General features: G+C 41.6%; 8 protein-coding genes and 5 long non-coding RNA genes across 25 annotated transcripts; 2 read left to right on the top strand and 11 right to left on the bottom strand.

The window, feature by feature from the left end:
* Positions 1-38,573: 38,573 nt before the first annotated feature.
* ska1 (spindle and kinetochore associated complex subunit 1) lies at positions 38,574-45,102 on the top strand. Of its 2 annotated transcripts, XM_046394480.1 has the most exons (8): positions 38,602-38,720; positions 39,555-39,710; positions 40,578-40,663; positions 41,502-41,617; positions 42,277-42,371; positions 43,149-43,280; positions 43,945-44,114; positions 44,930-45,102. In XM_046394480.1, the coding sequence occupies exons 2-8, from the start codon at positions 39,670-39,672 to the stop codon at positions 45,076-45,078; spliced, it is 789 nt and encodes a 262-aa protein (XP_046250436.1). In that variant the 5' UTR covers positions 38,602-38,720; positions 39,555-39,669; the 3' UTR covers positions 45,079-45,102. The 2 variants fall into 2 exon arrangements, with proteins under 2 accessions (XP_046250437.1, XP_046250436.1); XM_046394481.1 differs by lacking the exon at positions 39,555-39,710 and having other exon boundaries at positions 38,574-38,720.
* A 5,194-nt stretch (positions 45,103-50,296) lies between these two features.
* LOC124062048 lies at positions 50,297-51,303 on the bottom strand. Of its 2 annotated transcripts, none has more exons than XR_006843859.1 (3): positions 51,035-51,303; positions 50,879-50,956; positions 50,297-50,369 (listed from the first exon to the last, which is right to left on the bottom strand). It is a non-coding gene; the product is annotated as an uncharacterized LOC124062048 (long non-coding RNA). The 2 variants fall into 2 exon arrangements; XR_006843858.1 differs by lacking the exon at positions 50,297-50,369 and adding an exon at positions 50,466-50,802.
* A 4,158-nt stretch (positions 51,304-55,461) lies between these two features.
* LOC124061801 lies at positions 55,462-56,814 on the bottom strand. The gene is made up of 2 exons (XM_046394043.1): positions 56,328-56,814; positions 55,462-56,216 (listed from the first exon to the last, which is right to left on the bottom strand). Exons 1-2 carry the CDS (start codon positions 56,539-56,541, stop codon positions 55,462-55,464), a joined length of 969 nt encoding a protein of 322 aa, XP_046249999.1. The 5' UTR covers positions 56,542-56,814.
* A 299-nt stretch (positions 56,815-57,113) lies between these two features.
* Positions 57,114-58,029, bottom strand: LOC124062047. 2 transcript variants are annotated; one of them, XR_006843857.1, is made up of 3 exons: positions 57,852-58,028; positions 57,696-57,773; positions 57,114-57,186 (listed from the first exon to the last, which is right to left on the bottom strand). It is a non-coding gene; the product is annotated as an uncharacterized LOC124062047 (long non-coding RNA). The 2 variants fall into 2 exon arrangements; XR_006843856.1 differs by lacking the exon at positions 57,114-57,186 and adding an exon at positions 57,283-57,619 and having other exon boundaries at positions 57,852-58,029.
* A 23,177-nt stretch (positions 58,030-81,206) lies between these two features.
* On the bottom strand, positions 81,207-91,095 carry LOC124062022 (protein NLRC3-like). Of its 3 annotated transcripts, XM_046394438.1 has the most exons (12): positions 90,986-91,095; positions 89,640-89,809; positions 89,333-89,435; positions 89,098-89,220; positions 88,703-88,781; positions 88,396-88,624; positions 86,523-88,317; positions 85,376-85,549; positions 84,576-84,749; positions 82,151-82,197; positions 81,323-81,915; positions 81,207-81,264 (listed from the first exon to the last, which is right to left on the bottom strand). In XM_046394438.1, exons 3-12 carry the CDS (start codon positions 89,419-89,421, stop codon positions 81,238-81,240), a joined length of 3,330 nt encoding a protein of 1,109 aa, XP_046250394.1. In that variant the 5' UTR covers positions 89,422-89,435; positions 89,640-89,809; positions 90,986-91,095; the 3' UTR covers positions 81,207-81,237. The 3 variants fall into 3 exon arrangements, with proteins under 3 accessions (XP_046250394.1, XP_046250392.1, XP_046250393.1); XM_046394436.1 differs by lacking the exon at positions 81,207-81,264 and having other exon boundaries at positions 81,271-81,915; XM_046394437.1 differs by lacking the exons at positions 81,207-81,264; positions 90,986-91,095 and adding an exon at positions 90,167-90,951 and having other exon boundaries at positions 81,271-81,915.
* Positions 91,096-102,771: 11,676 nt separating this feature from the next.
* Positions 102,772-106,470, bottom strand: LOC124061871 (major histocompatibility complex class I-related gene protein-like). 6 transcript variants are annotated; one of them, XM_046394174.1, is made up of 8 exons: positions 106,410-106,470; positions 106,033-106,302; positions 105,436-105,714; positions 104,800-105,102; positions 104,617-104,724; positions 103,360-103,377; positions 103,055-103,069; positions 102,772-102,910 (listed from the first exon to the last, which is right to left on the bottom strand). In XM_046394174.1, the coding sequence occupies exons 1-8, from the start codon at positions 106,453-106,455 to the stop codon at positions 102,861-102,863; spliced, it is 1,089 nt and encodes a 362-aa protein (XP_046250130.1). In that variant the 5' UTR covers positions 106,456-106,470; the 3' UTR covers positions 102,772-102,860. The 6 variants fall into 6 exon arrangements, with proteins under 6 accessions (XP_046250130.1, XP_046250132.1, XP_046250127.1 ...); XM_046394171.1 differs by having other exon boundaries at positions 102,785-102,964; XM_046394172.1 differs by having other exon boundaries at positions 102,785-102,964; positions 104,617-104,712.
* Positions 106,471-106,974: 504 nt separating this feature from the next.
* LOC124061873 (major histocompatibility complex class I-related gene protein-like) lies at positions 106,975-113,829 on the bottom strand. Of its 3 annotated transcripts, none has more exons than XM_046394178.1 (6): positions 113,710-113,829; positions 112,771-113,040; positions 111,410-111,688; positions 110,246-110,548; positions 110,063-110,170; positions 106,975-107,273 (listed from the first exon to the last, which is right to left on the bottom strand). In XM_046394178.1, the coding sequence occupies exons 1-6, from the start codon at positions 113,756-113,758 to the stop codon at positions 107,191-107,193; spliced, it is 1,092 nt and encodes a 363-aa protein (XP_046250134.1). In that variant the 5' UTR covers positions 113,759-113,829; the 3' UTR covers positions 106,975-107,190. The 3 variants fall into 3 exon arrangements, with proteins under 3 accessions (XP_046250134.1, XP_046250135.1, XP_046250136.1); XM_046394179.1 differs by having other exon boundaries at positions 110,063-110,158; XM_046394180.1 differs by having other exon boundaries at positions 106,975-107,807; positions 113,710-113,828.
* Positions 113,830-118,939: 5,110 nt separating this feature from the next.
* LOC124061800 (major histocompatibility complex class I-related gene protein-like) lies at positions 118,940-129,137 on the bottom strand. Its single transcript, XM_046394041.1, has 3 exons — positions 129,078-129,137; positions 127,393-127,612; positions 118,940-119,542 (listed from the first exon to the last, which is right to left on the bottom strand). The coding sequence occupies exons 1-3, from the start codon at positions 129,135-129,137 to the stop codon at positions 119,253-119,255; spliced, it is 570 nt and encodes a 189-aa protein (XP_046249997.1). The 3' UTR covers positions 118,940-119,252.
* LOC124061875 lies at positions 120,672-127,054 on the bottom strand. Its single transcript, XR_006843820.1, has 2 exons — positions 126,799-127,054; positions 120,672-120,941 (listed from the first exon to the last, which is right to left on the bottom strand). It is a non-coding gene; the product is annotated as an uncharacterized LOC124061875 (long non-coding RNA).
* Positions 129,138-141,616: 12,479 nt separating the features above from the next.
* Positions 141,617-142,074, bottom strand: LOC124062001. Its single transcript, XR_006843852.1, has 3 exons — positions 142,016-142,074; positions 141,798-141,929; positions 141,617-141,704 (listed from the first exon to the last, which is right to left on the bottom strand). It is a non-coding gene; the product is annotated as an uncharacterized LOC124062001 (long non-coding RNA).
* A 104-nt stretch (positions 142,075-142,178) lies between these two features.
* LOC124062000 lies at positions 142,179-143,343 on the bottom strand. The gene is made up of 5 exons (XR_006843851.1): positions 143,258-143,343; positions 142,798-142,868; positions 142,434-142,610; positions 142,300-142,355; positions 142,179-142,223 (listed from the first exon to the last, which is right to left on the bottom strand). It is a non-coding gene; the product is annotated as an uncharacterized LOC124062000 (long non-coding RNA).
* A 6,321-nt stretch (positions 143,344-149,664) lies between these two features.
* On the top strand, positions 149,665-203,104 carry LOC124061578 (kelch-like protein 25). Its single transcript, XM_046393536.1, has 12 exons — positions 149,665-149,819; positions 165,263-165,494; positions 165,593-165,698; positions 166,676-166,921; positions 167,803-167,892; positions 176,239-176,402; positions 177,473-177,620; positions 179,571-179,767; positions 184,682-184,787; positions 185,043-185,186; positions 186,070-186,484; positions 201,768-203,104. The coding sequence occupies exons 2-11, from the start codon at positions 165,313-165,315 to the stop codon at positions 186,454-186,456; spliced, it is 1,770 nt and encodes a 589-aa protein (XP_046249492.1). The 5' UTR covers positions 149,665-149,819; positions 165,263-165,312; the 3' UTR covers positions 186,457-186,484; positions 201,768-203,104.
* Positions 203,105-212,398: 9,294 nt separating this feature from the next.
* Positions 212,399-271,142, bottom strand: lrp5 (low density lipoprotein receptor-related protein 5). The gene is made up of 29 exons (XM_046394773.1): positions 270,860-271,142; positions 262,288-262,488; positions 260,928-261,144; positions 259,791-259,859; positions 259,487-259,615; positions 253,698-253,894; positions 253,223-253,354; positions 249,732-249,820; positions 249,435-249,653; positions 249,035-249,123; positions 248,256-248,427; positions 230,422-230,638; positions 230,155-230,308; positions 229,260-229,395; positions 227,420-227,664; positions 226,487-226,671; positions 224,627-224,775; positions 224,261-224,438; positions 223,935-224,131; positions 221,565-221,770; positions 221,268-221,458; positions 219,442-219,651; positions 219,219-219,344; positions 217,872-218,108; positions 217,452-217,562; positions 217,109-217,348; positions 216,887-217,029; positions 216,702-216,799; positions 212,399-214,765 (listed from the first exon to the last, which is right to left on the bottom strand). The coding sequence occupies exons 1-29, from the start codon at positions 270,942-270,944 to the stop codon at positions 214,444-214,446; spliced, it is 4,944 nt and encodes a 1,647-aa protein (XP_046250729.1). The 5' UTR covers positions 270,945-271,142; the 3' UTR covers positions 212,399-214,443.
* Between the last annotated feature and the right edge of the window lie 17,216 nt (positions 271,143-288,358).

Raw genomic sequence — 288,358 nt, 5'->3', positions numbered from 1 at the left:
TTGACTAGGCTGGGACTAGTCCAACTAGCTGGTGTGGAGATCCAGGTATTTAACCTCTGTGGAGGCATTCACATGACCAGTGGTGTCATAGGCTCGTTTAGTGCCCCATTGTGCCAAACGACAGTCGTTGAGAGACAGTCGTTGTGGATGGTGAAGTTGGTTTCGACTTCGTTAATGCTCTATTGTGCCATAACGACAGTCGTTAGAGTCACATGGGGTCCTTTGTGAATGGCAGTTGTTCTTAGAGGCTAAGTTGTTGAATCTCCTGGGAAGGGATGAAAGGGCAGCATTGTAAATTGGAGATAGGTGGTGTCGCAGACCTCCTCCTCTGTTGAGAGATGTTTTTTTTTTTCGAAGGCAATAGAATGTCTACAAAAACTACAAAAAGAAGGGATTATTGACAAAGCACAATATCACCGTCTTTATCCGCAAGATTCTATCCCTTGCTTATATGGACTTCCAAAAATCCACAAAGAAGGGGCTCCACTCAGACCCATTGTCAGCAGCATTAACTCGGTCACCTACAACATTGCCAAACACGTGGCAAACATCCTGGCTCCCTTGGTGGGCAACACCCCCCACCACATACAAAATTCCATTGATTTTGTGAACAAAGTCTGGAACTTAAAAATGGATCCGGATGAAACCATGGTTTCCTACGACGTGACTTCTCTGTTCACTTGTATACCAACCATGGAAGCTTTGGAAACAGTAAGAGAGCGACTTACACAGGACGACTCCCTCCAGGACAGAACAAAACTCAGACCAGAACACATATGCCAACTTCTGGATTTGTGCCTAAACACCACATATTTCCAGTTCAATGGCAAATTTTACAGACAGAAACATGGCTGTGCCATGGGTTCACCAGTATCTCCCATTGTGGCCAATTTATACATGATACATTATTTATACATTATAACTCCTTTGAAGGAGCAACACCGAGCCACTGGTTCAGATATGTGGATGACACGTGGGTCAAAATCAAAATGCAAGAAGTGCAAGCCTTTACTGAACATATCAACTCAGTGGACAGGAACATCAAGTTCACCAGAGAAGATGTCAAAGATAATAGTTTGCCCTTCTTAGATTGTGACGTCCATATAGAAAAGGACAGGAGCCTCCACATTGGGGTATACAGGAAACCCACACACACAGACCAATATCTCCTTTTCGACTCACACCACCCTTTGGAACACAAACTTGGTGTTATCAGAACCCTGCAACACAGAGCTGATAAGGTACCCACCAGCTCGGAGGCCCAAGGGGAAGAACATAAACACCTGAGGGATGCCCTCAAAACGTGTGGTTATCCCAGTTGGACCTTTGTGAAAACTGCAGCTGGTTCCAGGAAGAACACCACCAAGGTGGTTGAGGAGGAAAAACAGGACAAAAGAAACAACATAGTCATCCCATATGTATCCGGGGTATCAGAAAAACTCAGAAGGATCTTCAGCAAGCACCGTATCCCTGTGTATTTCAAAAAAGCAATCTGGTGTATGCTGTCCAATGCAATGAGGAATGCAAAGACCTCTACATTGGGGAGACAAAACAACCACTACACAAGCACATGTATCAGCACAGGAGGCCCAACTCCTCAGGCCTAGATTCTGCCGTCTACCTACACCTGAAGGAGAAAACTCACTCCTTTGAGGATAACAATGTTCACATCTTGGACAGAGAGGATAGATGGTTTGAAAGAGGAGTAAAAGAAGCCATCTATGTGAAATTAGAAAAACCATCTCTCAACAGAGGAGGAGGTCTGCGACACCACCTATCTCCAATTTACAATGCTGCCCTTTCATCCCTTCCCAGGAGATTCAACAACTTAGCCTCTAAGAACAACTGCCATTCACAAAGGACCCCATGTGACTCTAATGACTGTCGTTATAGCACAATAGAGCATTAACGAAGTCGAAACCAACTTCACCATCCACAACGACTGTCTCTCAACGACTGTCGTTTGGCACAATGGGGCATTAAACGAGCCTGTGACACCACTGGTCATGTGAATGCCTCCACAGAGGTTAAATACCTGGATCTCCACACCAGCTAGTTGGACTAGTCCCAGCCTAGTCAAGCGAGCATGAACTGATGAAGCCTCTTGGATAAGAGGTGAAACGTCTTCAAAGACAAATAACTAAGTCCAGTTGCATTCGATTGAATTTTCCTTGAGATGTTGGTGGTCATATAAAAAAAACCAAAAAAACCAAAATACCATCTTGTTACTTTGATCTTTGCTTTTCTGAGACAACATAATTAAATTACCTAAAGACACTGCTTGTCAGGTAATGGTTGTAAGTTGTAGGGCTGTATGAAGCATTTGAACAAACAACCACTGACACTGTTTTTCCAAAAAAGACAATGTTTATCTACCACATTACTTTGCAGGCAAATCGAACTGCATAAATTATGCATTTCATTCATACACAATTATTCATCTGTAGGAATTGATATAGTATGGGAAATGTTATTTTTGATGCCTTGGCTCTCTTGAATCAGACAACCTAAGACAATGACACCTAAGACCGTCCTCTTCCCGGCCACTTTCACCAGCTTGTCCAGGGGAATGTCAAGGCGTTCCCAGGCCAGACAGGAGATGTAGTCACAACATTGTGTCCTGGGTCTGCCCCGGAGTCTCCTCCCAGATGGACATGCCTGAAACACCTCCCCAGGGAGAGGGCTGGGAGGCATCCTGGCCAGATGCCTGAACCACCTCAACTGGCTCCTCTCAATGCAGGGGAGTAGCGGTTCTACCCTGAGGCCCTCCGTGATGTCGGAACTGCTCTGCTCTCTTTTCACCACAACAGACCGGTAGAGTGTCTGCATCTCCGCATATGCTACCCTAATCCGCCTGTCAATCTCCCACTCCATTTTTCCCTCACTCATGAACAAGACCCTGACATACTTGAATTCCTGTACTTGGGGCCGCAACTCTCTTCCAACCTGGAGTGATCCACCTTGAGCAATCCACCCTTTTCTGGCTGAGAACCATGGCCTCAGCAATGCTGATCATCATCCCAGCCGCTTCACACTTGGCAACAAACCGAGTGTGCAAGCTGTTCCATGAAGCCAATAGAACTACATCTGCAAAAACCAGAGACAGAACCAGAGACCTTTCCAGGAAGGCTGATTAGTGTCATACCTCTGCAGTTGGAACACACCCTCTCATCCCCCTTTTTAAGAAGGGGGACCACCCCTTTCTGACACTCGAAAGGCAATGTCCTTGATGCCCATACATCTTGGCAGAGGCATGTCAGCCAGGACATCCCTACAACGAGTCTTGAGTAACTCAGGACAAATCCCATCCATCCCTGGGGCACCGCTGCTGCAGAGTTGTTTAACTGCCTCAGCCACTTTTATCCTAGTGAAGAAGAGCCCACCTTTGAGTCATCTGGTTCTGTTACCTCCGTGGAACACGTATCAGTGGGTTAGTTTGCAAGTGTCAGTTTAGTGGGATTCCTTCCACTGTTCAATAATATCCTCAGCCAAAGTCAGCAGCTCTCCATCTCCGCTGTAAACAATATGAATGAAGTGCTGCTTCTCGCTGGACAGTTTGCCATATTGCCAAGTTTTTACTTCCGTAACTGCCCAAGCTGCACAAGGTTTGGCTTGCCGGTAGCTGTCAGCTGCCTCTGGAGTCCCACAAGTCAACAATGCCATGCCGGACTCCTCCTTCAGCTTGATGGCAACCTTCACCCCTAGTGTCCACCAGTGGGTTTGAGGATTGTTGCTGTTACTACCATCAGCACCCTTCTGACTGCAGCTTGGACCAACCAGAGGTTGGTTCCAGAGCCTAAACTGTGCACAGAGGTGAGTCCAACTGTATATAGCCATTATCTCTGGACCTAACACACCAGCCTAGGCTCCTTACCCATCAGAGAGGTGACATTCCATATCCCAGCAGCCAGCTTCAACAATCAGGGCTCAGACCACTAAGGTCCCCACCTTCATCTGCTGCCCAATCATACTACACCTGACCCCTTTAACTCTTCCTGCAGATATTGGGCACACTGGAGGACAGTCCCATGTTCTGCCCTCCTGGGACTGCCCAGGACCCATGGGCAAATATCTGGCCACCAGGTGCTCACCAACGGGCCCTCTGGGCAGAGTAAACTTGTACTTGCTCTTCTTCTTCATTGAGGTCTTCATGAGCCGCACTTTGTCTGGGCCTTGGACCAATTTACATTGAGAGACCCTACCAGGGGCTCACTGCTCCTGACAACATAGCTTCTAGGATCGCTGGGGTGTTCAAACCACTCCACCACGATATGGTGGCAGTTCATGGAGGGGCTAAGACGCACATGTTTGCCAATTTGGGGGAACAAGAAAATAATTATTTTGTCTTAGTCAAGAAACACAAATGTATGAAATGTATGAACACAAACCAAACAAAAATAAGAGTAACTCAAAAATTCTGCAAAACTCAAGAGAGCTAAAATGTTGAAGCAAAAACTAACTAAGTTTGGGCTTTGTTTTTGATATCCTGTTTTTGTATGCTTTATCTGACATTTCAGAACAGAGCTTTTGTGTTTGTCAAATGTTGCAGGGAAAGAATTTTGATTGATGGGCTCTGCTGCTACCCTTTCTGTAATGGTATATGTGAGGCTGTGATTCCTGGCGATACTGAAAACATATTTGTGGTGAGCATTTTCCAGTTACTATGTCCTGCTTCTGCTCATTAACTCGTTCACATTAAAGAACATACTGTAAGAGTGACAGTCACCACACATGTATATACAGCAACCCTTATAATGCTATCTTTGAGTTAGTTAGTGGATAAGACAGATTCTAGCAGCTAAAACAGTTGGTCCTTGATTCAAAGCTATGATGGTATTTTGTATTTATAATGTGAGTCTGTAAAGTAGCATGCTGTCAGATAAATGTGCTACAGTGAAAAGTATAATCCTATAAAAAGTGGTTTATTAGTGTAAAGCAGAAAATAAAAATATTTATGTAAAATGCAAGGGCCTTGAAATGGTACTTTAGTAGATTACTAAGTAGTTCTTAGTTCAACCATTGATTGCAACACCTTACATATGATTTATTTTGTTTAAGAAATTTAGGTAGCAAAACCACAGTATCTGCAACATTTAGCAACTTCCTACTGTTAATTAATTGATTAGCTGCTATATACAGTGGAAGCTGACATGCAGTGGGAGGCTTGGTGAAAGAGCCAAAGACATGGGCTTTTTGTCCATCACCATAATATTCTAACTACTACTCTTTTCAGTTATTCTCACCTCTGTGTCCAACTTTAGCCAGCAGGTGCAACAGTGGCAGTAGGATGGTGTAGTTGGGACTGAAACTGCGGCCATTGTTAACCAGTGCAGTCAGCAAGGCCTCACTACCACCTTTACTGATCATATAATGGATACGACGATCGGTACCTGCACAGAGAGCAATGGTAGGGGTTCAGTGAATACCGGTGTTTTGCCTGTTGGATAGGAAAACACAGACAAAACAACTGCTTTGGCATTGCTGTTACTTTCTTTCCAAAGTAATGTCTAATGTTACGTCTCAGCTGAGGAAGATTAATGTTTACATCTTGTCTTGTCGTGGGCCTGAAGATGAGTAGATGAATGTTTCCAAATGAAAGGCCTTCTGGTTTCATTGTGTTTGAGAGAAAGGGGACATTTCAAAACCAAAGTCACCAACTCACTACAAAACAATGTGGATGGACACAAGTTAAAAATATGTGTGTGTGTGTATATATATACACACACTTTATATGTTGAGGGAACTGTCCCTTTAAGTTCATACATCATTTATTTCAAATCCAACTTGCTGAAGAATACTACAGCCAGCACTACATTGATTATGTAGCTGAGTGTGTGTCCTTTCAGTTTTTAGTTTCATCCTTTTAATGACATCATCTCATTGTGCTTCACCCATTTAGTCTACCAATGGACTCATGTTCATACAATAGCAATGAATGGAAATACACATTCAGTCAGGGTTTTTTTCTCCCAAAAAACTTGATCACTGTTCAGGTACTTTCAATAACTATGTACTTTCAAATTTTGGAATTGCAATCACATGTCACAAGAATATAAAAGGAAAAAATGAATAAAAACAGTGGAGGTTTTGTGGTAGTTATGTAGGGGAAGTTTTCCTTGCATGAAGGTGAGAAATGCGTCACCTTAACAGGACAGTTAAGGTGACTAGTTCCCAATGTACAACGATAACTTGCTTATAATTATAAAAGACAAAGTTGTACAAAGAAAAGCAAGCTGTATACACTTTATGCTACTCAGTAAACAAAATTTATATAAATGGATAAACAAAAAAGTAATTAATTAATCATAAAAATAAACAACTATTCATGGTAGAAAGCGGGGGATAAATTGATAAATTCTCACAGTCTGAGGAACCATGCAGGTTTGTGGTGATTCCAGTCAGGATGCTAGGTTTATAAGAACTTAGCACATGAGTTTTACCTTCTTAACCTTCTTTCTTTCTTTCTTTCTTTCTTCATTTTTGTTACAAACGACTTCTTTCAGCAGACTGCTTTTACACGGTTCCTGTGTTAATTCCTGGATACAACATTTAATCGTCTATATGATATTGGCATATTGTTGTAAATGCAGTTAAATGGTCAAGAGCTGAGCTTACCAGCAGACAAAAGTTCATCAAGGACATGGAGGACATTTAAGGTGCTCTCCACATCCCCTACATTCTGCAGAGACAGAAAAACACACAATAAGCAAAGAATGCAAAAGGTTATCTGAAAATGATTGCTAACATTATCAGAATTTTGTATCTCTATGGCCATGAAATTCCCATCAAAGTACAAAAATAAACTTTGGTGGATATTAAACAAAACAACACAAAAGTAATTTCTTTTTTTCTTTTGTTTACACTTTCAATGAATTATTGGCCCCTCCCCTCAAGTAAGTATGAGAGAGAAAAGAATAACTATTCTGTCGAACTTATGTGTAACTGGTAGAGCTATACTGGCCATTTGCATAGACCTATTCATTCATTCATTTATTTACTACACTGCTTATCCATCCATCACCACACATTCACACACTCACACCTAGGGGCAATTTAGAGTAGCTAATTAACCTAATGTGCATGTTTTTGGTATTGTGGGAGGAAGCCAGAGTACCTGGAGAAAACCCACACAGGCACAGGAAGGGCCCAGATCAGGAGCTATGAGGCGACAGCGCTAACCACTGCACCACCGTGCCGCCCACATAGACCTATCTGGAGTCTTACTTGCTTTACAGGTTCATGTAACTCCAGTTCTCCCAGAAGAGTTTCTTATCCTGAATATTCAAGTAAGGTATACTAGCATGGCTGATTAAATTATGCAGTTTCAACAAAAATCTTTTGGGATGGTCAAATTTATCCCTCATTAAAAGGTGTGTTGCATGAAGAGACCTCCTCTCATAGCCAACTATGTGTCTAATATAAATAGCTTAATGTGTTGCTTGCAGACAGTCTGTTTGGGTAGCCAACAATCTGCCTCTTCCCTTCGTCTATGTAGTTGGACCTATTGGACATATTGGAAAAACCCCTGTGTTCTGTTGGGGATTCCCCTGACAGATGAGGAATAATGTGTGGAATCAGGAAAAATGTGTTGAATGAGTATGTTTACTGACTGACAAGGGAACGCAAGGGGTGCAGTGTCAGCTGCGCCAGGCCTAGCAGTTAGTGAAGAGTACAGCAATGTTTAATAATGCATTTAAATAAAGGATAATGTCATTATAGGTTAAGGTTAATGTTACTGTGCCTTGGTATAAGGCCACATCTACCTGAATTAAACTTGATTATTGCATGTTACCCCAATTAAACACACCCAAGATGTTACATGGTCAGTAGGTGCATGCTGGATCTGGCTAAATGCTAAATGTTGAAATGTTGATCCTCCAGTGGTGATTTCTACATTCACCACCTTGCTTATGAATGTTTACCCTCAGTGAGTTGTGTTAGACCCTTCTGTTGTTTCTCACTATTTCTGCCACAGTTGTGCTTACTCCTCAGTGGGACAGTGAACTTCTCTGCAGATACAGACACCACCACACACTTCAAGGGGCTCAGAAGTGATGATTGAGAGACATTATTTTTATATGAATCTATTAGGGCTGGGACTGCGTTAACACATTAACGGGCAAGTCAATGCGCTAATTATTAATAATTATTGCGTTAATTAATCAATGCCGACAATTATTATTTTTTTATTTTATGGCGCAATAATGCAGTTTCTTTAGTGAACAAGTGAGCAACGCTTAGATGGCTAGTGAGCAACGAACTTTAAAAATAAACTTTTAAAATAATGTCACTTCTTGCCACTTATGGGTCATTTACAGAACAGAACATTAAAATAAGAAAAAAGACTGCAAAGATGTTTAAAAGCCACAAGCCAAACAAACCCTTTTCCATATGGATAATCTATTATTTCCCTGTTTTTTTCTTATTTTCCTATTTTTTTTTTTTTTACAGTTTTTTTAGACTATCTGCGGTCCAGCCTAGCAGTTATAGTTATATAGTTACTTAACACACACTTGCTCATTTATTCCACATCACATCATTTTTATATCACCTCCCTCACCAAGGCTGAGTGCACACCCAGCATGCTCCTCTGACCATCAATGGTGCTGCAGTGGAGAGGGTGAGCGGCACCAAGTTCCTGGTTGTGCACATCTCTGAAGACCTTTCCTGGAGTAACACCACTGCATCACTCGCCAAAAAAGCCCAACAGCACCTGTACTTCCTCCGCAAACTGAGAAGAGCAAGAGCCCCGGCTCCCATCATGCACACCTTTTACAGAGGCACTATCGAGAGTATCCTGACCAGCTGCATCACTGTGTGGTATGGCGCCTGCACCGTGTCCTGCCACAAGATTTTGCAGTGCATCGTGAGTGCAGCTGACAGGATCATTGGTGTCTCTCTCCCTTCCCTTCTAGACAACACCCGACTCACCTGCAAAGCCATCAGGATTGCAGGTGACCCCACCCCCCCATCTCACAGCCTCTTCAGTCTGCTGCCATCAGGGAGGAGACTGCAGAGTCTCCGGGCCAAAACCAGCAGGCTTAAGGACAGTTTTTTCCACCAGGCAGTCAAGAGGCTCAACTCCCTCCCTACTCTGCCCCTCCTCCCCCCTTAGCCCCCTGTCACAGACTCTGTCTGCACACCCAGTGCCCCCCCATCAGCATCTGACATCATATCACCCCCACAGACCCCCCACACTCACACACACACACTGCTGCTCATTTGCACTACAATAGACCTTGCCTGTTTATTTTATGTCTTTTTCTTCTACTACCTATTTATCTATATATATCTTTTTACCTGAGAATGTTTATTTTTATTATATTGCCTGTTTGGGTCCAAGAAGACAGAAATTTCATCTGTGCTGTATGTCATGCATGTATAGTGTATTTGACAATAAAGTTGACTTGACTTGAAGGCTTCAGTGTCAACTGCAAACTAAACCATGAGAACCTGATATAAAGTTTATGCAGTATGGATCAGGTTTGATACATGCTTGATAAAGGAAAAAAAATAAATTTAAAGTTCATGCAAATTACAAAATTAGATCAAATTTGTTGTTTTAGGTAATTCATATAATATCTATTCTTCTTTTAGACAGTGCTGTCTGTTGTAGCTTTTGGAAATTTCTTACAATACATATCTGATGCTATCCTTGAATTCTTTGATTTTTTTCAGTCTGTATGTGGGTTTATTGCCACATTACAACTGTCCTGTCCTACACTGAAATAAGAAGTTTTGTTAATGTTATTTCCCTCTGCAATGATTAGTGTTGCGTTAAATTCAGAGGAAGTAGAATTTAATATCAGCTTCTGGTAAGCTAGTTCATGTTTGTTACATGGAAACACTGGTAAACAAACTATTTACCACATGTATGACAAACTATTGGTATCCACCTACTCATCCCGTAGTTAACTACAGCAGGCTGTAGCTGTAGACTGGTTGATCAAACAGTAAAATCAGCTGAGCTATATAAAACTGCATTAAGCTACATTAAATCTTAAGGTTCATTTTTCACTTTGGAAATAGAAGTAAAAAATAAATCTTAACTCAAAGCTCACTTACTAGATTTATTTCTAGGCTGGATTACTGCAACTCACTTTTATCAGGATGTCCAAATTACTCTATTAATAGCCTGCAGCTGATCCAGAATGCAGCAGCTAGAGTTTTAACAGGAATCAGTAAAAGGGATCATATCTCCCTCATCTTAGCTTCTCTTCACTGGCTTTTAAGACCAGACTTAAAACCTTTCTGTTTAGTAAAGCGTATAGTTAGCCTCAAACAAAGTGTGTAGGGCTGGTGGGCATAGTTACAGTCACTTCTTGACAGACAGCCACAGGTAGAATAGGTCTGACTAACTCTTTAATCATAGCTATGCTGCTATAGGCCTATGCTGTCAGGGGACACAAACATGATCCACCCAGCAGTTCCCCCACCTCCTTAACACCACCACCATCTCTACTCCCCCACCTCCTCTCCTCTTCTTCCTCTCCCCTCCTCTCCTCTCATCAGATCAACATATAATTCATTATTTTATGTCACTAACTGTGTGTCCAGTTCTCCTCATAGTTTGTGTCTCTCCCTCCCTTTCATAATGTTCATAATGAAATAGACACCAGAATGCCATGTCTTTTTCACAACAATTAATGGAGGAACTGTCATTGAGAGAGCCTACTTTAGTCCTTTTTACTTATACTTGACAACGTTATTTTAATAGTCTTCTCACTGCCGCTTTTGATAATGCTAAAGGTCAGTGAACATGTCTGTTCTCTAACATGTCAGCATTGAGCAGCAGATCCCAAATCTATTGGGAATAATGACTAATTCTGTCTTAAAGGGATATGCTGGTTTAAATGACAATCTCACATACTGTGCAAAAGAAGACTACTAACTACTAACCAAAAAGCAAAAAGCCATATGGGTAGTTTAGCAACATTGTATTTAAAATAATATGAACAATACGAAAAAACAGAAAGTACACACTTGCATTTTGGATTTTTACCTGCAGAGAGGAAAGGAGGACCTCTAAGCCACTGGATGAGCTCTGGGAGGTTGCCATTCTTCGTCGCTCTGTGTCAGCCAGTTGATCAGACAGACAGACAGACAAAGAAGCAGACAAGAATGTAAACAAACCTTTGAACAGAGAGACAGACAAACGGCAGACAAACAAACAAAAGACAATGACTGGACAGGAGCACTCAGAAAGAACGAGCTCGTAAAACAGGGTAGGCAGACCCAAAGCACATCCTCACAACCATGCACATACAGCGTCTCACCCACACGATACATAAAGCAACTGTCTCTCTCGTGGTCTCTCTCACACCAACACATGTAGCATTGCTGCAGTGTCTAAGGAGAGAGAGCAGCAACACGGGGACTCTTCCCGACTTGACGTGAATGGGAATATCCTCCAGGGTCAGGGTGCGTGCGTGCGTGCCTCTGTGTGTATTATGTGTGTTCGAGAGGTACAGTATGTGTTTGTAGTTGTCTTCCTAAAAGTGTCATTATACCATCTTACCACACATTCGAGGGTGCTTCAAGTCCTCCAAAGTGCTTGCTATTGAAAAGTGCAAGCAAAGTATGTTTGCACAGTTTTGCTCGAGGATTTGTTCATGCTGTAGAAGACTATATATGACAATATGTGGTTATATGAGTGTGTTGTCTTGTCTAAGTACGCGTCCTGTCTCTGTGCATGTGTAACCCTATCCCTCCAGGATAAAGCACTCCAGAAAACATTTGTGCCGTGGTGTTGAGAAGGCTGCCCCTATAAAAAGGCCTTGACAAGGCCGGCTAGGCAGCTGCAGGACTCTGCAGAACTATATTCAGTCATTAACTTATAAATACAGGTTTTTGACGGTTAACTAAATATTACAAGCGCCTCTCTGTATGTCAACATTATTCAACAGGAGCATAAAAATGATCAGAAAACATAAATCAACACTTGTCAAAAACAAACAAAAACCAACCATAGGAAAGACTGGCCATTTAATATATTGTACTACAATATTCCTCAAACCTTATATCATGCCTCAATTTGTAACATAATGGCACTTTGAATACAACGGAAGTAAGGCATGTTCCACAGTCCTGCTTGTTAACAAGATATTAAAATCAAATCTTGGTGGATAAAGAAATTATATTAGCATAATATTAATGCTAACACAACCAGTCAAAATGAGAACAAACAAAACAGCTGTTCTCTGCTATGGCCTAGCAAAATCTCCCCTCTTGAAATTTCATGAATAAGCCTCAAAGTTAACCTGTTAAATAGGTAAATATATATATATATATATATATATATGTAAGTCTCTCCATAGCCAGTCTATCCACCCATAACTTTGCTTTCTTCGTCTGGGATCAGAGCTAAGATAAGCATGCTTGGACCCAAGTTACTTCTGACTATTGCTCTGGATGGACTGCGTTCAAAGGCACCAGAACACAAGACTCTGATAAAAGGATAGGAGGCAAACTTTATGTTTACATCAATGAAGCTTGGTGCTCAAATGCAGTCAATGTTTACCAGATGTCTTGTTTTTAATAAAGTTGTCAACCAAATTAAATATCCACAGAATTCACCTGTGTATCTGCCAGTGCTGTCCATTCCTCCAATGCAAACTCCAACAATGCACTACATTTATTGTATGAGGTCATGTGTAGTCACATGACAAAACAAATTTTTATTGTAGCTGGTGATTTTAATCAATCAATCGGACCTCAGGGCTGTTTTACCTAAATTCCACCATCATTCCCACCAGAGAGAGAAATGCTTATTTAGCTTTAAGTGTGGACAGATGGTCAGATCAGTCTTGAGGAACATCTTCTGTGACATCAGACATCAGCAAAAGTGTTGATGATGTTTCAAGAGAATAAAAGACAATAAAATCATTCCCCAGCCAGGAAGTCTGGATGAATGGAGAGGCAAGGACTCAAAAAGCTGCCTTTGGATCAGGTAACAAGGAAACATATGGCTCTGCAAGAGCATGACTGAAAGCAGGTATCAAGGTAGCAAAAGGAGACATCAGCAAAGACTGAGAATCCTCAACACCAACAGCACTAAAAAATGTGGCAGGTGATTCAAAATATTACAGGGTACATAGCAGGAACACCCCCATCTCGTGTGGGGTCACATTGATAGATGAGCGTTACACATTCTATGCAGCTTTAATGTCCTCATCTAAGAATCAGTGATAAAGTTTACTCAGTCCAGAGGACCAATCACTGTCCTGTCAAATGTGACATGAAAATCCTCCTTAGTTTGACCAAGTCTGGATACACAAAAGTTTGCATTCAGAGCTACAAACACAAAGAGGATGCAATCTTCACTGCTTTCTGCTTGGTCTTGAAAAATCCTGTAGATAACACTACCTATGACACAATGTTGTTTGTTGATTTCAGCTTACCACTGAATACAGTTTCCCCCATGAGACTGACTGGAAACAGTCTGGGCTTGAACACCACACTCTGCAAGTGAAAATTTGACTTCCTCACAGATTGGGCAGTTACAACTCCCCCACTCTGGTGTTGAACACCTGACAACCCCAAGGCTGTGTGCTTTGCCCCCTCCTGAGCATTACTGTGAAGGATGCAGATGACAACAACAAGAATTCAATTCAGGAGAAAACCACCATTCTTGCAGAACGTTGTGCCTGCTACTCAGTGAAACCACAGAGCTAATTATTTATTTCGGATAAAAACAAAGTGAAGACACACACCCCTCTATCAATGGAGGTGAGGTGTAACAGGTGGACAATTTTAGGTTCCTGGAAATCAACATCACAGGAACTTGGCCTGACCATCTCCCTCCCAAGAATGAATTCACTTTTCCATAAATGTGTTGTTTGAATGAAAAACATTACTTGCTTTAATTTTAAAATTCCAGAGGACCAAGGATACTTTATTGTCATTCTCACCATGAGAACATGAAGAGTACTTAGAGTAAAGAGTAGCTCAGTGAACAAAGTGTATCTCTTAAAATAAAATAAAAACAAATAAAAAATTTTAAGTAAATAGTCTGCAGTCAATAAAGACATCCATAATGGTAATGATGAATGAAATAATGAGCACCATCAGTAGTAGTTATGAGGATGAGAGAAAGCATTCTAAGACAAGTGCAATTTACTAAAGGTGCAATGTACAAAATAAAAAAAAAGGTGCAGCAACTAGTATACTACAGTCAATGTTCACATTTTGAGTTCATTCAGAAGCATGTCAGTCTAGAATAGTTCAATCGTCTGACAGCACCTGCGAAGAAGCTGTTCTTCAGCCTAGTGGTCCTCATCTGGATGCTGCACAGCCTTCTGTCTGAGGGAATTTCAATTCAATTCAATTCAGTTTATTTATTTTTTATTTTATTTATAGCACCAATTCACAATAAAAGTTATCTCATGACACTTTCCAATTAGAGCAGGTCCAGACCAAACTCTTTAATTAAATTGTAAATAGAGAGAGCCCAACATTCCCCCTTGAGCAAGCACTTGGCGACAGTGGCGAGGAAAAACTGCCTTTTAGAAGGCAGAAACCTCGGAGCAGACCCCGGCTCAAGATGGGCGGCCATCTGCCTTGACCGGTTGGGTTGAGAGAGAGAGAGGGAGAGAGAGAGGGGGGGGGGCTTGAGAGAAGGAGCACACAAGCAGAGATGCATAGCAGCAGTAATAATACCAGAAGTATTGGAACTGTAGGTAATCATGACAATGAAGTACACAGAAGGTATTATGGTGATTATGATAGCAATATTGGTAACAATAATCATGGCAGCTGCAGCAGAGCAGTAATAAAATTAAAATAGATGATGACTAAACAGTAGTAATCGCAATTTCAAGTTTCAAGCAGGACCGCAGCAGGAGATCCAACCACGATCCATGGAAACCTGCTAGATGAGAAAGCACAAGGACTCCAGGGAAGAAGTTGGGTTAGTGATATGCATTAATGGGACATGAATGTGTGCAGAAGGAGAGGGAGAGGAAGAAAGAGCTCAGTGCGTCATGGGAGGGCCCCCGGTAGTCTAAGCCTATAGCAGCATAACTACCAGCCCTAACTATAAGCTTTATCAAAGAGGAAAGTTTTTAGTCTACTCTTAAATCAGAGGGTGTCCACCTCCCAGACCGAAACTAGAATATGGTTCCATAGTAGAGGAGCTTGATAATTAAAGGCTCTGGTTCCCAATCTACCTGACTGACAGACAACATACAGGCCATGATCTGCAGCGGAAAAGACAAGTCTTTAGCAAAAAGTCCCACAAGGGGAAAAAAGGCTAACAGTAATTAGCAGGCCAAGGTTTGCACCACAACATACACTGAACGATCTGGTGGAGACTAGACTGTGGAGCTGGGGTATTTGTACTGCTGGAGATGATTAGTGGATGGTTCTCAGGTGAGCAGGCAGATTAACAGCAGGAGTTGATTGGCAGCAGGACTGGTGAGCCACACCCAGAACGCAGACACAGAGAGAGACAAACAAGGAACCACAAGAAACAGAGGGGAGGGTGGAAACAGCTGGCACATGAGGGGGGAAGGAAAGTGTTACATGCAATATTCCAATCAGCAGTTTATTTATAAGTGTCCTTTTCATTTTACTTTGAGATGTGTAAAAGAGTGTGCCTTTTGAACATAATAATTAACAAAACAGGTGATAACAAAAAAATATCATCTCCGAGGCGTGGTGTTGTTTAGGCTGTTGTCTGAGCCTTTCAAAAAAGGAGCAGTTTAACAAACAGCAAAACAAAAGAACAACCTCCAGACCTGTGTCTGACAAACTGGATATTTAAAACATGTGCATTTGAAAGATACATTCATCTTTGAGGGTAATTCCTACTACCGAACATTAGCAAGGAATAGCCTTAAGTCCAGGTTGCCCAGCGTGACCTCCTTTCTCAGTGTCTTTCCTCCCAGGCTGGTTGAAAGATGCCCTGGGCAGTGATCATTACAAAAAAGCTGCATCTATCTATCTCTTTAGACACATACAAGTCCTGAGTCAGTCAGTTAATTCACACAGCTCCTGAAAATAACCGAGATTTACGAATCCCCCTCTTTATTAACCTGGATCTGTTGAGTCCTTGGCTATACTTGGTGCTAACAACCCATATAAATACAAAATTATAAACTGAACCGTTCATAATCTCTGTATAATCCACCCCATTCATCATAAGTAGTTGTCAGCTGAGCCAGATCAGCTATGTTTCTGGCCATACAGGAAGTTTTTCTAATCCGTTGGCTCCCTGAGCCATTGATGATAAATAAGGTAGCAACCATTGCTAGTCTGTGTAATTTATACTAGTTGGCTGTTTTTGCTAACAGCTACTTAGAATGAATAGAGTAGGTTTAAGGACAATAAATGGCACAATTTAAAATTTGAATTTACATTGGTTGTCAGCAGTAATGTTACATTGTATTCAATTTATTTATTTTATATAATACTCTATTAACCTTATTAATCCCAAAGACATGACATCACATAGCAATCTAACATGTATTTCAATTCAATTCAGTTTATTTATATAGCGCCAATTCACAACAAAAGTTATCTCATGACACTTTCCAATTTGAGCAGGTCTAAACCAGACTCTTGAATTGTAAATAGAGAGAGCCCAACATTCCCCCTTGAGCAAGCACTTGGCGACAGTGGCGAGGAAAAACTGCCTTTTAGAAGGCAGAAACCTCAGAGCAGACCCCGGCTCAAGAAGGGCGGCCATCTGCCTTGACCGGTTGGGTTGAGAGAGAGGGAGAGAGAGAGAGAGAGAGAGCAGGAGAGCGAGAGAGAGAGAGCAAGGGAGAGAGGCAGAGGGGGTGGGGTGTGAGAGAAGGAGCACACAAGCAGAGATGCATAGCAGCAGTAATAATACCAGAAGTATCGGAATGTAGATAATGATAATGACTATAAAGTATACAGAAGGTATTATGGTGATTTTGATAACAATAGTAGTAACAATAATGGTAGTAGCTGTACTGAGTCGTAACAGATTTAAATCAGATTATGACTAAACGGTAGTAATTGCAGTAGGTTTTGTACCTAATATCTTTTCGTGTTATGTTGGAAACATTTTATAGTACTATGCCTTTTTCCAGTCTTTAATTTCCAGTCTTTATTATGTGTTTAATAATGGTGGGAATATTGCCTGCACCCTCAATTGTGTGGTTTTGGACTTGTATGACCGAGTTTACCGGTAGATTCTTGGTGACTGATTTAAGTGACTCAAAGGACTCAAGTAACTCTGCTCATTATATTGAATGAGCCTTTAGGACTCATGTCCATATGCGAAAATGGATTTGCCATGACTATTTCTCTCATTGATGATCAGTGTTTTAAGAATACAGTGGAAAAAAATAATAGATTAAAAGAAAATTAGCAATTTTGTAAGTGCTGCCAGTTGCTGCATCTGCATTGCTCTTGTTGAAATAAAATATGGAAGATAAATACATATTAAGGAAACAAATCAAATTACCATTGGTGGTCAAAGATTTTATAGATGAATGCATTCCTGCTGGACAATTAAGATGTAAATGTCCTGCCACTGTTTTGAAAAAAAAAACATGGAAATTACAATTGTGGGTCAGTGGCTTCGGAAAATGCCAAGCTTTCTGTATGTGAGCAATGAATAAGAAGGCAGTGGCTGGAAACCATCTCCACATCTACTCCGTTGATGTAGAAAACATGGGAGATTGTTGTTTGCTTCCTGTTTTCAACTGACAGTCAGAATTGGTTTTCTTTAGCCACCATTAGTTACTAAACTTAACAGTAGTGATTTGTAATTATCATCCTGCTACAAGGGATGTGAAATCAAAAAACACTTCTATGTGTCTTTCTGAAGACTAGTTTAAGTTGAAGGACTTGCTGCGTTTTGACGTGCAAAGCTTCCATCTTTAGTTCAGGTCAATTCTTCTCATTAGAAGTGATGACAGGGAGATCTCTGTCACATTATGTAATAGGTATGTGCATGTATGCATGTTTGTGGGTCTCAGAATGTATGAAACAGGTTGCCCTCTGACCCAAATGTTTCATAATATCAAGTTCATCTGTACTCCTCACCTTTTTTGTCACCTTCTCTTGTCCCTTGACACCTCTGACGGAGGTAGGGGTTCTTTTTACACAGCAGAAGCTTTTTTCAGGTATGGTCGCTGGAAAATGAACCTTGTATCAGTTTCAGTAAAATAAAGATGAGCTGTGTGTTTGTGTGTGTGTGTGTGTGTGTGTGTGTGAAAGAGAGAGAGAGAGAGAATATTGAATTCTGAATTCAGTTTGAAACAGGTGAAAGCTATTTACAGTTGATAAAATAGGACAGAGGTCCAACTGACAAAAATAGTTTACCACCCACTGATGAGAACCCAGTAACATACAAATGGAGGTATCAGCATCAGCTGTATAACTGCTTAGTCACTGAGACACACAGAGAAAGACCTTTAAATGCTTCACTCAGAGAAGACACCAGCATTCAGAAACTGTAAGTCATATGGCTGTAATATGGAATATGGCTCTGACAGTTTAAAATGACTGTGAAATCCCATGGTAGGAACATTTGTGTTTTCCCATGTTTGCTTGAGATAGATGTACTTTATTGATCCCAGGCTGGGAAATTGCATTGCAGCAGCAGTAATACACACAGCAAGCTAAACAAAATGTTAAAAATAGCTAAATAAAATGTGGCACATATAAAATATATATACAAGGCAGTATAAAAAAGTATATATACAACAATAAACAGTGTAATGTAGTGCAAAATAAAGTAGAGGTAGAATGTAAGGTGCCAGTAGAATGTAATGAGGTAAACTATTGTTCAATTAACAAGACAGCTGAAGGACTTTAGTGGTGTTTTGAGGCAGAAAGTCTATCCATCCAGATGGCTACAGGAGGGACTTAGCTGAAAAACACAATGGGGCCAAGGCATGTAGCTTTACCTAATCCAAGTTCAATAAAAATAAAAATGATAACAACAAGAAAAATGAAGGTTGTACACATTTTTTCAGGGTATGTCTAGGCATTTTCCAACTATACTGACTGTATTTATTCAGACTAATATCTGTCATCTATATTTAGGCCTTCTGACCGTATTTACATGTTCCAGTTATGATGGGGAATATGTAAAAAATTAGGCACATATGCTGACTAATTTGCAATGACACAGTAGTAGTTTGTGGGTAATTACTGATGTAATTATGTGTTTTGGACTAAATATTTCACCTGCATGGATCTGGTTTGGATTATTTTCTTTTGAATCAATTTTGTAATTGTTTGCTTTTTGGTCTGCAGAATGCTGCCTCCAGTTGGTCCAGAATGCTGCAGTGAGGGTACTGACAGGAGTTAATAAGAGAGAACATATCTCACCTGTTTTAGCCTCAATCCACTGGCTTCCTGTAGGATATAGGATGGACTTCAAAATCCTTCTATTGACTTATAAGGCTCTCAATAACAAAGCTCCGTCCTATCGCAAGGACCTCATTGTTCCTTACTTTGATGCTATATAAATAAACTGATTTGAACTCAATTGATCATGAAAAAAAATTCTTACAAGGCGATGGTAGTGAGCTGAAGAAGCATGTAACATGTAAGCAAGCATGTAAGAAAAGTTTAAGAAAATAGTCAGTTACACAATTAGTTTACCATTACTATAACAGAGTAAGACATTATAATAAATTGTTCGGTGTAAAACAATGTAGATTATCTTCAAATTCCTGCATGAATTTTTGAATATGGCCATCACTGAGCCCCTGAAACAAGGCTAACTGCATCTGGCAGTAACAGCGAATGCTTGGTTTACAAAGTTTTAACAAGTCAAAATATTAAAGATTAACAATTGTAATAGCATGAGACCTAAAGATGATGCATTTCATTACGCCGTTAGGTTAAAAGCAAGTCAGGGTTTGTAACTTCAAACAACAACTAATTAGAAACTCAAAAACTATTGTTAGCTTTTTTTCTTCTTCCTTTTTCTTAATTAATGTACATATTGCAATATTGAAATAACTTGCAGTCTTATACACTTGTCATACTTCTTTATTTTTGAATTCAGGTGTGGTTTGGGGCTGTTGTTCAGGGTTTGAGCTAGGCTCAAACTGAAGAGAAATCTTAATGCATCAGCATACCAAGACATTTTGGAGAAGCTATGCCTCCCAACGCTGCAGCAACAACCCGGAGAAGGCCCCCTCCATCCCAGCATGACTGTGCCCCAAAGCACAAAGCGAGGTCCACAAAGAAATAGCAAGATGAGTCCGGGGCAGAAGTACCCGACTGGCCCACACAAAGCCCTGACCTTAACTCAATTAAACAATCCCAAACAAATTGGAACGGAGGCTCTGTTTGTGAACAAAAATAAAGTAAGTAATTTCATAGTGACAAAACAACCTAAACTCTACGCTTTCAACTGCATCTCATTGTCTTCATTCAGAGAAAGGAGCTGGCTCTGGTAATTGCCTCTGAGGCAAGATGGCGTGAGATGTGAATCTAACTAAAGTCAAGCATCCATGGGTGACATAATGGCTGTGTTGCTGAAACTGAGGCAAGACACTGTAATCCATTACACTATTGTACATTGATCTGCTGTGAGTCTGTGAATTACATAATCACTCAACCGATGACACTATATCTAATTCCATGTTACTTCTTTCCATTCATCTGCATTTTAATTTCTTCTTTTGCTAGATGAGCGGGAATGCCAGTACGTGTGTGTGCATGCATGACTGGCTGACTGAATGACTGACCAGGTCAAGCTGAAGGACACACTGATTATACCCATCCTTAATCCAAAATTTCAGCCTGTGATCTCAAAGCCAGTTTTCCAGCCCACATGAACTTTATGTCATCTGCAAACTCTCCTCTTAAGGTCACACAGACACATGCATGCAAACACACACACACACATACGCACAAACCCCACTTCTGGGGACATTACATAGACTTACATTCATTTCCTGGAGGCTTAACCACCACCTAACCACAACAATAAACATTATGTACCTAATCCAAAGCCTTACATTAAACTAACCTTATCCTCAACCGAACCTGAAAGCAAGTCTTCACCATAAAATTTAATGATTTAAGCAAGGAAGATGGGTCCTCACAATGTGACTGTGTAAACAGATTTTTGTCCCTGCAACTACAGGAATAAACCTTCTCTCTCTCTCTCACACACACACACACACACACACACACAGAGGTAATCCCAATTTGGCAACAAACACCAGTCAAATAGGCTCTGTCATTCCTATCAGGGATAGAATGCTAATCCAGGGGTGAAATCATGCTCACTCTTTTGTTGTCCCAGATAAGATTTCCTTGGCTACACACACACACACACATACACACACTTGGACTTTAGCCCCTTACAATAACCTAACATAAACCTCACTCTTAAAACCAAACCCTAACCTTCAAACATATGTGAGGACCAGCTAAAATAGCCTCACTTTCCAAAAATGTCCCTACTCTGTTGATTAAACACATGTTCAGTCCTCACTATGTAGAAGTCCCCAAGTTTAATGCGCATAATGACAGAAGACCCTGTGTGTTATTTCAGCTGTCTGGTTAAGCTATTTCACTGATGTCAACCAACAACAGGTTATGACAGTGATATGGCTTTACTTTCTATCTATAACTGTGAGCAGAGCAGCACACACAGCAACTGGTTCACCAGGTAAGTTATCTAGCTGTTATTTTGATAGTCTAACTGCGTTCCAAGTTTCTTTTTGGGGGGATTTTAAGTTTGTATTATCATTTGTATTATCATCAAAAACTTTCATTGTAATGATACATACATATATATTATGTTGATTTTACATTTTATCATTAATTTTTATTTTCCATATTTATTTTTTCCTATTCTTGTTATAAATCTTGTTATAATGATGATTATTAGTTGCAATATCCCTTTAGAACAAGTCATAAGAGTATCCCATCCTGCATATTCATATATCAGAGACTAGTTTCAGTCTCAGGGACTGAATATACTCCCAGACTGATGCATATGTGACAGTTGTGTATGAACAGCAGTTCTGGACTCCACTTAGAGGGCATAGTCCACACATGCGCACACATATCATCCAGCTTCAGTGTGGTGCCATGCAGTCAAAAAAAAAATCAAGGTATGCAGGTGCCTGCACAGACCCTTCACATACACCTGCTGTTGATGAAATTAACATTATATGGATCCCTTTGCACTCGAGTTTAAGTCAATATTCAAAATTATAATTCATAATTCTAACATCAATCTAGAGAGTTATAGCTTAAGACATTTTTTCTTGAGGGCATGACAGCTCCATGACAGTGATCTCCGGACCATTTCGGTTTTAAAAATGATATCCACTTGGATATAAATCTCTCTGTCATTGAAACTTGAAGCATGGGAGGCCCTCTGTACTAAAAGTACCCATAAATCAGACAAATTGAACAAGACACCATATGGAACAAGGCAGCATATAGACCAAATGATTGGCAGACAGGGAGGCAGCAAATATTTCTTCTGGTACCCTTGTTGAATAATTTCTAACACAGGGTAACAATCTGTAAATTATTATTAATTATTTAAATTAAATTAAAATTAAAATTAAATTATTCATGTCATGCCTGGTGTTTTTTGCTTATGCTTTGTCTTTTGATTTCTGTCCATGTGCCATGTTCCATGTTTGTCTTGTGCTTCCATGTATTATGTTCAAGGTTTTTGTCATGTCCTGTTTTATTTTGAAAGTGTCTCTTCCCCTGTGTGCCCTGTTTTCATGTAGCTTTGCTTTTCGTTTTCCTGATTACTTTCTCCCTCCTGATGTGTGTCACCTGTGTCTCGTTGTCATGTCTATTTAGTCCTTGTCTTCCCAGTCACCTTGGTCAGAGCGTCTGTATTTTTTCCCCCCACGTCATGTCAGGATCTTTTTGCCTTGCCATGCCATGCCTTGCCATGTTTTTTTTTGTATATTTTCTGCCACAGTAAGAGTGCGCTACTAAGTTGTTTTTTGTTATAATTAATAAAAGACAATTGTTTTTGGACCTCCACCTTGCCTGCCTGCTCCTTTTTTTGACTCTGCATCGGGGTTCAGCTATTTTCTGCGTCGACGACGCCGACGAATCTTGACAGAACGCTCAGACCAAACATGAACCCCGTAGAGTCTCCTAATGCGGGCACCGGAATGGCGGCCCGGCCTCCCAATCTGGTGGAACTCTGGGAGGAGCAGATGCGCCGCTTCAGGCCCCGGGGAGGCCTGCATCCAGCAACAGACTCCCTGCTGCCGGGGCGGAGTCCGCGGATCGAGCCGCCAACCGTCGCGGAGATCGATGCCATATTCCAGACCCTGACGGAGCGACTGTCTGCCGTCTCCGCTCTCCTCGCCTCAGCTGATGGACCGCAGCCCACTGTTCCAGGTCTGGGTCCGCCAGCACCCCATGCTACGCCGGGGCCCCGTGTTTCAGCTGATGGACCGCAGCCCACTGTTCCAGGTCTGGGTCCGCCAGCACCCCATGCTACGCCGGGGCCCCGTGCTTCAGCTGATGGACCGCAGCCCACTGTTCCAGGTCTGGGTCCGCCAGCACCCCAAGCTACGCCGGGGCCCCGTGCTTCAGCTGATGGATCGCAGCCGTCTGTTCCAGTTCTGGGTCTGTCTGCCTTCACGCCACGTCTCGCCAAGTCTCCACGTCTCGTCAGGTCACCACGTCTTGCCGCCAAGTCTCCACGTCTCGTCAGGTCACCACGTCTTGCCGCCAAGTCTCCACGTCTCGTCAGGTCACCACGTCTTGCCGCCAAGTCTCCACGTCTCATCAGGTCACCACGTCTTGCCGCCAAGTCTCCACGTCTCGTCAGGTCTCCACGTCAGGTCACCAAGTCTCCACGTCTCGTCAGGTCACCACGTCTTGCCGCCAAGTCTCCACGTCTCGTCAGGTCACCACGTCTTGCCGCCAAGTCTCCACGTCTCGTCAGGTCACCACGTCTTGCCGCCAAGTCTCCACGTCTCATCAGGTCACCACGTCAGGTCACCAAGTCTCCACGTCAGGTCGCCAAGTCTCAACATCTCGTCAGGTCACCACGTCTCGCCAAGTCTCCATGTCTCGTCAGGTCTCCACATCAGGTCGCCAAGTCTCCACGTCTCCTCAGGTCTTCACGCCTCGTCAGGTCGCCACAGAGGCGGCTCATGGATCAGCCTTTGGTTCTGACCCAGCACTCAGGCAGACCGCCTGAGGCCTCATGTTGGGCCCTGGCCCAGCATTTGGGCAGACCCCCTGATGCATCAAGCCCCACCTGGGTGTTGACCCAGGGTCATCCGCCTGAGTTTTCAGGTCAGGTCCATGCCCTACACCCAGACTGAATCACTGACTTTGTTTTTGGTTTTGTTGCTCCTTGATTTTTCTCTCCTTCCTGGTCCCCCTCCACCCGCCCAGCCTGGTTATCTGTTTTTTCTGTTTAGGGACATCTGGGATCTGTCCCTTAAGGGGGGGGTTCTGTCATGCCTGGTGTTTTTTGCTTATGCTTTGTCTTTTGATTTCTGTCCATGTGCCATGTTCCATGTTTGTCTTGTGCTTCCATGTATTATGTTCAAGGTTTTTGTCATGTCCTGTTTTATTTTGAAAGTGTCTCTTCCCCTGTGTGCCCTGTTTTCATGTAGCTTTGCTTTTCGTTTTCCTGATTACTTTCTCCCTCCTGATGTGTGTCACCTGTGTCTCGTTGTCATGTCTATTTAGTCCTTGTCTTCCCAGTCACCTTGGTCAGAGCGTCTGTATTTTTTCCCCCCACGTCATGTCAGGATCTTTTTGCCTTGCCATGCCATGCCTTGCCATGTTTTTTGTATATTTTCTGCCACAGTAAGAGTGCGCTACTAAGTTGTTTTTTGTTATAATTAATAAAAGACAATTGTTTTTGGACCTCCACCTTGCCTGCCTGCTCCTCTTTTTGACTCTGCATCGGGGTTCAGCTATTTTCTGCGTCGACGACGCCGACGAATCTTGACAATTCATTAAACCAGTCTTTCTTGGAAAGGTTGGTAGGTTGATGTTGGAAATATTATGCTTTCACAATAATTGGAATAATTTCCCTCTATTGATGACCAACCTATCGGAAACTTCTTCATAGTGTTTTTTTTAATGTACAAATTGTAGTCAGTTCAGTCATTCATTAATTCTTCAGACATGATTCACAAACTGAAACAGGTTGAGTCACAACAGAAAAACACTAATTGGAGTCAGGTTATAGTTAAGTCAGTTCAGTTTTATAATGAAGAGTGTATAGAATGCAGAAAATAGCCTGAGCTTTGTTCATGGCATTACTGAGTGTAACACACACAAACACACACACACAACTAGTTTCAAGCTTCATCACATAATTTCTTAAAATATCGGGTATTGTTAGTAGCAGCAGGGGCCTAAAATTGCACTTTATTCAAACATAACTTCATAATCTGAGATTAATTCAATTCAATTCAATTCAATTCAGTTTTATTTATATAGCACCTTATACAATCAAAATTGTCTCTAGATGCTTTACAGAGACCCAGAGCCTGAAGCCCCGAGCAAGCAGACAGTGGCAAGGAAAAACTCCCTTTTAACAGGAAGAAACCTTGAGCAGGACCCGGCTTGCAAGGGAGAACCATCCTGCTGATAGTCGGCTGGGTGAAGGGGGGTGAAGAAGAGGTAGACAGGACAGAGAGGATGAAAGAGAGAGAGAAAAAGAAACATACATGCAATAAATATACATTACAAAGGACAGACATGACAGGTTGTTATAATTGGAATTCTGAAACACGACGTATTGTATGTATTTGTTTTTTAGCTGATATGTTGTTTAAGTTAGTTATAATAGCACCACATAGAAGAACAACATGGGCTGATGTTGATAGTAAACTTTGGGTTTGCCTGAGGGCCAGATGCAGTTCAACATGTAGATCTGGATGGAGAGATAGGTGGGGGAGTAGAGATGGTGGTGGTGTGATTAGATGTGGTCATTGGACAGGCCTTATTTTTCTTGTTTTGCCATATATAAAATGGTTCCATAAAGCTATTTGGCATAGTGGCAGTCATACATGTGGCACTCTTGTCTTAATACATACAGTCCTTAGTTCAAGAAGTTCAAAAATATTAGATAGATATGCTATAATTACATTATGTAATCATTTTCAGTCTCCATATTAGAATACAACTAGAAAATACAGGAAATGTGTATGCAGTATTAAAAAAACAGAAGGAAAAAAACATGGAAAGAAACAGCTATATATATCTACATATATATAGCTATATAGCTTAAAGTGGCAAGTAATGTGACCTCTCCTCACACTTGAGCAATAGCAGGAACTTGAGTCTCCTAAACCTTAATGGAATGGAACCCTAATTAATGTCATTGCTAACACCTGCATCTGTCCTGCTAATTCATATCAAAGTGACTGCTGTGACAAAGGTTTATCACACCAGGTTTGTCCAAGATATGCTTGAGCATTACATATACATGTATGAGTTTAACTTAGGGAAGCTTGCTAATATGTATAAGACCAACTTTCATTCTTTTTCAAAACATTCATGATCTGATGAGAAGTTTCTCAGGGTTTCAGCAAAGACCTGGCTCAGCATCTGGCAGCTTCATCAAGATGTCAAGTTGGTCCTTCTACAGTCCAACAAAGCTTGATCAGAAATGGCCTTAGTGGAAGTGTAGCAGCCAGGAATCACTTTTTCAGAAGGGGAACAGACTGAAAAGGCTAAGATATGCTAAAGTTCACTAAGACTGGAATGGAGATCAGTGGAAAAGAATATTACAGTGTGAAGAATCCAGCTTTTTCATTTTTGAGTCTAATCATCGACAATATGTGAGAAGAAGAGCTGGAAAGAGATGGAAGAATGAGCGTTTGCTGCCTTCAGTAAAAGACATGGTGGAGGGTTTTCCCTGGTTTGGGGCTGAATTTCTACCAGTGGTGTTGGCAATATTGTCCAAATTGATGGGATCATGAATGTTGACAGGTACTGACAGGTTTTAATTAATCATGCCATTCCTTCTGGAAACTTGGGAATGGTTTTATGTTTCAGCATGATAACGATCCCAAGCACACTGCCACTGCATTGAAATCATGTTTGGAGAGAAAAACAGCTGATAAAACACTGACAGTCGTGGACTGGCCTCCACAGAGTCCACACCTGAACATTATACAGGCAGTATAGGATCACCTGGACAGAGAAAAAGAAAAAAGCCTAAATCTAAAGAAAGATTCTGTGCTGTGAAAGGAAGTGCTGAAAGAAGCCTGGTATAATATACCAGAAAATTAGCTTGGAAAACTTTACGATGGTGTACGCGAAAGAGTTCATAATATGCTAAATGGAGGGAGGTTACTCTAAATACTGACTTTTGCCTATAGAAGCCATTTTGATCTGAAAATTGTATTTTTAAATTTTGTGTACATATTTTCTGCTTGTTTCTTAATAAAGAGACCAAAAAATAAATAAATGGTGGCCTAAGACTTGCACATCCCCCTCTGGGATGGTGTGTGTGTCTTCCTCAAGCTCAGGTCCTCTACCAGAGGCCTGGGAGTTTGAGGGTTCTGCTGTTCCTAGGACTGCTCTCCTCTGAGCAGGGACCACTGATGCTGTGCCTGGAATCTGCTGGAGCCATTGCTGTTGCTTTTATTCGCCACACCGTTTTAGCTCTTCTTTCAGTCCTTCATATTTTTCAAGCTTCTTGTGTTCCTTCTTCTTCATGTTGCTGTCACTTTGGATTCCTACATCTATCACCACTGTCTTCTCCTGTTGTTTGTTGACCACTACTACTGCTGCTTGTTTGTCAGTCAGTAAGTGAAAAGCTTGCTCTTTTGGGTTGAGATCAGGTGACTGACTTGGTCAGTGAAGAATATCGTTTCTTTGTCTTGAGAAACTCTTGGGTTGCCTTTTCAGTTTCGTTACTTGACAGAATCTGAGCAGAGAGTATAGCCCTAAACACTTCAGAATTCATCCTGCTACTTTTATCAGCAGTCAGGTCATCAATAAACACCAGTTACATGGTGCATGCCAAACATGCCCATGCCATAACACTGCCTCCGCCACGTTTGACAGATGATGTGGTATGCTTCGGATCATGAGCTGTTCCTTCCCTTCTCCATACGTTCCTCCTCCCATCATTGTGGTACAAGTTCATTTTCGTTTCATCTGTCCAGAGAATCTTCCAGAACTGGGCGGGCGATTTTAGACATTTTCTGGCACAGTCTAATCTGGCTTTTCTGTTCTTGAGCATTACCAGTGGTTTGCACCTTGCTGTGAACCTCTGTATTTTCATTCATGAAGTCATCTCTTGCCTACCTCCTTAAGCATGTTCTTGCCTTGGCAAAGGGTTTTTCCTTTCATTGCTTGATTTGTCATGGACTAATAAGGGAACAGGCCATACTGGCCATGAAACACCTTGTCAGCCATTTGTTCCATCATTTGTGAGCCACCAAAAATGGGGGTGGGTATATAGACCATTCTTAAATGGTTAATGCCACACTTTAGTTAAACCCCTTAAATTAAAGCTGAAAGTCTTCATTTCACTCACATCTTGAGTGTTTCATTTCAAATGCAGTGTGGTGGTGTACAGAGGCCAAAGGCCAAAAATCATATACTTGTTGCAATATATATGGAATTAAGTGTAGCTGCTTTTAAGGTTGCCTGTGTAGTTTGAGACCTCCAGTGGTTTTTATATGCACATCTGACACAGCACAGAAATGGTTTCTCACAATTCAAATAAATAAAATTCACATCAATAAAATATCAGTCTACCTGTTGTAACTGTATATATGGGTAACATGATGTAATTTGAAGCATTTGTGTATGTGTGTGAAAATAAGCATATAACTACAGAAACAACTCAAAGGCGTGCAGTAGGCTGTTAACTGTGTATGGAGTGGGTCATGTGTCCTGAAGTGGAAAAGAAGCTAAAACCGGACCAGTGCTTTTACTTCCCAGAGGTCTGCTTATAGCAGCTTAATATGATACAGCAGTTAAGCAATGGTCCCAAGCTAACCACCTCTCAAAAACACACACAAACACACAGTACACTAGCACAGGGACAAAAAAAGACATAGCATTTAACATTTCCACTATAACATGACTGGACATTTGTGATGTATATTTTGTTGAGCTGTGTACTTACATTATCCTAAACAGTGTTTTCAACAATCTTTAAATCCAAAGCTATTCTTGATTTTATTCAAGTTAATTTTACATTTACATTTGGTTGCCTGCGTTTAAATCTACTAATCTGCTAAACTAATTCTCTACATCATTCAGTTATGTCAGTTTTTTATGAAAAAAGTCTAATTGTAGAAATTGCATACCGAGCATTTTCAGTCTGTTTCATTGCAAGCACAAAAGCATCACTATTTTATATTTTGCAGCATTGAATATCAGTGGTGACAGTGGCAAACACAGTTGTTGGATAACAGTCTTAGGTTTCTGCTAGTGATGAACTCTGAGACTTATATTATTGGTGCTGTAGTCCATGTGCACGTACAGCAGTTATTATTTTAAGATTATTTGTTGTTTTTTGTATGGGTTGGGTTTAACATGTATGTCTAAAAAAAGTTTCCTCTAGTTACTCTGGAAGGTGCCACAGCCAGCGGCCACTGTCTAATGCCGCAAGGCAGAAGGACTCTGTGCTATAAAGGGCTGCTAAAGGTCTCAGCCACAATCCAGAATCCCTGCATCTGGTGTTTCTTCTGTCTGTCCACACGAAGCTCCCACCACATTCACATGAACCAACACAGTGCAGAGTACTGGCATGTCTGGAGAGGTGCTGGCAGCAGGGAGGTGCACAGAGGGAGTGGATTACATAAATACCTTACTTATACCTTACTAATACCTACTTATTTTGTCTGAGAAAGATAATGGTACAGCAAGGTTTGCTTGATGGACAGTGTAATAAATTAATGTGCGACTGTGGCTCAGGAGGTAGAGTGGTTTGTCTGCTTATCAGAGGGCTGGTGGTTTGATCTCTGTCTCCTCTGGTCTGCATGTCAAACTGTCCTTGAGTAAGACACTAAACTCAAAATTGCTTCCAGTGCTGCATTGTGTGTGTGAATGTGTAGATGGATATTCCCCGATGCATAGCAGCCTTTGCTATCTGTGTGTGTATAGGTGAATGTGACAATAGTGTAAAAGCGCTTTGAGTGGTCGGTACGACTAGAAAGCGCTAAATAAGTACAGTCTTAAGTACAGTGGTAAGTACATTTACCATTTATGTAGACAGGCAATTAGATCTACATTGGACTACATGCGGGCTGCAGTTCCATTTAACTTCCAATAGATGTCAGTAACACAGTAAGTGTATTGAGTTGGTCAACAATCAGCACTAGCTGCTGGCTTCTCAGACAAAGCTTGTAATTAGCATAATGCGCAAAATAGCACAGACCATTAACTAACATTAGATCCAATCCAATCCTGTGGGCATCTCAGGAGGTTTAATGAAGTTAAGCGGATGGATGCTATAAATGTATTTAATGTTTTCATCATTAAAAATGTGTAAGTTCATCTACATACCTCACTGCTGTTAAACAGAATAATAACATATATGTTCTGGCCCGTCTAACTCTTGTATATGTTCTACTTTTTTGTCAATTTACAATTATAACTGTTCAGTTTCTGCTGCATAAATAAAATAAAATGTGTACTGTAATGGATGTGATCTGTAATATATTGAGGTGCAGTACCTCTTCCTTTTTTAAAAAAAATAATAAATTAATAAATTAAAATATGTTTTATGTTATATTCTTCTTCTCAATTACTAGTGCCAGCTTATCAGCCAGATCAATAGCTGGCTTCAGCTAGGCTAGAACCTCTTCTGACTTCTCAGTAGTCATAGTTTTGTGCTTTTCCCAGTGCTATACATTTACAGTATGAGAATGTGACCCCTGGCAGATGTAGCAGAAAAGTAACTAAAGGAGCGGGATTAAAGGGAGGTAAGGAGACACTGACCAGGAGTGACTTCCCAGCAGTGTGACAGACTGACCACCACTCAGTTTAGGAGGAATGGTTATGTGCATCTATTGTCAGACTGTGTGAGCTGAAAGCAGCTTTGACAATAACATGAACTTTCTGAACTCTGATGCAGTCCAGTGGTGCTTCTACAACTGTCAAAAGCACAAGTCAAGAGTTAAAATAGTAGATGGCATGTTGAGTTTACAACCCATGAAACGTCTATTTTTATGAATTTGGTACAAAATGTCAGTGATCGGATTAACGTGTTTCATTACAGTACAGATATATTGCTGACAGCTCCAAAACACTGTATGCAGTACCTTTTCAATGAAGTCACTTTTCTTATCAAAATCAGCTATACTAAGTGGAGCCAGCTGCTATGCTTTGTCTTTTATTGTGTTCTTGCTCAACCATTAATTACTTCAGTTCAGAAAGTAGACAAACTAATCATTTTCGTACTGTGAGCAGTAAAATGAGATTTCGGACGCTTATTTTCATCATTTTGTGTCATCACAGATGGACATAGAGTCAAACAACCGCAATTTTCACATCGATAAAATGGAACACATTGCAACGTTAAAATTTTAGGCCAGGCCAGACTAAATCCTGGATCTTTAACTGCTAGGCTCCATCATGCACAACTACATTCATTCATGCATTCATGCTGAAGCAAAGGGAAGTGACAAACACATGTAGAAGCACACAGTGACTCTTGCCAGCAGAATCTGCCAGGTCAACACTCAGATCAACTCTCTCTCTCTGTCTCTTTCTCACTCACTCTCTCTCACTCTTGTGTTATAAAAATACATATGACAAACACACATATACACTCTCAGTCTGTGCCTACCATTGCTGAAAGCAGGGTAGCTGCTCTCCAGCTCTCTCAGAGTTCCATTCCAGGTAAAATGACTACGACCGTAACTAAACATTCTAACTTTTTCCACTTGTTTCTATGCAGGTATGTGTGTATCACTAGCTTATCTGTTTTGTTATCTCTTAGTCTATGTAATGCAGCTGGTTTAGCATTAAATGGATAGACAGGCCATAAAAAGAGATTCCCTTCCTGCGTCACTTGCCTTCTCCTCTTACTGGGATCCAGTATGAGGAAAGCCCAGATTAGTGTGTATGACTGAAAGGAGACCAAGTCTGAGAGCAGCGCTTTATAATCACCTGGCTAAGATGCAAAAATGCTCTTGTGCCTGCCCATTGGTTAGATGTCCAAATGTCAAAGAGCTCTGCTGTGTGTGTGTGTGTGTGTGTGTGTGTGTGTGTGTGTGTGTGTGTGTGTGTGTGGTGGAGAGGTGGAGGGAATGTACTTGTGCTGTCTTTGAAGGGAGTCCAGGAGTGTAAACTTTGCTCACTGCCCTGTGGTGCTACATAGTATAACATTCAGAATAAACATATGTTATATGTGATAAATGCACATAAGTCCCAAAGTCCCAAATATGGTGTTTTCTTTCATTTTCATTATCATCATTATTTCATGGCATTATCATTATTATATCATGCTAAATAACATAATGACCCAAAGGTGCTTTTATCACATCATGCCAGTGCAAAAGGCTAGATCAAATTGCCTCCAGCAGCATGGCAATACTGCTGACAGTCATTTAGTAGTGAGCACAAATTACAGCTGAGGCTGAATGACATGTGTTCTGCAGGTATCTGGTCGTAAACCAAAGTAGTGAATACATCAAAAGTTTGACCTGATGATGGCCCTGGATGAATAGTCAAAAGATCACCAAAGTTATAACAATGAACCAAATTTAATGTAAATCGATTCAGTATTTAAGTTTGGATCAAAATGAATATAAAACATGTGCTTATACCTGCCTATCAGGCAGTGAGAACTATCCAATATAGTAAGTCTCCTGCCCTTACGTAGGTATACACCATATAGCTACTGTACTAGCTACTCCATAAATAGATTTGTCTCTGCTAGCACTGCTGGAATATTCCATTGTTTTTCCCCTCCCCTCCATTCTCTCTGTGGGTGTGTGTATATGTGTGGGTGTTTTCCTAAGAGCCAATCAGGAGCTGAGCGCTGCCTTCTACCTGTTCTCCTATGATTCAGCACATCTATTCCTGATTAAGCCAATCATCTCCATCCTGCTCCCGCCTTACTTACTCACTCACTACAGCTTTGTGGTATCACATCAGGCCAAGTTCTGTTCACCTGCCTCCTCTGCCCTGTTCGGCTCTGATAAGTCATCAAGATGGCGGCACGCAGTAGTGCAGCGACTTTTCACGCTCCCTACACCTTTTTTGTAGTTTCCCTGTTCACTGTTCATGTCTTTTATTCTGATTGTTTTTATATTTATATAGTGTTGTTTTTGTATTTATAGCATTAGGTATTTTGTAGGTTATTGGGCTTATAACGGGACCAGGGAAACTAATTTCGCTCCACCTCATGTTTCTACATGAAACCTACCTGTGAAATGACAATAAAGCTCCTTGAATCCTTGAATATTCAGTCAGTTTTTTGAGAACAGCCACACCAGAATCTGCGCTTGGGGTTAAGCTTTTTGGAGACCACATGCATTCACCTGTCACCACAGCCTTCAAGAGGAATTCCTTAGTTTAGAGACTTTCTGATATTTATATATAAGACTTGGCCTGCTTTTGGGTTCCATTTCTGATCATTTTGAACAGTCTCAATATTATTTGTGTGAACAGACTAACAATCTGTGTGTAAATTTGTACTCTGTAAATATACACACAACACACTTCAAATATGCAAAAAAAAGTATTTGCAAACTCACAAAAATATTTTACACATGTAAAATGTAGGGCATTCTAGAAAATGTCTCCAAATCAGTTACAGCTTAACCCTAGAACACTAACGTCGGGTGATTTTCACCCACACAATTTTGAAGTGATCGAATTTTACAACCAAATGAAGGGATGTGTTGATACTTTCGACCAAATGTGTGCTCAGTACAGCTGTGAAAGAAAAACCAAGAGGTGGCCACTGTGTGTCCTATATGGCATGATGAACGCTGGTGTGATAAACTGTATTTTATCCGAGATATTATATCGGGTAAAATATACCCAACGTTAGTGATGGTGTTACTAATTTTAACGTTAGTGTTCTAGGGTTAAGAACAGCTGTTTGTAAATCCCAATTCTACACTTGCAGGCTTGCATTTTAGGCACACAAGAGTTTTGAGAAGAAAATGCATTTCAAATAGTATATCCATCCATCCATTTTCTATACCGCTTATCCGTCAGGGTCGCGGGGGAGCTGGAGCCTATCCCAGCTGACTACAGGCGAGAGGCGGGGTACAACCTGGACTGGTCACCAGTCAATCGCAGGGCCAACACACAAAGACAGACAACCACACACTCTCACACTCACACCTAGGGGCAATTTAGAGTAGCCGATTAACCTAATGTGCATGTTTTTGGTATTGTGGGAGGAAGCTGGAGTACCTGGAGAAAACCCACGCAGGCACAGGGAGAACATGCAAACTCCACATAGAAGGGCCCAGACCGGGATTCCAACCTGGAACCCTCTTGCTATGAGGCGACAGTGCTAACCACTGCACCACCGTGCCGCCCTTCAAATAGTATATGATTTTTTTAAAAAAAACATTTTTTAAAACAATTAGTGATAGGTAACATGCATTCATTATTTTATCATGTTGATAAGTGTGTGATATAGTATATACCTGTTTTTTTTGTTTGTTTTTTTTTATTGTTTAATATCCAGCACACACTTTCATACATATTTCTGTTTGGGTATTAAAAGAATATGGATACTTGTCTGCAATTTCCAGGTTCCATCAAGCAGGATGAAGGGTTTTATACATAGTTAATAATAATAACAATAATATAAACAGTTTAGAAAGTGCTGTACATAGTGCAAGTTACAGAAAGGAATCAAAAAAAGGTATAATATATGTGTATATAATATGCAGCAATTTCCAACAGAAAAAAAGAGAGAGAGAACATATACATACAGACAAAAGTAATTTCTATCAGTCATCGCTCATGAGGCTCTAGAATTTGTGATATTTGTATCTGCAGAGATCCCACCCCCAGCCTGTATGTCCTTATTTTTGTCTCTGAGTGTCAACCTTGGTGCAGTGGTGTGCAGCCCCCAACCAATAACAGTGCAAGATCAAGACTCCATGAAAACATAGCACCCAGGTTACAGCTGTCTTCATTTCTCCGTGGTCTCCCTCCCCTGCTCTCATGGTCTGTCATCAAGAGCAGCATGTCTGTCTATGTGAGCTGTGAGACAGACAGGAGCAGAGAGGATAAGGCCTTCGCTTTGCTGCATTCACACAAAATCCAAAAGATTGGGCAGATTTTGAGAGGGAGTTGCATCAAGCCTGGAAGTATCAAATACATGGATTTATTTTTCTGAATCTGTATGAGACAGGATGTGCCTTATTTTTGGCATTGTCGGCATTGGTTGAAATTTGTGTCATGTTTGAATTAAAGGGAATATCCTGATAAAAGGTGACTCCCTTATGGTGGTGCTGGGGGCCATGGTAATGGCATGCAGAGTTGTTATATCTATAAATCATTTGTTTCCACATTGTTTGCGGCCCAGCACAGTGACTTCACTTTTGTCTGAGTTCAGAAGCAGAAAGTTGCAGGTCATGCAGGCTTTTATGCCTTCAAGGCATGCCTGAAGTTTGGTTAGCTGATTGATGATGATTTCATTGATAAATATAATTGTGTTCCATCTGCATAACAATGAAAATTTATTGATGGTCTGTGAATAATATAATCACCAGGAAGCATATATAAAGTGAATAGTACTGCCTGAGCACAGAACCTTGTTGAACTTTGTGACTACCTTTGGTGTGTATGGAAACCCTATTACGGTTGCCAGTCTGCTGCATGCTGTCCCTGCGGTAAGTTGCATTGTAGTAAGCACTGCATAATAAAATAGTTTTGATTTTGTACAGAAAAGCATACTATTCCCATCTGGCATTTTTGGAAAGTATTTGAAAGTGCATTGCCAATCACTTTGGTGGCTATTTTATTTTATTTTATTTTATACTGAGTTGCTGTGGTTGATAAATAGAGCTCACCACATGAATGGGATTTCTTTAGCTGGAGTTTGTCTCTCAGATGGTGAAAATGCTAGAAGCTACTCACTTATTTCTTTTTGTATTCTAGTATTTTAAGCCGTGGAGCTTATTAGGACGATTTCTCTACTGTTGGATACCTGTTAATAAATGGTGAGTGGAGCCAAAAAAGAGAGGAATCTTATCTAATTTACACAACGCAAGAAAGAAAGAAAGAAAGAAAGAAAGAAGATTACACGAGTACAAGAGTACACGCCCACTACAGAAACAACATTCTAAATTTATGACAAAACATTCTTGGAGCAAATAAAGCTGGGCTACTGTTTGGAAGAAGACCTAAACAATGTTTATGGAAAAGTATTCAAGTGTGAGTACTTTACTTAGTGCATACTTCTTTAATTTGAAGAGTGATGTGCACATTTACGCACAGCACAGCAGCACAGCAGTCTAGTACATCACATGGCTAAAATTTCGATGATCTTACTTTTCCGTGTTGTTTATCCAATCAAACAACTTGAACAACAGATGAAATTAAAACAGAATTTTGCACTCAGTCACTGAAACACAATCGCGCCAGATCATCTCAAACTGAAACGTAGTTTGTGCCATTTAATTCACAAAAAATGGTGTGAAGTACATTTATGCATATCAATCCAAGTGTGTCCATATCAGACAGTTCATTGCCAGTTAAATTCATTTAAACTCATTTAATTTTACATTTTTAGTTCTGTGCCATCAACAAAAGCACTTGCTCTGCAGCAATATACTTAGGAAGTGTAAATGGGAACTTCTTTGACTATGTTTGCACTTTGAGCCATTTTTTGGGTTATTTTTCCAGAGATTTTACAAATGATATATTTTTCAGCCAGGGTATGTTCATCTGTCTCACTAGCTGCTGAAGTGTAGTTAGGACAAAGCTTTTTCGTAGGCTGTTCTTTGGGTTAAGAATAGAAAAGAATTGACCTTTATTGTCATTTAAAGCTATACACCAGACAGTGCACATTAGAATGAAATTGCACGTGTAATGTCTGTATATGAATGTATAATCATCTGTATGCAGACATGTGGTCTATGTCTGTGCAAAATTCACAATTCAATTCACAGTAAGTGTTCTCTTATCTTTTACAGACTCAATTTCCATTTTCTGGACTATATTTTTAACTTTCTTGTTTGTGCTCCTGAAAGCAATTGGTAGTTCAGCAATAGCCAACTGCTGCTACTTTACCCAGTATTGTGACTTTTTCTTTTTCCAAAGTTTTCTTGTCAAGGAACTGAGAGAAGAAAGCAAGCTGACTTGTTTTCAAAAGATAAACGTAGAATTAAGTATTAAGTATTATTATTAAGTATTATTAAGCAGTTATGTGACATCATGGTTACTCTTCTTTGTTTGCTTGCTTTCAAATCAGCGTGAATCAGTGTGAACTGGACCACAACTAAAATGCCCCCCCCCCCCCCCCCCCCCCCCTTTGGGCAATCCAAACAACTGGTATGACAACAGCACTCTGGGACCCCTGAATCACTCATTTGTGTGTGCGGGTGTGTATGAGAGAGAAAGAAAGGGGTGGCGTGCATTAGAAACACTCATTTACTAACAAGTTAATGACAAACATTTTGGTGTTAAATATATGATTTTGTTGTTTTGTGTTTTGTGGATGGGTTCCATTAACAGTTGCATCTGGCTGTAGCATTTCTGGTGCCCTCCAAAGGAGACCATGCCTTGCTCAATCTTAATGCCCAGTCAGCTGTCTGGAACCTATTATCCCTTGGGTTACACATTTGTTTTACTCCACGCTGCTGGCTGGCGAGTAGCTCTTCTGACATGTATAGCTTTCCATCAGCGCTGACTTTGTTATATGAGCTTGCACTCATATTCGCAACACTTGTCATGCCACACATGACTGAAATAGCATTTTCGAAAAGGCCTGAAACCTAAACTACTCTCCAGGCACACTGCCTGTCTCCAGTACACCCAGCAAACTACAAGCCATGGCTATCTGTTACAAGACATGAGCAGGCCGACAAGGAGGCTGCTCCTTTTTCTAAAGGGGGGCAACCCTTGATTTATTGAAGAATTATGATTTCTACAGTTGAATAATTGAGCTTATATTTGTATTTATTATATTTATTATTTATTATTCAGCTGCTGATGGAAACAACAGAATGTTTTTGTTCTTCTGCCATTTCACTTGTATGAAAGTCTGAGGAGAGGTTGAAGATAAGTTCGTTTGAATTTTTTCCCATTTATTTCCATTGTAAGAAAGTTTCAAAGAATGTTTAATATATTGAAAAGTTTTGATGAGATTTTAAATGAATCATAAATTGAATGGCAGCGAAAATGTTGAAAACAACATTTGTTCACGTACTGCAGAAATTATTTTTTAATGATTTTAATAAATTGAAAAATGCGGAAGGAGTTAGATGATAAAAATGTGGCTGAGTAAGAAAGACAAACATATAAATAGAATGATTGATATGATTTGAGAATTATTCATTTGTTTAGTCTTAATTTATTTATTTCATTTGTGTCTTTATATTTAATTAGCTCTGCTGTGTTTAATGCTTTGTTGGTATTTATTTCAGTTTTCCGTTTTGAAGAGAGAGTACGTCATTCCACAGTAGATCAGTAGAGGGCGGTAGTACACCCGAGAGTTGTTTGCCTGCCTGCCAATAAAAGCAAAAGAAGAAAAATAAGTAGGAAGCCGCTGCGTCTCGTGTTACATTTCAAATTTTGGATCAACCGGGAACGCGGCACTTTAGGAAAGCGACGGTAGTCGACTGGGAACATATCTCTGTGTAAGTTATCTTAACGAAACCGTTTATTTAAAGCACCGTTTTAAGTTTACGACTAGATGCACACGCACAACTGTTCACGAGTGGTAGTGTCTTTGTCGAAAGGCACTTCCCTGTATTGTTGATACTGTTTTTCCACCAGGGCAATGTTGAAGGGTGGTATGGGTAACGCTAGCAGCAGTATGATACAAATATGTTGTAATGATGTAATGCTATCCCAGTTATTACATGTATGCTGAATTAACAAATTAAACCTAAAAATGTACATTTTAAGCCACATTTTACTCTGTTTGTCTGGTTGGCGGTGTTGAAAGACAAAGTAAGAGGTTTTTGAATGTTTGGCATCCCTAACGGGTTTGGGTTTTTTTAAAGTCGATGTGTACATTTTATGTCGTGAAAGTTTAGTTCACAGTGGTTATTTTTTACGTTATTTTACAGACTATCGTTTGTGTTGCTTGAAATTGAAGCGTTTCATGACCGGACTCCAAATATTTATCAGTTAGCCTACCTTCATTTGGGGAATGTAATTAATTGCATGTACATTGAGTATTGTATTTTAGTGCCAATTCAAGGTATACGGGTATTTGTACTTTATACTTCTGCTCCACTGGATTTCAGAGGCACATATGTGCTTTTTATTCCTCTATTTTTGTCTGACAGTTTTGTTTCTTGTTTTGTCCACCAGAAGGCGTGTGCATTGTTGATAGGTTAATCCCAAAATGAAATATCTGCTTTATATGCTTTTAACATGATATCCTTATAGTATAGTAGACAGTATGTCACTTGTAAAGCTGATACACTGCTGTTACCTCCATTTTTTTTCCTCTTCCAAAGCAGTGGTGAAGAACACCAGGCACTAGACCCATACGGAAGCCCAGCACCACTTGTGTGATTGTTTTGACTTCACTCTTAGATTCTTTGTCCCACTCAGCTGAGATGTTTCAGGGGAAGAATGGCAGTCCTCGTGTGGACGAAGGAGAGGGAGCACACTAAGTAACGAAAGTGATACTATATACATGATACACATGCCTTTTAAGCCCAGGCTTATCAGTAAAGTGTGTCAACTACACTGACTTTAATTAGTGGGTTCAATCCGAATGAAGTGCTGGGTTTTGCACGGACTGCATCATGTCTCGTGTATGTTTATGATGTATTTTTATGTAGAAAAACAGCCTGGCAGTTTGTTAAACTGCCAGGCTACATGTCAGGCACTAAAGGGGAAAGAAAATGTTAGTTGCCCAGACACACAGAATTGGATATTTTCATATTTTTATCATTTTAGACATGTATCAAGAAAATTTGGAGGTATTGAAAAATATTGATACTTTTGATAAATTTAGTGTTAGTAAAACATGAGAGCAGAGGACATTAAAATGATGTTGGGAAATTTAGCAGTGGCACTCATACCATTGCTGAATGAAATCAGGTAAATGTTGTGGTCCTCGCATCATAAGAGTTTCCCAGGCAACAACAAGCTGCTGACTCACACCTCAGAACATCTCTGCACAGAGACCCCTATAAGTTCAAGTGATTTTCAAATGAATTGATATTTGGTATTATTTTTGGCATTTTTGGCATGTTAAGGGTTCTCTTTAGTCTGGTGGCCCACCAGACCTGGTTAATTATAGTATTAGTATTCATGACATTAAGCCTGTGAATATTCTCATTCATCCAGACTAGTCCCAGCCTAGTCAAGCGAGCATGAACTGATGAAGCCTCTTGGATGAGAGGTGAAACGTCTTCAAAGACAAATAACTAAGTCCAGTTGCGTTCGATTGAATTTCCTTGAGATATTCATGACATTTATCAGGTAACTGTTTATATGGCTAAAATCCAGTTTTGAATGTGTCCCTCTTTCAGGAAAATGAGTGAGCTAGAAGATATCAGCCAGCATATCCATGACAAGATATCATCCTTACAACTCATGCTGGATCTGTCAGCTGTAGGTAAGACGCAGCACAGGGTTTAACAGAGAATGGCCCAAGAGTGGGTTTTAATTCTCTGCCTTACTGTAAGGTGAGATTTTTTAGATTTTTTTAATGGAGAATTTTTAATTCAGTATTTGTCTGTTCATTGCTTTACTTTTTATTAGTGTTTCCTTCTGTTCTTTTTGCCCCACGCACCTGCACCTGTGGTGTGTCACTGCACACATCCTGCTTTGCCCCACTGTACCTTTCTTTATTCATCTGCCATATGTTTGATAAATTTGCCCCAAAAACATGAGTCACAGATCGGATTTCTCCCCTCTAATTCCATTTTCACAACATCAGTGAAGCACCTGCGAATGAGGCAGTGTACCACCTCACATGTGGTACTGAATGACGTGGGTACTAGAGCTGCATGCCACTCGAAAAAAAACTCATCATCATTTAAATTCATATCCAAACTTCAAATAGTTACACAAAATCATCTGTATACCCTAAAAAATTAAAGAAAAAAGGAATAAATAAATTCAGCTCCTTCACTGAATTATGGCAGAACTTTGCCTCATCAGCATGAATAAATAAAGAAGTCTGACACTGTATTTTTTTTAAATATGCAATATTATTACATAATAATAATTATTGTGTTGAATCCCCAGGTGTATGAGTCCCTCTTGCTATTAATATGGCAGGTTGTTTGTATGATTTGTATTTTTCAGTGCATTTGTTAAATAAACAAGCATTCAAATGCTCATAATCTGCTTGGGCCTAGATATTAATAATAAACATAAAAAGCAGCAAATCCCCACATTTTTGGGTTTTGTGGGATTTGCATGATTTCTTCTTCTTTCTCCCCTTGTAGAATTGCCTCAAAGTAAGATTAAGAAACTCGGACAAGAACTCTTTGCACTCGAGAGGCTTCTGGAGGAGTTTGAAAAATGTGTTGGCCAGCAGAAAGAGAAACTAAAGTGTCTGAAGGTAAACTGGAGACCTGTGATTTGTGCAGCTTCTCCGAGTGTGCAGTCAGCTGCTTTACAGTGAAATTTATCCGGTTGTGCACCAGTTACAACAAGTTTGCTTTCATTGCTGCATAAGTTAGGTACTGATCAGGATCCTGCAGAATGTAAACTGAAAAAGAAATCCTATAAAAAAAAAACACAAGGTTAAACACGTTTTATTAATTTAGAGAAAATCTTTGAAGTGAATCCTTGGTATTTGACTGCATTGTGTTTTATGTGCACTCATGCACACATTTAATAGTCATTCAAAAGGTGTATGCCCCATGTATCATGAAGAGAAAACACATACAGGCTGTGTCAGTATTTCTCTGAGCTCCTTCATTAAGTCAGGCAGTTTATATCGTTTACTCGGCAAGTGTGTCTGCATGGATTTGCACTGGCAATATACAACAGTACACTTATGTTAAATTCCAAGCTTTCCTGAACAAGGCAGGTTACATCTCAGTGTTACCCACATTGCTATTATGACAAAAAAGCAACATATTGTGAACATGTAACTAGAAGAAGTATGGATGTAAGTGAGACGTTTCGGCATGTAAAACTGACTTGTCAGAGGATGCTGTTAGTAAATGACTTGTAAACACACTTGGTGATGAAGCATGGCCATCTCTCTTTCAGGAACTCGAGGAGGTGTTCAGGAACGATTTGGAGGATGTCCGGCATTTAAAGGACAAGATACCAGCACACATGCCCAGGAAGAAAGGTTTAGCAAAGTGAGGATCCACACGAGTTATTGATTTAACGTTTCAATAACTAACTAATCCTATTAGAAATATAATAGGTGCAAAGGCTGCACTGCGGTGATTAATCATTTGAAAAGTAATAGGAAGCTTTTCGATAGTAAACATGTCAAGCATTTGATGGTTTCGGTTTTTTCTTTGTTTTAACATTATAGTAAATCAAATCTCTTGGGGGATAGAGGAGACACTGGAGGACATCAGCTCGAACTTTCATAATTTTCTGATGTTTTATATATCAAACGATTAATAGCAAAATAACTGGCAGAAAATAAGTCCATCAATATATCATATTCTGCAGACAAGAATGTATACCAAGTTTCCATTCGTTAAACACAACAACAGACGCTGCTGTGTTTCTGCAAAGTCCAGTCTTCACAAAGCAATCTCGCATTTTTTTGCTTCAAGTGTTTGAGTGTGGCAGTTCTATTGCTGTGGTAAGCCCTTGACAATTTTCAGAAGTTACACAACACAACTTAATCGCTTCTCTGTCTCAAATAGTCCCGCATTTAAAATGTGGACAAGATTTTATTGATTGATTTATTTATTTATTTTTTAGCTCACTTTCTGAAGTAATCCATGCCTTGACTGGCCACAAACATGCTTCATTGTGACACGCCGACACACATTATGCCCAAGCCCTGATCTCTAACGGAGAGCAGTTCCGAGTTGTTATTAGAATTATAATAGAAAAACAACCTTCAGCTCGGTATGATGCCTCCTGTTTCATGTTCTCTTATCTCCTATTGGAAGTGAACCTGTGATGAACCAGAGTGAAGGAGCAAGTGTTCAGTCAGCCCAACTGGAAAATGTCAAAAAGAGCACCAAGAGCCTCGTCAGAGAGATGGAGTACATCACAAAGCCAGAGTTTGAGAGCATCCCTCAGTAAGTATTCTCACTCTGTGTCCGACATGATACGTCGTTCATGATGTTTTAAGGACATACTGTAACAGTGTAGTGGCAGTTTTCTAGGGAATATGAAACGGGTATTAGCAACAGTTAAGATAGTGCTGAGTGGATTAAAAAATGATTAATAAGTGGATCAGCAAAAAAATAATTTTGTTGAGCATGTGAGAAAACTTCTCGGACAAAAAGGTCAAACATTCGTAGGACCCAGCTCCAGTGTGTCAGATTTGCTACCTCTTTCTGTTTCATATGATTGTAAACCAAATATCTTTTAGACTTTGGATTGATGGCTGGATAAAACAAGATATGCCAATTAAAAATCTTGGGCTCAGGGAAGCTGTGATGGGTTATTTTCACTTTTGTTTTTTGTCTAGACTAATCAAACCATAGGGTTAGGGATAAAAAAATATAAACAAGTCTAATTAGCACTAAAATTTAAGAGTTAGTTGACACCTTGATGTCCAATATGACCATTGGGTCAGCTCCAAGTTTTTTTCAAAATTCAAGTTGGTAGTTAAGTCATGTGTGCCATGTAGATTTTTTTTTCTATTCTGATGATTATAATCTGAATTTTACCCCACAACTCTATGTGTCACTATTCCATGTTATAGAGGAACGCTGCTGAATGTTGTGTTTCATTCAGGTACATGAAAGGACGTGTCTCATATGATCAGCTGAATTCTGCCGTGCAGTGTATTAACACAGCAGTAAATGCTAAGTACAAGATCCTCAATCAGTCAGTGAAAAGTCTCAACAGTCATGCACGGAAGCTGCACCAGCGCTTTAAGGACCAGGAGACCAAAAATACTAAAGGTACTGACAGTAAAACTTCACTTGGCAGTTGTTATTGTTTGTGACTGATGCACATCATGATTTTTTTTTTTTTTTTTATAACCTTGATTCCAAAAACATGATGATGCCCTTTAAAACTTAAAACAGAATGTGATAATGCCAGTCCTCTTTTTTTTTTTTTTTTACATATAATCAACTGAATGTTTTCATCAACTTTTCATTAAGAGTAACCATAGAGCACCTTATATTTAAAAAACAAGAAAAACAAATGCAAACTGGAGTCCTGCAGTCTGCAGCAAATATACCTTTAAAAAAATTATATACAGTAAGAACCAGCTTACTCCAACAATGAAATACCTTGTATCAAGGTGTTCCAAAAAGCATGTTTACTCTGTTGCCTGGATAATGTGGCTGAAGCGTTGAACCTTGTTAGTGACGGGGCGGCACGGTGGTGCAGTGGTTAGCACTGTCACCTCACGGCAAGAGGATTTAAGGTTCGAATCCCGGTCTGGGCTCTTCTATGTGGAGTTTGCATGTTCTCCCTGTGCCTGCGTGGGTTTTCTCCGGGTACTCCAGCTTCCTCCCACAATACCAAAAACATGCACATTAGGTTAATTGGCTACTCTACATTGCCCCTAGGTGTGAGTGTGAGAGTGTGTGGTTGTCTGTCTTTGTGTGTCAGCCCTGTGAGTGACTGGTGACCAGTCCAGAGTGTACCCCGCTCGCTGCGACCCTCTTGGAGCGCTATAGAAATGGGTTTGATGGACTGTTGGTGACATGAGTAAACACATGCTGACTCAATACGTGTTTCACTGTTGTTTTGAAATGTCTTTCAGGTCAGCATTTTGTCGTGGAGGATGACATTCGTGAATTCACTCAGATGAAGGTGGACAAGCGATTTCAGGGGATTCTGAACATGCTGAGACACTGCCAGCGCCTACGGGAGGTTCGAGGGGGGGGCCTCACCCGTTACATGTTGTTGTAAATAAACAAGATTCAATCAGATGGATTATGCTGTTATGTTATGATATTACTATTTACGATATTACCAATGCCAATGTGAATATAAGAAGGCTAGAGTCTGTCTCCAGTTCACTGCAGAGCAGAATGTGTACAGTGGCTTTGTCGGAGCTTTCTGTCTGAAAACAGCTGGCTGCTGTGACCAAAAGCAGTAGTATGAGAATAGTAAGAGTAAACCAAAGCATTAAAATTTTGGGTGTAAACTTTAAAACATGTTCGATGATAAGTGTCCCATATAGCTTATGCTTAAGTGTTCTCATTTGTCAGTGAAAAATTTGCTTTTCTGCATTTTAATCAATTAAATTTTCAGTTGGCAAACCGGTACTCCAATACTACTGTCACTAATAGAATCTGGCTTGCTCTCTGTTAATCTGTATGTGTGTCAACTCCTATGTATAAAATTGACTTGGCTTCACTACAAATAAAACGGACACAATAAAAGTTATCTCATGACATTTTGCATATCTAGCAGGTCTAATATACGGAGACTCAATATTCCTTCATGAGCAGGGACCTTGGATAGACCAGGTCTTGGGCTAGTTTGAGAGTTTGTTAATGATGGAAGTACCTGAGAAAGCACTGAGCTGTGTGCCAGCTATGCTATCTGCATTATGTCACCAGGCACTGCAGAAACATCCATTAACCCTTACCAAAATGTAGTATACTTGAAGTTCATTTTATTAAGTATGCTTGAGTATAAGTATTGCAAGTATACTGCGCATCATGTACTTGTAGTGTACTAGAAAGTATACTAATTTAATACTTATTTGGACTGAATTGGAACATTTTTAAGTTTATAAAAGTATACTTTATAAGGTCATTTTAAGTTTACAAAAGTACACTTTCAAGTATACAACAAGTACACTCATCTATATACTACTAGTGTACTGGTTTTATACTTCTAGTCCACATTTTAGTTTATTGAAGTATACTTTTATGAACTTAGATATACTAAAACTAAAAATACAATTTTTTGCTATTTTACTAGTTTACTTGTTGTACTTTAAGTATACTTGTAAGTTTGCTCAGCATATTACTTAGCATACTATTTATATACCGTATTTTCCGCACTATAAGGCGCACCTAAAAGCCTTCAATTTTCTCAAAAGCCGACAGTGCGCCTTATAATCCGATGCGCCTTATCCATGGATGAATATTGGTCAATCGTGGCTACCGTAGTCAGGGGGCGTGTGGATGTGGATAAAACGGGAGCACGTACGATGAATGTTCACACCACAGGGAATGAGAAGTCGTCCTTCACTGTAGTTCTCGCTTGCCAGGCTAATGGCCAGAAACTACCACCGATGGTTATTTTCAAGAGGAACACCTTGCCAAAAGAAAACTTTCCAGCCGGCGTCGTTATCAAGGCTAACTCGAAGGGATGGATGGACGAAGAAAAGATGAGTGAGTGGCTGAGAGAAATTTACGTCAAGAGACCGGGTGGCTTTTTTCACACAGCCCCGTCCCTATTGATCTGCGACTCCATGCGCTCCCATATCACTGATGGAGTCAAAAAACAAGTGAAGCACACTAATTCAGTGCTTGCCGTCATTCCGGGTGGATTAACAAAAGAACTCCAACCGCTAGATATTGGTGTCAACAGACAGAAGGCGAACACATGTTCACCAAGACAGGGAGACAGCGCCGAACGACATACGCCACTATCTGCCAGTGGATCCTAAATGCCTGGGCTGATATATCAGTCTCAACTGTGGTCCGAGCTTTCAGGAAGGCTGGAATCATCGCTGAACTACCAGACAACAGCAGCGACACTGACTCGGATAATGACGACCTTGACGAGATGGAGCCGGGCATGTTGGATGCTGTATTCGCCCAACTGTTTAATTCGGACACTAAAGAAGAAGAATTCGAGGGATTCGTGGATGAGGAATGAACTGATAAAGTGAGCTTTACGTGTTTCTTCTGTGTGTTCACAACTGAACAAGGTTGGTCATATTGTGAATATGGACATTAACGACACTGTTTCTTTTACGTGTTTACTGAATCGAGGAAAAGTTCCCGTCCACTACATGATAAAAATATTGCACTACCTGTTATACCTTGCTGTTGTTAAAAGATAAACTGTGTTGCGAAAATACTACGCCGCTGACATTACCTCGGGAAAAATAACACAGCTGTTTATTCATTTTGGGAGTGAACGGAGTTGTCAGAACGCTGGTTTGTATTCTATTAATAAAGTTTGACTGACTTATCTGACTGTTTTGTTTTTCCTTAGTCGATGTGAGGGTCGAAGGGCAGAGGATGTTGCTGATGTTATGTTAAGCCCTTTGAGACAAACTGCTGGTAAAAATGGGCTATACAAATAAAGTTGACTTGACTTGACTTGACTTGACATTCCCTTTAGTGCAGCTCCATCTAGTGGACGCAAAACGCAACCCGAGCCACTGCTGTAGCTTCTATCCTATGCTCCTTATAATGCGGTGCGCCTTATATATGAAAACAGTTTTAAAATAGGCCATTCATTGAAGGTGCGCCTTATAGTGTGGAAAATACGGTATCTTGAACAGCTCCTCTACTGCGTACATTAGTTTTAGGTCTAAAGAAACGAGGAACAGACACAGTCTCTATGGAGTTTTGGGCAGGTGACTGCTCTAAGAGAAGCGCAGAGAAGTGTGTAGCACTGCAGCTCTGCCCCCTGGTCTCAGCTCTGAACTGTCAGGGTGTCGGGATGCTGATAAAATTGGCCAAATTGCTAGAAATGAGAGCTGCTCCACCCAAAGTGGGATGGATGCAGTCTCTCCTAATAAACCAGGTTTTCCCCAGAAGGTCTGCCAATTGTTAATAAAGCCCACACCGTTTGCTGGGCACCACCTCAATAACCAGCGATTGAAGGATGAATAGCAGCTATACATTTCATCACTGGCTGAATTGGGCAGGTGTCCAGAGAAAACTACAGAGTCCGACATTGTTTTGGCATATGAACACACCGACTCAACACTAACTGTAGTGACCTCCAACTGGCATAGACGGATGTCATTACTGCCGCCGTGAATAACAATCTTACTGTATTTACGTTTAACCTTAGCCAGCAGTTTCAAATTAGCTCATCCCCTCTCACCCTCTTACCCTCAACACTGGATCTCCCCAAGGCTGCGTGCTGAGTCCCCTGCTGTACTCCCTGTATACACATGACTGTGTGTCCACATCAGACAGTAACACCATCATAAAGTTTGCTGACGACACAGCCATCGTGGGGTTAATCTCCCACAACAAGGAGGAGGCCTACAGGAAGGAGGTCACCCACCTGGAGAGCTGGTACCAGGAGAATAACCTCCTGCTGAACGTCAGCAAAACTAAGGAGCTGATTGTGGACTACAGGAAGAAGCAGCAGAAGGACATCCGTCCACTCTGCATCGGCGGGTCTGAGGTGGAAAGGGTGGACAGTTTTAAATACCTCGGTGTGACTATCACACGGGACCTGTCCTGGTCACTGCACATTAACAGGACTGTTAAGAAGACCAGGCAGCGTCTCTTCCACCTTCAGAGACTTCAGGCTCCCCCTCAAGGTGCTCAGGAACTTTTACACCTGCACCACTGAGAGCATCTTGAGTGGGAGCATCACCACATGGATGGGCAGCTGCACAAAGCAGGACCTCTCGGCCCTTAGGAGGGTAGTCCGCTCAGCTGAGCGGACAATCAGAACAACCTTACCCGACCTGCAGGACATTTACATCAAACGATGCAGGTCGAGAGCCGAGAAGATCATCAGGCAGCCCCATCACCCCGGACACTCACTCTTCTCCCTGTTGCCATCAGGCTGTCAGTTCTGCTGCCTGAGAACCAACATTGAGAGGATGAGGAAAAGCTTCTTCCCCCAGGCCATTCATCTGCTCAACAGTGAGCGTTAATCTGGACAATTAGCTACTCCCACCTGCACTACATGCACTAGATGTAAATACCACTCATGTAAATAATGCACATTTTCACTTTTTTTAAATTTAATTTTAATTTTATTATTTTTTTCTTTAAATTAAAATTTTTTATTTACCTATTATATGGTAGCAGGGACACAAAGAATTTCACTGCACATTGTGCCGTGTATGATTGTGTGTGTGACAAATAAACCTATCTTGTATCTTGTATCTTGTATTTGATTCAATGTCACCCGCTCTGGCCCCCCTGCTGAGCAACAACAAGAAGCCAACAAGAGGCTCTTTCTGCTGCCTCTCCAGTCCTGTGCACAGCTGTCTTAAGTCTCCAGTTAGTGATGTGAGCAAACACAATCTGCCACATTCCACATTTTGTCTCACTGCTCTTCAGCCATAGCTTCACATTTCTATTATTGACACGGCTGACTTTCCTGATGCGATCACACACCATGGAGACACAAAGATGGAGGCCTGTGAAGTTTAGAGAGTCGCTCCCTCACTGTCACACTCTCTTCTCTTCTGTACACAAAATGTTCTCTCAGGTCTCGTTGTTTTCTCATTCTAGATGTGATTTTCAATTTCAATTTCAATTCAGTTTATTTATATAGCGCCAATTCACAACAAAAGTTATCTCATGACACTTTCCAATTAGAGCAGGTCTAGACCAAACTCCTCCATCTCTCTTAAATTGTAAAATAGAGAGAGCCCAACATTCCCCCTTGAGCAAGCACTTGGCGACAGTGGCGAGGAAAAACTGCCTTTTAGAAGGCAGAAACCTCGGAGCAGACCCCGGCTCAAGATGGGCGGCCATCTGCCTTGACCGGTTGGGTTGAGAGAGAGAGAGAGAGAGAGAGAGAGAGAGAGAGAGCAGGAGAGCGACAGAGAGAGCAAGAGAGAGAGGCAGAGGGGGTGGGGTGTGAGAGAAGGAGCACACAAGCAGAGATGCATATGTGGCGAGGTGGACGCTAAGGAGCATTAAAAAAATCGTAGTTGCGACAACGCCACCTGGGGAATTGCACCCCAGGAAATCTGAGCTTAACTGTGTTGGTTATTCAAACCAAGGCCACACAGGTTCAATACCACAGGGCGAGACGGTTCCACAACAAAGAATTTATTAACACATAAAGTAAACAAAATACAAGTCAAACACAGTCACACCAATTGAACACACAATAAAACAAACCAAGGGGCAAATGAAGCTGGCCGGGGCTACCATGCAACAGGACAACCACAAGACAAAGAGGGGGGGGGAGGTCCTCGACAGAATCACCCGTGAAACTACACACTCACACAAAACCAAAAAAAGGGGGGACCGTGGAGAACACACCACCACCAGGGATTAACGGTCACAGGGAGCCCACGACACCTGACAACAAAAGAAATATCAATTAATAAAACAAGCCCAAAGGTTAGTATAACTGGCGTGAACTAAACAAACATTGACCTAAAAAAAGAGAAAAAGAAAAAGACAATATAATAAACTCATCAATACAATAAAGGAAAAAAACAACACAGGAGAAAAGGAAGGAACAAACTCCACATCAGGCCAAAACAGCAATACAGCCGATACAATAATGGAGCCAAAACGGTAGTAGAGCCAAAACGGTAGTAGAGCCAAAACGGTAGTAGAGCCAAAACGGTAGTAGAGCCAAAACGGTAGTAGAGCCAAAACGGTAGTAGAGCCAAGGAGGAGTGACTGGTAGTTGCCGGCAGTTTACCCTCGCCTCGTTCCGCAAGGCTACGGCCACGCCGAAAAGAGGCAGAAGACAGCCAGCTCCTGTCACGGGTTAATCACTCAGCTGCACCAAAACACCCAAACAATCAGCTGGAGAACGAGAGACAGAGCCGCTGGACGGCAGACAATCGCGGACTTACCGAAAGGGCAGATGAGCATCTCCAGGAAAAACTACCAGTGGGGCGACACATCCCCACGGCCCGGCAGCCGGTCGCGCTCTACAAAACAAAGATCGCGTCACCAAAACCACCGCGCCGTGCATACACCAGCAGCGAAAGAATAGCGGAATACATTACCTGAGCGAAGAGGATCATACGCCCGCAACGACCACGTCACACAATCACAGTGGCCACAGGAAGGAAGCGGAAGAGGAAGAGGCAAATGCATCGCACATCTATATATAGAGACGCATCGCACCGCCCCTCAATCAACGCGCTCCGTCCCTTATCACAATGCCATATAGTGGCAGGGAAAGACACGACAGGTCACACCTACCCCCCGCTTTTGCATCGTCGCCTCGACGATGGATAAAATAACCACTGGAACTACCTCCAGGGCCTGAAAATGGCAGTCTGGGCACTAGACACAGTCCCTAGGTCTCTATTAGCAGCATTTTGCTGCTGGCTGGCAGGCTGAGGGAGATGGTGGACATTAGAATGGTGGCCAGCTGTAACACGAGCTGTTCTACGCAACGCTGGCTGGTCAGTGCTCAGCTGGTTAGTTGGAGGCAACCATGAGACTGTTGGTGAGGCACCTTCGCATGCTGGAGAAATTGCTGGAACAAAACTGACCGGCTGAGAAATCACAGTGGGGGGGTCTATGGGGCAAGAGGTACCTGGGGCAGCTACCGGTGGCGGACAAGATGTCTCAGTGACCAAAACCCACAGTTCATCGTCACTGGAAGGTTCACCATCCAGTGCTGCCACAGCAGATGGAGGGTACACCTCCAACTGGGGGCCAACAGCTTCAGGTTGAATTATAGCCTTCAGCATCTTCCGATGCACATTCTGAACCCTTTGCGGGTCGCTCACAGGGGCAACAGTATTAACTGCTCCTTCACCAACCGGGGCCTTCACAATCTGATAGACCACCGAGCTCCAAAGATCTTGTATTTTATGGCGCCCTCTAACACTGTGGTCCCTCAAATACACCTGTTGTCCGACTGAAAGCGGTGCCTCTCTGACCCGCTGATCATGCCGCTCTTTCCGTCGGCCAGCTGCAACCAACATCTTGTCACGAACACCCTCAAAAGCGAGTCTGAGTCTCACCTGATGCTCGGCCACCCAGTCCTGTACCTGACCTGCTACAGGCTCCTGGACACGTCCCAGGAGAAAATCAACTGGAAGACGTGGTTCTTGCCCAAACATAAGGAAGAATGGAGACTCGCCTGTGCTCTGATGAGGAGTGGTGTTGTAACAATAAAGCACCTGAGGCAAACAAGCAACCCAATCCCGTTTCTGGGAAACCGGAAGGGTGCGAAGGAGGTTATGCAGGGTTCGGTTAAACCGTTCGCATTGACCGTTACCCGCCGGGTGGTACGGAGTGGTACGGGATTTAGAAACGCCATACAAACGGCAGAGCTGATGAATCAATGAGCCCTCAAAGCTCCTCCCTTGGTCCGAGTGCAGGCGACTCGGGACACCAAACTTATAGAACCACTCAGAGATCAAAACCTGGGCCACAGTGGAGGCCCGTTGATCCCGAGTGGGAATAGCCACCGTGAATTTACTGAACACATCTGTCATGACCAAAACATTCTCGTACCCATTCCGAGAAGGCTCCAACAATGTGAAATCAATGGCCACAATCTCATTAGGTTGGGAGGCCAACAAGTGGCCCATAAAGCTATTAGGTCCGTGCCCTGAGTCCTTAGCAACTTGACATCGCTGACACCCCAAAACCCACTGCTTTATATCTGCTGACATTCCTGGCCAATAGCAACGTTGCCGGACCAACTCTGTGGTCCGCTCTATGCCTTGGTGACCATGGGCTTGGTGAAGCTGGCTTAAAGTCTCCTGCTTAAGGGCGGCAGGCAGAATAAGCTGTAGAAATTCTTCACCCCCATCGGAACGGAAGACTTTGCGAAAGAGAACACCATCTTTCTCCACTAGGCGGTCCCATTGGCGAAAAAGTGCCAGGACTGGCTTGGAGAGCTGCCGCCTTTCCACGGAAGTAGGTGGAGCATTCCGCCGCCAGAACACAAGTACATCCTTTAGGATGGGATCAGCCTCCTGCAAGGAACGAAGGTCAGAAGCGGAGTGAGAGGGAAGGACTGAGACCACAGCCTGAGAGGCCAATGCCAAAACAGCTGGAGGTGGATCCTGCTGAAGACTGCTGGGGACTGAAGTACCAGGCAACGACTCAGAAAGTTTGAGAGAGCCAGGTGCATGCTGTCGTGAAAGCGCATCTGCATTTCTGTTACTGCGGCCTGAACGATACTTGATATGAAAATCAAAAGCGGCAAGTTGGGCAGCCCACCTATGTTCAGTGGCTCCCAGCTTAGCAGACTGAAGATAGCTCAAAGGGTTATTGTCAGTGAAGACAATGCACTTATGCCCCAACAGGTACTCTCTAAACTTCTCTGTCATGGCCCACTTGAGCGCAAGAAATTCCAGCTTCATTGAGCTGTAGTTCGACATATTGCGCTCGGTGGGTCGAAGGCCTCTGCTGGCGTAGGCCACCGGTCTCACGCCACTGTCCGTCTCTTGCGAGAGGACAGCCCCCAGGCCACTATGGCTGGCATCGATCTCCAGAATAAAAGGCTGTGAAAAATCGGCATATGTTAGCACTGCGGCCGAGACCAACCTTGATTTCAAGGCCTCAAAGCTCTCCTCACACTGAGGTGTCCATGCCGCTCCCAGAGCCGGACCTGACCCTTTCTTGGACTTTGTGCCTGCTAGCTTAGCCACCAGCTGATGCAAAGGGCCCGCCAATTTGGCAAAGCCATTTACAAAGCGCCTGTAGTAGCTAGCGAAACCCAAGAAGGAACGCAACTCAGAGACATGACTGGGCCGCTGCCAGTTAGCCACCGCCTCAATCTTCTTGGGGTCCGTGGCAACTCCCTGGCTCGAGATCACATGGCCTAGATAGCCAACCTCCTGCTGGAAAAATGCACATTTCTCCAATTTTGCCTTAAGACCCTCCTTCTGAAGCCGACCGAGCACCATTTCCAGCCGCTGAAGATGTTGCTCAACAGAGGAAGAATAGACGACAATATCATCCAGGTAAAGCAGTAATGACTGACCCTGCTGATCACCAAACATTCTCTGCATGAGCCGCTGGAAGGTGCTTGGGGCATTACACAAGCCAAAAGGCATGCGGTTGAACTCAAAAAGGCCGAACGGTGTACAGAAGGCAGTTTTGGGACGATCCTTCTCTGACACCGGAACCTGATTATAGCCACTGGCCAAATCAATTGTGGAGAACCAGCGAGCCCCAGAAAGTGCATCCAAGCTCTCCTCGATGCGAGGTAGGGGGAAGGCATCCTTCCTGGTCTTACTATTTAGGGGACGATAGTCCACACACATACGCAGGCCCCCATCCTTCTTCCGCACCAAGACGATGGGAGATGCGTAAGGGCTGCTGCTTTCCCTGATGACCTGAGATTCCAGAAGCTGATTGATATGCGCCTTCACCGCCTCATACTCTGATGGAGGGATGCGTCGATACCTCTGCCTGACTGGAACATCATCAAGCAGTGGTATGTCGTGCGAGATGAGGTTAGTACAGCCCAGGTCGCCATCATGGGCTGAGAAGACTGACTGGTACTTATACAGTAGAGACCTTACACCCGTCTGCTCCTGCTCAGGCAATGGGGACAGACTTAGGGACTCTATCCTATCGGGTACTGAGGGAGCAGCTATTTGGGAAGAGATGGTCACCAATGTAGGCTCCACCTCAGTCACCCCTGTAGGTAAACTGATGACCTGAGCAGCGTTCAGGAGACCAAGACTGGTCCGTGGGTAAAGGAGAACCTCCGCTGCCCCCACGTTAACTATGGGAACATACACAGTACCCCGAACAACCTGCACCAGGCAGGGAGAGGCTAGCAGCCCCGCTGGTAAGCCTGATTCAGGGGGCTCAAACAGCACAGTCTGACCAGAAAACTGCTGGGGGCAGGTGCTAGCAACAAGCTTCATCACCCCACCTGGAATACGCACCACCCGCTTCCCCCGGACCCTCACCGTGCCAGTCGGGTCACTCGGAGTTTGAATGGAAGACTGGTGGCACGTTTGTAGGGCTGCAACCACTGGAGCAGGTGCCTGGGAAACGAACGGCGAATCAAAAAGAGAAGGACCATATGCACCAAAGAGCTCACGATAGCATCGACGGATCACATTCATCCCTATGATACCAGGGACAGAAGACGCCCTGTCAGGGGGGTCCTTAACAACAAGGATCCCACAGTGGGGCATCACCTTACCACAGAGTTCCACATCAAGTTCCAAATAGCCGACGTATGGAATCGCCAGGCCATTAGCTGCTCGCAGCTGTAACCAGTGACACGAATGAAGGTGATCATGACCCCAAGGTGCAAACTGCTCCAAGAAAAAGCTTTCTGTGATGGTGGACACCATGGAACCAGTGTCCACCAAACATGACACAGCGACTCCTCCCATGGAGGCATCGATGTTCGGGCAAGGAGCAATTAAACCAGCTACTGCACCCTCCTGTGAGCCTATGGACTCCCCAACTGAACTGTGGCTCAGCAGCTCAGTGGGCTTCAGTTTTCCGAAGGGTGAGAGGGATGAGTTAACCCTGCAGCATTAGAGTTCAAGCCAGGCACTGAACTAACCCGCTGTCTACGGGGGACCCGTCCACCGTCACACTCTCTAGCAAAATGGCCAGGCTGCTGACACCGTCTGCAAATTAAAGGGCCACTGCGAGAAGTCTGGCCTTGTGAACGAGGGGCCTGTAGGGAGGCTACGGTCTGAGTCAACTGGTCCAGCTGCTCCTGCTGGCGCTTCAAAAGATCCATCAGCTCACTAAGACCTGGCCCAGATGGAGTGCTATTAGGGGCCAGCGGGGCATGGCCCTGCATGCTATACTGCAGGCCATAAGCTGCTGGCAAAGAAACACTACGCCCTCTAGTGCCTCCTGGCAGACCCTCCCTCTCCCACCGAATCGCCTCACCACGCAGCTCCAACAGTGTGACAGTTGGCTGACGACGAACAAGCTGTTTAAGCTCCCGCCGGAGAGAACAGTCAAGCACATGCTCGATAAATTGGTCCCGAAGGAGAATATCAGCATTTGGCACACCATCAGGTGCGCACTGCCTCACCTGTGCCATTAAAGCCATCAAGGCCAAAGAGAACTCGTGCAAGGTCTCGCCCTCCAGCTGGTGCCGAGAGAAGAAAGCCTGCTGCAAGGTTACGTAAGGCTGAGCACAACCATACAGCTCTTGTAAAATGGTGAGAACCTTACCTGGGTCTCCTCGCTCTGCAGCAGAGCGATACTTAATTTCTTCCTTCGCTTCCCCTTCCAAGTGGTCAAAAATAAAGAGAGCTTGGTCAGCAGTGGAAAGATGGCGGGCACGCACACATGCCTGTAACTCCTCCACCCAGTCAGATATTCCAATGCCAGTCTTACCGTTGAACATCGGGCACCTACGGTCTCTTGGGACGACAACCAGCCGCTCTGTAACAGCAGCAGCCGCACCTGCAGGCAGAGCATGACCAGGCGGAGCAAAGGGAGCAGCCCCACCAGAGTCCCCCAGCGAAGCAGCCCGCTCCTGACGGAGCCGCTCATTGTCCGCTTTAAGCTGCAACACAAGCTCCTTAAGCTGCTGCATCTCCTCCTCCATACTGATGGAACAACCTACACCAAGCCTCACAAAGCAGTGTAAGAAAAAAAAATTTTATGTCCCTGGAACAGACACTGCCGTTTTGGCTCAACAATTACACATGCAAAACAGGACACCCACTAATAACCAGTTTAACAGAACACAAGAAGGAAAACTATATAAAGAAAAGGACAAAAATGAAACACGTCTCTGCCTTTATTAATGTGGATCCTGCCGACAACGCCAGAATGTGGCGAGGTGGACGCTAAGGAGCATTAAAAAAATCGTAGTTGCGACAACGCCACCTGGGGAATTGCACCCCAGGAAATCTGAGCTTAACTGTGTTGGTTATTCAAACCAAGGCCACACAGGTTCAATACCACAGGGCGAGACGGTTCCACAACAAAGAATTTATTAACACATAAAGTAAACAAAATACAAGTCAAACACAGTCACACCAATTGAACACACAATAAAACAAACCAAGGGGCAAATGAAGCTGGCCGGGGCTACCATGCAACAGGACAACCACAAGACAAAGAGGGGGGGGGAGGTCCTCGACAGAATCACCCGTGAAACTACACACTCACACAAAACCAAAAAAAGGGGGGACCGTGGAGAACACACCACCACCAGGGATTAACGGTCACAGGGAGCCCACGACACCTGACAACAAAAGAAATATCAATTAATAAAACAAGCCCAAAGGTTAGTATAACTGGCGTGAACTAAACAAACATTGACCTAAAAAAAGAGAAAAAGAAAAAGACAATATAATAAACTCATCAATACAATAAAGGAAAAAAACAACACAGGAGAAAAGGAAGGAACAAACTCCACATCAGGCCAAAACAGCAATACAGCCGATACAATAATGGAGCCAAAACGGTAGTAGAGCCAAAACGGTAGTAGAGCCAAAACGGTAGTAGAGCCAAAACGGTAGTAGAGCCAAAACGGTAGTAGAGCCAAAACGGTAGTAGAGCCAAGGAGGAGTGACTGGTAGTTGCCGGCAGTTTACCCTCGCCTCGTTCCGCAAGGCTACGGCCACGCCGAAAAGAGGCAGAAGACAGCCAGCTCCTGTCACGGGTTAATCACTCAGCTGCACCAAAACACCCAAACAATCAGCTGGAGAACGAGAGACAGAGCCGCTGGACGGCAGACAATCGCGGACTTACCGAAAGGGCAGATGAGCATCTCCAGGAAAAACTACCAGTGGGGCGACACATCCCCACGGCCCGGCAGCCGGTCGCGCTCTACAAAACAAAGATCGCGTCACCAAAACCACCGCGCCGTGCATACACCAGCAGCGAAAGAATAGCGGAATACATTACCTGAGCGAAGAGGATCATACGCCCGCAACGACCACGTCACACAATCACAGTGGCCACAGGAAGGAAGCGGAAGAGGAAGAGGCAAATGCATCGCACATCTATATATAGAGACGCATCGCACCGCCCCTCAATCAACGCGCTCCGTCCCTTATCACAATGCCATATAGTGGCAGGGAAAGACACGACAGGTCACACATAGCAGCAGTAATAATGCCAGAAGTATCGAAATGTAGATAATGATAATGACAATGAAGTATACAGAAGGTATTATGGTGATTTTGATAACAATGGTAGTGACAATAATGGTAGTAGCTGTACTGAGTCTTAACAGATTTAAATCAGATTATGACTAAACAGTAGTAATTGCAGTAGGTTTTGAGCAGGACGACAGCAGGACCGCAGCAGGAGGTTCAGTCATGATCGCTAGGAATCTGCGGGACAAGAAAGCACAGGGACTCCAGGGAAGAAGTTGAGTTAGTAATATGCATTAATGGGACATGAATGTGTGCAGAAGGAGTTTTCAGGCAGCTCCATCAAACTTACTTCAAATGCAGTCCAGTCAGAAAGAGGGTTTAGGGCTGTGCTGGCTTTACTGGTTCCTCTGGCAGTGGAAATTAATGAGAGCTTTATGTAATTGCAGTGGCTTTCCCTCCTCCTACATGTACAGCGGCTGCTACAAGGGTTGATGTATTCCCCTGACTCCACCTGTCACACTGGGATCTTACATAAGCTGCTTTTGTTTTAAATGTATGTTTGAATCAGTGTGTGATTGTCTGTGGGAATCTCACCCATCTTCTTATTTGTCACTTTTTATATACTTGATTCCTTTCCTGGCCTGCTCTCCTCATTTGAGGCCACATGCATTGAAGAAATTGACACCTTAATGCTTCCAAGCCATCATTTTAAAGCGACATTCATCAACGACATGTGGCACAGCTGCATTGTGCAGTGCAAGAGAATGCAGCTACACTGCCCTCTGTGCAGCTCATGTGAGGTTGTAGCACGACTCCGACAGCACCTCATATCGACATTATGAGTCTTGCTATTTTTCTGGTGTCACGCATGCACTTCTCTGCAAAAAGAGACCTAAAATTGATGTGAGGACAGTCATATGGGAATTATATTAGCTTTTCACTGCAGTTTCACAATGTCCACATCTGCAGAATATGTCACTCCCTCTTTCTCTAAATGGAAAAGCACATCATCTTTATCAAAGGCAAACACCATATAAATAAGATGGGGCTGGCTGTTTCAACGCTGCATGTATGGACATGCAAGTGAACTGTAGCAGTTCACTGACACAGCCTGTGTGGCCTGCTTGTTACAAGGTGACACACAGAAAGGCAGATGGTTTGATCATATTTAATAGTTAAAATAAGTTATGAATACAGATGAAACATTTAGACCAGGGGTGTCCAAACTAAGGCCCCAAGGCCAACTGCGGCCCGCAGCCTAGTTTTTATTGGAGGGCAACACAATTAATGGGTGCAGTTCATCGTTTCAACACTAGATGGAACATAAATGGTGCTTCTTCACTAAATACAAATAGATCAGTGTTTCTCAATTATTTTCTGTTGCGCCCCCCCCAGCAAGAAGAAAACAATTCGCGCGCCCCCCACCCCACCACCTACTCTCCGCCGCGACTATAAATAATAGTAATAATAATATGTAATAATATGATGCTAACAGTGCTCGCTGGTTTACTGAAGTAGCTTTCACAAAGCAGGATGATTGTTGGCAACATTCAGCACGTTTTCGCTGAAAAAACTCCAGCGGCTTATCAGCATGATTGGGATGTAATGTCTTCAAGTGGCGCTTTAATTTATTTGGCTTCATGCTGTCTGCTGCCAGCATTTTTAGACACAGTAAATCAGAATCAGAATCAGAATTCCTTTATTAATCCCTGGAGGGAAAATCCAGGTCTTTCGTTGTCTCCCACTGTAGTTACAATGAAGCCAAGCACTACATATGCTTCGTCATATTTCCTCGAGTTACTCGAGAAAAGACTTCCTACAAAGGATTCACCCGTGCATCCTCAGTCATAGCTCCTCCAATAAACCTTCTATTTCCTTGCTTATCTCAGGATGATTTTGTGAGACATCCTTCAGGACAGAGGAGACAGGAAGGCACAGTATAAAGAAATGAGAAGAGCCCTCTGTGTCTCCTCATGAGGACTGCCTCTATGCACCATGGGTTACAGTGACTGCAGTGAGTCCACACACCCACACACACACAGCTTCTTGTACAGACAGTCCTATGACAGCTCTGAAACTGACTCAATGATATTATCATCAACAGAAACAGCAGGATGGTGCTCCGTGGGTGTGTGTGTGTGTGTGTGGGGGGGGGTGTGTGTATGGGTTTGGCAGCAGTGGCTACAGAGGACCTCCAGAGTTCAACAGTCTCACAGCTTCTGGGAAGAAGCTGTTCCTCAGTCTGGTGGTCCTGCTCTTGATGCTCCGCAGAGCAGCTGCCGTGCCACACAGTGATGCAGGAGCACAGGACGCTCTCCACCACACATCTATAAAAAGATGTCAGGACTGAGCTCCCCGGTCCGGCACGCCTCAGCCTCCTGAGGAAGTAGAGGCGCTGGTGTGCCTTCCTGATGAGACAGAAGGGTTGTTGCTCCAGGTGAGGTCGTCCGTTATATGGACGCCCAGGTACCTGAAACTGGAGACCACTTCCACCGCTGTCCCTCCAATGTACAGGGGAGGAAGGGGGAGATGTCTGCCCCTTCTGAAGTCCACGATCATCTCCTTGGTCTTTTTCACGTTGATGCAGAGATTGTTCTCTCTGCACCAACCCTCCAGGCGTTCCACCTCCTGCCTGTAGTCGGCCTCGTCACTGTTGGCGATGCGTCCAACCAAAGCTGTATCATCCGCAAACTTCACGATGAGGCAGCTTGGATGTTGCGCTGAGCAGTCGTGTGTTAGCAGAGTGAACAGGAGGGGGCTCAGCACACAACAATAATAGTGCTGAGGGTGATGGGGGAGGAGGAGATATCATGGATCTTCACTGTTTGCGGCCTGTCCGTCAGGAAGTCCAGGACCCAATTGCAGAGGGTGGAGCTCAAACCGAGAGCACTGAGCTTGTGGATCAGTGTTTGCGGAATGATTGTGTTAAACGCAGATGTGAAATCCACAAAGAGAAGGCGGACATAGGAGTCTTTATTCTCTAGGTGGGTGAGAGTTTATACAGACAAACACCAAATTCAATGCAATAAATGCAATGTAATAATAAATGCAATAAAAATATTTTAATAACAATATGATTACATTATAAAATAATAACTTCCAGCTATCATTGTCAAAAAGGTTTAAAATGTAAACTGAAATCAAAACAACAACAATAGCCTTTTAGCACAACATGCTAACTGAACCGCCACCTTAACGTGGTGGAGGGGTTTGAGTACCTGAGTGATCCTAGGGGCTATGTTGTCGGGGGCTTAAGCCCCTGGTAGGGTCTCCCAAGGCAAACAGGTTCTAGGTGACAGGTCAGACAAAGAGCGGTTCAGAAGCCCTAGATGAAAGATAAAACAGCAAGGATGTGTCTGTCGCCCGGATTGGCGTTACCAGGGCCTGACCCTGGAGCCAGGCCTGGGGTTGGGGCTCGCAGGCGAGCGTCTGGTGGGTACAGCCCGGGCTGTGGGTACAGCCCGAATAAGTGACGTGGGCCCGCTCTCTCGTAGGCCCACCACCCGCGAGAGGGTTCAGAAGGGGCCGGTGCAATGTGGTTTGGGCGGCAGCTGTGGACGGGGATCCCGGCGACCCAAACCCCGGACAAAAACTCTAGCTATGGGAACATGGAATGTCACCTCACTGGGGGGGAAAGAGCCCGAGCTTGTGCAGGAAATTGAGCGGTACCGGCTAGAGATAGTCGGGCTCACTTCCACGCACAGCCTGGGCTCTGGAACCCAACTCCTGGAGAGAGGCTGGACTCTCTTCTACTCTGGAGTTGCCCATGGTGTGAGGCGGCGAGCTGGTGTGGGCTTGCTCATAGCCCCCCAGCTTAGCCGCCATGTGTTGGAGTTCTCCCCGGTGAACGAGAGAGTCGTTTCCCTACGCCTTCGGGTTGGGGATAGGTCTCTCACTGTTGTTTCGGCCTATGGGCCAAACAGCAGTGCAGAGTACCCGGCTTTCTTGGAGTCCCTGGGAAGGGTACTGGAATGTGCTCCGACCGGGGACTCCATAGTTCTACTGGGGGACTTCAATGCCCACGTGGGCGACGACAGTGATACCTGGAGGGGCGTGATTGGGAGGAACGGCCTCCCTGATCTGAATGCGAGTGGTGTTCTGTTGTTGGACTTCTGTGCTAGTCACAGTTTGTCCATAACGAACACCATGTTCAAGCATAAGGATGTCCATCGGTGCACATGGCACCAGGACACCCTGGGCCGGAGGTCAATGATCGACTTTGTGGTTGTGTCATCTGGCCTTCGGCCATATGTTTTGGACACTCGGGTGAAGAGAGGGGCTGAGCTGTCCACCGATCACCACCTGGTGGTGAGCTGGATCCGCTGGTGGAGGAGGAAGCCGGACAGACTTGGCAGACCCAAACGTGTTGTGAGGGTCTGCTGGGAACGTCTGGCGGAACCCTCCGTCAGAGGGGTTTTCAACTCACACCTCCGGGAGAACTTTGACCAGATTCCGAGGGAGGCTGGGGACATTGAGTCCGAGTGGACCATGTTTTCCACCTCCATTGTGGAAGCTGCTGCTCGGAGCTGTGGCCGTAAGGTCTCTGGTGCCTGTCGTGGCGGCAATCCCCGAACCCGGTGGTGGACACCTGAAGTAAGGGATGCCGTCAGGCTGAAGAAGGAGTCCTATCGAGCATGGTTGGCTTGTGGGACTCCTGAGGCAGCTGACGGGTATCGGAGGGCCAAGCGTGCGGCAGCCCGAGCAGTTGCGGAAGCAAAAACTCGGGTCTGGGAAGAGTTTGGGGAGGCCATGGTGGAGGACTATTGGTCGGCCTCGAGGAAATTCTGGCAAACCATCCGGCGCCTCAGGAGGGGGAAGCAGTGCCCTGCTAATACTGTTTACAGTGGAAGTGGGGAGCTGCTGACTTCGACTGGGGATATTGTCGGAAGGTGGAAGGAATACTTCGAGGACCTCCTCAATCCTGCTGACGTGTCTTCCGTTATGGAAGCAGAGGCTGAGGACCTTGAGGCGGGTCCATACATTGCCCAAGCTGAAGTCACTGAGGTAGTTGGGAAGCTCCTCGGTGGCAGAGCTCCGGGTGTGGATGAGATTCGTCCTGGGTACCTTAAGGCTCTGGATGTTGTGGGGCTGTCTTGGCTGACACGACTCTGCAGCATCGCATGGCAGTCAGGGACAGTGCCCTTGGACTGGCAGACCGGAGTGGTGGTCCCTCTTTTTAAGAAAGGGGACCGGAGAGTGTGCTCCAATTACAGAGGGATCACACTCCTCAGCCTCCCCGGGAAAGTCTATGCCAGGGTACTGGAGAGGAGAATCCGGTCGATAGTCGAACCTCGGATCCAAGAGGAACAATGCGGTTTTCGTCCTGGTCGTGGAACACTGGACCAGCTCTATACCCTCCGCAGGGTGCTTGAGGGTTCATGGGAGTTTGCCCAACCGGTCCACATGTGTTTTGTGGACTTGGAGAAGGCATTCGACCGTGTTCCCCGTAGCATCCTGTGGGAGGTGCTCTGGGAGTATGGGGTCCGGGGTCCTTTGCTAAGGGCTGTGCGGTCTCTGTACCCTCGGAGCAGGAGCTTGGTCCGCATTGCCGGCAGTAAGTCGGACCTGTTCCCAGTGCATGTTGGCCTCCGACAGGGCTGCCCTTTGTCACCGGTCCTGTTCATTATTTTTATGGACAGGATTTCTAGGCGCAGCCAGGGGCCGGAGAGTGTCTGGTTTGGGAACCACAGGATTTCATCTCTGCTTTTTGCAGACGATGTTGTCCTGTTGGCTTCTTCAGGCCAGGACCTTCAGCGTGCGCTGGGGAGGTTCGCAGCCGAGTGCGAAGCAGCTGGGATGAGAATCAGCACCTCTAAATCCGAGGCCATGGTTCTCGACCGGAAAAAGGTGGTCTGTCCCCTTCAGGTTGGAGGAGAGTTCCTGCCTCAAGTGGAGGAGTTTAAGTATCTCGGGGTCTTGTTCACGACTGAGGGAAGATGGGAGCGTGAGATTGACAGGCGGATTGGTGCAGCGACAGCAGTAATGCAGTCGTTGTACCGGCCCGTCGTGGTGAAGAGAGAGCTAAGCCGCAAGGTGAAGCTCTCAATTTACCAGTCAATCTACGTTCCTACCCTCACCTATGGTCATGAACTTTGGGTCATGACCGAAAGAACGAGATCTCAGATACGAGCGGCTGAAATGAGCTTTCTCCGCAGGGTGGCGGGGCGCTCCCTTAGGGATAGGGTGAGGAGCTCTGTCACCCGGGAGGAGCTCGGAGTAGAGCCGCTGCTCCTCCACATCGAAAGGAGCCAGTTGAGCTGGCTCGGGCCCCCTGGACGCCTTCCTGGGGAGGTGTTCCGGGCATGCCCCACCGGGAGGAGGCCCCGAAGAAGACCCAGGACACGCTGGAGGGACTATGTCACTCAGCTGGCCTGGGAACGCCTTGGGGTCCACCCGGAAGAGCTGGAGGAAGTGTCTGGGGAGAGGGAAGTCTGGGTATCCCTGCTCAAGCTGCTGCCCCCGCGACCCGGTCCCAGATAAAGCGGAAGAAGATGTATGGATGGATGGATGCTAACTGAAATGTCTCCTGATGTGTTTAAACTGCATGTCCGTGTTCTGCCACTTCGTGTTTGTTCCACCCCAGCGCTTCGTCTATCATCATCATCACCATCATCATCATCATCATCATCATCTCCAACATCATCATCGTCATCATCATCATCATTATCTCCCTCATCATCGTCATCTCCATCATCATTATCATCATCATCGTCACCATCATCATCATCATCATCACCATCACCACTATCATCATCTCCATCATCATCTCCATCATCATCACCATTACCATAATCACCATCACCATCGTCACTGTCATCATCACCACCATCATCACAATCATCATTACTATCACCATCATCATCATCATCACCCTCATCGTCATCATCATCATCACCACCACCACCATCATCATCACCGTCATCATAGTTATCATCATCACCATCATCATCACCCTCATCATCAACATCAACATCATCATTGTCATCATCGTCATCATCATTATCTCCCTCATCATCGTCATCTCCATCATCATTATCATCATCATCGTCACCATCATCATCATCATCATCATCATCACCATCACCATCACCACTATCATCATCTCCATCATCATCACTGTTATGACCGGCTCAAAGTCACAGCACATTAAGGGAAAATGATACTAGATCTGATGCAAGAAAAGCATATTTATTTACAACAAAAGATGGTTAACACAAACAAAGGCTGGGATCCTGTGCCAGGGAGATGAGAGAGAGAGAGGGTGGAGAAAAGAGCCACTTATATAGGCCACACCCACAGCTTGATGCAGGTGCCCTGCATCATCTCTCAGGAAACTGCACCTAGAACACAGACAGACACACATACAAGGGACAGCAAAATATACAATGGCACGTAACACCCCCTCCCTTAAGATGACAGCCCTGCTGTCAGCATCAACCTCCTAGGTTACGCGAGAGAGGGCATCAGCAACAACATTATCGCACCCCTTCTTGTGCCGAATCTCTATATTAAAGTTCTGGGCCATAAGAGCCCACCGCATGAGCCGTTGGTTGTGGTTGTACATACGGCTTAGAAAGACTAGAGGGTTGTGATCAGTAAAGACCAACACTGGCTGTGGTGTTGAGCCAACGTAAGCCTCAAAATGTTGGAGGGCCCAAAGCATGGCTAAAGCCTCTTTTTCAATAGTGCTATACCTACCTTGGGCTGCAGAGAACTTCTTAGAAAAATAACAAACAGGGTGATCGATACCCGAGGGATCCTCCTGCAGCAGTACAGCACCAGCACGGTGGTAAGGCAGTTTTTCCTCGCCACTGTCGCCAAGTGCTTGCTCAAGGGGGAATGTTGGGCTCTCTCTATTTCACAATTTAATTAAAGAGTTTGGTCTAGACCTGCTCTAATTGGAAAGTGTCATGAGATAACTTTTGTTGTGAATTGGCGCTATATAAATAAACTGAATTGAATTGAACCAGCACCAGTTCCGCTTGCATCAACCTCTAACTTAAATGGCACTGCAAAATTAGGAGCCGACAACACTGGAGAAGAGCTGAGAAAAGCTTTCACGGACTGAAAAGCCAGCTCACAATTGGTGTCCCACAATAGATCCTTGGTGGGGCTAAGGAGATCAGTCAAAGGAGACACAATGGCAGCAAAATTACGGCAGAACCCTCTATAATAACCAGCTAGCCCAAGGAAGCGACGCAGTTCCCGCTTAGTGGTGGGAACAGGGAACTCAGCAATAGCTGTTATTTTGGCATCTACTGGCCGCACTTGTCCCTGACCAACCTTCTTGCCAAGATAAGTGATGGTGGCCTTGACAAACTCACATTTTGCTAGATTCAGGGTGAGGGATGCATCTTGCAGGCACTGAAACACAACAGACAAGGTTTCCACGTGGGATTGCCAGTCAGCAGAATAGACCACCACATCATCAAGATAGGCTTCACAGTTTGCCACACCAGACAGCACTATTTGCATAAGGCGCTGAAAGGTGGCAGGGGCATTGCGCATACCAAATGCCATGACCGTGTACTGCATGAAACTATCTGGTGTCACAAATGCAGAAATCTCAGATGCACGTGGCATTAAAGGTACCTGCCAGTAGCCCTTTAACAGGTCCAGCTTGGTGACGTAGCGAGCAGCTCCAACTCTATCGATGCAATCTTCTATGCGAGGAAGAGGAAAAGAGTCTGGTTTAGTTACAGCATTAGGTTTCCGGAAATCAGTACAAAAGCGTGATGTTCCATCAGACTTTGGCACTAATAAACATGGAGAGCTCCAGGCACTGGAGCTGGGAACAGCCAGGTCATGCTGTTGCAAGTACTCAACCTCTTTTTGCATTTGAGCTCTTTTGGTGGGATTCACACGGTAGGCATGCTGCTTAATAGGAGGACAGTCACCAACATCAATGTCATGCTGTAACACTGTGGTTTGGGTCGGTATGTCTGAGAACAGCATGTGATTACTTTCAATTAACTTGAGGATGTCACTCTTATCTGTCCCAGAAAGATGACACAAGTAATTCTCCAGGTCACTCAACACTTGGGAGTTTTACAGCCGAGCACACAGAACAGGATCATCTTGCATCACTAAATCATCATCCTGAGGAGAATAACATGGCAGTACTGCTGTTAAAGCTACAGGCAACACCTTAGCTGGAGGGGAATGGGTAGGTTCATTGAGCCGGGCACAGTAGGGCTTGAGCATGTTCACATGACATACACGAGTTTTTCGTCTCCTATCAGGAGTACAGATAACATAATCTGTTTCACTCAGTTTCTTTTCAATTACATAAGGGCCAGTAAACTTGGCCTGAAGCACTGAACCAGGAATAGGAAGAAAAACCAGCACAGGATCTTCAGGTTTAAAACTGCGTCTAACAGCACTCTTATCAAAGTGAGCCTTCATTTTAGATTGGGAGCCAGACAGTGATTCTTTCGCTACCTCACAGGCATGATGAAGACGTTCTCTGAACGAACTGACATAGTCCAGCACGTTTTGGACAGGAGAAGTAACCCCCGTCAGCTGCTCACGCAACAACTTCAACGGTCCACGAACTGTGTGGCCAAATACCAATTCTGCAGTACTGAAACCTAGTGACTCCTGAACAGTCTCTCGAACAGCAAAAAGCAGGAATGGTATACCTTCATCCCATTCCTTACCAGTTTCAAGACAGTAAGCACGCAACATTGTCTTCAGGGTCTGGTGGAAGTGCTCTAGTGCCCCCTGGCTCTCTGGGTGGTAGGCACTGGAGACCTGATGTTTCACAGCCAACTCTTCCAACACCTGAGAAAACACTTTCGACATAAAGTTAGTACCCTGGTCTGTTTGAATTACTTTTGGCAACCCAAAAGTGGTACAGAATTTCATCAGTTCTTTTACTACCACCTTAGCTTTAAGAGAACGCAGTGGGATTGCCTCAGGGTATCGAGTTGCAGCACACATTAAGGTCAAGAGAAACTGGTGACCAGATTTTGACTTGGGTAACGGGCCAACACAATCTATGAGGAGTCTCTCAAAGGGCTCCCCCATCACAGGTATAGGATGAAGTGGAGCCTGTGGGATCACTTGATTTGGTTTCCCGACCAACTGGCATGTATGACATGAGTGGCAATATTGGGAAACATCACGTTTCAAACCAGGCCAGAAGAAATGCTTTAATATGCGATAGTAAGTTTTAGCTATCCCTAGATGACCAGACAAAACATTATCATGAGCTAAGCTCAATATCTGTGCCCAGTAACCAGCAGGGACAACAATCTGATGTACATCATTACACTCACTGCCATCAGCTGAAGGAGCCCACTTGCGCATGAGGATACCATCCTCCCAGTAGTAAGCCACTTGAGAGGCACCCATCTCATCTTTAGGCAATGCTGCTGCTACACACTTAGCCAAGGAAGGATCGGCCTTCTGAGCCTCTACCAACTGCTCCCTGCCAACCTTTAACTGAGCCTCAGACTCATCAGACAAGGTGACAGGACTGGACAATGTAACCTCAATAGTCTCAGATACAGTGGAATCATTAGACTGCTTAGCTACTGTGAACTCAGAAGCAGCAGAGGGACCAGCAGGCACGTTCTCGACAGTTTCTTTGCATGGAGCAATAAACATTTCTGAAAGATCTACCACATCTTCAACCTTACGTGACTGAGCGCGAGTTACCACACAAGCAGGAAAGACTTTTGTCATCTGAGATGCCTCATCACCTTGGTTAACAGACCTAGAGCCAACTGGGTTGTTCACAACAATGGGTGTAGGGAACACCTCCCCACCAGCCAAATCATTCCCCAGAATCATGTCCACTCCTTCCACAGGAAGTTCAGGGCGAATAGCCACTGCCACAGAGCCTGTAACTAACCCAGACTGTAAATACACAACATGCAATGGGTCTTCAATCCAAGTCAGACCACACCCCCGCACCAAAGCATTTTCACCAGTAGAAGTTTCTTCAGAGAGGGGCAAAACTCCCTCCACCAACAAAGACTGAGCGGCTGCTGTGTCCCTTAGAATACGAACGGGGACAAACTTATCTGACTCAGAGATGGCCACCAACCCCTCCATACGGAAAGGTGCAAAAAGATCAGACTCAGTGCTGTTCTCACTGGACTTACTCAGACCTTTTCCCACCCCAGGCCTGTCTTCAGTGAAGTGACTGAGACAATTAGCTCCACCAGGCAGACGTGACACTGAAGCCAACAATGCCACTGGCTTAGCAGCTTTCTGCTTTTTACTGAGAGCATGACAGTCAGCTATGACATGACCAGGCTTTTTACAAAAAAAACAAATCCTCTCAGAGTTTCCAGAGCCAGAACTAGCAGGCCTTGAAGCAAAAACAGAAGAACCAGGACCATTGCTGCTAGCCTTAAAGCGAAGAGGACGAGTAAAGGCATGGTTCTTAGCCTCAAGATGTTTCTCATTAAAGACCCCCTTGTGAGCCAGAACATATTCGTCAGCAAGTACAGCGGCGTCCCCAACTTTGGACACACGCTGCTCACTCAAATAGGTTGCAACTGCCTCAGGAACACAGTTTTTAAATTCTTCCAGGAGTACCAACTCGCGAAGTTGCTCTCTAGTTTCAGCTTTTTGAGATGTGCACCACCTATCGAACAGAATTTCCTTCTCTCTGGCAAATTCTACAAAAGTCTGCTTGTCAATCTTACGAAAACCTCTAAATCGCTGCCTATAGGCCTCTGGGACCAGCTCGTAAGCCCGCAAAATGGCTGCTTTAACAATTTCATAATCAGCGCTTTTGGTGAGTGTTAACGAAGAATAGACCTCCTGTGCTTTACCTGTTAAAACACACTGCAGCAACAGCGTCCATACATCTTTAGGCCATTCAAATGTGGTGGCTACACGTTCAAAATGGGAAAAGTATTTTTCCACTTCTTTTTCAGAAAAATGAGGAACTAAACTAATGTTCCTCCCAACATCAAACCGAGGAGAAGCAGTAGACGCATGAGAACTGGCACTGTGAGACTGCGTCTCACTTGACCTCAGCTCCAGTTCCTTCATTTTCTCCTCATGTACCAGCCGCAACCTCTCCATTTCCATTTTCCTCCACTCTTCTCTATCATTTGCCTCAATTTCTAGCTGTTTAATTTTGAACTGTAACTCCAACTCATCACCATAATTCAATTCAATTCAATTGAAATTCAGTTTATTTATATAGCGCCAATTCACAACAAAAGTTATCTCATGACACTTTCCAATTTGAGCAGGTCTAAACCAGACTCTTGAATTGTAAATAGAGAGAGCCCAACATTCCCCCTTGAGCAAGCACTTGGCGACAGTGGCGAGGAAAAACTGCCTTTTAGAAGGCAGAAACCTCGGAGCAGACCCCGGCTCAAGAAGGGCGGCCATCTGCCTTGACCGGTTGGGTTGAGAGAGAGAGGGGGAGGGAGAGAGAGAGAGAGAGAGAGAGAGAGAGCAAGAGAGAGAGAAAGAGAGAGAGCAAGGGAGAGAGGCAGAGGGGGTGGGGTGTGAGAGGAGATTCAAGATTCAAGATTCAAGATTCAAGATCATGGGAGGGCCCCCGGCAGTCTAAGCCTATAGCAGCATAACTGGGGGCCGGCCTAGGCCAGCCCTAACTATAAGCTTTATCAAAGAGGAAAGTTTTTAGTCTACTCTTAAATATAGAGAGGGTGTCCGCCTCCCGGACCAAAACCGGAAGATGGTTCCATAGTAGAGGAGCTTGATAACTAAAGGCTCTGGTTCCCAGTCTACTTTTGAGGACTCTAGGAACCACAAGTAGCCCTGCATTTTGGGAACGCAAAGTTCTGGTGGGATAATAGGGTACTATTAACTCTTTAAGGTATGATGGTGCCTGACCGTTCAGGGCTTTATAAGTGAGGAGGAGAATTTTAAAATCTATCCTGAATTTTACAGGTAGCCAATGTAGATCATCACCATCACCATCATCGTCATCATAATCATCATCATCATCATCACCGTCATCACCATCATCGTCATCATCACCATCATCATCACCACCATCATTGTCATCATCACCATCATTGTCACCATCGTCATCATCACCATCACCATCATCATCTCCATCATCATCATCACCATCACCATAATCACCATCACCACTGTCATCGTCATCATCACCATCACCACCGTCATCGTCATCATAATCACCATCATCACAATCATCATTACTATCACCATCATGTCTGTGTTCTGCCACTTCCTGTTGGTTCCACCCCAGCGCTTCGTCAATCATCATCATCATCACCATCATCATCATCACCATCATCATCTCCATCATCATCATCGTCATCATCATCATCATTATCTCCCTCATCATCGTCATCTCCATCATCATTATCATCATCATCGTCACCATCATCATCATCATCATCATCACCATCACCATCATCATTACTATCACCATCATCATCGTCATCATCACCATCATCATCGTCATCATCATCATCATCATCATCACCATCATCATCATCACCACCATCACATCATCATTGTCATCATCATCACCATCACCATCATCATCTCCATCATCATCACATCACCATAATCACCATCACCATCGTCTAACTAACCGTAGTCAGTGTGCCCGACTTAGTTGAATTGAACTAGTCTAACTCTCCTGGAGATGAGACTGAACTGCTGCTAGGTAACACGAAACCTGCTGTCTATCTGTCTGTGACAAGTCTGCCAAGTATATAACCATTTATACAGACAAACACCAAATTCAATGCAATAAATGCAATATAATAATAAATGCAATAAAAATATTTTAATAACAATATGATTACATTATAAAATAATAACTTCCAGCTATCATTGTCAAAAAGGTGTAAAATATAAACTGAAATCAAAACAACAACAATAGCCGTTTAGCACAACATGCTAACTGAAATGTCTCCTGATGTGTTTAAACTGCATGTCTGTGTTCTGCCACTTCGTGTTTGTTCCACCCCAGCGCTTCATCCATCATCATCATCACCATCATCATCATCATCTCCATCATCATCATCGTCATCATCACCATCATCATCGTCATCACCATCACCATCACCATCATCATCATCATCACCATCACAACATCGTCATTGTAATCACCATCACCATCATCGTCATCGTCATTATCACCATCGTCATCGTCATCTCCATCATCATCATCGTCATCATCATCGTCATCATCACCATCATCGTCATCATGATCATCATCACCACAATCACCATCGTCATCTCCATCATCATCATCATCATCACCATCATCACCATCATCGTCATCATCACATCATCACCACCATCACCATCATCATCACCACCATCGTTGTCATCATCACCATCATCGTCATCGTCATCATCATTATCACCATCATCATCGTCATCACCATCATCATCATCATCACCCTCATCGTCATCATCATCATCACCACCACCACCACCATCACCGTCATCATAATTATCATCATCACCATCATCATCACCCTCATCATCAACATCAACATCATCATCGTCATCATCATCATCATCTCCGTCATCATCGTCATCTCCATCATCATTATCATCATCATCGTCACATCATCATCATCATCATCACCATCACCATCACATCAACATCATCATCACCATCACCACTATCATCATCACCATCACCATAATTCAATTCAATTCAATTCAGTTCAGTTTATTTATATAGCGCCAATTCACAACAAAGGTTATCTCATGACACTTTCCAATTTGAGCAGGTCTAAACCAGACTCTTGAATTGTAAATAGAGAGAGCCCAACATTCCCCCTTGAGCAAGCACTTGGCGACAGTGGCGAGGAAAAACTGCCTTTTAGAAGGCAGAAACCTCGGAGCAGACCCCGGCTCAAGAAGGGCGGCCATCTGCCTTGACCGGTTGGGTTGAGAGAGAGAGGGGGAGGGAGAGAGAGAGAGAGAGAGAGAGAGAGAGAGAGAGAGCACAGGAGAGAGGCAGAGGGGGTGGGGTGTGAGAGAAGGAGCACACAAGCAGAGATGCATAGCAGCAGTAATAATACAAGAAGTATCGATAATGACAATGAAGTATACAGAAGGTATTATGGTGATTTTGATAACAATAGTAGTAACAATAATGGTAGTAGCTGTACTGAGTCGTAACAGATTTAAATCAGATTATGACTAAACAGTAGTAATTGCAGCAGGTTTTGAGCAGGACGACAGTAGGACCGCAGCAGGAGGTCCAGTCATGATCGATAGGAATCTGTGGGACAAGAAAGCACAAGGACTCCAGGGAAGAAGTTGAGTTAGTAATATGCATTAATGGGACATGATTGTGTGCAGAAGGAGAGGGAGAGGAAGAAAGAGCTCAGTGCGTCATGGGAGGGCCCCCGGTAGTCTAAGCCTATAGCAGCATAACTACCAGCCCTAACTATAAGCTTTATCAAAGAGGAAAGTTTTTAGTCTACTCTTAGATATAGAGAGGGTGTCCGCCTCCCAGACCGAAACCGGAAGATGGTTCCATAGTAGAGGAGCTTGATAACTAAAGGCTCTGGTTCCCAGTCTACTTTTGAGGACTCTAGGAACCACAAGTAGCCCTGCATTTTGGGAACGCAAAGTTCTGGTGGGATAATAGGGTACTATTAACTCTTTAAGGTATGATGGTGCCTGACCGTTCAGGGCTTTATAAGTGAGGAGGAGAATTTTAAAATCTATCCTGAATTTTACAGGTAGCCAATGTAGATCATCACCATCACCATCATCGTCATCATAATCATCATCATCATCATCACCGTCATCACCATCATCGTCATCATCACCATCATCATCACCACCATCATTGTCATCATCACCATCATTGTCACCATCATCGTCATCATCACCATCACCATCATCATCTCCATCATCATCATCACCATCACCATCACCATCACCATAATCACCATCACCACCATCATCGTCATCATCACCATCACCACCGTCATCGTCATCACAATCACCATCATCACAATCATCATTACTATCACCATCATCATCGTCATAACCATCACCATCACCATCATCATCATCATCACCACCATCACCATCACATCATCATTGTCATCATCATCATCATCACCATCATTGTCACCATCATCGTCATCATCACCATCATCATCTCCATCATCATCACCATCACCATAATCACCATAATCACCATCACCATTGTCTAACTAACCGTAGTCAGTGTGCCCGACTTAGTTGAATTGAACTAGTCTAACTCTCCTGGAGATGAGACTGAACTGCTGCTAGGTAACACGAAACCTGCTGTCTATCTGTCTGTGACAAGTCTGCCAAGTATATAACCATTTATACAGACAAACACCAAATTCAATGCAATAAATGCAATATAATAATAAATGCAATAAAAATATTTTAATAACAATATGATTACATTATAAAATAATAACTTCCAGCTATCATTGTCAAAAAGGTTTAAAATGTAAACTGAAATCAAAACGACAACAATAGCCTTTTAGCACAACATGCTAACTGAAATGTCTCCTGATGTGTTTAAACTGCATGTCTGTGTTCTGCCACTTCATGTTTGTTCCACCCCACCGCGTCATCCATCATCGTCATCACCATCATCATCATCATCATCATCATCTCCAACATCATCATCGTCATCATCATTATCTCCCTCATCATCGTCACCATCATCATCATCATCACCATCACCACTATCATCATCTCCATCATCATCACCATCACCATAATCACCATCATCATCATCATCATCACCATCATCATCATCACCATCACCATCACCACTATCATCATCTCCATCATCATCACCATCACCATTATTCAATTCAATTCAATTCAATTCAGTTTATTTATATAGCGCCAATTCACAACAAAAGTTATCTCATGACACTTTCCAATTTGAGCAGGTCTAAACCAGACTCTTGAATTGTAAATAGAGAGAGCCCAACATTCCCCCTTGAGCAAGCACTTGGCGACAGTGGCGAGGAAAAACTGCCTTTTAGAAGGCAGAAACCTTGGAGCAGACCCTCAAGAAGGGCGGCCATCTGCCTTGACCGGTTGGGTTGAGAGAGAGAGAGAGGGAGGGAGAGAGAGAGAGGGAGAGAGAGAGAGAGAGAGAGAGCAGGAGAGCAAGAGAGAGAGAGAGAGAGAGCAAGGGAGAGAGGCAGAGGGGGTGGGGTGTGAGAGAAGGAGCACACAAGCAGAGATGCACAGCAGCAGTAATAATACCAGAAGTATCGATAATGACAATGAAGTATACAGAAGGTATTATGGTGATTTTGATAACAATAGTTAAACAATAATAATTTAATAACAATATGATTACATTATAAAATAATAACTTCCAGCTATCATTGTCAAAAAGGTTTAAAATGTAAACTGAAATCAAAACGACAACAATAGCCTTTTAGCACAACATGCTAACTGAAATGTCTCCTGATGTGTTTAAACTGCATGTCTGTGTTCTGCCACTTCGTGTTTGTTCCACCCCAGCGCTTCGTCCATCATCGTCATCACCATCATCATCATCATCATCATCATCATCATCTCCAACATCATCATCGACATCATCATCATCATTATCTCCCTCATCATCGTCACCATCATCATCATCATCACCATCACCACTATCATCATCTCCATCATCATCTCCATCATCATCACCATCACCATAATCACCATCACCATCGTCACTGTCATCATCACCACCATCATCACAATCATCATTACTATCACCATCATCATCATCATCACCCTCATCGTCATCATCATCATCACCACCACCACCATCATCATCACCGTCATCATAATTATCATCATCACCATCATCATCACCCTCATCATCAACATCAACATCATCATCGTCATCATCATCATCATTATCTCCCTCATCATCGTCATCTCCATCATCATTATCATCATCATCGTCACCATCATCATCATCATCATCTCCATCATCATCACCATCACCATTATTCAATTCAATTCAATTCAATTCAGTTTATTTATATAGCGCCAATTCACAACAAAAGTTATCTCATGACACTTTCCAATTTGAGCAGGTCTAAACCAGACTCTTGAATTGTAAATAGAGAGAGCCCAACATTCCCCCTTGAGCAAGCACTTGGCGACAGTGGCGAGGAAAAACTGCCTTTTAGAAGGCAGAAACCTTGGAGCAGACCCCGGCTCAAGAAGGGCGGCCATCTGCCTTGACCGGTTGGGTTGAGAGAGAGAGAGGGAGGGAGAGAGAGAGAGAGAGAGAGAGAGAGCAGGAGAGCAAGAGAGAGAGAGAGAGAGAGCAAGGGAGAGAGGCAGAGGGGGTGGGGTGTGAGAGAAGGAGCACACAAGCAGAGATGCATAGCAGCAGTAATAATACCAGAAGTATCGATAATGACAATGAAGTATACAGAAGGTATTATGGTGATTTTGATAACAATAGTAGTAACAATAATGGTAGTAGCTGTACTGAGTCGTAACAGATTTAAATCAGATTATGACTAAACAGTAGTAATTGCAGCAGGTTTTGAGCAGGACGACAGTAGGACCGCAGCAGGAGGTCCAGTCATGATCGATAGGAATCTGTGGGACAAGAAAGCACAAGGACTCCAGGGAAGAAGTTGAGTTAATAATATGCATTAATGGGACATGATTGTGTGCAGAAGGAGAGGGAGAGGAAGAAAGAGCTCAGTGCGTCATGGGAGGGCCCCCGGTAGTCTAAGCCTATAGCAGCATAACTACCAGCCCTAACTATAAGCTTTATCAAAGAGGAAAGTTTTTAGTCTACTCTTAGATATAGAGAGGGTGTCCGCCTCCCAGACCGAAACCGGAAGATGGTTCCATAGTAGAGGAGCTTGATAACTAAAGGCTCTGGTTCCCAGTCTACTTTTGAGGACTCTAGGAACCACAAGTAGCCCTGCATTTTGGGAACGCAAAGTTCTGGTGGGATAATAGGGTACTATTAACTCTTTAAGGTATGATGGTGCCTGACCGTTCAGGGCTTTAGAAGTGAGGAGGAGAATTTTAAAATCTATCCTGAATTTTACAGGTAGCCAATGTAGATCATCACCATCACCATCATCGTCATCATAATCATCATCATCATCATCACCGTCATCACCATCATCGTCATCATCACCATCATCATCACCACCATCATTGTCATCATCGCCATCATTGTCACCATCATCGTCATCATCACCATCACCATCATCATCTCCATCATCATCATCACCATCACCATAATCACCATCACCACCGTCATCGTCATCATAATCACCATCATCACAATCATCATTACTATCACCATCATCATCGTCATCACCATCATCATCATCACCACCATCACCATCACATCATCATTGTCATCATCATCATCATCACCATCATTGTCACCATCATCGTCATCATCACCATCACCATCATCATCTCCATCATCATCACCATCACCATAATCGCCATAATCACCATCACCATCGTCTAACTAACCGTAGTCAGTGTGCCCGACTTAGTTGAATTGAACTAGTCTAACTCTCCTGGAGATGAGACTGAACTGCTGCTAGGTAACACAAAACCTGCTGTCTATCTGTCTGTGACAAGTCTGCCAAGTATATAACCATTTATACAGACAAACACCAAATTCAATGCAATAAATGCAATATAATAATAAATGCAATAAAAATATTTTAATAACAATATGATTACATTATAAAATAATAACTTCCAGCTATCATTGTCAAAAAGGTTTAAAATGTAAACTGAAATCAAAACGACAACAATAGCCTTTTAGCACAACATGCTAACTGAAATGTCTCCTGATGTGTTTAAACTGCATGTCTGTGTTCTGCCACTTCATGTTTGTTCCACCCCAGCGCTTCGTCCATCATCGTCATCACCATCATCATCATCATCATCTCCATCATCATCATCGTCATCATCATCATCATTATCTCCCTCATCATCGTCATCACCATCATCATTATCATCATCATCGTCACCATCATCATCACCATCACCACTATCATCATCTCCATCATCATCACCATAATTCAATTCAATTCAATTCAATTCAGTTTATTTATATAGCGCCAATTCACAACAAAAGTTATCTCATGACACTTTCCAATTTGAGCAGGTCTAAACCAGACTCCATCCATCCATTTTCTATACCGCTTATCCGTCAGGGTCGCGGGGGAGCTGGAGCCTATCCCAGCTGACTACGGGCGAGAGGCGGGGTACACCCTGGCCTGGTCGCCAGTCAATCACAGGGCCAACATACAAAGACAGACAACCACACACTCTCACACTCACACCTAGGGGCAATTTAGAGTAGCCAATTAACCTAATGTGCATGTTTTTGGTATTGTGGGAGGAAGCCGGAGTACCTGGAGAAAACCCATGCAGGCACAGGGAGAACATGCAAACTCCACATAGAAGGGCCCAGACCGGGATTCGAACCTGGAACCCTCTTGCTATGAGGCGACAGTGCTAACCACTGCACCACCGTGCCGCCCCCCTTTTTATTCCATTGCATGAAAAGTGCAATTTGCTTTCTGAGCTCAAAAAATCGCTGGAGGACAGCACTTCGACTGAGCCACCTTACTTCTGTGTGATACGGGACATCTTCATGCTCAGCGCCCACGTCTTCTAAAAAGTGCTGAAACTGGCGGTGATTTAGACCACGCACACGAATAAAGTTCACTGTTTTCATTACCGTGGCCATAATATCATCCATTTCCAGAACCTTTCTACACAGAGCCTCTTGGTGGATGATGCAATGATAGGTTAGCAGAGGTGCGGGACAGTTTTCTTGTAGCATTTTCTCTTTTACCAGTCCAATCAAACCTCTTCTTTCGCCACACATAGCGGGAACACCATCTGTGGTCAGCCCCACCAATCTTTCCCACGGTAATTTAAAGCTAGTTACGGACTTCTCCACCGCCTCAAAAATGTCCTTCCGTGTTGTTGTCCCATGCATGGCAACCACGTCCAACAGCTCCTCAGTGACAGACAGATCGGCCTTTACGCCTCGCACAAAAATGGACATCTGTGCTGTATCTGTGTTGTCTGTGCTTTCATAGATGGCTAATGAATAAGCCAGAAAACTGCTTATTTTGTTAGTAATCTGTGACGTAAGATTCTCTGCTAGCTCTTTCACCCGGTCTGAAAAACAGACCGACATTTTCAAACGTCTGCACCTGGTCCAGACATACTCTCTAACACACCTTCAGCATGCACTGCTTTATAAACGCACCCTCAGAGAAGCTCTTGGAATCGTGAGTGATTTCCTCTGCTACTATGAAGCTAGCTTTCACTGCTGCTTGGCTCTTGGATGTAGCTCTTGTAAACATATCCTGCTGCGATTTTAGTTTTCCTTTTAATTCTTGGACAGCTCGTTGTTTTTCTTGGAGACTAAAATTTGCATATTTAGTGCCATGTTTTGTGTCATAATGCCGACGTATATTGTACTCCTTCATCACGATATCACGATACTGGTTCCTGAACAATGCTTTTTCGATACCAATTTTATAATGTCAATTCTAACAAAAAGAAAATTACATTACACATTACAGTGCAAGTCTTGAGTTTTATTTCTCAGCTTTGGTATTTTTCCACTCCAAGCAGTTTTCTTACAGAAAAATAAACAATGAATAATTTCCAGAGCAGTTGTAAAGGTGTCTATATATGCAGTGTGTTTGTACTTGTCGGCCACAGTACACTGGGGCTTTGTAACGTCCACAGACAGACTTGAATGCTGAGAGGAGGAAGGATATGGTCCGCTCTTCTTCCAGTTAAACACAGAGCAACTTCCTGCTCTGACATTGATTCCGTGCACGGTTAGGTGCTTCACCCAATTAGCCGTGTTGCCGGCCTTAGCAACGATGACTTTTTTGCATATATTGCATTGCGCACTATTGGTATCAATCTTGCTAAAATGGAGCCACACTCGACCTCATGGCATTTTTTTTTAACCGTTTTTTTTTAACTCACAACTACAGTTTCCAAAGACAAGGCATATTTCAATACTCGGTACTACCGGAGCATTTCGGTCGGTACCATAAAAGAACCAAAGTTCGGTACACATGGTCATGATCTCTGAGGTGGCAAAACATCTGATCATGCTGAAACTCACAGTGCCCTGGGAGTGTATAGAAGAAGCAAATGCAAAAGAAATGCAAAGTGGACAAGGACAAATTCATTGGACTCCTTGCTCCTCCACTTTCCCGCTGCTCTCCAAGTGGCCTCTGTGTGACGGAAGCTGTACCAGGGGCTTAGGGGAAGTGAAGCAACTAAAGAAACACAGCAACTGACTCCACTGCAACACTACATTTCCTGTTACATCAGAATCAGAATTTATCAAAATATATTGCCATTGTAAGTGAAGAGGTTTCACATTACTGGGAATTTGTCTTGTTGATTGGTGCAAACATAGAACGCAAGAAAGAGTTACATATAATAGTAAAATAAAATAGAATAAGGTAAAACAAAATAAAATAAGTAAAATAAATATGGTTCTGGAAGTAGTCCAAAGGCAAGGTAGTGCAGGGTGGAAGTGTAGTGCAAGTAGGTGAGGTAAACAGTGCAAATGAACAGCAGGTGGATAATGACATGAGCATAGATCAGTGCCTGTGCTGAAGTAACTAAAGTGCAGAGCAGCATGTTAGTCAGTTGGTGTTTAACAGTCCAACAGCAGAGGGGAAGAAGCTGTTCTTGTGGCGTGAGGTTTTGGTCCGAATGGACCGTAACCTCCTGTATGAAGGGAGTTTCTCAAACAGTCTGTGTCCAGGGTGAGAAGGGAAGTGTTGTGCTAAAAACGTCTCATTCGGCAGAAGTGAAGACAAAATGCATGAAAATGAACATTTTCATGTTTTACAATATGAGTTCATTTTTGACAGAAGTGTCAGAATGTCTCATCAACATGTTTCTTATATCCCTCGAACACTGACACTCACCTCCATCCATTCATATACACAGATTTACTGTGGAAATAACTCTGAAAAAGGATTTCTGACAGCTTTCATCCTTCCCAGGATCAATTACACACCAATAACATCAAAATTAACATTAAAGTGACCAGAAAAAAATCTTTAGATGATGTGAGAGTCTGGAACCTGATTTTATTGTACAAACACACTTATTTATGTGAGAAATCAATTCAGAAAACATCAAACTCTTTGTTAAAAAACCTGAATGAAAACACATTTAAAAGGATTTCAATTCATTTCAAACTGTGTGTATGCAGTGCAATCAGCAAAAATACTAAATTCAAACACTTTCTTGTGATGATGAGTCAGTGTGCCTCACATAAAGTGTGTGTGTTTCTCTAACAGGAGGACACTCTTCCTCCGACACTGAACACAGAGACACTGAGGAGGAACCAGACCAGAACCCAAACCCAAATCCAGCATAAAGTGGTTCAGTGAATGCGGTGCTGAAGGTGTGGAGGTGGGTCAGTGTGTCAGAGGAGACTCTGTAGAAGGACAGAGTGCCAGCAGGACAGTCCACATACACTGCAACTCTGTGAGAGACGGAGGAGGAGGAGGAGGAGGGGACGTCTGTTCTTCTTTTATCGTGACAGACAGAGAAACGATCATCAGAGCAGCTCAGACTCCAGGACTGATTATTCCCTCCAAACCCGCAGTCATCAGTGTTTCCTTTCCTTCTGATTCCTCTGTAAGTCACTGATATATCAACTCTTCCACTCCACTCGACCTCCCAGTAGCAGCGACCAGTCAGACCAGTTCTACACAGCAGCTGAGGCCAGCAGTCAAACCTCTCTGGATGATCAGGATGAGGCCGCTCTTCTCTCACTGCTGTCACCTTCCTGTTGTGGTCAGACAGTTTGAGGTTTGTGTTTACTGTGTTTGTGTCCACTGTGAGTTCACAGGCATCTGATGGAGAGAACAAGACACAATACAGCAGCAGTTTATCATCTAACACACCTGATGGCTTCATTTGTTGCTTCATTAACAGACTGACTGTTCATTAGATCAAAACTTCACACTGACTCATCTTGTTGGATCTTCTATCAAACTGAGAGCTGAATGCAGATGCACAAGCTTTAGATTGAAGCTACTTTAACACATGCTGCCTTGTTTTCATGAATCAAAGTGAACACACACTTACACTTCCTCAAACCAGGTTTCAGCCTCTGCTGTCCACCATGTTCCAGCCTGGAGGAAGAAACAAAGTCAGAATGAACCTTCAGAAGCTTCCTCATCAATGATCTTCATCAACCTTCACTCAGATCCACCATGAAGACAAAACAGCTGCATTTAGAAAACACATTTCATACACAGACTAAGTTCAACTTGACGTCAAACATTCAGAAGAAAACAACAAGAGAAGAAGAAACCAGCTGACATCCACTTTTCTGACTGTGACTCACATGTGATGAAGCTTCCAAACTGTGTGATTCATGATGCACACAAACCTGCTAAATATGTTTTTCTGATAGATCGATTGTTCTTTGATGTCTAGTTTGAGTTCATGTTTGATTCACTCCTTGATTGATCGGCAGTTGAAGAAAGTTTGATCTCGCCTGTCAGGAGCTTCCAGAGTCAAGTCAAGTCAAGTCAAGTCAACTTTATTTGTATAGCCCATTTTTACAAGCAGTTTGTCTCAAAGAGTCCACACTGAAACACCAAAGCCACTGAGTCTCCAGCTGGTCTGCGCTCGCATTTAGTCATCTTTCCAGTGGAAAAGAAATGCTGAGACACAGCAGTGAAGACACTGAAGGACAGATTTCACTGCGAGGACATCAGGCAGAACCTTCAGAGCCTTTTGATGTGCTGGAAAACCTTAGAGACGGTCAGCTTCTGCTTCGTGGCCTCTCCATCCATTTCTGGGACCGGAAGTGCAGCACAGGCAACACTGTGTGAGCTCCACGTCTGCCTGTGCATCATCTTCTTCGTAACTCACATCAGGTCTTGAATGAACTACTGGAGGAGAGCAGATCCACTTCTTGATATGCATGTTTACTGTTGTGTATTTACAGTGCATCTGGAAAGTATTCACACCGCTTCACTTTCTCCACATTTTGTTATGTTACGGTCTCATACCAAAATGGATTAAATTAAATTTCTCCCTCAAAATTTGATACAAAATACCTCATAATGACAAAGTGAAATCAATCTGCTTGAATTTTTTTTTGCAAATTTATGAAAAACAAAAATGAAACATGCACATAAGTATTCACACTCTTTGCCATGACACTCAAAATTGAGCTCAGGTGAATCCTGTTTCCATTGATCATCCTTCAGAGGTTTCTACAACTTGAGTTGAGTCCACCTGTGGTAAGTTCAGTTGATTGGGCATGATTTGGAAAGGCACACAGCTGTCTATATAAGCCCTCACTGTTGACAGAGCATGTCAGAGCACAAATCAAGCCATGAAGTCAAAGAAATTGTCTGTAGACTTCTGAGACAGGATTGTGTCGTCCCCACAGATCTGGGGGAGGGTACAGAAAGATTTCTGCCGAAGAAGTTTGGAACCACCATGAGTCTTCCTAGAGCTGGCTGCTCAACTACACTGAGTGATCGGGGTAGAAGGGCCAAGCACCAAGAATCCAATGGTCACTCTGACAGAGCTCCAGCATTGCTCTATGGAGAGGGCTGAAACTTCAAGGACAACCATTTCTGCAGCACCTCACCAATCAGGCCTGTATGGTAGAGTGGCCAGACGGAAGCCAACAAAATTCTCTGGTCTGATGAAACAAAGATTGAACTGTTTGGCATGAATGACAAATGTCATATCTGGAGGAAACCAGGCACTGCTCATCACCTGACCAATATCATTCTTACTGTGAAGCATGGTGGTGGTAACATCATGTTGTAGGGATGTTTTGCAGCAGCAGGAACTGGGAGACTAGTAAGGGTCGTGGGAAAGATGACTGCAGCAATGTACAGAGACATCCTTGTTGACAACCTGCTCCAGAGTTCACTGGACCTCAGACTGGGGCAAAGGTTTATCTTTCAACAGGACAACGACCATAAGCATACAGTCAACATCACAAAGGAGTGGCTTTGGAACAACTCTGTGAATGTCCTTGAGTGACCCAGCCAGAGCCCAGAATAGAACCTTATTGAGCATCTCTCGAGAGATCTGAAAATGGCTATGCACCTACGCTCCTCATCCAACCTGATGGAGCTTGAGAGGTTCTGCATTGAAGAGTGGGAGAAACTGCCCAAAAATAAGTGTGCCAAACTTATAGGATCATACTCAAAAAGAGTATTATTTATTATTTAAAATTCTAGCAAACTTGTTTCACTTTGTCATTTTGGTGTAGAATTTTGAGGGAAAAATGAATTTAATCCATTTTGGAATGAGACTGTAACATAACAAAATGTGCAAAAAGCAAAGCTGTGTGAATACTTTCCGGATGCACTGTAGATCAACAGCCTCCAGTTGCTGGGATGCAGTCAGAGTCCTTGTATCAGTTACTGTCTTCACTGTTATCAGCAGTGCTGCTGGTACACACTGTGAACCAACAGTCCTCAGCTTGTCACTGTGATAGACAAACAGTGTGTGAGCTCTTGTTGTCGGTTCATACCTGAGAGTGTCCAGTCTCCAGAGTGGATCCCCAAGTCCAGCAGACAGCAGCTCCACTCCTGAGTCTCCTGGATGATTGTAGCTCAGGTCCAGCTCTCTCAGATGGGAGGGGTTGGATCTCAGAGCTGAGGCCAGAGAAGTGCAGCCTTCTTGTGTGATCATACAGCCTGACAGCCTGGAGACACACACACACATACACATTGATCAGGTCAAATTTCTGTTGTGACAGTGCAATGTATTTATCTTAACAGTGCAATATATATTTTACTGTTTAATCTGTTATTCTGTACTTCATGTTTAATTACATGTCAATGTTGTCATGAATGGTGATTGTGTAATTGTTGTGAGCACATTAGGCAGAACCAACCAAATTTCACAGCAAGTATAATGACAATAAATTGTTTGTATTGTACTAAAATATTAAGACAAGATGTTGGAAAGGGGTTAGTTATCAAGAAAACAAAATATTAAAATTCTCTCTTCTTCTTGCTGAGCAGTCTGTGCCATCACTTTACTGATCTGTTCAGGTTGTGTGGATCTGCTCATCAATCAGGTTATGGCAAGTTTGGAAGCAGAAGTGACCTTGAATACCACAAGCTCCATGATTAGCCTGAGAATTAGATTGTGGGCGTTCAAGATCGATCTCTTGGACATAATTGGTGGCGCAGTGTTTTTAGTATAATCTACATTGTTAAATACTATAAATGTTGGTCATCTCTTTTTAAATCCACTTTTTCAATTCAACTTTTCTGTCAGTCTGGATGTAAAGGCTGATCTCTGAAACATAAGCTGAATCCTGACCTGAAAGTCTCCAGTTTACAGTGTGGACTCTTCAGTCCAGCAGACAGCAGCTTCACTCCTGAATCCTGCAGGTCATTGTTACTCAGGTCCAGCTCTCTCAGACTAGAGGACTGACGGCTGAGAACTGAGGACAGAGCTTCACAGCTTCTCTCTGACAGGTTACAGCCACTCAGCCTAAAAAAACATGACAAGACAGCTTTATTTGTATAGCCCATTTTTACAAGCAGTTTGTCTCAAAGGGCTTAACATAACATCAGCAACATCCTCTGCCCTTCGACCCTCACATCGACTAAGGAAAAACTCCCAGAAAAACCTTTAACAGGAAAAAATGGAAGAAACCTCAGGGTGAGCAACAGAGGAGGGATCCCTCACCCAGGACGGGCAGACGTGCAATGGATGTTGTACAACATACAACAACATACAGGACATTTAAGAAAACATTTCATTGCATATTAGATATGACTCACACTGGTAGTTATTTGAGCAATAAAATGACAATAAAAAAATAAAAGTGTATAACAATTATGGGTCACCCTTCACAAGTTGATTTATCTCTGTCCTGTGGAGGGTCAGTGAAAGTGAAGAAACCGTTTATGTCATGTTAAAGTTTCAGTTGGTTAGTTTTCAGTTTTATTTTCTGGTTTGTCTCCTCTTGTGTCTTGTTTAGCTTGTCATTTCCTGTCTTTCTTTGTTTTCCCTCCTCTTTTGACAGTTTGCTCCTCCCTGGTTAGTTTCACCTTTGTCTCATTACATCACCTATATACACCTGTGCTGTCCTTGTGTTTGTTGTGGAATTGCTGTGTTTCTCTGAGTTCCCTGGCAAACCCTGCATTCTGTGTTTTCTGCTATTCCCAGTGTTGCTTATGGATCCTGGATCTTCTTTGTTTGGACCATTTTTACCAGGAGCTACAGTCGCCTTTTGTTTCATTAAAGTTTATTAAGGTCCCTTTTTGTTCACCTCAACTCTTGCATCACGGTCTGCATTTTGGGTCCTGATCTTTGATGTGATTCTAACATATTGCAGGTTTTTCAACTGATCAACCTATCAACTAAATTTTTCGACTCTTATTTGGCCAAAAAACACTTTACTTGAGAACAACCCATCACATGTGGTCCAGTCAGTATCTGCAGTTCTGTTTTCACTTACAAAGCTTTGTTGGAGGCTTTGACCACTGGCAAAAGCCTCAGAAGAACCTCCTCTGAAGCAGAGTATTTCTTCAGGTCAAACACGTCAAGATCTTCTTCTGATGACAGTAAGATGAAGCCCAGAGCTGACCACTGAGCAGGAGACAGTTCACCTGTGGAGAGACTTCCTGAATTCAGGAACTGTTGGATCTCCTCCACCAGAGAACCATCATTCAGTTCATTCAGACAGTGGAACAGATTGATGCTCCTCTCTGAAGACAGATTCTCACTGAGCTTCTTCTTGATGTACTCAATTGCTCCCTGATTGGTCTGTAAGCTACTTCCTGTCTGTGTCAGCAGGCCTTGTAGGAAAGTCTGATTGGTCGTCAAAGAAAGGCCCAGGAGAAAGCGAAGGAACAAGTCCAGGTGTCCATTAGGACTCTGTAAGGCCTTGTCCACAGCACTCTGGTACATGAGAGCTGGTTCTAGTTTGTTTTGAAATGTTGGAGGCCGGTTTGCTTCTTCTTCAGACATCAGGTTGACACCAGAATTATTGAATGTCTGATGGACATGAAGAGCAGCAAGAAACTCCTGAACACTCAGATGGACGAAGCAGAACACCTTGTCCTGGTACAGTCCTCTCTCCTCTTTAAACATCTGTGTGAACACTCCTGAGTACACTGAGGCTGCTCTGATATCGATGCCACACTCGGTCAGGTCTGATTCATAGAAGATCAGGTTGCCTTTCTGCAGCTGCTCAAAGGCCAGTTTTCCCAGAGACTCGATCATCTTCCTGCCACCTGAACTCCATTGTGGATCTGTCCCATCTCCTCCATCATACTTGATGTTCTTCACTTTGGACTGAACCACCAGGAAGTGGATGTACATCTCAGTCAGGGTCTGGGGCAGCTGTCCTCCCTGTCTGGTCTTCAACCTATCCTCCAGGACTGTCGCAGTGATCCAGCAGAAGACTGGGATGTGGCACATGATGTGGATACTTCGTGATGTCTTGATGTGGGAGATGATTCTGCTGGCCTGCTCCTCATCTCTGGATCTCTTCCTGAAGTACTCCTCCTTCTGTGGGTCAGTGAACCCCCTGACCTCTGTCACCACGTCAACATACTCAGGAGGGATCTGACTGGCTGCTGCAGGTCGTGTGGTTATCCAGAGGCGAGCAGAGGGAAGCAGATTCCCCCTGATGAGGTTTGTCAGCAGCACATCCACTGAGGTGGACTCTGTGACATCAGTCAGGATCTCATTCTTGTGAAAGTCTAGAAGAAGTCGACACTCATCCAGACCATCAAAGATGAACACAACCTGGAACTCTTCAAACCTGCAGATTCCTGCTTCTTTGGTTTCAGCGAAGAAGTCATGAACAAGTTCCACCAAGCTGTACTTTTTATCTTTCAGCACATTCAGCGCTCTGAAAGTGAATGGAAATGTGAAGTGGACGTCCTGGTTGGCTTTGTCTTCAGCCCAGTCCAGAGTGAACTTCTGTGTTAAGACTGTTTTCCCAATGCCAGCCACTCCCTTTGTCATCACTGTTCTGATTGGTCCATCTCTTCCAGGTGAGGCTTTAAAGATGTTTCCATGTCTGATTTTTGTTTCTGGTCTTCTGGTTTTCCTGGATGCTGTTTCAATCTGTCTGACCTCATGTTCTTCATTGACCTCTGCAGTCCCTCCCTCTGTGATGTGGAGCTCTGTGTAGATCTGATTCAGGAGGGTCGGGTTTCCTGCTTTAGCAACCCCCTCAAACACAGACTCATACTTCTTTTTCAGCTTAGATTTGAGCTGACGACAAACTGGAGCAACAGTTCCTGAATGAAAACACAACAAATCAGTGAGTGGATGTTGGTGTTAATGTGAGAAAAGTGGAGTGTGGAAAATCCTCTTACTGCACAGCAGACAGTCAGCCAGCTCCTCATGCTTCATTCTCCTCAGGAAGTGCAGTGTGATCTTCAGAAATGCGTCTCTGCTGCTGCTCTTCTGCTCTTCATCCACACCATCCAACACCTCCTCATCTTCACTCTGCCTCTCTAAGCTTTCTGGGTAATCTAGACTCAGAACCTTCTGGAACTTCTTCAGCTCGTTCTTCACAAAAGTGACAATGTTCTCCTCAAGATGCTGGAAAGGAATAAAACAAAGATAAAAATTGTGCTGATTTGATTTGGAGCTAACAGTTGTTGTTGGACATTTACACACCATGAATATAGAGTCCAGGTCTGCTGGATTCTGCTGGACAGACTGACCACCGAGAACATCTGACTGTTGCTGCTGAACTCTGGAGAAAACAGGACGTATGATGATTACACACATTTTAGCACTTGTTGCTTTTTAAGGACCAGCTGATCCAGTTTTCTGGCACCAATGAGGCCACCTTCATGTTGGTCTATGAAGCAGTTCACAGATTTAGTACTGTGTGGACTAAACCTCCTGCTTACAGAAAACTGAAAAAGCTACAGGAAACAAAATGAGTTTACTGTAATCAGCAGACTGAAACTACCGAGCAGCTGCCTTACAGTAACTTTTTAATGACAAATCTGGAGCCAGTGGAGTCTGAAAGCTGAGACCAACTGGTAGATCATTTGTTGACTTACTGAGACTCAGAAGGAAGTCGTCCTTTAAAATTTATTGGTAGATCCATGGACCTGTCACTCCTCATGGACACACTGCTGGGTTCAGGTTCAGGTTCAGGACAGTCCGATCTCTGCTGCTCGGGGCTTCAACACAACACACACAGAGCTTTGAGTGTGAATAATGATGGTGGAGTGATGTGAGTGCTGAGCTGTGACATGGAGAAGAGTCATGGACAGTTAGAGATCCTCATCTCACCTCTGAGCTTTGGTCTGGCTGTCATGTTCCCCACACAGAGTGGTTTTAGAGGGAGGGACTCCCTCCTCTGTCTCCTCACACTGATTCATAGCAGAGCCCACACCTTCACACAAACACAACAACATGCTGTCAGAGCTCCAACATTCATTACAACAACATCTCCATCACGCATTACAAGATTTCTGCTGCTGTCCTGCTGGTGGACGTCCTGCTGTGTTTTCTGTGTTGTGGGTGTTGTGTTCAGTTCCCCCTCAGGGTACATGAACCTGTGGTGTTCATCTGACCGGCAGCAGCCACGTCCTCATACCTTCAAATCCAAATCCAGAAACATCAGTCTGACGTGAGAGCAGAGAGCCAGTGTGAGCTGCAGTGCTGCCAGTCAGCAGCACGTGGCAGTGTTACTGAAGATCTGTCAGTCAGTCTGAACCGCAGCTGGAGACACTGACGGAGCTCCACAAAGTCCAGACTGCAGCAACACTGAAGAAGAAGACAATCAGCTTCATTACTGGATGAGGAGGGACAAACAGTCTGTGAACTCATGTGACAAACACAAACTGCATCAACAAGCACAGAAGAAGAAGAAGAAGAAGATTCTTCATTGTCACACACACTCAAACTAATAGTTAACTCATGAAAAAGACGAGTTAAAGTTACTGACTGAAGTCCTGTCAGAAATGTGTTTTAATCTTGTCAAATAAACACATTACTGTCAGTGACGTCACACGACGACAGTGGATTCACATCAGTGCTTTTACTTTGAAAGGCAAATGTACTTTGGAACACTAATGTGTTTAAAAACAGGTACTGCAGTACTTTAACTGCAATAAAACTCACCTTCATGCTGTGAAGACGGGATGAAACTGATGAAACTTTCAGACAACAAACTGACTAAAACTACTAAACACACACATCTCAGTGTTTACGTGACACAACAGGAAGTTGGGCTTCACTTCTGAACAGCCTTTTGTCTGCTGGATTCTTCAAGGTTAACACATTTTGGCTTTTTGTCCTTTTGTTTCACAAAGTTAAAGTTAAGCCTCGTTCAAACTTTAACATTCAAGTCTAGAAACATGAAACCAGTCTGAACCGTTCTGTCAGTCCACTACCTGGAGTTCATGACCCACACAACACAGACGGACAGACTGAAGTGCGTCTCTACTCTCATCTTTATGGTAATGAACTTGACTTCTTTAAAGTATTTCCTCCCGCACAAACTAACAAACAAACAAAGTGCGAGAATAAACAAGCTTTCCCACTGGTTCCTGACTGTTCACAGCTGTTAGCATCACAGCTAAAGCCGCTTTTCACTCTTTCAAATGTCTTCTGCTAAAACGCACAAGAGCCGAGCGGTCGATCGCGTCGGCCGAAAGACTCGACTCCTGCCACACATTCAAACACTTACAGGATACAAGACAGGTTTATTTGTCACACGCACAATCATACACGGTACAACGTGCAGTTCTTTTTGTCCCTGCTACCAAAAATAGGTAAGTAAAATAGAAAAAGTAAAATTAAATATTATAAAATAGAAACCTTATAAAAATAATTAAATTAAAATTTGGACTCTGAGGCTCGAGTCAAAGTAATGGAAGGCACAAACAGTCACATAACACGAGTCATTAGAGAACAACAGAGAGAAAAACACACGTTTACCGTTTAGTGCGGAGCCAGAAAACAATCTGCGTCAGCACCTGAAGCGAAGTGAAAGTAACACAAACTACCTGTTGCCCCTCACCTGAAAGCAGACGGCGACAGCACTGCGGTCTGGTGATGTGCGGATCGATACTGAAATTCTTTATCTGAGGATCTTCATGCTCTAAATCGATTCTAAAATCAAAATATCGATACTTTTGATACTTCAGTAGTTTTGAGGAACACAGTGGAAAGAAACTATTGAGATCTTGTCTAAATGATAAGTGGTTGGTGGAAACTACTTTTTCTTCCGCCTGGGTAAGCGCGTAATGCGGCACGCTGCTCAGTCAGCCAGTCTCAATGTCATGTCATGTGATGTGTGGAGGAATTTCAGCTCCTAAACAGCCAAGACGCGGGTTGTTTGTGTGGTAACACCACAAACCTTGTGACACACCTGAGGTTAAACCACAACACAGAATACGAGGCGTTTCTGGTGAGGCGGACAGAAGAAAACAGCACAGTGTCAGGTGCTGCTGCCAGGGCAGGTGCTGTCCAGGTACGGCTTTAAGCGGCACTCAGGACTGTTGTTGTTGGAGTTGTTCAGATGAATAAATATGGTTATGAAATAAGTAACGAAATCAATACATGCTTCAACAAACAGTTCAGCTTGGAGTAATAAGATAAGTCGTACAATTGGGGCAGTTCTCCCCTCGGTGCAAAGGTATCACATAAATAATAAATAACTAACTAAGCAAGTCTAAAAATGCACTTCTCAAAAAAGTGAGACACCATAAACACAATAATAAACGATAAAACAAAATATTGCACATGTTAGGGTTGCGTAGGAAAAATTTTATTGCACATATGTTCATTGCACCCGTCTTGCCTGTGGAACGACACGTGATAGTGTCAGATGTTTTCATTTAACAGGACTTTGGCCCTGTTGTAAAAACTGTCCCTCAGTCTGTTAGTCTGAGTTTTTAGCAGCTCAAACACCCAGTGTCGTGGGTGTGTACTGTCTCTCAGAACACAGCAGGTGCTGTAGAGGTCCTGTAGGGAGGGGAGAGGGTGGCCGATGATCTGCTGGGCTGTGTTAATAACCCTCTGTAGTGCCTTTTTGTGTGCCAGGGTGCAGCTGGAGAACCACACAGAGATGCAGTACATCAGTGCACTCTCAACGGAGCAGCGGTAAAAGACAGTCAGTAGCTCCCTCTTCAAGTTGATCTTCCTTGGGATCCTTAGAAAGTGAAACCACTGCCAGGCCCTCTTCATGACCGCCGAGGTGTTAGAGCTCCATTTGAGGTCTGCTTCCATGTGCACACCCAGGAACTTGAAGCTGGGCAGCCTCTCCACTCCCCGTTTATGCAGATGGGCTGCAGATCAGTCTTCCTCCTCCTGAAGTTCACAATCATCTCCTTTGTCTTGGAGATGTTGAGGACCAGGTTGTTATCTGCACACCATCCCACCCGCCTCTGGACCCCCTCCCTGTAAGCTGCCTCGTTGCCTCCAGAGATGAGACCCACTAAGGTGGTGTCGTCTGCAGATTTAACGGCGGCGTTGTCTGGGTGGGTGGTGATACAGTCATAAGTGTACAGAGTGTAGAGCAGAGGACTCCGATGCTGAGGCTGAGGGCTGTGGAGAGATGAGGCCCGACTCTGACTCTCTGTACATGGTCAGAGAGGAAGTCTCTGATCCAGCAGCAGGTGGTGGCTGGGAGTCCGACATCCAGCAGCTTTTTTGCCAGTCTGTCTGGGAGTATAGTATTAAAGACAGAGCTAAAGTCGACAAAGAGTGTATCAATAATATGTGTATCACTGATATAATCTCACAGAGGCAAAAAAAACCCTGTATTTTCACCTGTATTTATTCAGGTGAAGTTTCCTAAAGAATTGATCATTTAAAGTGGATTACATAGACAAGATTTGCGAGAATTGCGATAAAACAGCCATGGTGAACTTAGAAAAATATATACTAGAAAAGATGAATAAAAAGTAACATTTTATCTATAAACTACACCTCTGAGTTTAAAATACATAAATAAATAAATTACTCTGATGTCTGTGAAGTGTATTACTTAAAACAAAGAGCGAGACCGTCTGGACTCAGTGCCAAACGTGTACTTTTTTATTTTTACCCCAGAAGAACTCAGCCTAAAGCAGAACAAACATTCCAGCAGCGCCCTCTGCTGGTCCAGTTCGGGAGCACACCCAAGCTGCCACAAGGCCAGCTTACGCCACACCTCCCTCTTTTAAACTCACAGGAGTACTCTTAGCTATTGTATTATGGATTCTGAACTTTAACAGTTACTGTCAAGCTTGTTCTGAAGTTAACCTTGCATTTCAAGTCTATTAAATTAATGACTGTCCCTTTTCAGGTGATAAATGTTTCATCAATCCTCCTCTTTCTTTCTCTTATTTGAAATTCTTAACCACGAACAAATTAGCAACACAAATATACATAGAATAGAGAGAATCATTTCTAAACTAGAGCAGTGGGTGGACTACCACTCCCTGGTGGAATGGGAAAGGGGATTTATTCTGCCTCTTTTTGCTTCCCTTCCAACTACTAAAGGGTCAACTTGATGACAGGTTTCACAACAGGCCCGGAGCGTGTCACTTTGACTCTGGGTCTCATTGTTCCAGCAGCAGTCTCTGGTTCAGACCTGGCAGGGCCAAGGACATCCTGAGTGCCAACACTGTGGTCTGGTCGAGTTGAGTTTGTCCCTGCTTGGGTCTCTTTTGTGCACCGACTATTGGCGGGGTGGTTCTCCCTTGCGGGTCGAAATTGAACTGAATTGAATTGATAGGATAGTGGTTTTCAACAGAACATGAAAAATACATGAATGATACAGCAGTTCATTATAATTTCATTATTATAATTTCAGTCTTGTGAAATGTTAAAATCATATTGAGGTGGTATCAAAAGTGAAACTGAACAGATGAATCACATGAAAATTTAAAAATTTTTATGAGTTGAGATTTTGTTTTACTTGTCTTTTTAGTAATGTCGTTCTCATGTTGTTAACTGCTTTCCTGCCTGTACAACATCCATTGCACGTCTGCCCGTCCTGGGTGAGGGATCCCTCCTCTGTTGCTCACCCTGAGGTTTCTTCCATTTTTTCCTGTTAAAGGTTTTTCTGGGAGTTTTTCCTTAGTCGATGTGAGGGTCGAAGGGCAGAGGATGTTGCTGATGTTATGTTAAGCCCTTTGAGACAAACTGCTTGTAAAAATGGGCTATACAAATAAAGTTGTCTTGTCTTGTCTTGTCTTGTCATTAAGTTCTTTGTTGACAACCTGCAATTGCCTGCAGTTTCGTCTGATGGTCTCTCCTCCTGGCATTTTCACAACAAATGACCGCGGTGTTGAACTCATAGCCTGGATAAACCCAGTCTGCCTCTATTCCTTCTCTGCGTCAGTTTTGAGACGTACTTTGTCACCCACCTCCAAAGCAGGAAGTGGTTTTGCTGAATATCTCCTGTTGTAGGTTCTTTCATAGGCTCTGTCGTTCCACTTCACTTTCGACAGATCAGGCCAGACTGGTTTCAATAGGTAGCTTAGCTTAGGGACTGTGGTCTGTAGTCTTCTCCCATTGCTTTTGGCTGTACAGACCTCAGTGTTAGCGTGTTAGCCTGAAGGTAGTATGGGTTTGATGTTGTGTGCTGTATGTCATACTTGGACATAAACTGTTGTTGCTGCGAATTGCGGGCCGTTATCGGTAATCAGTTCTTCTGGAATTCCAAACCGTGCAAATATGCTCATTAGCCTGCTCACCACAGCTTCAGTTGTGGTCCTGTTAAGGCTCAGTATCTCCAGCCACCTTGAGTAGTAGTCCATAACTACTAGGAAGTTCTTTCCTTTAAACTCACACAAGTCAGCTGCGAGTTTTTGGAGCTCAGGCAGTGGTGTGGTGATGAGTGGTTCCCGGTGCTGGCTCGGTTTGTGTTCGTTGCAATGAGAACATGACAGCACTTTGTCCTTCACTGCTTGGCTGATCTTTGGCCACCAAATGGCATCTCTGTATCTCTCTCGAGATTTGTTCAGTCCTGGATACCCATGGTGGACCCTTTCCAGCATCTCAGATCTTAAGGTATGTGGAATCACTATCTGGTTTCCTCTCTTTAGTAATCCATTTTGTTCACTTAGACTACCTCTCTCCCTAAAATAGTCCACAGCAAGCTTGTCAACATCTCTTCCATGTTGTGGCCACCCTGTCATGATGTATTTTCCAACAAGCTACAGGGCATCATCCTTGGATGTCCTTATCTAGTCCACTGTCATCCATTTTGGACTCGCCTTGACAGGGTGTCAGACACAATCAGGTTCTTGCCAGGAACATACTCGGCGACAGGGTTAAACTTCATGAGACGAATAAGAAGTCTCTGACATCTTAAGGGGGCTCTATCAAGGTCTCTGTGGTTGATGAGCGTCACCAGAGGTTTATGATCAGTCAATAATCTATAGCTCTATAGATCACACAAATAAAGATAAAATCTAGCAAGACATTCTTTCTCTATCTGTGCGTATTTCTTTTCTGTTTAAGTGAGTGTCCGAGAGCAATAAACTACTGGTTTGAGCGTACCTCCATGATCCTGCAGCAGTACGCCACCAAGTCCATAACTGGAGAAGTCAGCGCCTACTACAGTGAGTCGCTTCGGGTCAGCCAGCTAATGAAGGGGGGGGGGATTTTTTCGCATTAATCACTCCACCACACCCAAATTTTTCCTGCCTGTCCGGTGGGGGAATCAAACCAGTGACCCTCCGATCACAAGCCGCTTCTCCAGCCTCTAGGCCACGGCTGCCCCAAAACAACCTTGTTTTCAACAGTTCATTAAGAGGATGGAGGGTGTCTGACAAATGAGGTATGTATCTGCCAACATAGTTTACCATACCAAGAACTCGTTTTAATTCAGACACGTTTTTGGGTGTTTCCAGGGCAGTGATGGCGGATACTCTCTCTGGGCATGGAGCAATGCCATCTTGGCTGATAACATGGCCTAAAAAGTGAAGTGAGCTCTGTCTTATCTTACACTTCTGGCGGTTAAGTTTCAAGCCAGACTTTTGGATGGTGTCCATGACTTTTCCAAGATTGCGGTCATGCTCTTCCATTGAGGCTCTGAATACCAGAATATTGTCCATATAGACCTCTGTTCCTTCATGGTCTTTCAACAGCTCTTGCACTTTCCTCTGGAATATTTCTGGTGCAGAGGTTATTCCAAAAGGGAATTGTTTAAAGCTGTAGCGACCTTTTGGAGTTATTAATGTGGTCAACTTTGAGCTTTCTTCAATCAAGGCTACTTGCCAAAATCCACTGGCTGCATCCACCGTGGTGTAGACTGAGCGTCCAGCTAATCTATGCAGAATGCTGTCAACAGTTGGCAGAACAAACTTTTCTCTTTTTACATTTTCATTCAGCTTAGTGAGGTCTACACAAATCCTTACTTTTCCAGTCGGCTTGACCACTGGCACCATAGGCACAACAAATTCTGTAGGCTCTGTCAAATGCTCTATAATGCCATTCTTTTCCATCCGCCTTAACTGCTCCTCGACTTATGGTAGGAGTGGAATGGGTATACGGCGGGGTGCTGCGACACTGTATGGCTTGGCGTTTTCTTCTAGGACTATCTTCACAGGGTCCCCTATAAGCAGTCCCAATTCTCCATACACACCCACTTCTCCTGCTGTATCAAGCCCAACATACGACCCACATAGGCGGTCGTATGTTGCTTCATTTATTATTGTGGTGTCTGCGCCGGAATCGAGCTTGAAGTTGACAGTGGTCCTACACATCACTATTGTGGTACACCATGGTGGCTCTGTGTCAGTGATGACTTCATCCACTGCTGCTCTGGTCTCATCAACAGTCTCATTTATGGAGCCTAGGAATAGGCTGTCAATCTCTTCAGTCACTTCTTGGATTTGTTTGGTCCTGCATTTAACTTCAAAATGGCCAATTTTGTGGCATTTATTACATTCTTTGTCCTTTGCTGGGCACTCATCTCTTTTATGATTGCATCCACGCCTGCCACATTTTCTTCTGTCGTTTGCCTCCTGTAGCCCCTGTGACTTTGTTTTTTCACCTACCTTTATATGGCTTTGTCTTCACTTCATCAACATGTCCTGCTGCACCAGTCTCACTGTTCTGGAACTTCACTAACTCCGAGTGCCTAGCCATATCTGTGGCTTTCTTTAATGTTAGATCGCTGGTCATCTGCAGTTTGAGTGAAAGAACTTTGTCTTTGATCCCTATGACGAGCCTATCGCGTATCTCCTCTTCTTTCTCATAGAAGTCACAGTGAGCAGTGAGTTCATAGATGCCGTACGTATTGTTCAATAGTCTCATCTGCCCCTTGGGTCGTATTGGTGTCTGTATCTACTGGTGAATCAAGTTCTCCAATGTCATGGGCACTGACTAAGCTGGGTTAGCTGGTGTACCTTTTCATTAAGGTCATTGTCAGCTGCTGTTTTGCCTGGGTGACATGGTTTTTGTTTTCTCCTTTCTTTAGTGGCATTAGTCAGCTTATAGTGGAGGCTAGGCACGGTAGTGTGGTTCCCTTCACTGTTTGTAGTGTTAAAGTTCACCAGGACACAGTTTGCAGGGATGCACCGCTTGCAGTGATTGCAGTGAGCATGCGTGGTGGGTAAGTGGTTGCACCCCTGGAACACCTCCTACAGTAGGCTGCCTCCCGTTAGCGGGCTTCTGTCCACTCCCTTTTGTTAAAAATAAATAATTTTAGTGTTTCATTTATAAAAGAATCTTTTGTTGATTAAAATTTTAAAAGTTAAAAAGTTAAAATTAAAAAGTTAATCTATTTATTTCTTTATTTATTTCTTCTCGGTATTGTGGTATGTATGTGCGTGTGTTTATGTATGTCTATATGTGTGTGTGTGTATCTGTGTATGTATGCATGCTTATAAATTATACATTATTGTATGATGAATGTATGTAATGTATATCAATGTATATATGTGTGTGTATATATATATCACTATTTTATAAATTATTATAGTATATATTGAAGTAACTAGGGAGAAGGGGTGAGATTGAATAAGCTTTGGCTTCTTCCCACTCCTTTTGAACATAAATATGTGTTAAGTCTTGTTGTTTAATTGTGCGATTGTTTCATTTCTTTTTTTGTTTATCTATGTTCAAAAAAATAAATAAATATCAAATAAAATATCAAATATCAAAATTGTTACCTTTTTATAATTTGATTCACCTTTGTTGTTGTTCCTTCTTTACAGGAATTTATATTTATTTATTAATTCTAATTGTTACTAATAAATTTGGTCTGATTTATGAAACCACGTCTCTGTTTGGTTTAAGTGAACGAGTCTGCGTGCCCATTAGGTAATTGAGGTCTTAGCCAAATTGACATAGACTGTAGTATTTCCTGGGGTGAGATACCCCAGGTGGCGTTGTCTGATCCAGTTCCGGTGGCCTCCGCCCCGCCCCGCCACACATCCCGAACGGACAGTCCTCCGGCTTGTCAAAGTCGAATTGCTCCGGTGCCGAAAACGTCGCCAGGTCCAGCTTCTAATCTCTGACAAACTTCCAAAACGCTGTGTGTTCACGTCTGACACCATGTGAAGTGTATTACTTAAAACAAAGAGCGAGACCGTCTTGACTCAGTGCCAAACGTGCACTTTTTTATTTTTATCCAAAGAAGAGCTCAGGCCAAAGCAGAACAAACATTCCAGCAGCGCCCTCTGCTGGTTCGGTTCGGGAGCACACCCAAGCCGCCACAAGGCCAGCTGTTGCTCACCCTGAGGTTTCTTCCATTTTTTTCCTGTTAAAGGTTTTTCTGGGAGTTTTTCCTTAGTCAATGTGAGGGTCGAAGGGCAGAGGATGTTGCTGATGTTATGGTAAGCTCTTTGAGACAAACTGCTTGTAAAAATAAAGTTGTCTTGTCTTGTCTATTATCCGTCAGGGTCACGGGGGAGCTGGAGCCTATCCCAGCTGACTACAGGCGAGAGGTGGGGTACACCCTGGACTGGTCGTCAGTCAGTCGAAGGGCCAAAAATAATAAATCATGTTTGGTTAAACTTTTTCTTTGTTAATGAACATGACTATAATTAATAACATGTTGTATGTCTCAGAGAAACTATGAAACTTGAAGCGGAACTAATGTTGTTTGTCTATGTGAAGATGTTCATTGTCGTCATGTTGCTGCAGTATGACAGAAGATGTGGTTAACAAGGACTGTTTTCTTCCTGCCTCCCCTTGAGTTAACGATGTTGGGATCTCTGGCCATGTGCTCTGGAGAACAGTAGAGCAGCCTACATGTACCCCATAAAGCCTGAGTTAGAGTGACTGTCGGTTCGAGACCCCCATCCCATGACGCGCACTTAGTCATAAACAAATTCAAACTCAGGACCGGCACAAACATTGGCTGTGGTCCAGCCATCTTCACAGGGGTCCAAGGTGACGTCGCTCAGGTAATAAAAGTTCACTGTGACCCTCAGTCGCCGCTTTTTCCCCGTGCTTGCTGCGACAATGAGGGCTATTGGGCTCTTTTTGTCTTCACCGGTGATTTCCCCCGCTGCCGCCGTGGGACACACAGTGATATGCCGCATCGCCAAAGGAGCGAAACAACAGACCGCCAGCACCCCGCTGGGGAGAACGCGGCGAATGTTTAAATAGACTATTAATGAAAGATGAAAGTGAAAGTGACATATTTTGTCATTGGAGGGAACTCACTCCAACGAAATTCGTGCTCTGCATTTAACCCACCCAAGTGACGTGCACACACACACAGCAAACCCGGGGCAGTGGGCGACCGCGTGCAGCGCCCGGGGAGCAGTGGGGGTTAGGTACTGTGCTCAAGGGTACCTCAGCCATGGACACCGGTACGGGGAATTGAACCAGCGATCCACCGGTTACAGGTCCGACACCCTAACCGCTGATCCACGACTGCCCCAATTTTCCAACTCCGAAGGACCAGAGCAACTCACAGTAAGAGGCTTATGTCTGGGCAGAGGCATTATTAAGGCAGACACATTATTAAGGCAGAGATAGAGTAAAGTAGGGTTATTTACACATGATTTTCTTTAACTTGTAAGTGCTGCAATCATTTCATTTTTGTTACCGATCATCCAAATCCATCAGTTCAGTGAGCTCGTCCATCACTTCATTACGTGGGCAATCGCCATCTTGGCTCTGAGCTGCACGTCCTGCGTGCCACTCTGCTGCCATCTTGGCTTTGAGGGACACGCCCCCCCGCGTGATCCCAGGTCTGACCTCTGGGTGATGTGATGCTGCATCTGTCTCAGCCTGTCGCTGCAGTGTGCCAAACTGAGTGCAGTTATAAGTTATAGCAGCACACGACGCGACAGAAACAAGTTTTGAAATGATCTTACTTACTGGGGCAACCTGATAAAAGGGAGTTACAATAATCCAGCCTGGAAGTAATAAATGCATGGACTCATTTTTCTGTCTACTACTTTTCAGTCTACTTTACCAAAGGAGAAGGCAGGTGGCAAAAACGGTAACAGGCAGGGTTATCATCTGGCAAGGCAAACTGGAAAACTGGAGCTGGAGAGTCATGCAGAGCAGAGGAACAATCTGGCAATGAGAGATGGGCAGGGGTTGCCTTTGTAACCTGTGAGGAGAACAGGTGAGAGCAGTGAGGCTGACTGAGGTGATAATGGGCTGAGGGATGAAGCGTTCAGGGGAAAAACAGAAAAACCAGAGACTTATAGACAGCAGATCATGACACACAGCGGAGCTTGAGGCAAAGGTTAAGCCACCTGGAGCTGCTATATCATTGGATCATTTGTTTCTAAGGTGTTTGGGGCCCAGAACAATAACTTTAGTTTAGGTTGTGGCCGAGCCAAAATACATTTTTATTGATTGAATATTTTCTGTGATTAATACATATGGACTCATTTTTAATCAGCCTTTTTAGCTTCAATGCAAGGGATTTAAAATGGACACTGGAGCAATTCAGAACAAAGAAAGAAAGCACAGGTCTAATCCACAGCTGTCTGAGTTTTTGTGTTTCTTTAGTGGATGGATGCGTTGCTGTGTAAAATTTAAAGTGTTACGACCTGACGCAAACGCGGGGAAATGATTTCCTGCATGCAAGCACAACACGATGCAGACAGTTTGAGCTGCTCTGTTGGAGTTGGATGACTTAGTTTGGTGATGTTACTGACAGAACGCAGAACGTTTGCTTGCACAACATGTTCCTTCAGCTGAGAATCTGGACCACTCATAAAGAGCATCAGCAGGAAAAGCATTAGTGAAAACACAGCGCTGTTCAGCTTCTGGACTTCACCTCCTCCGGACCAGGTCAGGTGTGCAGCACCAGTTACCATGGTGATCTAACCAGGTTTAACATCCTGCGCTAACACATTAATCTGGTTTCATGGTGAACCCCAACGTCCCCATTTTGTAATTAGTGCGGTCTTAAGATTGTTCTGAAGCCAATCTGAAATGTTTTAAGGTTTCATGGGGAAGGTTTGAGACAGGCCCGTAGTTAATGATCACACATGGATCTACAACACTGCAGGTCATCTGTAGTTCGTGACAGCGAGATAACAGCACACTGAAGAAAGTGTCAGGTGTGCCGCCATGACGACACATCAAACTGCTGCTAACGCTCATATGACTGCAACTACAGTCACAGGTGAACACGTGGACTTAGAGAAAGAGACAAACATTTGAAAGTTGTGGGCTTTATTGAAAAGTGAAGTGCAAAACAAAAGAGCAATACATTCAATTTTCTCATCCATTTATGTTCATCAATACTCAGTAACAAGTTGGACACTTTGTGCCAAATGTTGGCTGAGCGTTGCCATGGAAGCCCAGTATTCATGTTAGTGATGTTTTGAACATAAGAACCTGACGTGTCCTCAAGCTGCCTTTAAGTCCTTCACTCACCAGAGCAAACAGCAGACGCTCTGTGGTCTTATATCTACATTGTATCTGCTCAGGCTAAACTACACTGACTGACCTGATAGGAAACTTCATGTGAAAGCTCTGACTCGCTCAGTCCAACCACCATCACCGTCTATCAGGTTCAACCAGCCTCACCAACAGCCTCCAGTTGGCGACTCAGGTGGTTTGACAACATAAAGATTCATTAAAATGTTGGATACACTTTTTACAACTGATTGTTAAAGATCAAATAGAAATGGATAAAGTGACATACAACTATTACATCTAACATTTAGGAAAATGAATTAGTGGAATTCCTGCTATTCTGTCGTTGCAGGAAGTCATCTTTCAGTCTCCTTTACTTCTGTGAAACTGCATAATGTGATACAAGTCACATGCAGGAACTCATCCAGTGCGTTTGTCAACAGGTCTTGGATAGACAGCTGATGCCAACAGGCTCGATAAGCTCATCAGGAGAGCTGGCTCTGTCCTGGGAGTGGAACTGCAGTCTCTGGCAGAGCTGTCTGAGCAGAGGATGCTGAGGAAACTGCTCAACATCCTAAACAACAAGTCACACCCCCTGCAGGCCACACTGGAATCCTACCGCAGCACCTTCAGTCGTAGACTGAGACCACCGAGGTGCTCCACAGAACGCCACAGGAAGTCCTTCCTCCCTGTGGCTATCAGCTACTCTTCAACTCATCCCCTTTCTCCACATAGGACAAAATAATTTATCCTGCACTACAATTAACACTTTAAGATTGTATCCGCACCTTATCCGTTGCCATTCTGCACCTTATCTGCCGTTATCTATATCTCATGTATATACTACATACTCTGTTATTTTTATTGTACTCTGTTATTTATTTATATATATATATATATATATATATATATACATATATATATATATATATATATATATATTATATTTTGTGGGGAAATTACTTTCTACTTTTGTTTACTTCTTTGTATTGCAACCCTGGCACAACAATTTCCTGCGGGATCAATAAAGTTCTTATGTTATCTTATTCAGGTTCTCAGAGGTCTCATAGTAGTCGGCAGGAGCTGTGAGGTCAGAAACAAACTGTGTTTCAGCAAAACAGTCTTGACAAAGTTCATCTGCGAAACCAAATGTGAAACCCTTTTTAATCTACAGCATAAAGTTTGTGTCAGGTCAGTTGAAAGAGAAGAAAAGTACATTTTACTCACCAGGTGGAGGTTGGGCTGAAATTAACAAAAGACAAACAAAGGTCAGAAAAAAACTGTGAAACTGCATCAAATCCACTTTCATAAACATGAAAAAATCTAGAAAAAGTTTGTCTTTTAATCTACAGAATAAAGTTTATGTCAGATTAGCAGACACAAAGTAAAGATTGATGAACTGAAATATTAACAAACAATAAACATCTCATCTGTTAATGAATGACTGATTTCTTATGGTCACAAATAATACAACTCACATTATTTTTAATATTAAAACACAAATATTTTATTTTTCACAAAAGCAAACTTACTCTCTGCTGGTCTGAATCCTGAAACACAGATGAGAGGTTACAGTGTTAAAAGTTCAATCTGAATTTAAGAAAAGAAAACAAAAACCACAGACTTCTGCTTTGAGTATAAAGGCAGAACTGCAGCTTCTGAATGTCATTTGTGTCAGCTGATAAAGACTTTAAACTGAAATATCAGCATCAGATGAACACCTCGATAAGAGCAGACAGAATAATAATATTTTAACTCCTCCACAGCAGAGCCGATCAGCATATCAGATACTGACAAACACCAAATACTGCGCATCCATACCTACAGTGTGTACTTATGCTAATGTAAGGGGGTAATAAGTCCTTTATTTATTTTGTTTCCACTTGCCAGCGAGTTCTTATTATTTTCTGTATATTGTATGAAAGAAAGATGAAAGTGACGTATTTTGTCATTGGAGGGAACTCACTCCAACGAAATTCGTGCTCTGCATTTAACCCACCCAAGTGACGTGCACACACACACAACAAACCCGGGGCAGTGGGCGACCGCGTGCAGCGCCCGGGGAGCAGTGCGGGTTAGGTACCTTGCTCAAGGGTACCTCAGCCATGGACACCGGTACGGGGAATCGAACCAGTGATCCACCGGTTACGGGTCCGACACCCTAACCGCTGATCCACGACTGCCCCTTTATTGTATTGGTTATATAGTTCCCCCACGGGACAGTGTAATTTAGCTCCACCTAGAGAGCCCCTGTAGACCTGGTAAGGGTGACCCACTCTTGTCTCCAGTCTACTACATGCTGTCCACGTGGTAAGTCAGGGTCGAATGAGCTCTGCTGGAGTTAGCTATTAACTTTATTGTTTTATTGTTAAAAGTTCACATTCCGGTATTGGTAATCAGGAGCAATAGCGATCATTGTTGCGGAAGATTCATTTTATTTTTGGCTGTTGTGCTTTGTAAATTGAGTCGTCCTTCTTGTGAGAGACCAGCTAGCTTAAATGTAGCAGCAGAGTCGCCCTGTGGTACTGTGACAGATGCTAATTTTGGTTTAATATTTCAGTGTGCTTTGCATCGCTCTTATAAGCACTCTGGCTGTGAGACGCTGTCTTCCTGTGTTCCAGGTACGTATTAATTGAACTGAGCCAAGAGAGAAGCTTTCTTTGACTGATGACAACACAGAAGACAGTACACACTAACACATACCGAACATCTGCTGAGGACCTCTGAGCTCCTCTGAACATCAGCCAGCTCAAACAAACCAACAGTGGAGTAACGATGGCTTCACTCACCAGTCCTGTTCCTTCTCCACATGAGGAGTCCACAGATGCAGAGTGTCAGCAGCAGAAGTCCTACAACAACTCCAACAACTGCACCAGTAGGAAACTCTGAGGGAGGAACTGGAACCAAAACAGAACATTCACACTTTGTCTCCACCACTGGAAGGAACAAACAAAAAATGATCTCAGTCTTACCCCAGTTGGTCCTGATGTGTGCTTTGTCCAGTTTGGTGACGATGTCCTCCTTCACACCTGAGAGCTGAAGCACACAGGTGTACCTGCTCCAGTCCTCAGGTGTGACTGATGAAAGCTTCAGCTCTGCACTCATCTGGAAGGTTCCATCGTGGTTGGGGAGGATCTCTCCGAGCTCCACGTCCTCATGAAGCTCCTCTCCATCTTTCCTCCAGCTGAGTGTGGCTCTCTCAGGGTAGAAACCTGTAGCGTGGCAGCTGACTGGAGAGGAGGGAGTCTTCTGGAGGAGAGACACTGTGGGAAGATCTGCAGAGAGACAGACAGAGACAGACAGAGTGAAGACTAATGAGGGACAGATGCAGATGAGCTGACAACTTAAAGAGAAAAAACACACTGACTAAAATGTGTGACAGTCTGACATCTTGGTCAGCAAATCCATCAGTACTCATCAGTGTTGGAGTTTATGTTGTCTGATATGCACTGAAATGTAAAATCTATTTTTATCTTTCAAGATTTAATGCAGACAAAAATGAAGTAATATCAGACTGCCTGGAGTGACAGTTAAATGGCAGTTCAGTCTGAGCAGGCTACGTGAACACTGTTGTGACCTTGAAACTACATCAGATCATGTGACTCTACCTGTTCTCAGCAGAGAGCTGTTGCCTGAAGCCAACAACTTCTTCAGCCATTCAGGACAATCCAGAGTGAGGTAATTCTTCATGTTTTTTGTTCTTGTTTTGTCAGCATCCCATCTCTGTTTGATGGTGACAGCCTGGAGTTTCTGAGCGATCCACGTCAGTGTCTTCAGGTCCAATGATATCAAGTCCTCTCCATCATAACCATACTGTGAAAAAACTTTAATTTTTCCAGTCTCATCATCCCAATCACAGCCATCTATCCTTTGTAACACATGGACACCTGAGAGAGAGAGAGAAACAAAGACCAGTGACAATCAGATGAAATCTGCAGAGCAAAGAGGATCTTACAAATCCTGTTCACTGCATGATGTGGTGCTGTTCTCGCAGTCCTGTGGTGTGTTCGTGAGTCAACAGCAGATACTTTTGCACTTTTTTCTGTCTTTGACTGATCAAACCCAACTTCTACTTCACAGTTTGAAAAGCTGTTGTTCTTTAAATTCCTGGATGTGAACTAAGTGGTTTTGTCTTTTGTGTTCGTCAAAATGTTACTGTATAAACAGAAAGTCAGAACTACAATGTGGTACATGCTGCAGCCTACCTCCACTTTGGTTGAAGAGCTGCTTCAGACGCTTGATCGTGGCTTTGAAGAACACTGGCAGACGCTCCCAACACACCGCTTTGTACGGCTCCAAGTGCTGAGAATTGTTCTTATAGAACATTTTCACCCAGTCCTGTCTTATTTCTAGTCTCCTTATGTTGGTGTTGCAGTAAGCCAACAGAATCCCATCAAACTCTACGGTTGCCATAAATTCTGGGATGTTTGAGAGTCCAGTAGATCCAGTGCTGAACAATTTCATGGTGTGCTTGACTGCAGGACAAACAATATTTATACATCCAGCATAAAATGGTGTGAACATACAAACATCACCACACAATAAATATGATTTAAAACGCACATTTGAAGTGAGGTCTTACCTGATGATCCGTGACAGAAGAGAAGTAACAAGAATAAAGTTTTCATCGTGTTTTGATGAAGACAACCAGATGAAGGCTGGTTCAGCTGTTTGCCTGTCTGCTATCACTAAATCTCTTTGTCTTGTCAGATGCCAAAGCTCCGCCAAGACTCTGAGATTTGTTTTTCTTTATTTGTCGTTTCTTGTTCTAACTTGTGTCTCCTCCCTTTCCATCTGTGTGCGCTGCTGTTAGATAAGAACAAACAGCTTAGACACAAGCCAAAAGTGTTTCAGGTGTGGTGGCATTTTTTGGCCCTGATGTTGCTTCACTTTCTTCCTACATCAGTTTTGCATCTCCAGTCGCCTCCATCTGAACCTGAAGACACTGATGATGAGTTTCTCTCCAGTTTGTACCATAGACATCATGATGGAGGGACTGTGGTGTGAACTCAGACTCTGTGCACACTTTTTAGCACTTTGTAATATTCACTGTATGTGAGATTTTACCAGAGCTGCCTTCATGATGCTGCCTGATGATGGGAAAACTGAATGCTTGTGTGTTCGACTCAAAAAAAGGAGCCTCACTTTTGAGAGCAGGAGACTTTATTGGAAAGCCAAACAGCAGCACTAAAAGAAAGAACAACTGATGTGTACCAAAGGAAGGTAAGCCTTTTTATGGAAGCCCAGCATTAATGTTGAATCCATCCATCAAACCATATGAATCACAACTATTCATTCAGTTATGTAACAGCAAGCAAATGTTCGTCTCATTTAGTTTGTCGTGTTGTACAGTGTGATACATGTCACATGAGGGAACTCAGTGAGGGCGACTGACAATCAGGTCTTGGATTCAGGTTCTCAGAGGCCTCAGAGTTATCGTCAGGAGCTGTGAGGTCAGAAACAAACTGTGAAACTGCATCAAGTCCACTTTAACAAACAGTAAATCCAACAAACAGTCCAGAAAAAGACTTTTAATCTGCAGCGGAAAGTCTGTGTCAAATCAGCAGACATAAACTAAAGATTAATGAACTCAAAAATGAATAAACATCTCATATATTAGTTTGTGAAGCACCGTAAGTCATATCTGTGTTAACGTACACACAACTTGTCACACACACACACACTTTAAGGCTTGGAGTGAGTTTGTCTCCCATAACTGGACTTGGTCAGAATCTTCAGAGACCAATGACAGCCTCACAATATAAACTCATCCAGACATTGTCCTTGTTTTTCTTTAATGTCCAATAAGGTGCAGAAACAGTAGAAAAAGCTGGACAGCAACATCAGTTCTCACCACTGAAGTGACCGATCACATCACTAACAGTCCAATAAAGTTTATTGACAGGTAGTTTGAAAAAGTGCACAGGACTGTCTCTGCTGGTTGTTTAGGCCTGTAGGTGTGTGTCTGTGTGTGTGGTTTCTGAAACCAGAATAATATAACACGATGAGAAACATAACACAAACTTTCAGCTCGGCCATCATATTGAACCAAACGATAAACAGGTTGTCTGGATTGATTTATCGCTCTGCCACAAGGTGGAACCACAATGTTGTCCACATTAAATTTTCTCCCTGAAGTAAAAACTGACAGCTTAACCAGGCAGCCGTGAACAGCATAAAGGGATCTGTTTCATTCTGAAGGCCTGTCAACACAACAAATATTAAACTACACACAAAGTAACACTTCGTAGGATCTAAAAAGTAAAAGTGTGACCACGCAACAAACTGAGAAACGAAATATAAAAAGTACAAGCACACCAACTGCAGTAACATCAGTACAGGCTGTACACACGTAAAGCTAAAACTGCAGACTCTCCTTAAGTGAGCTTAATTAGCGTAACCAGGAAATAATAATCACATTCAGATGCCAAGGGTCTCCTCCTGGATGGACACGGCTGAAACAACTCCCCAGGCTCCCCTCTGAGCCCCTCCCGGATGTCCGAGCTCCTCACCCCGTCTCTAAGGCTGGGGAACTCTCTCTTCACCACAACAGGCTGATACAGCATCTGCACCACAGCTCTGATGCTGCTCCGATCCGCTTGTCAATCTCTTGCTCCATTTTACCCTCACTTGTGAACAAGACCCCGAGATACTTAAACTTCTCTCTCTTCCAACGCAGGGTGGGCAATCTACCTTTATCTGGCTGAAAACCATGGCCTTGGATTAAGTGGTACTGACTTTCATTCCAGCCGCTACACACTCGGCTGCAAACCATCCCAGTGCGAATTGGAGGTCAATGCTTGATGACGCCAATAGGACCACTTCATCTCAGCCCACCGAACCTGACTCCCTCTGCCACTTGGCTGTGCCTTGAAATTCTGTCCATAAAAATTGTGAACAGAACCAGTGACAAAAGACAACCTGACGGATTTCACCCCTAACTGGGAACAAGTTTGACTTGACAACACAGAGATCGGATGGTCCAACCACCCCATTTTCCCAGAGAACCCCTCACAGGATGCCCCAAGGGACTTGGTTGTAAGGCTTTTCAAAGTTTGCCGCTGTCTTTGTACTGTGTCTGATGACCATGCAGTGTTGCAGAGGTGTGTAAACCATGACAGCCCCACATCATCCAGATGTGAGGTACTCTGGACAGATCTCATCCAACACTGGGGCACCGCTGCTGTGGAGTTGTTACTACCTCAGCTCTGTTTCGGCTCTGTTTCAGCTCTTGCCAGTAACCAGTAACTGTTAGCTGACTCAGGAGCCCCACAAGCCAGCCATGCCCTGTTGGACTCCTTCTTCAGCTTGATGGCACCTTTCACCTCCGGTGTCCGCCAGCAGGTTCGAGGATTGCCACCGCAACTGGCACTGGAGACTTGTGACCACAGCTAGAGCACACTCAGACTCCACATTCCTCACCACCCCTGGGATGCAGCAGAAGCACAGCCTTAGGTGGGAGTTGAAGACCATTTTGAAAGGGTCCTCAGCCAGACATTCCCAGCAAACCCTCACTGTTGGTTTAGGTCTATTCTGCTTTCCCCTTTGCCACCTGATCCAGGTGGTGATCAGTTGACAGCTCTGTTCTTCTCTTCACCCGAGCGTCCAAAACATACGGCTATAGACCTGCTGATATGACTACAAAGTCGATCGTCGACCTGCGGCCTAGGGTGTCCTTGAGCATTGAACTTCCCCAGTAGAACAATGGATTTCTCAATAGGGGCACCTTTCAGCACCCATCCCAGGGACAAAAAGGGATGGGTACTCTGAACTGTGATTTGGTGCATAAGCACAAATAACATTCATGACCCGTTCCCCTACCTGATGACTTCATACAGGCAGAGAGCTGTGGGGCTATAAGTAAGCCCACTCCTGCCCTCTGCCTCTCAAGCTTCAGGCTCTGTCCCCACTAGAGAGGTGACATCCCATGTCTCAACAGCTTCACCAACCGGGTGTCTCACCCGTCATTTGTATCAACTGATAAAGGCTTTAAACTGAAATATCAGCATCAGATGAACATCTTGACAAGAGCAGACATGATAATAATATTTTAATTCCTCCACAGGAGAGCCGATCAGCCTATCAGGTACTGACAAACGCCAAATACTGTGCATCCATACCTATAGTGTATACTTATACCAACACATAAGATACATCTGCTGAGAACCTCTGAGCTCCTCTGAACATCAGCCAGCTCAACCAATCCAACAGTGGAGTAATGATGGCTTCACTCACCAGTCCTGTTCCTTCTCCACATGAGGAGTCCACAGATGCAGAGTGTCAGCAGCAGAAGTCCTACAACAACTCCAACAACTGCACCAGTAGGAAACTCTGAGGGAGGAACTGGAACCAAAACAGAACATTCACACTTTGTCTCCACCACTGGAAGGAACAAACAAAAAATGATCTCAGTCTTACCCCAGTTGGTCCTGATGTGTGCTTTGTCCAGTTTGGTGACGATGTCCTCCTTCACACCTGAGAGCTGAAACACACAGGTGAACCTGCTCCAGTCTTCAGGTGTGACTGATGAAAGCTTCAGCTCAGCACTCATCTGGAAGGATCCATCGTGGTTGGGGAGGATCTCTCCGAGCTCCACGTCCTCATGAAGCTCCTCTCCATCTTTCCTCCAGCTGAGTGTGGCTCTCTCAGGGTAGAAACCTGTAGCGTGGCAGCTGACTGGAGAGGAGGGAGTCTTCTGGAGGAGAGACACTGAGGGAAGATCTGCAGAGAGAGAAAGTGTGACAAAGAGAAGGAAAGAGACAACAAACAGAGAAGGAGTGATAGAGGGAGAGGGGGCAGAGAAACATAAAAGAAAGAGTGGAAAAGAAAGGAAAAGGAAAACAGGAAAAAGATGAATAAATTCACTTTAAAGCCTTCATCTGCAGATACGATGACATGCTGATATTATTGCGCATCCCTATGAGATAACAGTGGCTGAATGACCCTAAAGGTCGGTCAACAGTTGGAGTGGTGAAATTCATCCTCCATAAATAAGCAAGTACACACAACAGGAAGACTACAAACTTACAGTCTAACATTTGCATGCTAATATTTAAAAAATACAGCCGAGGCTGATGTGAATGTGGTGCGTTTTGCAGGTATAAACACCAGTAATCTGTGTCATAAACTGAAGTATTGGATAAACAGAAATGTTGAGCTGATGATGGCACCAGATGAAAGATTTTACACTTCACTCTCTGAGTATCTAACTTCATGGCAATCTGTTCCATTGGTGCAAAGAGTTTCAGTCTGGACCAGAATTTTGACTCAGACAGAAGGGAACTACACAACCACCAAAGATAGAAGAAAATAAATAAAGAAACAAGATCTGACAGGTTTTACACTTTACAGCAAATTCAATCAGTGTCAGTGTTCAGTGGAAATATTTCTATTTGCAAACACTGAAACTGTGCAAGTTTACTTCATCTATCCTGTCTGTGCACTGGTTTATACAGTCTCAGTGTTTGACAGAAGAAGCACGTAATATCAGACTGATCAGAGTGACAACACAGTGACAGTTCAGTCTGAGCAGGTTACATGAACATTGTGTCCATTAAACCACATCAGGTCATGTGACTCTACCTGTTCTCAGCAGAGAGCGCTCCCCATAAGCCAAATGTGTCTTCAGTCGCTCATTGCACATCTGAATCACATCATATTCAATTTGTTTTATTCTTGCTTTGTCAGCATCCCAGTTCAGTTTGGTGCTGAAAGCCTGTGATTTTTGAGTGACCCATGTCAGTGTCTTCGGGTCAAATGATATCAAGTCTTCTCCATCATAACTGTACTGGTTAAATCCAGTCATCTCTCCGGTCTCATCATCCCACTCACAGCCGTTCATATTCTGCAAAACATGGACACCTGAGAGAGAGAGTATAGACATGTTAATTAACATGAAAATCATGAAGTTCACAGTAAGCTTTTTTATTACTAGAAGACCTCTTTATTATTGTTATTATCCATCCTCCAACTTCTGACTTATTTCTGGTTGATTTGGTTTATTCTGCTTGATGGTAATAATTGAGCATTGTACTTGTTGTTCTGCCTGTCTGTATGTCAGTCTGTGTTTGTCTGTCCGTCTACCCGTTTTTCTCTTTGCCTGTTCACCTGCTTGGCTGTCTGCGTCCCTCTGTTTATCTACCAGTCTGTTTGTCTGTCTGCCATCTGTGTCTGCGTCCATCTGTATAATTGATCCAATCCTATCTGATTTTGTCTAATTTGTCCAATCAGTTTTTGTTCATGATATTATCGGTTTACTTTACGACACTGGATGGATGGGTGGGGGGGGCTCGTGTGTATTTATAGACACAAGGGCTAACGAGACACAGGTGAAAACAATAAACGATCAAACGAAAGTAAAAACACCAACAACAAACACAAACAGGAAATCACGGAATCCTAAAAATTAAAACAGGAAGTCAGATAGTGAGAGACCTGACATAAGGCTTCAGAACAGCATTACTGAACCACAATTAACCCTTTAACAATGGTGTGCTTTCTGCACAGGTGGACACATAGGAGACTATGTAACTTAAAATAATTCTGTTATTCCTTTTCTTTTGTTTCTGGAAATGCAGAAACACAAACATAACATGTCCACATACTGCAGGCTGAGTCTACTGAATAACTGGCACTATAAACATCATTATTATTATTACTGACAACTTTTAACTGTTAACTAACTGCTAGTTAATGCTTATCATTAAACTAACAAATGTTAATTAGTGTACCCTCAATGTAAAATGTTATTAGCGTGTCAAATTCTTCACTGGGGCTTCATAAAACATAAGAAATTCACACACAAATCCAAACTAAAGAACCAAAAACAAAGCTAACGATTCTAATTTGATTTCGTTCCTCTGACGTCATGTTTCTTTGGCCTTTATATTTTTAAACATATTTTTGCAATAAGAAGTGAAATCTATCACACAGAAACACTTTACCTCCACTTTGGTTGAGGCGCCGTGTCAAGGTAAAAATCGTGACTTTAAAGAGGTTGGGCAGAATTAACAAACACATTTGGTCATAGATCTCAAATAGCTGAGGATTGTGTTTGAATAACTTTATCATCCAGTCCTGTGTCGCTTCCGGTGTTGTTTTGTCGGAGTCACAGGAACCCACCACAACATCATCAACAAAAGAGACGCCAACAAACTCCGGAAAGTTTGGGAGTCCAGAAGACCCAGTCAGGAAATACTTCAGGGAGTGTTTGACTGCAGGACAAACAAGGTTTAAACATTCAGTATGAATAAAAAATTTAAATAAAATATACCAATAAAATACACAAATATAAACATGATGTTAGAGAAGAGATAAGATGAGACTATTGATTCTACGATTCAATAAAAGTTTCAGCAAACTTTAAATTAAATTAGTGTGAAATTGAGATGGGAAGGAGTGAAATTAAAGTTCAATTCAATTCAATTCAATTCAGTTCAATTCAGTTTTATTTATATAGCACCTTATACAATCAAAATTGTCTCTAGATGCTTTACAGAGACCCAGAGCCTGAACCCCCAAGCAAGCAGACAGTGGCAAGGAAAAACTCCCTTTTAACAGGAAGAAACCTTGAGCAGGACCTGGCTTGCAAGGGAGAACTATCCTGCTGATAGTCGGCTGGGTGAAGGGAGGGAAAGAAGAGGTAGACAGGACAGAGAGGATGAAAGAGAGAGAGAGAGAAACATACATGCAGTAAATATCATACATCACAAAGGACAAACATGGCAGGTTGTTATAATTAGAATGCTGAAAAACTATGTATTGTATGTGCATGTAAAGTCAATTATACTAGTACTACATAGAAGAACGGCATGGGCAGATGCTGACAGGTAGAACAGAGAGTAGAGAAGAGTTTAAAGTGAACATATATAATATTTTGTTACCTGGTGATGAAATGTGACAAATGAGGATCAACAGCAGTAATGGTCTCATGTTATTTGTATTTGATGTACGAGTGAAAGACCGAGTGGCTTCAGCTATTTTGACTTCTGTGCAATTTTATTTATTCCTTGTGGAGGAAGTTGGCAGTGTTTATGGTTATGACGCACGGAACAAAAGACAAGTAAGGAATGTAGAAGGAAACAGCACAGGTGACACAGACCGTGTTGTGCATTGGGCAGCTGAACTGAGTGTTTACCCAAATTCCCCCACAGAAGTATTTCTGATTCTGATTCTGATAGTATGGTACTTTGCGTGAGTTACACACACATCAAGCCACAAACTGTTTCACTGAGATCTGGTTTTGATGGATAATCTGTTGCATTGTTATTTTATACTTGTGGTTGTTGTGGTGTTTAGTCTTAAGACACAAACAAGCTGCAGTCACACTAAGTCTGAGACAAATGACTGGAAATGTAATCCAGCTGAAAAACTGACTGCCTACAAAAAGACAGAGTCTGTCTGACTCTCACTGTTAAAGATAATCAACAATTAACATTCAGTATACATGCTTTTATTCCCTTCATTTTAAACATTGCATCTTACACAATGAATTTATTAACTACAATTTTTAAATTAACCATATTCTCACCTTGTGGCTCATATATTTGTATTAACATAATTTTAGTAAATTCAAATCACTCTTACTTATCTTTATTGTTATTTATTTCCTGCTGTTTGTCTGTTTTTTCTACTCTCAACATATAAAGATCACTCAGTGACTGGACTTTGGGCAGCTCTTCTCTAACATAACTCTAAGATACAGAATTGAACACGTGAGATGTGAGACAGCAGCTACAGAGGAAAAAGAAATATTTTCACTGTGCCTTTGAATAATCTGTTTTCAGTCCTGTAATTAAAATCTGCTTCTGTTGTTATCATCATGTGACTTTCACCAATGTTTGACTCATTAAAATCTTCTGTTTCAGTTTGCTTTAAAGTTATAACGCTATAACGTTATCATGTTGTGCTAGAGGAAAATGCACTTTACATCCACCTGTTATTTTATCAGACGACTAGCAAAGTGTATGTACGAATGGAACTGCATGCGCTTCTTTTGCATAGCCTCAGAGCAAACTGAGTGTAACACAGCTAAAGCAAAACAATCACTAATTTATTTAGGATGCAGCCCAGGCAGTATCTGTCTGCCTGGTAAACTGTAAGTGCAGATGAGCTTTCTGGACTGGAAAAATCAGCCATTAGCAGTTCGCTCCCAAGCTGCTGTGTGATTAGGATCATCAGTGTAGTTTTTTCGTGCTTCTGCAACAAGAGGATTTTGCTTGTGCAGCTGGTGTTGCGGTGGGGATTTTTTTTTAATCTAACACAGACGTAGAGTGAAGCTGTCCAGAATGGAAGTACGCTGCTACCCAAACCCCCAAGGTGAAGGTGAAGGTGAAGAAGCCTTTTGGATGAGAGGTGAAATGTCTTTAACAACCTAAAAGAAATGTGGTTTCCTTCGCTTCTTGCACTTTAACTCCCATGGCCCGCCTGACTGAGAACCTACACAGACGTATGTCCAGGATGAAACAACAAAGATCCAGCAGAACATCAGGAAGGTGGCCCTCAAACTTGACATCTTGAGTCAGTACCTCAGGCAGCAGAAACCTGAAGATGATGATGAGGAGGAGGACGAACCATCATGGAGGGACGAGCCCTCGCACGGCATGCACCATGAACAAATAGTGGCTGATTTGATTAAGTCCTATCAATAGCTGGAAAATGCTGCACTGAAGGACAGCAAAGAAGCGCTAATCATGTCTGCACAAGAACGAGTATGAGATCAATAGAGGCTGGAGTCTATCAAACCTGGCAGGTAAACCACAGAATAAACAAGCTTCCTACATTCAGTATGGATACAAAATGTACAAACAAAATATGTAAATATAAACACGATGTACTTAGTGTAATTCAATTAAAGGTGAAGTGAAGCTGAAACAAAATTATTGTGTTAATTTGGCCAGAACGAGCAAAATCCAAACGTCTTAAAGTGCACAGATCTGTTGAAAATGTGATGTTACGGAGCAGGTTCACCTGGTTTGGCTCACTTTATTCCTCGCTGGGGAAGTTGGTGTTTCTGCTTATGACGAAACAATAAACAATGTAAATAATAAACAATGTAGAAGGAAATGGTGGCACACAAGAGAAACCAAGTTGTCAGCACTTTAATTGACATTTAGTGCACAGTGCTGTGTGAGAGAAACTGGATTATACACACAAGCCACGTTACTTTGCCTTTTATTCTGTTCTCAGTTTATAAAGTTCATTCAGTGCCTTCATTTTCTTTTCTAATATAACTCTGTGGAAGGCATAGAATTTATTTGACACATCAGACATGAGGCAGCAGCTGCAAAGGAAAAAGAAATATTATCACTTGAATAATCTGTTTTCAGTCCTGTAATTAAAACCTGCTTGTGTTTTTGGTTGAGTTTTCCTTTTGCTTCATACATCAGAGGTGGGGATTGTGTTGAAAGGTGAGAAAGTTATCATCATGCGACTTTCACTTTCACAGTTTGATTAATGGAGTTTAAAACTCAGGATCACACAGAAGAGGTCTGGTTTGTCAAAGTCCTGCTGTGCATCGAGCCTTCTAGGATTATTAACACTCAGGTAACATTCATAACACTGCTGTCACACAGCGGTGAGGTATTGTCTTGTTTTGGGTTTTTTGTTTCGTCATTTCCTGTTTAATTTTGAAGTATAACTCTCCTCTCGTTTCAGGTCACTTGCCCTTCCTCGTGTCTCCAGTTTGATTGTCTTCCCAATTTCCCGATTATTTCCACCTGTTTCCCATTACCCTCATGTGTTCAAACAGTCTGTGTTTCCCTTGTCTTGTGCCAGTGTGTTTCGTCCTGAATGATCACGCCAGTATTTCTCGTCACAGCCGCAGAATCTGGTCTTGAAGCTCTTTGTTGCAGCCTCTGTTTAGAGTGACTTTTTGTTGTACTTCCTATAGCTCATTCTAGTTTCTTGTTAGAATTAGACATAGATTTTTTGCTCTTTAAGAGTGGTTTTTGGTTGTAGATATTTTTGTTAAGTCAGTTTTGATTTTCCTCCGTTTGGAGTAATTTTTTGTTCTTAGATAGTAGTTATTCCTCCCTTGGGAGCGTTTTTTGTTTCGTAAATTCTCATAGCCAGTTTTTGTTTCTTCGTTTCTTTGTTAATGTTTCATAGCCGTGTGTTCTCTTCTAGAGAAGAACCCACGTCAGGTTATTTACATAGCCTCTTTGTTTCACCACTCAGACTTCTTTAATAAAGGCTGATCTTGTGAACTCGAGTCTCTGCATGTGAGTCCTGCTCCGAGCCCCAGCTTGACAACTGCAAACGGTCACAGATGATTATGTGGATTGAGGAAAACAGCCGGACTTTTGAGAGCTTGACACTTTAATGAAAAGCAAAACAGCACTAAAAGAGAACAACACATTTGACATTCTCACATTTATTTGTTCATCTTCATCAGTGTGCAGTAAAACGTATCATGAACATTCTTAAGGTGGCTTATGAAAGTGATATTTATATATAAAAATATACATCGTAACTATTTAGTAGGAGAGTATTTTTACTCTCATCTAGTTTGTCGTGTTGTACAGTGTGAGACGTGTCACAATAATGCACAATAATGTGAAGTGTTTGTTGTCCCACATCATCACGGTGTCATCATGTCATCCTGACTCACAGGCCCTGAGCCTTGCAGTGTTTACTGCTGGCTGCTTCAAACTGCTGAGTGCAGGAAACTGATGTTTAAAATCTGAAGCATCAACTCAAAGGCTAAAATCAAAGTACTGAAAATGTCAGCATTTTTCTCTCTCACCTTTCCTCCTTTTGTAAACGATGAATCCAGCTACGATGAGGAGGAGGAGAGCATAAACCACCACTGAGGAGATTGTGGGGATGGACTCCTCACTAGACTCCTCTGCTGAACAAAACAAGAAACCCAAGGCATTAAACTCCTGCTGCCTGTCAGATAATGGCCATGCCAATAAAGCATAATGCATGTTTCTGCCATTTTGATCATTCCAACAATATAATCACGCTATTTTCTGTTCTTCTACACACAAAAAATTGTGTCAAATCTTAGTCACTGCTAATGTATGGATGTTAACGTTTCAGCCAACAGTAGTTTCAGTTAACGTGAAAGTGCTAACAGAGGGCAGCGGCTGCATCTGAAGCAATCATGGATCTATGAAGAGAAAATGGACACAGCATTATGTGAGGCCCGCTCATTGGTATTGACATGTTGCTTTCCCATTTTGTGGCCCACAGATCGAGTGCACTCACGACTTCCATCACCTGAGTCACCAACTTCAGATTTTGCCCTCAGCGAATTCGAATGATGATAAAAACATTCAATCGTGCAACTCTTCTGCTACACTCTTGAGATGTTACTGGACAAAATGGGCCGATTTCTGCAGATTTTCACAGAGCTTGTGTGCTGTCACCTCTTCCACAAGTAAGCTTATGGGAAAAAGTCTTTTTGGGCCACTGTGCATCACATGTTGTTGTCATTACAACGTTTGGCTACCATGTTAAACTGGCTTGGTTGCTTAATAAAATAATAATAAAGTGACATATTTTTGTCATTGGAGGGAACTCACTCCAACGAAATTCGTGCTCCGCATTTAACCCACCCAAGTGACGTGCACACACACACAACAAACCCGGGGCAGTGGGCGACCGCGTGCAGCGCCCGGGGAGCAGTGGGGGTTAGGTACCTTGCTCAAGGGTACCTCAGCCATGGACACTGGTACGGGGAATCGAACCAGCGATCCACCGGTTACGGGTGCGACACCCTAACCGTTGATCCACGACTAATCATAACACAATGAAGAGAAAACCTCATAATATTTCAAATTCAGAGATGCCAGCCAGCCTCTGCCTCTAATACAAAAAATACAAATAAAAGCCTGCTTCATATAAAACACTGTTATCAGATGTTTTGACTCTTATCTGAAAAGTGTGCACCTGCAAATTGTCCACAGACACTGACTCTGGCTCCACTTTTACATGTGATCTTACCAATCTGTTGGCAGAGATGTTCATTTGAGACTGAGACTGACATTTCATTTTAAAGCCTTTATTGGCTGACTAAATGACATGCGTGGCTGGTCAACCCAAGGGGAGGTCACTCAGCAGTAGGTGTTGTGAAATACACTGCAAAGTAAGTAAGCACACACAACAATAAGGCTAAGAGTCTACAGCCATGACAGCAGCAGTGAGGCTTTACTGAGCTACAGCTGTGCTTTAAGGGAAATGCTTATGTCTGCGTGATATTAACAGTAATACTCATGCTGATGTTTGACAGGCAAAATAGCAGCTAATTAACTTAAATTATAGATGAATCTCACATGAATGCAAGGCAGGTATAAAAACCAATAATCTGTAACATAAACTTAAGTACTGGTTAAACCTTGACCTGATGGTGGCACCACATGAAAGTTTTGAGTCTGAGTAGGACATTTGAACGTTACTGTGTCCATGAAAGCACATCAGGTCATGTGACTCTACCTGTTCTCAGCAGAGAGCCGTTGCCATAGGCCACATACACCTTCAGCCACTGAGGGAACATCTGAGTGTACATCTCAATGGTTTTTAATCGTGCTTTCTCAGCATCCCATCTCAGTTTGGTGATGACAGCCTGTGGTTTTGAAGCGATGAATGTCAGTGTCTTCAGGTCAAATAATAGAAAGTCTTCTCCGTCATATCCGTACTGCATAAAAACATTAACCTCTCCAGTCTGATCATCCCACTCACAACCACTTATCCTCTGTAAAACATGGACACCTGAGAGACAGACAGACAGACAGACAGAGAGACACAGGCTGTGATGAAAGGTGATCCTGAAAATGCTGTGAACTGTGCGATGCACTGAGGACGAAAGAGTCGGAGGTCGGGTCTTCTACCAGAGGCCTGGGACTTTGAGGGTTCCACGCAGTATCTTAGATGTTCCCAGGACTGGACCCTTCTGTGTCTGTGCTTGCGCTGCTGTGATTAGCGCTTCTGTGCTGTCCTTTAATCCAGCCTTCTCTTTTGCCATTGGTCGGCTTTCTTGATATCAGAAACTTGTTCCATGTGTCTGCCATGTACATGCCATGCAAAGGCTTGTCCATCATTAGACTCACAAGCATATTAGCATTAGCACATTAACATCACACAGTTCACACAAGCAATACAGGCACTTGTCCCTTTAATCGTAATGTTCATTTTTTACCAAGAGTCCTATTAATTACAGTGCAACTTACTTATGTTCCAGTTTTCACGTTTTACTGTTACATGCCTGGTGACCACACATTGTAACAAATTTTCCTGTTAAATTACAGTAAACTACTGGCAGCTACAGTTGCCAGCTTCGAACTGTTATTTTACGGTGTATCTACTGTGATCTACAACAACAGTTTAATACTGTAAAAATATTACACTATTGTGCTGTATGGAAAATAAACATTACAGTATTGTACTGTCAGCTCTTTGTTGCCATTATACCGTTATTTTACAGTTCCTACAGTATTCTCCAATAACAACTTATTACTGCAAAACTAGGTTGAATATAGTAGAATGTGGTCTTCACAGTGATATAAGCTAATGAGTTAAAAGTTTAACATTTATAAATGAAATTAATGAACAGAATACCACGGAAATAGCTCAGACAATAGATGGCTTGTTTGCAGACAAACAGTGTGCATTTATTAAAGCTTAACATTTTTAGTGTCCATAAGAATCCATAAGAACACCATTAACATAACATTACATGTATTTAACTTTGTATTGTCCTCCCGGATAAAAACTGAGTGGGTTTGGTTTGACTGTTTGGAAAGCATAAAGTACAAATCTTCAGCCAATCCCACTTTACTAACTTTACTGGAAGTTTGTTTCCTGCTTTCCTGCACCAATTGCATAGCAACAAAGAAAAAAACTGAGTAAACGCTAACTTTATTTCACACATTCCATTAACATCAACTACTAAACATATCATATAGTCCAAAAATGAACTTGGGCATTTGACAGTTTGATCTGAACTATATTGGCTACATAAAGCCCCACTCTAAGTCCATCACATTTTTTATGAGAGTGAGACCTGGGGAGTGACTGTTGTCTTTCTGTGGACCAGCTTCCCTGTCTCTTTGACACCACCTTCCCCTGGCTGGTCTTTCTTCCCCTCTCAGGGTTAATTCCCACGAAGTGCCTAAAATGTAATAACAGAGAAAGTATATAAGATATTAGAATATGTATTCCTGCAGGTCTTACCACATATATAGCCTTATTCTTACTCTCAGACTCCTGCGTTGGGTAACGTATTGCGTATTGCGTCACTTCCTGTTCTTGCACTACTCATTCACTTGCTAGCGTTTGGTGTTCGGTGTTATTGGTGTACTTGAGTCGACATATTTTGTGTTAGCTTTTACTGTGGTTGGTTCTTACAAATAAGTACACAAGCACTTTAGGGAAAGTTTATTAACCGCACGATCATCTAGATTCTTTCCTTTTCCGATCCCCGTCCTGTTTGTCGTTGAGCTTAGCTTAGTGCTAACATGGCTTCTTCCACTCACTCTCCCTCTGCCTCTCCCTCTCCCGTCTTCTGTAAGGTGTGTGAAATGTTTAGCTATTCCTCTGCCTCCTTTAGTGAGAGTGAGATGTGTAGAAAGTGTAGTTTAATCACAGCTTTGGAGGCGAGGCTAAGTGAGTTAGAGGCCCGGCTTCGTACTGTAGATCACAGTCCATTAGTCCCGACAGCTAGCCAGCAGCAGTTAGCCTGTGCGGACCGGCCTACTTTAGCTACTTTAGCTGATGTCAGCCGCCCCCCGGCAGCCCCCGAGCAGCCGAGAAGTCAGGGAGGTTGGGTGGCGGTTCGAAAGAAGCGTAGTCCAAAACAAAGGCCCGTGGTTCACCACCAACCGCTTCATGTGTCTAACCGCTTTTCCCCACTCAGCGACACACCCGCTGAGAAACCGACCCTGGTTATTGGCGATTCTGTTTTGCGATATGTGAAGCCGACACCAGCAACCATAGTCAAATGCATCCCGGGGGCCAGAGCGGGCGACATAGAGGGCAATTTAAAGCTGCTGGCGAGAGATAAGAGTAAATATGGTAAGATTATAATTCACGTCGGCGCTAATGACACTCGGCTACGCCAGTCGGAGGTCACCAAAGTCAATATTGAGTCGGTGTGTAATTTGGCAAAAACCATGTCGGACTCCGTAGCGTTCTCTGGTCCCCTCCCGAATCTGACCAGTGATGATATGTTTAGCCGCATGTCATCGCTCCGTCGCTGGCTGTCACGGTGGTGTCCAGAAAACAACGTGGCCTTTATAGATAACTGGGAGACTTTCTGGGGAAAACCTGGCCTCATTAGCAGAGACGGCATTCATCCCACTTGGGGTGGTGCGGCTCTTATTTCTACCAATATGGCCAAGTTTATTAGACAACCAACCACCTGACAACCCAGGGTCGAGGCCAGGAAGCAGAGTCGCTGTCTTACACACTACGATCCCTCCACTCTAAATCCCTCCTAGTCAGTGATCTAATTATTGATCATCAGTCTGATATATTCTGCCTCACTGAGACTTGGTTACGGGATGAAGAATATGTTAGTTTAAATTAATCAACTCCATCTGGTTATATTAACTATCATGTTCCTCGAGGCACAGGCCGAGGAGGAGGAGTGGCAGCAATCTACCACTCCAGTCCTCAGATTAATCCCAAACCTAAATCTATCTATAGCTCATTTGAGAGTCTCACTCTCAGCCTGTCTCACCAAAACTGGAAGTCAGAAAAGCCAGTTTTATTAGTTGTTGTGTATCGCCCACCTGCTGCTGCTTACTCAGAGTTCCTGTCTGAGTTTTCTGACTTCTTATCTAGTTTAGTGCTCAGTACAGATAAAGTCATTATAGTAGGTGACTTTAACATTCATATGGATGTTGACTCTGACAGTCTTAAGACAGCCTTTAGTTCACTCTTAGATTCAATAGGTTTCCTTCAGATAGTGAATGAACCAACACACTGCCACAATCACACACTCGATCTGGTTCTCACCTACGGCCTAGAAACTAAGAACCTGTTAGTTGCCCCTCAAAACCCTCTCCTTTCAGACCATTCACTTGTAGTTTTTGAACTCTAGAAGACTTTACAGCACACAACAAAAAGGTCTACTACACCAGATGCCTCTCTGAAGATAGTGTAGACAGATTTAGGGATGCAATCCCATCACAGCTCCCCTCAGCACCATGTACCAGTACAACAGACCGTACTGATTTAAACGTTACTCCTGCAGTAATTGATTCTTTTGTCAACAACACTGCAGCCACGTTGCACACAGTTTTAGATATGGTTGCCCCACTGAGAAAGAAGGTTACAAATCATAGGAGGCTAGCTCCTTGGTATAATTCAAATTTACGAACACTTAAACAAACATCAAGACGGATGGAGAGGAAGTGGTACTCCTCCAAATCAGCTGAATCCCAGAGAGCCTGGAAAGACAGTCTATTGCAGTGCTTCTCAATTATTTTCTGTTGCGCCCCCCCCCCCCCCCCCCCCAGCAAGAAGAAAACAATTCGCGCCTTTCTTCTCATCCCTGTTAAAAATTTCTTCATGTTGTCTCTTAAGGGTTCGTTTACTGCACTTCATCACCGCCTGCTCGGTGCAAAAAAACCGCTACACCATAGAGCCGGCCCACAACACGGGGGACCCGGGTTCAAATCCCCGCCACGGCAAAGAATCCCAACCAGTCCAAAAAGGCCCTTCGTGAAGCCAGAACTGCCTATTATTCAACATTAATAGAGAAAAACAAGAACAACCCACGTTTTCTCTTTAACACTGTAGCCAGGCTGACCAAGAGTCACAGCTCTGTTGAGCCTTGTATTCCTGCAGCTCTTAGCAGTGAAGACTTCATGAGTTTCTTCACCAATAAAATCAATAACATTAGAGAAAAAATCAATAAACATCTTCCCAGAATAGCCGATATAGTGCCATCTCTAGAAATCTCTTTTAATCCTACTCCATCTCTGGACAGGTTCCTGCCCATAGACCTCCCCGAGCTGACCTCCAGCATTAACAAATCTAACCCAACTACATGTCTCTTAGACCCCATCCCAACTAAGCTCCTCAAGGACGTCTTTCCCTTGATTGGCGTTTCCTTCTTAGATCAGATCAACTTATCCTTAACAACAGGTTATGTACCACAGGCGTTTAAAACCGCTGTCATTAGACCTTCACTTAAAAAACCTTCACTTGACCCAGACATCTCAGCAAACTATAGGCCGATATCCAACCTCCCGTTCTACTCGAAAGAGTGGTTGCAAATCAGTTGATTGATCACCTACACAGGAACAGTCTCTTTGAGATGTTTCAGCCTGGTTTCAGAGCCCATCACAGCACAGAAACAGCACTGGTTAAAGTCACAAATGACCTCCTCATGGCATCAGACCGCGGGCTTGTCTCCATACTTGTTTTGCTAGATCTCCGTGCTGCTTTCGACACTGTAGATCACAGCATTTTATTACACAGATTAGAACATGAGACTAGGATCACAGGGACTGCGCTACGCTGGTTCAAATCATATTTAACAGATAGATTTCACTTTGCTCAAGTTAATAATGTTTCCTCTTCATATATAAGGGTTAGCCTTGGTGTTCCACAAGGTTCAGTGCTTGGGCCGATCCTGTTCACCTTATACATGCTCCCTCTAGGAAATATTATTCAGAAACATGGCATAAACTTTCATTGTTATGCTGATGACACTCAGCTGTACTTATCCTTAAAGCCTGAAGAAACAGAGCCGTTAGCCAGACTCCAGGCATGTCTTAAGGACATAAAGGACTGGATGACCTCCAATTTTTTATTATTAAACTCAGACAAAACTGAGATCATTGTTCTAGGCCCCAAACACCTTAGAAATAGAATAGCTGATAATATTCTCTCTCTGGGCGGCATTACTTTGGCCTCCAGTACGACTGCGAGGAACCTCAGCGTTATCTTCGATCAGGACGTGTCATTTATTCATCACATTAAACAGACATCTAAGACCGCCTTCTTTCACCTCCGTAATATTGCTAAGATTAGGAGTGTCCTCTCTCAGAGTGATGCTGAAAAACTTGTCCATGCTTTCGTTACTTCTAGGCTGGACTACTGCAACTCACTATTGTCAGGATGTCCAAATTACTCTATTAATAACCTGCAGCTGATCCAGAATGCAGCAGCTAGAGTTTTAACAGGAATCAGTAAAAGGGATCATATCTCCCCCATCTTAGCTTCTCTTCACTGGCTTCCGGTAAAATTCAGAATAGACTTTAAAATTCTCCTACTTACATATAAGGCCCTAAATGGACTCGCCCCATCATACCTGCAGGATCTAATAGTCCCATATATTCCCAATAGATCACTCAGATCACAGAGTGCAGGTTTACTTACAGTTCCCAGAATTCATAAAAGTAGAACGGGAGGACGAGCCTTTAGCTATCAGGCACCCCTGCTGTGGAACCAGTTGCCAATCTGGGTTCGACAGGCAGAATCAGAATCAGAAGCAGAATCAGAATCAGAAAAGACTTTATTGCCATGTAAGTGAAGAGGTTTCACATTACTAGGAATTTGTCTTGGTGATTGGTGCATACATAGAACATAACAGTAACATATAATTGAAGAATAAAATAAAATAAAAAATAAAAATAAAAATAAAATAGAGTAAGGTAACACAAAATAAAATAAGTGAAATAAATATTTTTCTGGAGGTAGTTCAAAAGTAAGGTAGTGGGCCAGACACCACCTCCACTTTTAAGACTAAACTTAAAACATTTCTGTTTAGTAAAGCATATAGTTAGCACCAAATAAAGTGTGTAGGGCTGGTAGGCATAGTTTCACTCACCTCATGCTATATAGCCACAGGTAGAATAGGTCTGACTAACTGTTAATCTTTAAATCTCTATCATAGCTATGCTGCTATAGGCCTATGCTGCTGGGGGACACAAACATGATCCACCAGTTCCCCCTCCTCCTTCTCCTCTTCTATCCTCTCCCCTCGTCAGATTAACATGCAGTTCATTATTTTATGTCACTAACTGTGTGTCCAGTGCTCCTCGTAGTCTTGTGTATCTCCCTCCCTTTCTCTCTCTCTCTCTCTGTATCTTTCTGCAGGTATCTCTCCATCCAGATCTTCAAGTTGAACTGTAGCCGGCTCTATGACCAACCCAATGTGTATTGTTGACATCTGCCTGTCATTCCTCTGTGTACCGACTATCGGCGGGGTGGTTCTCCCTACGGGCCGAAATCGAACTGATAGGATAGTGATTCTCAACATCACATAAAAAAAGAATACATGAATGTTACAGCAGTTCATTATAATTTTCATTACTATGTCATTTCTCATGTTGTAAATTGCTTTCCTGCCTGTACAACATCCATTGCACGTCTGCCCGTCCTGGGTGAGGGATCCCTCCTCTGTTGCTCACCCTGAGGTTTCTTCCATTTTTTCCTGTTAAAGGTTTTTCTGGGAGTTTTTCCTTAGTCGATGTGAGGGTCGAAGGGCAGAGGATGTTGCTGATGTTATGTTAAGCCCTTTGAGACAAACTGCTTGTAAAAATGGGCTATACAAATAAAGTTGACTTGACTTGACTTGACTTTTCATGTTTTCACTACTACTACTCATCTCACCAACACACGATATTTAAGCTACTCTGTCAAGGAAAATAAAAGCATTGCATCAACAACTAGTTAACTAACTGTTCTCCCTATAAACTCCTGTAACTCGTTTTACTCGAAAGAGTACCACGACAAATGGTAAAATAGAACGTTGCAGCCCACCATAAGTAGATTTGACAACAAATCAGTCAAGGATCACAATAAAATCTTGGACATTTGATTAGACTGAAAATTTAGTGAACCGCTAATGACCTAGCCGATTTATGCTAACTTAAGTAACGTGCCTCAACAGAGAGCTACACTTTTGTCCATATAGTTTAACTTATGCTAGCTTGAGGCACGTAATTTTGAGTCAGTCTTTTCGGCAGAAAAACAGTCAATAAAATGTTAATCTTTTGCAAGATTATATTTACCTTCTTAAGAAAGCCACAGGATCAGGATGGATGAGGGTATGCTGCGCAGTGGACGAGAGAACCGGGAGAAAACAACAGTGGGTGGGGCTTCAAGTCTGATTTTAAAAAATACTGTATCATACCGTAAGATCATACGGTAGCTTGCTGTAAAATGAAAATAAATACTGTATTATACTGTAAGATTTTACAGAAGCTTACTGTTGAGATTTTTTTCCTCGAAGACATGAGAATTTACAGTATTCAACAGTATTAATGAAAAACGGTACACTACTGTACCAAATATCCCGTATTTTTACAGCAATTTGTATTATATTTTATCTGAAATTTAGTTTCATATTATGTACTATTGATATATTTAGCTCCACTATTTTAAATATGTGTAAGATTCTAATTTGATTTGTTCCACTGATGTGATGTTTCTTTATATTTTCATACATATGTTATCAGTGTTGAACGGAGCCTGATATTCACTCTTCACTCTAACTGTTTTATGTACGACAATAAAGAACTGGAGCTGTTGGATTACTTTACTAAACTAAGATGCAAAACATTTTAGCAGTAAAAAGTAAAAAATATCACACAGAAATACTTTACCTCCACTGTGGTTGAAGCGTCGTGCCAAACGGTAAATCGTGACTTTGAAGAGGTTCAGCTGAAATTCAGAACACTGTTGGATGTACCACTCAAAGTGCTCAGGATTGTTTTTGAATACTTCTTTCGACCAGTCCAGTTTATTGCCTGGTATTTTGTTGTTGCTGTCGCAGCAAAACATCAGAACATCATCAACAACTGCAGCGCCCACGAGCTCTTGGAACTCCAGAAGATCCAATTATGAAATACTTCAGGGAGTGTTTGACTGCATGACGAACATTCAGAGGAAATTTAAAATGAATAGAAAGCATATTTTAAATATAAATACGACGTATTCAGTAGGATTTATTTAAAGCTGAAGTAAAAATGAATCTAAATCAATTTATCCCTCAGCCTGTGAATATTCTCATTCATCCAGGTCATGGTTATCTCAAGGAAATTCAATCGAATGCAACTGGACTTAGTTATTTGTCTTTGAAGACGTTTCACCTCTCATCCAAGAGGCTTCATCAGTTCATGCTCGCTTGACTAGGCTGGGACTAGTCCAACTAGCTGGTGTGGAGACCCAGGTATTTAACCTCTGTGGAGGCATTCACATGACCAGTGGTGTCATAGGCTCGTTTAGAGTCCCATTGTGACAAACGACAGTCGTTGAGAGACAGTCGTTGGGGATGGTAATGTTGGTTTCGACTTCGTTACTGCTCTGTTGTGTTGTAACGACAGTCGTTAGAGTCACATGGGGTCCTTTGTGAATGGCAGTTTTCCTTAGAGGCTAAGTTGTGGAATCTCCTGGGAAGAGATGAAAGGGCAGCATTGTAAATTGGAGATAGGTGGTGTTGCAGACCTCCTCCTCTGTGGAGAGATGGTTTTTCTAATTTCACATAGATGGCTTCTTTTACTCCTCTTTCAAACCATCTATCCTCTCTGTCCAAGATGTGGACATTGTTGTCCTCAAAGGAGTGAGCTTTCTCCTTCAGGTGTAGGTATACAGCAGAATCTAGGCCTGAGGAGTTGGGCCTCCTGTGCTGATACATGCGCTTGTGTAGTGGTTGTTTAGTTTCACCAATGTAGAGGTCTTTGCATTCCTCATTGCATTGGACAGCATACACCAGATTGCTTTTTTGAGTGTGTGGTGTTCTGTCTTTGGGATGTACCAGTTTCTGTCTGAGTGTGTTGCTAGGTTTGAAATACACGGGGATCCGGTGCTTGCTGAAGATCCTCCTGAGTTTTTCTGATACCCCAGATACATATGGGATGACTATGTTGTTTCTTTTGTTCTGTTTTTCCTCCTCAACCACCTTGGTGGTGTTCTTCCTGGAACCAGCTGCAGTTTTCACAAAGGTCCAACTGGGATAACCACACGTTTTGAGGGCATCCCTCAGGTGTTCATGTTCATCCCCTTGGGCCTGTGAGCTGGTGGGTACCTTATCAGCTCTGTGTTGCAGAGTTCTGATAACACCAAGTTTGTGTTCCAAAGGGTGGTGTGAGTCAAAAAGGAGGTATTGGTCTGTGTGTGTGGGTTTCCTGTATACCCCCAATGTTGATCCCTTTAAGGGATTATTGACAAAGCACAATATCACCGTCTTTATCCGCAAGATTCTATCCCTTGCTTATATGGACTTCCAAAAATCCACAAAGAAGGGGCTCCACTCAGACCCATTGTCAGCAGCATTAACTCGGTCACCTACCACATTGCCAAACACGTGGCGAACATCCTGGCTCCCTTGGTGGGCAACACCCCCCACCATATACAAAATTCTATTGAATTTGTGAACAAAGTCCGGAACTTAAAAATGGATCCAGATGAAACCATGGTATCCTACGACGTGACTTCTCTGTTCACTTGTATACCAACCATGGAAGCTTTGGAAACAGTAAGAGAGCGTCTTACACAGGACGACTCTCTCCAGGACAGAACAAAACTCAGACCAGACACATATGCCAACTCCTGGATTTGTGCCTAAACACCACATATTTCCAGTTCAATGGCATTTTACAGACAAAAACATGGCTGTGCCATGGGTTCACCAGTATCTCCCATTGTGGCCAACTTATACATGGAGGAAGTGGAACGCAGGGCCCTGAACTCCGTTGAGGGAGCAACACCGAGCCACTGGTTCAGATATGTGGATGACACGTGGGTCAATATCAAAAAGAAAGAAGTGCAAGCCTTTACTGAACATATCAACTCAGTGGACAGGAACATCAAGTTCACCAGAGAAGATGTTAAAGATAATAGTTTGCCCTTCTTAGACTGTGACGTCCATATAGAAAAGGACAGGAGCCTCCACATTGGGGTATACAGGAAACCCACACACACAGACCAATACCTCCTTTTCGACTCACACCACCCTTTGGAACACAAACTTGGTGTTATCAGAACTCTGCAACACAGAGCTGATCCCTGGTACCCACCAGCTCACAGGCCCAAGGGGATGAACATGAACACCTGAGGGATGCCCTCAAAACGTGTGGTTATCCCAGTTGGACCTTTGTGAAAACTGCAGCTGGTTCCAGGAAGAACACCACCAAGGTGGTTGAGGAGGAAAAACAGAACAAAAGAAACAACATAGTCATCCCATATGTATCTGGGGTATCAGAAAACCTCAGGAGGATGTATCAGCACAGGAGGCCCAACTCCTCAGGCCTAGATTCTGCTGTATACCTACACCTGAAGGAGAAAGCTCACTCCTTTGAGGACAACAATGTCCACATCTTGGACAGAGAGGATAGATGGTTTGAAAGAGGAGTAAAAGAAGCCATCTATGTGAAATTAGAAAAACCATCTCTCCACAGAGGAGGAGGTCTGCGACACCACCTATCTCCAATTTACAATGCTGCCCTTTCATCTCTTCCCAGGAGATTCCACAACTTAGCCTCTAAGGAAAACTGCCATTCACAAAGGACCCCATGTGACTCTAACGACTGTCGTTACAACACAACAGAGCAGTAACGAAGTCGAAACCAACTTTACCATCCCCAACGACTGTCTCTCAACGACTGTCGTTTGTCACAATGGGACTCTAAACGAGCCTATGACACCACTGGTCATGTGAATGCCTCCACAGAGGTTAAATACCTGGGTCTCCACACCAGCTAGTTGGACTAGTCCCAGCCTAGTCAAGCGAGCATGAACTGATGAAGCCTCTTGGATGAGAGGTGAAACGTCTTCAAAGACAAATAACTAAGTCCAGTTGCATTCGATTGAATTTCCTTGAGATAATTTATCCCTCAGGTGTGGAGGAGCAAAACCCTTGAGTTTAAAGTAAACATTTAAAATGATGTGAACTAAATTAGACTTTTTTTATGGGATGTTGTTGCTGTCAGCAGTGATGACATTTGGCCCTGAGTTTCTGCTGTCACTGTGTGAAGTCAGTGAAAACTGATGTTATGGGGAAAAAGGCTTTTGTGCATCTCGTGCTGTAATTTCAGGGTTTGGTCTCTGTGGTAACTTGAGAACCATGATGCTCAAAAATGTCACATTCGTTCAGTTCATTTTTGCCTGTCAGGCAGAAGCCAGTAGAGAAAATTGTATTAAATCATGTTTAGTCAGTTTGAACATTGGCCTTGTTTAATGGCCAATGCTCCTCCATGAGGGAGCGACTTCCTGTTGCGGTAAGCGTCCTACGTCATTTCCTGTTGTTGTGTGTTAGTGGTGGTACGAGCAGCTCCGTCTGCGCTTTAATTAACGAGCGCTTAAGTTGTTCTAATATTCACTGTAGGGAGTAATTTCACACTGTTACCTTGATCGTCTGTTCTAGTCATAGACTTCATCACTCACTTTTTGATGCTTTGATGCTAATTCCGCTAAGCTAGCTTAGCCTGTTCATTAGCGATGGCTTCTCTGTCTCCCTCTCGCTCCCCTGCTCTCTCCTGCTTGGTGTGTCAAATGTTTAGTTATTCCTCTGCCTCCTTTAGTAAAAGTGGTAAATGTAATAAATGTAGTTTACTTGTAGCGCTGGAGGCGAGGCTTAGTGAATTAGAAGCACGGCTCCGCACCATGGAAACAAAGTCTTTAGCTACTGTTGTTAGTCAGCCCCCATTAGCCGGTGCGGACCGATCTAGTGTAGCTCGTAGCCTGCCCCCGGTAGTTCCCAAGCAGCCGGGAAACCAGGGAGGCTGGGTGACTGTACGGAGGAAGCATAGTCCTAAGCACAAGCCCACGGTTCACCCCCAACCAGTTCACGTTTCCAACAAGTTCTCCCCACTCAGCGACACACCCGCTGAGAAACCAACTCTGGTAACTGGCAGCTCTGTAGGTCAGTTAGCGACACCAGCGACCATAGTCAAATGCATTCCTGGGGCCAGAGCGGGCGACATTGAATCTTATCTAAAACTGCTGACTAAGGATAAGCGTAAATACAGTAAAATAGTAATACATGTCGGCGGTAATGACACTCGACTGCGCCAGTTGGAGGTCACTAAAATTAATGTAGAATCAGTTTGTACATTCGCAAAAACTATGTCGGACTCCGTAGTTTTCTCTGGACCCCTACCCAATCTGACCAGTGATGATATGTATAGCCGCATGTCATCATTCAATCGCTGGCTGTCGAGGTGGTGTCCAGCAAACAATGTGGGCTTTGTAGATAATTGGCAGACCTTTTGGGGAAGACCTGGTCTCGTTAGGAGAGACGGCATTCATCCCACTTTGGATGGAGCAGCTCTCATATCTAGAAATCTGACTGACTTTCTTATTAAACCAAAACCCTGACAACCCAGAGTTGAGACCAGGAGGCAGAGTTGCAGTCCTACACGCCTCTCTGCGCTTCCATTACAGTTACCCACCCAATATCCCATAGAGACTGTGTCTGTCCCCCGACCACTTAAATTAATTGAACCAAATTCAAAAAGAGGAGTTATACATAAAAATCTAATAAAGATCAACACCAACACCTCCACAGCTACAACAAATAGGAGAATTAAATGTGGACTGTTAAATGTTAGATCTCTGTCATCTAAAGCTGTACTAGTGAATGAGTTAATATTGGACAATAATATAGTTTTATTTTGCTTAACCGAAACCTGGCTTCGGCCAGAAGAATATATGTAAGCTTAAATGAATCCACTCCCCAAAATCATATTAATACTCACATTCCTCGAGACACCGGCCGAGGAGGTGGAGTTGCCGCCATTTTTGACCCAAACCTATCATTTAGTCCAAAGCCCAAAGTCAACTATCATTCATTCGAAAGCCTTATTCTTACTCTCTCACACCCTACCTGGAAAACAATACAACCAATTTTTATTGTTGTAGTGTACCGCGCTCCTGGCCCATACTCTGAATTTTTACTGGAATTTCCAGAGTTCCTATCGAGTCTGGTCCTTAAAACTAATAAAGTTGTTATTATGGGTGATTTCAACATCCACGTGGACGATAGTAATGATAGCCTTCGCGCAGCATTTATCTCTCTCTTAGATTCAATCGGCTTCTGTCAGTGTGTACATGAACCCACTCATTGCTTCAATCACACTCTTGACTTTGTTCTGACATATGGTATAGATGTAGAACATTTAACTGTCTCTAAACAAAATCCTCTTCTGTCTGACCATTGTTTAATAACTTTTGAGTTTATACTATTTGATTTCATACCACCAAGAAAAAACTCCTACACTAGATACCTGTCTGATAGTGCTGTGGCTAAATTTAAAGAAACAGTTCTATTGTCATTAACTTCAGTATCATGTCCCCATACGAGTGAACAATACAATAATCCCTTTCAAATCGACCATTTCGTGGACAGTGCTGCAAGTTTACTAAGGACGACTTTAGACTCTGTTGCTCCGCTAAAAAAGAAACTCATAAAGCAAAAAAAAAAAAATTGCACCCTGGTATAATACAGAGGTTCGCAAATTAAAGCAAAATGTGCAAAAACTTGAGAGGAAATGGCGTTCCTCCAAACTTTTTGAATCTTGCTCAATCTGGCAAGACAGTCTTAGATTAAATAGGAAGGCCCTCCGGACTGCCAGAGCAGCCTATTACTCAAAATTAATTGAGGATAACAAGCATAATCTCAGGTTTCTCTTCAGCACTGTAGTCAGTGTCGTGTAGGCTCAGAGCAGAGACTCAAAGCAACACCACAATAATTTCTAAGTTTTAGCTGTGTCCGATTGTTCAGGAAAATCTTCCCTCGAAGTCCAGTAGAATCATCAACAGGAGACAGGATTCTGGGCAGCAAAGACTTTAATGTCGGCAAAAAAGGGAAAAACCGTTCACAAAGCACACTAGGTACACATGAAGGGTCTCTCACAGAATGACTGGTGGCTAACATTATATACCTTAAGGTTTGGACCTTTCCATGCCTATTGTCCATCCCTTTTGCCAACTTTGTTTTTATTACACCAATAGATTTCTCTTATTGTCCTGGATTGGGTGGTGACTTTTTACACCATTAGGTAGGCCTGCCCTAGGTTTTCTAGGGACTTTCCACTGGTCTTATCTTGCACCTGTTTATTAATTATTTTATTATTATTTTGTTATGTGCTTCTTAGCACAGTTTACACTGGCCTTATCTTGCACCTGTTTATTTATTATTTTATTATTTTTATGTGCTTCTGTGCACAGTTGGAGTCCTTGTGCTTTGTCGTCTTGCAGGTTCCCATGGATCGTGGTTGGAACTAGAAACTTACTGCGATTACTACTGTTTTTCCTCGCCACTGTCGCCAAGTGCTTGCTCAAGGAGGAATGTTGGGTATTCTATATTGCAATTTAATTAAAGAGTTTGGTCTAGACCTTCTCTAATTGGAAAGTGTCATGAGATAGCTTTTGTTATGAATTGGCGCCATATAAATAAACTGAATTAAATTTTCTAAACTTACTCACGAAACTCCTGTATTGGATAGGGGAGGCTGTTCCTAATCTGGTGGAGGATGAGGAGTACAGAGGACCTGTTCAGGAGCCACCCACAAAGAAACGGAGGACATTGGGAGAAGGCACACAGCACCATTTGGCACTAGAGGTGAACACTTGCTGCTTGTTGTGATTTGAATCAGATCATCAAATCTTTTGGGTTTCCACAATACATTATTTATGAATATATTTTGTTCTTCTTGATCTCTTTTGAAAAATTAGTATTTAGTTATACAGTACTGTAATCTGGATGACATACCATCAGTTTTTCCACCTATGGACTTTGTCAGGGTAATTGCGTTGTAATTACGCCTCTCCGAGAGCACTGCTGCAGTTACTGTAACTCTGCAAGAGGGAGGTAGGGTCACTCACCGAGGTCACACCACTGGAATAAGGAGGAGGGGGAACGGGGATCCTACAGTAATGGAATCAAAAAGTCAGAGGGCATTGGCATTAGGGTAACCTGTTGGGTCCCGAGGCGACTCCGATTCAGGTAATAAACATAATGGATAGAAAAAGGCCAAAGGCGCTTATTTCAGAGAGAAAAGGAAAGAAAACGGTCCAAAGACAAAGATATGTAGCTAATGTTCCCTCTGTAGCGTACGACTGTAATTATGTTATGAAAAGGGGCTAACGTTAATTGTTTAGCGGTCATTAGCTTGTTTGCTGTTTTGTGCACTAGTTATAGTTTACCTGAACATTATCTGAATCAGAATAAGAATTGTCTTTATTGCCATTGTAAGTGAAGAGGTTTCACATTACTAGGAATTTGTCTTTGTGATTGGTGCATACATAGAACGTAACAAGTAACATATAATAGTAGAATAAAATAAAATAGAATAGAATAAGGTAAAACAAAATAAAATAAGTAAAATAAATATGGTTTTGGAGGTAGTCCAAAAGTGAGGTAGTGCAGGGTAGAAGTATAGTGCAAGTAGGTGAGGTAAACAGTGCAAATGAACAGCAGGTGGATAATGACATGAGCAGAAATCAGTGCCTGTGCTGAAGTAACTAAAGTGCATGTTAGTCAGTTGGTGTTCAACATTCAACATTCATACATACCAGCAAATGTGTCTACAATTAAGCCATCAGCACATTTGCTGTCATTGCTTTGTGGCCATTTGGTTATCTCTGGGTACTGTATTTGACCATGCACGAATTTTCCATGCAGTAAGCTAGCCTTAAAAAGACGGACGTTGCCCACATTTCGTCCATTATTTTCTGTCTCAGTATAACGTTAACAGAATTTGGGCAATGTAGCATTTCTCCCCGTTGGTTAATAGCATGTAATGGGCGTAATGACATTAAGTGATAGCTAATGTATTTAAGTGTGCCGTTCATGTATGTTTACAGTGATGCACTTTTCCACCAACACTGCTAAAATATTTTGTAGAACCTCCTGCCCAGGATGAGTCTCCAGCAACAGAGACCTCATCCTTAGCAGAGGATCAGGAGATCCTATCCACCTCTACGGCTGCTATGGCTTCTATGGCATCTCCTGCCATGTCTCAGGAAGGCCATGAGGAGTTTGCTGCTGCTTCTCCTCAGCAGGAGCCTATAGGTGGGTGGTATTTTGCTCTCATTTTTTTGTGTACGTGGGGCTGTTCGCCCAGGGCGCCATTCAGGCTAGGACCGCCACTGTTTTCCAGCAACACAGCAGCTTATCCCTCATTGGACAAGGCCAAACTTAAAACAGAACTATTCTTGATCTATGAAAACAAGGTGTTCCAGTGGTGCCCTGGCTCTCTATCAGGTTTTGGTGGAAAATAATCTTCAAGACACATTCACCAAAACTGTAAGTCTTTTAAACATCCTCATCACCACACTGATGACAACATCAAAGTCAAAGAGATGCTTCTCTACTTTAAACAGGATAAAGTCTTTCCTTAGAAACGCCATGGCACAAGATCGACTCAATGCTCTGGCTATGCTCTCCATAGAGAAAAAACTGACAAGAGACATTCCTGATTTCAACACCAGGGTCATTGAGAAATTTGGCACTCAGAAAGACAGACAATCAAAGTCCTTGTACAAATAATAACTCTCCACCCCATTCACTTCCTCTTCTCTCTTTCTCTCTCTCTCTCTCACACACGCACACACACTGTTGATTTGTGTAGGTTTGGTTGATATCATAGCTGTAAACTTGAGTATTGTATTGTTTCTGATACTGTTCCTTTCTAAAGCATACATGTAGCCTATAGATGTGAATTGTTAATATACTTTATCTGTGATTTTGAGAAGGAAGTTAAATTATTATTGTGGAATAGAAGTCATTTTCCGACTGTTGATTTGAATGCTTATGCTGGAGTAGGCAAGAAAATCTATAGGCACATCAGCCCTACCAAGAATTTTATTTCACTAGCCACTGCTGGTGTGTGTGTGCGCGCATGTGGTCTATATCTGGGTTTTCACAATACATTATTTATGAATACATTTTGTTCTTCTTCTTTGAAAAATTAATATTTAGATATACAGTACTGTAATCTGGATGACATACCATCAGTTTTTCCTCCTATGGACTTTGTCAGGGTGATTAAACTAATAACTGTTGATAAGTTAATCACTAGTTTTGGAAGAATTTACAATAATTTGCTGTGACATTCTGAAAGAACATTTTGAAGCTTGTGGTGGGTCTTTTATTGCAACCCATATCTCATGAGAGAAGTATTATTGATATAAACTTTATACTATGCTATAGACTGGATAATTCTATGGTCTAGTCCTCTTTCTGACTGTATAATTCTATGGTCTAGTCCTCTTTCTTCCCTTATGAGGACTTGTATATAGCTTTATAGTGTACTATTTTTACTTACCTTGTAAATTGTTAATTTATTTCACCTCTATATTTTTTGTAACTGTTTATGCACACTTTTTGCACTCTTCTTGTGTTCTTGTGAGCTGCCACAACAGGTGAATTTCCCCACTGCGGGATCAATAAAGTTCATCTTAATCTTTCATCTTAAAAGTAGGTATGTTTGTCTTGCGCAAAGCCAGGTGCACATGCAAACATATCAGTTTCTTTGCAGTAGGTGACACAGCAGTCTGACACTGTCTTTGAAGCCTCTACCTCTGCCTAGCTGATTCATTAAAAAGTACCTACCTTTAATGGAGAGTGGAACCTGTCCAGTACTGTCCCTTTGCTGTTTGCCATTTTCAAAAAAAAAAAGCAGTGTGTATAGACTGTGGTGGCAATAATGGTCTTTTGCAATTCACCAGTAAAAAAGAAGAAGAAGAAATGTGTACATAGAATTGTGGGTACTTCCAGTGAGCAGAGGATACACATAGACATCCCTGAAAAATCTCTGTCTCGAGGACTTAGAACTATATGGAATTTAAAGGACTCTGGACATCAGAACAGTACTTTGGCATCATTCAGTGATGTAGCATCCTTGAAATTCAGCCATTTGAGGATCCTTCATTGACTTTGCACCTACTGTCTTGAAAGTGTAATCATGAGCTCAGGACCTGCTACAGCAGTTATGCTGCTATAGGCTCCTTCCAGACATATTCATGTCCCATCGATGCATGTCACTAACTTGCCTTCTTCCCCTTGACTGGGGTTTGGGGTTTGGTTGGGTCTCTCCAAAAATCAAAGACCTGCTCTAATTGGAAAGTGTCATGAGACAACTTTTGTTGTGATTTGGCACGATACAAATAAATTGAGTTGAACTGAACTGAATTACGTATGTTCCAGAGTCAGGCCACTCCACTCCACTCTTTCCATACCTCAACTTCACCTTTGCCTTTCTACTAACTCACTGCTGCACATAAGCTATACCAGGAGTGTCCAAACTTTTTTGCAAAGGGGGCCAGATTTGATAAACTGAAGATGCCCGGGGCCAGTAGTTCCTCTGACATTTTTTTAAACCACAAGAGTTACATGTAAATACAAAAAAATTTTCACTGTCACAATTATCTTTAATTTTCAAATGGCAATGTAACCAAATATAAGTCACTCAGGTAGACGTGAAAAACTCTAACAACACGACTCTGTCTTTCATTCATATCTGGAGAGTCAGATAACACTGAACAAACTGTATGGAATACCTTAAATTTCCATGGGTTTGCTAAATATCTTAGCCTCATGATCATTTTAAACAGGAGTTATAAGTAATGCAAAGTTGTCTGTTATCATTAAAGTTTAAAACAAGTGAATTTTGCTCTTGTCCTTTACAAGATCTTTCAGAAAGTAATAGTTTGTGTCACATCTACAGGTATCTAACATCAGCAGTTGTAACCAAATCTTATTCAAGTGTGCTTTTGGCTTTTCACTGTTAATAGTGACAAATTTTACTGTTCAAAACATTCAATTTCAGATTCATCAAGAAACAGATAACTTGCTGACACTAATGAGTAGGGTGATACTGAGATCTGGAATGCAGTAATGAGGCCAGGACTGGTTTGAGGGCAGTGGATGAGATGCGTAAAATGTCATGCAAGTGGGAGACACTTAGTCTTGACCTCAACTGGTTCTTGTTCAAGTTCATGACAGAGAATGCCTGCTCACACAAATATGTGCAGCCAAATAAGCTTTTTCTTAGCAAATGTTCGCATTTCTGGAAACCTGCCTTTATCCAGCTGCCAGTAAAAGTGAACAAGAGAAAGCTGCTGGTGTTTACAGCACCACTCATCGTCACACTGCAGCTCAATGAGCTCCAGCTGCAGCTGTGGAGGAGCATCATCAGGGTCCACGGAGAAGGGAGAAGAGTAAAGCAACATGTTCTTTTCAATAACTGCAAAATCCAAATGAATCATTCAGTGACAATTAATAGCATTCCCTCGTTCTTCGCTGACTTTATTGCAGATCAATGTGGACAATCCACTTCGCTCACCAGCCATGGCAGGCACACCACCGGTATTGATCCCAGAAACTTTAGGCCATGGCAGTTTCATATCAACAACAGCTTCACAAACAGAAACGAATAAATCCATTCCTCTGGTTTGGCCTTTAAGGCTTTGGATGTCAAGCAGCTCCTCTGTTACGTTCATGTTGTCGTCATCTCTTAAGAAAATCAAAGTCAAACTCACAGGCCCGTGAGAAGAATCGCTGTTGTGGTGCCAGAGCAGCTTGGAGTTGCTTCACTCCCCATTATTTTGTCGTATGTTTAGTGTGGTAGCGTCTCGTTACATTGAAATCCTTAAACAAGGCAACCGTCACTTTACAAATTAGACACACAATTGCTTTGATTTTCAGTGAAGAAGTACTGTAATTCCCATCTCCCCTTGAAAGTGACAGTCACCATGGCAGAAATGAGCGGGGAAGGGTTCACAGCAAGGATGTTGAGCCAGATAGCATTAAACTGGTGCTGCCACCATGTGGTGAAAGGGGGAACTACATTATAAAGATTTATGATTTACTTATTTTGTTTGACAGTGCTAGTGGGCCATAAATAATACATTATAAGACTGAAGTTGGGGGCGTATGAAATCTGACCGTGGGCCGTAATTGGCGCCCAGGCCGGACTTTGAAGATGCCTGATCTATACAAACTATCTGTCAGCAATATATAACTGCATGGTTCTGTGTGTGTGTGTGTGTGTGTGTGTCTTTATGTGTGTCTCAGGAAGCCACTATCAGTCTGTGGATGCTGCTGAAGAGAATCAATGAGGTAAGTAGGTGGGCTTCTTGTTTAGGCCCTGCCCTATTGACCTGTTTATACCATTACACTTTAACATACCATAACACTAATGTCATGCTACAGTCAAAATCAATTAAAACTGTTGGGCATTTTAGCACCCTACTGATCATTTGTGTCCTCTGAAACAATTCTGAAAACCATACATTTACAATTCACAAAGTACAAGATTCCTTTATTCACCATTATACAACACAAAGTTGTAGAATGTCAACCATAATTTCTTCCCAGATACTGTATTACCTTCCTAGAAATTTCACATTTGTGTTTTTTTGGTGCTATTTACATTCCTGTATATGCAAATTCCAAAAAATTCACTACAAGGGCCGTATGAGGTCAGCAGTCACATGGGAAACAACCAGTTGTTATTTAATCAAATAGCCTTCAGAAAGGTTTTACTTAAATTCCTCCTGTAGCATTAACATTCCTGGCAGCTAACTCCCAGAACCCATTTTGGTCTGTCCATATCTCCCTGCTTCTCCCTGACAGCGGCTCTATCAAGAGACAAAGAATTTTTTTTTTTGTAGAAGGAAATACACAACCCCACCATAACCAAACAAAAACTTGCATCAAGAAGGTTAAGCAGAGACATCAACAGAGGCTGAAGAGAGGTCTCAACACGGACACTAAATATATTTGGCAACAAATTCAGAACATCACAGGCTACAAAACAATACTGACACTTCTAACAAATCAATGTCCAGGGGCCTGTTTCATGAAGCAGGATATGTGAAAACTCTGAGTATGTTAAGCCTGAAATCAGCGAAACCCTGAGTTGACTGTTTCGGTGTCGGGGTAAGTTAAAGAGAAAGTTAAGCCCATTTCATAAAGCGAAATTTTCCGAGCATGTTTGGATAATTTTTCGTACTCTCCCAACTTGTTATCGTTTCTCGTTACATTAACTGCAATACATTCACAACCTCATCTGTCCTCACATCACCCATGCACCGTGCACTCACCACCAAACAAATGCTTTGCATTGCTCTATGTTTTGTTGCAAATTGGAGTGCTTTATACAATATTGGAGATGCACAGCACATAAGTAAGGCAACTGCTTGCAGAGCTGTCAGAAAGGTGTGCCTTATGTATTAATGTGCAGCTACACACATTTACTACTATCTGTAAATGTCAGAGTACAAACATTTCAATTAACCTGTCTCATTTTCTGTACTGTTGAGATCATTTGTGCTCACATCACACCATCACAAATGTGAAAGCCAAGTGGCCTGGGTCTGTGCATGACTCCTGTATATATCGAGAGTCTACTCTGAGCAACAGACTGGACTGTGGTAAGTGGCCTGAAACACTGCACTGGTGGCTGTTTGTCACCATAAAGATCTTTGTCTAGTTTGTCTATGAAAAATATCAGTACTAAATAAATGTGACTTCACTTGCAGGAGAGATTGAAGGCTTCCTTCTGGGTGACAGGAGTTACCCCTGCCAACCAACACTCATAACTCCTTACCCAGACCCTCAACCAGGCCCCCAGCAGCACTTCAGTGTGGCACACTGCAGGACAAGAGCCAGGGTAGAGATGACTATAGGCCTGTTGAAAGCCGTTTCCAGTGCTTACGTCATCTCAGAGTAACCCCTGAGAGAGCCTGTGACATAAGTGTGGCATGTGTTATTCTCCATAATATTGCAACTATTAGAGGAGAGCAACACCCTGCCCTACAAACAGAAGACCATGAGGAGGACCCCATTCACCTCCCAGAAAACCAGGATGGAAGAGCAATCAGGGATCTCATATGTAATAACCATTTTTTAGGTTAACTCAATAAAAGCACAACCACAATGTCACACATTTTATTTTGTCTTTCTTATATTCTACAGACAGAGAGAGACAAAGAGAACATTTTTCCGTTAGTTTTTCATATTGTTCCAATAATAAATTAAATTTACCTGTGACAGCACACCCACCTCTAACTTGTATTTAAGTAACTCGATTTCCAGATCTGCCTTTTGGATCTGGCGGTCCAAGTACACCATTTCCTTATCCGTTTTTTTAATCTTTTTACGGAGATGGATTCTGTACAACTCCTTGACTGGTAACTGGAAATCCATAAGAATGACATTTAGTCATATTGTTCTACATGTACAATTGTACAGAATTAGACTCCGTTTACTGAAACTCTCACTGTGTTCATTTGTGCTGCAGAATTTAATCGACCCTCTTCATGCTGTCCAGTTACACTCTGTTTTAAAAAAATAAAATAAAATAATGTCAGCTTCCATGTCAATATAAATCCATACAAGAATGTCACATTTACATGTAAAGCTGATCTAATATGATACCTCTGCAGGCCTTTCTGTGACAGCAGATACAGTGTCTTCATCTTCTTTATCCTTTGAAGACAAGCATTTTATTCTGTGAACTTTATACTACTACTGGTTATGAGTTTTGGTGTGCCGAGTTACTTACAACAGGCTGGAGTTGGGCTACATGAGGCTCCAAGAGGTGGAGACGTCCCTCGGAGTCTATTGGATTCAAGAACAAACATCTTGTCTCTAAAAGAGGCTTCATAAAAAAATATTATGCAAGTGTGGACTTCTTACATGTTATGAAGACACTTGTGTCCTGGGGGGTGACTGGCTCAGATGAGCTGCCCCCTGGGATTCCCTCAGCCACTGGTCTTCCAATAGTTTGGCTAAGCGCCATCTCCTCTGCCCCTGTTAGAGGTGGTGGTGCAGGTCCTCCACCCATTTTAGGGGCCTCTGCCCTCTTTCTGTTGGCTAGGAGTCAAATGTTAACTTCACCATATTAATTAATGAAACATTACAGAGAACAGAATGTGTGGAAACATCATGCAGGGATGAAAGAGTTGTACAGTATTAAGTCATTTAAATACATTTAAATAGTTTGACATGTCAAACGTTACCAAAGTGAGATACAACCAGGCATGTTATGTTTCCACCTCACCTGATTGAGTTACATTTCTGTATTTCATTTTCTACTGCCTCCAGGTTCGTTTTTCACCTGTTGGGTTGAACCTACATGAACAGAGGGTCAATACCATTTTTTTTTTTTTTTTACATGAAATATGCATGTAGTGATTTTTTTCCATGCGTTTTCTTTATCTTTTGCCGCTGCTGCTGTGTTACTGGTTACTGGTTTCAACATCTCTTTCATAAAAACATAGAATATATATCAGGTTCAGATAGACTAGCTAGGACCCACAGAGCAAACCAAAGGCAAATAGGTGTGGAGGGAGGTTTATTGCAGTCCAGGGTCGATACACAAAAAAGCAGTCAGCACAGGCAAATGTACAGAAACGCTAGGCAAAAGGTTGGTCAAAAACAGACAGAAACCAAAACACAGGGAGGGGATACTAGACTAGGACATTAACTACAGAAGGAAAAATTGCCAAAAAGCTACTCACGAGAATGCAGACAATCTGACAACACACACTGGGAAAGATAGGTCTATAAATGCACATGAGGGAAGGGCTAATGAGACACAGGTGAAAACAATAGCCAATCATGGGAAGTAAAGACACCAACAAAGAACAAAAACAGGAAATGAGGGAATCCTAAAAAATTAAACAGGAAATCAAACAGCAAAAGACCTGACAATATCAGGTTGAACCAATTACTCTGATGCCCTTAGGGGTCTGTATCGACTGCATGCATACAGTGGTGTGAAAAAGTGTTTTGCCCCCTTTGTGATTTCTTATTTTTTTGTATGTTTGTCACACTTAAATGTTTCACATCAAACAAATTTAAAGATTAGACAAAGAATTGTTCTAATTCAGCCACATTTAAGGGTTTTCAAGCATGAACCACCTTTTTAAGGTCATGCCGCAGCATCGGATTCAGGTCAGGACTTTGACTAGGCCACTCCAAAGTCTTCATTTTGTTTTTCTTAAGCTATTCGGAGGTGGGCTTGCTCATGTATGTCAAGAAGTGACTGTAACTATATCAGCCCTACACACTTTATTTGAGGCTAACTATACGCTTTGCTAAACAGGAAGGTTTTAAGACTGGTCTTAAAAGTGGAGGTGATGTCTGCCTGTCGAACCCAGATTGGCAACTGGTTCCACAGTAAGGGTGCCTGATAGCTAAAGGCTCGTCCTCCTGTTCGACTTTTATGAATTCTGGGAACTGCAAGTAAACTTCCACTCTGTGATCTGAGAGATCTATTGGGAATATATGGGACTATTAGATCCTGCAGGTATGATGGGGCGAGTCCATTTAGGGCCTTATATGTAAGTAGGAGAATTTTAAAGTCTATTCTGAATTTTACCGGAAGCCAGTGAAGAGAAGCTAAGATGGGGGAGATACGATCCCTTTTACTGATTCCTGTTAAAACTCTAGCTGCTGCATTCTGGATCAGCTGCAGGCTATTAATAAAGTAATTTGGACATCCTGACAATAATGAGTTGCTGTAGTCCAGCCTAGAAGTACCGAAAGCATGAAGTTTTTCAGCATCAGTCTGAGAGAGGACGCTCCTAATCTTAGCAATATTACGGAGGTGAAAGAAGGCGGTCTTAAAGATCTGTTTAATGTGATGGATAAATGACACGTCCTGATCGAAGATAACGCCGAGGTTCCTCGCAGTCGTACTGGAGGCCAAAGTAATGCCGTCCAGAGAGAGTATATTATCAGCTATTCTAGTTCTGAGATGTTTGGGGCCTAGGACAATGACCTCAGTTTTGTCTGAGTTTAATAATAAAAAAAACGGAGGTCATCCAGTCCTTTATGTCCTTAAAACATGCCTGGAGTCTGACTAACGGCTGTGTTTCTTCAGGCTTCAGGCTGTCATCAGCATAACAACGAAAGTTTATGCCATGTTTCTGAATAATATTTCCTAGAGGGAGCATGTATAAGTTGAACAGGATGGGCCTGAGCACTGAGCTCCGTGGAACATCGTGGTTAACCCTTGTACGTGAAGAGGAAACATTATTAATATGAACAAAGTGAAATCTAAGTGGAATGTTAGATATCAGTCTATAGTTGCTTAAAACCTCTGGGTCAAGTGTGTAGGATCTAATAGTCCCATACACAGCTACTTTAAAGGACTGGGGTACATAATCTGTTATTAGAGACAGATTGATCATGTCTAATAGACAGGTGGTAAGTAAGGGTAAAAGTCATTTGAGTAACTTAGTAGGGATCGGGTCTAAGAGGCATGTCATTGGCTTGGATGAATAAGTGAATATAACTGATGAGGATCAATGGGAGAAAAGCAGTCAAGATGATGATCTGGTTCTACTGCTGTTTCTAAGGTTCCAGTGTTTGGATGTTGATCAGTACCAGCTGAGGTCAGTAGGTATTGAATTTTGTCTCTAATGTTTAAAATCTTGTCATTAAAATTGATTATAAAGTCATTGCTCCTGAGGATCACAGGGATACAAGGCTCGATAGCACTATGGCTCTCTGTCATCTTGGCTGGGATTATGGGATTATGCTTGTTATCCTCAATTAATTTCGAGTAATATGCTGCTATGGCAGTCCGTAGGGCCTTCCTATATAATCTAAGATTGTATTGCCAGATTGAGAGATTGAGCGAGATTCAATGAGTTTGGAGGAATGCCATTTCCTTTCATGTTTTTTGCGCATTTTGCTTCAATATGCAAACCTCTGTATTAAACCATGGTGCAATTCTCTTTTGCTTTATGCTTTATGCATTTTGCTTTGTACATATCTTTTGCCCCGCTAAAAAAGATCTTTTTTAGCGGGGCAAAAGAGCCTATCATTGTCCTGAATGAGCTTGCAGCACTGTCCACTAAATGGTCAAGAGAGGGATTACAACTGGCACAGGACTTTTGCGTAGTGTTGTAATGTTCACTAGTATCGGGACATGATACAAGTAAATGACAATAGAATTGCTTCCTTAAATTTAACCACAGCACTATCAGACAGGTACAGTATTTAGGTGGTGTTTTTTCTTGGTGGTAGTTATTAAACAATGGAATAAAAGGTTTTGGTTAAACAAAATAAATCTAACGGTATATTATAGTCCAATATTAACTCATTTACTAGTACAACTTTAGATGAGAGAGATCTAACAGTCCACATTCTCCTATTTGTTGTAGCTATGGACATGTTGGTGTTAATCTTTATTTTTATGTATAACTCCTCTTTTTGCATGTGATTTAATTTATTTAAGTGGTCGGGGGACAGACACAGTCTCTATGGGATATTGGGTGGGTAACTATTCTAATGGAAGCGCAGAGAGGCGTGTAGGACTGCAACTCTGCCTCCTGGTCTCAACTCTGGGTTGTCAGGGTTTTGGTTTAATAAGAAAGTCAGTCAGATTTCTAGATAAGAGAGCTGCTCCATCCAAAGTGGGATGAATGCCGTCTCTCCTAATGAGACCAGGTCTTCCCCAAAATGTCTGCCAATTATCTACAAAGCCCACATTGTTTGCTGGACACCACCTTGACAGCCAGTGATTGAATGATGACATGCGGCTATACATATCATCACTGGTCAGATTGGGTAGGGGTCCAGAGAAAACTACGGAGTCCGACATAGTTTTTGCAAATGTACACAATGATTCAACATTAATTTTAGTGACTATTTTACTGTATACGCTTATCCTTAGCCAGCAGTTTTAGATAAGATTCGACGCCGCCCGCTCTGGCCCCAGGAATGCATTTGACTATGGTCGCTGGTTGCAGAATTTAACAAATGCTCATCGATTATAAGATTAGCATGAAAGTGAGCTTAAGTGAATGATAATGTTTGACTAGAACAGACGTTCAAAGTAACAATGTGAAATTACTAGCTGTAGTGAATAGTAGAACTTAAGTGATATTAAATTAAAGAGCAGACAGAGCTGGTCGTAACACATAGTAACACACAACAACAGGAAATGACGTTGGACGCTTACCGCAACAGGATGCACCAGCAACTTTGGGGAATTGCACCATTCTGAGCTGCAACTCCCTGCAGTGGATAGTGAAGACAGTTGAGAAGATAATTAGAGTTTCACCACAGACATCACAGGCATATGATGCACCCGCAAAGCAAACACTCTCCTCACCCTCCTGACATCTGGAGGAAGATACGGAGCGTTCAGACCCTGACAAACAGACTCTGCTTTACACACTTTACACACACTCATCTTTATACACACCTCTGCACTACACCGACACTTTAATACCCACACCGTATTGTACTATTGAGTATATTGCATTGTATATATTCCGTATATTGTCTGCAGTTACCTTCATTTGCTCCCTTTAATTGTCTGGAAAATATTGTTTGAACAGCTAAGACTGTTTCTTATTGAGTATTTTGTAAAACAAAGACTTGCCTTTTTATTTTATTCTCTAAGTTCAAATGTTTCTGCTTTGTGGGTCCATATCTTTTCAGCTAGTAATCACAACACATTTCTCTAAAAAAAATCAACTTTTCAGAAAAACAGCCCTGTTTCCAGCTTTGTAACAGTGGATTTTCCAGTTAATCCAAGAGGGTTTTCAAATAGTTTATTTATCTTAAGAAGTAAAAGAAGTAATCCTTCTGTTCATCAAAGTCAAAATAAACATTTTTAGATGTGTGTTTTTCATTGGACAGGAAGAGTATGAAAAACTTTAATTTAAAAGTAACTAGTAGCTAACAGTGCCAGACAAATGTAGTGCAGTACAAAGTACAACATTTGCCTCTGAGATGTATTGGAGTAGAAGTAAATTAACATAAAATGGTAATACTCAAGAACAAGTACCTAGGATAAATACAAATTCCAGGTACTGCCGTGTGTGGACTCAGAGCCGAGGCTCAAGGCCACAAAACATTAAATTCTAAATTTTAACTGTGTCTAATTGTTCAGAAAAAATCATTCAAAGTCCAGTAGAATCAACAGGAGGCAGGATTCTGAGCAGCAAAGACTTTAATGTCAACAAAAAAGGAGAACTGTTCACAATATACGCTACACAGTACACATGAAGGGCTCTGAATAGACTGGCTGGAGGCTTCACCTATACCTTAGGGTCTGGACCTTTCCACACCTATTGTCCATCCCTTTACCATCTTTATTTTTACAAAATTAGGTTATCTTCTTGCCCTGGGTCAGTTGGGGCTTTCCATGAGCCTCATTTTTGATTTATCTTGCACCTGCTTGTCTATTCCTTGGCTGTTTCAGGGGTTTTCCATTTATTTATTTATTTTTTATTACTTCTTAAACACAGTTTACACCAATATTTCTCTCCCCCTGGCTGACTTCCAGTTTTAGCCTAAGTTACTGCTGGCCTCAGATACCATTATTTCCAGGCCTCTTTGTATTATATCCATCCATCCATCCATTTTCTATACTGCTTATCCGTCGCGGGGGAGCTGGAGCCTATCCCAGCCGACTACCGGCGAGAGGCGGGGTACACCCTGGACTGGTCGCCAGTCAGTCGCAGGGCCAACACACAAAGACACACAAAGACAAACAACCACACACTCTCACACTCACACTTAGGGGCAATGTAGAATAGCCAATTAGCTTAATGTGCATGTTTTTGGTATTGTGGGAGGAAGCCGGAGTACCTGGAGAAAACCCACACAGGCACAGGGAGAACATGCAAACTCCACATAGAAGGGCCCAGACCGGGATTCAAACCTGGAACTCTCTTGCTATGAGGCGACAGCGCTAACCACTGCACCATGCCGCCCTCTTTGTATAATTTTTTTTTTTTAATTGTTTTATGCAAGATTACAAAAAGATGTTCTTTTAAGGCTTACAGTCATTATAATGAGGTTACATAAATAGTATTTTACTACCATAGACAGTGTTCTACCATAAGCAGTTCACAACAACACAGTTTTTACCTTCAATAGCTTAAACAGTTGTACCTTTTTAATCAGAATCAGAATCAGAATCATCAGAATCAGAATTCCTTTATTAATCCCTGGAGGGAAATTCTTTTTTCTACAGACAATTGCACATGCAGTATTCCCGACCAAGAAAGGAGAAAAGTGCAGAGTATAAAAATAGGATAAAACAAAAACTAAAATCTCAAGTACAGGTATTTACAGAAAAACTAAAATCTCAAGTACAGGTATTTACAAAAAAACTGTATTCAAAAAATTTTTAAGAAAATTTAAAAATACAGGTATGTACAATGTGTAAAAGTAGAAGTAGCCAATATGTACATTGTTTATACAAGTGAGTGTGTCCGTCACAGTGCTGAGTTTAACAGTTTGATGGCGACAGGCAGGAATGATTTCCTGTGTCGCTCTGTGGTGCATCGTGGCAGTATGAGTCTGTTGCTGAACGAGCTCTATACAGCTGTATCTTGCTTTGTACTTGCAGTTCAAGGTGGTCAGTGAACAATTTGAATCTTTGCTTCAATAGGTGTGGTTTGACATTCACTCATGTTTTTCTTGGTGTAGTGTGTGTGTATTTACTTCAAATAACAATTTGATTGTGTGAATCTTGGCCAGTATAGTTTTTTTTCTTTTAAATGTTTTTACATTATAGAGAAGTACAATATAAATGAATTTTTTTGCATTTATTTTCTAGATCAAATTAAAACCGCTGCTCCCTAAATACCAATGTGCTATTGTTTTGCTATCGCCATTAATACCAATTCAACCACTTAAACTGATTGGTTGACATACCTGTCAAAATGCCGCCTACCCCGGTTTACATATTTCATTGGTGTTTGCTTTGGTTTCGCATAAAGTGACCCACGACTATTGGTGTACGCGCTAGTCAATCGCGTTCGGCAAAGCCGTCAAAAATCCCGCCTTCTATCACTTTTATTGGCTGAGAGGCCAGCCTTGCATCGGCTCGATAGTGCGATTTGGTTAGAAAGGACGTCAGTCACGGCTAAGTCAAAATCTATTGGTTGATGGGTGCCTGTGCTGTTTTAAGGTTTCCTTCCAAAACCCGACAGGCACGGACGGTCAGACATACTAAAGGATTTGTTACAGAAATGCGATGGTTTTTATGAACGAAGGTGGTTCTTTGCATTCAGTGGATTTAACTTTACACCTACAAGCACTGTGAATGTGAGTAAAATTACCTTTGCTATTGATAATTCTTATGCGGACTCTAAGATTCAGGTACTAATCGCAATGCGCGGTCCTAACTATTGTCAGAAATACTGGTGATTGTCAGTGACCACTTCATAACATCACATAGACTGTTTACTTCTCAACAAGCCGTTACATTGAGGATGGCGTTTTTGTATCGTGAACACTTTTTAGAGGCTCCTTTAAAACAAGTTGAAGTGTTTCAGTATGGCCATCATCAACATTCAACTTGATGCTCCGTCGAGCTAGCTCAACATTGTTTACTGCATGTAACATAGTTATAGTTGAACTTGTCTGTTATTTCAGACACGGACAGTACGATGTAAGTGCACACCGTGGGGCGTTTATTAATCGTCAGTGTGGTTAGTAACATAGAAATAGAAACCATTAGTATACAACGTCATTCGCTAATCACAAACCGACGCTGGTATTGTTGGTCGAATGCAGTGAGAGCAAGTTCAATTATTAGCTTGAAAGGTGGTGCAAGTGCAAGCTAATTTCCTGTGCCGGGAGATTGTTGTGGACTAGTTGGCTTAAACTGTGCTAAGCCAATTTGTCCACTTCATTGTAAGATTAAGGCTCCCTAGTCTAACGTTAAGCCGTTCTATCAAAAAAAGTGTGGTTTTTATTCACTCATTCATTTATTTATTTTTACCAGTTTCATTCGTGGTTTGCTGTCCATCATAGCAGGCCACCCTTTGTTTTTGTTTTTTATTTTATTCATTTATTTTTTTCAATCTGGATTCGTATTGTAGCGTTTTCGTGCCTTTGTAACCTTATTCTTTGATTATGCAACATGATGGTTAATTATTTATGTAGCCTGAGCTACACGTTTGTTTTTTGTTTTTTTTTTTACACACACACACACACACACACACACACACACACACACAAAACTATGTCATTATTTGTTTTAATAAACACAGCTGTCAGGTAACGTATGTACTTGTGGCTATGTAAAATTAATAATTACAGGTTGAGTGTGATGTGCTATTAACCTAGGTTATAATCGGTTGCTTGGTAAGAATAATTTTACTGAGAAAGCTAAAATTATTCACATTCCCTTTATTGCATACCTTTCTAGAAGCATCACACAGTCTGCGTTTGTTTTGCCCGCAGGCCTTGCTGCATTTGCCCGATTGCAACTGTTAAGATATCCTAGATATGCTGAGCTTGTTTTTAGTATAGCTCTCAGGCCAACAATGGAAGGGTATCTTATACATCATATCATACATTGTATTAACTATGTGCTTGTAAAAGTGAATAAGTTAGTAGAACTTAGTTTTAGTTATACCTATGATTACATTTCCGCTATAAATTGTTTGATAAATAGGTTTCTGCAGAAAACCGTAACACTATTTCTTTCTTGCATATGATTGTAGTGACACTTTTGTCACACCAGAACAAAGACAATTCCAGTACTCCATATAATATTGTTGTTCACAATGCCATGTCTTTCAGTGGATCAAGCTTTCGTGGCCTTAAAGGCTGCCTTTTGGTTTTAGTAGTGGTGACAGTGGATGTCTGCTTCCTGATATGCATCTTGTCCTGGGTTATTGTTTCAACAGTGCAGTGATTGTTGTCTACTCATCAGAAGGCTGTGGTTCAATCTGCAGTCTACATGTCAAAGTGTTTTTGGGAAAGACACTGAACTCCAAATTGCTCCTGATGACTCTGTCAGCAGTGCATGAGTGCTTTATAAGTACAGTCCATTTACACTCCAGTTTTCCTCTTCACCTTCACAGTTGAATGCACATGCACAAACACACACAAGCACAAGTTCACACATAACCAACAATCTTGACAGAATACGGCTATCAGCTAACAAATTTCAATTAAATACAAACGCTACCCAACTGTCATTCAAAGATATATTATTATATTACTTTTGGTGGTCAAGGAACAAGCATGGTTAGTGTGTATTCACTAGTGCCACATGGTGGGCACAAATATGACCTTCCCCTCATTTGTTCAATGTCAAAAATACAAATCAAATGGATGAAGCACCACATCTCCCCCCTGACCCTCTGTAAAAAGCCCTTTCCAGAAAGTTTGAATGCCCGTTGAGCACGTGAGAAACATGGCTATCAGTGAAAACATAGCACTGCAGCCTACTGACGGTTTGACAATGGTGCAGTGCTACATTCCTTACAAAAAGAGGCCCTTGAGGAACCAAGCGCACAGCAGGACACTTCTTAATGGTCACTTATTAACTTTATGCCGCTTCGACATTTTTATTGTATATTTGCACATTGGCTGCGCACCGCCTTGCTAGCTGTTTTGCCAACAACCCACTGCTAATGACTTCAGTATATCTGTGTATCGGTTTGAAGAGCTAGGCTTATTGTATTTACATAAATGCATATAAATTAACACAAACATCATTAAGCTGTTCCTGTTACACCAATAAAGCCTAAACTCAAGGATTGTAGATATTAGCAGTCATGTTTCCTTCCTTACAGTAGTAGTGGGCCAATCAGGTAATGTCTGCCAACACCTCATAACTAGTAGTAGTGTGCAACTATGTTTACTGGCTATCACAGCATTTTAATATTGTTGCCTGAGAATTTCTGCTGCAGGGAGATACCACAGGTAGTATGAATGCGAGGTGAACTAAATTGCACTGATGCAATTAGTCGATGTAGGTTCTCGGTCATCCGGGTCATGGTTGAAGCGAAGGTAACCGGATATCTTTAGGTTGTTGAAGACTCTTCACCTCTAATCCAAACGACTTCTTCAATTCTGAGATTGAAGGGGAGTTCCAGCTATTTAACGTCTTGTGGGGTTGTCACCTTGGGGGGTGGTCTTGAGGGTCGTTGATATTCTGTGCCATCATGTGAGTGGTTATAGTCATACAAGCCAAGGTGTGACTTGCTAGTGAGCCGTTGTCCCACTTGATCGTGTGAGTTGTTGGGCTCACATGAGGGATGGTGCAAATGGGTGTTAAACTGTCTGGGGATGGATCTCAAAGCTGCACTATTGGTGGCTGAAAGTTGGTGTTGTAAGCCGTGGTGGCTTACAACACCAACTTTCTCTGTTCAAAGATGGATGTTCTATTTGGACATATATGGCCTCTCTCAAACATCTCTCAATCCATAGGTCTTCTTTGTCCAAAATGTGAACATTTGAGCCCTCAAAGGTGTGACCTTTATCCATGAGATGCAGATATTCAATTTAATTAAATTCAATTCAGTTTTATTTACACAGCACCTTTTACAATCAAAATTGTTTCTGGGTGCTTTACAGAAACCCAGAGCCCGAACCCCCGAGCAAGCAGACAGTGACAAGAAAAAACTCCCTTTTAACAGGAAGAACCCTTGAGCAGGACCTGGCTCACAAGGGAGAACCATCCTGCTGATAGTTGACCAAGTAAAGGAGGAGAAGAAGAAGTAGACAGGACAGAGAAGATGAGAGAGAGAGAGAGAAACATACATGCAATAAACATCACATATTACAAAGGACAAACATGACAGGTTGTTATAATTGGAATGCTGAAAAACTATGGATTGTATTTATTTGTTTTACAGCTGATATGTTGTTAAGTTAATTATACTAGTACTAATTAACTTCCTAAAATAATCGCCTAAGTCACTTAGGCCTTCCAACTTTTTCCTCCCCCTGCTGGCCACCTATGGTGGAATTCCCAGAATCCTCAGTTGAGTTGATCATGTGGTGAAAGAAAGTGACATATTTTGTCATTGGAGGGAACTCACTCCAACGAAATTTGTGCTCTGCATTTAACCCACCCAAGTGACGTGCACACACAGCAAACCCGGGGCAGTGGGCGACCGCGTGCAGCGCCCGGGGAGCAGTGGGGGTTAGGTACCTTGCTCAAGGGTACCTCAGCCATGGACACCGGGACGGGGAATCGAACCAGCGATCCACCGGTTACGGGTCCGACACCCTAACCGCTGATCCACGACTGCGCCTGGTAATACCCTAATATGATTACTGCCTATGTCCAGAGTGTGACTTAGGCTGATTTATTTTGCCCAAGTCAAAATACAGTGTGACTTAGGCAATTTTCACACAGAGCTTCAAGATGGATGATTCATTCAGTGAACTTATTGCACTGATTCAAAGTTCACCCCAAAATGGTAAGAATGAGTTTTTTTTACTATGATAAGAAATTGAGGGATTGAATGATAAAGTTCAACCAATAAATATTCCATAGACAGTGTAGAATCGCAGTGTTATTATTGTGTTATTAGTGTTAACAGTAAAATTATGTAGCTAACAATGCTAGCTAAAGTTCCATACACTGAAGATGCTAAAAATAGAACCTGTTCCCGCCTTTTTCGTAAAGAGTTGGTTTTCATTTAAAATGGTTTTGATATAGAGGTTTTTGAGTAAATAGGAACATATAGTGTAGTTGTGTCAATTTCAGAACTGTATAAATATTAGTAAAAGCACTGTTATGGAATGTTGTAGTTGTACTTGTGTCATACATCTGTGATGAATTTAAATCAGTTTGTTACTTACCTAGTCTAGCTAAATGATGTAGTGGGGGTATATTGTGTTTGCCTATAAACTGTGTTGGCCTATAAACTGAGCTGTATCTAAACACCTATCATAAAATACACCTTGAGTAAATTATTTATTGTCAATTTGACTGTACTGGGCTGTAATAATTTGATATTTTCCCTTTTTTGTAGAGGATGCATTTGACAACTCCAATGCCAATCTAGTCTCTGTTGCTGAAAATGATCTCAGCATTGGAGCCATGGAACTGTGTGTGGCAGAGCAAAACTCTGTTTTTGATCAGGATTTGTTCGGCTCGCCCAGCTCTGTTCATGCTGAAGATCCAGACTTCAACCCACGCCACAGTGATGAGTCCAGTGACAAAGAAAATATGGGTGCTGGTGGTTCAAAGAAAAGGAGAAGGAATAAGAAACCTAATCCAACAACATGGAAGCAGAACCAAGCAAAACAAAAACGTCTCAAAGGAATGTCGTATATGGGCATAAGTGGCACAGAGGTCAGTGAAAAGGCTTTGGGTCCCCCGTGTTTTTCTAAGCTCTGCCAGCGAGCTTCAACTCGACAGTGCCAAGCCATTACAGAGGAGCAGCGGCAATGGATATTTAGGAAAATATGGTCCATGAAGACCTGGGAAGAATGCAAATTGTACATTACAACTTTGGTTACAAAAGTGACCATCAAACAGAGGAGGGCTATTGGGGAATCCCGCCGCAATTCAACAATGTTGTACCAACTCAAGCTTGAAGATTGCACAAGTGTCAAAGTGTGCAAGGCACTTTTTTCATCTACAGTTGGTCTCCCTTACAGAACCATTTCAGATTGGATTAACAAATCCCCTGTCAGCAATGATGAAGTGACTCCAACACGTCCAATTAAATCTGGACCTAAAAGTGGAAAGCATGCAAAGCTTGAAAATGATGTGAAGGATTTCCTCAAGGGCTGGTTGAAGGACCTACCTACCGTAGATTCACACTACTGCAGAAGCTCAGAGACCTACAAAAACAAGAGGTTCCTTCATCCAGGCACAACCATTGCCCAACTACACCGTGAATACCAACAGGCAGCCGCAACTTCTGGAGTGAGGGCTGCAGGAATACAGCATTTCTCAGTTGTATTCCATGAAGAGAACTACTCTGTGTTTATCCCGCGAAAAGATCAATGTGATGTTTGTGTTTCATTCAGGCATGGTAATATCAGTAAGGATGATTTTGATTCACACATCCTTAAGAAAGAGGAAGCCAGGCAGGAGAAATTATGTGACAAGGAGTCTGCAAATGCTGAGAAGTCTGTTTGGACAATGGACTTACAAGCTGTGCTGCTGTGTCCAAAAAGCCAAGCCAGCAGCATGTATTACAGAACGAAGCTCCAGGTGCATAACTTCACCCTTTTTAACTTGAGAACCAAGGAAGGCTACTGCTACATTTGGGATGAGTCGGAGGGTGACCTGAGCAGTGAGGTATTTGCTCACCTTCAATACCACCATTTTGAGAGGGTGATCATCGACAATCCGGGACTCAAGGAATTAGTTTTGTGGAGCGACGGTTGTGGGTACCAGAATCGGAATTCATGTGTGGCAAATGCATTGTCTGAGCTGGCAAGGAAATACCACATAGAAATAACACAGAAGTACCTGGTCGCAGGGCACACACAGATGGAATGTGACAGCATGCACAGCACAATTGAAAGAAAAATGGTTATTGATGTGTTCACCCCGAGAGATTATGTCATCATCCTTCAAACAGCTCGACTCCGACCATCACCGTATCAAGTCAAGGTACTGAAGCACAGTGATATTCTAAAAATGAATGGATCATACTTTACCAGCATCAGGCCAGGGAAAAAAGCTGGAGACCCAACAGTGTATCACTTGCGAGCTCTCCGATACCAAAGTGATGGCAAGGTCCTTTTCAAACTGTCCTTTGGGGAAAAGTCTACATGGGAACAACTGCCACAGAGGGTGCAGGCACCAAGCAAAGCAATCGAATGGATAAGAATGGATAAGAATGTTTCATCAGGGGCAGTCGTGGATCAGCGGTTAGGGTGTCGGACCCGTAACCGGTGGATCGCTGGTTCGATTCCCCGTCCCGGTGTCCATGGCTGAGGTACCCTTGAGCAAGGTACCTAACCCCCACTGCTCCCCGGGCGCTGCACGCGGTCGCCCACTGCCCCGGGTTTGCTGTGTGTGTGTGCACGTCACTTGGGTGGGTTAAATGCAGAGAACAAATTTCGTTGGAGTGAGTTCCCTCCAATGACAAAATATGTCACTTTAATTTAATTAATTAAAATTTAACTTTAAATTTATCAGCCACTGTCAATAAAGGAGAGGAAGTTCCAGGACCTGCAGTCGATGAAACATGTCATTCCAGAAGAGTGTCATCATTTCTACGACTGTTTGCCACATGCATAAAAACAAACAAAAAACAAACACCTGGGAAAAGATTAAGTCTTGTTTGTTAGTGTTTCTGCCTGTGAACAGTATTGCTGAGCTGGCCCAAAGGAGAAATGTTCAAGGAGGTTGTGTTCCAGAGCCTCCAGATAAATAAGAATCATCCCAGAAGAGGAAATTTGTTGCATTCCACCACAATGTTAAGGTTGACTGTATTTCTGCCTATTGTCAACACCAATATTCTTGAGAGTAAAGTTTTATTATTCACAATTGTTGTTGTCAAGTCTCATTCATTTTTCTTTTAATATAGCATTTGAAATCATTAGATATCATTTTAGTTTTGTAATTTGTACTGTCTAGTCTTAAACATGAATATTCTTAAGTGACACATCATTTAGGCCTATACAAAGAAAAGCGTTATTTTTGCCTATGTCATCAAATGTGTGGTCCAAAAAATGCCTAAGTCATTTATTTAATCTTAGTTATTATGAAAAACAGCAAGTTTTCTCATATGTCAAGCATCATCCTCTGATACATACTTTCTGACTGAGATTATTATTTTATGCCATAATTTCAATTTTGGGGGGAGTTTTTTGTGTTTCCTGAAAAACCTGAAAAAATGAATTATGCGATTATTTTAAGAAGATGTCGAATTATAAGAATGACATAGGCAGAAAAAATAGCCATTTTATTTAGCACAAAACAGACATGTAGGTTATTACTAGGCTACTTTTAACATGGAGATGCTTGGATTGTTTGACCCTTAAAAGAAATTTACGTAGACTTAAGTTGCTTCTCTAACATGGGATAAATATAAAAGGAATTGCAAACTGGTACGCAAAAATCCGTGATTAATCCGTGCACAACTGCCCTCACAACTTGTGAAGTTTTGCATTTGAACTGCAAGGTTGCAAGGATAACTTTTACAGAAGGGTTCTCCGGAAGCGCAGTGTCTTGTTGACTAGGCTTAGTCCTTTGTCCATTAATCCTGAAAAGCGCAACATCTACCTTGTTTTCATGCAAGACACTGCGCAAGCAAGCTACCTGTCAATGATATGGCACCAAGCCAGATTTGATGCACATGGTGTTTGATTGGCAGGTGTTGAAGCACACTTGCTTCCCTGAGTAGGTTGATGTGAGAGAGTTAAAACAGAGTCGTTGAATAGCCTTAAAACAGAGTTATTTATTTAGAAACAAAGATCTTTGGAGATCCCACCACAGAGTTCAAGTCTGTTTCAGCCAAACGCCAAGTCGGATCTAAAGCACTCAAGGAAGTACATCATTATATATACTTTAAGATAACACCGGTTGTTATTCTCAGCACCTTTCCACTCAAGCCAGAGGGGAGGGGTGGTGTATCAGTGTCTTCACCTGTCGGTCAGAGTGACTTGAGATATGGTGTCCTTCTCCTACTATGCATGATATCTCTATCTCCCTCAGAGTGTGCAGTACTGAGACAAACAACCAGTTCTACATGATTATAACATTATGAATTATACCAAAGCATATAACTGAATAAGGCACAGTAAATATTTATTAATCCACACAGGCTAGCTGTGACACAGTAGGCTGTGCAGTCATGTGATATTTGTGTATACAATATCTCCATAAATTAATATAAACATTTTTATTGATATATGTGTTACATTTATGTGCAGGCTAAACAGAGTTTTTGAATATAAATAACAAAGTATTATACCAACTGAAAGCACTTGTTACTATAACAGAATGAATGAAATTAACTGGTCAGCATGTAGAGCTGGATGGAGAGAGACCTGCAGAAAGATACAGAGAGAGAGAGAGGGAGGGAGAGACACAAAACTATGAGGAGAACTGGACACACAGTTAGTGACATAAAATAATGAATTATATGTTGATCTGATGAGGGGAGAGGAGGTGGGGGAATAGAGATGTTGGTGGGGTTGAGGAGGTGGTGGAACTGCTCATTGGATCATGTTTGTGTCCCACAGCAGTGTAGGCCCATAGCAGTAGCTATGATAAAAATTAAAGACTAAGTAAATCATCCCTATTCTACCTGTGGCTGTATGTTAAGAAGTGACTGTAACTGTATCTACCAGCCCTACACAATTTGAGGCTAACTATACGCTTTACTGAACAGGAAGGTTTTAAGTCTGGTCTTAAAAGTAGAGGTGATTGGCAACTGACAGCTGTGGCAGGAAAAGCTACATGATATTCCTATGTTGTATAACCACAACAACATTGTGTTGATTTGCTGACACCACATTCAGTTAACTTAATATGATTGGGTTCAATTAGCTTAACGCAAATGAACATTATTTATGTGGTAGGTTTGTGTTAATACAACACCTTAGTTAAATCAATAAGTTAAATAAATACAATTTAAGTTGATTAATTTTACTTGAGCCTTTATTATGAGCCTTTATAAAACAGTGGGACTATTACAAATATTATGTGTATAACTGCAGTATACACACACATTCACAAAAACTGAAAACATATTTATGAAATAAAAGTAAGTTTAAAAAAAAAGTAAGTTAAAAAAAGTATGCATCTATAATAGTACTCTTTTAACTGTATACCTGATTAATTCCACATTTGTTGAATTTTATAGATAACTTGAACATTTGGTTAACTACAAACTGGTCAACCTGGAGGTTATGCTTCTTGAAAATGTCAAATGCTGTACTCTGTGATATAGGCAGTGCTACTGAGGTAAAAATTAAACATAACTCCTCAAGCAAGCTATCAATTACTGAACATGGCAGATGTGAAAACACCTCTAATTTCAAAAGAACAGTTGCCAATTTTTGAATAATTGCACTTGTAATACCAACAAAATGACATGAAATTCATGAAATCCAACTCCATCACTTGTGTAAAAACGTCATTACAATTGTAGACCAACGAAAGTTTATGCCATGTTTCTGAATAATATTTCCTAGCATGTATGGTGAACAGGATCGACCTGACCACCAAACCCTGTGGAACACCGTGGTTAACCCTTGTACGTGAAGAGGAAACATCATTAGCTTAAATGAAGTGAAATCCATCTGATGAGTATTTAAACCAGTGCTGTCCCTGTGATCCTAGTCTCATGTTCTAATCTGTGTAATAAAATGCTGTCATCTACAGTGTCAAAGGCAGCACTGAGATCCAGTAGAATAAGTACAGAGACAAGTCAGAATCAGAATCAGAATCAGCTTTATTTGCCAAGTATGTGTGACCATACAAGGAATTTGACTCCGGATTTTTCTCTGTCCTGTGCACCATACAAAATACAAAATAGCAATAATAATAATAAAAGTGAAGAAAATGAAGAATAAAGTATTTACAAGAAAAAGAAAAAAAAGTATAAAAAAGTATATATATATCTATAGATATATAGTGCAAACAGTGGAATGATGTAGTGCAAACAGTGTGATGGTTCACACAATGGCAGGTGGTTTACGGGGAGATCAGGGAGACAGCCTGGGGGAAGAAACTGTTTTTGTGTCTGGTGGTCTTGGCATACAGAGCTCTGTAACGCCTACCAGAGGGAAGCAGATCAAACAGTTTGTGTGCAGGGTGTGAGGGGTCTGCAGTGATGCTTCCTGCCCGTTTTCTGACCCTGGACTGGTATAAGTCCTGAATGGAGGGCAGGTCGGCCCCGATGATTTTTTCTGCAGACCTGATTGTCCGTTGCAGTCTGTTTCTGTCCTGTTTGGTGACCGATCCAAACCAGACAGTGATGGAAGTGCAGAGAACAGACTGACCACAGACGTCAGGGCGATGGGTCTGTAGTCATTCAACCCTGTGATGGTGGGTTTTTTGGGGACTGGGTTGATGGTGGAACGTTTGAAGCAGGAGGGTACTTCACACAGCTCCAGAGATCTGTTGAAGATCTGGGTGAAGATGGGTGCCAGCTGGTCAGCGCAGATTCTCAGGCAGGAGGGGGACACTCCATCGGGTCCTGGAGCCTTCCTGGTCTGGCCTCTGGAAGAGCCGATGCACCTCCTCCACATTGACCTTCAGTGCTGGTAGGAGGTCTGAGTTGAGGGGGGAGGGGGAGGTGTCAGGTATGGCACAGAGGTTGAGTGTTTTGGATGGGGTGGGAGAAGGGTGTGAAAAACGGCAGTAGAAGCCGTTCAGCTCCTCTGCCAGTACCTTGTTACCCACAGGGTGGGGGGATGGACTCCTGTAGTTGGTGATGTCTCTCAGGCCCTTCCACACTGAAGTAGGGTCGTTGGCTGAAAACTTGTTTTTCAGCGTCTCAGAGTAGCACCTCTTTGCAGTTCTGAACTCCCTCGTCAGTGTGTTCCTGGCCTGTTTGTACAGGGCCCTGTCCCCACTTCTGTGGGCCTCCTCCTTAGCCTGGCGCAGCTTCCTGAGTTTATTGGTGAAGCATGGTTTATTGTTGTTGTATGTGCAGAAGGTTTTGGTCTGCACACATGAGTCCTCACAAAAACTGATGTAGGATGTCACAGTGTCAGTCAGTTCATCCAGGTCTGTGGCAGCAGCCTCGAAGACACTCCAGTCAGTGCAGTCAAAGCAGGCCTGTAACTCCAGCTTTGACTCAGCTGTCCATCTCTTAATTGTCCTCACCACAGGCTTTGCTGATTTTAACTTCTGCCTGTAGGTTGGGATGAGATGGACCATGCAGTGGTCAGAGAGTCCCAAGGCAGCACAGGAAACAGAGCGATAGGAGTCCTTTAAAACAGTATAACAGTGGTCCAGTGTGTTAGCATCTCTGGTGGGACACTTTATCTGTTGTCTGTATTTTGGGAGTTCTTGGCTGAGGTTTGCTCTGTTAAAATCCCCAAGAATGATGAGCAGGGAGTCTGGATGTTTAGCCTCCATGTCTGATACCTGGTCAGCTAGGTGTTGTAACGCCTCGGTTACACAGGCCTGAGGTGGAATGTAAAAACTGACCAGAATGAACGAGGAGGATGAACTCCCGCGGTGAATAAAATGGTTTACAGTTTATGAATAACGACTCAAGATGAGGACTGCGTGATTTCCTTAACACTGTGACATCTTTACACCAACCTTCGTTGACAAAAAAGCACGTTCCACCTCCCCTCTTCTTTCCAGAGAGCTCCGAGTTGCGGTCCGCACGGAAAAGCCGTAAGCCGGGCAGCTGCAGAGAAGCGTCCGGGATGTGTTCGCTGAGCCAGGTTTCAGTGAAACACAGGGCGGCGGAGTTCCTAAAGTCGGAGTTTTTGGAGATTAGAAGCAGCAGTTCATCCATTTTGTTAGCCAGGGAGCGAACATTTGCCAGGTGAATAGACGGGAGCGCCGTGCGTAACCCCCGCTGCCTCAGCCTAACAAGCGCTCCTGCGCGCTTCCCCCGACGGCGTCTCCATCTCCGCGTAATTCCATAGAGAGCCGCTGCGCCTCTGACCAAAAACCCCGGAAAACTTCCAGAATTGTGGAAAAGTGGTGGAAAATTGGGTAGAGATGTATCTCTTATGCTCAAGAGTTCTTCTCTGGTGTATTGAAATGAGAAGACTACTGGAAAACTAACAAAAAGTACAAAAAATATCGTCCACAGGGTGGAAAGAAACTCCGAGGCGACCGTCCGCGGCACCATTGTTGTTGTATATGAACTACTGTTGTATATGGACTACTGACTGACCGCTTGGCCACTGCTGTCTGTGGTCTGATGCCATGAGGAGGTCATTAGTAACTTTAACCAGTGCTGTTTCTGTGCTGTGATGGGCTCTGAAACCAGACTGAAACGTTTCAAAGAGACTGTTCCTGTGTAGGTGATCAATTAACTGATTTGCAACCATTCTTTCAAGTATCTTAGAAACAAGTGGGAGGTTGGATATCGGTCTATAGTTTGCTACGATGTCTGGGTCAAGTGAAGGTTTTTTAAGTAAAGGTCTGATAACAGCAGTTTTACACGCCACTGGTACATAACCTGTTGTTAAAGACAAGTTGATCTGATCTAATACGGAAGTGCCAATCAAGGGAAAGACGTCCTTGAGGAGCTTAGTTGGGATGGGGTCTAAGAGACATGTAGTTGGGTTAGATTTATTAATGCTGGAGGTCAGCTCAGGGAGGTCTGTGGGCAGGAAGCTGTCCAGACATGGATTAGGACTAAAAGAGGTTTCTAAAGATGGCACTATATTGGCTATTGTGGGTAGATCTTTATTGATTTTTTCTCTAATGTTATTGATTTTATTGGTGAAGAAGTCTTCATTACTAAGAGCTACAGGAATACAAGGCTCAACAGAGCTGTGACTCTTTGTCAGCCTGGTTACAGTGTTAAAGAGAAAACACGGGTTGTTGTTGTTTTGCTCTATTAGTGATGAATAATAAGCTGTTCTGGCTTTATGAAGGGCCTTTTTATATGTCAATAGACTATCTCTCCAGGCCCTCTAGGATTCAGCTGGAGGAGTACCACTTCCTCTCCATCTGTCTTGATACTAGTTTCAGTGTTCGTATATTTGAATTATGCCGTGGAGCTAGCCTCTTATGAATTGTAACCTTCTTTCTCAGTGGGGCAGTCATATCTCAAACTGTGTGTAATGTGACTGCAGTGTTGTTGGCAAAGCAGTCAATTTCTGCAGGAGTAATATTTAAATCAGTACGCTCTGTTTCACTGGTAAATGGTGCTGAAGGGAGCTGTGATGGGATTGCATCCCTAAATCTGTCTACAGTCTTGTCAGAGAAGCATCTGGTATAGTAGACCTTGGTTGTCTAATAAACTTGGCTATATTGGTCAAAATAAGAGCCGCACCACCCCAGGTGAGATGAATGTCGTCTCTACTAATAAGGCCAGGTTTTCCCAAGAAAGTCTGGACACCACTGTGACAGCCAGCGATGGAGTGATGACATGCGGCTAAACATGTCATCACTGGTCAGATTCAGGAGGGGACCAGGGAACGCTAAGGAGTCCGACATAGTTTTTGCCAAATTACACACCGACTCCATGTTAACTTTGGTGACCTCCGACTGGCGTAGTCGGGTGTCATTAGCACTCACGTGAACTATAATCGTAACTCTTCTCTCTCTTTATTTACTCTTATCTCTCGCCAGCAGCTTTGAATTTCCCTCTATGTCGCCCACTCGGGCCCCCGGGATACATTCGACTATGACTGCTGGTGTCGGCTTCAAAGTTAGGTTTCAGTTAAACAACATAAATCTATATTATAATCTAATAATGAATTTACCAGTACAGCTTTAGATGATATGATAATATCTAATTGTCCATCCATCCATCCATTTTCTATACCGCTTATCCGTCAGGGTCGCGGGGGAGCTGGAGCCTATCCCAGCTGACTACGGGCAAGAGGCGGGGTACACCCTGGACTGGTCGCCAGTCAATCGCAGGGCCAACACACAAAGACAGACAACCACACACTCTCACACTCACACCTAGGGGCAATTCAGAGTAGCCAATTAACCTAATGTGCATGTTTTTGGTATTGTGGGAGGAAGCCGGAGAACCCGGAGAAAACCCACGCAGGCACAGGGAGAACATGCAAACTCCACATAGAAGGGCCCAGACCGGGATTCGAACCTGGAACCCTATTGCTATGAGGCGACAGCGCTAACCACTGCACCACCGTGCCGCCCATATCTAATTATCATTTCATCTAATGTTAATCTAATGTTTAACAGTCCACATTTAATTCTCCTATGTTGTAGCTGTGGAGGTGCTGGTGTTAATCTTTATTAGATTTTTATATCACCCCTCCTTTTGTATGTGATTTAATTAATTCAGGTGGTTGGGGGACAGGCACAGTCTGTATGTGATTTTGAATGGGTAACTGTGGTAATGGATGTGCAGAGAGGGGTGTAGGACTGCAACTCTGCCTTCTGGTTTCAACTTTGGGTTGTCATGGTTTTGGTTTAATAAGAAACTTAATATGAAACTAGATATGAGAGCTGCTCCATCCAAAGTGGGACGAATGCCGTCTCTCCTAATGAGATCAGGTCTTCCCTAAAAGGTCTGCCAATTATCTACAAAGCCCACATTGTTTGCTGGACACCACCTCGACAGCCAGCGATTGAATGATGACATGCGGCTAAACATATCATCACTGGTCATATTGGGTAGGGGTCCAGAGAAAACTACGGAGTCCGACATAGTCTTAGCAAATGTACGCACTGATTCAACATTAATGTTGATGGTCACTCAATACATTTTATTTTTCTATGAAATGATCACATCTTTGAACATGAAGTTTTTTTTTTAATAAAGGAAACGAGACCAATTTGTCTGAAGTTTCAGAAAACAGTGTCATCCCTTTGTAGATTGGAATGCCATTTGCTATTTTCATTTTGTTTTGAGATATACCTGTTTGGAGTGACTTATTGCAGATGTGGGGCATTGGTTTTTCTATATACTCTTTAAGTTTTACATATGTCATGTCAGTGTCTCTTCTCATGACAGTATTGGTGTTTTGTATCAATAATGTCATCTTCTGGACCCTCCTTCATTATTAGATCCACAGTTCCTCTTGATTAGTTGATTCTTTTCAAGAAAGTAATTTGGATAATACAATTTTCCTGTACCCTTGTTAAGTACTTTTCAGAGAGAATTTCTAGCATCATTGTTTTGATGTTTTTGTCAATTTAACAGTTGGAGAGATTGTGCCAGTTGATTCCCTGGAGGTGCCAAACGAAGCTGCCATGTCAGTGACTGTTCATGAGAATCGCAAATCCCGCACCAGCACGGGCTCCATGAACATCTCATTGTTTCACAAGCCTTCACATCCTGATAGTGTTCTCACCCACCTGAACACAATGAGGAAACAGTGTATGTTCACTGATGTCACTCTTTGGGCTGGGGATCACTCTTTCCCATGCCACAGGTAATATTTTTGCATTTGACTGGTATCTTTTATAACTGCTGGGATGCTGACCTTAATAGTTTTGGACACTGAAAAAATACTGTCTTTGTGTCTTGCAGGGCTGTTTTGGCAGCATGCAGTCGGTATTTTGAGGCAATGTTCAGTGGAGGTCTACGTGAAAGTCTGGATAATGACGTCAATTTCAGAGACAGTATACATCCTGAGGTACTGTAATTGTAATTGAACATAATTATATCTTATTTTCCCAATTTTTTATGGTTCTGTGTGGTTCAGACTGGGCTGGGAGGGTTTGATATGCAGGCCCACATGGTATGCTATTCTTTAAGTTTTAAATCTTTATTAAGTATGTTTTTGTTAGGAGCCTATTCGTTGAGAATGGAGGGGACTTAGAACATTATGATGGAAGTCTATGATACCAATTCCCGTGCTATTTATGTCTCACAAGTTTTTGCAGTATGTATTGTGGTGTTGGTGTGTTTTAGTTGTGCAGATTTGGTGGAAAATTTTGCCTTTTTTTTCTTTTTTTTAACTACTCAAGAATTCCTAAAAATGGCTGAAAATCCCTCCGAAACACCACATTAAGACACGAATCATGAAGGACATCATAGAAAAATCACTGTGATTGTTTGGAGACATTTGGAGATTTCTGTAAGAAATTGCTCAGAAACTTCTATATTGTCATTATACCTAGGACATCCTTTAGGTCTCTAGTTTGTGTTTCATGAGGCCCACTGTCCGTCATACATTCCAGTATTAAAATAAATGACTCAAGTATTTTTTGAATGAAGCAGTACACAAGTACAAGCAGCGGCTGGGTCTATGTTTAATCAGTCTCTGACCATCAGCAAATTTCTGGCTAGTTATCGACAAAAATATACCAATACAGAGATGGATTGAAAATGACAGGAATAACCAACATGTTATTGAGGTGCTGTTTTACCACAATCCATGGCAGGTTCAATCTATCTAATAAGATGCTGCAAAATATCCCATAAATGTTCTGTTGGGTTGAGAGCTGAGTCTACTCAGCCTAAAAAACAACACTGCTCAGAGTTTGGTTGGGTCTTTCTGTACTAAAACCTCATTTAAAGAGTTTGGTCTAGACCTGCTCTAATTGGAAAGTGTCATGACATAACTTTACTATCAAGTCTGTGGTCAACTCTAATTCTCTACTCTTCCAGGTCTTGGAACTTCTGCTGGACTTTGCCTATTCTTCTCGAGTCATCATAAACGAGGAGAATGCTGAGTCATTGTTAGAGGCAGGCGACATGTTGCAGTTTCATGACATCCGGGATGCAGCAGCAGAGTTTTTAGAAAAAAACCTGCACTCCTCCAACTGCCTGGGGATGATGCTGTTATCAGATGCTCATCAGTGTAAAAGACTATATGAGCTGTCTTGGAGGATGTGTCTGTTACACTATGAGACGGTAAAGATGATTTACATGATGACTGCTTTTTGACTTCTTGCAGTTATATCTTGGTGTCCATCAGTCTATAGTGGTGTGGTGGCTTTGTGTGCCACACAGATGTATTATACAAAGACTGCCAGAAGGAAAGAGAGATTCAGATGTAACTGTTTGTTGCAGTAATACACTGGGAATACTTACTGGAGAGAAAAAACACTGTTTTAATAGGGAAGTTGGTCAAGGCAGATGGCCACCCATCTTGAGTCGGGGTCTGCTTTGAGGTTTCAGCCTTCTAAAAGGCAGTTTTTCCTCGCCACTGTCGCCAAGTGCTTGCTCAAGGGGGAATGTTGGGCTCTCTGTATTACAGTTTAATTAAAGAGTTTGGTCTAGACCTGCTCTAATTGAAAAGTGTCATGAGATAACTTTTGCTGTGGTGCTATATAAATAAACTGAATTGAATCGAATTGAAGTTTGAGACTGAATAATCTTTAGTAGAACTGCCTCTAGCAGCCGTGAGAGGCACATTGCATAATTTTGTTTCAGTTTTAGCCATAACTGGGTAATAAAATGAAAACAAATTTGATGTGATTTGGGAAAATCTTTGTTTACAATTTTTAAATGTCCACCTTTTAGTAGGCTACTACTTACGCTTTCCCTGTTAATAAAGTGAGCAAAATAGTGTTTCATTTGTTGATCCCATAATATAATATACCACATTATATGTAATTTCAAAGATAACTTCATACAGCACAAGCAAAAAGATTAAATTAACATTTTGCCTTCTGCCACAAAGCTTTCTCATAACAAACACCACAAGTATAGATTTCAGTTATTTCATATGCAGCAGTTGTCATTTACAGGTTTAATGTATGAAGCATGTAATGGAAATGTTTGTTCTTTAGGTAAGAGAATCAGAGGATTTCTACAGTCTGTCTAAAGATAAACTGCTTGAGCTGATTCTTAGTGATGAACTGGAGATCGAAGATGAACAGGTGAGTGATTCTAGCTTTCCTTGGTAATTTTGTTTCTGCGTTTTTCACTCCTTCTTTTGTGTCCTTTATTAAAATTGCTACTTCGCTCCCTGACTTTAATTATCTCAAGTAAATTTCAGATTCTTATTGAAACCATCAAACAGTGACCATTTATGTTTCCAAATGCATTTAATTTTATTCATTATAGCAGTGGTTCTCAAACCTTTTGTTGTGTGCACACTTTTGTAAAAAAGTTCACACAACCCACATAATGATTTTTTTTAGGTACCGTATTTTCCCCACTATAAGGCGCACCGGATTATAAGGCGCACCTTCAATGAATGGCCTATTTTAAAACTGTTTTCATATATAAGGCGCACCGCATTATAAGGCGCATAGGATAGAAGCTACAGCAGTGTCTCGGATTGCGTTTTGCGTCCACTAGATGGAGCTGCGCTAAAGGGAATGTCAACAAAACAGTCAGATAAGTCAGTCAAACTTTATTAATAGAATACAAACCAGCGTTCTGACAACTCCGTTCACTCCCAAAATGAATAAACAGCTGTGTTATTATTTTTCCCGATGTAATGTCAGCGACGTAGTATTTTCGCGACACAGTTTATCTTTTAACAACAGCACGGTATAACAGGTAGTGCAACATTTTTATCACGTAGTGGACGGGAACTTTTCCTTGATTCAATAAACACGTAAAAGAAACAGTCCGATACCGTTACGGTAACTCAAACGTAAGTGCAATAACAATATAGTAACTCTCTATATAGTGCAAAGTAATAACAATATAACAACCCCGTTCACTCCCAAAATGAATAAACAGCTGTTATTTTTCCCGAGGTAATGTCAGCGGTGTAGTATTTTCGCAACACAGTTTATCTTTTAACAACAGCACGGTATAACAGGTAGTGCAACATTTTTATCACGTAGTGGACGGGAACTTTTCCTCGATTCAGTAAACACGTAAAAGAGTCTGATACCGTTACGGTAACTCAGACGTAAGTGCAATAACAATATAGTAACTCTCGAAATAGTGCAAAGCAATAACCATTTAACAATAACTCAATGTTGCTCAAACGTTAATGTCCATATTCACAATATGACCAACCTTGTTCAGTTGTGAACACACAAAAGAAACACGTAAAGCTCACTTTATCAGTTCATTCCTCATCCACAAATCCCTCGAATTCTTCTTCTTCAGTGTCCGAATTGAACAGCTGGGCGAATACGGCATCCAACATGCCCGGCTCGTTAACGTCGTAAATGTCTCTCAGCCACTCACTCATCTCTTCTTCGTCCATCCATCCCTTCGAGTTAGCCTTGATAATGACGCCGGCTGGAAAATCTTTTGGCAAGGTCTTCCTCTTGAAAATAACCATGGGTGGTAGTTTCTGGCCATTAGCCTGGCAAGCGAGAACTACAGTGAAGGACGACTTCTCATTCCCTGTGGTGCGAACATTCACCGTACGTGCTCTCGTTTTATCCACAGTGCGCTTAAATCTGTTACTTCGGCCACGCCCCCTGACTACGGTAGCCACGATTGACCAATATTGATCCATAGATAAGGCGCATCGGATTATAAGACGCACTGTCGGCTTTTGAGAAAATTTAAGGCTTTTAGGTGCGCCTTATAGTGCGGAAAATACGGTATATATTTATTGAGCATCAACATTGGCAACTATAGATTTACAAAAAGCAAGAAATTTAAAAGTACAACACTCATTTTTTTGTACTTACATCCCCATCTCAGTCTCGGGTAACAAAGCAGAGTAAAACCGGGCACACATTACGGGAAATGAAAATAAAATTGAAATAAGGAAGAAAAAAAAAGACAGAAAACTATAAGAAAACAAGTAATAGTAACTACTATGGTTGAAGAGGACTCAGTCATCTGACTTATTGGGCATAATATCAACATTGTCTGTGAGAGAAAAAATGGCCTGTTTTATCTGTCATTTAGCGAGAGAGCACCTCAATTTTCCCAGCCAGCTTCTCTTTTACATTGTACAGAATCTTCTTGATTCACCAATTATCAAGATGGTGGCTGAGTGTGTTTCCACTTTAAGATAATTAAATGCCTGGCTAGCAGGATACTGAAGGCCATGGCATGATGTGATACAACTGAAAGCTTTTTATTAGGTGGGACCCCAAAAATGGCAGACAAGGTATTTGGATCTGTACCTGCATTGTATGATTTTTGTTATGTATCACATTTTCCAGATCAAAAGCTTGTCAATTTCAGGTGTAACAACACATGTACAAAATTTGCTGGAGACTGACTCTGTTACAGGCAACTGTTACAAGCATCCCTAACACTGGGGTATATTGTGGACAATATGGTTGGTGTAAGGAATTCTGTGTATAATTTTCAGCCTAGGAGATTCAGTCCATGTAGAGCAAGGGTGTCAAACTCAATTGCACAGGGGGCCAAAACTCAAACCACACTTTAGGTCGCGGTCTGAACAGGATAAACATTTATTGAATACACTAAAACTAAACGTTTTTTGAAAATAAATATGAATGAAAACAGACAGGAATATTATTACAGAATAAATAAACTTAAACTTTAAATAACTTAAAATACTTTGCTCTCCATAAAAATATCTCCTGTCAAAATGATAATAAAATAAATGATAATAAATTCAAAATCTGAAAAAAAAAGGAAATATAAATAAAATTTGTGCTTTTCACCAAAATTTAAAATAACAACAAATCAAAACATTCCGTTTTCTTTGCTCTTATGCCATTTTGTCAGAGCTGGATGCTTGGCATCTTTTTTTGGCAACAAGTTCGTTTAGGTTTGTTGTGAGGTCTTGTGTTGTGGAGATTCTCAGGATGGACTGCAGGTGTTCATCAGTGAGACGACTTCTGTGTGCTGTTTTGTTAATCTTCATCACTGAGAACAGCTTCTCACATAGATATGTGCTACCAAACATGCACAAGGTTCGAGCCACATGTCGACGGAGCTGGGGCATTGCTTCAGGAATGGAGCGAAAAAACTGTGCGGGCTCTGCAGTGTGATATTTTGCCTTTAGTGTCCCATTACACTGCAGCTCAATCAGCTCCATCTGCATCTGTACAGGTGCAGTTTCCACATCAACGGCAAATGGGTTGCGAAGCAGCTCGAAATTATTTTTTTGTGCTTCAAAGTCACCAAAGCGCCGTGCGAACTCAGTGCGCAGTGCGCTCAGTTTATCAGCAAAGTGCGCATTTGGGAACACCGTTGTGCTGACTTGGTTCAACATTACTTGGCAACAGGGAAAGTGAGGCAAGTTGCACCGGTGCATTTGTGTCTCCCATAAGAGCAGCTTCACTTGAAATGCCTTCACTGCATCATACATGTCAGTGATCATGTGGTCACGTCCCTGGAGCTGCAGGTTTAAGACGCTGAGATGAGCTGTTATGTCAGCCAGAAACGCCAATTCACATTTCCACTTTTCGTCCCGCAAAACTGTGGAGTCTTTTCCTTTCCTGTCCATGAACTGACAGATTTCCTTGCTGAGCTCAAAAACTCTGTTGAGAACTTTTCCCCGACTCAGCCAGCGCACCTCTGTATGATAAGGAATGTCGGCAAATTCTGAATCTATTTCGCGCAGAAAAGATTGAAATTGCCAGTGATTTAATCCCTTGGCTCGGATAAAGTTTACGGTCTGCGTTACAGTGCTCATCACATGCTCCATTTTTAGGACTTTACCACACAGTGTTTCTTGGTGAATGATGCAGTCATATGCGGTTAACTCACCAGCACAGTTCTCCTCCTGCATCTTTACTTGCATCCTTCCCACTAGTCCACTTTTTTCACCACACATCGCCGGTGCTCCATCTGTTGTAAGTCCAACAAGTTTGTACCAGCGCAGTTTCATTTCGGTTACACTTTGACACACGTTTTCAAAAATGTCTTTTCCCGTCGTTGTTCTGTGCATCGATTTAATGTCCAATATTTCCTCTGTAACGTGCAAATTGGAGTCCACTCCACGGAGGAAGATCGCCAGCTGTGCAGTGTCCGTCATGTCAGTGCTTTCATCCACAGCAAGAGAGTATGCAACCAACTCTCTGCTTCTTTCACTCAACTGTGTTCTCAAATCAGTGTCCATCTCACAAACCCAATCAGCAACCGTATTTCTACTCAGGCTTACATTTGCCAACATCTGCTTTTTGTCTGGACACAAGACGTTGCACACCTTCATCATGCAGCTCTTCAGAAACTCTCCCTCAGTAAATGGCCGGCCTGATTTGGCAATCTCTTCTGCCACAATGAAACTTGCTTTCACAGCAGCTTCACTTTGGGATTTTGCTCTGGTGAAAAACGTCTGCTGGAACGTCATATTCTTCTTTAACTCTTCTACTTTCTGTATCTTCTGCACTGCATTCAGGTTTTTCAGCTTATCCTGATGTTTTGTCTCGTAGTGCTGTTTTACATTATATTCCTTAATTACGGCCACATTAGCCCCACAAAGAAGACACACGGGTTTACCGGCAATGTCAGTAAACATATACTCAGCCTCCCATCGGTTTTGAAAGGCTCTGTTTTCAGAATCAACTTTTCTCTTTGCCATTGTGAGGGACTAGCATCGAGTAGCCTACAGCAACAGAAACTTAGCTAACTTGATTGACGCGGGAATGTTTCAAGGTAGCCTGAAGCGCTGCATTATGGGATCTGTAGTTTGAGTGTTATCAGCGCTTCATATAGCCAGGCCATTATAGTAAATCTATATAAAATGATTTCGCAGGCCGGATATAATTGTACGCCGGGCCAGATGTGGCCCGCGGGCCTTGAGTTTGACACATATGATGTAGAGCACAAAGAAAAGGATTATGGCTTAAGGCTGGGCGTTTAGTGAAGCAGTGGAGATACAAGCACACCGTTCTATCTATGGTTATGGGGAATGTCAACTCACTGGCCAATAAAACAGACGAATTGGTTTGACTAGTGAAGAACGTGAGGATCTACAGGGAGTGTAGTCTGATATGCTTCATGGAGACTTGGCTGACACCTAGCTTGCAGTGGAAGCTCAAGGTTCTTTTGAGGGAGGTGAAAGAATAATACGAGGTGGAGCAGAAGCTGCAGGAGAATAGCATGAAGGAGGTCTGGGACGGCATGAAGACCATCAAAGACTGCAGGTCGATGCAGAGGAGCACTGTGGAGGGGGACCTGGGGAGAGCTAACAGTTCAACAATTTTGTAAATAGATTTGACAGCTCTGCCCCCACTGCTCCTACTGCTGCTTCTGTGGCCTGTCCGGACAGTGCTCTCCTCTGTCCTGTTTCCCCTTTACACCTTGGACTTCAAATTCAGCTCCGAGTCATGTCACATGTGAAAGTTTTCAAATGACACTGTAATTGTGGGGTGTATGGGGGGTGGACAGGAGGAGTACAGGAACCTGGTAAAGGTGATGTGGTGCAGGTCTAATTATCTAGACTGTTGTAGACAGCGTCCTTTTCTATGCTGTAGTACATTAGGTAGCAGTCCTTCATTCCCAATGATGTTAGACTGTGCAACTCAACAGTCTAGTCCTCATTTCCCCCCTTATGCCCCCTGGGCTCTCTGACAGTGGTGTCTGAGAGGAAGATGTTGTCCAAAATAAGGACTATACTATAGTTTCCCTCTCACCCTCTCTGCAATGTACGGATCAGCTACAGGACCTCGTTCAGTAAGTGACTCTTAATCCCACGGTGCACCACAGAGCGACACAGGAAATCATTCCTGCCTGTCGCCATCAAACTATTGAACTCTGTATTGTAATGAACACATGGACATACATTTTCCCGGAAATAATTAAATTGCATTTCATTATTTTTTTTTAAATAACTAATTGTTACGAACATTCATTTTCATTTTCTTGGTCAGGAATATTGCAATGTCTGTATGTAAAAAGAATTCTGATGGAATCTATTGACCGGCCAGTAATACTGTACAAATTTGAGAAGGGCAAGGTAACCTGATAATTTCGGAAGCTGAAATATTTTCTTCTCTTCATATGCACCACTTGATCCAGAAATTTGAAACAAAATTTAGCTATTGATTTTTCTGATTTACTTTTTTTTCTAATTAGAATGTGAATGTTGAAAAAGATAAAGAACTTTGAGTAAAATAAGCATTTTTATCAGACCCACCCATTCTGCCAGTAAGGACAGTGGTAGTGGGTTGTCAAACTCTTCCTCTACTTTTTTCAGCAAAGGGAATGCTGTTGAAGGTATCTGTAGGAATTTGTAATAAAAATTAGCAATTTAAAACATTTGTCCACCCTTTTGAAGAGAGCTATATCATGAGGCGATTCCTCACCTAGTTAGTTTACCGCAAGCATCTTGCCCTTTCCAAAGTGAAGTTCATATCCTGATAGTTTGCCGAACTGTATTAAAATGTTCAAAGAGAGAAGATGCAGAAGGATTTGATACATACAGAAGTAAATTATCAGTTTGCCACAACAATTCTTGTACTGTGTAGTGCCTGGTGACTTGAGGACCACTGTGAATGATGAGAAGGACAGTGAAACTGAAAAAGAGATGACATTATATTGTTTTTTTGCACTGATGCTACAGAGGATGAGTATATCAACTTGACCCATGAGACAACATGAAGACCAAGACCAAATCTTTCCACTACTTGAAAAAGATATTCCCACTCCACCCTGTTGAAGGTTCCATTTCATCCTTCTTGATCGCCAGGGGCAGTGCTTACTGGATGTTCCATCTCACACACATGCAGGTCGAGTGTTTATATCAACAAAGTGACATGACCTCGAATGGTCCCACCCATTGGCCATGGTTCTCCTGCTGAGTTCTTCTGCTTCACACTCACACTCAGTAGGTCTTTGGGATTCCTCATCACTCTGTTCTCACATTGTAAGTCATCCAGTATTAAGCGCTGCCTCTGGTGGTCAGGAAGGATAAAATAGAACAAATGGTATGGCCGTAACCATACCATTAATACAGACTACTCGTCGGTTTGCACTATGTACAGTGTGTATTTAAATTCTGGTGTAGCACCTGGTCCCTGGAGGAACGCTGTCTCGTTTCACTGTTCACTGCTACTGTAAACAGCTGAAACTACAATATAAAAAAACCTCTTGACTCAAGGAATTACTGTCAGTTCTAGGGAACTCAATTGTAACTAAGTTGTATCTAATATATTATCTGTGCTGGTTGAGAGCAAACAGAACTAATTGGAGTAAAATTTGGAAAATATTCAACATGTTAATGATTCAGGTTGAATTGTAGTTGTGTTTTGTTGAGTGATGGGTCTGGGAAAATGGCATAGCTTTCATCATGTGGATGACACACTACCCACCTAAACATTGCAGACCAAACCCCCTTCCTGTCACTTCTCAGCACTGCACCATCACTTCACGGTGTTCATCTATGATCTTCATCTCATAAGACAAAAATAAGACAAAAAACAGAAAAGAACTTGTAGAAGTGAATAACCACAGCTCTGGGATCTGGCCTGAGTGTGTGATGAGCTTTGTCAAAATTTGATAGGGATGCAAGCACATCTTTCACTAATATGTCAATTAGTGGTTGAGAACAACATGCTGTTTTGGTGCCCTCAACTGCTAAAAGATTAAGGTTCCAACCACTACTTTTTCCCTCTAAGTAAGTTTTGCCTTGGCAGTCTGGCATTGTTGTAAAATGATAGTTAGCTTGACTCTAAGGTGTGCAGTTGGTCCGTTGCCGATTCCAGGACAGAGATATGCTGCATCGCCGTTGGTCACCGTGGTCTCCATTCTGTTCTGTTTTGAATTGATTGTTACATGTTTATTTCCAGACACAATGGCTAGAGAGTCTGAGCCAGTCAGCAAATCAACCTGCAACTGGCTGGCTGGCTCAGACTCTCTAGCCATTGTGTCTGAACCAGTCAGCATATCAACCTCCAACTCTGCAAACATGTTAGCCAAGGTGGCATTGTTGATATTATGGTGATCTGGTGATGTGTCAGCCACGGTCAGATTGTTCAGCTTTTTGTTCATGTTTTTCTTAAGGTTTTGTCATGTAATGTAATGTCATGTTGGTGGATGTAGTTTGTGTACACGTTTGTTTAGTTTGTTTCAAACAGGTTGAGTGATATAGTTCTGTAAATTAAACCAGGAAAATTACCCCTTCTCCATTTTTCACCGTGTTGTGGTTACCCCACCAAATTTTTATCAGTCATTAGCAAAGACAGGAAAAGCAAGTTGAATTTTAGGTCAGCAGGATAAAATCAGCAAGCTGTTGCCTATTTTCCTTACATTAATCTTATTCATTCAGTTTCAGTGTATACTTTTCCCTGGCCAACAACTAACCAGACCATCCAAAAGCTTATTATTGAACATTTCATGTTTGCTAATTATTTATGATTATTATGTATTTATTCTGACAGGTTGTGTTTAATTCTGTGATGCGGTGGATTCGATATGATTTGGAGGGTCGACGTCACCATTTACCAGAGCTGCTGAGGGGAATCAGGTTGGCTCTGCTGCCATCTGAATGTCTGCTGGAATCTGTAACCTGTGAAGAACTGGTTATGGCTGACAAGAGGAGCAGGTAGGCTGTGCCAGGGACCTTACAAATTAATACAGAGGTCTTGTCGGCTTGGTGGTGCAGTGGTTGCCACTGTTGCCTCACAGCAAGAGGGATCCAGGTTTGAATCACAATCTGGGCCCTTCTTTGCAGAGCATGTTCTCCCTGTGCCTGCATGGGTTTTCTCTGGGCACTGTGGTGGCACATTTTGTTAATTGTCCCTAGATGTGAGTGTGCATGTGTGCTTGTCTGTCTTTGTGTGTCAGTGCTGTTATTGATTGGCCACCAGTCCAGGGTGTACCCTGCATCTTGCCCATAATCAGCTGGGATAGGCTCCAGACCCCCCGCAACCCTGACAAATAAGCAGTATAGAAAATGGATGGATGGCTCTGATTCTGTTGTCTTTATTTCATTTTCGTCTGTCTGAGATTATTGTGTGTATTGTATTTTGTTGTCCCTGTCCCAACTTCTTTGAAATGAGTTGCTGGCCTGATTCATAATAAGCATATAATTACAAAAATTAGTTAAGTTGGTGAGGGGAAATATTGTATATATTTACTTTGTAATGTTTTCAATGAAGTGTAGCTCAAAAAGGAGCAAGTTGTCCCCGTTAGAATCGGTGCTGCAGCATTTATAAACATGCACTATGTAACATGATAAGAAATATCTCAAGTCCAGTAAGGACAACGTTTTTAGTACAACATTTAAATGAAGCATAGATTTATTTGTCCAAAAATACATTGATGGATGGGTATGATACTTGTTATATTTGGCCTTAGTTCAGTGTGAAAAATTCAGCAGAACAGCTGTCCAGGAAGTTGTCACTGTACATGCCAAGGAAAAATGACGGGCACCGATCTTGTTTTTTGTAACATTCTTCTCTTCTCTGCTCTTCTCTTCTCTTTTAATATTGTGTTCTCAGCCTGACAAGATGTTTTGTCTGGCCAACTGGTCCTGTTGATCAGCATCCAAATCCTTTTGAAAATTTAACTAGTCTTTAAAAGGGGACTCATTTGAACAGCTGTGGCTTTTGATAAAGAACTGACAAAATGCGTCTTCAGCTCTCAGTTTGTGTTTTAACTCTCCCCGTGCAGGTCAATAGTAGAAGAGGCAATGCAGTGTAAGAAGAAAATTCTTCAGAATGATGGAGTAGTAACTAGTCCCTGTGCTCGACCACGCAAGGCAGGACACACACTGCTTATTCTGGGAGGCCAGACCTTCATGTGTGACAAGATATACCAGGTAAAGTACAGATACATAGTCTTTCATACTTGCATAACCTATATACAGATATGAGAGAAGGAGCACACATACAGAGATGCATAGCAACAGCAGTAATACTAGAAGTACTGGAACTATAGATAATGATAATGATGAAGTATATATAACAATAATAGTGGTAGTAGATGTACAAAGTAGTAAGAGAATTAAAATAAATGATGACATAACACTAGAAATCACAGTTGGTTTCAAGCAGGACTGCAGCAGGAGGTCCAACCTTTCCGGGAAATCAGAATCAGAACCAGAATTTTTTTATTTATCCCTGAGGGGAAATTCTTTTTACTTGTTTCTTTTTAAGAAGTAACAGGAATTAATGGGACATAAATGTGTGCAGAACAAGAGGGAGAGGAGCTCAGTGCATCATGGGAGATCCCCAGCAGTAAAAGCCTCTAGCAGCATAACTAGGGGCTAGAGAGGGTGTCTGCCTCCCGGACTGAAACCGTAAAATGATTCCACAGCTGAGGAGCTTGATACTAAAGGCTCTGGTTCACAGTCTACTTTTGAAGACTCTAGGGACCCACAAGTAACCCTGCATCTTGGCAACGTAAAGATTTGGTGGGATAACATGGAACTATCAACTCTTTAAGATATGATGGTGCCTGGCCGTTCATGGATTTATATGTGAGGAGAAGAATTTTAAACTCTGTCCTGGATTTTACAGGCAGCCAATGTAGAGAAGTCAGTAGGGGAGAAATCTGATCTCTAATGCTGGTTCTTTTGAGTAATCATGCAGCAGTGTTCTGCCATCCAACTTGATGGTTTAAGCCATCTTGCTGTATCATTGGATAATTTGTTTCTAAGGTGTTTAGGGCCCAGAACAATAACTCCGAATTTAAAAAGAGAAAACTGCAAGTCATCCAGGTTTTTATATCTTTAAGACCCTCCTGAAATTTAGCTATTTGGTTTGTTTCATCATCATCTGTTTCATTTTTCTTTAATATGCGAACCTCATTATTATACTGCTATTCTCTCTTCCTTTACATGTTTCTTTTGTAGCAGGGCAATAGAGTCTATGGTTATTCTTAGTGAGCTTGCAGCACTGTCCATAAAATGGTCGATTTGAGAGGGACTACAATTGGCATCAGACTTTTCTTTAGTATTGTGATATTCTGCGGTACAAATTGAATCTAATAGAGAGATAAATGCTGTGCAAAGGCCATTGTTATCATTGTCCACATGGATAATTAAATTTCCCATAATAATTCCTTTTGTTGTTTTAAGGACTAGACTTGATAGAAACTTTGAAAATTCCAGTAGAAGTTCAGAGTATGGGCCAGGAGTGCAATATACTGCAATAATAAAAATTGGTTGTACTGTTTTCCAGGTTGGATGTGAAAGACTAAGAATAAGGCTTTCAAATGAATGATAGTTGACTTTAGGCTTTGGATTGAATGATAGACTTGGGTCAAAATGGCTGTAACTCCACCTCCTTGGCTGGTGTCTCGAGGAATGTGAGTATTATTATGACACGGGAGTGGATTCATTTAGGCTGACATATTCTTCTGGCCGAAGCCAGGTTTCAGACAGAATATGTCTATATTATAATCTAATGTTAATTAATTTACAAGTACAGCTTTAGATGATAGAGATCTAACACTCCATATTTAATTCTCCTATTTGTTGCAGCTGTGGAGGTGTTACTCGATTTTTATGTATCACTCCTCTTTTTGTATGTGATTTAATTGATTTAGGTGGATGGGGGACAGACACAGTCTGTATGTGAATTCACTCCACAGCAATCAAAGTTTTAGGTTTTTCAAAAGCCTTAACACCTAAGGGTTTAACTGTTACCTGGGACAACCATTACCATTTCATAAGATATCACTGTGGATATAAGAAGCAGATCTTTCCAAGTAACTCCCACTGACTACCTGTAGCACCTCTGTGTTTTGGTGTGTGATCCATTATTAGGTCGACCACAAAGCCAAGGAGATCATACCTAAGGCAGACCTCCCCAGCCCCAGGAAGGAGTTTAGTGCCTGTGCCATCGGCTGTAAGGTTTACGTGACGGGAGGACGGGGATCAGAGAATGGAGTGTCTAAAGATGTCTGGATCTATGACACTGTCCATGAAGAGTGGTCTAAAGGAGCACCCATGCTGATAGCCAGGTAAGTTCCATTTCTTACATTATATAGTAAACAGTATAATAACAATGTCCATGTGGGCGGCGACAGTGACACCTGGAGGGGCGTGACTGGGAGGAACGACCTCCCCGGTCTGAACCCGAGTGGTGTTCTGTTGTTGGACGTCTGTGCTAGTCACAGCTTGTCCATAACGAACACCATGTTCATGCATAAGGGTGTCCATCAGTGCACATGGCACCGGGACACCCTGGGCCGGAGGTCAATGATCGACTTCGTGGTTGTGTCATCTGGCCTTCGGCCATATGTTTTGGACACTCGGGTGAAGAGAGGGGCTGAGCTGTCAACTGATCACCACCTGGTGGCGAGTTGGATCTGCTGGTGGAGGAGGAAGCCGGACAGACTTGGCAGACCCAAACACATTGTGAGGGTCTGCTGGGAATGTCTGGTGGAACCCCCCCGTCAGAGGGGTCTTCAACTCACACCTCTGGGAAAACTTTGACCAGATCATGACCATGTTCTCCACCTCCATTGTGGAAGCTGCTGCTCGGAGCTGTGGTCGTAAGGTCTGTTGTACGTGTCGTGGCAGCAGTCCCCAAACCCGGTGGTGGACACCGGAAGTAAGGGATGCTGAAGAAGGAGTCCTATCGAGCCTGGTTGGCTTGTAGGACCCCCGAGCCAGCTGACAGGTATTGGAGGGCCAAGCGTGCTGCAGCGTGAGCAGTTGTGGAAGCTAAAATTCAGGTCTGGGAGGAGTTCGGGAAGGCTATGGAGGAGGACTATTGGACGGCCTCAAGGAAAGTCTGGCAAACCGTCCGGTGCCTCAGGAGGTGGAACCAGCGTTGTTGAAAGGTGGAAGGAATACTTTGAGGATCTCTTCAATCCTGCTGACTCGTCTTCCGTCAAGGAAGCAGAGGCTAGGGACTCTGGGGCGGATAGTCGAACCTTGGATCCAAGAGGAACAATGCGGTATTCGGCCTGGTTGTGGAACACTGGACCAGCTCTATACCATCCTCAGGGTGCTTGAGGGTTCATGGGAGTTTGCCCAACCAGTCCACATGTGTTTTGTGGACTTGGAGAAGGCATTCGATCGTGTTCCATGGAGGTGCTCAGAGATTATGGGGTCCAGGGCCCTTTGCTAAGGGCTGTGCGGTCTCTGTACTCCCGAAGAAGGAGTCTGGCCCGCATTGCCCTCAGTAAGTCAGACCTGTTCCCAGTGCATGTTGGCCTCCGGCAGGGCTGCCGTTTGTCACTGGTCCTGTTCATCATTTTTATGGACAGGATTTCTAGACACAGCAAGGGGCCGGAGGGTGTCTGGTTTGGGAATAGGGCTGGGTATCAATCCAAAATTTTCGATACCGATTCCTTAACGATACTTTGTTCGATACCAATTTTATAATATCAATTCTAACAAAAAGAAGATTACATTACACATTACAGTACAAATCTTTAGTTTTATTTTTCAGCTTTGGTATTTTTCCACTCCAAGCGGTTTTCTTACAAAAAAAATAAACAACGTATAATTTCCAGTGCAGTTACAAAGGTGGAGATTTTGAATCAGGCCGCTCGGTACGGTGGCCGACAAGTACCAACGCGCTGCATATACAGACAGGTGTTGCAAATACAGAAACGCACTACATATACGAAACAGATGCAAAAGGAAAACAGTACAAATACAGAAACACACTGCATATAAGCAAACAAATGAAGAAAGAAAAACCGCACATCCAGTCATACAACGGAAGTGCTCCAGGCCTCTAGGGGCAGTGCTGAGCTTCCACCCGAGAGACAGACAACAGACTTATCAATGTCAAAGAAAAAGAAAAAAGAATATGTAGTAAATACGTAGCGCATTCCTGTATTTGCAGCATTTTCCTTTTGCATCTGTTTTCCTATATGCCGCACGTTTCTGTATATGCAGTGCGTTTGTACTTGTCGGCCACTGTACGATTGGGCTTTGTAACGTCCACAGGCGGACTTGAATGCTGAGAGGAGGAAGGATGCGATCCGCTGCGGACGCTCTTCTTGCATTTAAACAGGGAGCAACTTTCTGCTCTGAAGTTGATGCGTGCATCTGTTTTTTGCGGATGATGATATGCTGTTGGCTTCTTCAAGCCAAGACCTTCAGCATGAGCTGGGGAGGTTTGCAGTTGAGTGCGAAGCAGCTGGGATGAGAATCAGCACCTCCAAATCCGAGGCCATGGTTCTTGACCGGAAAAAGGTGGTCTGCCCCCTCCAGGATGGGGGGAGAGTTCCTGCCTCAAAATATCTCGGTCTTGTTCACGAGTGAGGGGAAAATGCGGCGGTTGTATCAGTCCGTTGTGGTAAAGAGGGATCTGAGCCGTAAGGTGAGGGTTTCAATTTACCAGTCAGTCTACGTTCCAACCCTCACCTATGGTCATGAACTGTGGGTCACGACCGAATGAATGAGATCTCTAATACAAGCGGCTGAAATGAGCTTCCTCCGCAGGGTGGCGGGGCACTCCCTTAGGGATAGGGTGAGGAGCTCTGTCACCCGGGAGGAGCTCGTAGTAGAGCTGCTGCTCCTCCACATCCAGAGGAGCCAGTTGAGGTGGGCTTGGGCATCTGTTTTGGATGCCTTCCTGGGGAGGTGTTCCAGGCATGCCCCACCAGGAGGAGGCCCCGAGAAAGACCCAGGACACGCTGGAGGGACTATGTCACTTGGCTGGCCTGGGAACACCTTGGGGTCCACCTGGAAAAGCTGGAGGAAGTGTCTGGGGAGAGGGAAGTCTGGGCATCCCTGCTGAAGCTGCTGCCCCGTTCCGGATGAAGCGTAAGAAGATGGATAGATGGATATAATAACAAGCACATCCTCGTACTCTACAATCAGTCATGTTTAGTCGTACAAACTACACTAATCAGCCATAACATTAAGCCCACCCACCTAATATTGAGTAGATCCCCCTTTTGTCACCAAACAGCCCTGACCCATCGAGGCAAGGACTCCACTAGATGTCTGAAGGTATGCTGTGGCATCTGGCACCTAGTCGTCAGTAGCAGATCCTTCAAGTCCTGTAAATTGCGAGATCAGGCCTCTGTGGCTCAAACTTGTTTTTACAACAAATCAATTTCAAGGACGAGATATCTAAGCTATCTAATATATCCCCCCTACTGCAACGACATAATCAATGTTATTCACTTCACCTGTCAGTGGTTCTAATGTGGTTAAGTGGTGTAATGTTTAACTTAAATTGATTAACAGTGGCATATGGACTCATGTAGAGTCCTGCATGAGTGCTACAAATTGGTGCAGCATGGTAAAAATTAATGTATAGTGAGACAAACTCGGGCAGAATGGTACACACTCACAGAATAAAAACAACTGAATAAAATCAAACAACATAGAATACAATCGAACCATCCATTTTCTATACTGCTTATCGGTCAGGGTCGCGGGAGGGCTGGAACCTATCCCAGCTGACTACGGGCGAGAGGTGGGTTACACCCTGGACTGGTCACCAGTCAGTCACAGGGCTGACACACAAATACAGACAACCACATGTGCACACTCTCACACCTAGGGTCAATGTAGAGTAGCCAGTTAACCTAATGTGCATGTTTATGGGACTGTGAGAGGAAGCTGGAGTACACGGAGAAAACCATGCAGGCACAGGGGGAACATGCAAATTCCGCACAGAAGGGCACAGGGGTTTTTTTTAACATCTATTTTCATATTTATATGTTTTATATATGTATTTTTATATTTTATGACATATAAAAACTAAGAATTCCCAAATTGGAATATATCACTCATCAGATTAAGTGGAGCGCCTGGCAAAAAAAAATTAATTCAAGTGCGATGTAGTGTAAGTGTAGTGTAAGTATTCGGGTTGCTCCATACAACTCAAGGTACAGATAAATGCTGATTTCACCAGAATTTGCAGGCAGTTTTTTTTCCACACAGCAAGGACAGCAGCAGTGAATAGTAGTGTATTTACAGTGCAGATTAAAGTTTTTCAGGAAGTAAAAGCTATAGCTTCTCAGGTTGAAGTCAAAGCGAGTACCTGTTGGTGTTTTTCCAAAAACAACCAACCAAGGTACTCGTCATAGGTTCTGAGTAAAACTGGCTCACAGCTGAAATACCCTTTTTGTTCTTTTGGTTATATAAATGTAATATAATATGTTATTAGATTGTGGCTTACCCTGTCACATTTTCATGAAAAAAATAAAGATAATCCATTGTGTTTTGACATTTTTTTTGGAGTAGAGTTTGTGTGAAGAAGAGGCTGGATAGGTGTTTCAAGAAGTTCAGGAGCAGTGCTTTCTGCAGGAGATTCTTCCTGATTTTGTTAATATATTGTATATTACCAACATTTAATTGGTCACATTTTGGTATGAACCTTTTGACTCATTCCTATCAATTCAATTTGTGTGTTGCATGACCAGTCATGTACAGGAACAGAGCAGTCAATATCGAATAACATTCACGTTCACCTGCAAACAAATCCAAACTCAAAAAAATAAGATACTACCTAAACATTAACTTGAATGACGTCGCTTTAGCAGTGACTGCACTTTGTCTGGTTGGACTTGGAGTGACAGATTGACCTGCTAAATTCAGAGTGTACTTCTGCCATATCAGAGGCAGCACAGGTGCTAGTTAGCAGTGTTGCATCACAGGTAGAAGGTGCTGCAGGGTGTTCCAGTTTCCCCATTCAAAAACATGTTGCCATTTTAAGGTCAAGTCTCTTATCAGTGCCCTTGACAAAGGCACTGGCTTTGAACTTTGAACGACATTACACATTAATGCAGAGAAAACAAGTTTCACTATGTGGTACTGACTGTGATTGTATGTAACAGTAAAGAATCTTCTTCTCCCAGGTAGAACGCACTGCATTTTATTGAAAGAACAATATCAGCAAGACCCTTCTACACTGTCTAAAGTACACACACACATAATGTGGGTATTCTTGTCTCCAGGTTTGGCCATGGTTCCGCTGAGTTGCAGAATAGTCTTTATGTTGTTGGAGGTCATACAGCCATTGCTGGAGTTTTCCCTGCTTCGCCATCTGTCTCCCTTAAACAGGTCAGAAAAACTTCTGTATGATAGCAGTTTTAGAATGTCTAATTTTATCTATGTTCATAAATGTTAAAATCTAATTCTGTGCACATTTACACAAATTCAGATTGTAATTGATAATAATTGATAAATATGTGAAATACCTAATGCTGATGAGTTTGACTCAAATTTATGCGTCTTACCATAATCTTTTAGGCATGTATTTGTTTGAAATCAAACATGAAATGTACCATTCAGTATTGTTGTGGTATGTTTATATAGGTGGAGCGGTATGACCCTTTCAGTAATAAATGGACTATGATGGCTCCTCTAAGAGATGGGGTCAGTAATGCAGCTGTCGTCAGTGCCAAACTCAAACTCTTTGTTTTTGGAGGGACCAGCATACACAGAGACAAGGCATCCAAGGTTGGTGGACATCTGTTTTCACCTTCCTTAGCAATACTTACAAGACAACTCTGTTCCACAATTCAGTTTCACAAAACTACTACTTTCTGTCGTAATGAAGAACCATTTGTCATTAAACATACTTTACTCCACTTGTGTGTTCACATGAATAATATAATATAATATAATATAAGAATATAATATACTACCTTTATGCCTTCGTGACATTTTCATTGTTTTTCGTATGCAGTTAGCGTAATAATGTAAAAATGAGAAATTAGCGCCCTCCTTTCATAGGTTCTTGCTGGAGGATCCTATGACACTTGTCACCACTTCTTAAATATGCTATTATTCTGCTTAGCAGGTACTGCTGGATTTAAAAATTTATGGCCTATCAGATTTGTTGTTAACACTGTAGCAACATCAGGGAAAAAAGAGGTCTGTCCCTGTCAATAGTGAGTTGACTGATTCCTTTTGGATTTTAACACATCATATTTTTCATAGATCTTGTTTAGCAAGTTATAGTAAATATAATATAACTGGCTATACCAGGCACACTGAGTGATAGTTATACATACATACAATCCCTTTCATCCCAAAGGCATTCTGGCATCATCCCACATCATCCCTGTCCTCTGGTGTTGCCATGTAATACATGTAATACATACCTCAATTCAGCAAATCACATTTGGGATTTCTAAATACCCTGGTATAAGGCCCTGATAAGGCCTGATAAGGCCCATAAGGCCCTGATAATGCCCAAGCGGTAAAACGCAGATGCTCTATGTTTACACATTTTATTGCTTGGTTGTATGAAATTTCCTTGCCTTAATATCTTTACAAATCTGAACAGCAAACAGTGTTAGTATTGCACCTGAACATTGTCATTGCCTCCTATATCTAGGTCCAGTGCTACGACCCTGTGGGTAACCGCTGGAATGTTGCAGCTGAATGCCCCCAACCTTGGCGGTACACAGCAGCTGCTGTCTTAGGGAGTCAAATCTTCATCATGGGTGGCGACACTGAATTCACAGCTGCCTCTGCTTATCGCTTTGACTGTGATACCAATCAATGGACTCGAGTGGGCGACATGACATCCAAAAGGATGAGCTGCCATGCTGTGGCCTCAGGAAATAAGCTTTATGTTGTTGGGGGTTATTTTGGGACACAGCGGTGTAAAACACTGGACTGTTACGACCCCACATCAGATAGCTGGAACTCCATCACTACTGTGCCTTATTCACTGATCCCCACAGCCTTTGTCAGTACATGGAAACACCTGCCTGCCTAACTGGGACATCAGGAGCCAGCCATGCCAGGTATGTTTTGAAGGATTGACACTAAGAGATCAGTGGGGTTCCACATATAACAAGTGCTCTGAAGTGGTGTTCATAGTTAACCCAATTTTTATTTTTGTTTTGTTTTATTTGCACATAATTACCCAAAAAGTCAATGTGCAGACTCAACAGCTTAGCTGTCTATTGTCAACAGGATCGACTAGCTTGTTGGCACGTTTTGAATACATGGCCATGGATGCCGTGGTTCCAGTGGCATTACTCATAATCATACTATTACAGCACAGGTTGACCCACACAGGTTGCTTTACAGCTGTGTTTTTAGTCATCTGTCTCACATGTCTGATGGAACAGATGGCGCACACACACACACTTGCATTCAATGGACTGTCCTTAGACCACACATATATAGATAGATAGATAGATAGAGGACTTTATTCATCTGCAAGGGGAAATTAGGTTGTCATAGCAGTCCAGTATATTTGAATACAATGAAAATACAATAACATGAAATACTTAAGTAGAAAAATTGAATAAAAATACACTCAAAGGACACTTGTGTGATAATAATAATAGTAAAATAAAAGTGTAATAATAACAATATATAATAACAGTATGTAATGGTAGCAGCAACGGTATATAATAATAGTAATAATAATGATAATACTAATAATGTCTGTACACATAGAAATGTTTCATTAACACACACACACACACATATATATATATATATATATATAGATAGATGTATAGATAGATATAAATAGCTTTTCTACTTGAAATAAAAATGCTTCTGCAATGGGCAAAAATTCTCACAGGAACACTCCAGAATTTTGTGGAAAGTTTTCCTGGAAGAGTGGAAGCTTTTATAGCTGCAAAGCTGTCTATGTATTTAGAATGTGAGGTCATTAAAGTCACAGTTAATGACAAGTGATTGACCTAGGCCCCTAAGTGTGTGCATGTGAAAAAGCACATGCATGTGCGTATATTGGGACACCCTTCATGTGGAAACAGAGAAGCAAACGAGACTGTGTGAGTGACTGACGAGTTGCTGACTGCTGCACTTCAGTAGCACTCCAACTCCTTGGATTACTTCATTCTCTTCTCTCTGGGGTGTGTAGGGTGGCCACAGCTGCTTATGTGCTGGCTGTAATTACAGGCCTGGTACCTGAAATTAAGAAAACACCTTATTGCCATACTGCAAATTACCCCACTGTTGGACTATTAAAGAATTATCTTTACATGCAAAAAGATAATTAAAAAAATGTTTTTTTAATGGTAAGAGTAAAAGATAAAAATATGTATTAAGTATCAAATCATAATTTACTGTGTGTTTGTGTTTGGGATACACACAGTTTGAATGCTGATATAGTGATTACCAATCTAAACCAATCTAAATACTAATCTTCAATATGAGCAGGAGGAATGTTTTCAACATTGAAATTATTTACTACTTACTTACTAAAATAACTCAGGATTATGAGAGTACTGACAAAAGGGAAAAGAAGGTATGGTATGGTAGTGATCATGTTGTTCTTCTGTCAGAAAAGTTCTCCCTTGCAAGCCGGGTCCTGCTCAAGGTTTCTTCCTGTTAAAAGGGAGTTTTTCCTTGCCACTGTCTGCTCGCTCGGGGGCTCAGACTCTGGGTCTCTGTGAAGCATCTAGAGACAATTTTGATTGCATAAGGTGCTATATAAATAAAATAAATTGAAATTAAAAAGGGATACCAGCACCATTGGAAAGGCAGGAAGCAGAAGGCTGGAGGGAGGCAGTGACAAACCATATGTCAGTACAGTTGTGAAGGAGGGGTTCAGCCTGCAGGAGGCTAGGTGTGATACCTAGTTTGCATATGACGGGAACAGGAGTCCACTCAGAAGGGGACAGAAAGGCAAAGCAAATTCAGTCATGTTCAGTTAAAATCAGTTCAGTTTTGGACAGAACTTTTTCAGCCTCTGATGAACTGGATTGATAAGAATTTTCTATTTTTAGTAGGTCAGGTTGAGTTGCCACGGAGCACATGGTTGTAGTGCATGTGTTGGAGACAAATGACTTGCAAATTGACTTGAGGCAGGTAACCAGGAGGCTCAGAACAATCAGCATTACAAAGCCAAGCAGAACAAATTCAAGAATTAGATAACCTAAAGTTCCTAATTTTTCCTTAAGCCATTCAAACAGACTCATAAGAACAGGATTATGCAATGGCAATCTTACACATGTTTTGAGTTAATTCCTGTATGGTAGTGTTATGATCAGGTGTGAACATGCAACATTCAGTTTCAGTGATGACGCATGTTCCACCCTGCAAGGCCAGAAGATAATTCAGTGCAGCACGATTTTGCGGAGCCATCATTCATATAGCAGTCATTTCCTGCAAGTGCATGGGCATACCCTTTGCAGTAGAATTTGCAAGATCTTCTACTGCATGAGAGAGGTCTCACATTTGGTCCAAAGATGCCATAATGCCTTGCTCATGGTGTTTGTGTGTGTGTGTGTCTTTTGACAATATGTGCCTCAGGTGGCATTACAAGAACTCTCCTGGCTGGCACTGGCACTGAGCTGATCACAGTGCAGTTGTCTGGTTTTTGGAGGACTGGTACAAGCACAGTTTTCATTGGTGGAGTTGAGATGAAGTAGATAAAGTAGATGGCAGGTGTAACAGTCCATTAGTGGAAGTCCTTCTGTGGTGTTATGTGGAATGAATCCACAGACATAACAGTTCTTAGGATATGGTCTGTTTTTAGCTACCATTTTTGCCAATTGTAGATGTGTTGGTGGGGGGCTGTGTTCCGTGTGTATTAAACGTATTTCCCTCTTGAAATACTAGAAGGTCCCATCTGGCGCGTCTGTAGTTTTGCTCCTCTGACGGCTGCAGTCGAGTTGGGTACTGGATAGGGCTGGGTATCAATCACTTTGATACCGGTTCCTGAACAATACGATACCAATTTTATAATATCAATTCTAATAAAGAGAAAATTACATTACACCTTACAGTACAAAGTTTTTATTTTTATGGTAATATCAATGTCCATCCTTATTTCCACAAGCAGTTTTCTTACAGTAAAAATAAACAACAAATAATTTCCAGCACAGTTTTGTGACAGGTCAGTGAAAAGGTCCTCAGTATGTAGCAGTGAGCATCACTGCTACATACTGAGGACCTTTTCACTTAGCAGTTTTTCTTCAGAAAAATCAACATGTCTGCTTTCTCAGGACACAGACAAGCCCGCTCCTGACTGATGATGTCTCCAGCAGTAGAAAATGTACGCTCTGAGGGTGTGGATGATGCTTGCACACAGAGATACCTAGTTGCCAAGTTTGATAGCATTGGCATAATGTCCCTCACATTCCACCACCAGGTCATGCACCACCAGGATTCACTGAGGTTAGAGTAGATGGCAGACCTCTGTGTCTCTTCCTGAATCTTCTCTGTGGTGCTGAGAGTTTTCTCTTGTCTTACTTCAACTTCCATGTCCTCATCAATAGCTCCTCAAGGGCAGAGAGCTTTGGCTTCTTGTGGAAACAAGAAGAAGAGTAAGAAAAAAGACAATCAGGATAGATGCCAACAAGTTATTTTTGTTCCGAAAATGAAATAGAGGTGGGTGTCTTTGTATATTTTTATTTTACCAATGTTGCTCCTGCAGCTGTATAGTTTCATCAGACGACTTGCCATCGTGGTCACCAGCTGTCCCTTCAAGCGCCTGCTCCATCTGCTGGGCCAGGGTCATTACACCTTTATTCTGTATTCAACACATTATGAGACTCATATAAACTGAACTACAATGGAAGAGGAATAAAATATTATCAATAACGATAAACACCTGTTGTGAGGTCCCACTTATCAGCTCCTCTTCTAGTCTGGTCCACACTTCATCGGCCACTTTCGTCCTGAATCTTGGGTCTAAGGCTGTGCCCTCCTACAAGAACTACCTGATGCTCTCATCCCGCAACACAAAAACATAGTATAGTAGTCATGTGGCTGAGTAAACATAAGGGAAACAACTGAAAAATCTACATGATTATCCTACATACTTGGTATCTGTTTAAAGGAGGAGTTCTCATCTGTGACGGTGAAGTGGTGCTTAAGTTTCCCCAAGATGGGCAGAATCTGGCCCAAAGTTGGACTCATTTCAGCAGAGTTGCAGAGAGTTGAAATATAAAGTATCTTCATAACTCTGACAAACTGTTCTGCTTTTCTATAATCATCATCAGAAAATCTCTCCAGTCTGAAAAACATATATACAATGTTTTATTAGCTAGACCACAGCCCAGCACATTGTCCACATTGATAAAGCAATAAGGTAATATCCATCCTTATCTACAATACCTGTCCTTCTCCGTTGATTTTTTTAACTGAGGATCCATGGAGGCCATCTGGATGGCAGGAAACTGTTCCAGAAATCATTCCACCATCAGGAACAGGCTGTTCCACCTGTTCTTCACATCCAGAATGACAGCATGTTCTGGAAGGCCTAGAGAGAGAGAGAGAGAGAGAGACTGTGGCTGTTAAACAGGTTGTTTACTTGTCGTAATAGCTCAATAATTGATAGAATAGAATTGATTGAATAGAATTTGTACTAAGTTTAGGCTATTTTCACTTACCGAGAAGACGCTGCTTCTCTTTGAGGACAGGTTTAGCCTAGCTGCACCGCTTTAACGACATCACCATAGGTCTGATTCTTCCTGCCCACAGCAATGTTTAGATGAGCAAAGCAGCAAATTTTTCTTATGTTCGTCTTTTTCACTACTACATCCATATTAGCTGCATTGTCTACAGTGATTGCACCAACTTTTTCCTTTATATTGAATTCATCAAGAATATCCCCTATCTCTTAAACTATTACATGCCCTGTCTGTGATGTGTAGACTGCCCTGGTATGCAAGATTTTCTCCTTCATGGTACCCTCTCTCACAAAGTGGACTGAAACAGTCAGGTAGTGGTCTTGTGCCACACTGGTCCACCCATCCGTAGTCACAGCCACATCTCTGACGTCTTGCAATTCTCTCTTGACATTTCCCTTCTCTACTGCATACCATGCAGGTATGAGTGTATTTGACAGCATGTCTCTGCGGGGGGGTTGATATCTGGGGTTTAGGGCTATTATCAGCTCCCTAATTGACATTACAAAACATCAACAATAACATGGTTGTGTTATTATTGCTCGAAACCATTATCTAGGCTGAGAAATAAAGGCTTAACTGGTCAACAGTATCCTTTACAGCTTACTTACCTCCACCATGGAGCCTCCACTGTAGCCGAAACTTGGCACCGAAAGACAAGGGATATTTCGATACTCGGTACTACCGAAGCATTTCGTTTAGTACCATAAAAGAACCGAAGTTCCATACACAGCCCTAGTACTGGAGGACTTCTGCTTTTGGGACTATGGTGTCCTCTGTTCCTCTGATAGCTGTGGTTGTCCTTGGGAGTGGGGAATTTCTACTTCTGGGATGCCAGTGCTGCCACTCTCGAGGGAACGTCCTTTGTCCTAGCGTACCACAGGCAGTGATGTAGAGGGCGTACCCGTTTTTAGCTATTGCATGGATTGCACAGTACAGGTTAAGACAGAGCAACTGGTCAAGGCAGATGGCCACCCACCTAGAGCCAGGGTCTGCTCCAAGGTTTCTGCATTCTAAAAGGCAGTTTTTCCTCACCACTGTTGCCAAGTGCTTGCTCATGGGGGAATGTTGGGTTCTTTGTATTATAAAATTTAATTAAGAGTTTGGTCTAGACCTGTTCTAATTGGAAAGTGTCATGAGATAACGTTTGTTGTGAATTGGCACCATGTAAATATACTGAATTGAATTGAATTGGAAAATGATATCATGGATTTGTCCATAGCATGAAGGTCCATCTTTTTCATACACAATACTGAATTACTTGGTATAGTCATTAGTCTGCCTGTAATAATCTCATGAGACGTGAGTTTGTGTTTCCTAGTGGGTGTGGACGTCATGAACGTTAGGGCTAGGGGCAACATCATTGTCCATTTCAGCCCTGTTTCAGCACAGAGTTTGCTTTTGCTGAGTCCAGCCATTATTTGTCCAGTGAAATGACCTCTTCTGTCTGAGTTGATGCTCTGTGGAATGCCACATCTTGGCAGGCATGTCTCAACAGAAATAGAATCAGCCTTCCTGCAAGCCCAGGCCAATTTGAAAACATGTCAATACATACAAGTATAAATTCAAAACCATTGTCAATTTTGGCAGCTGTTTTGGCCATATGGTCAGCCATAGCGTTGCCTCGTGAGACAGAGTCACTGGGTTTGGTGTGGGTTTCACATTTAACAACAGCAACGGATGAGGGTAGCTGGCATGCTTCTGAAAGTTCACCAATAAGTTTGCCTTGTTTAACAGGTGTTCCTGCGGAGACTCTGTCATTTTACGTGGCCTACCACTTAGTGGCTGAGTTGCTGTCATTCAAAATCACTTTCACTTTGTTATAATACCACTGACAGTTGATTGTGGAATATTTAGTAGCAAGGAAATTTCACTACTGGACTTGTTGCACAGGTGGCATCCTGTCACAGTACCACAATGGAATTCACTGAGCTGAGAGCGGCCCATTCTTTCACAAATGTGTCTAAAAGCAGTCTGCATGCCTAGGTGCTTGATTTTATACACCTTAGAAGTGAATGACTGAATTCAATTATTTGGATGGGTGAGTGAATACTTTTGGCAATATAGTATATTTTGCCTCTTGGATCCCTGTTACACGCATGTAAGCCTCTCTGGGAAGCTAGAACCTAGAGCAATGTCAGCAGATTTGTTAATGGCTGCAGCTATGGCTTTTAGACACGGGAAGTCCTCTTTCTACTGGGTCCATTCTGGAAGAAAAATAAGCAACAGGTCACTAAGAAGAGTTATGGCGTTGAATAAGAACAGATTGAGCAAACCCACATTTCTCATGTACAAATAGTGTGAAAGTTTGGTTATATTCAGGCAGCCCTAGGGCAGGAGCAGACAGTGATGCCTGCTTCAGTTTGTTAAATGACTCATCAGCTTGTTGTGTCCAGGTACGGGGCTGGGTACAGGTTGAGGGTTTAGATATGTCCTGCAGTGGTGCTGCAAGTGATGCATAATCAATTATCCACTGTCTGCAGTAACCTGTCTTTCCTAAAAATGTCTTCATTTGCTTTGAGGAGGACAATTTTGTCAGTTTTTGCGAGCAGAAGGAGAGGGTAAAAGTAAGTCATCTACATACTGTATGAAAGTAGAACCTCCTGGGAATAAAATATCTTTGGGATTGTTGCACAAGGTGCAAGAAAATATGGTGATGATTCATTTTACCCTTGGGGTAGTTTGTTGAGTGTGTACTGTTGTCCGTTGTAGGTGAATGCAAACAGATACTGGCTGTCTGTATGGTGGGGAACAGAAAAGAAAGCACTGCAGCAATCAAGTACAGTCTGGTGGTTCGATTTAGTTGGTATTCAGGATTTGGATTACGTCTTGTACACACCTGTACTCTGGCTTTTAACTGGAATTATAGGAGTGTTGCATGGACTGTTGCAAGGCACTAATATACCTTGATTCAACAAAGATTGGATTTTTCTGAGAAAGGGGATACTGTGGATTCCTTGGAAGGGAAGCACTGTGTTTAAGTAATATTTGTACAGGTTCAGCAGATTTGATTGAACCAACATCATTAGAGGAGGAGACCCATACTGACAGCGACACTGGACACTGTCCTATCTTGGACTTTACCTTTTTCTTCACCTGTGTGTTGATTTTGTTCTATCAGTGCTGCCAGTACCGCCATGATTTTATCCTGGTTAGTATCTAGAAAGGTGCTGTCTGTTGTGCAATAGATAGTACAGTGAAATGTACACAGCAAATCTCACCTTAATAAGCTGACAGGTGTGGTGTCACACAGGAGGAACAAATGGGAAGTTGTGAAATTTGACATGTTTTCAGCAAAATAACTGCTAGTGGTCTTGAAAACCTTACACTAACAAAACAATGTAACAGCACAAAACAAAAAAAAAAAGAAACAAAAACTAAGAAAATGAGGGGACAACACAAAGCAAGACCAAAACTTGAAAAAAACTCCTAGTGGTTTGGTAAGACTCACACCTACAAGCTGAAACAACACAAAACAATGCTGAAATGACTCCTAGTTATTTGGTAGAGCTGGTAGAGACAAAACAACAGGAAACAAAACTGAAATTTTGCTAGGTATGATCAATCCCCCAAAACAGGTCTGTGTTGAAATGGTTAAACATATGGGGTAAACATTTAATACGCAAAATGTATACATACTGTACCACAAAGATGGTGCACCCTGCGACATGTGTGTACTATGACCAGCCCTCTCACCTAACACTTTTTTTGGCACATCAATTAAATTACACTTTTGTACCATAGACATGATGGTGCCTGCGAAGACAAATCCTAACACTTAGCACTTATCACTTTTGTCAGCCACCTGACTTCACACCAGTGCCAGCTAACTTACACTTTTATTAAGGAAACTTACTGGCGCATAGTAAGACACCCAGGACTTTTTCATATTCTCTAACCACTGTTTAGAAAATCTGCACACATCTTACGGTGAAAGAGGAATTCTGTCAGCTTTTTTAAAATTTCATTGTCATTCTTGGTAAATGTTCAGTATGCAAAACCTCTCTCTGCTGTAACACACTGTAGCCACATCCTGTGGCATGCCAGATACATTATGACAAACCCACCTAACACCTTTCTCGGTCATCTGGCTTCATGCAGACATAAAAGTTACATTTTTATCCAGGAGGCATGTCATCACACACTAAGACAATAACACTCAAGAGGTCCTAATATTTTAAAGTAATTCCTGTCACCTTACACACTCTTGGCCATCCTGCGATGTACCAGCACAATGTATGTTTTGATTTTATCCATTTCCACATGTGGGGATGTCCACATGTCCCTATGTACACACCTGCATGTGCATTTTTACATTCACACACTTAGGGGCCTAGCACACACTACTGATAATTAATACAATAATATTACCCAAACTCAAGATTTATACTTCTACTTCTCTAATCACATTTGCCCATATTATAATTTGTGTGTTAAACACAGTTGTGTTCTGTAGTACATAATCTATATTGAGGTAAAATCGTGTGGAAACTTTCATCCTAAAGTAAATTTCTCCTTGAGAACCTGTTTAGTGGGACAGCAGCATATAAACATCTTGCATCCATCCATATTCACCTAGTTATACTCTTCTACATTTTCAGCCTCCTCCTTCCTTTGTCTTATGCCCCCATCCCTTCAAAAATGAATGTCATGTAACTATATTCCAAGAGAAGCTCGCTCCTCTCAGATCCATCTCGTCTGTCGTCCTTACAGCTTCTAAATTTTTAAGTAATCACTTCATTTACTCCCTTTGTGTGAAATACTTACATATTGTGAATGTAAATATGTTGTTTTCTCCTATTTCTAGTTTGTCCTCGTGTCTTCTGACCTCGTCTTGTTTTAGCTCTGACATAATGATTGATGGTAGATCATACTGGAATTTAGTACAACTTTCATCACTCAGAACAGCAGTAACAACCACCACTCCCATGGGTCTCCCCTGAGCATGGCTAATAGAGAACTGACTGCTCAGTGTAGACAGTGTTTGTTGCACTTTGTTTTTGTGGTTATCATTTATTCATCAACAAAACAGGACAAGAGACAAAGACTTAATAACCCATTGAAAGTTGTTTTGCTCATATTATTAATTTATTTTAATTCCAGGAATGAAAATAAACTGCACAAATTCCTTGAACAGAAATACAGGTCTACTTATATAAGATTATTTTCTTACATGAATTGTCTTAAATTACAAGTTTTATTATATGAGAAAAACAGTGACTGATGTAGAAGCTCTGGAACAAACACTGTAGAAGCCCCTAGAACAAACACTTCTCATTGCTTTCTTTCAGCTTACACATCAGCACATTTCACAGTCAGGTCATCTAGTTTACAGTTAGTTGCTTCACTGTGTGTTGTATTTATACATCCCAGGGTGACTGCCAACGCAGCTGAGACAAGACAAGTATCAGGTTTCTCATCCTGCCAAGTATACATCATTTATAGACACACATCACTCAAAGAGGTACTTGAAACAGTTGATTCAACCATCCTCTGCATAACAACTGCACTGTCTCTGATTTCACTTCCTCTTCATTCAAACATGCCTTAATCTAACCCCTTCTGAAGAAACCCGCTCTCGATCCCCATCTTCCCGTTAATTAAAGACCTATCTCGAAACTGTTTTGTTTTGTTTTGGGTTTTTTTTAAATCCAACATTTTGGAAACAATTATCTCCTCACAGCTCTTTGCCAATTTGAGCAACAGCTCCTTATTCAAAACATTTGAGTCTGGGCTCTAGCCCTCCACAGCAATGAAAATGCACTGATTAAGGTCACAAATGATATCTTCATGATGCTGGTGACTCTTCCTGGTTTTTCGAGATCTGAGTGCAGCATTTGACAAGGTAGATCACAGCATTCTGTTGAACCGCATAGAATCTAGGGTTAGTCTCAGTTTCAGTGGTATCACCCTCCAAACCCTTTACCTATGTGTCTCCAACAGAACCTTCTCTGTTGTTGTTTGTAACTCCTCTTCCTCATCAGCCAGTCTTACTTGTGGTGTTCCACAAGGCTCTAAATTTGGTGCTCTACAAGTCTCAGTCTTGGTCAGGTCATACATACAAGATAGTCTTGTATCAGTTTCAAAAAATTATCAAGCCAGTAAATCTTTTACAAAAACCTTGGTGGTTTATTTCACTAAACGTGTTTTGATGGACAAGTAAAGACTGTCGTCCAATTTTGCCTCCTGCATCTGTACCATGTCTCCAGAATACAATTCATATTAACTAGTGAAGATCACAGAGTGTTCGATGCCTTGACTACTACAGAACCCTTATCAAGACATAGTACCAAATATTCTCAGCGGAAACTTCATTTGCAACAGACTTGAGTCCTTCTGGATCACTCAATATACTGATCCTTGAGTTAGTATCACCAAGAACCTACCAGTGAAACCCAACTAAAAGTCATCTTGGGTCATGCAAGTCCAAATGCACAATTAAGGGTGCAGACAATATCCCCATCACTGTAAAGCACATAACAAACAGTGTTTCACTTTCATCTAAAGTCAAGTCAAGTCAAGTCAACTTTATTTGTATATCCCATTTTTACAAGCAGTTTGTCTCAAAGGGCTTAACATAACATCAGCAACATCCTCTGCCCTTCGACCCTCACATCGACTAAGGAAAAACTCCCAGAAAAACCTTTAACAGGAAAAAATGGAAGAAACCTCAGGGTGAGCAACAGAGGAGGGATCCCTCACCCAGGACGGGCAGACGTGCAATGGATGTTGTACAGGCAGGAAAGCAATTTGCAACATGAGAAATGACATTACTAAAAAGATAAGCAAAACAAAATCTCAACGGTTTAGTTTCACTTTTTGCTACCACCTCAATATGATTTTAACATTTCACAAGTTATAGGAAATTTATAGTATTGAAAATTATAATGAACTGCTGTAACATTCATGTATTCTTTTTTTTTTTTATGTGATGTTGAGAATCACTATCCTATCAGTTCGATTTTGGCCCGTAGGGAGAACCACCCCGCCCATAGTCGGTACATAGAGGAATGACAGGCAGATGTCAACAATACACATTGGGTTGGTCATAGAGCCGGCTACAGTTCAACTTGAAGATCTGGATGGAGAGATACCTGCAGAAAGATACAGAGAGAGAGAAAGAGAAAGGGAGGGAGAGACACAAGACTACGAGGAGCACTGGACACACAGTTAGTGACATAAAATAATGAACTGCATGTTAATCTGACGAGGGGAGAGGATAGAAGAGGAAAAGGAGGAGGGGAAACTGCTTGGTGGATCATGTTTGTGTCCCCCGGCAGCATAGGCCTATAGCAGCTTAGCTATGATAGAGATTTAAAGATTAACAGTTAGTCAGACCTATTCTACCTGTGGCTATATATCATGAGGTGAGTGAAACTATGCCTACCAGCCCTACACACTTTATTTGGTGCTAACTATATGCTTTACTAAACAGAAAGGTTTTAAGTTTAGTCTTAAAAGTGGAGGTGGTGTCTGCCTGTCGAACCCAGATTGGCAACTGGTTCCACAGCAGGGGTGCCTGATAGCTAAAGGCTCGTCCTCCTGTTCTACTTTTATAAATTCTGGGAACTGTAAGTAAACCTGCACTCTGTGATCTGAGTGTTCTATTGGGAATATATGGGACTATTAGATCCTGCAGGTATGATGGGGCTAGTCCATTTAGGGCCTTATATGTAAGTAAGAGAATTTTAAAGTCTATTCTGAATTTTACCGGAAGCCAGTGAAGAGAAGCTAAGATGGGGGAGATATGATCCCTTTTACTGATTCCTGTAAAAACTCTAGCTGCTGCATTCTGGATCAGCTGCAGGCTATTAATAGAATAATTTGGACATCCTGACAATAGTGAGTTGCAGTAGTCCAGCCTAGAAGTAACAAAAGCATGAACAAGTTTTTCATTTAAAGATTGGAGCAGAGCATAGTACTATAGAATAGTTGCTTCCAACATAGCACCATGTTAGCTACACATTAGATTGCTATGTGATGTCATGTCTATTAACTTGTAAAGTTAATAGGGTATTAAATAAACATAATTTAATGTAACATAACTGCTGGCAGTCCATGTTAATTCAAACTTTAAATTGGGCCCTTTGTTGTCTTTAAAACCTACTCCATTTGTTATAAGTAGGTGTTAGCAAGAAACTGTTGCAACGAGTAGCATAAATTACATGAACAAGCAGTGGTTGCTACCTTATTGATCTTCAGGGGACTCAGGACTCGTACATGTCTATTAAGAACATGTGCCCTTTTGCATGAGTGACACAGGTCTGACAGGGCAATACTGCATATTGTCATTATGCTAGATTAAAGAGGTGGGCAGGTACCTAAGGATTGAGTGTCTGTGGAAAAGGAATTGGTAAAAGTAAAGATTTAAGTTGTTTTTACCAGTAAATGGTAATGGTTGCCATAAATTTTAATTCAAATTGGATCTGGATACTTTGAAACAATTGTTGATACATTTTTTTAGAATAAATTCAATTTGAATTATTGTTCCTGTGCTCCTCAAAGTCAGATATGCTTCAAAAGGTGCTGAGGCCTGGCAGGCACCATTTGTTACAGTTTTTTTTTATGAAAATGCATTTAATTAAAAAGCATCTTTAGCAGACTGAGGACGGGTCAGGGACTGGAGTAAATAAAACCGCATTATCTGCAAAAAAAAAAAAGAAAAAAAGAAATGGACATTGAAGTATTGATTAGGAAGAATTGGATAGAAGGACAGACCTCTGTGGCAACCCATTTCTGACTATAAGAGATTTTGACTTGTACCATCAGAAACAGTCTGACTTCTCGCTGTGTGATTAAAGTGGAACTAATAGTGTGTAACTTTTGGAGAAGGATTTTATTATCAGCTGAGATGCTTTTGAGAAGTCAAGACAGTGAGCAGAGGTGACTGACTGGGATGTGCTCTGTGATGCACATGGGGAGGATATTTATGGACCAGAACTGAATTACAGACTATGTTAACTTTGGCACAGACAATATTATTCCCACTAAGACCATGTGCTGTTATTCCAATAACAAACCCTCGGTTACTGAGGACACTGGGGCGTTGCTGAGCAGGAAGAAGTCTGCATTCAGAAGCAGTGATAAGGAGGAGATGAAGAAAATGCAGGCAGAACTGAGGGAAAAAAAATTTGGGAGGGCAAGGAATGTTAGAGGAGGATGCTGGAGAATAAACTGGCTCAGAACAACATGATAGAGATGTGGAGGTGGTATGAGAGCCATCACTCTTCATGGAAGAGCCAATGAAGCCAATAAATTAAACCTGTTGTTTAACCCCTGAGATGACACTCCTCCCATATGACCCTCATCTCAGCCACCTATTTTCAGCCTGCTCCCTACCACAATCCCCCTCGCCCCCACTGTGCTACACCACCCTCCCTCTGCCCACCACATTTACCAGCACCCACACTCCACCATCTATCTTCAACAACTCCCCAGGCTCCTGTCCTTCCACCACTGCCCCCTCGCACAACTCCCAGACTTACTGTGTCTCCTCTCACCATCACCACAGAGGATTTGAGGAGAGAGTTCAGCAACCTACACCCAGGCAAGCCTGCTTCCTGTGCCCAAAAAGAAACACCCAAACACACACAGTGACTATAGGCTTGTGGCTTTGACTTCACACGTCATGGAGTCGTTTGAGAGGCTAGTCCTGAAGCACCTCTGATCAGCAGTCCAACCATCTCTGGACCCCCTGCAGTTTGCCCGTAACCCCCATATTTGAGTGGAGGACCATCATCTTTTCTGCACAGGGCTTATACTCACCTTGAGGAGGCAGGGAGCACAGTGAGAGTCATGTTTTTGTTACTTTTCCGGTCCTTTCAACACCATATGACCTGCCCTGCTCAGCAATAAGCTGCTGGACATGCAGGTGGAAGCTCCGAGGGTTAACTGGATTACCAGCTACCTCACAGGTCAGCCACAGCATGTGAGGCTGCAGAACCACGGTCCTGTCTCCCATTTTGTTCACACTCTGACATTATGTCCTTTAATTTTAAAGGGGAAAATTAAACAGAAACATTGATTATTTCTAAAAGTACGTAAGGTATGAATGAGAAAACTACAACAATAATTTCCTAATTGAACTGTACTGATTTTTCAATGTTTGAAAGTTTTCAAGATGATGTATTCATAAAAGGCAAAAAAAACATCATATCCTTGATATCCGAGAAATAGCTTTTCATTGACTTCTGGTTTTTGTTTGGGGAAATTAGTAGAATTATTGACTTTGATGGAAATAATAGCTCAAAAAGTCATTTCCGCTTACATTTTTATGGTTAGTTGAAATAGTCATATATTTATTTATTAAATACTTTAACTTGGATATTCAGTCCCAGACTCATTACTTTGTGTTTGATGCTCAGTAATCCAGATTTATGTATTTAAGAATTTACTTCTTTGGCTTAGGTTGAATGATTATCCCATTTCCAATAAAACCAGACATTGTTAATTTTCATATTAACTGTGAAATTTTTTTCATTGGGGTAGGAGGCAATCTTGACTTATTAATCAGCTATTGGCTTTTTCCTACTACAAAGATTAATCATTATTATACTGTCTTTTGAAGATCAACTAATCAACATCACTGATTTTCTCCTAACAGTGAACTGATTAGAGAGATCGATGATGATGTTTTTTTGACTGAGGATGGTACTAATCTTTCTCTGTCCAATCTTCCTGTATTTTTCAGGTGCTGATTTCCATTGAGAAAGAAAAGCTAGGTGGATGAGAATCTCTGAAGCTCCACAGTGCAGTTAGCAGCTGGCTGAGGCTGGAGCTCCACAGGACAAGTATTTAAAGAAACAAGCTGCACCTTGTGTGACGTAGTAAACAATCCGACAGCAGGACACCCAGGTCCAGACAGCCGTAAAGAGAAAAGTGAACCTGATGGACAGATCCTTTTGTTGACTGCTCACACAAACATGCAAGTGTTTTATTTGTATATTTTTCTGAAGTCATGCTTCTTTAATGTCTTACTAGTCATGAAATTCGCTATTAAATCATTCCAGTGTAAAGACACTAGCTGTAATTGCTACCCGTTGACATTAACATACTGAAGTGGTTTCCATCAAAAATTATGGATTTACTCTGTGAAACTACACACAGTTCTTATTTCAGGCTGCACTTTACACACTAACTATATTTACTAGTAATACTAGCACATCTACACTGCATTGTTTTGAATTGAGGTTGACCATCATGAGAGAATTTAAACTGCAGTCTCTTTATCATCTACATTAAGAAAAGTGATTCATGAAGTCATTTTTCTTTTATTTTACATTTACTGATGCATATCAATAGGTAGCCATTAGTTCAGTCTAAAAAATTACTGAAATTGTAAAAATAAAAATTATGTTTTTAATGTGTCACTAAAACAGTTTGTTCTCAGAGGAATACATATGGAGCTTGAAAAACACCAGTCAAAAATGTTAGCAATCAGAGAATGAGACCCTCCAATGAAAAAGTTAAGCAAGTTTTCAACTCATGCTACTAGTGCAAATTTGCCTTCAATCCAGTCTCTTCTTTATACCCTGCCTTCTTTGTACATTCATGAAATAAAGTATGTTTCTCCTCCAGTCAACAAGGATTAAGAGAGACTAATTACAGTCGTCTAACTTTAAAAATGAGAGTGGAGATAGAACTACTTCTTAACCGCAAAAGTTTAAATGAGTGTACTGTGAGCTCTGCTCTTGCTGGCAAACTGCTCAGCGCCAAATCTGGTCCTCTATCCAGAAACCAACACCTCTCTGCTGCTGAGTTTCAGCTTCACTTTTCCTGCTCTTCTTGGTCCCTCCTGGATACCCTCCCTTCTGCAAAGCCCTGTGAAATGTGCCATTTTTTTTGCTTATAATATTTTCAACTCTCCCAAATACCCTTTGCAGCGACTTTGTATATTATCATGCCACAAGAAAAGTCACTTCATGTTTGGTGTGAAGGCAAGGGATTATTTTCACTGGACATTAAGTTCGGAGTGTTTGAAATATGTTGGAACAGATTTTTCCAGTAAAAAAAAAAAATTAAAGTTAACAGGATAACACAAACTGTAGCTGTCATATTAAATGTGGACATGTCTACAGATTTGAGTTCATTCTGTGTTAGTTTCTAAAAGTCAAACCAAAGTACATGACCAACAGTGACATTAACAGTGTCAACTGCTCAGTGACCCGGAGTCTACCACTATGTTCACAAGCTAACATACAAAACTCTGCACAAGGACAGTATCAAAAATAATCACGTGTCTTAAATAATGATGAAAGACAGGAGTCATAAGGTGAAGAATGCAATAAATAGGGGGCTTCCAGTTTCACCTGTCATACCTGTGAACACAAACAATATTGGATGTCTGAATAAAGATCATATTTGTTCTTTACTATTAATCTCACTGTTACCATACAATGAAATGTTAGTTTTCTGTAGCATAATCAGTTAGTTCTAATGACCATGTGTCAGTGTTTTAATCAGCCAGCTGAAGTAAGTCCAGAAACTATTTGATCACGATCATTTTAGCCATTTTTTTATGAAGACATACTCAAAACTATAGTGTCAACATAGTTTGAACTTAATGTTGTCCTTTTGGTTAGTGAGTTTGGATCCAATATTGACCAAATATCAGTCTCATCAGGAAACATTTGGAATTAATGTTAATTAATTAACATTAACTGTTGGTTTGATTAAATGGCACAAATGAAAGTTTAACTTCTTGACTGAAGTTTGACTCCTTTGTTTTTCCAGTTGCAAGCACAGAACAGAATCAGGAACAGTGTGTCCTGCAGAAAGTATTACTGCCAAAGAGCTGTTTGAATAAGAAGCTAAACCACAAAGTGAGCTGATGCAGGACATGGACACATCATGGCTGATAATGTTGTTTCGTCTCTGCGGTATTGTGCAGTATTTGCCGGTGTTGTAAGTCTTTTACACTTGTCCCCTGTCCACCTGTTGAAAGAGCTGCCATGTTGAGGTTTTTTTTTTTTCTTGCCTTGAACTGAATCGGTTTCTGGAGTTGCATTTCAGCTACAGCACAAAAATGAAGAAGTACTCTGTACATCTTTTTGAAATAATTGAAGTTGTTGGGGTTTTTTTTTTAAATGATAAATGATTTGAAAAAACTTCTTTGTGTAAAAAAATGTTAGACATTGTATGTTTTTACTGATGAAAATAAACATTGACTCACTTTTAAAGCTGTATATCTCTTGAACTTGAGGAGTAAGGGGAGCTGAATGGGCAACATTTATTGAAGTTTTTGTGCCTTAGTGTCTTTGAAGATACAAGACTACTATTTACACATAAAGCAATTACAAAGCAACAATATCATTTATTTGGACTGGTATCCAAATCTCTTTTATCCCTTTTTGTTTTGGTCTCTACCAACTCCTGAAAAACAATATCCGGTCTGATATTTGTGTGATATTGTTGCTTTATACGTTTCATGCTGGCCAATCCAGTTGAAGTGCAACTAGGTGTAAGTAATCAGATAAATGCATATTCATAGCTTTTTTCAACAGACCACAAAGCCAATCACAGAAGCATGCTGTACACCCAAACAGCTGCTAATGAAGCTTATGACAAAGTAAAGTAGAGGTTATATCACATAAAAATGGAAACCCGGTTGCTGTAAAAAAAAAAAAAAAAAAAGGCGTGTGTAGAAGGTTAACAGTGGAAGTTAATATGTTACTCAGGAGATACAGTGAAGTTGAATTATAGTACTAATGCACTAATAAAAGACTTCCCAATATGTCCTATTGTAATTGGTATGTATTTCAAAGAATTTACAAACTATAAGATACAGCATACTGCTTCAGCAGACGGACATGTTTTGGACAATGCTATGCTTCCAACTTTGTGGCAGCAGTTTGCAGAAGGCCCTTCTCTATTCTATTATCTTTTGTTTTTGGGACTGCAGGAGGAAGCCAGAGCAAAGCCGTGCAGGCAGAGAACATGCAAACTCTGCACAAAAGGGCCCAGATCAGGATTTAAACCTGGAACCCTCTTGCTGTGTGACAACTGCACTGTGAGGCAGCTGCACCACCATACCACCCAGTACACACACTACTCACAAAAAGTTAGGAATATTCGACTTTCAGGTGAAATTTGAGGAAAATATTAAAAGTTCATGCTACAGCGATATTATATCATGAAAGTGCATGCTTTGCACACTCTATATGCTCTTTGCTGCTGTAATATTGTAATTTCCCAGTTATGGGACTAATAAAGGATTATTTTATCTTATCTTATTCGAAATTGGCCCCCCACATATATGTCTTTCAACTATATGTACATATATATTCATATATGCACACATATATTTATATATATATATATGCATAGCATATATGTACAAATATGTGTGCATGTCTGATCTGTCTATTTATATATTTATATTTTTAAAGTGTGTTTATTTATATATTGCCTGTTTGCACCATGGGTTCGAGAGGACTGAAATTTTATCTGTGCTGTATGTAATTCATGTACAGCATATTTGACAATAAAGTCAACTTGACTTGACTTAAGTTCACCTGTAAAGGTTATAGTGCATTTTAGGTGCTTTCTGAAAGTTCCGAAAGCCAAATATCCCTACCTTTTTGTGAGTATTGTATATGGTCTGTACTTTGACTTTCACTTCATTATCACTAAATGAGGATTTATTATTACCAACATTAAAATGAAGCTGAAGTAATTATTTCAAAGGATAAATTTTTGATTTTGAAATGTGTGTGTCTTTCATTCACAGAATTAGATACAAATTCTTGGGATAGTGCTTTGAAGGGTCTAAACTGTGCAGAGAAATCTCTGTAAATGACTGTTTAGCTAAGCTAGTCACTGCCCCAGAAGAAATGAGGAAGGCAAGCAAAAGTCAGACAGGCACACCTAGAAGTGCTGACTAACTGCAACTGCAGACCAACTGAAACCATCTTAGAGGTCAGTGAGAGCAGTGTGAAAAACAAATGCTGCTTTATCATAACAGTTTATATATTCTCAGTCCTACTCCCAGTGATTTCCCTTAATAACTGCTACATACAGACTACCACCACCTGTTGGTATGAAGAGTTTCCTTTCCAGATGCAAAAAGTACATGTCAGCTGGCCATCCTTTACATAAGCTCCTGCTCCTTCTTCCACTTCCACTACATCTGTAAGGTGCATAGACTGCTTCTTCAATTGCTTCCAATGACTCCAAATATGCCTGTGTGATTGGGTATGTATAAACATGATCCAGCTGCAGGGCTACCTCACATTAATGTCATTAGAAAGTAACCCTACCATTTCACTTCCAAGCAGTTGTACATGTGTCTGTTTAGAGAGAGGGAGTGTGTGAGAGAGAAATAAACGAAATTTGGTTACTAAATATATTAATATACCATTACAGTAGGTATGCGTATGGTATACTGATTGTAACCAGCAGGCAGTGAAAAGCAGTAATACTTAAACCAAGCTAGCCAGGCCATAATACTGAATTTAGAATTTAGGATTTCTACAAAAATGAGTTTTTAAATATTAAGTTAAGGCAAAGTTGAAAAATAAAATCATTCTTCTTAGCATGATAATAAAAATTATACCAGAATCTTTATTCTTCTTATTATTTATTATTATTCAAGACCAGGAAATACTCATTAGTTTAATATATAGTAGGGGTGTATTAATAGAGATATGATACTCTAATAATATGACATTCTTCTATCATGGGTTCCAATTACAAACTGGACCCAGGTACGATATATCTATTATAAGTTAAAATCCAATACAGTGCAATTACTTTGTGCCACCAGTAGATGTCATTCTTACAACATGAGCAATATCAGGTGGTGATTCAGTACATCTGTATTTCATGATGTACTAGCCGATTGGTCTCTGGGTGTGATTTTTTTTTTTCTTAGGGTGTGACAAGTCCTGGGTTCATATTCTGGAAAAAAATATGTTGAGGACTCCTGTATTTGTTTCAATAATGACATTCAGATTAATTGGAGATAAATCATACATGGCGGCACGGTGGTGCAGTGGTTAGCACTGTCGCCTCATAGCAAGAGGGTTCCAGGTTTGAATCCCGGTCTGGGCCCTTCTATGTGGAGTTTGCATGTTCTCCCTGTGCCTGTGTGGGTTTTCTCTGGGTACTCCGGCTTCCTCCCACAATACCAAAAACATGCACATTAGATTAATTGGCTATTCTACATTGCCCCTAGGTGTGAGTGTGAGAGTGTGTGGTTGTTTGTCTTTGTGTGTTGGCCCTGCGATTGACTGGCGACCAGTCCAGGGTGAACCCCGCCTCTCGCCCGTAGTCAGCTGGGATAGGCTCCAGCTCCCCCCGCGACCCTGACGGATAAGCAGTATAGAAAATGGATGGATGGATAAATCATACATGGAATCTGACTGTTTTTGTTGCTCTCAGCCAGGACGGGCAGACGTGCAATGGATGTTGTACAGGCAGGAAAGCAGTTAACAACATGAGATATGAGATAGATGGGGAATGTTCAGTCAGGGGAGAGCTGATGCAGGCAGCTCCTGGTGGGAAGGCTGGGCTGTTAACAGGGAAAGCAGGAGCAGCAGGTTGGTTGATGAGCAGGGATGGCAGGCAGGGCAGAAGCACAGGGAAGGAGGTGATGCAGGTGGAGGTTGGTGTCAGTCAATGGAGCTCTGGAGAAATCTGTGAAGGCACAGAGAGAGTGTGAGACACCAAGGCCAGACTGCACAGTATAACAGATAAAGACAGAACAGCAAATGTGTAGAAGGAGAGGAGAAGAGATGGCTCCCTGTGTCCTGATGAGTCCCCCAGCAGTCTAAGCCTGTGGCAGCATAGCTATGAAATGGTTCAGTTACCTGAGCCAGTCCTAACTATAAGCTCTATCATAGAGGAATGCTTTTAGCTTAGACTTAAATGTGGAGAGAGTGTCTGTCTCTCTGACCCATGGAGAGAGTTGGTTCCACAGTAGTGGAGCACGGCAGCTGAAGGCTCTACCTCCCAGTCTGTTTTTAGAGATACTGGGAACTACTAGCAAACCTGCATTCTGAGAGCAAAGTGTTATACAGGGGTAATAAGGAACAGTGAGGTCCTGGAGATCATCAATTATTCTAAATATTTTGAAATCTATCCTATATCCTACAGGAAGCCAATGAAGTGAGGCTAAAGAGGTGAGATATGCTCTCTCTTATTAACTCATGTCAATACCATCGCTGCAGCATTCTGGACCAGCTGGAGACTCTTCAGAGAGTTTTTAAAACATCCTGACAAAAGAGCATTACAGTAGTCCAGCCTAGAAGTGATGAATGCATGGACCAACTTCTCAGCATCACTCTGAGAAAGGATGTTCCTTATTTTAACTATACTATGAAGGTGAAAGAAGGCAGTCCTAGTGATATGTTTTATATGGGAATTGATGGACAGGTCCTGGTCAAAAATGACTCCAAGGTTCCTCACCACTGTAATAGAGTTAAAGGTGATGCCATCCAGGGTGGCAACCAGGCTAGAAAGAGTCCCTGAGATGTTTAGGTCCAAATACAATAAGTTCTGTTTTTTCTGAGTTAACTAATAAGAAGTTGGAGGACATCCAGGACTTAATGTTTTCAGACATGGACCTCATGCGGCTCATGTGCACCTTCCAGATGTGTCCTAGACTGGGAGTGGGCCTGATAGCCAGCCTGGTGCTCCAAAAAAAGACTCTCGTCCAAAACAATAGTCTTTTTAATGATACAAAAGTCAAAATCTCACACTTACTGTGGCAAAGGAACAAGAATACTATGGGGATGGGGCGCAGTAGGCTTCGAGCATGACTGCAGCAGGAGGTCCAACCACGATCCATGGAAACCTGCAAGATGAAAAAGGACAAGGACTCCAGGGAAGAAGTTGAGTTAGTAATATGCATTAATGGGACATAAATGTGTGCACAAGGAGCCTATAGCAGCAGCCTATAGCAGGTCTATAGCAAGCCTATAGCAGCATAACTAGGGGCCAGCCTAGGCCAGCCCTAACTATAAACTTTATCAAAAATGTTAAGTTTTACGTTTACTCTTAAACGTAGAGAGGGTGTCTGCCTCCTGGACCGAAACCCGAAGATGGTTCCACAGTAGGAGCTTGATAACTAAAGGCTCTGGTTCCCAATCTACTTCTGAAGACTCTAGGAACCACCAGTAACCTTGGGATCTTGGGAAAGTTAAGTTCTGGTGGGATAATATATCAACTCTTTAAGATGCCTGGCCATTCAGAGCCTGGCCATTCAGGGCTTTATATGTGAGGAGAAGAATTTAAACTCTATCCTGAATTTTATAGGTAGCCAATGTAGAGAAGCCAGTGCAGGAGAAATATGATCTCTAATTTTGGTTCTTCTGGATCAGCTGGAGAGTTTTCACAGACTTATTGGGGCAGCCTGATAAAAGGGAGTTATAATAATCCAGGGGGTTCGGCTTCTCTCGATCGGTGCTCTACACAGACAGCGTGTTTGATATTCAAACAGTTTTGCCCAACAGCACGCCGCACGTTATTTTTAAAGTTAGAGATGTGTAGCGGCTCAAAAAAAGACTGGGCTAGCTGATTTGATTCATCTGGTTTCATTGTCATGTACAATTGTGTATCATCTGCATAAATAAAAATGTATGGAGTGTTTCCTAATAATATCACCAATGGGGAGCATATAAAAGGTGAATAGTATTGGCCCGAGCACAGAACCCTGGGAAACTCTGTGACTAACTTTTGTGACTGTGGACGATGTATCATTAACATGAACAAATCGAGATCGATCTGAAAAATAAGACTGAAACCAGCTTAATGCAGTTCCTTTAATGCCAACTTGGTATTCAATTCAATTCAATTCAATTCAATGACTCATGACACTTTCCAATTAGAGCAGGTCTAGACCAAACTCTTTGATTAAATTGTAATATAGAATATAGAACCCAACATTCCCCCTTGAGCAAGCACTTGGCGACAGTGTATTCCAATCTGTGTAATAAGATGGAATGGTCAATGGTGTCAAATGCAGCACTAAGGTCTAACAGTACAAAGACAGAGATAAGTCCCTTGCCTGATGCAAGTAAAAGGTTATTTGTGACTTTGTCTAATGCCGTCTCTGTGCTATGATAAGCTGGTAAAGCCAGATTGAAAATCCTCAAATAAGGTATTACTGTGTAGAAAGTTACATAGCTGATTGGAGACTGTTCTCTCAAGGATCTTGGAGAGAAATGGAGGGTTAGATATTGGTCTATGACAGATAAGCGGTATAGAAAATGGATGGATGGATATTGGTCTATAGTTGCTTAAAATCTCTGGGTCAGCGAGGGCTGGGCAAACAAGGGCAGAGACTGAGCTGAATGGGCTGACAGATACGAGCTGGTGAACCTGGACGCCAAACGGCAAGTGAAAACCAGTCTTCAAAGGGCTGAGCTCAGGGTGGAGTTGATTGCAGAAAACTCAGGACGTGTACTGCAGGTAAGACTGCCTGCTTCACTCCGGATTGGAGCAGGAAAAAACACATACACAAGTACAGACACAGGCAAGGGGGAGGAAAGAGGGCACATGCCGGGAGAGGCATGATCCTGACACTGACATATGTACAGCTACACCTAATAGGAATGGAGTTTTTAGTACAAGTCTGTATTTTTGCTGCAATTACAAGTCGAGATGGCTTCTGTGATGAGGCCTTTTGCTTACTAATGCTGTTGCTTACTGCAGTTTGGTAGTCAAAATACTACAACTGCTACTAAAACTGGTACGTACGGTAAGTATAATTATTACTACTGAAGCTCAGTTAATTAATATACCACTTCATTGCCAATATACCACAGGAAATGATTTCTGTGTTCATTGCTAACAGCTAACACAGACACAACATTCATTAAAATAGAACCTTTATTATATAAAATGCTTTTGATATAAAAAAAAATGTCATGAGTGTAAACAAAACAAAGCAACAAATACAGGATTTTAAAGGGACAGTTCACACCAAAATCAAACATACATATTTTACCTGTAATGCTATTTATTTATCTAGATTGTTTTGGTGTGAGCTGCTGAGTTTTGAAGATATTGGCTGTAGAGATGCCTGCCTTCTCTCCATTATAATGGAATTAGATGGCACTCTGCATGGATGCTCAAAGACAAAACAAAACATAACCCCCCACTATTTTCTTTCTATCAAACTACACCCTACACCCACCAACTGTATCACCACACAAAAAGAAGCATAGGTCTATTCATGGACAAGAGGCTAGGTTAAGCAGATGCACATTTCACTCTGTGCAGTGATGTGATTTTGGAGTGAACTGAGTTGGGACCTGCATCCCTTAATTATAATGAGCTGTGCTGTTGAAAGAGTTCCCACCAACATACATAGACACTTGTTACCTGAAATCCACCTCCAGCCAGTGACCAGACATCATTTGAAGAAGTTCCCCTTGGGGATATATAAAGAAATTCTGATTCTGATCAGCTGTGCTGTCACCTGGTCAAGATGGATTCCCAGAGTTCCCCACCTCCAAAAGTCCTGGTATATTTTCTTATTAGAAAACTGCAATGTTCTCAACACAAATGAACCTCTGCTACAGAGTACTACTGTCACTGTTCTGGAAGAGGTATGCTCAATTATTCAAGGCTACATTCACCTTTGCCCATTTACAGCCCCTGTCCTATGTCCCTGTTTGACCACCTAACTGTTTTTAAGCTTTGACTGCAATTTACGATTAAATGACGTAAGATTCCTGTGAGCACATAAATTACTGTAATAAAAAGATAACAGCAAGGTCAGCTTAGAGGAAGCTTGGTGTGTTCTTTTCTCTCCAACACTTGTTCTAAAGCCTTCCACTCCCTCATGGGAAATTAAAAGATCTCTTTTGTATTTTGTAAATGCATAAAATATCTTCCCACTTTTTGTTGCTTGGACCTTTGATTGTTTTATTATATTTTCAAAATCATTCACTGTGTTAATTGTTGAACATTATTTGGACAGAACAAACATGCTGAGAATTTTGATATTCTTAAAGCCCTAATGGTACCAGCAGCAAATGCAAAGTTTGTCTCAGAGTTCATATTGTGAAGACTAACTAACAAAAAACCACCTGGAATTAGTAAATTGTATTTTATATTATTGTAAAATGTGTAACTTTATTTGTACTGCCAACTGATTTCAATTTCAATTTATTTATATAGCACCTTATACCACCAAAATTGTCTCTAGACGCTTTACAGAGACTCAGAGCCTGAACCCCTGAGCAAGCAGACAGTGGCAAGGAAAAACTCCCTTTTAACAGGAAGAAACCTTGAGCAGGACCCGGCTTGCAAGGGAGATCTATCCATTTAGAGCAGGTCTAGACCAAACTCTAATTAAATTTTGTAATACAGAGACACTTTCAGACAGAATTTTATTCTTTTTCACTGCAACTTTAGAGCTTTGTCCTCTACCAAAAAATAAAAGCAAAGGTCAGGGACTCATCTTCTGGGGACAATAACTACCTTCAGAACATTTCAAAGATATCTATTCTATAGGTGTTCAGATATCCTACAAAATGTGACATCAAAGGCAAGGAATAAAAAAATATCATGTGAGTCAAACCTTTGAAGTGATGAGGCGTTAAACTCCACAGCCAAGGTCCACTACACTGGAGGTGAGCACAACTCAAGGTCTCAGCATGCTTCAAACCGAGTGCTCAATGGGCTAATGCTGTCTAAAACACATTTTCAAGCTCACTCTACACAGACACTGGCAACATGTGTGAAGGTATGAAAGCAGATGAGGTCATTGCATTGAGACTAGAAGACTTTCTAGTCTAGAAGAATTCTTCATTTGAAGCATACTGAGACTTTCAGTTGAATTCTGGAACAGTTCTGAATAAAATCAACGGGAACTCTTTCAACCTTTCACTTTTCTTCCAGAAAGACTCCTTCAAAACATGGTGACTGACATTAAAACATACATAAATGATCTACACACAAACAGAAATACAAATAACAGAAATTACTATTAGAATAATTTGTTATTAACTGTAAAATAGCTTCATGATCTACTGTCAGTATGAAAGTGGTAATTTTGGGCTTTATGTGTCATTTTAAGTTATAGTAACTGTATAGTACACAATAGCAGCAAACACACTTTTGGTAAACGGGATAATGGGGGTAAAGTAAAATGATGGAGGAGGTTTCAGATTCACAAAGAAATCATTCACTTCTCACAAATCAGTCACTGACTTCATTATACAATTGTACAAAAGCTTTACATGTTGATATTTATTTGGTGTGTTGTCACATTTGTTGGCGGTTTGAGGGAATAAAGAAGGGACTGTTGGAGGGTTTGTCTTGTTGTTGACCGGGGAAGGCTCTGCTACTTCAAAAGGTCCCATGTTCAGCTACAAAGAATTCCCAATTTAAAATGTGAAGGAGACAATTTCAAAACAAGGTACAAAAGATTTCAGACTTTGCCTTGGCCCTATTGCATCCTTCTACTCATTCATTCATACTTCTACAAATTCATTCAGTCATCACAATCAAACTGATCAAATTTCTTACATCAAACAAAACATTTACATAATGCTCATGTCCAGTCATTCATCCATTCAAAATTCATTTATGCATACGTCCACTCAACTATCTGTCCTTTATTTTCTGTGGAGTGGTGAATCAGCCAACATGAAAAAATAGTAAAATAATTTCCTCTCTAATTTATTTTTGTTCATACTATTTTAACACTATATACAGTCCTGCCACTGTTCTGGATGCTGTGAGGAAGAAGACGACAAATGGTGTGGGGCGCTGTGCTTAGTCCATGCCATGGCTTTAATCTTAACTCAAGATTCGTAGAACTGGATTCATTGTGGTTTTCATATACCAGTGCCTACTCGTAATTCTCCCCCTCTGCTGTGTCAAATGCAAATGTCAAAGAGTTTAGGGGAATGCAAGACCAGCATTTAGGCTTGTGTTTGGACAGATGAAAGTACTGAAACTTTGTGATCGAGAAATGGCCCAGCAAAGGAAGTTTCCTTATTTTGATGGAATGAAAATTAAAGAGGAAGCTTCTGGCTGTATTCACTCGTCATCTCTCTCTTTCTCTTTTTGTGCCCTGCAGCAAGGCAGAGAGGACTTCAAACCTTCAACCCACCATGAGTTAGTCAATATTATATTAGAATCATGGAAGCCAGACATAAAAGTGATCAGATGATGGCCACCCTGAGATTCCAGGATGACTGGAATGATGATATGACCAATGTGGGACATAGGGACCTTGAGCAATGCACTTGAGCCTAACCAGCTGATATAAAGCAGCAGATGTGAGCCAGCTAGGGCTTTAAGTTGGCACATGAGTTCTTTCCCTGGTAAACTGGGCCAGATAAGGCCAGTTCCTGCAGTGAGTGTACTTTATCCGTCCTTCCTCACAGAACTCCTGGGCTGTTGAAGGGTCATGAGGAGTCGGTGCAGGGTGAGGGAGGAGGGGGGCACAGGTGGAAGTAGGAGCGCTCAGTGGAAGGGGATGGGGGGCAGCTCTCCTCCGCTGACAGGTACTGGGAGCGAGGGGTGGGGGGTGGAGGGTAGGGGTCCGAGTCTGAGTTAAGGTCCATGTAGTACTTGTTGTGTTTGCCGTGGTTGCCATGGGCTGTGACCTTCCAGCCCGCTGATGATGCCAGCCCAGCTGGCGGGTGGTGGGGGGTATAGTCACTGTCGCAGACATCAGTGCTGCAGGGAGTAGTGGGTGGGGCAGCTCCACGGACCGGGTGGTAGGATCTGATGGGGAGGGGACACAGAGTAAGCTTACATAAGGGTGCAGGTTCACTTCTACTCTATTTAACTTTTATCTGATCTCTGCCACATCATCACTGACTGAGATGCTATGGTATTAAACTGAGATTCAGGACTGTTTCTTCAACATCAATGAGTGCTCTGTAAACTACACACTACAAAGAAACCTACAAATGACTTAGTCCTTAAAATTCAAATCACATAACCAACATGTGACAAAGATATTAGACATTTTTGGTGGCTCCTGGAAGTCTGGAACACCTTCCTGTCCACCAGGAGTTGCCTCCATCAGCTCTCCCCTGACTGAACATTCCCCATCTGTCTCATTTCTCATGTTGTTAACTGCTTTCCTGCCTGTACAACATCCATTGCACGTCTGCCCGTCCTGGGTGAGGGATCCCTCCCCTGTTGCTCACCCTGAGGTTTCTTCCATTTTTTCCTGTTAAAGGTTTTTCTGGGAGTTTTTCCTTAGTCGATGTGAGGGTCGAAGGGCAGAGGATGTTGCTGATGTTATGTTAAGCCCTTTGAGACAAACTGCTTGTAAAAATGGGCTATACAAATAAAGCTGTCTGGTCTTTTCTTGTCTTCCTGAGGGAAGCAATTCTATTCAAATTACAATGGAACAGATGGACCTTGCTTGTTTTTTGGTATTCAGCACATGCCTACATTAGTTGAATCTGTGGGTTTCCTGTGATTTTACTGATCATGTAAACTTGACAGTCTTGACAGTTTACCTTTACATTTAGAGCTGACACTTGGTTGCATATTTTGCAGAACAACACTTGAAACCTGAGACAAGGAAAACAATGAAGCCAATGTAACTGCCTTGCTATCTGCTTTGCCTGGTCACTTCCTTGGTGTTTCTGATGGAAAACATTTTTTAAAATCTTTGAACTACCCAATGACCTGCCTCACTTCCAGACAGACGGTATACACTGATCAGCCACCACATTAACATAACACAACAAAATCAAAAACCTGAGATGCACTGGAATAAGCTGAATCCTCCCTCCCACACTCCTTCAGTGCACAGGACCCAATGGATCTTACATTCCGATGCCAGTGACCACAAAATACTCTCAGAGGTCCTGTGTCCCTTCCCCTGACAGGTCAGAGCTGTTGTGTCAGCACAAAGGGGACCAATGAAATATTCAGCAGGTGTTATTAACGTTAAAGCTGATCGCTGTACACGTCTGAGCAGGCTCTATGGCTTAAAGTCTGGTCACATTCGATCTTTTTCTTATTGTCTACAAATCCCATGTGCAGAGTCAAGTCAGCACTGAATGTATTCTGCTAACAAGTATTATGTGTGTATCAAAGTCAGATATACCTCATTACTCGCCGTAGAGGAATGAAGTATTTCCGTCTTTGCATTTAAGTGGTATTTCTTATTATTAGTTTTGTCCTAGTGCTTCTGCTGTGCTTTTAACATGGAGAAAGCAGATAACTAAAACCCAACTGGCCAGGAACTCCTTTGTTTATATAAAATAATTTATTAACTCCACGTGGTTTTATTGCTCAGTTAATCCTCACTCATTTCTACTGCTCTCAAAAATATACTTCAACTACAGCTACAGCTTTGTTTACATGTAAACATTCCATCCCAACGAGCTGAACGCAATTTGAATCTTTATAAGTGTTCCATGTAAACAAACCAGTCAGAATGAAATGGTTAAAATGATGTCAGTTTGAAAGAATACAAATTATAGTATGGTGATTGTGTCTTGTGTTTTGTAACAGGGAGCTGTAATAAAGTTCAGATAATTTAGAAAGCATGGGTCAAACTGAACTATAAACATACAGATCACTGTAGAAGTACAGGTCAAACTGCATGGGTCAAAAAGTACTGGAAACAAACAAGGAGAACAACCAGGGGATCATTGGCTGAAGGATGAAAATAGCTGCGTCTATCTCATGTTACCTGTATGATCTGGTGGTGGATGGACTGTTGGAGGAATAAAAGACCTCTGTGTTGTAGAGAGACCGGTCAGTAGCTGGGGATGGAGGAGGGTTCAGGATCTAGAAAGAAAACATCTGCTTGTTACTTGACAATGAAAAGCAAACAGCAAACTGCGCATAAAGACAGCGTGTAGCGCATGTGTAGACCTGAGGATAGAAGGCTCCCTTGGTGGAAGACGAGCTGCTGGATGAGGCGCCTGTGACATGGTTCCTGTCATATAGAGGGGCCCCGCTGCTGCTGCTGCCCATCAGGCTGACTGAACTCATCATCGACTTCCCACAGGAAATACCTACACACAGCAATTCACACTTTACAAATGCAATTACATTTGAAGTATACCAAAACTATTACTGTGTAGCTGATCTTACCTTGGAAGGTGCCATGTTGAGAGCTGTTGGGGGCGATGAAATTGAGGGGTACGTGGGGCGTACCACTGATGTACTCATGAGGAAAAGTCCCACTGGGGCCCTTATAGCGTCGACACACCACACGCTGACAGACAAAGTATGCTCCCCCAATCACAAAGACAAGCAGGATGATAGCAATGACGGGACCAATGGTGTTAGGACCAGTATTAGGGATGCCGCTGGAGGGAGGAGACACATACTCTAAAAGAAAACCAGAAGAATCTGTTTAGGTACGTTTACGAGAATCAAAAAGGTAATTAACCTAAAACAATACATATGTGCACAAGTTTTCACTGTTTTTTACCACAGGCGAGCTCATCTGATCCATCAGGGCAGTCAGAGTAACTGTCACACTGTTGTTTCTTGGTGATACACTGGTTGTCACCACAGCGGAACTGGTTAGGAGGGCAGATGGCTGGAGGAGCAAGAAACATCCCTGTCACTTTGATTAGCTTAATCACAGGTTTCCAATCACAAACACAACAAAAAAGGTGTGTGCTGTTCTGAGGTCACACTTGCGCTGTGCTGAAGAAGTAATAAAAATGGTAAAAATATGGTTGTAAGCTGTGTCTTTCATGAATAAAAGTCCCACTGACTTTCGAGAGAGAAAACAAGAATATCAGTGAAAGACTGCAAGCAAGGATTAATCGTAAAGGAGGTGGACAGTGTGCTAGAAGTCGCACATCAACTGAGTTAATGTTCACTGTTTAAGTTGTAAACCTACTTTCACAGTCCTGCTCATCAGAGTGATCAGCACAATCGGGTTCACCGTTGCAGCGCCTGTGAGCATCAATGCAGCCTCCTTTATCACACTGGAACTGAAAGGCTGAGCACACGGGGCAGTTCTCCTCATCACTGCTGTCATCACATTCAGGGAAGCCATCGCAACGCCAGGCCATGGGAATACAGTCAATCTCGCCTGTGGAGCAGGTGAACTGTTCTGTGGAGCAGGTAGGAGGCTCTAAGAGAGAAAGACAGAGCGGAGACGACGTACGTTCACAGTGTGGGGAAGGAGAAAAGGAGCAGTTAGACATGTAACATTCAATGTGGGTGAAAAGAGTGGACACTGGATTCCAGGAGGCGTGTGAGCATCCTGGTGCAATCAGACTGAAATCTTTCCGTCGACACTTCTAGGAGGGACTCGGGGAGGAGACAGTTTGGATATTAACAAAATCCACGAAGGTTCAAGATTCAAGATTAGATTGCCACTCACAAAGTAATATATGTGAATGTATAAATAAAAAAATAAAATATTTCTTAAAGCCAGAGGAAAGAAGCTGCTCTGTAGTGTGGTGGCACAGACAAAAGCAGATGAACAGGCTGTGACTCAGGTAGGTGATGTCCTTCAGTACCTTTTGAGCTCTGCACAGACATGTCACCTCACAGATGCTGCTGCACAGCCTTCCTGTGCTGAGCTGTGCACACTGCATGCCAGTTTATGATGTTTCCAATCAGGATGCTTTCTAATGCTCCTCTGTAAATGTTATCAAGAACTTGGCATGGAAATTCAGCTTTAAGAAGTATAGTTGTTTCTGAGCTTTCTTTATCAGGGTGGAGATGTGTGATGACCATGACAGATCTGAGATGTTTCCAGGAACCCCAAACTTGTCTTTGTCTCTTGTGTTGTTTTGTTTATGATGTTTATTGCATGTATGTTTCTCTCTCTCTCTCTCTCTTTCATCCTCTCTGTCCTGTCTACCTCTTCTTTCCCTCCCTTCACCCGGCTGACTATCAGCAGGATAGTTCTCCCTTGCAAGCCGGGTCCTGCTCAAGGTTTCTTCCTGTTAAAAGGGAGTTTTTCCTTGCCACTGTCTGCTTGCTCAGGGGTTCAGGCTCTGGGTCTCTGTAAAGCATCTAGAGATTGTTTGTATGAGGTGCTATATAAATAAATGGATACTGAAATTGAAATTGTTTTGCTTGTAAACGTTATTCAGATTAAATAACTTTGTGCAAAGATAAAGGAAAAGGGTCAGTTCACATCCAGAGATGAATGCATCTTGCCCTGTTCCACACGGAAATCACTTTTCAGTCTGACTGCACCATAATCCTGTTGCTGTGGTTTGTTGCTCACCTCCACAGTGCAGCAGATCCTGCAGTAACACCAGGTGCATGGGACAGGAGCAGCGAGGTGTGCCATCACCCTTAGCAATGCAGATGTGAGAACAGCCCCCATTGTCACGGGAACAAGGATGGGATGCTGGAGAAAAGAAGACTAGGTCATTGCAATAGGGCTTTGTTTGTCCCGTTTTAGTAGTGACTATGTAGTATGTATAGGGTTAATCAGAGGTTCATACCAAACTCCGTTGGATCCATCTCTTCCACAGCATGGATGGAGGTGAGGTATGATATCCGTCCTTGTATGCGTGTACGCCCATCTCCAGTCAGCTTGTCCACTCGCTCTATCATCTGCTGCTGCCGATCGATCCAGTACAGATGATCTCCAAGAACTGTCAGCCCCATTGGCTGCAGAATGTTGGAATCCTGGAGGACAATGCGATTGGCTCCTGGGTGTGAAGGAATCAAGAGATTATGAAGAATATGAAAATAGTACAGATAGACAGATAGATATACTTTATTGATCCCAGGCTGGGAAATGACAGTGCAGCAGCAGCATTGCACACAATAAGCTATACAAAATATGTTAAAAATAGCAACATACAAAGCAATATAAAAAAGTGTATATACAACAAATAAGCAGTGTAATGTTGTGCGAAATAAAGTAGAATGTTAGGTGCAGTGAACCGAGTGTGAATATCCTGATCAATTATGGACAGCTGATAGCAATACTGTTACTGTAAATGAAAAAATAAAATAAATAAATAAATATCAGCTGCTAATCAGCCACTTTTCTCCCATTAATTGCATAAGCATCTCTTAAATTTTTATTTTTCATTTTCATTTTTAATATGATATGCATTAGCAGGGCATTTTTTATTTTAAAAACAAACTAGTCAACGCTCTCTGATGAACACTGATAATGGAGACAAGAGGACTCGTGAAAAACCAGTCACTGACAAATTCACCCTGTTATGGTGCGTACACCACACATGGAAGTTTCTCTTAGGTATAAATGAAATCCACGAGTGGTGAAATCCCAGTGCTAACCACTGCACTAAGTAAAAATATGTAGCTAAAACAAACTAAATGCAAAATTAAAATTCTGTTAATCATATATATATTTATTTATATATATCATCACGGCTGCCCATTTACCATGATGTTTTTAAGATGATATAGTTTTACAGGCATATTTTGGGCACAGCAGCTTCTACAGATCAGCAGATGTTTGGACAATTCTCTCACTATAACACTTACCTCAGGGTCTTTATCCAGATCTCCAGCTGACCCAAAGTGTTACATCACCTGCTGTAAGCTATGACATTTTCTTGTCTTGTCTCTGTAACTGTAACATCTTCTTGACTGTGTGCCATTTAATGGACCTTTTTGCTATGAAAAGATATTTTTAGTATCTAATTTCATATCAAACCATCCATCCATTGATTTTCTATACCGCTTATCCGTCAGGGTCGCGGGGGAGCTGGAGCCTATCCCAGCTGACTACGGGCGAGAGGCGGGGTTCACCCTGGACTGGTCGCCAGTCAATCACAGGACCAACACACAAAGACAAACAACCACACACTCTCACACTCACACCTAGGGGGCAATGTAGAGTAGCCAATTAACCTAATGTGCATGTTTTTTGGCCGGAGTACCCGGAGAAAACCCACACAGGCACAGGGAGAACATGCAAACTCCACATAGAAGGGCCCAGACCGGGATTCAAACCTGGAACCCTCTTGCTATGAGGCGGCAGTGCTAACCACTGCACCACCGTGCCACCATACATATCAAATCATTCACTCTATTCCTGTTTCCTCATCAGTCCTTATTACAGGTCCTCTAATACCACAGTGGTATTATACACTCAGTCTTAATCTTAATCTATTATTGCTGTATACTTAATTTTTGTGTCAAATTGGACACCTTAGTCAACTCTTTCATACGGTGTGTATAGGACACATTTCTGGTATGTCTGGCAGTGTTACCTTGTGATTCATTTCATACAAATGAACATTAATATAACATTTCATTTGAATTATTTCTGTATAAGGTAACTCACCTGTCAGGTCACTGCTTTCAATACGTTTAAGATCAGCATCAACCCAAAATAGTTTCCCCAGTTTATTGTCCAGAGCCAGAGCTACTGGTCTGATCAGACCAGTGGTGAACAGGGACTCCCTCTCTGTCCCATCCAGACTGGCTCCTTCAATCTTAGCTGAGCGCTCCTGCACTGTGGTAAAATACATGTATCTGCAGAGGGAGACAGACACACATTTATACACAGTTATACAGTTGTAATCACCAACCCACTGAACCAATGGAACAAAGTGTAGCCATCAAAATAAAATGAGCTCACCCTTTCTCAGCATTGACCACAATGGCCCGCGGCTTGTCATTGTCATCCTTCACGACCACCCCCACTGTGTGTCCGTCCATCCTTTGAACGTTGATGGTGTTGGTTGTCTCACAGGTCCAGTAAATGTGGCGACTGTAGGGGTCCAGGCTCAAGTCGTGAAGCTGATTGTCCACAGGCTGAACACTGCTGCTTACTATCATGGAAGACTGGAGGCAAACAGAGTAACATCATAAGTTTTATTCAAAGACGTGAAGCTTTACAAACTGTTCTCTATCTCACTATACAGATTTGTCTATTTGCATCTGGCACAGTATTTATCTTTCTATAAAGCTAAATATGGTTAGGAAAATCCTTTTGACTGACATTAGTCTTTACTGGTATGTACCTTTGATAGGATGGTTACTCACTGAGCAAATTAAGTCAATACCTTTTGCAATGTGTTGTCTATTTAATTATTTACTTATCTGTCATTGTGACGTGAGAGGGTTTTCCTCAAGTTAGAAAAACACAAGTTGGTCATTTATTTTGACCAAAAAAAAGAAAAAAGTCATCACTGAGAATGTCTGCATTGAAACTGCAGAATAGCAGTGACGCTAGTCTCCATAACACAGATTCAGTCAGTCAGGTATCATAGCATTTTAGATATGAAAAATCCAAGGGAAAAAATGGGTTTATTATTTATTATGTTATTACCAACTGTGATATTTCTACATTATTATTATTACTACTATTACCACTACTACTATCATCATTACTATAGTTAATACTGATTTTTATAGTTTCAATACTTCAATACAATACGATTATTTATTTTCGCTGCTGTAGCAACAGTCCTGTTCCTGTCTGTGTTCCCCCACTCTATTCCTCTCTCTCTCTCACTCTCTCTCTCTCACAACTCAACCGGTCAAGGCAGATGACCGCCCATTTAGAGGCGGGGTCTGTTCCTAGGCACTAGCCACTTGCCGCTGTCCCCAAGTGCTTGCTCATGGGGGTTTTGTTGGGTTTCTAAATTTTAATTAAATTAAAGAGTTTGGCCTAGACCTGCTCTAATTGGAACATGGCATGAGACAACTTGTGTTATGACTTGGCACTATATAAATAAATTGAAGTGAATTAGAAAACTTCACCTAACTTTGGGGTTGTTCTTCTGAAACTGTTTCCAGTTTGAACATATATATAACTGAATTACTCATATATCACCACTGGCATTGTGAAGCATACTGTAGCTAGTAAAACAGAAAACAAGCAGATATCTGGTGACTTATGAGCAGAGTTGATGGTGGGCAGGCACACAGCTGCAGGCAAGTAGAGAAAAAGGTAGGGACTATTTAGGTCAGTGCATACCATATGAAAACAAAGTGTACAGTGATATCTAATCCATTCATCCATTTTAAAGCATGTCAGACCTTTTTCATACAGAGTTTTTGGGGTTTATTCAATGCCAGAAGAGACATTTTCACAATTTGTGCCGATCAATAATTTGAGTTTTTCTTTTTCCAAGGCTGTCAACTCTATGTGCAGATGAAACCTGCTCAACCAACACACCTACTGTATGTTTTTGTTCATAATACAAATTAAGTTATCCACACACATAAAATATTAAATTGAGAGTGCAATTTTTTTCTTTATGACAACTCCATACCATGCCATCATTTATAAAGCACTTCCCTAACTCCCAACACTTGATTTATTGGTTCAAAATGTACCTATCCACATAAGCCCCAACTATTACATAGTTACTTACATAGCACCAATTCACATAAGTTATCTCATAAGCAAGACTACACTATACTCTTTAATTAAATATTTACTATACAGAGAACCAGCATTCCCCCAAGCTCAAGCACTTAGTGACAGTGTTGAGGAAAAAGGGCCTTTTAGAGGGCAGAAACCTCGGAGCAGACCCTGAACGCTGACTAGTTGGACATAAATAGGTAACTGTTAAACTCACTGTGCGGTTACAGCAAAATCTAGATGACATGTTCACATATACACCACATGTGATCCTGCTCACTCTGATGCCTTTTTAAATACATATGTCACTATAGCATTAAGAAAGATTCTGTATAATTCATCCTTGTTTTAAGAGTCTACAGGTGATCCAAATGCTGAAAACGACCAGTTTTGGTCTTTGTGAGGAGGATTCTTCAATAAACCACTTCTTTAAGGGGGAGGAACAGAATCAACCTGCTAGCCTTTAGCCCTCTGAGAGACATTCTTTTGTTGGCTGCATCCTTTTTATGGTGTATTTTATTGACCAATAGCAGAACATCTTTATTCATGATGAGAAGGCACAGCTAATGTTTGTTTGTTTGATTGTATTTTTTCAAAGTGAAACATGCTTAAGATATGCTTCAGGGTGATTTTTACCATTGCTCCATCATCTCTGGCCCTGCGTATGTTTTGTCTTCCATCAAGCCAGTAGACAAGCCGGTCCATCGGGTCGTAGCTGACAGCCCGGACATTCCTCAGGACATGGATGGGCAGGATGATGTCAGGACTCTGCTCTCCCAAAACCATTCTGCTGATACTGGCCTTCTGACTGAAGAGAAGGAAACTAGAGGGAGCTGCAGACAGAGAGTAAGAAAGGAGGAGATGTTGAGGGAATAGACAGAGGTCATGAGCACACTGAGTGGACATGGTGTTTTCTCTGGCAAAAGAAAAGCTATGTGTGTGTGTTTATTGTTTGTACTTACAGCTACAGTTTCTTCCATCAGTATTCAAAGTGTAGTGGGAGGCACAGCGGCACTGGGCCCCAGCAGGTGTGGCAAGGCAGAGGTGGGCACAGTTGCCATTGTTATGTGAGCACTCGTTGGTACCCTCCTGACGGGAGGAGTGAAATACCAAGATGTCCAGCATCAGCTCCAGCTGGCCCTGACGACACAGTGATGGAACAGCAGTGAAGCTTAATATGGATTAAAGTACAGATATAAATACAAAATACTGTGATTGACCAACATTTTTTAGTGATAATTTAATGACAAAAAATACCCGCCACCCACCAAATGAAGTTTGAAATATCTTTTAAAGTCTCACAAACAAAACATAAAATAGTGTCATACTTGCAGCACCACAGTGCGGTTGAGTCCACTGCGTTTGTCAGCCCGTTCAATACTGCGCAGGTTAAAATCAGTCCAGTAAATAAAATCCTGGTACTGAGTCAGACCGAAGGGGTGAGGGAGGTCGTCTACAATGATCTCCCTCTGAAGGCCTGCAGAAGATATGACAGCATTTCTACACAAGCTCAAGGGCTCCTCATCTTGTCATTAACTGCAACAATGTCTCCAAACATCAAGCAAAGATTCCCACACCATAACAGATTTGTATTTAAGTCTATGCAAATTAGCTGTTTGTAAAAACATTCATAATAATTACGGGTACTGTTAATGCTTTAAGACCTATATGGTAGCAAAAGCAGTGCAGAGGAAAATTTACAACCTCGTCTAGGGCTTAACCCGAATGACAAGTGAGTTTGCCTGATTGTGGCACTACAGGCCATGAGGTTTCATTTGATGTGAGATTGTGAGCAGCCAATCTCATGCCAGCCATTACTTTTTGAGATTAAACAGCCAAACACAAACAAATTAGATGTTATAGCCTGTACTCCATGCTGGAGGAGACAAACTCTAAGAAAATCTTGTAAACTGATTAGTTCAAGGGTGCATTCACACATAGTTCTTTTGCAACAGTTCTTTCAAAACCATAAGCTTCTCCCCCTCTCCTTGTTTGGGCATATGTGAACCCAAGAAACACGCCTGTCTGCTTCAAATTTGTTAAAATCACATCATTAACCTAACTCTCTAAGGTAATTTAGCTATCTGGTACTTTTCTACCTATTTTACTTTTCTACCTGTTAAACTTTTATTAATAATCTATTGAAATAAAAGTGAAAAGATTGGTTTCTGCATTTTATAGGATGCATGTCAACTTCAAATTTTCAGCAATGCTTTACAACTCTCAACTTTTTAGGAGTGTGTCCTCTCCGTTACAAAGTGTCTGGCATGGCAGTTCAGTTCATCTGATATTAATATGTGATATTAATATAGCCAATTCTGACAATTTATTTCAACCTCCAGCTTTCCAGTTTAACTTCCAGCTTTTTAAAAATGTATTTCAACTCTGCACTTCTTTTATTAATGCAGTTCAACTTCCAAATCTGCCACTTTTAAATTTCAACTTCCAGATTTTTGGAAAGTGCAGTACAAAGCTTTTTAGCTTTATGATTTTTCTGGCAATTCATTTCACATTTCTGTATTTCTATTAGTGCCTTGAAAATCAATTCAGCTGTCAGCCTTCATACTGCATTTTCAGCAGGACGTGTATTTTCTAGTTGACTGGCCCTCCTCCTCCTGACCCAACAAAGCATGTGAGAGGGTTCTGGGTAGAAGTTAGCAGTCCCCTGTACCGCTCAGCTATGCCCTCGTTTGACTGGTTCTATTAAACAATCTCATTTAGAAGGTTAGTCTCACTGCTGTTTCACTGTGACTCTATTATAATTAAAGGACAAATTTGTGACATCCATCTCAACCACGAAAGCAAATCATAAAAACACAGAAGCCACATGGCTTGCGTTCAGGTTCTGTACATTTGTGTTCCAGTGTGGATATGTGGATGACTTGATAGAAAAGGATTAACCCAGCAGATTCTGAATTCTAATTATTAGTTTTCATTCTTCTCTAGTCACCTGAAAATCTAGAAAGCTTTAGTCTATTAATGTGTTGCTGTGTTGAAGTTTCTACAAAAGAAAACCTGCTCAAAAGGTTGAAAAGGGAAGAACTTTGTGTTACTAGGACAATGTTTAGCTGAAATTTAAACACTAAAAACACCAATAGGAACATTTAAAATGTATTATTTACGGGTATATGGGACTTCTACAAAGAAGTGTGTTGCCTGCTAGATGAAGTGCTGGTGTGTGCCCATACCTTGCATGTTAGTGCTTTCGATCATGCATGTGTCCAGGTCAGTCCAGTAGAGTCGATGATCTACATAGTCAATGGTTAGACCGTTGGCTCGTCCCACTTTATCGACCAGGGTTGTGATGGTGCTGCCATCCATATATGCTCTGGCTATACGAGGTCGACCACCCCACTCTGTCCAGTACATGTAACTGTGAAAACGAAAAACTATTTAAGCCCGGGACAAACATGCAAGATATCCATATGTTTCAGTAAAATCCATTATTCAAATTACTATTCCAAAAGGGGGACCTGTTTACATTTTTACTACAGCTTTTATATTTATAAGTTCTGTGAAAGATGACAACTTTGTGTTATTGTATTTATTAATGTATGAGCATAGTGTGTGATCATAAAATGACATCAGATGTCTCCAGCCAAGTGTGTTGACAGTTCTAGGCCAGGACATCTTCAAGATGTCACCAAGTACACTGAGTGCACCAGGACATGCTGGCACAGATAGTCTCAGGTATCGGAGCAAAAGGAAAAGTGTTGGCCTTGTTTACAGGTTTAAATATAATCACATCACTCTCAGCTGGAGGTTATGGGGGAAAGAGGCGGAACGCTGGCTGTTATGCCTACATACCAACACAATGACACTACTACTCTCTCACTACCTCAAGCATAGTGAAGAGACAAGTTACATGAAGTCATTGGCACCAACTCATACCCTTGAGAGGTGTGAACCTCCATTATAATACAGGTGTCTGACAGTGAATCACAGGGCCTGTTTGCAGCCACGGCTTTATCATGTCATTTATTGCATTTTACATTGTCATCAGTGTTGCAGGTGGAACCTTATGAATATGTAAAAAATACATAAGACAATATAAAGCTATAAATGTTGCACTATTTGGCAAAATTGACCAATGACTTAAATAATGTGGTTCCCATTCTTACCCATTAGATGGGTCCAGTGCAAGTGATCGGGGGTTGTCCAGTGAGCGTGGGTTATCAAGGTCCTTACAGACCAAGACCTGGCGGTACTGGCCATCCAGCTGGGCCACCTCAATGCGGTTAGTGCCTGTATCAGCCCAGTAGATGTTACGGCCCATCCAGTCGACTGCCATGCCTTCTGGGTAGTCTAATCCAAATTCTATGACATGTTCTACAGAGCTGCCATTCATATACGCTCTGCTGATGGTCTGAGAAGAAGACAAAAGGACAGTCACTTAAAATCAAATTTCCATTCGATTCAGAATCAGAATCAGTTTTATTGTCATGTATGTTTACAAATACAAGGAATTTGTCTTGGCATAAGGTGCAAATATGAATAGAGATTATTAATATAGAATTAAATTTGGAAGTATATTTACAATAAGAAAACAAAGTTAAATTACATACAGAAAAATGGCTGAAATTTTAATTAAGAGAGCTGTACAGTTAGTGCAGTGTTCACAGCAATGAAAGAAAAAACAGGAATTTCCCACCTGTTTTAGGGATGATTTGTATTTGTTATATTGGTGCACAGCACGTCTTACCACATCTGTTATTGTAAGCCATGTGGCCTTTTTTCAGCCATATTTCTGCGCAATTTAAATGTGAATTTACAAAGGTCTTTGAAAGATGGTTCTGCTTGAAGCACACTTGAAGCAACTCTCTTTTGATTTTCTCTTTAATTTGTGAAGAACAATGATTCTATTCAGTGGAGAAACAAATCTGGCTTGACTTGTTTGTTTTTTTGGGTATTCAGTCTCATCAGAGATGAGATGAGCGAGAGATGGTGTTTGGCATGTTGTATGGATTTCTGATGAAGCTGGAGGCGTAACCTCTTTCCTTCAGTCAAGTGGCCTTGATGTTTTTTTTGGAGTGAAAGTTGTCAAGATCTGAGCAGCTGCATTTGAGTCTCAAAATCTGACCAGCTGGGATGTTATCTTTAAAGTGTTTAGGATGATTTCTAGCAGCATGCAATACTGTAAATAACGCAATACATAACTAATTGTGTTCCACATCTTTTCAGTAGATATACGTGTTTTATCATTGTTTAGATACAAATAAGTAATTTGGTCAGTCCTGTGATCACAGATGAATTTCTGAAAACTTGAACAGCTATACACAAAGTCCATTTTCCTCTTGCCATATGGGTAGTTACTGGGGTCACAAATAACAGTTTCTTCCCATTTCTTTTCATAACCAGTCCAGACACAGGGGGTGCTGTTGCTGTCCCCACTGCAAGCCCACAGCAGGCCCATCCTGTTTGATACCAGCTGCAACTCAGGGCAAGGTGTAACAGTTGTAAATGGAATGCATGAGGAGGACTTTGTGTTGTTTCTCTCTTGGATAGATAACAGAGTTCAAGGCATCTTTATGGGGAATGCAATCATATTGTATGAAAACCAGTACTGCATTCTGATTCAGAGTCACCATGACAATGAAGTACACCTTCTGTGTCCATAAGAGTGAAGCGTAAGGCTTTCACACGATCTTTCAAAAAGAAATCCACATAAGACTGTGTGCACTGTGTGAGTTCAATTCTCAATGTCCGTCGTGTTTTTCTTCCACCGATACTTTCCTCAACACCATTCTAAATAAGGAGCAAATACACTGTCTAACTATAGTCAGGTAATATACAGTAAAAAACAAACGGCTGACAATATGTATTCAGAATGAATTTCATTACAATTACATATCAATTTTAGAGAAACCCAGTTAATTTTAAAATAAATAAATCAAAATGCGTTTATCAGCCACAACCGAAACTCAACCTTTTTTTTTTTATTATTTCTACAAAGCAGCCTACCTTGGCCTGGATGTCTGTCCAGTATATTCTTCTTTCAGACACATCAAAGTCAAGAGCTGAAGCTTCTTTAACTCCTGTCAGAGGAATGGCTACGTCATTGCTGTTGGTACCCAAAGAGATACTCCTGATGTTGTCCCTGAGGAAACAAACAGTTGTTTTTTAAATAAACAACCCCTTTGATTTTTTTGCCATTCATTCACTCATGCAACCCTGATTCCAAAAAAGGTAAGACGATGCGTAAAATGTATTTAATTTTTGTAAATATATACTTCTGAACTGGTACTGAATACAACAAGCTGGGGCAACCAAAAACTGGGAAAGCTGTGGAATGTTGAAAATACATCCATTTGGAACATTCCACAGGTTCATTGGTAGCAGGTGATAGCATTGTGACTGGGTATGAAAGGGGCATCCTTGAAAGACTCACTCATTCACAAGCTCTTGTCAGTAAACACAATTTGTTGGCAAACGATTATTTACATAGTGTCACAACTTTTTGAAATTGGGGTAGTAAAAAGGCAGGGTTTGATCAAGACAACTTAAGCTGAGCTGAGCTGTCCAAGCTGAAGCAGTTAAAATTTAAGTAAAACCAAGTCAAAATAGAGAAAACGAAACACAGAAATAAAGGCCATTTAATATCTTTCTTGTTTTTTGTCCCACTGCTGTTCATAGTAAATTAGATATCATAAATCTTCACCCACTCTGCTCGCTTTTTGTTTGAAATATTGATGAGAAACTAGAAAAATGCAATGTGCAAAAATGTTGTATTATTTGCTAAGGTTGTGATTACTACTGATAAAAAATAAAACAAAATATTCTTGTACAGCGACTATGAAAAGTCAGGTAAGAGTGAAACAGCGAGCAGTCTAAATAGCTCTATTGCAGAGTGAAGTACCTGTTCGTGAAGAGCAGGAAGGCCTCCGGCACCACGCAGGTCTGCAGGTCTGAAAGGAGTTCCATGCCCATGGGACAGGCACAGTTGACGGCCTGCCGACACCAGAAACACAGATGGCTGCATCCACCGTTATTCACCGCGCAGCCATTTGTACCTGGACAAACATTTAATACTGCATTTTACACTTTTTGGTTTTGCTTTCTTTACTTTTGCTCAGCATCTTCAACAGCTCACCTGATAAGAAATCACCTAAAAACCAGTACTTACCGTATGTCTCTGTAACTTTAGTGGCCTTCAGCCCCATTAAATCTGGCAGCTGATCGATGATGATCTCTCTTACAGCTGTTGCTTTGTGGACCCTCTCAATACTGCGTCTCTGCCAGTCAGTCCAGTAGATGTAATCACCCAGTAGAGTAAAACCAAAGATGTGAGGCAGCTTGTCCTCCAGTAGAGTATGTCTGTTAGTGCCATCCACGTTGACCACCTGAGACGAGAACATAAAGAGGACACAAGTAAACCTTTAGAGCTTTTCCTCAGCCAGAGTTCATGTTCAACCAGCTATGACAGAATGTAATACTTAACAGTTCGATTTTAGAGTTGTATGGACAAAAGAAATTTAAACGGAAAGGTAAAAACTTCCTCATATGTCCCACAGCATGGGGGGACAACTTCACTAAAGAGTCCTTGCGCAATACAACAAATCCACCAGCTTAATAGTTGCTAGTCCAGGGGATAATCCATTTCCCTCCAGCGAAGAAAATAAAAGTGTGCATAAAATACATAGGATTGGGTAAAGAGGCAAAGAGGCTACAGAGCAGAACAAAATAATGGAAAAATATCAGCTTAGGGTTTAGATTTTAAATGGTACTTCCACCAATTTCAACATAACCATATTCCTTTCTCTACCACCAGAGGCTTAAAGTGATGACCAAACGTCCAGCTTCCCGAGTCATACAGCAGAAGAAGTAGCCCTGGTTGTTTTCAGTACAGTGAAATGTGAGAACTGGGAGCTCAGAAGTGAGCTTGGTCTTTTTGAAAAAAAACCTTCTTATAATGTTTCCATCAGATGGAAAGTCAGCGGGACCTGGAGAGTGGAGCCCTGTACAGGCTGAAAATTCTGGCCCAGTCCTGCCCTGTGGTGTTCAAGCCCTAGCTCGGCCCCAATTTGACAAAGTCTGCAATTTTTCAGCTTGAGCCCAACCCTGCCCAAGACAGACACCAACTATATTGTAAGTTCTCTGTGGTGTGCAAAAACACACACACACTACCAAGAAGTACATTTATTATAGGCCACAAACATAACAGTGTCCCCAAGAATCAAGCCCACTTTAAATATACCAACGCAGAGAAGATTAAAGCAGTAAAATATAGTGATCCAGAAGCAGCAAATACAGTAAGTAAAAATAAAAAGATTTACAGCCTACCTGTCTTTGATGTTAACTTCACAGAAACTTTAGAACAATGTTTCAAAAGCTCTTAGCCAACTGGCAAACGTTCAATCAAAACCAAAAATTCAAATCGGTTCACTGTTTATCGGCAAGTGTTGAGATGAAAAAGCAACTCCCCACACTCCCGTCTTCTCCTTGACACGCCGCACGGTCAACTGAACTGTTACATGTAATAACAAGAATGTGTGCAATGCATGCAGGTCACTAAAACACAAATACATAATACTGATAACATAATCAGTATAACAACATTTCATACAGCGAAACAAGAAAAGTTAAATTCCAATCCAATTCAAGCCCCATCTATTTAAAAAAATAAAGGCCAGCCTCTGATGTGGGCATGCAGACCTCTATGAGCGAGTGCCAACATTTCGTCTGTTTCTGTGGTCAGAGAGCTCAATACACAATATACTTATGGCAAAAATAGACAAAACACAAGAAAATGAAGAAAACGACATAACCAATAACACATACATCGAATTTAGAAAAAAAGAACAATGGAAATCGGCAAAACACATGCAGTTTAGAAATCCATCCACTGTCCAATTCTGACAACACACCCGTGGCATGAAAACAATTTGCTGTAGATACAAAAAAAACACACTTTTTTACTGCTGTCTGCTTCGCTCATGTACCAAACAGCACATAACAATGACAGTCAAGATACAACAAAGCTGTTACCACTCTTGTTTTCTTAATGGTGTGTATCTGAAAAGTCCCACTTTGTAAAATGCAGTAAAAACACAAGGAAGGGTGTTGGAATTTCTCTTATATACACTACAGGTATCATTTTAAATTATATTTAAAACGTAATTAAATGATTTTCGTTAAATCGTCACTAAGAGTCAGTAACAGATGCAGAAACAACATTGGGTCAGCCTTAAACTTCCATGCTGACACACAGATTTCAAAATCACAGACAAAACATAGGGAAACACACAATGCTAGCACACACAAATGTACATCACATAATTTTACATAGCCTTTCTCTCTGTTCTGTGTATGTTTATGTGCGTGTGTGCATATCAGTCATAAAGCATCTATTATCAGACTGCTGAAAATTGATACAGGTGCTCCTGCTCCCTATGCGTGCAAGTGTGTGTGTTTCTACTACTGGAAAGTGAGAGCTGCAATTGGCAAGGCTGCAATTAGAACTTGTGTCCAGCCCTCCTCCTCACTGTCTGTGCTATTACTGGACTGGCCTCAACTGAAATAGACATGCTCTTTTATTTTAGTCACACTACAGTTATCTACACTGTGCATGAGCGCCGTGTGCTTGTGTGTGTATGTCACACTCTGCCTGAGTTCTTCACTGTGCTATGCCAGAGATTTCACAAATGGGAAACATTCTGTTGGATAGTGTGCAACACTTTATGTGCACAACAAACAAATAAATTAAAAGTGAATGCTTGGAAACAGTTGTGTGCAGCGCAACCCTGCAGCTGGTTAGATGTGTTGGTTTGAGTGAGCCAGGATTAATATGCTAACAGGCTATTTTTCCATGTTACGTAAAGCACAGGGAAAGAGAAACACATGATGAAATCACAGGTCACTTTCTGAGATAGAACAACTGTTCTTCATGCAGTAGTATTAGTACTAGTAGTGATCTTAGTACTACATAAGGCCATCTTCAAGCTGACATGAACACTGCAGCTCTGGCAGTTTTTTGTTTTTTTTTTGCTGAAATTTAATACAACACATCCACACCAATACATTTTCATTTTGCATATCACTTGCTAGACTTGAACCTTGCATCCACACTACACTGGAGTTTCAGAACAACTAACACATTAGGAAATGCAGTTGAAAGCTTCATAGTTGTGTTTTAGTCTGGATGGGCAGAAATATTCTGTGCCCTTCCCTGATTTGTCATGCCCTAAATATATTTCACTTTTCCAGGAAAAAATAAACAAACACGGTAACCTTGACTTCCTGCGGTTAATTCAATATGGATAGCAAATTAAAGGCACTGCTGACCTAGCAGCTGTTGTACATTGAAATAATGCATTTCATAACATCATCACTGCCTACAAGGGCACGAGGCAAGCTATTATTCGAACGATTGCCATGTCCAGCACCAGTTTTGGACGAGGCCAGGAAGAACTAGTGTCTGGTGGAATACTCACATCAATAAAACTGTGGTTCCTGAAGAACGTCCAAATTGACCCTGATTAACCTCAGCTAGAGATGATGTCCGCATGCGAAAAGCACAACAAAAATGACAACCTCTGTGGAGGTAGCATGGCTGTTGTATGACCTGAGTGCCAAGGGGGACTCCGCCAAACCACTAACGCAATTGGACTATGAACTAATGAATTCATATTTGACTTCGGACATTGAAGAATTGTATGCTATCTTGTCTCTATTTAGAGATACACAATGGGCATTAAAAATAGAATGATGAAAAAAATGTTATTGACAATGTTTAAACAAAAATAGCATTGTACAGGAGGATTTTGTGAAGAGCAGGCAGTCACATTTCCCTGTCTCATCATTCTTGTCCTGTTCACAGGAAAAAATATCTATTGCTTCAGAACCAGCCACGTACCTGTAACATATACTAGAAAGTAAAAACAGAAAGTAAGTAGAGATACATAAAAGTAAAAACCACATTTTCTGTTACCAGTGAAGCAGAGCAGACAATCTCAATGTCCATCAGCATGTTCTAGTGTGTTAGTATGCACTAACACAGACTGCGCTAAAATGGTAATCTGGACAAAGATCATTTTCACTTTAACACTTTAAAACCTCACACACTGCTAACCCTGTTTCATTTTGAAAACTGTGGGCAGAAGCAGAGACTTTGGGAAACTATGACACAGACACCAGTCCTGAGTCCTACCAGCCACTATAGACAGAGATCAGATTCAAACAGAGAGAGCGCTTTTATTTTAAAAATGAAAACATACATGTGTGGATGTAGCCTAAATGACAAGGCCACAGGCCACAGGTAGGCAAAAGGCACTTTTTCCTGATCTGCTTTTTTCAGTGTCATGACATAACTTTTGTTATGATTTTTAACCATGCAACCAAAACTAACATGGCTTAACTATTGACATATTTCTGTGCAAAGGCAAGAAAGATTTTCTGTTACCAAAAAATAATAAACTTTGACCTATTTATGTATTTCATTGCAGCAAGTTACACTATATAAAATATATAAATAAATAAATACGCAAATAAATATTTATGTTATATATATATATACACAATATGTGTTCATTGATTTAAATATATTTATATGCTAAGTTTTGGCTTTTTAAACCCTTCATAACTAATACTGAAACTCAAATTATTGTTTAATACTTTGTTATGCATTATATCAAATAAAATGTTTCACATGTGTAAAACAAAATTCCCATATTAATTTTGTTAACTAATATTTAATTTACAAAAAGAATTTCACAAAACGAAGACATGATATGATCTCAGCCCCAGCTGCACATGAGAATAAATAAAGAAGTAATGACATTGTTTAATTACGTGCTATGTGCAGAAATACTTAATAAGCATAAAAACAAAGTAGAAGGAACAAGTGAGGACAGGAAAGCAGGGAACTACAGAAAGAGTGACGCATACAGTTGGGGGTTTAAACTCCATGTGGCCCCACTTTGAGAAAACTACTACAAAGACTAGTTCAGCCTCCCAACCACAGCCAAACACGACTCAAAATACACACCAATGTGCTTACACAAAACAGAAGGAACTGACTGAGGAGGGAGGCGTTAGGTAAAAGCTGGAACAGCTTCAGCATGTATTTCAAACTGACTTTACAAAAAATCAAAAAAGTAACAAAACATGCAGAATTAGTGTTGCCAATGAGCAACAGTATATCCAGCTATCTGGTTTGGTGAATACTCATTTAAATATCCATTCAGGCGGTGGGGGTGCACAAAGTGAAAAAAAAAATAAACCATTCACTGATCCAGGGGAGGTTCCTGACCTCACCACAAAAAAAACTATTCATTTATCACTGTGACACAATTAGACATGGCCATCCCAGTGAAAAGATGGCACAGACACTCCCTTTCTCTGCCCTCTCCTTCTCTCTCACAGGAAGAATTATGTACTGGGAGAGTGATTTTATTTTCCCCCTTCTTCCCTCCCTTCCCTCCTTTTTTATTTTGAGTGTGAGAATGTCTGATTTCTTGATGGAAATGGGGAAGGTGGGGGCCAAAAAAGACAAGAAAGAGAACAAACAGAAAAGTAACAAAGGTCTCATCGCACATGCAGGAAGAAGTCAGGCCATCACAGGACGGTTCACATGCGTTGGTGCATTATTCCTTGATAAACATACTAAAACACACAGGATGAATGGGACAGTGTTGAACAGGAGGGTTGAACAGTGTGTCACTGAGAACCCTAACATTTCACACCAATCGGGGATTCACTGAAATCTGTCACTGTTGACTGTGTGTCCATATGCAAAACTCCAATAGATTTGGAATTTGCTTTATTTCTAAATTATGCTAATGGTTAACTTGCTGAGGACATTACTTTTCTGTCAGGTGACTTAAAGTCTAACTGCCTTATCCCAGCACTAAACACAGACTATGAACCCATTTTTGTCAAGATTCTGCTTCAGTCACACTGCACAGTCTGACATTTATTCATTCAGATTTTTTTTTACCTTAAAGTAATAACATAGGTATTATAACGTAGGTATGTGTGAAAAATTGGCACAGTTTGCTTCATCTTGTTTTTCTACCTTAAATTCTTGTATTCTGCACCATACTTTTAACTTAGATTTCACCATGGAAACGCCACGCTGCACTGTCAGCTAGAAGTTTTTTCTATAACTATGGAAACAGACAGTCATTGGATTTTAGTGATAGCGAAGAAAACATCTGGATGTGATATTATGAGGCAAAATCTGAGGCTATAAGGACATCTAGATTTCTATGTAGAAAACATCAGTAACATGATGAAGGGAGGTGCCTCCAGAGAACCCAAAACTTCTGACAACACCCATCCTAACAACAGCCTGTTCATCTTGCTGCCTTCTGGCAAACAATACAGCCCTTTGCCATACAACCAGACTACCTAACCTCATCCTCCACCACAAGGGACTCCACTTGCATTTTGTTGCACAACTCCATGTTGTTCAATGACAGATTAATGAACTGTGATTTAAATTGAAATATTTGTTAGATTTGATTTATTTATCAGTGGTGGACATTATAGATGCAGCTACCTGGAACAATTTTTTTTTTCTTGAAGTCATACTCTAAGAAAAAAGAATGTCAATCAGCAGAGACTTCAGTGAGGTGTAAAGGATCTTTCTGCTGTTTGTGGAGATCTCTGTCTGAGTTCTGACTGCTGAGTGCTCATTCAGTGCTGCTGAATGGAAGAACACATGTACTCCTTGGGAAGCAAGTTAGCATTGCATCTTGCATTCATAATTTGCCTAACAATGCACAGGTCTATAGAGAAAGAATTACTGATGTGACATGAGTTCTCACTGGCCTATGTTTATGCGTTAATGCACTTTACTTTGTACTTCACCTTCAAGTTGGTGAAAAGGGCTCTCAGGAAAAGAACTATTCAAGGGCCTCTGGTCTGGTAACCAGGAGTGCAGGCTTGATCTTTGTACAATAGTGCAATAAAATTTAGCTCTGTTATATAATGGTCTGCTGCCTGGTATTTATAAAGGGACAAGAGTCATTTTTGCGTCTGATTATACACCATCAGTAATGCCATGACTGTTAACAGTGTTGATGTTTAAATTTAGACAGAACAGACATAACCCTCACATAATTAAACTGAAATGATAGAAAATATGTTAGCTGTTATCAAAAAAAGGGTTTTACACACTCTGGTGGAACTGGGGATGCATCCCGAGGATCTTTGCTATACATAAGATTATCTGAATTTATATGCTGATTTGATTTGTACTGACTGATGCAACAACAATCACCTAAAGCTCAATATCATCAAAACCAGTGAGCTTGTGGTGGACTAGAATGCTTATGGATGTTACTTTAAAAAAAAAAAGGTACAAATTCTAAAACGCGGATGCTTCACACTCATCTTCAAGAAAGGTGTGAAGTGTGAAACTGAAGCTGAAAGCTTAAGCTGAAGCTGAAACAATCACAGTTTCAAAGTGGACACCCAATTCCGTATCTGACTTATTGCATCAGGCCCTCTGACAAACCCAATGTCTACTGTCAACATCTGCCCATGTTGTTCTTCTATGTGGTGATATTATAACTAACTTAAACAACATATCAGCTAAAAAACAATACATACAATACATAGTCTTCAGAATTCCAATTATAACAACCTGTCATGTCTGTCCTTTGTAATTTATGATGTTTATTGCATGTATGTTTCTCTCTCTCTCTCTTTCATCCTCTCTGTCCTGTCTACCTCTCTCTCCCCCCCCCTCACCCCCCCCTCACCCAGCCAACTATCAGCAGGATGGTTCTCCCTTGCAAGCCGGGTCCTGCTCAAGGTTTCTTCCTGTTAAAAGGGAGTTTTTCCTTGTTTTTCCTTGCCACTGTCTGCTTGCTCAGGGATTCAGGCTCTGGGTCTCTGGAAAGCATCTAGAGACAATTTTTACTGTATAAGGTGCTATATAAATAAACGAAATGAAATGAAATTGAAATCTGACCAAATGTGACATATGGTCACAATCGCGCTTTGTGTTCTTGAGTTATGGTTTTGACTAAACGACAGAAAACATTATGATGTCAGAGAGAAGTTGAACTTTAACCTTCATCACATCCCTTCATGACATTTGTTAAAATTAGTTTATGAATTGAGTTACGGCTAAAAACATGTTTGGTGACGTCACAGAGACCTCTAACATACGAAATTCTAACCAGTTCATCTTTATTTCAAGAGGACACCACGATTCCTTAGATATCGAGTTTGTGAAAAAAGCATGGATATACATGAATATATATATGAAAATATAAATATGCTGCCTTTGGCATGAAAAAATAGTAATCAAAATATAGTGGAGGTTATTGAAAATTGCTAGGTAAGTGGGCGAAAAAGATCCATTTCTTATATTTTTTAAGAAATTGTTGTATGGCCCACACACAAAGCTGTTGGTAGTAGCTGCTGTTGCTTACTCACCACAACAGTGCTCACATCAGACCACAATATTACCATTCTAATGTAAGATCAGTCACAACACACACACACACACGCACACACGAGCCAAAGACGGAGCTCTCAGAGGAAATGAGACATGCAACTACTATCTCATTGTGGTAACACAGTAGAGAGACAGAGAGAGGGAAAAAGGCTGGAAGAAACATGGATGAGAAAGCTGGCAGGACAGTGTGGAAACTCTGAGCAACAACAGGTGGTTCTGTTTCTCTAACCTGGGAGTTACAAAGAACAGACCCGATCAGGATTTATGGAAGCATGCTAAAGCAGCATCAGAGGCATTGTTTAAATCCTGTACAAACCAAACCACAAAGCTAATCACTGACCTTTCTCTGTCCACAAATGTTACACAAAATATCATAGAAACCCAAGAAAGCTGGAATGCAGAGCCTCTCAGCTGTCATATCAACATAACAAGTCAAAAACCTTTAACTTAGGGAACATTAGCAGATACTCAATACTGAATACTATCTCAGAGACTGCTTCAAGGCCAAAAAAAACCCCAACTGCAAATTTTAAATGAAAATAATTCCACACCAACGTATCTGAAAATAATGTACAAACATGGTAAACATTTCACATACAGTATTTTACTGGGTTACTGCCTTTACTTGTAACAGGGGGATTAGTATTGGCTTCATATATTCAATATATGTGTTTGCCTGTCTTTGAGTGGCTGCTCCATTATTACCACTGTGTTCTAATGAGAGGATTTCCCATTTCACAAAGCTGTCTCGAATCCCCTTTCACGGCCCTCATGTAGGACAAAACATAAGGACAGCACAGAGCCTCTCAGAGGCCAATGTGCACAAAAACATCATTTAAATCCTTTGTCTAATTGATTCATTCAGGTATGCACCCTTTTCCAAGGCAGAGCAAACCTAAGCCAAAACACTGATATTCACTGTAACTGTGTTTCAAGACAAGTACTGAACGAAAAACTTTGCTGTGTTAACATCTGTATGTTATTATAAATGTAGTAAGTCTTTAAATATATGTGATAATATCCACATATTCTTTCACTGCAATTGCTCTACAAGGAGAATTAAATTTGGCATGAATGGCATGATGTTGGAAAAGAGACCTGATGGCACTATTGTTATTCTTCCAAGCAGGGGAAAAACATATTCTAATTCATTCATTCAGTGAGACTAATGGAGGTGATTTGAACAGCAAAAACTATATCATCAAAAATTATTGAAAACTCACTTGAAATTGTGCGCGCAACGGAGATAAATGATCAATAAAAATAGTACGCAACTGACCAACCAGAAAAAATGTTGTTGAGTTTTGTATTCAGTGGTGATGTCATTAGCTGCATTCCTTTCACCAAGCTACATAAACAGCACTCCTTACTCCCTGCTTCCTGCTCTGGGAAAGTCGGTTAAGGAACTTCCTTGGACAAAAATCCTCCATTCAAAACACCGTACAATGTCACCAACACAGACGTCACTTCCTCTGGGTATTAACTAGGACTGAGCAAAAAAAACAAAAAAAAAACAATCTTGATAGAGGATCCAATGCAAGCATATGTCAATAACAATGATAAGTTTTGGACATTGTCCATTGACATGGACAGTTTATGACAAAGCAAATACAAACATGACAGCATCCAGTCATTGCACTGTGTATCTCTGCGCTGTCTCACTGTCTTTTGGCATATCAGTGTGGGGTTATGCCGAAGCCTGACATGAGAGCAGAGTCCACAGTGAAGACAGTCAAATAGAATTTATTACATATTTTATTGGAGTCAGCGGTGAAAACACTAATTATCCATAGACGCAACAAGACAGACAGAGTGAGCAATTAATCAAACATCTGATGATCAACCAGAACAAAAACTCAGAAGTGCCACTCTGCCTATCGTATAAAAGCCATACGGAGCTCATTATGCTGAAGTGCTGAAAGTGATATGGTGTCTGCAGCATTATTTTAAGATATAAGGCTAGTTCATCTCATGAACGCTCTGGTTTATTCAGGCCTTGGTCATTATGAAGATACTGGCAGCAAATTCTATGCTGCTCATATTGTTTATGTTAACTCAGTTTTTTAATACTAGAAGGGCAATTGGAGATCACAGAAGACAAAGTCAATAGCCAAAGCCAATAGTCCACTCCTCTAAGATATACAAATCTACAAAGCACAACCAATATATGTCTGGATATTTCCAAAAGTATTAGAATTATGCACATTGTGCATAGCTTAAGTGTCAGTATCATCTTTCAATCATCACTTAAGGCTCACTGTAAGTGTGTGGTGTATCTGTAGAGACCTGGTATGCGTCTGTATTTTTTCTTATTATTACTGTTATTATTTTGCTGTGCTAGAAATGTTTCTTGGCATCAGCCTTTGGCTAGCCAGTGTGTGTGCAGGGCGTGAGGTTGGAATATGGGCATCGCTGTCTCTGTCTCTCAGCTTTATCTGTGACATGTAGGCTGGAGCAGATTGGCAATTGCATTGTATAAATGTTTTTAAAAATATCGATAGAATGAAAGAATTCGCACCCCACTGTGCACTCTGCTCTTCTTAAGCATAGCTAACATTAATGATATCATTTGAATGGTGATATTACATTTTTTACACGCACATGACAGATCTAATCTCATTTCACTCTGCACCAGACCTTGTGCCACTTTGTGCAGCTCGCTCAGCTGTGTCTGTGTGTGTCTCACTGGTCTAACTGCAACCTGAAGTGTTTGTTTAAGCATCTCATCATTTTTCTGACAATATGATGATAATTTTGCAGTTGAAGATCGTGCTATTAGACTTACAGAGACTTGGCAACAGGGGAAAGGATTAAATCTTGAACATGTCATTGTCCTTTGACTGTAAATCCAGGTTAAAAACTGTTCTTCTGTACTTTCTACACTGCCTTCGACAATCATTTCTTGACCTCCTATCCCGAGTTTCCAGCAGGATGGGACTAGACCATCAGAAGCCACACTACAAAGAATCCCCAAACCTTCACCCCATTTACTGTAATAACCAAGCTCATAAAGACTGAGGAATGCAAAGGAAAATTGAGGAAAGCAAAAAAATAATGAATGTGAAAAACAAAAATAAGTTAGGCAAAGTTGTATGTTTGTAATAATGGACAAAATTAACCGTGAGTGATGGCCCTTGGACAAGGACTCAGCTGTATTTGGTCCCTTTCATCCAACCCAGTGAAGAGTTTTTATGTCACAAGTGAGCTGATTTTCCATCTCCAGTCACCCTACTTGGCAAATTTTGATGGCCTCCTTGTGTACATATTCCTTGGTATTTTCAGCAACGCCATACAACTTCAAGTTTCATTTCCTAGAGTAGCTTTCAGGTTCTTCCACACTTCTCATGGACCCTACCAGCTGTTTTAACTTGTCAAGCCACAGAAACCTTCATTGTTGTAATGTTCAACTCACAGAAGTGGACATTTTCGGTTATCAACAAGATAATATTTTAGTAAATGTACTTGACAACATGACACCCCTGATACTATGAGTTAGATTGTGATGTAGAGAGTTAGCCCTTTCAGTTGGACAATTACAAAAACAAGACACGGGCAAGGAAAATAAAATGAAACAAGGTGCAGGGCTTTAAGCAGGGGGAATTCCAACATATACCCCTCCCTTCTCTCTGAGTTCTACCTTACACACACGAACACACACACACATTCACAAACAGTCACTATATGGCTCTGCAGTGTGACTGAATGGCACTCCACATAGTGAATCTGCATAATCACAACAACAAAGCCGCCATTTTGTGTGTGGGCAGAGCAAAGCAACACATCAGACAAAGCTGCTAACACTCACTCTTACACACACACACACTCCTTTTCAAAAGGAGGGTCTCTGTGCGGTAACTTCAGAGGTTTTTTTTTTTTTTTTCAAGAGGGGGTGGGGTGGAAGGTTGCAGAGGGGGAGTCAGATTTCTTTGAAAAACACTTGAAAACATAGTGAGAAAGAGAGTGAGACAGAGGGAGAGAGACAGCATTCCTCCAGTGCTTCTGGATAAAGTCTTCAGCCTGCCTTAGTCATTTATCATTTTATCTCTTTCAATAGGTATAAAATGCTTGGTACTGTTCAGTTTTCAGCCATTTGGCATGCTTGCCACACACACACACACACACCACACTGTCTGAAATAGAGGTATAATTCAAACATCTAAACATACAGAGCATTAACTGAGTAAATAACTGCAGCTCATACTGTAAACACTCATGCCAAAGAAGCAGATCCTCAGACGCATTAAACATTTTTAAATTTAACAATAAATCAACTGAAAAAAGACGAATGGATCAGGAAAAAAAACCCTCAGTCACAGCACTAATTTGGGGTAGTTGCTATCTGGGAAAATCCCACCGATAGGACAAAGCATTGAATGAGTACGCAAATAAGCACTTAGTACTGAAACATTTACACAGCATTAGTGGTTTTCTTTAAGTGCAGATTAATTGGCTTGAAACACAGTTTCACTCTTCAGAGTCCATGTTTTACAGTATGCTGAAGAGCCCTGAATACCAGGCCTTCAGTACCATTTGCTGAAGGTACAGCAACATCAGATGCATGATAAGATAAGACGAAGATAAGATAAGACTTTATTGATCCCGTAGTGGGGAAATTCACTTGTTGTGGCAGCTCACAAGGACAGAAGAGGAGTGCAAAAAGCAAAGAGTGTGCAAAAACAGTTACAAAAGAATGTAGAGGTAAAATAAATTAACAATTTACAAGGTAAGTAAAAACAGTACACTATAAAGCTATATACAAGTCCTCATAAGGGAAGAAAGAGGACAAGACCATAGAATCATACGATGACTGATATGATGACTGACATAACGGTTTGAAGCAAGAGTTTAAGCGTTTCATGTCTTTCACGGTCACTCTTTTACTTACTTTCACAACTGGTAAATAATTAAACAAATAAACACTGGTAAACTTTGAAGGTATAACATATTAGCACACACAGTATCTCATGCAGAGGTCTGCGAGTAGAGTCGATTCGGGCTGAGTTTAGGCCTGTTTTCTTTTAATAGACCTGGCCTGGGTATTTAACTTCTCTCCTTTCTTTGCGCTCATACACATGCACAAAAAAAGGTCACTGTATGAAATACTGTTATGTTGATTATATTGCAAATATTCTACATACACACAGTTTAGTTACATGAATGCATTACAGTCAATTATTTACATGCACTATATGTCACAGTTAAGGTGGCCATGCAGAGTATCATAGGTTGATAGGTTGGAGAGTGGGGAGATATTTTTTTCTTCACAACATCCCCAGTACACAGTGAATGCATTTTTATTTATTTATTTGCTTGTTTAGGTTGATCCTAAGACAACTTCCAAGCAGTTTGAGAGTTTATGTGTTCTTGTTCACATCAGAGCTTATAGTTGGTCTCAGTCTTGAGCCGGGTTGGCCCTGAGTTGAAAAATTATAGATTTTGTTGTGTTGGGTGTGAGTGGGGCTTGAACACCAGGGGACAAAGCTGGGTTGGGGCTGCAGTTATTTTTAGCTGGTTAGGGCTACAATCTATTGTCTTCAAAACTCAATACTGGTTGAATTCTGATATGAGATTTAGAACACATGAGCATTAAAATATCTGCCATTTTGCTTAATAACAGCAATAACAATAAAAACAATAAACGTCAAAACAATCTAAAATCGATCAGTGGCACCACAGGTAAGAGTAAATATATAAATCTCAGAATTGGGGTTGAACTGCCCCTTTAACATAAGCACCACAGCACCAAGGCAAATAGCTGATATGTCAAATGCAGCCTCTGAATGGTCATCAGTGTATTCATCAGCCACATCATGTTTCTCCAATTTTCAATTAACATGTTTCACAAATGTTGAAATGAAGCAACCTTGTCATTTGACATGTGTCTTGCTCATCAGATCTCAGGAAAGTCATAGTTAGCCCAAACCTGTTGATGTTGAAGGCAGCTTTAAAGTCTGACTAATGGACCACAACTATTATGGACATGTGCTGTGAACAATACGCACCCAAAAAACAGAGGGCTCCCATGAAAGCCTTCATTTCATCTTTGTCGAGCAGTGTTCACAGTCTGCATTTGGACTTTGTATGTAGCCATGTTAGTGCATTCAATCACAAACACACAAATGCATGAATTTCCTTCTCCACTTGTTTTTCTTCACCACCAAGGCCTTCTCTGGTGTGACGTATAAAGCATATTACAACACATTATTTGCTCGCATAGGAGGATGCCTCATGTGTCTTTGCTTCTCTTGGAACTACTACTTAGACAGTATGATTCATCCTTTGACTCAACTTCTAGAGAAATCTACTATTCTGTCATTGAGGTGGAAACACGGATATGGGACATGGTTTACAGTGGGTGTACACTGACGAAAATCAGACCACAAACACATCCACACGCACACATAAGAAAGAGAATCAGGCAAGTGTACAATTATTTTCAACAGGATAAAAACAAGGCTGAAATGTGAAAAAAGTCCTTTAAGGTGGGTCCATTCACCCTGACAGAGGAAGTGAGAGAGAGAGGGCGAGCGAGAGGGAGAGAGCGACAGAGCAGCTTCCTTTTTGCGATTGGTACACATTCATCCAGAGAGCTTAAGAATTCGTATTTTTGTTCTAGTCTACTCTCTATATCTCTCTGTTGCTATGAAAATATGTTAAAACTACTATACACATCAAATTCTGCAGATGCCACAACCACCAAACTAACTCTCTAACACACATGAAGTTGAACTACGAGTTGAAGCTAGCACGCAAACCTAACAACTGTCCAAAATCGCTTACTAACCTACTGAATACTATAAACGCAGAACTATAAAATTAACACTAAAATATCTATGCTAACAGTACAGTGAAACAAGTCAGTCACAATATTAAAGCCATGTAATCCGCTCAAACCGCCTCTAACTCTCAACAGTCGGCAAAGTGCAGAGTGCCTCGGTATTATAGGAAGAGGGAAGGGTGGGGTGGGGTGGTGGCGGTGGTGGGTGACGGTGTATGGGGTGGTTGGTGATGTAGACTGCCTCCAAAAACATCACCTGCCTCCAACTTAGCCACTGAATTCAGTTGTCATAGCCTGGTTTCAGGCTGTAGGGGCCGTGGCTATGCATATTTATAACATACAACAGAAAATTCAAATACAGAGTCAGCCAAAATAAGGTATACACACAAAGCATGCATAAATATTCAATTTGTATAAGTACTTCTGTACATATAGATATCTTTTTCAAAGTCTGATCAAATTCCGATAACACTGTGCACTGTTGTACGATGTTTTCCCAACAGATGGCATTACCCTTTTTTCCTGATGTGTGTATACATTATTTTGGCTGACTCTGACAACAAGTAGCCTATATTAGTAAGAATTTACTGTATTGACGTTTACCATCAATTGTTTCCTTTCATATACATTTGGTGTCAATAGTAAAATAAGTGCATTCAAACAGCTGCTAGCAGGTAAGAAACACTTAGACACAGAGCACACTTCCAACTTAATGTATTGCTTTTAATACCAAATTTAGAAGAAAGCCTAAATGATTTAGAATTAGTTGTAGCTGTTTATTGAGTTCCTCCTGGTTCAGCAACTCTCAAAATTGCATCATTTTTAAAGGAGGCTTCATATTGTGGTTACGAGCTCCATGGTGAAATCAGCTGAAACAGACAACATCAACAACAATCATCTGCTGCCTATCTCAGGAAGGAAGAGAGCAAATGGAATCTGCTTTACACTAAACCAAATAGAAACCTGAAATCTTGTCTGTCTATGACTTTGTTCTATTCTGGATGACAGATGAGTAGCAGATTGTTCAGCGTTGTACAGGACACATCCAAGTACACACTGCTGTAAGAATGTGTTCAAATGGGGACCAGACCACCTCTGAGTGGACTGAGGGTTGGGCTCATTCAGATCTGTACTTAGAGCAGTTAACTCGTGATTGGATCAGGATGCAGGACCAGATCTGAGCAGAACTTGTGAACTGAGCGACTGAGTTAACAAAATATGAAAAAATATCTACACAATGTCTGAAACAATCTTGAGGTTAAATGATTAAAAAAACAAATCATCGGGTGCAGATCTACACTAGCCTACATTACATCCAGAGCCATGTAGAAACTGGTTATGCCTAATGAGGGGTCAAGTAATTTCAGTTTTTATATTGATGATTTAATTCAAGAATTTCCCTTCAGGAATAAATAAAGGAATTTCTGATTCTGATTCTGATTCTAATAGCCCTACACGGTCAGTGTCAAGTGTGAAGTAGTTCAAATGAGTGGTTATTCAGAAAGCTAAATTTGCCCATCACAGACAGATGTTTTAGATCTGAGTCCAAAACACTCAAATCAGAATAGCATCTGCACTTGTGATATCATGATGAACTTCCAGCTTAAGTCTTTGTTGACCTTGTTGTGAAATGCGGTTGTAGTTATAATACTTTCAAAATGAGTCTGTGATGAGCAGTATTTATAAAGACTTGACTCGCATACCAGACTGCTAGCAGCTGTTAATTTGACATGTTTCAAGTCAGTCAACAATCATTCATAGTATTTTCTTCTTCACTGCACATGTCTTTGTTGTATCTTCATAGCTTTCTCTTATGCTTTAGCCTAATTACATAATATACTATACATCAGTGGTGTCCAATAAGTCGATCACCATAGACTGATCGATCGCATACGTAGTGTGGGTAGATCATATGGCATTAAAAAAAATAGCTGTTAGCCTATCATCCATCTTCACTAAGGCGTTTGCCATTTGACTGACATACTGTGCAGCAAGTCTGAGAACTCATCTTTTTTTAACACACGGGTTGAGGTTGGCTAGCAGCAGCTACTGTCCGGACTATGCAGCCCTGGCTGATTCCATGCAGTGCAAGTCATCAAAGTAAGGTAATGGCCAAAAATGTACAGAATTGTATTGTGCCATACGGGATCATGCTGTTATGCAAGGTACACCAACATATATTATAAATATATAAGGTATACTCAGTATATATATAAATAAATATATGTTTAGCATTTTTATTTTGGGTAGATCATTTTGACTTGGCCATTTTAAAAATAGCTCGCAAGCCAAAAAATTGTGGCCACCCCTGCTATACATTATTACACAATGCTGTGAGCTACTGAGGGTCATTTGGCCATATGTTTTCAATATGCACGTGTACTGTCGTGGCTGATATTACTGATAAGCAGATGCTCAACCAAAAAGGAAATGCTAAATAGTGAAACCATCGTTGCTGTTATCTGTCAGTGGAGAAAATGTACCAGTACAGACCATACCAAACCAGGCCAGACAAGAAAGAGACCGGTAGGGACCAGACCAGATGACAACAATCTAACACAATAGTGCACAAGTCTGTCCATCTATTGCATAACTCCACATTCACTTGGGACATGATTAAAAACGCACATGCAAGCACATACATCTAATTTTTCTTCATTCCCTTCATGTTAATCTGATTTTCTGTTCTGTCCTGCCTTTCAGCTGTGTCCCAGCTGTGTAAATGAGCCAGTGAAACAGTGCACAGATGTATTGACCGCATTTGACGTACCTCTATCTTGTCAGTTTTAGCATCTCCCCAGTAGAGTTTTCCTGCCGCATAATCTAGAGCTAGCCCATTAGGCCATCCAAGAGAACTGTTGAGTAGAACCACCCTGTCCAATCCATTAAGGTTGGCCCGCTCGATTTTGGGATGCTCACCCCAGTCAGTCCAGTACATGTAGCTGAAAGAGACGGGGAGACAATGACAGAAAATAGGTTAGTTCCAGTCACAGGGAAAACTTTTACACATTTGTATATGTAAATATGTAAATAATGTCAAGTCTGTCCATTTTAGTTTTTGAGGACTCTTCAGCATAAAATGTACATTTTCACAAAATTACAGCAATCAGCCAACCAATTCATAATTTCTAAAGAAACAGACAAGCCTTAATAGCAGTAGAGTTTAATGATACCTGGATTTCTCATTTCATCTGAACCTCATATGGCTTGTTAAGGCCAGGTTGTTTCCCCTCTCTGATATTGCCCCTGTTACTAGGATGCAGGGCACAGTCACTTTCTAAAATCGATGAAATACTGAAATTTTTCTAAATGCACATATATTTTCTCATTCTAGTCTCATATTTCCCAACACAGCCATTTAAATGTTGCAACAAAGTGTTGTCCACACTAATGTTTGGAAGTGGAATTGTATAATTAGTTAATATTAAATATATCAAACCTACTGGAATTAACCAGTTGTACAATGCAGAATGTCCATTCTGAGAAAGGTATCTACGGCACTGCTGGGAGGGCCAACTCCAACATACACGCACACACACTAGCACCTACCCATTAACAGGGTCCAGGACGATGGCTCTGGGTTCATCCAAGTTCTCAGAAATCAGAATTTTCCTAGACGTTCCATTGAGCCTGGTTACCTACAATACCACGTGACACAATTCAGCATTAAAATACAACTTACTTAGAGTATGACATGATTCATCTTCATCCAACGTTTTTTAAAAAATTAATCAAATAATTACTTGTTAAGCTAGTCAGGGAGAAACCAGTGAGTGAAATGGACCACATTCACATTTATCAAACAATATAAAATTAAAGCATGGCCAGGGTTGCTCTGAAGGGGCAATCAGTGGTTTTAAAGTTCCATAAATTAAGTGATGTAACAGGTGTTTTTTAACGTACACAGCTTTTTACAATGAACAGAACCCTAATGTAAAGTCTGACATACCTCAATCCGGTCAGTGCCAGTGTCAGTCCAATAAAGGTTTCTGGCCACCCAGTCCACAGCAATGCCATCTGGGTGGTTGATCTCCGTGGTAACCAGCATCATGGCATTGCTGCCATCAATGTGGGATCGCCGGATGGCCCGAACTTCATCGTCTGTCCAATAAACGTAACCCTCAACTGGGTCATAGTCTATAGCTATGGCATGACGAATGTCATCAACCTACATGAACAGATAAAAAATGAACAATACATGAGAGTGCAACAAAAGAGGACTGATAACTTAAATGTATGTGTTTACCTGTAACACTATGTCAGTGAAATCTGGCAGGTCGAGAGAGATTCTCCTCAGGTCAGTTCGTCGAGCCAGCAGTAAGACTTGCTCTGCTCCTAAACAAATCAGACAAGTTTCATTGCTTGTTAAGTATTAATTCATGTTGATTTTTAGCTGTACTTACATGCAATCAAAAAGTGCTCACTGGACTGTGTGTGAGCTGATTTAGGTTTAAAACAGTTGGTCTTACTTGGATTTCATGGATTTACTGCATCTGCCCACAAGCAGAGTGTTCATTTTAACAGTTGAGCAGATGCTAAAAGCATTGGTAGGACTTCTTTAATTTAGGGGAATTTAAGGGAAATCTGTTACTTTTAAACCTGGGTCTTTTTTCTACACATATTAAATAATATTTACCTATAAAAATAAAAAACTTATTGTTTAATCAGAAACACAAATCTCGTGAGAGGTGAGTTGTTACAGGAAGACAACAGTAAAAACGTGAGTCAAGTTCAATTTAATTCAATTCAATTTATTTATATAGCACCTTATACCATCAAAATTGTCTCTAGATGCTTTACAGAGACCCAGAGCCTGAGCCCCCGAGCAAGCAGACAGTGGCAAGGAAAAACTCCCTTTTAACAGGAAGAACCCTTGAGCAGGACCCGGCTTGCAAGGGAGAACCATCCTGCTGATAGTCGGCCGGGTTGGAGAGAGGAGTTCGGAATTAATAAAGAGGGACTAGCAGCAAGAATTCATTTTCAGTGCCATGGCTGAATATAATTAGATTTCTTTTATGTGATGTCATCAGACAATAGCAACAACCTCATCCTATGAGTGGCAAAAAAAAAATCACTTCAAATGAACGTTTGGAGTAGTTGAAGGACTACTGCAGTTGTCTCACTGAGGTGATCTACTGGCCAATTCATATATTTGAATTCTTATATGTAATATTACATTTCTGCGCTTAAATCCTACAAAGTGGACCTCAAATACCCTATGTTTAATGATGGTGATACAACTAAATGTGACCACGCATCACTATTGTTCCATTCTTTACGCCCTGCTGGTCAATAACAGAAGGTACATTGACATATACATTATCTCAGAATATTGTTTTTGGGAGAGTCTGGAGTTACTGAAATCAAGCAACAAGTATCCAGCAGATCTAAGACCCCTCTGCAGTTAAGGCATGACCATTCTACATTTCACAAATAACAGACATTTTCCACCATTGGGAAACTTGCACATTTCATCAAAGTTTGTATCATTGAAGTATGCATATCAAGGCACCATCCAGCAGATTTAAGTCTAAGTGCCTAATCCAGCAGAATCCGGATTAGAGCCAAAACGCTCAGCACAATATCAATCTATCTTTTGTGAAAGAAAAAAAAAGTCAAACCTGTTCCCAACCTAGAAATCAGGCTGCTTCATCCAAATGGTAACTCAATACATGTGAAGGGTTGTGAGATTAGTACTGAGGCAGGAAAGAAGAAAAAACACTTCTGACTTTGTGACTTTCTCTAATCTTTGCTCTTTTGGTAGAAACATTGAATCACCTAAACTATCTGGCCTCAAAAAGAAACAACCTGAGAGATTTAGAGGGGAAATGTCTCTTTTGGTGTGGTTTAATCTTCGCTGTAATTTATAAGTGTAACATATGTTTTGTAAAAGTCTTAACTATAGTTGTGAAATCAATGTAGTAGGGTAAAGTTATAATATTGTTGAGTAGACATATGAGGTGGCACATATTCTAAACACAGGAGTAAAGTAAAAATATCTTGAAATTGTACTTAAGAACAGTACTCTAGCAAATGTTCTTAGTTATAGTCCACCATTGCCTAATGGAGAAAGCCCAGCACTGGCATGATGAGCTATTGTTTACCAATCAACCACAGTGGTGTGCAGAAATAAAGTCTAATAATAATATCCTACAAGCAAAAAAAAAAAATCAAAGAGCTTAATTCCAAACATATTAATCGGTCAGTGGTGAAAAAGATTTTAAGCCTGGGTCAAGCTCTGTTATTATCACTTTTCTTGTTTCGTTCTCGCTCTATCCGGTCTGGATACAAAGGGCTCTGCTATCCTGAGGGATCCTCAACTGTTTGGCTGTTGGTTTAGATTTAACAGAAACCAAACTCACCTCACGGGAGACAATTAACTGTTTTTCTCTGTCTCTCACACCTCTGACTCTGAACGTCTTACATTTAAAGCAATCCAAAGTGTCTTTCCGCTTTCTATTCCACTACCTACCTTATCTCTTTTTTGTTTGTTTGTTTTTTAGTCTCATTTTTTGAATAAATCACTTGAGTCCTATGACACGAGGAATAGTAGAAACTCCAGAAACACTCCATAAAAATCAACATTTTACAAAACCACAAACAATAAATTACTTGCAATCACATGATGCACTTTGCAACAGAACATTATGTATGGTACATAATCCCGAATATGTAAAATGCTAGGTAGCTCACACACACATGGTTCCACAAACAATGGGGAATAAATGAAGGGAAACAATTACAAAGAAGGAGAAAAAGCATCTGTGATTCCACTCTTGTCTTTGCTTGACTTCATTCTGAGACACTTAAAGAGTCTTGACAAACAGTCTCTCTCTCTCTCTTTCTCTCTCTCACACACTCATTCACTCACTCACACACACACACACACACACACACTGCTGCCTGCGAAATAACAAAACGCCTTCAATATAACCAGCCAAGCAAAACAAATTAGTAGCAAGGACACAAAGACACACACACACACACACAGACACACAAACTGCAGGTTGACACAATAGAGCATTGTTGTTTTTATTATCAACAGTGGCTAGGTGATTGGTTGGCATGCTCCATTCAAATTTAACACAATCACATAACACAAACTAACAGACACAGATGCACTCAAACACAGTGTTGAGGTTTTTGCAGTATAAGGCTCCATTGTTTTAGCATCGTGGGAATCAATATGGCAACTGGTCAGTTAATGTCCCGCTCTGCCAATGGAGAGGTCGTTTTTACTTGTTTTCAAGCTAATGCACTCTGGTGTGTAATGTATTCATACAGGATAAAGACTATAGTAATGGAGGTCAGTAATCACAAATACTACTTACTCTGTACATCCACTACTAGGGTTGAGTTTCAATAGAATAGATCGAATCTGACTCCATTATCTCATGTGCTTATCAAATCTAAATCCCTTCAAATCAATTATCAAATCCATCTGAGATTTAGTTTTGAACATTTGTAAGAGTACTCACGGTCCTTGTAGTAAATTTCCATGGAACATTCAATACACCTTTAAGGAGTACTACTCATATGCTTCTATTTTATTGTCTTAGCATGTTGTGCAGATCATCTGGAAATCAACAATTCTAGAAAAGTGTAAGAGACTGTCTCATTCCATCCATCCATTTTCTATACCGCTTATCCATCAGGGTCGCGGGGGAGCTGGAGCCTATCCCAGCTGACTATCGCAGGGTCGACACACGAAGACAGACAACCACACACTATCCATACCTGGCTTGCAGGTCTTTCCATCTGGCTTTAACTGGACTCCAGTGGGGCAGGCACAGCTGTAGAAAGGTTGGACTGGAGAAAGCAGGCAGAGGTGACTACAGCCTCCATTACTGTCACTACAGGGAGTCTGGACTGCAGTGTCACCAACAAACAAACAAGGGAAAGAGAGAAAGAAAAATAGACAAGTGAATAGAATATGATTAGCTCCTCAGAAATACAAGAACATTTCTCTTCATTCCTGAAACAGAGACCTAAAGAATATATGAATAAAATGGCTATTACAGAATAGACAAAACAGTGCAGGGGAAAGTGTCCATAGCTTTATCTTGTTATATGCTCTAATTTATGTGGTAGATAAATTACATTACTCATTCCATTTGGGTTAGTTTAATATGATGGTTTTATGGTATACTGAATCTCATACTGATGGATATACTGCACCATACAATTACATTTGAGACAACCATTCACTTACTGTAAGGCTGTCGATAAGACTCCAGAACCTGGATGTCCATAGGAGAGTAAATCCCACTGAGAATTTCTCTGGATTTGTCTCCATTGTGTTTGTTACAGGCATGGATGGAGCGGGTCTGCCAGTCAGTCCAGTATAGGGTCTCCTCAAACAGCGTCAGTGCAAAAGGATGAGTCAGGGTACCCTCCACCACTGTTTCGCTACAGAACAGAATAAAAAAATAAATACATACATACATACATTTTCTATACCGCTTATCCGTCAGGGTCGCGGGGGAGCTGGAGCCTATCCCAGCTAACTACGGGCGAGAGGTGGGGTACACCCTGGACTGGTCGCCAGTCAATCGCAGGGCTACATACATACATACATACATTAAAAATAATAAACTCATTATTGTTCAATCTGGACCTTATTTTCCCATGTTTTTGTGAGTAAGTAACTGAGGTGGAGTTCTGAGACGAGTTTGCTGTGTTGGAATACGGAAAGCAAAGCTTAGTGTTACCTAAAAGATGTCATGGCTAAACATATTTAGCTGACAATGTGGGTGAAGCCTGAGTCTATCTGAGTCTACAGATGAAAACAAATTGAAAAGCAGATAAGAAGAGGGGCCACAGTTAGAGCAGGGTGAACTAGCCGCTGCAAGACTGCGAAGCTCCAGAGACGGGTGGTGTTGATGTGGGTGCTCTGACCCTAGGCCCAAAGAGGAAGAATGCCTATGTTTTCAAGAATGGGACCTGTTGCTGCCCAATATTGGAACAATTGATGTGTCCAGGGATGACACCTCAGACTCTAGACTCACAAAGACCTGCCATCACGTCGGAGGATGTTAACCTTTTAATCAACAGGCTGTGCTGGAGACATTTTTTTCATTTGTCCAAAAGAAGGATATTTCTCCTTGTGTGAGACTAAGACACAGAAAGGAGAGAAAGGAAAAGGGAAGCTTTTATTCCTCTGTCTTCTCACTTGAAATAACAATTTGCGTCTGTCAGAAGCAAAAACAACCACCACATATGGCCCATTTCGTGGCTGCTGGCTGGTGCAAAATGGGCTTGAATGATATTGATGTTTACAAATGAGAGTGATTGCTAAGCTGTTACATCTTAAACTGTCATGACATGTCATTTTCAAGTGTTCAGAAGATTGAGCAAGTGAATGTGCACGTAAATTTACGTAAAGTTACATTTTTTAAAGAATCAACACATATCATAATTGGACCCCATTTCTCGATTATGTTGGACCTAGAATATCTAATATATTTTGGAAGGTGCTCCCCAGACCAAGGACTAACAGTTGAAAGTTAAAGGAGAGGTTTTGCTGTTTTGCTATTTTTATTTTTTATTTCTTTTTTTAATTTTCTATATTATTTTTTTAATCATCCATTTTATACTAGCATTAATTATTGTCGATATCAATGCCATATGATATCCTACCATGTTGGTGACTGACTGACTGCTGTGCTGAATGTTCAACTTGGGATGGGAGGGGGTTCTTTAGAAGGGGAAGATAAATGTTAAAAAAGAGAGAAAACTGATATATGTTTGAATAAGTTGTGAAGCATAATTAATAATAAAGATACAATTAAAAAAAATCAACACATCATATGTGGTATTCATGTTTTTAAATTGAACAATACACAGGTTATTATTTTTAATGGATCTTAAGCAGTGTCCCCCTTGGATAGAATTGCAGCAGCAGAGGTTAAGCATATGTGCGAAGCAAGAGTGTAATTCATATTAATTTATTTATTTCCCACACATGCAGAGCGGTCATCACTTCTCTTTCTTCTTTTGATCAGTCAGTCTTTTAAACTTATCTGAAAATTCAAACGTGATTTAACAAACAAGCTATTAATTTATGTGTGAGTCACATCACCGTATGAGAGACAGTTTATGTCCTCTGGGTCTTGGAGTGAATAAAACTTTTGTGCCTTGCAGAATTACATTGACAAACAGCATATGTGTGTAATTCATGGCATACTTCAAATGAGATCAAAAAATTAAAGTCTCTTGCCATTAACTACCATACATATTCAGTGGGCCATTGGAAGGGGAGGTGCTTCGTTCCTCTAGACAACAGTTGGCTGGCGAAAATAGACCCAAGCGATGTCAATTGTGTTTAAAGATCTACATGTTGCACTGCATCCGGCCCTCTGACAAACCCAATGTCTACTGTCAACATCTGCCCATGTTGTTCTTCTATGTAGTGCTATTATAACTAACTTAAACAACATATCAGCTAAAAAACAAATACATACAATACATAGTCTTCAGAATTCCAATTCTAACAACCTGTCATGTCTGTCCTTTGTAATTTATGATGTTTATTGCATGTATGTCTCTCTCTCTCTCTCTCTCTTTCATCCTCTCTGTCCTGTCTACCTCCCCCTTCCCTCCCTTCACCCGGCCGACTATCAGCAGGATAGTTCTCCCTTGCAAGCTGGGTCCTGCTCAAGGTTTCTTCCTGTTAAAAGGGAGTTTTTCCTTGCCACTGTCTGCTTGCTCGGGGGTTCAGGCTCTGGGTCTCTGTAAAGCATCTGGAGACAATTTTAATTGTATAAGGTGCTATATAAATAAATTGAAATTGAATTGAAATTGAGTTCAGTTATTCTTCGACAATTCCAGAGCTGCCTCCTGTATTCTGGCACAAACACACAATTTTTTGCTTATATGTTTTTGCCTACTTACAGATGTGTGGTTTGTCCTGGATATGAAGGCTGTAGCACAAAATATAAGGCTAATTTCTAAAGATATAAGACAGAACCTCTCCTGTCCGTTTATATTTAATCATAAGTATGTTAATTATTATGGATATCAAGCGTCTCCAGTGCAAAATAATTTAATATTAGATTCCAATAATACAAGACTGAGACCTGACAGTCTTGTATCTTTATATCTATTTAAATTTATATATATTTATTTATATATATATATATATAAAATGAAAGGATTAAAAATGTTAAGACAGTGGAGGAGCATGAATGTGCTCAGTACACTGCATTATAATCTGCTGATTAGTTTTATTTCTTGTATACAAGGACATTTTGACCTCATGGAGGTTTGGAGGTACTAGAGCAAAGATCACAAGACCATCAGGAATCTTCCACTAGGGACCATGAATATCTAGACCACATTCCACAGCTATGTGAACAGCTGCTGTACCTCAGATTCAAGTTTTCTTAACACTAAATTATTAAAACAACACATTTAGAAATGTTTGCAGCCTTGGTAAAGCTACCCTCTCACTCTCTGTTCTTAAGGCCAAACAATTACAGAAAGCATAAGGGCCAGAGTGAGCGTGAAGTGTTAGATTTGATCGGCAGAGAGTGGTTTCTTTTCTAAAACACACTTTAGAATCACTTACAGGAAAATACACTCACACAAATGCAATTAGGCACAAGATCAAAGAAGACTTCAGAATATCAACACACCAGAAACTGGCTTTCATCAATCATCATTTCTAGTCCTGTGTGTGTGTGTGTGTGTGTGTGTGTGTGTGTGTGCTGTAAAAGCAGTGGTGCCTGCCAGCAGTTGTGGAGGGAAAAAAAGAAAAGAACAAATTTAACCAACTCCAGATTTCAAAGCTCTGTTCAGCTTTTGTGTTGGTGTGTGTGTGTGTGTATGTGTGTGTTGTTAATAAGCAAAGAGGCTAATTAATTTCATTACTCAAGAAGTCAGGACCATTCAGACTAAAGCCTCCCCTTCTAACATGTACATTTGTCTACTTTGACTCTGTAACTACTCATACAAATAAACATATCAACATACTCCATCTTGGCTTTGTGATGAGAGCTGTGGTTACAAAAAAAATACTAAATTGTTCAGCTTTAAGCACTTGGGAGCGATGATGGATATAAAGGTTGAAGATCCTATGTGCTGACAGTACAGTAACAAAGTCACTGACTGAGGTTAATACGTTTTTCCAACAGTGTCAAAACATTCTTACAAAATTTTGGTTTGGATTTTATCCGACCTCTACACCATATCTTAAGACAGCGTGTCAGTCGCTGCAATCAACCTCTCAGACATGCAACCCTTTATGTTAATCAGATGACAATGTTGGCTGATAAACACTCTAGAAATGAAACATTTCGATATTTAACATAGTCAGTCTAGAAACATAACCTTTAAGTGAAGCAATGAGAGAATGATCTTAACAGGCTGGATGGGTACAGGCAGAGAAAATGATAAGGTGTGGAGAATAAAGGCTGATAGATGGACTAAAGGAGAGAGGGAAAAACTGTGTGTTTGACTGGGGTTTCCATACCACAGCTCTGTTTGTGTTGGACAACTCTCTCAGACTCTTTCCCTCTCTCTATTTTTCTTTCATTCTGTCTGTACAGCTTTTCTGCTTTTTCTTTTTCTGCTCCCCTCCTCCCCATTCTCTGTTGGAAAGAACTTGAATGCACTGAAAACTGAAAAATTCTCTGGTTTCAATAGGGGATCCTGAAACACTGTTTTGCATTTATGGGTGCCAGACTTTTATTTCCATCTTAAGCAAAGAGGCCAAGTAAGTTTATCCATAATAGCAATTGAGACAACCATATGAAGAAACTACTGATAAAATTTTTTCAGCAATATCTATCACATACTAATAAGATTATTGTTATTTTATTCTTATGAGTATTAAATGAACATTTTTACTTACAATATACTAACTATGATTACTGTTGACTTGTGTGTATCTGTATGTAGATTTAATTTGATAAAATAAAAACGTAATGTGCATTTTTTTATCCCTATGTTTGCTCTATCAATTTTGTACCTGCTGTACTGGCCTGGTTCTTCTTGTGTTACTGCAAAACCTACTCATGTCAGGGCTCAACAAAGTGTTTCGTGGGTGGGTTATACGATTATATAAATAAAAAATAAAAGATTTGATTCCCAGCAACAGTAGCTCTGGCTTGACTGTGCATTTAAATGACTGGTCTGGGTAGAATTAGAGAACTAGTTTGTCAAGAAAGAGGTCTTCTTGTGCCAGACTCTGAAAATACATGTGTGTCTGCAAACTTAAGCACGCGTCAGGCATGCCTCTCAAGAGGAGCTGACTGTGCTCCTTTTTTATGGCTGTCTCATTGGTCTGTCGAACTCCAGAGCCAATCACTTTTCAGCCATCTTCCAAATGCACCGGTAATCAGAAATCCAACATATTCATAAAGGCTACAAGAATTACAAAGTAAATAGAAAACAATGCATCTACTGCTCTAACTACATATAGACATTGTAAAAACTAGGAACCATCATGTTCAGCTTTCTTCTATTATAGTCTTCCTGTGTGCTCCCGCAGGTGAGTCTACTGCACACACCTACATTCAGCCCAGCATCCACCTGCACCTGATAGTCGTCATCTGAAGGGAGACATTTTACGTTATCACTAATTCCTTTAGTGGCTCAAATGTATACTGTGTGGAGAGGTCTATGCCAAGAAGTCACAGATGAAACACACTACAAGTTTGTATTGGGGGGGCAGCCGTGGCCTAGAGGTTGGAGAAGCGGCTTGTGATCGGAAAGTCACTGGTTCGATTCCCCCACCGGACGGGCAGGAAAAATTTGAGTGTGGTGGAGTGATAATGTCCCCACTCCCATGTTGCAGTGATTAAATTATTGGCATAACAATGAACTTTTCTATGTGAACTGGCTGATTGAAGTGTGTTTGGAAAAATATTGAAGTTTAATTTAAGTTCAATTGAGATTACAGCTACTTAACATTTTTTGTTTTGCAATATTTTACATAAAATAAGCATACAATCACACAAGTTAACACATCCACTATATGCAATAAAACTCATCCCATACCGTGCTGATCCATCCAGGTTAGCTCTGTGAATGAAGCTGAGTTTGGCGTCAGCCCAGTACAACTTCTGTTCTGTCAGGTCTATTGTCAGACCGTTGGGCCAGTATATATCCACATCCACTATAACTTTCCTGACAAGGACAGAGGAAGACAGAATGATCTTAAAACTGGTGCTTTTGTTATTCTTGTAGAATTGTTACTGCTTCTGAACATCTGGATGCACTGGGGATAGTGTACTAACAATATATTACTCAAAATACAAAAGATGGTTTGCTTAAGGCTATAGAGTAGCATACACTACAGTACCTGTTGCTGCCGTCCATGCCAGCACGCTCTATCCTGGGCTCCTCTCCCCAGTCTGTCCAGTACATGTAGCTGGAGGAAAATATGCAGAAAAAAATGTGTTCATAAAACAGACAAGATTCAAGGAGAAACCTGACTACTGATCAGCTGTACACATGTCTTACACATTTCAAACCTACTGTTAAATATGCTGCATTGGACTGATTTTTTTTCCCAGTAACCTGGTTTGAAAGGAATACAATCACTGTTTTATTAAACATCTGTGAAGTTGTAGAATCATAATTATGAACAGTGAAGCTTCTTATCAGTGTAGTCAGCATGTCCCTTCACAAGCTATGTTACTGTCCTATGCTTCCAGTGTATTTTCATTTCATTTTTATTTTTCTCATTTCCTCTTTCCTCCTGCCTGCACCCACTGTGATTTCTTGACATTATGACCATCATACCAACAACTCCACATCTTAATCTCATCTCATCTTAATCTGCATCAACATTATCTGGACACATCTGCAACGGACTGTCCTTGGGGCTGACATTTCAGGCTGTTTAAGACAAGTGATACGAGTGATACAGGAGGAAAAGAAGTTGCAGTTGAAGGAAATGTTTCAGTGAATTCACACTGAACTAAGGACACCAGTGGACTCACTAAACATCTGGTTTAAATGTGTTATTTTTACATACATTAAAGAGTAGAAAATGTACAGGTCACAGTTGATGACTTCTATACCCCAAACCGTCATAAAAACTGTTAAAATACAATTCTAATTAATTTGTACTAAATAAAATCTCAGGTTATTAAAAAAAACATAACTGAATTAACATTGGCAGAAATGTTTTTTTTTCTCCTACACTGTAACCTAACAGGACTGAATCGACCCACAACAGTAAATCACTGACGAGTTACTTTGGAAAACAGAGACACCATAGCAAAAGTTTTTGACAAATGGATGTTTCAAGTAGCACTTTCAGGGCCCCCCATGCACGTTGCTCATCTGATGTGAATTCAGAACTATGCTGGAAATACATGATAGTGAACACACCTTTGTAACGGATTTTCTATTTGTTATTCCCATTAACATTTGTAGCAGTCTAAATAAATATTACAGCGTAACAGCACTATGACAAGTGTTTGTTTTTTACCGTTGAGAGGGGTTGAGAGCAATAGCCCTGGGCTGGTCCAAGTCCATCCAAAACAGGACTTTTCTGGATGTGCCATCCAGGTTGGCCACTTCAATCCGATTGGTCTCTGAGTCTGTCCAGTAGAGCTTTCTACCCAGCCAGTCACACGCCAACCCGTCAGGACTATCCAGTCCTGATACTACCACAGTCTGACCAGTTCCCAGTGCTTCTTTAAGTGCTACAATCAGAAGACATTACACAGTGTGAAATGGTGACATTCTTCATTAAATCACTTTATATTTGTAACTTAGAAAGCAACAGTTACTGTTGATACTGTTGCTCTTAATGAGGAAGCCTTCACCCTGCAAAATAATGAACACACAAGGAAAGCTCTCAGTTATCAATCTGCTCTCCGGTGGAACCATCTTACAGTCTTGGCCTGGGAGGCAGACACCCTGTATATGTTTAAGAGTGGACCTAAAACTTGGCTTTTGATAAAGCTTATAGTTAGGGCCAGCCTACACTGGGCCCTAGTTATGCTGCTATAGGATTAGACTGCCAGCTGACTTCCCATCGTACACTGACCCACTCTCTCTTTCTCTCCCTCTTCATCCTGGACACATTCATGTCCCATGAATGCATCTTACTAACTTGGAATCTACCCTGGAGTCATTGACCTCTCTTGTCCCACAGGTTCGTGTGGATCGTGGTCGGGCTTCCTGATGTGTTTGTGCAGGGCGCCGAACAGTGGTTTATATAAACGCAAATGACCTTTCCTCCCACTGTACAAAGGTGAAACTGAAATATAACTTGACACGTACACTGAGTCTTTAGTTTGGTCTATGTCCCATCTGCTAATAGAAGGAATAATGGTTCACTTGTTGCTACTATTATTATTAGTCATATTACTATTATCATTATTATTATTAGTAGTAGTAGTAGTAATAGCAGAAGCAGTAGTATTGTTGTGTTGTTGTTGTTGCTGCTGTTTGTCATATATCATTGTTACTATTGGTCATAGTTCAACTACTGCTGTTATCATTGCTAGTCCTATGCCTCTCTCTCTCTCTCTCTCTCTCTCACTCACTCGCTCTCTCTCTCTCTCATCCCAAACAAGATTTCTGCCTGCTACAAGGAAGTTTTTGCTGGGTCTGAGATCATTTTTGTTGTGACCTGGCACTACATAAATTCAATTCAGTTCAATTAAATTTTATTTAAAGTGCTCATACATAACAGAGTTATCTCAACACACTTTACAGGTGTGTAAACAAAAAAAAAAGAGAAGAGAAACAGAGAGAAGCAGGTCCCAGGGCAAAACCCCACACTGAGTAAGCAAATAAAAACGAGATTGAATTGAACAGGAAACAGTATGTAGTCTTACAATTGGATGATTGATTCCAGTGCGTCTGTTTGATGGCCTCCTCGCTGACATCTGTCCAAAATATTAAGCCCTCATCATACAGGAAGTCCACCGCTGCAGCATCTTCCAGGTCACTAACAACGATGGCCGATTCACCCCGCACACCATCTGCATCTACCAATCGTACGTCTCGACGGTTGGCAAAGAGAAGGAGAGGTGAGCCTGAAAAGATATTAACATTAGTTACATTTGAAATATTACATTTAGCTTTTACCACAACAGATGTCAAATACATGTCGAAGATCAAATACTGTATTTTATAACACACCTGTCACATTTTTTGAATGCTTTTATTTGTTGGCTGTAAGAAAACCAAATGACTGCTACCAATTCTACCAATTCTAGCACAGGTCATTTGGTTTAGGGTTGCAATGAGACGAATATTGAATAAATTCTGCAATACAGTAGGTGCATAGCTATGCTAAAAGTAATGAATCAATTACATTGCTCTGGTTTTAGTAGTATTTGACATGAAAAGTTTTGAAATTCATTGATTACAATGTTCTCAGTAAAGAGGACTCCACTATGAACCACCACCTTATCATGGTGGAGGGGTGTGAGTGCCCTAATGATCCCCGAGAGCTCGGTTGTCAGTGTCTGTTTGCCCCTGGTAGGTCCTCCCAAGACAAATTGGTCCTTGGGGAAAGGTGAGACAAAGCACGATTCACAGAGACCTCTATGAAAGGCAAAACCAAGGACAAGCGTACTGTGCCTGGAGGGTTACCGGGGCCCCACCCTGGAGCCAGGCCTGCCGGCAAGCACCTGGTCACCAGGCCTTCATCCATGGAGCCTGGACAGGCCCAGCCCGAAGCAAGCAGGATACAAGTGGCCAAAATGGGTTTCCTCTGCAGGGTGGCTGGGCTCAGCCTTAGAGATAGGGTGAGGAGCTCGGACATCACACTCAACTTTCAACTTCAAATTTTGTTTTGCTTGCACCTGACAACACAGATTTGTTTTTAAAACCAAAAAAAGGCTTAATATTTTGAATATGGCATAAACCCACCAATCTCTTTTTTTCTGCAGGTTCTGGAGGTTTCGAAATGCTTTGTCCAGTGTCGCACCAATGTAGGAGAAGTTTAGTTTAACAAATGTGTACTCTGGTGTACCAGGTGTACTCTGTCCTATCACTGCGTCCACACAGTTCTATTACTCTGACTTGCTGAATGCATTCTCCTCCTTTTTGCTATCTGTGTGTTTGCATCACTGTTTTGAAATTACTCATCACTCCAGAAAAAACAACAACCTGCAAACTGTCATCCTACACACTGAAAGTGACAAGTTACCCTAACCTTGACATGGTCACAAACTGTACAAACATAACAAACTAGCAGACATTACATTCTCTTTTGCAAAGACTTAGCCATCTTAATGACAGGAGCTCCCTCCCCATATGTGAAACAACTTCCTAGCACACTAAGGTGGCACCATCGCTGCATCCTGGGCTTAGTGCCACCCAAAACGACTGTGACTGGTTTAAAGAAACACAAACCAGTCAGAGCGTTTTCACTAGATGAAGCAAGAACTTTCTACACTACTGACATAACACTGTGGAGTTAGGTCTGGCTATGTGAGACAACAGTCAGCCTGACACCAAATCACCAAAATACCACACAAGCTTTGGCAAAATCAAAAGACATAACTGCTATTCACTGGAACAAAGCATAAATAAAACTTTTAACATTGTTGCCATCTGGCAACAATTTGCAGAGACCATCAAACCAGGACCAAGATGAAAAGATTTTTTGTTTGCTAAAAACAAGTTTTGAATCTTGCTGTCCTTGAATGCTACATACGTTATTAGGAAAAAGTTGGATGACATAAATTAGAAATCTTTACATTTGCTTAACAATATGGCAAAATATTCGATATTTTACACATTGGCAGGATGCCTGACAGTCTGTGGATCTCAGGGTCCAGATTGCAGAACTCCTGATCATTGCGAGTTATGGAATCTGTAACTCAGAGATGTTGTCCTCCCACTGCTAGAGGCAGTAAATGTCAAAGCGGCTGCCACAGCGCTGTGACAGCTTGTGGTTTGAGCCTGGCAGAGTGGCAGAGCCACTGTGGTTTGGCACAGCCGTCCCTACTGCAATCCCAGAGCATGAAGAAACACTGCCTCTGTCAGTATGGATGTCGGCCAGAAACAACATGCAGTCCTTAAGAATGACACTACATTACAATTTTCTCAATTAATTAATCATTAACACAATAATCCTTAACTTTGAACTAGATATCACACTTACATACCCAACACCAATCCTAGGGCTTGCTACACTTCAGTATCACAATATTACGTTTCATTTTACTGATTCTCAGTTTCTCTACGTTATTTTTTTTTTACTTAATAGTTAATATGAAAGGATTTATGGCTGTGGTTCATTTAGTGTTGCGTAGATTGGGGCAGTCGTGTATCAGCAGTTAGGGTATCGGACCCGTAACCGGTGGGTCGCTGGTTCGATTCCCCGTACCGGTGTCCGTGGCTGAGGTACCCTTGAGCAAGGTACCTAACCCCCACTGCTCCCCGGGCGCTGCACGCGGTTGCCCACTGCCCCGGGTTTGTTGTGTGTGTGTGCACGTCACTTGGGTGGGTTAAATGCAGAGCACAAATTTTGTTGGAGTGAGTTCCCTCCAATGACAAAATATGTCACTTTCGAAATAGTAGTGTTGTAATCTAGCTTCAGCCATTCAACTCCTCCGCTCCAATGTAACATCAACTGAGACAGGAAGAAGGTAGTGATATCAAGTCAGAGAGACAAGAAAAGAAGCACTGTATGCTAGCGCATCCAGTATGTAGCATTACTGTTATTTGTTGACTTCAAATGAAGTTTACCTGATTGCTGTTCTCACAATACACTATTCCATCCATCCATTTTCTATACTGCTTATCCGTCAGGGTCGCGGGGGAGCTGGAGCCTATCCCAGCTGACTACGGGCGAGAGGCGGGGTACACCCTGGACTGGTAGCCAGTCAATCGCAGGGCTGACACACAAAGACAGACAACCATACACTCTCACACTCACACCTAGGGGCAATTTAGAGTAGCCAATTAACCTAATGTGCATGTTTTTGGTATTGTGGGAGGAAGCCGGAGAACCCGGAGAAAACCAACGCAGGCACAGGGAGAACATGCAAACTCCACATAGAAGGGCCCAGACCGGGATTCGAACCTGGGACCCTCTTGCTATGAGGCGACAGTGCTAACCGCTGCAACACCGTGCCGCCCACAATACACTATTATGATGTTTATTTCTTTTTTTTCTTTTTCTCTTCTGCTTTATCCATTCATCTTAGTCGTGAGCAATGACATAAGCTTAGACACGAGGGGGAGGTGGGGCTGTCTGCAGATATTCCCAACCACCGGGTGTCAGAGCGCCCTCCAGTAGGAGCTCCATGGAGCTTTTATCTAAATGTGCTCAACAATTTTCATAAATAAAAAAAGTGTCAAATTAAAATGCATCATTTCAACAAACAGTTACATTTGCGTATTACCATACAAATACCAATCGCAGTTTCATCTGTATTGTGGTCTGTCATGAATTGCTTTATTAAGCTACAACTTTGATGTACCCGCCACCGTGGCTGGTAGGTTGAGCAAATTCACCAACCACCACACACAATCACTCTCAATTTTCCTGCATTTCCACACCACCAAACCACTCGGATTAAGAAACCACCCGTTCTAGTCCACATTATTTACACTGAGGGTGGCATAAAAACAAAGAATGTATCAAGAGTAGTTACTGGGTGGATCAGGATAGACAGTGATTTTTAGAAGAAGAGTTATTTATTATCTGACGTTATAATGATACAAACAGCCTCAACTGGTAGTAGATTGCAGGCTATTAAACCATATAACCAAGGTCAAACAATTTATGAGCAGCCAGACAACACATCACAATATGATTTAGATAATTAAACCTGGTGAAACAGTGTTAAACCTGAGGGTTTTCTATTCTCAATACTCACAGTCCATCTTCAAAGTCTAATGCTGGAAACAAAGTAGAAACAATTTGGATGAATTCCAATCCCACCTGTTCAGCAGCGTACACACAGGTGGTAGCCAGAGGTAGCTATTCTCAACAGCACCATTAGCTGGTGTAGTTATAATGTTATGCAGTTGCTGGTCCTAACTGAATAATGCAGGGGCATTTGCTTCACTGATCTGGTGCCTACGCATGCACACACGCATGCGCGCACACACACGCACACAAATAACTTCTGAGTTTTGTTCTTGTTGGAGAAAGCTACCAACCTCCCTCGCCTTACACCTTATCAGACCCCATCTTAACAGAACCCTCTGTATGTGTTTATAAGGTCTGCAAGGAAGGAAGAGATTTTCTTCACACCTCCCCAGTTGGGACAAGAAAAATGTGTGTGATGGGAGGTGAAAATTTTTGTGTGCCTGTGTGTGTGTGTGTGTGTGTGTGTGTGTATGAGGGGACCCTAGAGAAATCAAGGTAGACTGCCACAGACTTCCTCTCTCTCCATCTCTCTCCCCCTTTCCTCCTTTCCTCTTCCCTTTGTCTTGTCTGTCTCCTCCCCACTTCTCCCCTCTGCCTTTTTCTCCTTTCTCTCTCTTCTCCAAAGAATTTCTCTATCATTGCTGTCTTTTTCCTCCCTGTCCTCCCTTTTCCCTCTTTCTCTGTCCTCTCTCCTTCAGGCATGTATGAAATCCAAACAGAACAGATCCTCCTTGAGTTTCACACCAGAGCAACACAAACAGGAAAAGATATCAACCTCTTCTTCTACATTCCTCCCCAGCGCTGTCACCAAATCTCTTCTCCTGACATTCAGCCCCTCAGATTTCCCTTCTGGCCAACTCTTTTCTACCAACTAATATTCTTGTGCATCTCATTCATGGTTATCAGTAGGGCTGTTTATCAAACCTGAATATTTTTGTTTTATTATTGTTTTAGTATTTTACTCAGGAAAAATTACATTAGTGGTTAAATACTGAATAAAATTAGAGAAAATAGGGTAAATTCAGAAAAATTACAAAGTAGTGTTTTAGAGTAGACCTATGTTGTTCTAGTTGTTTGTTCAACTTCAAAAAATTATTCAATTCCTAATGAATGACAGAAAATATTAAAAAGCAGTCAGATGAAAAGCATTCAGAGCTGCTCTAGTCAGCCAACATTGGGTCTTGCCCTGTTTTTGCTGAGTGCTGAGTGTGCCTCCATACAAACAAAAGAACAGGCTCAATGTATACGAAGCTTGAAAGCAGTGAATGCAATGGTCCATATAGTGCAGACTAATGGCAAGGAGTGTGGAAATCACCTATTGGTTGGTCTCAGCAGTGGAAAGAGAATAGAATACCCAGGATTCCTAGGGCTAAGAGAATTTTTGGGTGGCCCACCCAAATAGACAAGCCCACACTGAAAAGATAAATTTGTCTGTTCACAAGTCAGTACAGCTGAGAATCAAACCTCAATACTTTCTTTACTATTGATCAAAACATGTCTGTATGACTTGTGTATCCACACTGAACATATGAGATCTTCAGCTTTGTTTGTTCAATTAAATTAAGACCGGTTTCATTCTCAAACAAAATGTCACTAAAAGTGTTCGAGAGACTCAGGTACAAGTATAGCTAAATCTAAATGATAACCAGTCCAACAGCCAAAAGCATTCTGCTACCTTTTTATTGTCTTCCCTCTCCAGGCAGGACCAGATAGATGTAAAGTGGAAGTGGGACCCCTGATGACCAACATACTAAACACTCAACATCATCTACTTTAACTCTTGCTAACTATCAAAGCTATGCATGAAAAACATCTCTGAACATGTGCCTCATATGTGCCTGATAGTGAGCTACTCTTCAGAGTAGCTCACTATCAGGCACGTCATTGCACATGTGCCTGATATGTGCCTGATATGTGCCTGATAGTGAGCTACTCTTCAGAGACTGCCGTAAAGGCAGTTGCCTGGGTCCTAATCAGCATATTCCACCGACCTGACTGGTTCTGTCTGAAACAGAAGATGATCCCACTGTTGACATGAAAGTGCTCAGGACTCGACATTAAAGTTACTGTGTTCATTCAACTGCGATGCGTCATGCGATTACCCAATCAGGAAAGCGAAATATAAATGTGACGTTTTCAGAAAATAAACCGCTCGCTGCCATCCATTGGTGAGCCTGTAATGCCTCAATGGAGTGTGTCGCAAGTTATGCACCAGATAACAACAGCAGAAATAATCGTCTGCAGTTATTTCAGATCGACTGAACCAAGTGTCATCATCATTTCTTTTAACAACTAAACTTACATGCTATTTAACAATTCACGAATCAGATGTCGCATCATAAAGTTTGGGAAAAAGATTAGTTTAAAGGTCAAGTCCCACCCATCAAAAACAATTGCTAATGGTAATGATTGGTTAAGGGAAGAATAAGCTACAGAAGAATAAGAATCAGAATAAGCTACATGTCTTGGTTTCTTCAAGGAATGTGTTCAATAAATAATCAATAAAGATATAAATCAATACCACCGAACCTCTACTTTCACCATTATGTTCTAAGAAGTGAAGTTGCCCGTCACTTGACACAATGCATCAAAGAGCTAAGAACCCAGTTTCTGTCAGACACTTCCATCTTGCCTTAGATCCCTTGTCCACCCGAACTGGCTGACCACTTTCATGCCAGGTAAGGTATGGGGAGGAAGTAATAGATTTCTATTTTGGCTTAAAAGTGTCATGTTTTTGACCTATTAGTGAGGTAAAATACCTGTACTAATGTTCATACATGTTGCCATGGTTACTGAATGATTTGCACAAATGTGGCTTAGACAGATATTGCTTTCTAAACAGATTTCAAGATCAACTGGATTCATTGGTAGTTCAGCTTGTGAAATCATGCTAATAAAAAAAAAGTGCTATCACAGTTCCTGTAGCTGGTGCAGAAGTATGCATGCATGCAGTCACCTCAGTGGCCAACTTTGATAGAATTTCACTTCTATCAGAACCAACAAGAGCCACACACTCGTCCTAGCTGAAGGCCGGTTTTCTGCACACTGTTTATGCCAGACACATGAGTGGTACATTTTATTGTCAATCAACATATTAATAGTCATGATCCTTAAGAGCAAAATGAGCCATTATCATTGGTTATTTTTACGGCAATGTGATGTATGGTCCGGCTGGAAAGGGACGGCGTGGCGGCAGTGACAGAAAGTAGTCAAAGTCAAAGCCCTCCTGGACAATATCTCTCACCCTCTCAAAGACGAGCTGTGACAGTTGGGCAGCTTGTTCGGCCACTGGTTCATGCCACCTGGAAGCAAAACGGCCCACTTCAGGCAGCCATTTGCACCCACTGCCACTATCATGAATCTGCCACCTTACATCACTTCACTCTTATCATGATTTACTGTTATTATTATTATTATCATATAATACTATTATTACATCATATTACACTATTGCATATTATTTTATACTATACTACATTATTTTTTTAAATTTCCTGATAAATTACTGTACTAACGCACACCATTATGATAACTATATATTCTATTCGTCCTTTATATTTTTATATTTTATAGTCGCTTACTGCTCCCGGGACCTGAGTAATAATTTCGTACCATAAACATGTGAATGTGAGCTGGTATGACAATAAAGTTCCTTGAATCCTTGAATCCTTGAACTAGTTTTCCTACTTACAATGACAGTTACATGAGGGTAAAGCAAAGATCACGTCTTCCATGGCTTCTCAGTAAGTCGATCAGCATTATATGTTAATACCTGCACTTTCTGGTGGACCACTGAGTGAACTATAAGAAAGCTGTAGAGCTGCTCTGCACTGGGTTTTAAAAGGACAGTGCGAATATAAAATATGAAGTTCAAGGTTTTAAGAGATGCAAGCAGATAATTTACAGCTAGTCTAACATCCATATGAAAGAAAGCTAAGCTCCGCCTCTGCCTGGGCAGTTTCGGATTAAATAGTAAAACCGCAAAACCAGGTAGCGGAGAAATTAAGATTTATAAAGTATTTGATCCAGAGGGAGAAGATCAGAATGTACAACAACGCCTTCCTTCAAAATAGACATTCCGACTTCTTTTTCACTATGAAAACAGAAAGTCTGCTTGACACCCGACACCGAACAGGAATGGCTGGAGCTGCCGAGGCCTGAGAAAATAATAAAGGCTGCCTTCAAATTTACCCAATTCCTGCTCCGAACCGTAAACTCAAGCCTTACGCCGGCTGAACGAGGTACGAGGGTCACTTTTTGTTGCACTGGACTCTAAGCTCCAGTGTGTCGCACACACGAATGCAAAGTTTCGAGACTTTCATTGCAACTATTGTGCCATACCCTTGGGACATAAAAACCTCAACTTTCAGACAAGGAATCACAGCTAGCGTTCTTGTCCGTCTCAGTCTGTGTGAACATTATAGAAGGTTGAAGTACACACACAAATACACACACACACACGCAATTGCAGTACAGCATGTTAACTGATAGGTTGTTATCATTTGGCGTCCCAGTGGCTTCACAAATCCTTGTCCCTGAGGATCCATGTTGTGAACAAAAAGTCAACGTACCGTAAACCGCCGACAGCAGGCAACTCGGCAGCAGAAACACCACTAGCAGACCGCCCATTTCAAGTCCTCTACGCTTTAAATCCATAACTCCAACTCCATTTTCGGAAATTTACTCCTTAATTAAGTTGTAAAGATGTCCACTTTTCCGTGTGTACATGTACACACCTGGGCCTGTATTCCCTGTACTACCCAATATGTGTCTGCACGTTCTGTGTACGACCCTCCAAACAGACGACACTTCTCGTCCACAGTTAAGGCGCTCGCGCTACTTTATAGTTTGGACTGTCGAGCTCGCGCACGGAGAGAAAAGGCAGGCGGGCGTAGTGTGACGTCATCCGACACGAGGCAGCAAAATTCTTTATGTCTCTAGTGTGTTACTCTGTCTCATGTATCCTACAAATAAGTAGCCAATACTTAAACGTTACGGTGTCGCTTTAAAAGCAGCCATAATGTCCTTACCAATGTAACTCTGAAGAGGTTGTTAAGAGACAGGCTACTTCCTAAAAAGCGAACCTTTACAGATGTAAGAGTGAAACAAAGACCATCATAACTTACTTACCTACCTACATACTGTACTTATCACATCTGGTTTAAGAAATGAGGAGACACAGTGCGGTCAGCAATTCTTCAGATAATTTTATACCAATTTAGGAAACAATCAGTTATGATGCAACTCATAATTAAAACAAATTCATCTATTTAAAGAGACTTACTTAGCTCAGTTCAGCCTGAGCTGGGCATAGAGTGACAGCATATAAAGCCCTTACAAGACAACTGAAACATTTACAATACAAGCATAACTTTCTTATCTAATCATCACCAGAGCACATTTTTTTCTCTTCAACAGGAATTCACTTTTTCAAAACTCTTCATATAGCCAGGACAACACAAATCAACATGTACGAAGTCAAGTCAAGTCAAGTCAACTTTATTTGTATAGCCCATTTTTACAAGCAGTTTGTCTCAAAGGGCTTAACATAACATCAGCAACATCCTCTGCCCTTCGACCCTCACATCGACTAAGGAAAAACTCCCAGAAAAACCTTTAACAGGAAAAAATGGAAGAAACCTCAGGGTGAGCAACAGAGGAGGGATCCCTCACCCAGGACAGGCAGACGTGCAATGGATGTTGTACAGGCAGGAAAGCAATTTGCAACATGAGAAATGACATTACTAAAAAGATAAGCAAAACAAAATCTCAACTGTTTAGTTTCACTTTTTGCTACCACCTCAATATGATTTTAACATTTCACAAGTTATAGGAAATTTATAGTATTGAAAATTATAATGAACTGCTGTAACATTCATGTATTCTTTTTTTATGTGATGTTGAGAATCACTATCCTATCAGTTCGATTTCGGCCCGTAGGGAGAACCACCCCGCCCATAGTCGGTACACAGAAGAATGACAGGCAGATGTCAACAATACACATTGGGTTGGTCATAGAGCCGGCTACAGTTCAACTTGAAGATCTGGATGGAGAGATACCTGCAGAAAGATACAGAGAGAGAGAGAGAGAGGGAGGGAGAGACACAAGACTACGAACTGCAGATCACTTTTCTGACACAAAATCTATTCATTTATTATTATTATTATTGTATTGTTATTAAGTTAATTTAGTTTTTCAAAATTCATCAAGTGTTTTCTCACTTCAACTCAGCCACTACCAAAACCCTGTATTTATGTTCCATTTTGTACATATTATTGGAAAAATAGTTAAATATATGTTCAAAACAGAACACAACTGAACAGAAATTAAGTGAATGTGAACACTACATAACACAGCTCACAATTTATAGTGTGATTAACAAAATTACCACAGTTACAGAGTAATTCCTTTGAGCCTGCAGTGTAATATTGTCATGCAATTAGGTAAATACAAAATACTTTCTGGTTTGAACCGGTTCCTTAACTAAAATGTAGTTTAAGTATTTCTTTTTAATACTGGGTACCTACTGAGTATTTCAGAGTAAAGGAGAAACAGATGGTAAATGTTTTGTAAGTGCCAGGTACCTACAGGTTTACTGGTAAACAGGACCAGAGTGTTCACAGCAATGAAATCCCATGTTACCTTTTAATTAATAAAACTAATCATGATGTAACGTATTTCTCAGATGTTAAGTAATGGATGTAGGCAAGCACAATATAAACAAATGCTTTTCTTAAGACAGCTGTGACAACTATTTTTTTATGTGTGCTTTTGGCACATAAGTTACAATCAAACTCCACAGATTAATTATACATGTATCTTCTACTTCAATGCATGATTGGGAATAAGAGTGAGTTAAGAATTTTTCTTCATATTTTCCAAATATTCAGCTGCAAAACATGAAATTAATGACTTTCCTGTATAACTCAAGATTTCAGTGTGAAAACCAGCCAAGAAATGGTTCCTTTTTTCATCCAGTACTCCAGCAGTCCTTTAGGGGTGGGCTGAAGTAGAAAACAAACTTACCTTTCTCAAACATATTGGAGGCTTGTATTGTCACCCAACACTGAGAAAAGGGGAGATGGGGGATTGTTCTGCCCATAAATATGCAATTTGTGTGTACTTTACAATTAATTTATATTTCTCTTTCAAATGTATTTTAGTATTTTAGTTAGGAATCATTTAATCTTGAGGGACGTAAGGGCTACTAGTTTCAATTATACTGAAGTGAATTAAAGACATTGTGTTTTGTTCAAAATGTGTCTTGTTCAAAAGTCCTGCCCCCTAAGTACATGCTTAACAACAGCCAGGGTCCATGACACATGGTGCAATTTTGTCTCTTGTGTCAGAGGATTTGTTGTAGACCTCAAAAGCTTTCTACACAGTGAAGGTAATTAAAACTTACCAAATCAGTCAAAGCTCAAGATGTTCTGTTAGTATGTATTACTTTACTAAATCAAGTTCAATTAACAATGCATAAGTTGGCTGCCACTCACCAGCTGGGTGACATTAGGTTGCCCTAAAATACATTTTAAAATCTTACCTGTTGACATTGATGTTTAATGAAATGTGTGCAACAGATGTGCTGTTGTTCTATCTCGAGGGACATGGTTTAGCTTTGCTTCTCCTTTGTTACAAGTTTTTCAATTTCAATTTAATTTCAATTTATTTATATAGCACCTTATACAATCAAAATTGTCTCTAGATGCTTTCCAGAGTCCCAGAGTCTGAACCCCCGAGCAAGCAGACAGTGGCAAGGAAAAACTCCCTTTTAACAGGAAGAAACCTTGAGCAGGACCCGGCTTGCAAGGGAGAACTATCCTGCTGATAGTCGGCCGGGTGAAGGGAGGGAAAGAAGAGGTAGACAGGACAGAGAGGATGAAAGAGAGAGAGAAAAACATACATGCAATAAACATCACAAATTACGGGACAGGACAGACATGACAGGTTGTTATAATTGGAATTCTGAAGACTGTGTATTGTATGTATTTGTTTTTTAGCTGATATGTTGTTTAAGTTAGTTATAATAGCACTACATAGAAGAACAACATGGGCAGATGTTGACAGTAGACATTGGGTTTGTCAGAGGGCCTGATGCAGTTCAACATGTAGATCTGGATGGAGAGAGACCTGCAGAAAGATACAGAGAGAGAAAGAAAGGAAGGGAGAGACACAAAACCACGAGGAGAACTGGACACACAGTTAGCGATGTAAAATAATAAAATGACGTAAAATAAAATAATCTTGCATAGGATAGCACCAGTAACACTGCTAACATTACACAAAACCTCTGCTACAGTTTATGTAGTACTCACAGTGCATGAGCACACACAGCGATGAACAGGCTGCACTGTGTTACTTAATATGCACTCATTACCTTGTTACCAAATTGTTACAACTCTTCAGCTTCTTACCACACCAGTAAATAGGCTCCATATTTAGTGAATAAACCATATTTACACAACATAAATAGCTAGCATTATATTTAATCAGCTAAAATACACAATACTGTGCTATCCGTATATTCAACATTAACGTTACTTAAATCATCTATCAGGGTTGCTGTAATAAACTAATGTTAGGTGACATCAAAAATTCCATTCACTAATTTAAAGGCTAGCTAGTTTTAATCTGAAATTTTAGCCAACACACACACAGACACACCAAACACTCATAATGCCATATATTGTCATAATAATCTTACATTATTTAACTGTATTGTGCTTGATGTGCTACTATGATAACTTACCTCTCCGACCATATGATGATTTATAGTAACTCAAGATTTATCCATTTTTCAGAATTTGATGAGATCAAGCTGCTTGCTAGGTTGGAAATAAGCCCTAAATATCAAACACCAAATAAAATGAGCAGTATTAAATACATCAGTATGAATAACCTGGGTAATTATTAACAGATAGAAATACATTTAATCACACTACTACTGCCATCTACTGGTAGAGAGGATAAATATTAGCTTGGCCTTCACTCAGTCTGCGTTCTCCAAAGATATGGCGGCAACCCATTTAAACATCAGTGGTCACAGTACCAAGTCTGTACTCGCAATAATTCCTTAGGATAAAATATATCACTGTATTGTTACCGTTTTCCACCAAACAATGCAGTCATTAATCAAAAGTTTGACTCTTGCTGTGTGCATGAATAAGCAGACAATATTAAATTGCATGTAATCAGGTCGCAAACATAGACACAACTGCAAATGTAGATGTTTTGGGTTGGTGACTATTTGATGACCTGGCAATGAGACTTTCACCAGAATTGCTTATTGCTGTGTTTAGAAACAGCACACACCTTTATACAGTATAAATCACTGTTTATCTTCTTTCATTTTGGTAAGATAAACATGCTCTTATGTAGGATTATTAATTATTTTTCAGAATCTGAGCATGGTGATCATCATAACACATTGAGCAGGGAGTCAGTCAGTCGAATTCAGTGTCCTCAAATCATTTTGCTTCTTAAGAATATTATCACTGTTTGCCTTTGCTTTTTGGTCCACCACTGAAAAGATGAGAGAAATAGTTGATTACTGAGTCGCTGCTTTTTGACAACAGTGAGATTCGACAATCAATGTTTGCAGAATAATTTATGCCCAAAAATGTCAAAATAATATGAAATACAGGCAGAGGATGGGGTCACTGCAGATACAGATACCACCTGTTGAGTTGATCTGTAAGCCACGCCCCTTCAGCCTGAGTGTCACTCTCCCTGGAGATACCAGGAAGAGTGCAACAGGTGAGGTTGATCACTTAATCAAGCAGTCTAAGTGTGAGAATCACACACAGAATCAGTCAGCAGAGCAGCAGAGGGGGGAACAGCAGTGTGCAAGCAGAGAGAGGACTTTGTGCAAAAGGAAGTGTGTTTCAAAAAAGAGGAAGAAGGAGCCGGTAAGAGCACATATGTTTGTCTGTGTTCTGAGTTTAGAGTACTGTTTGTAAGGCAGTTCTGTGGGCTGCTTGGGAGATTGACTGATTTAGTTGATTGATGGCTGGGATGTATGTTCACTATGTTTTTATATTACTAAATGCAGTTAATTTAAAGATCATGTGTACTGAAGATAAATAGTTTAAAAATCACCGTTGCTGATAATTTAATGTGGGCTAAATTAAAATTGCATTTGGACAATTTATTTGTCATGTAATCATGACATTTAGATCAGATTTTCCTTTAAAAATATCTTTATTGCCCCATATTTACTTTACGTGATATTTGCTACTCATTTGCAAGTATTATTTTTGGAGTATTTGAAATTTGAGTAAGTAAATTTTTCATGTGTTTATTTTGTTTTCATGTTATCAATTGATGTTTGTATTTGTGTTGAAGGTTTTTCACCTGAGTAATTGATCAGCATGGCTTCAAAACTTCTAAATAAAGGAAAAGAAGAAAAGAGCAAAAATGTGCGATCAATGAGTGGAATCCTGTTTTACCTTCCTGGAACTGGTTACCCTTTTCAAGTGGGGGAAATTTGCACATTCACATTATACCCTTAAACAGTAAGGGACCACTTGACACCACCACTCACTTCTGGTAGATAAGTGATGTAAGTAAATGACTGAGAGGTGTCTTTGTATGAGTCTATACACAGCTTTTAGCTAGGTGTCTGTGACATTGGGACAGTGAGCATCCATCCTAACTACAGGCAAGAGGCGGGGTACACCCGTACTGGTCGCCAGTCAATCGCAGGGCTGACACACAAAGACAGACAACCACACTCACACCTAGGCGCAATGTAGAGTAGCCAGTTAACCTGAAGTGCATGTTTTTGGGACTGTGGGAGGAAGCCAGAGCAGTGAGCAAACAATCCAAATACTAATCTTTCCAACACATTCTGATTACATTTATGTACATATGTGCTTACTGGCTCGCTAGTTGTATGTCTCACCTCTGCTGATAGCTAACTTCATGTCAGGAGAAGAGTTTGCTGAGAAGAGTCTGCAGTCTCATAGACTACATGACACATCCACTTCACTACATCCTCAACACACCCCTAAACTCTCTTGCTGAATCTAATCAAGTAGTTTTGATGCTTAAACTTGATGAAACCATGACCGTTTCCAAGGTGTATCATATACGTGCTTTGAAAGCATAGCTTTTCAAACATCAGTTACTCCACACTGAAACCAGTTGTAGTACAGCAAAGCGACCTTAAGGAGAAATATAGTTAATTAAAGCTACTTAACAACAGTAAATGATCAAATTAACAATGTAATTGTGATACAAAATTATCTGGCCCACCAGAATTTCGCTTGGTGGTCCCAATGGCCAGTCTGCCTATGGAGATGATGTTAACCTTCTCAGCTTACTTTCAAAAGCAAATAAGCTTTTTTTTTCCCCAAAATGTTTAGCCATTTTTTAAGTCGTTTCTTATTGCTCCAGCATACCATGACATTTTAGACGCAGTGTTCTTCCAACTTTCTGTCCACAGTTTGTGTTTGTCTCTTCCCTGTCTCAACATGACCGTTTCCCTGTGCACAAAGCCAGCTCCATAAAGAAATTGTTTTTACAGTTTGCTGTGAAGGATGCCCTAACCTCAACCCCATTCAGCACCTTTGGGATGAACTGGATCACAAACCGTAAGCCAGTAGTCATCACCACATAACATGTTGGACCTCACTAATTAGCCGGTACAAACTGTGTGTTTGAAATTAATCGTTGTAGCATGAAGAGGATTGACGGGGACCGAGATGACTGCATTTATTTTAACTTCTCAACTGTTTACATTGGATGTGGATGGTGTGACTGCTCATCTGGGCTGTAATGTTCTTCACTGCAGTGCTTAACGAAAGATCTTTCATAATATCTTACAGGAATACACAATATAGCACACTAGTCCACTGGCTCCTAGAAACACATTACAAAACTTGCCATATTCACCCTTTCACACACATATACTGATGGCAGAGGCTGCCATGCAAGGTGCTGGCCTACTCACCAGGAGCAATATTTACCCAAGGTCATTTCAACATGTAGCTGGAGGTAGGGATTATTTGGTCAGTGGACTCATTAAGGGGTAAGACAATTGGTGGGATTTTATGTTTTCAAAACAACAAAAGAGAAAGACACATCACCGTTTGCACCGATGGAAACAGATCTTTGTTTTCATTCTTCGCACACACACACCTAAAGTCAAGCCACCCATGGCACTCCTCTCCTTTCTGGATGCCTTGTTTTTCTTCTCCAGCTGGCCTCAACTCTAAAGGTTCTGTAAACTCAAAGCATATGTTCTCCTCCCCTGCCTCTCCATGTACATGTGAGAGACAAGCAGCTTTTCCACACCATAGAATATGCAGTACAGATGAGGTATTATTGTTTTCACAGCAGTGGTAGTAGTAGCTGTGGCCACAGTGCAACACTTTTAGTAGCAACACTTTTCATTATTGGAAGTATTCAGATTATTTAATAGAAGCAATACTGTTGCGTAAAAGTCCTGCTAATATTTTACTGAAGTAGAACTACATTAGTATTATCAGCAGAACCTATATTAGCATTACTTGTATAATTTTATAATATTATTTGTTTATTATGTATATTTAAGGGTGCGGTGGAAGAAGCAGTTTTTTTTTCTTTCTTTCTTTTCGGGTCAGGTAGCCGTGGCCAGAGTATTCCAAATACCTCTCACCTCAACAACATTTCCAGTTCCTTCTGGGGGATACCTAGGCATTTCCAGGCCATATATCCCATATTTAATCCCTCCACTGGATTCTGGGTCTGCCCCAGGGTCTCCTTCCAGTTGGATGTGCTCAGAAAACCTCTAAAAGGAGGCCCCCTGGCTAATCAGATGTCTGGTTCCTATAGAGGCCAAAGAGAAGCTCCCCAGCTTATCCCATTTCGACAAACTGTACATGAGATCTTATTCTCTCATTCACTATCCAGAGCCCATGACCAGAGCATGAGATAGGCAGATGGTTTGATACAGCATCTGCAGGAATGCAGGCATTATACTGAACTGTTGCGGTGAAGAGGGAGCTGAGCCAGAAGGCAAAGTTCTCGATTTACCAGTCGATCTCTGTTCTAAGCCTCACCTATAAAGGCTTCATGACCAAACTGTGAGGTCATGAGGTCACTACCCAGTGCTCATCACCACCCAAATTCAATTAATTGGTAATATTAGCACAGCAACTGATGTGACATCAAAATATATACAATTATTTTAACTATCTACACAAACACGGTAGTTTGACATGATGCAAAATAGTGACACGGAATGTGAACCTCACAAAAAAAAAGGTTAAATTGCAATCGGTCAGACTCACTGTCACCTACTATCGCACAGTAAGCTAAGGTTTTTCAACACTATATGGGTTTTAAAACAAACATTGATTCAGTTTTTAGTTTTGATTTAGCTACATTAAAAAGTATCCAGACACACCTCTTTATGGGGCTGTTTTTCAGGGGTTGGGCTAGGTCCCTTACTTCTACTAAAGGAAAATCTTATAGCTTCAGCATACCAAGATATTTTGGACAATGCTAGGCTTCCAACATTAGGCCAACAGTTTGGGGAACGTGACTAAACCTTGGTTGGTCATTCAAGAGATGGAGAGAGCTGAGGCATTTGAAAGGATTCAAAACTTATCTTGAATTGCCCCTCTTACTCCTAGACAAGTAAGTAATTTGTCTATTTTCTTTATGAAATACATTGTGACATGTGGCTTTACATCATTATATCAATTTATGTTGGTGGGTAGGTCTGCATGGACTATGTTGTGATATTGCTGCTTAACATAATATTTTATGTTGGCCGAACTACTGAGGTATGTCTTGCAGTTGGGTTATAATTACGAAGATATAACATTAACAGGGAATGTTGATAACTTAAGCTTTCTCAACAAAGAAAAATCCTATTACCCAATCTTTTAGTAACCTTGGCGTATAGTAGGTAGTAAAACAAAGTTTACTTTGTGTCACTATGGTCAACATTATTAATCTTACATGACCACAAACATATTAGACATGTTATTTCATGGCTGAGGAGTCTGCAAACTGTTTTGTGTCAAAAAGAAAAAAAGCATTTACAATAAGTTGTTTCTTCCTTTTACTCACTTCAAAACAAATGCACATGCTATCCAGCCTTGAGGCAGTGGTGTTCATGGCAAATGCAGTCTTCATTCCAGGAAACAATACTGCTTTTATCCAAAGGGGCTGCCAGAAATCAGCACAAAATGAGAGTTCCTTGTATTTGCTTTAACTCATAATTCTCAACAGTTTCTTTTTGACTATGTTCTAACATGTTGAACAGTTGGTGCTACTTTCCCCATTTGATTTTATCATAAAAGTTATGCTTAAGCCAAGTTACATATTTTATCTAACATTAATCTTAACAGGCCATACCATGTCCCTTCTATTAATTCTGGTTCTATGCTCCCAGCCTTGCCCTGGAATGCTGTAATGAAGCATATTTTCTCTTCCCAGTCACCTGTAAACTACAGCCGCCGGCCTCACTTTGATCCACACTTCTCTCCACAAATATCAAAACGATCTCCGCATTGGTCTGCATTCTTTGCTCTATAAAGAGTGAGGCTTAGGAGTAATATAGCTGAGTGTAACAAATACCTTTCTCTTTTTCCGTGCCTAACAAGTAACAGGTGAAACTCTCAAATATCTGAGGCCACAATGAGGAGAGTGCTTTACAATACAGAACTGGTTCACAGGCTAACATTTATGATAACCTGTCAGGTATTTACGCTTTACTAGCTTCTCGAAATTCATCATATAGATGCTTCGCAGAATTTGTGCTACTTTTTATTTTTGATTTTTTTTTCAAGAACACATTTACAGTTACAAATTGACAAGACAAAACAAAATCAATTCAAGAAAAAAGTCAATATCCACAAGGTGGCAATGTAGAAATGAAATCAACTCACAATGAGCGGGAAATAGACAGTAGAGAAATTATTAATAATAAAAACATAATCATAATAGTAACAAATTAATAAATAAAATACATTATGCAATAATTGAAAATATAAAGAGAGACAAAGAGTAGCATCACTGCTCATAGCCAAGCTCGAATACAGGAAAATTAGTCAGTCTGGTGTGCTGGTAGATTTTCCATATAAATTAAAAATGGTTGTCATATATTGTAAAAAGTCTTACTTCTTTTTCGCATCCAATAAGTTATTTTCTCTAGGGGCATACAGCTATTGATTTCACAAAGCCACATTTTAATTGGAAGAGGGGTATCTGATTTCCACTTTATTGCAATACATTTCTTAGCAATTGTCAAAAGGATTTCTGTAAGTTTCTTTGCATAATTTGTCTCAAGATTAGAATTAGTAAATTTCCCTAGTAGACACATTTCAGGGTCCAGTGGAAACGTAACCCCATGGATGTTTGATAGAGTTTCACATAAGACAACTTTATTTATTTATCACATACCCCCTGCCAAAACCCCTGCAGTTTAAAACACTGCCGGGTGGAGTATGCCGTGGCCTAGAGGTTGGAGAAGCAGCTTGTGATTGGAGGGTCACCGGTTTGATTCCCCCACCGGACGGGCAGTGATTAATGCGAAATATGCTCCCCGGGCACTTGATGCTGCCCACTGCTCCTGTTTGTGTTTCACTGCATGTAATTTGCAATTACTTCTAAATAATGGTTGATCAGCATGACACAGATGCTCAACTGGAGACATGGGGGGTAAATTCCAATCTCCTTTTTGATTGGCTCTCTATCTCCTCCCTCCAATATAGCTAAATTGAGCTTGTAGAAGTTACTGTCAACAAACACACCTAAATATTTAAAATCCATAGGAGGCCATTTAAAAGGAACCGATTTCACTTTTGTCCAGATTAACCTTGTACCCAGAAAATGAACCGTATGTACCCAGTAGTTCCTGGAAGTAAAAAAGAGAATGTTCAGGGTTGGTCAAAAATAAAATTATGTTATCAGCAAAAAGTGAAATCTTGTGTGTATCAGTGCCATCTTCAAAGTCTCATGTATTAGGATTGCTTCTAATGGCCTCTGCCAGGGGCTCAATGGCAAGCGCAGAGAGGGCGGGGCTACCTGGATATCCCTGTCTGTTGAATCTATAAAGCTAGAATGAGCCAGAAGTGATCCCATTTGAAATAACCCTAGCCCGAGGTGAACTATAAAGAGATTTTATCAAATCAACAAACCCATCAATGAAACCAAATTTCTTCAGGACACTAAACAGATATGACCATCCATCCATCTATCCATTTTCTTCCGCTTTATCTGGGACCGGGTCGCTGGGGCAGCAGCTTCAGCAGGGGCCCAGACTTCCCTCTCCCCGGACACCTCCTGTGAGACACAGTGTCTCCAGCGTGTCCTGGGTCATCTTGAGGGCCTCCTCCTGGTGGGACATGCCTGAAACACCTCCCCAGGGAGGTGTCCAGGAGGCATCCGAAACAGATGCTCGAGCAACCTCAACTGGCTCCTCTCGATGTGGAGGAGCAGCAGCTCTACTCTGAGCTCCGCCCGGGTGACAGAGTCCCTCACCCTATCTCTAAGGGAGTGCCCCGCCACCCTGTGGAGGAAACTCATTTCGGCTGTTTGTATCCAGGATCTCGTTCTTTCGGTCATGACCCAAAGTTCATGACCATAGGTGAGGGTAGGAACGTAGATTGAGTGGTTCGGCTCAGATCCTTCTTCACCACAATGGACCAATACATTGACTGGATTCCCACATTCCCTCACTCGTGAACAAGACACTGAGACACTTGAACTCCTCCACTTGAGACAGGAGCTCTCCTCCAACCTGGAGGGAGCAAACCACCTTTTCCAGTTGAGACCCATGGCCTTGGATTTGGAGGTGCTGATTCTCATCCCAGCCACTTCACATTCAGCTGCAACCCTCCCAGTGCACGCTGAAGGCCCTGGCTCAAAGAAGCCAACAGGACAACATCATCTGCAAAAAGTAGAGATGAAATCCTGTGGTTCTGAACCAAACACCCTCCGGCACCTGGCTGCACCTAGAAATCCTGTCCATGAAAATAATGAACTGGATTGGTGACAAAGGGCAGCCCTGCCAGAGGCCAACATGCACTGGGAACAGGTCTGACTTACTGCTGGAAATGCAAACCAAACTCCTGCTCCAGGAGTACAGCACAGCCCTGTACAGCCCCGGACCCCATACTCCGGGAGCACCTCCCACAGAATGCCGTGGGGAACACGGTCAAACGCCTTCTCCAAGTCTTGCAGGTGGTGGGCCTACGGGAGGGCGGGACAACGTCGCCTATTCGGGCAGTACCCAGCTGGGTCCCGTGGGCAGAGACCCGGCCACCAGGTCTGACTCCAGGGTGGGGCCCTGGTAACGCCAATCGGGGCGATGTACACGTCCTTGATGTCATACTATTCATTAGAGGCTTTTGAACCGCTCTTAGTCAGATCTGTCACCTAGGATCTGTTTGCCTTGGGAGACCCTACCAAGGGCATTAAGCCCCCGACAACGTAGCTCCTAGAATCATTCGGGTACTTAAACCCCTCCACCACGTTAAGGTGGCGGTTCATAGATATGATCATTCAACCATATCAAAAACCTTTTCGGCATCGAGTGAGACAGCGATACTTAGTATCTTGTTTTCGTTAGCAAGATATATTATGCTAAATAAACGTCAATTATTAGTGGACAGTCTATTTATAATAAACCCTGTTTGATCCGGGTTGACAAGCATGGAAAGACATATTTCTAATCTTTTAGCTCTCATTTTAGTAACTAATTTATAATCTGTGTTGAGGAGTGAGATTGGTCTATAGGAGGAACATTTTTGAGGACTGTAACTGTAATAACAGCTTGAGAGAAAGAGTCCAGAAATCCTCCATCCCTCCTGCTTTGTTTGAGCACCTCCATCAACAGTGGTATAAGAAGGTCCTGAAATTCTTTATAAAATTCAGATGGAAAGTCCCAGGTGATTTATTTACCAGAAGTAATTTAATATAATAATTTCAGCACTAGAAAAGGGCTTCTCCATACTCTGATAAACATGGCAAGTCCATGGAGGATAAGAAAGACTCCATGAAACTGTGATGTATAAAGGTCCATATAACTCTTCTTAAAGGCTTCATTAATTTCAGTGGGATTATAAATTATAACTTTGGATGACGTTTCTATAGTGTTAATTGTTTGTTTGCTGTCCATATATATTTATAGTGTTGTATTTTAATTTCAGATTCGCCAATTCTCTGTGTAGGTCTTCAGTTGGGGCATTTTGGTTGTTTACTCAAGTGCATGAATTTGTAGTTCCAGACTATTAAGCTCAGCACTGTGAGCTTAACCCTTTTGTATAGGATATAATTTGGCCCTTCAAAAAGACTTTAACGTGTCCCAAAAAATGAAAATATTAGGAGCAGATGATCTATTTGTTGAAGTGAAAAAGTCAGTCTGTTCTCTGATGAAAGTATAGAACTCGGGTTGTTTTAAAATTAAATTTAAATCTCTCATGAAAGAAATTGTGGTTTTAGCCGATTTGGTGAGAAGACAGGGTCTATCAGAAGTTCTATCCGGTATCTGAACAGAAGTTTAAATCTCCTCCTACCAAATGAAACCCAGGCGCTCGAGAGACCTGAAGAAGGAAGTCCTGCATAAATAGAAGATCGTCAAAATTAGGTGCGTACATGTTCATAAAGGTCCAGGAGTCTGAATAAATCTGCCCTTGTAGCGTGATACAGTTGTGCTAAGTTTACATACCCTGGCAGAATTTATGATTTCTTGGCCATTTTTCAGAGAATATGAATGATGACACAAAAACTTTCACTCATGGTTAGCGGTTGGGTGAAGCCATTTATTATGAAACTGTGTTTACTCTTTTTAAATCGTAATGACAACAGAAACTACCCAAATGACCCTGATCAAAAGTTTACATACCCCAGTTCAAAATACCGCGTCTTGTCCCCTTTAACATTAATGACAGCTTGAAGTCTTTTGTGGTAGCTGTGGATGAGGGTCTATTTTCTCAGATGGTAAAGCTACCCATTCTTCTTGGCAAAAAGCCTCCAGTTCCTGTAAATTCTTGGGCTGTCTTGCATGAACTGCACATTTGAGAGTGGCTCAATGATATTGAGGTCAAGAGACTGAGATGGCCACTTCAGAACCTTCACTTTATTCTGCTGTAGCTAGTAACAGGTCGACTTGGCCTTGTGTTTTGGATCGTTGCCATGTTGCAACGTCCAAGTACGTCCCATGCACAGCTTCTGGGCTGATGAGTGCAAATTTTCCTCCAGTATTTTCTGATAACAAGCTATATTCATCTTGCCATCAGTTTTGACCAAGTTTCCTGTACCTTAGCTCACACATCCCCAAAACATCAGCGATCCACACCCGTGTTTCACAGTAGGATTTCATCATAGGCCTTGTTGACTCCTCTCCAAATGTAATGTTTATGGTTGTGACCAGAAAGTTCAATTTTGGTCTAATCACTCTAAATGACTTTGTTCCAGAAGTTTTGATGCTTGTCTCTGTGCCGTTTGGCATATTGTAAGCGGAATGTTTTGTGGTATTTGCGTAGTAATGGCTTTCTTTTGGCGACTTGACCATGCAGCCCATTTTTCTTCAAGTGCCTCCTTATTATGCATCTTAAAACAGCAGCACCACTTTTATTCGAGCAATTTTCCTGCCAGTTGTGGCTGAAAATTTTGTTGGTCTACCTGACTGTGGTATGGTTTCAACAGAATCCCTCATTTTCCACTTCTTAATTAGAATTTGAACGCTGCTGATTGGCATTCTCAATTCCTTGGATATCTTTTTATATCCTTTTCCTGTTTTACACAGTTCAATTACCTTTTCCCGCAGATCCTTTGACAATTCTTTTGATTTTCCAATGACTCAGAATCCAGAAACATCAGTGCAGCACTGGATGAAAGATGCAAGGGTCTGTCAGGAGCCCAGAAACCCACTGACCTTTTATATACACATACTGATTACAAGCAGACAAATCACAGGTGAGGATGGTTACGTTTATCTAAGTAACCAACCAGTGCTACTGTGGAGAAAAAATTATCTAAACATAGGTCTCTCTGACAGTTAAGATATAAAGATACATTTGGTAAAACAAAAGAAAAAAAAATCCTGAAAAACAAACTAACAAACAATAAAATAACATAACATATACAGTACTTGATTGCCAGTCTACCATTCTGACAACCAAACATGAACATAGTGTGAAGAATCTAAGGTGCTCGCCTTTCCTTCTTCCTTCTTTCTTTCTTCTTTCCTTCTAAACTCAGAAATGAACCAAACCTGATAGCTCTCATAACATTTCTTAAAGCTATTATATCCCACTTGGGAAAGACATTTCAGCCCATAGAGATATGTTCAATGGTGACCCAGATGGATGGATGATAATAAAATGAACTGTAAATAATAATCGGTTAGAAGGACCAGTCAGGTTCACTCTAATGCCAGGTGATTAGAGACTAATGTCAATCCATTTCACTTGTCTCAGGTGCAGTGACCCTGAGCAGGTGGCATCAATAGTCATGTTATTCACTTAAATAATCATCTCTGTTCCTGTATACACCATCAAAAATGGGCCAGTGTAAGCAATATATGGACGGGTATTTATCAGGTACTCGATGTTGATGCTCCGGGTTTATCAGCCCTGGAAGACAGGGCATCTTGCCTCAGGTTATTGACAAACGTAAAGGCATCCCCTGCAGTGTCAAAAAAGCGGGTTCCTCCGGCGTCTGGCTGAACCTTCAGGTGTGCAGGATAGATGAGGTAGCCTGATCTTTCTTGATTTAATCACTTGTAGCGCAGGGACAAGCTGCTTACGGCGTCTGGCTAGTTCCGGGCTCCTATCAGGGAATAAGCTGATTTTCAAATTGTTGTAGCAGATATTTCCCCTCTTCTTGGCTAGGGCCAGTATTTTTCTCTATCTTGAAACCGTAGTAGACGGATCAAAACAGGTCAGGGGCTGAGACGGTGAGGCTCACCTGGTCTGGGCTCCTTAGTCCCGGTCCTTTGTGGTCATTCAATTTCTACCTTCAGCCTGAGCAATTGGCCCCCCTACTTAACTTTGTTACCACCACTTTGTAGCATTTTTTGCATAAAGGCGACATTCTTAGCCTTTCCCTGGTCGTTTTACTCGTATACGAAATACTTACAAATGGTATTTACCCTTCAGCAGAAGCAATCACCATGTTCAGCCAGCTCAGTGTTGTGAAAGTCAACAAATGTTCATGTGTTAAGCTGCCAGTAAGGGGAGGGCCTGTGTGCCTGCAGCAGTGCTGGGTGAAGTTGTGTGTCAGCTGAATGAAGCGCAGACAGCACTGATGGTATCGATTATGCTGCAAATGAGTATCTAATCCAACACTAATTTTGAGTACTGTTTGTATCTGAGTATCAATTTTTGGTTTGTTGATGAAAACTTGCCAAAGATCAGGTTAGGTTCACAGAGTATGTTAGCACAGTAACTAGACCAGAGTTTACTTAACCTCTCTTTCTGAAATGGAAAACCCAGGGTTTCCCTCATCTCAGGGTTCACAACTCACAGTTTTCAAAGTCTGAAGTCACTAACCACAGAGATTATGAACTCTGATGCACAAACGATACCTGTCAAAGAATGTGATTTCCAAAAACTTAAAATATCCCAGTTTACTCTTTCTGAAGCTTGCAAGGGCAATAGCTACAGGCAAGCGGCTCTGACATCCTGCTACTGTTTCAATGGGTTACTTTACTGCTGTAATGGGCAGTGAAACACACAGGAGCAGTGGGCTGCATCAAGCACCCAGGGAGCATATTGGGGGTTAAGTGCCTTGCTCAAGGGCGCATCAGCCAGCTAATGGGGGGTGGGGACATTATCACTCCACCACACCAGCGACCTTCCGATCACAGGCTACTTCTCCAACCTCTAGGTCACGGCTGCCCCCGAATGAACACCTGTGGTACATAACCTGTTGTTAAAGACAAGTTGATCTGCTCTAATACGGAAGCATCAATCAGAGGAAAAGACATCCTTGAGGAGCTTAGTTGGGATGGGGTCTAAGAGACATGTAGTTGGGTTAGATTTAATAGATTTAGAATTCTGCACATATTCATGTCCCATTAATGCATATTACTAACTCAACTTCTTCCCTGGAGTCCTTGTGCTTTCTT

This window comes from Scatophagus argus, chromosome 7 (assembly GCF_020382885.2).
Source record: "Scatophagus argus isolate fScaArg1 chromosome 7, fScaArg1.pri, whole genome shotgun sequence".
Taxonomy (NCBI): domain Eukaryota; kingdom Metazoa; phylum Chordata; class Actinopteri; family Scatophagidae; genus Scatophagus; species Scatophagus argus.
This window is presented reverse-complemented; position numbering and strand designations above follow the sequence as displayed.

What these genes read in the sequence shown, in the direction of transcription:
- ska1 (XM_046394480.1), top strand. Translation starts at nt 39,670, where the DNA reads ATGGCAGTCCTCGTGTGGACGAAGGAGAGGGAGCACACTAA. An exon ending in GCTGGATCTGTCAGCTGTAG is followed by an intron (nt 40,664 to 41,501) that starts GTAAGACGCAGC and finishes CTCCCCTTGTAG; the next exon opens with AATTGCCTCAAAGTAAGATT. An exon ending in GAGTTTGAGAGCATCCCTCA is followed by an intron (nt 43,281 to 43,944) that starts GTAAGTATTCTC and finishes TGTTTCATTCAG; the next exon opens with GTACATGAAAGGACGTGTCT.
- LOC124061801 (XM_046394043.1), bottom strand. Translation starts at nt 56,541, where the DNA reads ATGGAGGAGGAGATGCAGCAGCTTAAGGAGCTTGTGTTGCAGCTTAAA. An exon ending in TAGGTGCCCGATGTTCAACG is followed by an intron (nt 56,217 to 56,327) that starts GTAAGACTGGCA and finishes ACCACTTGGAAG; the next exon opens with GGGAAGCGAAGGAAGAAATT.
- LOC124062022 (XM_046394436.1), bottom strand. Translation starts at nt 89,421, where the DNA reads ATGAATCAGTGTGAGGAGACAGAGGAGGGAGTCCCTCCCTCTAAAACC. An exon ending in ACCTGGACTCTATATTCATG is followed by an intron (nt 88,625 to 88,702) that starts GTGTGTAAATGT and finishes ATTCCTTTCCAG; the next exon opens with CATCTTGAGGAGAACATTGT. An exon ending in AAAGCCTCCAACAAAGCTTT is followed by an intron (nt 85,550 to 86,522) that starts GTAAGTGAAAAC and finishes ATGTTTTTTTAG; the next exon opens with GCTGAGTGGCTGTAACCTGT.
- LOC124061871 (XM_046394171.1), bottom strand. Translation starts at nt 106,455, where the DNA reads ATGAAAACTTTATTCTTGTTACTTCTCTTCTGTCACGGATCATCAG. An exon ending in GCTCTTCAACCAAAGTGGAG is followed by an intron (nt 105,715 to 106,032) that starts GTAGGCTGCAGC and finishes TCTCTCTCTCAG; the next exon opens with GTGTCCATGTGTTACAAAGG. An exon ending in CAGCTCTCTGCTGAGAACAG is followed by an intron (nt 105,103 to 105,435) that starts GTAGAGTCACAT and finishes GTCTCTCTGCAG; the next exon opens with ATCTTCCCACAGTGTCTCTC.
- LOC124061873 (XM_046394178.1), bottom strand. Translation starts at nt 113,758, where the DNA reads ATGAGACCATTACTGCTGTTGATCCTCATTTGTCACATTTCATCACCA. An exon ending in TTGTCACATTTCATCACCAG is followed by an intron (nt 113,041 to 113,709) that starts GTAACAAAATAT and finishes TTTGTCCTGCAG; the next exon opens with TCAAACACTCCCTGAAGTAT. An exon ending in GCGCTCTCTGCTGAGAACAG is followed by an intron (nt 110,549 to 111,409) that starts GTAGAGTCACAT and finishes CTCTCTCTGCAG; the next exon opens with ATCTTCCCTCAGTGTCTCTC.
- LOC124061800 (XM_046394041.1), bottom strand. Translation starts at nt 129,137, where the DNA reads ATGGTGGGGGGTGTTGCCCACCAAGGGAGCCAGGATGTTCGCCACGTG. An exon ending in GCCACGTGTTTGGCAATGTG is followed by an intron (nt 127,613 to 129,077) that starts GTAGGTGACCGA and finishes GATCTTCTGGAG; the next exon opens with TTCCAAGAGCTCGTGGGCGC. An exon ending in ACGCTTCAACCACAGTGGAG is followed by an intron (nt 119,543 to 127,392) that starts GTAAAGTATTTC and finishes TCTGTCTCTCAG; the next exon opens with GTGTCCATGTTTTACAGAGG.
- LOC124061578 (XM_046393536.1), top strand. Translation starts at nt 165,313, where the DNA reads ATGTCAGTGACTGTTCATGAGAATCGCAAATCCCGCACCAGCACGGGC. An exon ending in GAGACAGTATACATCCTGAG is followed by an intron (nt 165,699 to 166,675) that starts GTACTGTAATTG and finishes CTACTCTTCCAG; the next exon opens with GTCTTGGAACTTCTGCTGGA. An exon ending in ACAGAGACAAGGCATCCAAG is followed by an intron (nt 185,187 to 186,069) that starts GTTGGTGGACAT and finishes TCCTATATCTAG; the next exon opens with GTCCAGTGCTACGACCCTGT.
- lrp5 (XM_046394773.1), bottom strand. Translation starts at nt 270,944, where the DNA reads ATGGATTTAAAGCGTAGAGGACTTGAAATGGGCGGTCTGCTAGTGGTG. An exon ending in GGACAGACATCCAGGCCAAG is followed by an intron (nt 227,665 to 229,259) that starts GTAGGCTGCTTT and finishes TCTTCTTCTCAG; the next exon opens with ACCATCAGCAGAGCGTATAT. An exon ending in AGGGAGCCTTCTATCCTCAG is followed by an intron (nt 216,800 to 216,886) that starts GTCTACACATGC and finishes TTTTCTTTCTAG; the next exon opens with ATCCTGAACCCTCCTCCATC.